General features: G+C 41.6%; 5 protein-coding genes and 2 non-coding genes across 16 annotated transcripts; 3 read left to right on the forward strand and 4 right to left on the reverse strand.

The window, feature by feature from the left end:
• Positions 1-21,770: 21,770 nt before the first annotated feature.
• On the reverse strand, positions 21,771-113,706 carry DCAF6 (DDB1 and CUL4 associated factor 6). Of its 6 annotated transcripts, XM_049824326.1 has the most exons (21): positions 113,473-113,706; positions 96,570-96,631; positions 89,987-90,079; positions 84,600-84,785; positions 79,834-79,947; positions 78,676-78,811; positions 76,557-76,771; positions 73,961-74,054; positions 70,687-70,806; positions 70,211-70,456; positions 64,710-64,877; positions 57,518-57,577; positions 50,272-50,377; positions 46,421-46,536; positions 45,572-45,655; positions 45,076-45,397; positions 33,266-33,404; positions 27,194-27,350; positions 25,585-25,673; positions 23,014-23,119; positions 21,771-22,213 (listed from the first exon to the last, which is right to left on the reverse strand). In XM_049824326.1, exons 1-21 carry the CDS (start codon positions 113,564-113,566, stop codon positions 22,149-22,151), a joined length of 2,772 nt encoding a protein of 923 aa, XP_049680283.1. In that variant the 5' UTR covers positions 113,567-113,706; the 3' UTR covers positions 21,771-22,148. The 6 variants fall into 6 exon arrangements, with proteins under 6 accessions (XP_049680283.1, XP_049680287.1, XP_049680281.1 ...); XM_049824330.1 differs by lacking the exon at positions 64,710-64,877; XM_049824324.1 differs by lacking the exon at positions 21,771-22,213 and having other exon boundaries at positions 22,222-23,119.
• Positions 113,707-114,402: 696 nt separating this feature from the next.
• On the forward strand, positions 114,403-122,781 carry MPC2 (mitochondrial pyruvate carrier 2). The gene is made up of 5 exons (XM_049824361.1): positions 114,403-114,566; positions 118,714-118,754; positions 120,634-120,718; positions 121,764-121,875; positions 122,535-122,781. Exons 1-5 carry the CDS (start codon positions 114,461-114,463, stop codon positions 122,590-122,592), a joined length of 402 nt encoding a protein of 133 aa, XP_049680318.1. The 5' UTR covers positions 114,403-114,460; the 3' UTR covers positions 122,593-122,781.
• Positions 122,782-125,331: 2,550 nt separating this feature from the next.
• MPZL1 (myelin protein zero like 1) lies at positions 125,332-165,516 on the reverse strand. Of its 3 annotated transcripts, none has more exons than XM_049824353.1 (6): positions 165,383-165,516; positions 148,592-148,752; positions 145,077-145,290; positions 140,275-140,407; positions 136,864-136,969; positions 125,332-130,813 (listed from the first exon to the last, which is right to left on the reverse strand). In XM_049824353.1, exons 1-6 carry the CDS (start codon positions 165,510-165,512, stop codon positions 130,712-130,714), a joined length of 846 nt encoding a protein of 281 aa, XP_049680310.1. In that variant the 5' UTR covers positions 165,513-165,516; the 3' UTR covers positions 125,332-130,711. The 3 variants fall into 3 exon arrangements, with proteins under 3 accessions (XP_049680310.1, XP_049680312.1, XP_049680311.1); XM_049824354.1 differs by lacking the exon at positions 125,332-130,813 and adding an exon at positions 130,820-131,828; XM_049824355.1 differs by lacking the exon at positions 136,864-136,969 and having other exon boundaries at positions 130,679-130,813.
• Positions 165,517-170,528: 5,012 nt separating this feature from the next.
• Positions 170,529-170,600, forward strand: TRNAP-AGG (transfer RNA proline (anticodon AGG)). Its single transcript has one exon. It is a non-coding gene; the product is annotated as a tRNA-Pro (tRNA).
• A 554-nt stretch (positions 170,601-171,154) lies between these two features.
• On the reverse strand, positions 171,155-171,226 carry TRNAP-CGG (transfer RNA proline (anticodon CGG)). The gene has a single exon. It is a non-coding gene; the product is annotated as a tRNA-Pro (tRNA).
• Positions 171,227-173,534: 2,308 nt separating this feature from the next.
• On the reverse strand, positions 173,535-208,733 carry RCSD1 (RCSD domain containing 1). Of its 2 annotated transcripts, XM_049824347.1 has the most exons (7): positions 208,565-208,733; positions 183,537-183,644; positions 180,919-181,008; positions 179,508-179,579; positions 177,974-178,177; positions 176,454-177,108; positions 173,535-175,585 (listed from the first exon to the last, which is right to left on the reverse strand). In XM_049824347.1, exons 1-6 carry the CDS (start codon positions 208,568-208,570, stop codon positions 176,467-176,469), a joined length of 1,122 nt encoding a protein of 373 aa, XP_049680304.1. In that variant the 5' UTR covers positions 208,571-208,733; the 3' UTR covers positions 173,535-175,585; positions 176,454-176,466. The 2 variants fall into 2 exon arrangements, with proteins under 2 accessions (XP_049680304.1, XP_049680305.1); XM_049824348.1 differs by lacking the exons at positions 180,919-181,008; positions 183,537-183,644; positions 208,565-208,733 and having other exon boundaries at positions 177,974-178,619.
• Positions 208,734-217,500: 8,767 nt separating this feature from the next.
• Positions 217,501-225,402, forward strand: CREG1 (cellular repressor of E1A stimulated genes 1). 2 transcript variants are annotated; one of them, XM_049824357.1, is made up of 4 exons: positions 217,504-217,812; positions 221,573-221,692; positions 222,983-223,167; positions 223,750-225,402. In XM_049824357.1, coding segments are annotated over exons 1-4 (588 nt in total). In that variant the 5' UTR covers positions 217,504-217,530; the 3' UTR covers positions 223,751-225,402. The 2 variants fall into 2 exon arrangements, with proteins under 2 accessions (XP_049680313.1, XP_049680314.1); XM_049824356.1 differs by lacking the exon at positions 223,750-225,402 and having other exon boundaries at positions 217,501-217,812; positions 222,983-223,168.
• The last annotated feature ends 9,358 nt before the right edge of the window (positions 225,403-234,760 follow it).

Below are 234,760 nucleotides of genomic sequence, written 5' to 3' on the forward strand. Positions count from 1 at the left end.
AAGGAACAAGACCCGCAGGCCAAGCAGATGTGGGCTCTGGAGCAGCACCCTCAAATTGCCAAGGGAAATGCTCTGGAAATAAAGTGACCCCTCAGTAGTTACAGAAGTGCCCGTCACTCTAGAGAGGAAGGTGTTCCTTTCTGGGAAGGAAAAGCTAGTGAGGAAAAGGAGAATGGTGAAACTGAAAGTCTGGCATCTCTGCTACTGCCCCTCTCTGTTGGACTATCAAAGGATTTTTAAAACTATGCAATTAAGACCTTGTATCCTTGTAGTACCATTATCCTTAGCCACAGTGAGGCAAATGAAGCTTAAAGGTAATGCTGCGGTTTTCTCTGTGTCTTTCGTTATTTAAAGAGTAAAGGCCCTATATACTTTTAATGTCCATGTTACTTGCTGGCAAGTGTGGATACCCACAAGACCTTAAAACCAAAGAAATCCTGTGCCAAAAGCAGCAGAAGAAAAGAAGCACTCCTCAGAGAGAAGCTGTTGAAAGGGTCAGCTGTAACAAAGATTTGGAGGATATCACAGAACGAGATGTTCGCTTTGGGTTGTATCCTTGGTACAAGCTCTGATGGTGATAGTGGTTCTTTCTTAAGGCATGCTTAACTTCTGAAACTAATCTTGGTAGCTCTTAATTAATCAGAGACTGGTCCTACCCACCAGCATCACTCTGAAAAGGAGGCAGAGAACATTTGCTTTTCAGTATAGAATTTCTACTCCTGCCAAGGAAAACCACAGGTTTTTGCTTTTCTTTATTGTGAAGAGCAGATGGAGTCTCCAGTATCTTAAGTGAGTTGGGGGTTGGTAGGAAGTGGAATAGATCCCTCTGACGGTCTGGCCATTCCGGTGTCCATACGTTAGAGTATTGCTAGTTATTCTTGAAACCCAGTAAAGCAGTTCTTTTCTAGCAATTTGTGATTTGCTAGGTGTTATTCCCAGCTTTCAGGAGATTCAATTTTTTACAAAGATGTCAGTTGTGCTAAGAGCTTTGTCTCTGCAACACCTCAGGGGAAGGTAATCCATTTTGCACTCTTCTTAAACTGTGCCTTCATTTCCTTTGCTTTTCATGTACTAGCATTCTCTCCATTATTTCTAACTGCTTTATCTTCTTTGGCTACAAGTGCTGTACTTCTCTAATCTTGGAAAAATTGCTCTTCCTCCCACTCTACCTGTCTGACTTTCAGTGAATTAGGTGGTGCCTCCATGACAACAAAATTGATCGTATCTCCTCAAGCTGTCTCCATAGGTCTCAGGCAAGCTGTCTGTTCATGGGACCTTGTCTTCTCTGACAACTCGCTTCCTGGTTTTCCTCCAGTACACTTCAACAGCGACTGCTAAGTTAAAGGAGACATTTTTGGGGCTGTTTCACCTGATTGTTCTGCCACTTCCATGAACATTTCCTTCCCTGGCTGTCAATGATTGCTCTTTTTATCCTGTCTGCTTCACAGACTGCTCCAACTTGACGGATCTCAAGTTTTGCAACTCGCTGTTTGTTTTCCAGCCAGCATCAGTGTTTCCCCTATCTTTTACTTGTTACATTTTCTCACTGGAGCCCTCTCACTCTCTAACTTCACCCAGCAGCTCTGTGCTGCTAACTGCCAAATTCATCTCTCTTTAGCCCGTCTCCACAGCCCTGGATAGCTTTGTACCTCCAGCCATTTGCTTCGCATCTTCTCATCTGTTTCTCCCACAAAACTGGATTAAAATATCCTGACTTTTTACATCCAAGTTGATAACTAAAATGCAAGTGGTAGTTCAGCTATTACACTCCTTCTCCTCAGTTTAAGCAGCTCAACCGAGTTGGGCAACAGATTTCACAACCAAATGTTAGAGACTTATTGCTTATTTTTCTAATTAGGCGTTGAGAAAGATTGCTTCTCATATTTTCCAACATCATTTAAAGCCATTAACTGTTCCACAAAGGAGGTGGGTGTCTGGCTGCAAACCTGCAGTAAGGGTAGAAGAGCGGCCATTCCTAACATTCAGCTCTTGAGCCAAACCAGCACTTTGAGAAGGCTTTAAAATTATTGTTAGTAGTAGTATCATCATCTGGATACTCTTACCTAGTAGGATGTGGAAAAAATGAAGGTGAGCAGACTACCAAAATACCAGCTAATTAGCCTTAGCTTCCTCCAGTATCAACCTGTAGTCTGAAATAATTTGGCTTGGGAGGCCTGTAAAACATCATTAACTGTTTTGTTAACTGCCTTGTCCTAGCAGAGCACTTTTTTGAACCATAGGGAAATGTTTGTCCTTTCAGAAAGAGCTGGTCTGTCGCTGTCTTTCTGCAGACAGCAGGAATCCAGTACTAACGTCAAGTCAGTAGCTCAGGCTAAAATGAGGGACACTTGGGTGGAGTACAAGGAGGACAAAGTCCGCACTGTCCAAATGTAGACTAGAGATCGGTCAGATTTTCTCAGCCCAGAGAAAGTAGGCTCATCTCCTGCAAATTAAGGTTGAAAAAGTCTTTTGATTTAGAGTTAGAAAAGAAGCCAGGGCCAACAAAGTTCTGTCTCCCCACCCCCAATGGAGCAATACATCCTCTAATCCCACAGAAGTTAAAAAAAACCCACAAAACCAATACCAAAAGCAACCAAAACACACCAAAAAAACCCCAAACACTTTACTAGTGATTTTTATAGGTAGCGGGCTGGACTTTTATCTTTGCTTGGGGAACTCTGTGGTTCACGACAGCTGCATTAGGACTATACAGCTGTCAAGCCCCTTTCCAGAGAGCGAGCTGTAACCTCATTTATTCTCAACTTCTGGAGAGCATATTTCTGTTCTAAACATCTTTTGATAACACTGAGAAGCACCTGTTGAATAAGAGGAAAAAAACCCGTGCAGAAAGGCTAGCACAAGGAAACCAGAGACACCCTCGCCAAGAGGAGAGGCAACCACTAGCAGGTCCATGCTGGCATCCTAGCCTGGTTGAGTACTTCTCGCCTCAGGCACCAGCGACTCCTTTCTTCTGAGCGGATTGCAACTCGCTCTAGAATTTCTGTTCGTAATCAGTTTAGCAATATTCTGCCTACTCCATGCACAAGGTAATTTTCATCCATAGCCACACTGCAAATTCCTTGCCATTAGCTGTGCAGCTATCAGCTTCTTAGTGCTCTAAATAGCTCCCGTGCGTCACATTTGAGCAGCTCCCCTGCTCCCAGCTGACATTCCCAGCCCACAGAAATCTGAATATTCCTGCATAGCTCCTCAGTTCAGGAAATCTAGAAATAACATGCTGGTTTAGTCTTCATTTCTCCACAAGTTTTGACTTGTAGATCTTCTGGAGATAGTACAAACAGGAGAAAACCCCTGCGTGTACAACACTCAAATTCAACAATACATGACTGTGCTTTTTAACTGGTTCACAGGCACATTTGTCACCATGAGGCTAAGTCCCCAGGATAGTTGTTGCCTTGCATAAGAGGAGCCTAGCTAATTTGGCCGTAGACTTAGAAAGGTGTCTCTAATTTCGACTAAAAATACATTTGCATTCCTTCTGCCTTATTCTTAACCACACAGCTTCCCTCTCACAGAGGCACAACCCTTGTAAGCTCCTTTCCCCCTTGTCCAGACTTTCTTTACTCACTACTTCTCCTAAACAGCACACAACCCTGTGTGCCTCTTTCCCAGCTCCCACTTTCAAGTCCCATCTTTCTCCCAGGTGAAAGTGATACAGATTTAACCCCTCCCACCCCCCAAACTCTCCAAAACTTACTTGTTTTCTCCTTGTTTAGGCAAAGACAGGAAACATTGCTGAACTTGAAGGTTGTATTATATAAAGTGCATCAGTAGGTAAGATGTTACATTGAAATAAGGTCACAGAAAGACAGTTTTATTCCATTTGCACTAAACTTGACAATTGTTTTGCAATTCTTGTCTAAGACAAGCTCCAGATTCTTTCTCAACAATATTTAATTACATTATTGAATTACGTTAAATACAATGAAGCAAATCTTGTTTATTCCCAAGTTAATCACAAAGTGTTACTTTCACCCAAATTTAATCTGGGCAGAATGTTTTCAGTTTCACCGTCTTAAAAGCTCAGTATTACACAGCATTTGCTATCTGCTTGACAGACGTTATAGTTTAAGGCTGGATTTTTCTCTAGTCATCACACTTTCTCTAGAATTTATTGAGGCTCAAGATTGCAGCAGTCCGTACAATACCAGAGAGTACTTTGGTAAGGTACGGCCCTGCTAGGCAGGAGAGAAGGGGCTGAAGTAGCTGGGTAGGTTTGGCGACTCTGGGTTGCTTTGGAAAAACCCACCACACATTCGCTTCCAGCAGCCCTCGCATTGCATCGTACAGACAACCTCAACTCTTCCCTGCGTGCTGCGCCCAGCAGTCCCCTACAGAAGCGCCCAGTTTTCATCAAATCACATGTAACAAGGGTTCTTCTGTCCATACTGCTCCTCAGACATAAGCACAACATAAATAATTTCTTCTACAAAAATACTCCACAGTCAGCAAACGCCACCATGAAAACACCTTATGCGGGCGCATCCACTTGCCTACAACAAAAGACCTATCCCTGCCACAGCCATAACACTCCAATGGTTGGTGTGAAGTTAAAAATCAAATGTGCAGTGCAATTCTGTTGATGTGTGTTAAAACAGAACTGGGTTCGAAAGCTCCTAACATTTTATTGAGTAATCACCCTTCTCACAGGGGGAAGATTAGGTGCTGATGCTGAGGGTACTCAGCAGTACTGGTGCTGCTGGTTTCACTTGCCTCCTTACCTATTTGAATGCTGAAAGAGACACAGATTTAGGACTGGGTTTGCCATTCTGAAAGCCTGCAGACAATCTGGAAGCGTAGTTCAGATGTATGCCGACCTCTCCCCCATATGGATATGCCACCCTCCTAAGGCTGTGCAGCAACAGAACTGCACAGTAAGTGCTTTGTAGGGGAAATTGAGAAGTGTTGTCTCCTCCGATTACAGTGCACCACAAATGGGAATGTAAACAGGTTATCTGGCAATTAACAGCAGAGTGAAAGTTAACATCAGTCCATTTTTTTCCATCCTAACATAATCTTGCATCTTTTTCAATCCGTGTCCCAGAAACCATCAAAGTGATAGTTCTGTGATGTGTCATTGCTGTTAAACAAAAAAAGTGAATAGAAGGCAAGATGGTCATGACCTTCTTGAAATTTCTTCATGTTTCACATCTCCTAGGCAGAGACCCTGGGGACCAAGTCTTTCCTTTAAATTAAAAAACCCAAAGAAACAAAACAATCACCTCACTTTTCCCAGTGTTTGGTTTTGAAGAACTAACATAATTTGGAAAAGCTGGCTTAATGTATTTGTTAAGAAAAAAAAGAAGTTTTCTTACAGTGCTTTTGTCCTCTCAGTAATTAATAGATCCAAGTAATTTTAACTGGATATGGTTTTTTTTTGTCTTGAGTTTATTTTCTTCTATTGCACAGCCAACTCATATTTGGCTGTTGATTCGTTCAAAGCCCTTCAGTATCTTTGCAAGCTTATAATAAGAAAATGCGTTTTCTCCACTAATAACTCTTGAAGAAGGTAATTTGGATTATTAAATGTTCTCCAAGCCCACTTTCTTATGGTTTATGAGCTCTTCTGGCTTCAGTCATCTGAAGAAAAATGACTGAGGCACCTAAGACTCCAGTAAACAGTACTTATTAGTAGCTACAACAAGCCACACAAGTGATATCATTAAGAGTTCAGTATTTTGAGACCAGCAAATATAAAAATTTTATGCTAAACTGTTTCTGTAAATTATAAACAAAGTCCATTGGGATTTTTTAAGAATGAGAATGTTTTTCCTGGAGAAAACATTAGCGGCACTGAAAGAGCTGTGTGTTGACTCTGGGGACCCATTTTGCTGAAAGCAAAGATGGAGAGGTGACCAGCTGGCTCAGAGATGTTGAAAAGGCTTAGAAAATCCTATTCTTATGTTGCTGATTTTGGCCTTAACTTGCTGGCTTGAAAAGTCATGGCGTGATCTGGAACCTTTTCTCACTGGCCAGCTGTGGCTGCAGATGGTTTCCATTTTGCAACTTCTTGGTAGCATTTGTAAAACTATTTACGTCTGAGAGTACAATTGCTGATACCTTGAGTCTAGTGCTGCAGACACTGAAGAGTCTCTTGAGATCATCATGTATAATATGCAAAGGCATTATGTATACATTTCTATAAACCCAATGTGTATACTTCATCCTGTTTTCCTTCTGCTGTAAAGTTGGTGTTCATCTGTATCATTCAATACATAATAATTATTTTTAACATGTGCATTTCTTTAGCTATCATTGTGTACCAGCTTTTTGCTCACACATTACATTTCATATTAGTTTTCCTCTGTGTTTCATACATCATTGTAGGAATAAAATTATTTTCTGCTGGCATCTCCACCACTTTGATTCATATAATGAAATTTAGCCTTAAAACCATTACAACAGGAGATAATTTATGAAACACTAAACAAGAAGCCCTCCCTCCCCCCAAGAATTGACTAAGACAAGAACAAAAGGAGTAATTATGGGTGATAATTGCATTGCCTCATTCCATTTTCTTCTGAAATCTTATTACAGCTGTCCCAAGAAAACATGTATTATACAATCCAAGTAATGAAAGAGTAATTCTAAAAGCTAATTATCTATAGCAATCTAGAGTTGATCCTTTATTCCTTGGAAATAGGGAGGTAATTGCATTGGTGTGCCAATTTATGGAGATCATCCCTGGGATGTTATATCCAGGCTCAGGGTACCAACTTCTCTATCTCATAAGGTGTTGGAAGAATAAAAACACCTTAAAATATTGCAGCAAGAGTATTCCAAAACAGAGATGACTTCTCATTCTTTATGGGTCTATATCTGAGAGAAAAATGCATGCAAGATCCAATGGCTAAAAACTGATGAAAAATTTCATGGTCTGGGGCAGGAGGATCAGACATGCTGATCATCCTGGTAACCTTCAAGCCTTAAGATCTATTAAACTGATACACCACTTAGGAAAACAATAAGATATCTTCAAGAATTCCTTCCAAGACAGAGGAAACTGGAATGAGAAAAGGAAATGTATCACGAGTGGTTACGTACAAGTAATTTTTTTGTTGCTCCATTGATCATCTTCCATGCCACAGTAGTTACCTCAAGTTGCAGCAGCAGGTTATTCCAGAGGGTCTGATCAAAGACCAGACCTGGAAATAGGCTGTTTGCCAGCAAGCCTTGTCTTCCAGCTACTGCAAAGACAGCAAAATAAAGTGAGAAGAAACATTGCTGTTCACCAAGGGAAATGAGGATACCAAAGATATGGCCTGAAATGCTTTCTGAATGTAATTTAACCCTGTAAAAGAAAAAGCATCAAGTCTGCTTGGGAGTGGCTGAAGAAAGTGTTAAAGAAGGAACATGAAACAATATCTGAAATTATCCATCTTTTTATGCAGGAGGAAATCATTAGGAGACTAAATTTGGACTCCAGCCTGTCACTTATCACTGCCTCTGCTACCCTCCTGGCCCCAAGTTGATGGTACGACAGAAAAGAGCCTGACAGCCGAAATGCGTTGGGAATTCAGCTGACTTCAATGTACCTCTGCTGAGAGGTATCACATGAATGTCTTGATGCAGATCAGCAGTACAGACATTTAACAGTGACATTTCTATGTAGGCAATGTTTAACAGACCAGAAGAAAATACACAGACATGAAGGTACCATACACATGCATTTTACAGCAGCAAGAACCAACCATGCTCATCTCATGAAAAAGAGAAAAACAACCCTGAACTCAGTTATTATATACATCCTAGTAGACAAGTGTCATAATTAGTCATCTTTACAAATAAAACTATGGACTGATAAGTATAATCCCTTTAGACTAAAATTCAACTCTGCTTGGTGCAAAGGTAAAAGAAGAGGTTCCATAAACATAGAAGTACGTGAGAAAACGGTATCTAGAAATTTATCTTATTTGAAGATAGATCACTATGTATAAGCAAATAATTGTATATAAAATAGAAGTTACAAATTATTGGTTTTTTTTCCAAGGGAAAAAAATTTTAAAAACAGATGCATTAATAAATTTCTCAGTGATTTAGTGAAATGCTACTGCCCAGGTCGTATCACACAACCATAATGCTCTCTCAAGTGCAGTCATGGTGTGAACAGTACAGAAGTTAGAGAGAGAACTGGAGATAACTGAAGGGTTGTTGAACTGATAAAGTGTTATGTATGGTTTAAAAAAACCCAACCAACCAACCCACGCCTGATTTTCTTTTACTTTCACTGGAATACCCTGAGGATAAGGACAAGTGATCTTTTGTATGCAAGAGAATAGCATGTCTCCTAGTAGCCTGAATAGTTGAACAACGGTCTTACGAAAATGACAAAAAAAGGGGATCCCAGGTTTGATCCAATTTTGTTTTGAGTAGGCGTAGGATTTAAATTCTGTGCCTTTAAAAAACTAGCAGTTTAGCAAAATTGTCAAGTTGCATAATTTCCCACTGGCTAGAAAAATACTGCTGATGATCTCTCAAGTGAAACTGAGCAAAAATCCTTATGTCATGCAAACAGTAAGTTTTGTTGGTTTTTTTTCCTCCGTGTTATATAATAAGTCAGGTGCGTTCTTCACCTTTCATTGTACGCCAAATTGCAATACGACACTGGGAAATACTGATTCCTTATTTCAACTGCTGATTTTTAAGAGCTCCTCCCCAATATATATCTTGGTTATAGGATTGAACATTAATCTATAAAAAAGGCCTAGAATTCAATTACTACCCACTCAATACAGATTAATTAATCTGCAGATTCAGCTACACAAAATCCCTGAACTCATCCCTCAAGCAAGGCTGTTGATAAATGAATAAAACTGGCATGTTCATCCTGGACTTTTCAGGTTGTACCACACAAACAGATGAAATGGAGCCCAGAATGAACGGATATGTCCTACAACCACTGTCCCTTACAGCTCAAAGCCACGGTCTTTAAAAGCAGTGCATCCATCAGTTGGCAACTGCATCAAACAAGAAGCAGAAAGGGACGTGTGTCAGATTTGAACAGTACAGAGTTTCGAATTCAAGGTGTTTATAGTGGGGCAGAAAGCCCAAGTGGAGTCTTTAGAGAGTATTTACAACAGTCACCTTTTTGTGGCACCCCTCTCCTGCACCCTCAAGACTAAAAATTAAGGAAATAGGAAGCCATACTCAGCCTTGCATGGTTTACGGCATGGACTTCTGAAGTGATTCTGCAGTGAGACCTTCAAGCAAAATAATACTGAAATTGTAAATGGATTATATTGAGCATAGAGGCAGCGGAAGTAAATGGGTGGTCAAAAATAGCTCAAAATAGATCTCATCAAAGACCATGGACTTGATCTCCATAAGCACACTCCAACCTTCTGGCAGCTGGCACCCACACCAAGCACCATCTAGCTGCCTAAATCACAGCCTTCCCAGCAGCCGCCCATGCCCTCCAGCCCCACTCCCTGCTAGCACAGGCAAAGCTTCAGGCAGGGGCAGTGAGGGAGCTGGGGCGAGGGTCTCTCCCAGGTAGCTAGGACTCCGTTTACACAGTATTTGAGGGTTGAAGCTCCACAACGCATCGTGAGAGCTGAGATGTCAGAGCTGAAGTCTTTCCTCTCATTAGAAACTAGGTAAGAAAGACAACACTCCTCTTTCCCAATACCTCCACTATCCCCTAAAAAAAAAAAATAATTAAAATTCCACAATTTTATTGCCATGACAAGACCATGTGTTGTTCGCAATGACAGACCACAAAGTCATGCACACTGAATGATGCAGAGAATGGAGGAAGACTCTCTATGCTATTACAGGGTCATTTTTATTCACTTACTTGGAAGAAGGGCTGGTTTTAACTCTTCCCTTTCCTGCTCTCTCCAGTGTTGTTTCTCCTTTGTCCATTAGGGACCTTGCTGGTTCTGCCATTTTAGGGCTGGCTTTCTTAAAAACCCAATTCACAGATGAGAAATTTCTGGCACAACTTGGCAAATCCAGAGGATGCTGGTGGAAGCTGCTGCTACGACTCAAATGTTCATTCATTTACTGCATATGGAATGTAACGAAGAGGAGTCAACTGAAAGGTGGTTTCTAAAGAACATACTGAAAATCACATCCCATCCTTGTTTCCAGTTGGGGAGTTAGGGTTTGCTTTTTCCACCTGAAAAACTCAACTAGATCCTGCAGTTGATGTTTAATGATGACAACAACTCTGCAGCATCCACCACAATTTTAACAACCAATGTATCACTTTTGTATGGCATATCTAATGATACCAATTTTGATTAATTATCCTGATGTTTTGTAGTCCTAGTGATATCTTGGTCTAGTTTGTTGAGCTACACTTATATTTCCCAGATCCAGGAGATCTAGCTCACCTGAAATCAGGAAGGGAAAAACCAACAAAGATTTTATTGGTACAGTCTGTCTCTGGGAAACCATTAAAATGATTAGACAAGAAATGCATTTTCAATCGCCTCAGAACTCGTGTTGGACCCCAGAGCCTAGGATGACTCTTACAATTAGGACTAAAAGTCAAGAAACACAGTAGATACAAGTGAATTCAACCAAAAGGATGAAATGTGTGCAGGGTTCAGGTGGGTTCACAAAAAAGATAGGGCTTCTTTCCTGAAGAGCCAATTCACTTCTTCCTAGTCTGCATTTTTCAGCAAGTGAAGCTGATTTTTTTAAAAAAAATGTTCTTGTAAAGCCAGACAAGTGCATTAGAAATTGCTAACATTTATCATGTTCCTTGGCAGGATAGTTAGATACTTTGGTTAAAAAAAAAAAAAATACACACTGATGGTCTCTCGTAAATAAATACTTTTAAATAAATATCAGGGCCTGTTGAACAAATGAAAAAATGAAAACAGAACAAAAGATAAAACAAATATTATTAGTTCTGCAAGAAAAATGGTGTCCAAATTTAGCCCATGCAATTTCTGTTGAAAGAGAAAGGCTAAAATTATCTCCAGCTAAACCAAGGCTCCCATATACTTGTAATTTAGGAAGTCTTTCAGTGATACACAGGCAAATACTACAATTGACAATTATTTGCAACAGAAAAGAAGAACAACAAAACGGAAGTTATAGGAAGAGTTATTTTTCGTGCTCATCTGACAGCCCAAATGCAATGAGATTAGGCAGAAGTGCCTGGGTACTACTTACAGGAAGAATCATCTCTTGATATAGACTTTCCTTTCCCTTTGCTCTGTCATAATTAGGAATGTCAAATTTCTTAAAAAAACCCAAAGGCATGGAAGAAGAGGGGGTGTCACTCCCTCTTCTTCCTCAGAAAATGAAAATATGAGTAAGAACTGAAATACCTGTCTGCAATAAGTATTTGCATGCTCAAGCTACAATTTATTTACATTTTTGAAAGTGTGGAATAAATTGTTCATAATCTAGTTAGTTTATAGGAAGTATATCTGTGTCTGTTAAATAAATATGAAGTCTTTACCTTTGAATGATGATAAATCTGTTATCAGAAGTAGCACTCTGATGCACACCAAAGAACCTAAACTGAGATACCAGTAAAATAGGAAAAATTTAAGAAATGCTGCAAATAGAAAGCAGCAGTCTAGCTGAGCAGCACAGGGAAAATGCAGCACACAGAAATTGTCTGTAGATTGTGGATACTAAGGCATATCTTCTTTCTGAAAACAATCTTGGCAAATTAATGTAATATAACAACACATTCATTATAACGGACTTAACGCTGCACACAATATAAAGGAACGACAATCAATGTGGTTTGCAAAAAAAAACCCCAAAGCAGTGATTGCCTAAAACTAAGTTGACTTTTTATACACCTATGGTGCTAGTTATTTTGGGGGGTTGGGTTTTTTTCCCCTGATTTCTGCCCTTAGTTATGTGAGCTTCCTATGTGCTCGGGTTTTGCATACTCCATACAGCTGGCTGACAAAGCATGCGCTCTCCCTTGTGAGAAATGTTCTTGTTAAAACATGGTCTTGGGCCATGTTGGAACAAGATGTTTCTTCTTTCCTTTTTTTTTCATTTCAAATTGTTTTGCGAACAGAAAATTCTAAGGACATTTCGTTTTGGAAACGTTTCTGTAACAAAATATGTTGCCTGTGTTCTGAGAGGGGTTCGGTGACTCTGACAACATTGATTCCAGCTTGCAGCTGCCTGGGATCCCAAGTCCTTGGCTCCGGGTGTATTTAAGGCTGCCAAAGAGCTTAACTTCCCAGCGAAATGGGAAGCTCTCCCCGTCTCAGCTGGCTGCTGCTGAGAAAGGGCTGCGGGAGCACCGAGTCCCGGGCTCGGGGCAATCCACAAGGCTTCCAGGCAGGCTTGGATTACATGGGAATTCATTGAACCCTGCGTGTTTCATGGCTCAGTGAGCAAATTAATGTTTAAAATCAAATTTTGCTTCCGACTGGATCTCCTCCCTGCTTCCCTGTCGCAGAACCTCCCACATGCCAACTTGGCCACCCGGGGAGATTTCTGAATCTGCGTGTCTGGCTGCAGGCACCAGCCCCTGCAGCAGCTGAATCTCATCCATCTGCCGCCCTCCAGCCCAGAATTTAGCCCAGAAGTTGTGTTTTTCTTAAGCACACCCCATCCTAGGCAGTTACCATGGCAACCCAGGGACAGACTGTCAGATGCCGATCCTGCTACAGCTCCACTTCTGCCAGGATACAGCTAAATTACTAATGGACTAATTAGCGTAAGTGAAAAATACATTTTATGGTCTTTATGGTAAGATCTAAGGGGACTAAAGAGCTCAAGTCATACCTGCACAAACCAACCACATCGAGACCTGTTATTCTCATATCCGTCATGAGTAATTACATTTTTGTACAGGCCTTTTTACATTTACCGTGTTGAGATAGAGCCCTAGGAGCACTCAGTTTTGTCACCACACAGCTCACCAAGCAGCGCACCTGTGCAGCAGCAATGCCACTAACGGTTTACCAAGAAATTCAGTTGCCTCAAGAGAGAATTCAAAGTTGCCAGGGTGGAGGAGTGTCATTAAAGACTTCTGAGTTGCCTCATATTTTTAAAAGGCATAATCTGGGCTGGTGGAAGGGCACTCACCTCAAAAGTCTTAAATGATCTGAATTCTGGTTTTATTACTAGGCTCTTAAGGGTTGATAAGCAATTTGTTTCCTCCTTCATGCTCAATTTCTCCATCTGTTGAAGGGGAATTCTGACAAGGGGAATTATGACATAGTCTCTCTTTGTAGACTGGATCTAAAGGAAAGATATATAAAAGCTAAATATTAACGTCACCACCGCTTATATCATCACTTCAGGTGAACCTGGAGCACTGTCAGAAGAAGATGGCAACGTTCAACTCTGAGCGCCACGTCTTGCCTGAGCATCCTCTGTTCGCTCTCGGCTTGCCAGCAAACTTAGTGATACGCTTCAAAGCCCTGGTGGGCACAAATCCAGGACTCCAGTGCTAGACAGAAGAGATTCCCAGCCTCACTCTCCCGTCTGCTCTTGCTTCAGTAATATATCCTAGTGGATGTCCCAGGTTTTTCAACCTGCACTTTCACTGAGATGCCAGTTACCTTCTCATGGAAAGGAGAAAAGCCTTTTTCTCTTCTAGATATGTAGCGCGGTACAGTTTATTTTGCATAGCTCTGCAACTCAGAAGTGCTTTCTTACAGCAGTGTCATATGGCCATTACACAGCAACGCGGGAAGCCGTATGAATCTGACAATCAGCTTTTAATGCGGGATATCCCCTGCCATACTGCGGGCAGGTGGTATTGGAGTGTTTTCCTGCAGCTCAGCTACGCTCAACAGTCTTTTCCATAGCATCCCTCTGTTTTTAGACTATCTTCCAGTGAACCAAAAGTGACTGCTGCACTGAACATGTTCTCCTTCCTTGGGTCTAATTCAGCTTTTCATTCGTCCTTACCTTGCGCTCTTCCAGCTGCTCTCGGTCTGCTTTCTAGGGAATGAACTGTGTGTGGGGAAAGTAGAGACCTTTCTTCTCCTGCACCTTATGCCTGCTCTCTGCCCGGCCATGGGCAGTCCAAAGGGCAAGGGGTCCAGCTACCCCTTGCACCTTGGGCTCACTGTCTTACATCTTCTTAGTCCCTACACCAAACTGCTTGATAGACAGCCAGCGACCAAGGCAAAAGAGATCATGAGAAGAGGGACAAGAAAAATAATTTCTCAAATTAAATGATGAAGCTCGTTCAGTTTCTCATTTCTGTATCTTTTGCCCAGCTGTCCTCCACAAGCGGATGTAAGAGACCAAATTTAGAGCCTCCAGATTGCCATCAAATCTATTCAGCGCAGTGATGTGAAAATGAAGCTGAATTTCTGAGCAATCACATGGATTTTCAGCCTAGGGGGGGAGGTGGGCAACCGCCCCCATCAGTGACACCCACATGCCCAGCCAGCTGCCAGAAGGGGCACACACAGCCTGGCTGTGAAGGGGCGAGGGGCTGGCAGTTGCTCCTGCCACAGTGAGGGGGTGTTGATGGAGGCAACGACTGTAGCTCTGGATGTGTTTGAGCGTCGCCCTGCGCTGGGACTCAGCCGTAGGCCCTGCTACAGGGAGGGCAGCACTCTTCAACGAAGTTGTTGCATGACCCTTACGTGCAATGATAGCAGATGCACGCTATAATTAATTTTTTAAAGAAAAAACTCACTTGAGAAAAGTTGGAGAGAATTTTGATGTGAGTCTTGTATTTTATATCCTTGAGCCTGTAAAGCTTCTGTAGTGCAACCACCATCCAAGCCAAATGGTTTTGTCACAGTGCCTAACTTTAAAAGCCATATTCACTTAAAGATTTACAGAATCCTTCCTTGCTCTTTATAATCCTGGGTAAAATAAGCATGAATTATTTTACAACACAGTATATTCTCTTTGAAATGCTCATGAAATGAGACAGATAGCAGTCCCAGACACCTTTTTTCCATGGACAAAAGTGCTGGATCAACATCCCAGGCTCTCAGGGCCAGCTACTGACAACCATGACAACATTAAGTAAGCAAGAACTGAAGTGAGAGCCCCAACTCATCTTGCACCTACTACTGACTGGTCATCGCACTTTGCTGAATAGAAATCCAGTCTAGCAACGTGGAAGGTGAGATGTTCAACTCACCATGAAAAGTACGTCGTATTACCTGTTACTCCTTTAGATGATTTAACAATTACAGGTTCTTTCTTAACGTACGTTGTTTTTAATCAAATTTCTTTAGATATGCATGGGGATCCAATACAAAAATGAAGCATAGCTATGCAAGAAATGTTATGTATAAGATAGATAAGGAGCATCAGAGTCTCAATACTGGTGAATCAGTATGTATCTATCCCTGGAAACAAACGAGAACTGGAGAACAAAAAGGCCAATTAACAATTAGTATACTAATTATAGAAAATGAAGCAGCTATATTCAGTTAGAAACAAATAGCCAAGTAATTACTAGAACACTTGGATCTACGATAGCTCGTTTCAAAGGTGCAGAGTGGGGCCAGAACTCTTCATCACAGGGCAGTGGCATCACCACAGCTGCACCAGATCAGTAGAGTGAGATGGTCAGTACACACCGACATAAAGGTGCGTTTATGCTAGACTCAGAGGGGACATCAGGGTATCACATGAGAGAGGAAAATGACAGCACATGGAGATGAGCGCACCTGAAGTGTACACATTAATTTCCCCACCAATTACAGAATTGGAGGTTCACTTCTGGTTTTCGTCAGAGCAGCAGGGTCCTGGGAAGGGCTGGGGCGCAGCACTGTCCACTACTGTTAAAAATTCACAATGGCAACTCTTAATTTTTCTTGGCACAAGCTTCACCACCCACGACCGAGAAGTTGCTGAGCTATGGATAGAGTCCTTGGGTTCGCTAGGAGACAGGAATTAGGGAGCTGAGGTGAGGGCTCTGAGGCTACTGGGAATAAAGGGGCTAGAAGGATTTTGGGGACTTGCCTTTGGCTTGCCTCAGTGGCTGGGCAAAGGCAGTGCCCAGCTAATGAGAAGAGCCTTGCTCCTGATCCCCGCAACCCTGTCTTCCTCCCTTCTGGCTATCCTTCTGTCACTACTCACCAGGACTAAAAATAGAAGCTATGGGTGGCCAGATTGCATGGGGCTAAGGGCAGGTCAGGAAGGAGAAAATATTGGAAGCAGGGTCTGAGCACCGAGTCATCCAAGAGGGGAAGGAGAAGATCTGCAGTGATGTTTGAGAACAGTTGCAGATCCCCTGGGATTTACTTTCCGGTTAGTAACTGTATTGGGTCTGGCTGAGATGGAGTTAATTCTCCCCATAGCAGCCCTCATAGCACTGTGCTCTGCACCGGTAGCTAGAAAGGTGTTGATAACACACCAGTGTTTCGGCTACTGCTGAGCAGCGCTCGCCCAGCATCAAGGCTGGCTCTCCAACATTCCCCCCCATCGCTAGTAGGCTGGGGGTGGGCAAGATCTTGGGAGGCAACATAGCCAGGACAGCTGTCCCAAGCTGACCAAAGGGATATTCCATACCATGATGTCCGCTCAGCAATAAAAGCTAAGAGGAAGGGTGGGTGGGGGGCACTTGTTATTTACGATGTTTATCTTCCAGAGCAACTGCTAGGTGTACTGAAGCCCTACTTCCTAGGAAATGGACGGATATCACCTGCTGATGGAAAGTAGAGAATAAATCTGTTTTCCTTTGCTTCCACGTGCAACTTCTGCTTTCTTAAACTGCCTTTATCTTGACCCACAAGATCTTTTTTCCACCTTATTTTCTCTTCCCCCATCCTGCTGAGGAGGGAAGTAATGGAGCAGCTTGGTGGGTACCTAGCATCCAGCCAAGGTCAAACTATCAAACCACCACAGTAACAAAGCCCATTAACAAACTCTATTTAGAGGGTTTTTCACTTAAGTGAGACTTTCCTAAATTAGTAGCCATCAGTTCTGACTTAGGATAGTTAATCTGTCAAATTCCATGAATTATACCAGCATAAAGCCCTCCTCCTGCAAAAAAAGGAAGCGTGGTAATATGGTGAGTCACAATCAGAAAAAAAGGAGCTTGCTTTAAGAATAGCATATCGTCATGGTTTAACCCCAGCCAGCAACTAAGCACCACGCAGCCGCTCATTCACTTCCCCCCCACCCAGTGGGATGGGGGAGAGAATCAGGAAAAGAAGTAAAACTCATGGATTGAGGTAAAAGACAGTTTAATAGGACAAAAAAGAAGAAAATAATAATGACAATAATAACAATAATAAAATGACAATAAAAGAATTGGAACATACAAAACAAGTGATGCACAATGTAATTGCTAACCACTCACTGACTGATGCCCAGTTAGTTCCCAAGCAGTGATCCACACCCTGCCCTGCCAACTACCCCCCTGTTTCTATACTAGACATGACATCACATGGTATGGAATACCCTTTTGGCCAGTTTGGGTCAGCTGCCCTGGCTGTGTCCCCTCCCAACTTCTTGTGCCCCTCCAGCTTTCTCGCTGGCTGGGCTTGAGAAGCTGAAAAATCCTTGACTTTAGACTAAACATTACTTAGCAACAACTGAAAACACCAGTGTGTTATCAACATTCTTCTCATACCTAACTCAAAACATAGCACTATACCAGCTACTAGGAAGACAACTCTATCGCAGCCGAAACCAGGACACATATGCCTATTTTCTCCAATCAAAGCACCTTGTTGTATATTTCAGTATTTTTAGTAGTAGTAGTTGTTTTTTGGACTTCAGTTTGCTCTATCAGCAAAAGGAAATTAATCTAGAAGGGAGCATTGTTAAAAAGCTTGTAAAAGGCGCTGAGAAGGTAGGTGGTACCTTTTTATTAAAAGAACAAAGCAATTGCAAATAGTAAAAGGAACATTTAAAACGAAGGAAAATAAATCTCTATTACCCTAAAAAATAACTCAGGCTGAACAGTAGAGAGCGTCACTAAGAAGATGAACTGGAAGCTTACACAAAGACATTTGGGCATGTTATAATTCATGAAAAAAGCTTAAAATTGATTTGACCCCACGTTTCAAAGACTAAATCAGTCTCTATTTAGGCAGGGCAGATGACCTCACACATGCCTTCTGTGTCATTTCCTGTACTTCAGCAGAGACTTTTAGAGTTGGCTTCTTGTAAGGGCATGACTGTGGACCAGGAGGAACATGGGCTGTGACCTAACTGGTGCTAATTGGCACCTCATTTTTCAATAGCGCTGACCCATTAAACAGTGCAGTATGGAGGATTCCCAAGAATTGTTAATGGCCTTTGCAATAGGCCTCAGCCTCAGAGACTGAACCTGGCTCAGTGATGTCTTTCCATTAAAAAAACATGACTTTGTAGACATGACCACTCACCTTTCCAAGGCATCTCTGAGCATATTCTCCCATCCCTTGAACACAAGCACACACACTTCAGTGATAGCTATTTTGCTTGTGCAAGGACAGAGAAACCTGTATTAAACATTTAATTCTGCAATTTCTTCCTCAGAAACATCCTCTGGGGTCTTCTGAAAGAGCTTGGGACATACACAATAGTCTACCATAATATTTTATTCAAGCTACATTTATCTACTAGGTAAGAAAATTTCACAGTAAAGGTGATGCAGGATGTCATTACTGAACCTTGTGCTACCTCCGTCAGGGGAAGGCATGAAGAACTAGAACTCAGGCAGGTAGCAGTTTGAACACGCTCAGCATCTTTGACATTTAAACAAGAGATTGCTTCCTACAGTGACTATCTGGCCAAACTTTGAGACACCAAATTATTTACCAGGAATTGTATCAACACATCAAAGAAGCTGCTTTTGATCTTTGCAATGGTCTTAAGAAATATCCTTCATAGAAGTGAGTTCAATGATATCTGAACCCTTGCTGTAGATAAGTGCTCTTCCTAGGACGTAAACATTGACAGCAAGCTGTTGTGGGACAGAAGGACCAGCTCAAGCACGTGTATAATCTTCAGTCCACAAAGCAGGGAAATAAGGTCCTCCCCATATTCTCACTCACTGTCGTATCCATCAAATTTGGGCTCTTACTATTGTAATTAGAAACTGAAGGGTTTGGATATGTCTTTTAGTGGCCAGCTAAATCAACCAGTCACTTGATGCTTATCAGGAGAATTATGGTCTGTTGCTTATTGGTCTTTTCCTTTCATTGGCTTACTTGAAAGGAAGAGTGGTGGTCTCAGGTATTGCATCACTATTAGCATGAAGTACACATCCCTAGTTTTTTGTTTCTGCACACAGGACACATCCTTCTACAAATGCAGCATGAATGGTGGTACTAGAGGGAGCTTCTAAAACTGTGACGTTTTGGATTGTGGCTTGTTGTATTATTTATTAACTTGTATGCATATTTGAATAACATTTTCAAATTTTATTTTGCTACTACAAACTCTAGAATTATCAACATCCCTCTCCTGCCAACAGGTCCTATTATTGCATGGTTCTAGGAATTGAGACTTAGCCCATTACCTAAACGTTTATGAAAAGAGCCAATGCAAATGCTATGGCTATCTTAGTTTTAGAAAAACTGCTTGAAAAGCTTCATTGAAGTTTGAAAAAAATGTTCCAAACTTTTGCTTTTATCGAGATTCAACCCTCTTTTTAATCAATAAACCCACAGCTAAGCATCTGGAATTAAAGTTAGTATTTAGCTTTTGAATAAATAAGAAAACTTTTGGGAATAATGTGCTTATCAGGGAACTCTGAAAAACAAACATTTACAAGATTGTTGCTCTTGGTTTATATTGTATGGTCTTTGCTAGCAATTGCTACTACTAAAGCAAAAGTGGCAGAAACAGCTTTTTTATTTTTAGAAAGACAGACATCCACAGTGGTGATTTAAAAATCTCTCCAGTGAAGACAAAGGGTATCCTCTCCACATACTTACTTGAGCAATAATTTGTCTTCAAAAGGCAAAAGTCAATAACTTCCAAATAAAAAGAGTTAGGCTTCTGTAGAAACACCATAGTAATTCTTTTTGGAAGCAAATACATCTCAATTATCACCTATAGAGGACCTAACAACTGCATCAAACATTGTGTTATTCTATTTTGTTCGCAGAACTGCTCCTAGCTGTGGAAGAGGTCCACCATTGCAACAGATGCCACACAGAGCAGAAACACAGCTTTATTCCTCTTACTGCTAACAGCTGAAGTAGAGCAGACAACCCTACTTATATATACACTAAGTACACTATATATATCTACTGTATAGCTCTTTAAAATCTAATGAGTACTGTTCTTTTACAGAAATAAGGTTAATTTATATGTGACAGTAAAAATATTGCTCAGTGCAGTGCTATGAGCAGCAAGGTTTGAATAGTTCTAGACCACTGTGTTCCCCCCTTCCCAAACAGGTGTACCACAAAATCATAAAATATTCCTTTGTTTCTTGCTGGACTAAAAACGCTTGCCCAAAATGGTATGTCATGAGGAAAACCTAATGTTTTCCTCCTTCTCCAACAAGAAGGCCACTTAGTCCTTCTTGTGTCACCAGAAGAGACAAATATCTGTATCAGCCATTACTTTCACTCCATACCTTAAAAAAACCAAACAACTTACCTCGACTTCTTTTACTCTCCCTTGCTCACAGTGAACACGTTCAGAAATGGTTACCAGATTTCCATCCTCTGTTGCCCCAACCTCCTCTGGGTGTGAAGTCTCCCATTTTCCACAATGCTCCAGTGTTCCGAGACCTCTATTCTTCTCAGCACCCTCTGCTTCCAAAACCTTTTCTCCCCCACAGTTATTTTTTCCTTTCCTAAATTCACTTCACTGGATCACTTTCAAAGCTTCTATACTTTGCTCTTCCTTAGAAATTTGCTAGCTTCTTTTTTTTTAAAAAAACAAACAAACTACCAACCAAAAAACAACCACCCTGTCCATCTCCTCACACTTTTCCTCTCCCCTCATGTTATTCTCCCCTTGCCCAAGTGTATTCATTGTTGCCGCTAGCTGAGTTCTATATAATTCCCATTTCTCCTCCCTCACAAGTCTCTCTTCGTCTCCTCAGTATTAGTTTTCCCATCTCCCTCTATTTCTGTGGTTTGTATACCTTGCCCAAGTCCTTTCAGCCTGCCTGCATTGTGAATCAGGGTATCAGAATGTTGTGATAATGTTATTTAGACTTTGGTGTGCAGAATGCTTTTTGTTGATGTAAGCAAAGTTTGTGAAGATTGTGTGATGAATGTGTATTTTAATGATAACAGGGTAATGAAGCCTCCGGTAGCCTCATCCATCTGATTTAGAATTCTTCCCAGCATTCTGTAACTCCTGATGGAGCCTCTCAGCATCTGCCATCCTTGGCAAGAACAGCCATTGAGCAAAGCTGCTCTTTTCCCTGCCCCGTTTTCCTTTCTTCACTTGCTCTTCCCCATTGCCATCCAAAAATGTATGGAGGAAGGGTAGAGGCTGTTATACAGACTGAACTGCCCTCCTTCCCAAATAATTACTCCTAGGAAGTAATGCACAGGAATTTTCAAATTCATGTTCCTTTGCGCTACACTTTCTCTATTCTAAATCCAATGGAAATTAAGATATATCTGCTGTTGTTGCGAATAACGCATACTCATGGATCTATTAGTGAAACAACTATTTCACCAGCACTACAGATTCAAGCATGGAGAATGTGAAGTGGCTCTATAGTATAGTACGGCACTGATGGAGAGGCAATTTTGCATATGTATGTGTGGGTCTCAGTCACAGAGAATCCCAGTGCTCACTGTAAGAAATAACTGTAGTTGTCACTTCGCAAACATTATAAGAAAGAATGCAAATGAAGGCAGTAATGGGGTTATAGTTACAAGGTGAAAAATCAATGGTTGTGCAAAGGAAAAACACAAAACTACTTAAAACAACCAAATCTTTTAATTAGAAAGCAACAAACATGCAAACAGCAGGTATAGAAATTTATTTGAACCAACGTTTTTACTATAATGAAAGTTACTTTAAAACATTGATCCAAGCTCCCACATTTGCAGGTTAAGGAAAATATTGCACTTTGCGTCTTCTAGCACCCCTCATACATGGCAAAACATTTTAAAAACATTTTTGCTTATTTTACTTGCACACTCTCCCAAAGTCATGCACACAGTCATTCAAAAACAAAAGGTTAGGTTATCCAAAAAGCAATACCTTAGAATTGCACTAAAGCTCTGTAAGGAAAAATATAATTAATGTCTTTTACAAATTCCATTAACATCTAGGTGCTTGCACACAACTGCCAGTTACTCTTCATCTTCATTTTCATTTTCCTGACCAGATCCTTCTGATCTGTCACCTTCCAACCGGTCTGTAAGACACAGAGATTTAGTAAAGAGAAATTCTAAAGTTTTCAGGTTTTGGCAAATATTTATAGCGTACTATCTCCCTGGGCTACAACACACAGTGACTGTGGATTATGCAGTAAAAGGAAATCCATATGGACTGACAGCAGAGATTGGGTAGAAATGTTACCACAAGAAAGGAGAACAGGATAAAAGCCCTAAATGATTTCCGGGCATAAAAGTGAAATTTGTGTACAAAAAGGAGAAACCTTGTAGCTGCTGACTGGCTGTCAGCACAGGAAAGATGAATGCAAGCATAATATAAAAAAAGAGATGGTGAGTACAAGGGATTGAAACACTGTTCTGGGGAGCTAAAACTAGAATAGCTGCAGTTAGAAATCTGTATACTCCAGAAAACAGGAATCACTATCTGTCACTGTATATACAGAAAAAGTACCTTTTGATGTAAATGTTTAGAGATAGGCAAATACAGAAATGTGGGAGGGAATGTGAATGACTCCAGATCTATCACTCAATCAATGTGCACTGTCAGGTTAAGAAATACTCCACCCAGCCACAACACATATTTCTGCTGAAACTGTTGTAAAACAAGTGTTGGGCAGTTCTTCGAGTATTTACTCCAAAGAAATCATAACAAATGAAATAAAAACCAAACTAATATATTCAGTTAAGCAGTGGCAAGCCATACCACTGGGCTGGACACAGTGGCATCTCCTCCTGGCTCTCTAATTGTCATAGATCAGCGAGAGGTGAAGGAGGAGCAGCAGTTGCTGCCAGGCAGACAAGCTCTTCAGAAGTCTCTCACCTGCTCTTATATGATTCAATGAAGCCAACATTCGTAACATAAACGAAGCTGGAACAGTAATAGTGTTTCTGGTCTCTTCCAGCATTAATTCATTACGTGTTATAACCTGGAGGCAGGGAAGGGGAAAAAACAGTTATCAAAAATAAACAGAAAGTTGTACTGCATTGATATGGGTTTGTAGATAAAAAGATCCTACACAAAAGGCATTACACAGTCCAAAATTACAATAAGGGAGCAATATTTTAATAATCACTATCAAATACAGTTATACCAATTATATATGGTATAAGAAAAGTCAGACAGTGGATCCTGCCTACAGATATCTAATTGCCTATCTAAAGAATATTCTAGTAAGATCATCAGTCCACTGTCCACATGCATAGCAGATATTTAGATGAGCAACTGAGAAAAACTTTTGGAAAGTGCTGTTACAGATGGCAACAAAGTTCTAGCACCAGCACTGGCTAAGAATAAGGGAAGGAAAAGAGATGAGGTTACCCTAAATTCCTACCTTCATGCTGCTTGAAACTTTTGGAGAAAATCCAAGGAACACAAGCAATTACTCTATCCCAGTTCAGGAACATTCTTCAGGCCCATAATTCTTTCTAAACAGATCTACAACTTGCCTCTAAATTACTTGAAAGAGCCAGCTCTTACTGTCTTAGTTTCAAGGAACAAAAATTCACTAACAAATACTTTTAGCTTTTTTGCCTCCTTCCCCCCTCATGGTACTTCCTTGCCATCCTTCTTGCTTTGCTGTTAAGTTCTAATCCCACACCTTAGCTTGTCTCTCGGCTTTTAGGCCATGTTCTTTCATTATCACTAAGCATAAAAATTTCTTGAGATGGAGACAAGTTCTGACCAAGTTCTGTCCCTCCTCTCAGATCAGCTGCTTTAAGGCAGGAAAACAATGCATTTCTTTTCTCCCTGACCCTCCTTCTCAAGCCTATTCCTCTTATGAGGAACATGTTCTTGCAAATGTCTGCACTGACCTTCCTCTAGCCAAATCAAAACGCCTCTTTTCTGTCATTCTCATTTATTTACCAGGCACTTTGCACAGCTGATCACTCCCTAAAAGCAAATTGAGAAGACAGCAGGCTGCCATTTTTTCCTCTTTCACCTCCTATTTCTCTAGTGCATCATCAGTAAGACCCTTTTGACAGCCTGCTTCTGATGCTTTTTCTCTGTTCAGAGATTTGTTCCCATCCCCACTGTCTTTTCCTATTCACTAAGGTCATGGCCTGTCTTAATTTTAAATACAGTTCTATATCTATACTGAACTTTCCCCAAACACAATGCTTTTTCCCTAGACCTTCCTTTCTATTGAAAATTCAGTTTAGATAGGTTGGACACTTGCTCTAGCCAAACTTAACATGGTGAAAACTATTTTATTTCTATGAACCTCTCCTGTCCTCTACATAGGTATTTCAATACAGGGATTAAATTAAAAAAAAAACAAGAAACATGTACAATTACAAACCACACTGTGATCAAATTTCCTGAAAGTTCTACATTTTTTATTAAAGAAAAAATAATTAGATCTCTAAATAATTTATTATTAAGTGACAAAAGTATCAGTACAATAATTACTTTTAGCACATGTTTACTTTTAGCAATATTTCTAACCCCCAAAGGCTCCAAAACACATCATAGGGTAAAACTATCATACAATATAAAAAGAAGCATCACTTCACAAATGTTACTACTGCTAAAATAATGGGAAAGGTTCAAAACTCACAAGTGGATGGTTTGGTTTTTTTTCAGGGGGAACAGGGGGTGATGGGTAAGGGTTGTGGGTTTCTGGGTTTTTTAAATATATATAGTACTAACACAGAGAAATAATAATTTTTTTAAAAGTCTACTATATCCCTGCTGTCCAAGAGATTGCACAAAAAAACCCTCAAACCACCTCACAACCAAATTTGTTCTAATATATTAGAAGAAAAACATATAACATTTTAATAAATTATGTAAATCACTAAAATATGATTATTCAGCAGTCAGCTATATGATCATCATAGGCCAGTTGCTATGTACATTGTTATTGCTTTGAGGGTATGAAAACAATGTGTTACATAAACTTACATACAGACTTTTATAACTGATTGGGCTTGCAATGTTTGCTTTATTCCATGAAGTTCCCAATTTGCAATCTTAACCTTAACTCCCTTTTATGCCACAGAGTATTTAATAGGATTGATTTTTGCACTCTCTATTCTTCTGTATATCATTGTATTTCCTTCAGTTAATTTATTTGTTTAAAGAGGGATACTACCTTCATTTATTTAGTCCTGTCAGTTTTCCTTCTATATCCGTTCGCACTTTTTCCAACTTTTCATGTACATGATACCTGATCATATCTTATAATTTCTAGGAGAGTTTATGAATAAAAAGTGCCTCTGTGTGCTGCCAATGATATGGAAGTTAGCTATTATAAAGTGCAGGTTTTTATTTGTAGTTCAGTTATTGAACATTAAATAACTGTTAATTCAGTATCAGTAATTTGCACTAAAGGCTTTTATAGAATTGGAAGCTGCAACATTACTGTGAAAATGGAAGAAAGGCTCTTACCTCATCTGCAAGTTTTCTGTTAAAAATCTTGGATTCTTCCAATGGCGACCAAATTTTTATATCATAATCAATACCCGAAGAGGCCAGAACTAGAAGTAAGTAATAGTAATTTTAAATTAAATGTGTTACGTCTTTACCAGTATTTTCTCCACTTAACTGGAGTTGAAGAAAAATGCTTCCCTTGAAGCATTTACTTGTAAATGTCAGTTCTCATGCTGGACATACAGCTATATAATTACTGTCTCCATATGAGATCTGAGCTAATATATATATATGAAGAAAATACATGCAAACATCAAGACCCTCCTTTTTTAAATAAAAAAAGGCACCAGAATATACATAAGATAGGAGCAGAAAGTAAGAACCAACCCAGACACTACTAATATATTTCTGCTGATAGTCTGGTAAGTATGCGCATTAATAACAAAGCCTTAGGATTTGTAGACCCAGATACAAAGCAGAAGCAAGATAATTTCAAAGGTATTTTTACATTCGATAATTTCAGTGTATTTCATGTAAATTTATTTGTTATTTAAATATAAAGCAGCAACACTTGTTAAAATATGGAAAACAAGAAGTTGCAGAACATCCTCTAGATCATCGCATAAAACATGTATGGGAATAAAAATTGCATAGAAAGATCTCAGTAGCTAGAAAACGGTACAAGATTAACTATCCTATGAGGAGGGTGACCTCTTCATTTCATTTTCAGCATGTGACAGGGAGGCAGTCGCACTCCATCAAGAAATCAGTAAAGGTACAGAGCGTTTTGAAAGGTGCTTCCAAAAGAAGTGTCCAACCTAGCCACACACTCCAACATTTACAGGAACACAGTTTCAATTAAGCATTTAAAAGTTGAAGGCTTATCCAGTGTGGGGCAGTATTCCATGTTTCCACAAACTGTCTGAAAACCCCCCAGCCTCTTCTGGTATTATTATAACAACTTTATTTGCTTATTTATTTACAGCAGACTGTTACTCTACAGCCATGTAAGCTATGAAAAAAGAAATAACACAAATACTTTCTTTGACTATGTCAGAAGCTGTGGAATGGTTCAGATTTTCCATCTACACGTCAGACGACATACGATTCCTTCTACTACTTTGGTCCATCTTTTCTATAAGTATTTTCCCCTAAATACAAATTAATAGAATTTCTATGAATTTTATTCATCTAATCTCACAAAGACAGTGAGACTGAGACACCCACTTCACTCAATTTTTTTAACAGAGCCAAGTAGAGAGCAGATTCCAATATCAACTCCCAAAGCGTTGCTGGCATTTCAGTGACCCCATATTTCCCTCATTAGTGTCACGGAAAACATTTAATGTATTGAGGGGAGCAAGAGATGGAGATTCTTCTTACTATATCTTAACTTCCTATAAATACTACGTCAGTAATGTTTTCATTCCAAGATCTTATTGACTAAGGAGGGTCATTAGTAAAAGACAAAATTAAATGCAGTATTATCTAATTTACAGGGGAAAAAGTGAACAATAGTTCATTAATCATTACAATGCTCTATTGAGCAAAGAATTTAAGATTGAGCTTTAAAATGCTTTACTACAGATAACCTGAACATGCAGACTGTGAAAAATTATCATCTTACTTGGGTCAAATGGATGAGGCTGAAGACAGTTCACCACATGATTATCAGCTTCCAGAAGCATGAGATGTTCAGCAGTATGTCGGTCCCATATAAAAATATGGCCACAGTCTGAACCACTCATGACAAAGTTAGATCCCCAAAAATTGGCTTCCTTTATCTGCAGTAGAAACAAAAATAACACTTACTTTATAAGACTAGCTTGGAAAGCAATCAAAGAGTATACTCCTGTTTCTGCAGTAACACTGCCTCTGAAGTAAGAGCTCTGCAAATGCAGAAACAATATTTAAGAAAATTTAAAGAAAACATGTAAAGAAAAACGATCAAAAAAAAGAAAATTAAGGAGGTTAAAGATCTCCAGAGCAAAGTGGCTGCTAATAGAAAAAAAGGAGAGGCATTGGGGCAGACTGAGCAGTCTGGAAATAAATGACAGGAGATTTGTCACTTTCCAAAGTGATGAGAATGATACTGGAGACAGGGGTATGTGAAACAGTTTTTGGGAAGAGTCTGGAAAATTAAAGTGAGTGACAGGCTAATCCCTGGTGGGGATTTTCCATTTACACAGGAAGGGGAGATGAGACAGAGGCTTATGAAAACTGGGAGGTGGGAATTAACTGGGTCTGACAGATAAGAAAAGAGTCATGAAATCAAACTTTGGAATTTTTTCTCCTCCTCTATAATCAATCAGATAAGAACTAAGACTTCTCAGTCCAAGGCCAAAATTAAAGTTATAAGCCACTGAACAAGGAAGGCATCCAGGCAGAAGTGACCCTTCAGCTTCAGCTATTACAGTAATAGTAGATAAAAGTAGAAGCATCTCTCCCTGCAACTGGAACCAATATCATCACAGTTTTCTTGACACAGCAATGATGCATTCTATTCTATTTGGTTGTTCCTATCAGTACTTTGTTGAGGTATCCAAGCACCTGGGCAAAATGTTTGAAGTGATATGGCTAACATTTGTCACGTATGGGTAGCGTGCCCATGCTATCAGCAAAGAGTATGTGTAATGCATGGACTATTGATTATTTTTTTAAATTTTTTTTAAACACACACGTTGCTGCGTATAAGTTTAGAGAGCAAGGTAAAACCTATCTTGCAAAGGCAGCGAGTTGTTTGAGGGCCTACTGTTCACACTGAAGGTCATTCTAGCATCTTGGGCCAGTTTATGGCATTTTACTTTGCACTGACTAGACTAGCATCACACAAATTATATTAATTTTTAAATCACTTATCAGAAGTTATAATTGGATGATATTCGGTTTTGGCCAACAGCTAACTCCCTTGTAACATTATCAATAACACAGCAGTTTGACCCTGGATTATAATTAAAACATTCAAGGAAGACTTCTCCGATTTGAGAACTGTACACTTGAAGGAGGAAATTCTATACTCTGAGAATAACACGGTAATAATTTTTACTTGAAAGGTGCACAAATTACTGAAGGATTTTTCATAAACCATAAAAGATGGGAGGAAATTCACAAACATAACAATGTGAGTTAAAGTGTGCACATCTGTTTGTGAGTGAACACAACTGGGCTGGACATGCCATTGACTGAAGGGTACTGCAGAAAGATCCAAGGTCCTTGAGAAGGCTTCCAGAAAACCAGCCACTTCTCACTGCAACTGTATGTTTTGTTGCAGTGCCTCACAGTCAGTGAAGTGACGCAGACAGCGTGCACTTGGGCTTTCCCCTTCTGGCAGCTTCTCCAGGAAGCTCCGACAGCACTGCGGGAGGCTGACAGAAGGCTTCCTTTGGAGCAGGGAGACCATCTCAGTGGAGATGGCCAAGGCCTCCTGTCGCATTCTGCCTTTCGTCCCCTGCCATCAGCGCACAGCCTTCGCTCCATCTGATGAAGAGAGGAACATCATCGTCCTCGGGGTAAAAGGAAAAGGGGGGTTTTAGGGAACAGTATGTTGATGCTCTAGGCCAGTATACTATATAATGGTTGATTATGTCACCTATTTCCCTTTCCTGCTGTGAAGAGCTATAATTCACCAGGTATTTAAACCTACCGTCTTAAGCTCCGTAAATAATCGTGATCTCAACAGCACTGTCGTTCTGGATACGTGTTTGCTAACAATGCTAACAATGCTGTGAACACTTTTTTTAATGAAGTGGCCATCTCTGCCCTCAAAACGGCTAGACTGTCTTGTCCCTGATTCTGAGAATTAAAGAAAATAGCAGATATAGTCAACGACAAGATAGCTAACTTGACACGTACTTGACTTGGAAAAGTCTTTGGAAGACAAATGAGCCGATAAATTTGAACTTTTTTCTCCTCTTCATTCCCATCCTTCTCCCCAACACATGATATTGTCATAGCATTATAAGAGTATTGTATTATCTGATAATCATTTATACATATTAGTTATATTTTTTATGGATTAATATATTTATTATTTATACTAGACTATACTGGTTTTATTTCTTAAATGTTATTTATAAATAATTACTTGTGTAGTAAATGCTGGATTATTTATTAACTGTGTATTTACAAATTCAGTGGGAAAACCCAGACTCCCTGAGTGTTTCATAGATCTGCAACCTCATGAGTTTTGGAACTGAAGGCAGCTGAAGCGGTCTGTCCTATGAAACAGAGTACCATTACAATGTAAATGATCATGTAAATGACAGAGAAGTTGCAGGCCAGGAAAAAAGTGGCAATAGTATCAGATATCCATTTCCTTGAAATATAATGTTGATATTATTCTACACCTGTTACATTCAAGATACTCTTATGATTACAGCCTGAAAGAATGTGGCTTATTCAATTTCCGAGCCAAAAAAAGCCACCCTAGAATATTTTTTTTCAAGAAGCAACTATTAGGTTTGTTAAATGTAGAATAATAGTTCCATGCCAAGGCTTCTCCTGCCCTCCGTTCCTGAAAAGATATAACCCAAACGAAGCCAAGCAATTAGTCTGAGCAAACAAGAATGGGTCACTTCCTTCACAAATGATTAGAACCTTCTTCAGAAGTCACTTTTGATTTTAGAGTAGGACATCAAAATAACCATTGTTAAACTACTGAAAATAGGAACAGGCTAGGCAGCAGTATCTTTCTCCATTATTGTCCTACGTCATCTACAGGGTGAGAGGCTAGGTGGGTTGGCAGAGGGAGGAGGGACGTTCCTTTGAGAACAGTCCAAACCCAATCACAAGATGTGAACTGAAAGCTCCACAATAGTCTGATGTTTGTTCTAGAGAAAAAAAGTCTGAAAGTTAAAAATGAAATCCTACACGCAAGATTATACTGTGAACAGTTACCAGTACCTCTTATGAATTCTTTAAATTGACATACACTGGGCAAAAGAGATACCTATGTACACAGAAGTTTCCTGTGCAGCAGCTGTCAGAGTTCACACAGATGGTGTCCAATGTTTGGTGTTTAGCATAAAATATTTTCCTAATTTTTGGCATTTGAGAATATCTCCAGCATAAAGGACAGAATTTCCAAGTTTGAGGCCATTTACACAGAATCCTATTACAGAATTATTTTCCAAGTAACACATCGTACTAAAGCGCTAAAGAGGACAGTGCCTGCATCCTTATCTTTCTTTTTGCATAGTTTTCTCAGAAAATGCACTGGTGAAAAGGACAGAGACATTGTCTTGCTCTGTGCTTTGTCCCAGCTACCTTGATTTAAAAATCACCATGATAAAGAATGTAAGCCAAACCCTTACTGCTGTTAGGAATATGTACTTTATTTCCAGCATGAGTATGTCCAGTTTTAAATTTCAGGCTTGCTAGTTCTTTGCCTATAGAATATATACCAATGATTGCAGTCAGTGCAATGAAGTCATCCTGATGTCTAAAAATAAGCCAGAGAAACTGCATTCCTGGATTCTGTACTGAAAGACGTGTTTCCAAAATATTCACCATTCGGCAGCTTTTGTCTTGTAGCTCCTCTTAATACATATTTTTCATTATCTTGTTAGAAGTACATCTAAATTACCTCCAATAATAAATAACTTTATATTTAATTCTCAATTATGACTTCTTCCTGCTTCCTTTGTATTCTCTTAACTGCTGATTTTACATTTCTAATATTCATAAAACCTAATTTTAGCACCACATAAATTAATAGCATTGAAATTCCTATTTAAAAATTTTGTTTTCAAACTCATATACACAGTTGCTTCTACTGTACCCATACACAACTTATCCCATTTACTAGTCACACACAGGTGTTCTACTGAAGAAAAGGGGGACTCGTGATTAAGGGCGAATGGAATAGAGGAAGAACAGCATACCTAAGAAAAGAAGTAAGACTAGGACTGGATGGACAAATAGTGAGGAAGAGACAGTAGAGACAAAGAACTGAAGGCACATGGCAAAAGACAAATTTTGAAGAAAAAGAAAGGGAGTTTGGGCTCACAGGAGCATTTTTTTCCTCCAAGACCTAAAGAGAAACAGGAAATCCCAGCCCCCACCATTCCACTACCATCACACCCCTTGCTGCCATACTTTCAGGTCTGTTTCACGAAAAACCAGTAATACCTAGGACTCTAATGACATCATTCGAGTGCTTACATGGCAGGGATCTATGTGATGAACATAAAAACATTCCAACCCTGCCAATGGTGCAACCAAACATCAATATAATGCTACTTATCTTTTGCTTTCTAACAATATAAGAATTACATTTAAAATATGCTTATTAAAAAAATTGTACGATTGCCAAATTAAGATGTCAAAAGTAAGGAAGTACCAGAATTATTCAAGTTGCCTGCATAACCTTAATTCATTCTCCTTTTTGATATATATGTGTGTATTAAAATAGTTCATGTTCGTGTAATTGACAAGACAACTTTATCCCTGGGCTGCTCAGGTGTGTAGGAAACAAGAACTCTAAGCTGTCTCCTTCACAAACTTAAAAGAGAAATACCATCAGCCCTTGCCTTGCGGGAAAGAGGGTATCGATCAAAAAAATTAATTAAAACAAAGTTTGCTACCATAGAAACCAACAGGGAAAATTATATTGTCTTTCATTGTGTGCATTACTTGTCATAGGTGCTCATATGAAACAAAAGCAAAAACACAAACATATATCCCAAAGAAACCAAACACAAAATTCATGAAATAATCTGTATAACAACACACATGCAAATGGAGACTGAATTAAGACCACTCAGGCAAGCTTAATTTTAACGTCTCTTAACTACAAAGTGCTTGATGCTATGACTTTTAAACTAATGGGGTTTTGAGCAATTAAAATTAATTTCCGAAATACAGTGCAAAACTCCTTGTCATTAATCAAAGCTTATTCTAAACCTTGTTGCTCATGTAGACTGAAATACGCATTTACTGAAGCATTTTCCCCTGTGTAATCAAAGCCCTTCACACAAACTCTAGAAAATTGCTTTTGGAGGTAGAGGGACTATTTCTCCGCAAAATAACACCCGAGCTACTTCTACAAAATACCACCTAATACTCAGAACTTCACATCTTCAAAATAACATAAAAAGTGAAAAAAGAAATAGGAAGGAAACCAGCATTTGTTTCTCATGCACCACTGCTTTACAAACACAGTAACTGCATTTTTCTTAAAATACAGTATTCTGTATGAAAGAGTATCTAGTAGATAGATTACGATTTAATAACTATTAAGCATTATTTCCTCTTTTTTAATTCAGTGATGTCAAGGCTCTTAAAAATTATGATTTAATCCGCACTTTCCCTTCCAAGCTGTTCAAAATTATTATTTAATCTTTAAAGAGCTTGGAAGGGAAAGTGAGTATTAAATCATAATTTTGAAGGTAGGCACATTTTATACTAAAGCTGACAGACAAAATGAAAAAGAAGTTAAGAAAAATACCCAAGATTTCAAAGGAAGTTAAGGGAAGAGAGAGTCTTAAACTCAAGAAAACTTAAATGCCTAGCATGGTGACACAAGAGTCACACTAATTTTAATTTTCATTTAGAGCAAATTACATGGCTTCCAACCAAATATACAAGAAAAAGTGCTTACAATACATTACAATATCCATTTTGGCAAGCATATCAATGTGGCAGCTACACTGACTCAGTCCATAAAATCTCTACCGTTCCCAAAACAAAGAGTTTGTACCATTGTTCGGGAGTTCCGATGACCTTTATAAACCATCTTTATTAAAGGACGTCTAATATTCAGCGTTTCCAGTTCTTCCATTTCTTTTCTTTCTTTCCTCCTTCTGAAGAGCTCCTGAATGCGGGCAACAGCAGATCGTCTATAAATTGCAGACAAAGAGAACACTACTGAGAGTCCATCTCTAAACACTGAAATGGGCTATCAAAAAAGGACTATAAAATAATAATTAGGCACTCAAACACACTCTCCATAAGTTGAGAACAGACATCAACATTATCCCAAATGTAAAGTTCCAGACTTTAATTTTTCCAACCTGGCTTAGAACAAGAATAGCATGCAAGACAGTGGAATGTCAAGTGATGCAACATCTTATTCCTCTCTGAAGAGTAAGCTTCAGCTGTTGGCAAAATTCACATGCTATTTCATTCTTCGGTGCTAGAGATATCCTCCACCCATAATGAGGTAGCAAAATTCTGAAGTAAAAAAATCTATGCCAAACCAGAAGTTTTTTAAAATTTAAGAAATTAAGGATCTATTGCACTTCCAGTGTGATTTGGTTTCCCCCCAGAATTCCATTAAATGTATTGTTCTTCACTATTTCTGTATGACAAGACTCAAGATTTAGACAGCTTTAAAAAAATCCCTACTAAGGCAAGAGATGATTTAAGATCAATTATTGTAGCAACTATCCCATATATTAGCAGTGAGGGATACAGCAGAAGATTTCCTAGAATAACAGAAAAATTAACTAAATTATGTATTTTGTTTTATAAATGTTTAATTCCATGAATCTACTTTTGATTAATCTGTGTAAAGACCCTGGTGCCAAATTCTTCCTGTTTAGTTCTAGGCTTAGGCTTGCAGATCTCTGTAATTCCAAACTGTCACATCGCAGCACCTGCACCTAACTCTTTTTCTTCTTTTATTCCATGATATTAGCTTTGAGGTCCTGAACACAGTCCGAGGAGAATGTCACTCTCAAGAAGGAGTAGGTACAGATTTTAGCAGAATGCAAGCAGTCAAATTATTACAGGAATTTATGTGATCCTGAAAAGTAAAGTAAACTGAGCCAGAACTGAATATATTTGCAACCTCTGTACACTGCTACCAGAAAGCTAGTAACCTGAATTTTTCCACAAGTAATGTGGTATGGTGTTTTAGTCACTGATCCTGGAGACTCCTGTGACAAGTCCTCTTTTCCAGAAAAAAACCCACCAGGTCTCATAACTAATTGTCTCGGCCAGTGGTCTGCTTAGATTTTTGTTTCGTATTTGTCATAGGAGAAAGTTGGACCAAAAAAATTAAGGTAAAATGTTATCCTACAGCTAGGCAAAAAAGGAAAATGAATGCAAGTAATGTAATTAATACAGATTTAAAACAAAACAAAACCCAAACCAAAACAAACCACAAACTCATAGTAAGACAGATGATCTAATACAGCTAAGCTTTTAAAAGGTATTTTTAAAAAATATTTTAATACTTATTTTTTTATAGAAACTAGAAGAGATTTGTAAGCACTAGCCAATAGATTCACTTAACAGTGGACTATTACAATACATTTCTTAAAAGTTTGTCTAGAAAACAACCCCAGAGAAAATAGACTACTACTACTACTTCCTTTGTGAGAGTTTTCTATCCCCCCAAAATCTTGTATCTAGGCAATTTTCTAGGTCATCATTCTTATACTACACTAAATAAATATACTGTATTTTTAGTTAGTCCTTATAATACACTGGAGTCTCAACTTTAATCTTCAACAGATTTAAGAAGAGGGTTCTTCACAAAGTCTTCTGTCCTGGTTTCAGCTGGGATAGAATTAACTGTCTTCCTAGTAGCTGGTACAGTGCTGTGTTTTGGGTTCAGTATGAGAAGAATGTTGATAACACACTGGTGTTTTCAGTTGTTGCTCAGTAGTGTTTAGTCTCAAGTCAAGGATTCTTCAGCTTCTCAAGCCCAGCCAGGGCACAAGAAGTTGGCACAGGACACAACCAGGGCACCTGACCCAAACTGGCCAACGGGGTATTCCATGCCATGGGACGTCACACCTAGTATAGGAACTGGGAGGTGGGGGCAGGGAATCGCCGCTTGGCGACTAACTGGGTGTCGATCAGCAGGTGGTGAGCTATTGCCCTGCGCATCTTTTGTACATTCCAATCCTTTTATTACTACTGTTGTCATTTTATTAGTGTTATCGTTATTAGTTTCTTCTTTTCTGTTCTATTAAACCGTTCTTATCTCAACCCAGGAGTTTTACTTCTTTTTTCCCCCCGATTTTCTCCCCCATCCCACTGGATGGGGGGGAGCGAGTGAGCGGCTGCGTGGTGCTTAGTTGCTGGCTGGGGTTAAACCACAACATCTTCATACAACGCAGGAAAAAAAAAGAAGCCTATGTTCTTTATCTACTGTGCTTTAAAGATCTCAGAATTAATTCTTCTCACCAGTTTACTTCTATATGAAGGAAAAAGAAGGGTGGCATGTATATGATAGGCTACATAAAACACTTCCAGAAACTTTAAACAATTATTTGTACATATTTGGTTTTGTCCTCGGTTTTTTAAAAGGTGGGTTTTTGTGCGAGAAGGTAAAAGCAAGAATCATGTAATAACAACTACTCTGCTACCAACCCTACCAGTGATCACACAGCTTTGGAAACAGCACACACAACTCATCAGCACAGGAAGACCCTTTTGGTTTCAGAAGCATGCCTGCTAGCCTCACAGCTATCACTTACTATGATTGCTATTTGTATTTGTCATGTATTTATCCACATTAATTAATAAAAGAAGTGCAGTGAAAAAGCTGAGACGTTAAACATCATTAGGATTGACAAAGTAGTAGACTTGTCTAGCTCGTTCAGAAAGGTTACTTGCTAGATAGCATTAACAAGTCTTGGGATTAGAAGATGATATTAAAGTAACTAACTGGTAACCCAAAGTAGTTTCTTGCATAATTTTTCATCCTAGCATCTCTAGAAAAAATTTATCTCCTCCTCTAAATTGCCCTAGGCTTGAATTCAGGCATTACAAAAAAACCTCAAGACTATGCACCAGTCAGAAACATGCATTTTTAAACGAAAGCAGAAGCATGGAAGCAGCTTTTCATGGAAACACTGTCTTTCAACTAAATTAATTTCTTAGTTTAAAATCTGGTTTGGGGTCTTATTTTAAAAGGCATGAATGGATTGATATTTAGTTGTCTTGTAAAGTCGATGATTACCTTCAACAGGGAGAATTCAGCCAAGCACGTAACTGATACTATTATCAGGCACTCTAGTAACATACTGCTAAAAGCAGGAATCTGGCAGAGGCAAGTCTTCTCCAGAAAAGATAAATATGAGTCCAATCTAATGATATTTCAGAACAAAGAACATTTACAGGGAAAAAGATTCTCTCAGAAGTACTACTTTTCCATAACTACAGATTTTCAATATATTTTTAAAGTCACACAAAGAAAAAAGTAGCCTAATCACTTGGAGCATCATCAGATACAGAAGCCCACTGTGCAGTTTGTACTGTTCTGGAGTTCAGCCTAAGCGAAGCCTGACTGTGAGCCGCTGCTTCCCTTCCAAACTGTGCACTCTTCCAAGCACGTCAGATAATGAAATTCATACACATTGTGTTGGCACTCCTCAAGCAACTCCATCAATTGATACAGTTGTATTATGTATTCACATTTAGGCATCAAATAATGAAGATATCTCTAAAATGTTGGATATAGATTAATGTTATTAATTTTATGGTAGAGAAAATGTTAGGTCTTCTAAAGCCAATGAAACTGTTTTAGTTATGCCCTTATACTGTAGGTTGTGCTCTGACCTCAGAATAACTCAGTACTACTGTCTGGTCTTCAGGTATAATGCCTTCTTAAGTGTGTTTTGCCAAATTTTGTGGTACCTTAGTGCAATATTTTACAAAAAAGTTGGTGTGTGTAGTCTTAGTAAGATTGAGCACAAGATGATGTATGGTACTTTCACTACTTCAGTGAAGTGTGCCTTGTGGAAAGATAGTTTTTAAATATTACTTCCAAAAGTAAGAATATAGACATGAACCAGTGCACAACTTTTCCCCTTATGATCAGCCAGGTTTGAAGTCTTCAGAATCAATTGTTGTAAACATCAATTATCAAAAGCCCACTTAAATTAAGCCCTAGATGAGTGGAATAGGGATTCAGAAGTGAAGCCATTATATTCTTTCAATTAAACATAGGTTTAAAAGGAAAAAACCCCAAACCACGAAAACCCTGTGATGCAGACTGATCCACAGCTATGTATTATATGTAGAGAGAAATAGAAAAGATGTAAACATGTAAAATAAGCCTTAAAAAAAGACACATAGGGCATTTTCTGTACTTTTAAAAATTTTGAAGTGTAATAATGAATTTTTTTTTAAGCTGAATGTATGCAAGTTGCACAATTAAGTAACTAGTTTGTTTCTTAAAGCACAATATGTCACACATTGCTATTTAAAACAAAGTTTTTTCAGAGCTGCAGACCTCAGTTCCCAATCTATGTTACCCAACAATTTCTGGCTAACCAGCCCTGCATGTTTTAAAACAGCTATGGTCATATACTAGAGTTAGAAGAGAGAAAGTCAAAATTAATTATATGCTTTTCAAAAGAGGGAAAACAGAACAATTATCCATCAACTGAATCTGTAAACAATCTACAGGAATTCTGCTACAAACTTTGTTCCACTAGAGGTCCAGATGTAGTAGCTGCCATAAAATTAATCTGGTATCCTAGATAACCCTGCTTCTTTCAAACACCATTACTGCAGACCGATCGTGTCCTGAACTAGGCTGCAGCAGCTGGCTCACATGTATATGCTTCCTTTTTTCCATCCCTCTTGTCTCAGCTCTGTATTGAGTATTGAGCTCAGTACTGACTCCTCCAGTATTAAGTATTTTTGTCACTTCCGTAAGTTTCCAAATTTACTTACACGCAGAAAAACATTGCCTCTTTTGCCAAGTACCAGAAACCCTGGTTCTTTCTCTTCTGTTCTTTCAAGTTAAGATATTATTTTTCTTCCCTCTTGTTGCCATCTCTTATCTGAGCTATTTTCCCTACCCAAAACAACTGCAGGGAACCTAAAGCTTATAACCATTTAGAACCTCTTTCTCTGATGCCTTATGGTCATTTCTTCGTTAACCATGTAGAGGAATCCACCTGCCAGCTACCATGCTCCTGCCCAAGAATTCCAACTGCGTGTCTTAACAAGCTGGCTATCACCACCAAAGTCAAATCCAGCTCAGGGAGGTGTCTAATTAGTAAGCCATTGTACTGGTCTTTACCTCAAGCCACAAGTTCTCTCGCTATTTTACCCTTCTGATCTTCTCCCCCATCCCCCTTGGGGAGAGTGAGTGAGCAGCTCTGTGGAGCTGAGATGCCTGCCAGAGTTAACCCACCACCACCATATTAAAATAGATGCTTTTTCTAAATATCAAGATTTGATTATATTTCTGATTTTAATTACCAAATAACCATATTCCCTTAGAAGCCTCTGAACCTATGGAAGATATTTACTACTGCTGTCAAACTTCAGGCATTAAGATAGTTCAAAACCAAGGGCAAAAGCATCATGTTAACAGCACGCTGACTCTACCCTCAGGCCCAAGTTATTTCACTGCTGATCATATAAAAAGAAATGTTTACTGTAACATACTCCTAAGTCATTTCCTGGCCTTCCAACACAGTCCGTGTTTCAACTATTCTCAGCTACAAAAGATTTTAAATTTTCACCTGATATGCTGCAGAATGACAATGAAAATCAGCAAAATATACTGATAAAAAAATTCTATGCTGAATGCATCATTCATTTTTATATTAAATTTATAGCAATAGCAAACAATATTCCCATGGGCTGTGCTGAAGAGCTAAAGAACTCCATGGTAAGCACGTTTAATATAGAAAGAATGCCTACTGTGAAATTTAAAGTACAAAAAGTACACAGATTCCTGAACATTCAAGAAGTTGCTGAGTTAAATCCATGTATTCCAACTTCAGCTAAGATTGGAATACATGACACAGAAATACATGTCTGTGCTATTCTCCTGTAGGCACTTAAAATATAGGACTCAGGCTAAGTCCAGAGTTTTATGAAACCACATCCTGAGTCTTTTCCAGCCACACAAAGCCAAGATGTTTATTTTCATCATTAGAATTATTTTGCGCCATTTCCCCTACATATAGCCTTTGGCATTAAATCACAGTAGATAGTTTCTCCCTCTTATTGCATGCGGCCAAACACAATTGCCCAAATTGCCTTATATGTTCTTACAATTAATTCGCTCGAGTATTTCAATGAGGAATATGAGATCAAGTGACTTTTTAATTTAACTTCATTAAAAGAAATATTGTATAAAATTTAGTACATATCTTGCTATTATCAAATATAGCTTTAATAATTATGCTCAGGTCCATAACTTTGTTCAGGCAAAAAATGTAAATGGTCTTTGATACATGTATTCTTAAATTTTCGTCCAGAACTGGGTGATCTCTACTACAGACAAAGCAAGTCAGCAGTGGCACATGCAAATGTAACACGTTCCTTAGCAGCTGAATAAAAAGAGGTATTTGCTTTTCACAAACTACACACTTGTAAATTCCATTAATTTCTATGGCACACAATAAAAAGGTTAATAGGTTGTTAAATATATACACTGCCATTTCTCTTCAATTTCCATGCAATACATGCAGCTAAATATAACTCAAGCAATATGCTCTTAAAATGCCAGTTAGATATGAAAAACAAGAACCTGATAAATCCATTAAATGGCAATAAAAAGGAGGAGGGGAGGAAGAAAATAATTAATTACCTCATTATTCTATCACCTATCGCTGTTCCTCTGATATTATATCTAGTAAAGGGAACAACAACTGAAGTCATTAAAAAATGCTGGGTATCATGTTTTTAAAAGGTTAGCATCTATTACAAAATGTGCTCTACATATTTCAACTGAGAAGACACCTTCTCCTCAATGTGTTAGTATATGAGACTACTTTGATTTCAACAAAAATAGTATTCAGATTACATAACAGTACACAAAGTTGATCTTATAAAATGCAGTAGTTCTTCATAGATTACAGCAGAAGTAGAAGCAGCTGCATAATAATTTCCATTTTACATTCATATTTGTTTGACATTTTAACCTACTACTTTAACATTTTCCAGGCTTAGCCTCTGCTCATAGATCAGCTTCTGTCAAAGTCCAAACAAAATTAATTCAGTCATTTAAGTAGGAAAGCAGCCCTCAGAGAGCTGTTTTGACTAATTTGTGAAAATTAAGACCAATCCATTAAAAACTGCACTCTCTGTGCATGAAGAACATACATTTTGCATAATTTTTTTCCCCGCCACAGATTACAAAATATGGTGCTAAGGCAAGCCATATTATCTATTTCTGTTCCAACTAAATTTGCTGGACTTGTTAAGTTTTAAAGAAGATATGCTATGTGCATACTTCGAGACTTAAAAACCTGCATATCTCCTCATATTTGTAAGAGAAGGGATCTTTTCTTGTGGATTCCCTAAAATGCCTAGAAGGTTATTTTCTCTGTTGAGTATCTAGCTAAACTGCTCTGCTGTACAAAACAGGTTTTTTTGGTTTTTTTGTTTTTTTTTTTTTTAATTTAGAAATATTCTGTGTGGTTTCTTATACATTTTGTTAAAAAGAGCATGTATTGACTTGCCCAATGACAATAAAAAAATTAAATAACTATATAGCTTCTTTTAGTCACTGATCTTCACCATTCCTATAGTCATGCTGAGTGGCTACAGAAATGCCGCAGAAAAAAGTCAGATGTCACATTCTTAATTATTTCTTTCAAAGAAATGTCATTCTGTGTCAAAACTATTCCTAGGTGGTTTCTAGTCAACATTCAGCTGACAGCCAATTTATCAGCCAAAGGCTGTGTATTTCTACACATTTTGCTGCTACTATTCCAAGTCCTTTTCAAAATATTAAAGCAGGTACAACCTTTGTATTTCCATATCTGTTGCATAGTCCTTCCTGACAGTTTAATTTCAGGTTAATTGTTGAGAAACTATCTATCCTCATTGTGCTTTGAGATTCATAAGCATCCATAAAGAGATCATGTCCCTTGTACCTATTCTTAGATTATGTAAGAGAGAGAAAAAGACCCAATCCTCAGTTTGAAAACATTAAAAGTTGGATATGTACCCAAACAAAATTCAAACAATGGAAGCTCTGTAAACATTAGATTTGCAAAATGGACAACATTCTGTTCATAAATCCGAAATCTACATCCATCTTACTAAAAGAGTTGATGCAGCAGGAAGGTCTCCATTTATTTAACTAGAGGTACTGTCAACAGAGCTATCAAAAGGGTATTTCTGCCACTTCTTTTCCTTAAGAGGAAGTTTAAGATCATGATTTCAGAGTACGGAATCAGAAGTCTACCCTTTCTTCCTCGGTGGAGAAAGTTGTACTTTACAGTGGGAAAATGACTCTGAGACAGTTTATCTTCATTTCCCCAACTATGGAGTTTCTCCTCAATATAAACAATAGCTACTTATTAAGGTATACAAAAAACACAATCTAAAGAAACCTAAAATTGGTTGTGGATCAAACTAGTAATGCTATATACTGGAAAAGGCTTATTATTCAAACAGCTTTTAGCATTCTGTTTCAGAAGGCTACAGCCTCCTTTTTATTTTTTGTCCTAGAGAAAACTTAGAATTAAACATTTTTTTTGCCTCTGCGTAACATAGGTTCACAAAAGGTAGATTATTGCAGGCTAGCCATATAACCTTCTCCAGAAAGAAAAAAAAAAACAAAAAACAACCCAAAACCACACAACCAAAAACCCAAAAACATAAAAGCCCCAAAGCAAGTCCCCCCTAGATATTCTAGAGAGAGAAAAATCTACTTTATTATTTCTATATTAATGCTATTGATTATAAGATGACACACTGGATACTAAATTATTAGATAAACTTGAGAAAATGAGATTTAGTACAGGAATTGTTGGGTAACACAATTTACTAAGTGAAAAAAGAGAAAATGTAAGCCTATAGGAAGCATACTGGTGGAGGTAAGCACCAGTCTTGCAGGCAATTGTATTTAATATATTGCTAATAGTCTTTCAACAAAATGTAGGAATGTATTCATGCAGTGCATTGAGGACATGAGGGTGGGTAACTTTATGAATATAGAGGGGACTGTAGGACCTTGAGAAAAAAAGGTGGGTAGAAATTCAGTAGTATAAAATTGACAGTCATACACTTCTGAGCTTCCTTCTGGTGAAAGATAAGAACACATTAATTAGAAATAACAAAGTAGGAAAGACTTCAGTATACTAACTGATCTTGTGTCTGACCACAAACCACCACTAGGAGACAGCCACAAGCAAGAGAGGAAAAGGATAAAACTACAGCCCATTTGTGTCTCAGAGAATCTTCTCTAGACCAAGAATAATATTCATACCATTAAGTCCTAGCAAAATCCAAACAGTGCAGTGTGCGTAATTCTGGTCTACCACATTCAAGAAATAAGTGGAATATAGAGGAGCACAGACAGGAGCCAGCATGATGGCAGGAAAACCACAAGTTTTTATTGCTAAGAGTGAGGAAAAACTTGGCACTCAGTCTAGCGAGACAAAAGTTGACAATGGACAGGAAGAACATCATTCAAATGATAAGCACTGGACATGAAAAAAATATTTAAATCAAAACAGTATGTTAGCACAAAACAAAATGACTAATTTTAGTCAATTTATACCCATTATAGGAGCAATGTTTTGAGGAAGCTTCCCACTAGTTAAGGGGCAAGGAGCATTTTATATGAATTTAATCTGTTTATGAGAGGGATTATACGCTATAACAACTGTCTTAGTAGTAGTAGCAGCAAGGACTTCCAGTTCCTTTCACTCTATTTCATATGAGAGATAAATACTAAGAAAGCTTATAGCTAGCCTTTAAGACCACCAGTGCCTGCTTTCTTACTGGAAATCCAAATTCCTTTGAGCATGCATAGGATGTCTTATTTTTCTTCAGTACCTCAGAGGGCATTTAGAAACTCCTGAAACCAGAAGAATAGGAGGGAACGTAATGTAAACATACATCTGATTGTTCAGAAGTTAAACTAGAAAACTTCACTGCTTGTGCACGCACAAAAGCAGAACAAAATGAATTGGTCAGGCATTAAACCCGAGTAATGAAAGCCTGGAGGCAATCCTAAACCAGTACTGACTACACAGCAACTTTTGTCAGATTTTATTTGGGGGAAGAATAAGGGAGCAGGGGACTGCATAAAGAATTTTAATTATTTCATTAATTTAGTTGAATGATCTTTCCTATATGATAAATTTAGCTGCTACAGGAAGAAATCTTGCTGCACACAAAGGAGGGAAAAAAAGCATGCCAGATGAAGTGTAACTTCATTTAAGATGTCCCCACTAGTGGGAAATTGTAACAGCTATACGATTCCTGGAAGTATCATTCTTATTATATTACTACAAGAACTACTACATTGTAGAGACAACATAAGGTGCATGAAGAGAAGCTAAGAATCCTGCTTGAAAACAGAACTGGGGTTAAAATTGCAGGGCTTTTCACAGCTTGCTCTTCAATCACTAGATAGTAATGAACATTGGCTGTGCAGTGGAAATTATGCCATTAGATATTTATCTACAGTTACTTAGTATTGCATGGAGAGTTAATGGATTAAGACAGAATCTGTATATATTGTTTTTTTCATAAAAAAAATGTCATTTAGTGAGCAGAATTACTCATGCTATGCAATAAGTAACCACTGTTATTTTTATCACTACTGACAATGTGGTGGCATGACTTTTTAACTGCAAATTATTCAAAACCTTTTCTATACACAACTATTAAATTCTTTCTGATTTCCAAATGAATACATATTGTAATGCTTCCTGTAAAGAATTTGCATTGCTAGCATAAGAAATTAATAGCAAGATAATGTTGCCCTTGAACAGGATAGGAGTAAACCTAAGGCACCCAACACTAGGTCACATAATAGCTAAAACAAATTAAAAAAGCTATTTTCTTATGTCTAACAATAGAAATGCTGCTTAAATAATTATTGCAGCTTTTAAAAAGTCCAAGAATTGAAATTAGTGAGCAAAGGTATTAAACCAGCAATACGAAAGTGGGGGCTAAGTTTACTGAATGATCAAACAACTATGTACAGCTGCTTATATTTTACAAGAAAAAAAAATACACAAAGCTTACTAAACATGTCTTTCATTAATGACGACAACTAGTAATCTTTTTTTTTTTACTGCTATACATACTGATATTCAATAATCAACAAAGAGAAAGGATTAGAGTTTCTCCTTCAGAGAAAAAGAAGAATGAAAAATTGAACACATCTGTCTTAATGTATATACTACAGACAAACACAGCATTGCTGAGCAACAGTTAAAAGCTCTTGCTTTGCCAAAGTAAGAACACCTAAAGTACAGTTGAAAGAAAATGTAGGTCCCTGTACACAAATTTATGAACTTTCTATACTTATGACTACAGGTAGAATAATAAAAAATGAACTGCAAATATTTAGCACTGGGGTATTCAACAGGCAAGAAATAAGTACAAGCAGGTATTAGATTTGTAGGAGCTTGCCTGGCTAGGAGGGAAAATATAGCTATACTAATCTTACACATAGGCAAATTAGACTCAACTATCAAGCTCTTGGCTAGTTGTCAGAGAACTATTTATTTTAATTAAGGATATGAGGCATGGGTTTCTAGATCTTCCATTAAAAAAAAAAAAAAAAAAAAAAAAGGAATTTTGCAAAGCAATAGCAGAGATAAGTATTCCCCTAACCTGTGTCCTGGTCCTCCTCGATACCTTGCCCCTGGGATCAGAACAGGATCATCATCACTATCATCAGTTTCTTGGAGAGCTGAGGTCCTGGTAGAGGACTCATCTGGAGTTGCAAAACCTGAGGATTCTGGGTGTGGCTGAGGTTCATTGTTTGCAGCAAGAGAACTGGCAGTGAATTCAGCACTTTGACTTGAAATTTCTTGATTAGCACTTTTTTCACAGGAGGCTTCTTCCTCTACATTTCCAGACACAGCATCAACATTGTGACCATTTTCTTCTGGTTGGCTTCCAGAATGATCAGGACTGGGTTTATCTGATACAGCTAACAGAAAACATTGGGGAAAATAAGTCACAGCATTAATGATTATAGCCTATTTTAGAAAGCATTCTAAATGGTCACAGAAGTTAAATTATGCAAGTGAGTTTATATTGGAAGTTTAGTTTTTCATTCTCTACTTCTTCATATAACTATATTTGAAAGAGTACAGATACATACTTGCTTCTGTCGTCTCTACTGTTTCATCTGTAGTTTTCAGTTCTTCAGCACTTGCATCTTCCTTGAGAGATTCATCAGGAACTCCTAAATTAAACAATTTAATATTAAATCACATGATTTCATTTAGATGCACATCTATAATGTAAGCAAATCTAAATGATACTAGCACTCCTAGATGAAACCAAAGCAATTCCCACCAAAGTCCACAGATACTTAATCACATTAAAGTCAGTATACATAAACCTCTCTAGTTGCCCAGGTCAATACACTAACAAGGAAAAAAGTATTTCTTTCTTGTTCCTTAATATACTTAATATCCTATGCTATGAGAACTTCAGCTGCAAAAGTAGCAGTAGTACTCTTGAAACAGATGATCACTTACTGAAAGTTATTATTTTTGAAGGGAGAAATAATTTTATAATTTTTTAATAAAGGATTTAAAAAAAACCCCATTGCTCTGGAATCAGTCATTTGACTTGACTGCCCTTTTGGCAACGAATTGAGCAACCAACCACATGCAACAAAATACAGTGAAAGCTTGAAAGAAATATAACAAAATACCTAGCGCTCATTTATGACTGCAAAGCACAGTTGTTCTATTTTTTGATACAAATTGGGGCAGAACATGTCCTTAAGAAAAATGAATAAGGATAAGTTAAATTTGTTTATATTTATTTGCAGCTATCTCAGGTTGGTTATCTTTTTCTTTCCTAAAAAAATCATGTTCTATTATGGCTGTATTCTGCCTTCATATGCGTGTGTATGAGACTCCCATTGTTTTCAATGGCAGTCATGAACATGTAAGAGCAGAAATTTTACCTTAACATTACAGAAATAACACTATCTTACTTGTTTCTTCACCTTCAGGCCCTGACTCTTCTGAGGCTTTTGTTTTTACAGAGTCTTCTTGGCCTTCAGTTTTGCAATGACTTCCACTCCCTCTAGAGCTTGAAGTTGTGCTGCTCCTGGCAACATAACATGTAAAAAAAAATAATTTAGAAATAATGTAAATAGATCATTGCAATAGCACAGCCTGACCATCATCATCTTTCTCACTGCAGTCTCACAATTCAATAGCTCCTGGCAGCAGCTACAACTAACAACCTTCACAGCAATTTCAAAATTCTGTTTTATTATGTCAATCGCCACTCATCCCACACTATTCCCCTGCATCACAGAACCCTGTTGTCTCCTTCCTATCTTTTTTTTTTTTTAACCTTTAAAGGATTTCTTCATTGCTTTTCAAAATACTGTGAGAACTCAAAGGGATTTGCTCTCTTTCACTATTTATACTTTTTTTTTTACATGTATAAATAATCAGAAATCTTAAAGGTATTACAAGCTGTCAGCTGAACACTAATACATAATCTTATCCCATCCAATTATAAAAGTGATTCAGATAAAATTCTCCAGGTTCTTCACCATTAACTATCATTCCTGTATCACTTGAGGCATGGACTTCTGATGTTGGCTTTCAGTCCTCAAAGTTTTGTTATTTCTCAAGAGTCACTATAAGCTGGTACTTGAGATTTACTCCCCATTCATGTTTACATAATTATTGTGGAACACCAATTTCTGTTTACAATAAGGAAAATTATTCCTCAGGAAATATGTAATACTGCTGTTCTGAATATCATCAAAACTAAAGTTTTTAGACTCTCTAGAAAAGACCTTATTTTGGGAAATGCAAAGCCTTGTGCCTGAGCTCTCCCATTCTCTCCTGTCCCACATCTGTGTTGAGGCCTGAAACTTAGGCAAATCACTGGACGAAAGTGGAAACAAAAGATAAGTTATGGGAATTATAAGCATGATTCTCAAGAATTTAGACTGTATTGTTACAAGTATCTTCTTACCTGTGTATGTTACTACTAAACTATTTTATATGCTACATCGCTAGAAGCAGCACAAATCATGCTTAGTCTAGATTCTTGAGAATCTAGTCTAGACTTCAGTACTTTTTTACATTAAATATGAGAGCTTTCACTCATCTTGATGAGCAATACTCTGTCTCATTGCTGTACTGGATTTGGAGTATGTAGAAAATTTTTGTTAGCCCTTACAGTATTTCTTCTAAATCAAGAATTTTCAGCATTGTTTCTGAATGGACAGGCAAGAAGAGTACTGCTAGACACCAAGTCAAGGGGTTTTGCTATTTCATGCCTCGTATGATATTATCACTTTTATGAACTTAATCACAGTCTAAGCAGTAAGATATTTTTTTTGACCCTTACGAATCTACTTTCTAGCTTAACGCTCAATGCTAATTTACATCCATGTATTACTCTGCTTTAACTTTTACTTCGTTATTTTTCACACCAGCAGTTACATGAAGACGAAGTTTTTCAGAGAGCAAAATAACACCTTGTGCTTTTGTTACATTAAGCCCTGCTGTCTGCTTCCATAGCAGGTTTTCTGTTTCCCCAGTTCTCCACATAACCCTTCTTTAAACCTCTGGCAATTTGAATCATTTTTCCTGAAAGCATGATGAAGATTGCACCCAGCATTCTAAGTCACAAAGCAAAACAGAGTTGAGCAGCAGCACCAGTAATTCTCATCCCTGGCTGAAGTCTCCCAGCTGGTGAAATCTAGGCTCATACTTGCCTTTCTAGTAGCTGCATTACACATCTTCATCCATTTCATTTTCAAAACACTCCCAACTTTCAGATTAGGTTTTTGTTATTTGTCCTCAAGTGCATCATTTTGCTAGAGGGAATTGCATTTTACTTCTCTTATTCCATTCTTCGGCACAATGTTTTTAGTTAGCCTCTGAACTGACAATGCCTTGCAAATTTGTCCTGCTAGGAAATGCTTCTTCCTCTCACTACCACACTACACTACCCACTACAAAAGCTCTGTTAAGTTAGCTTACCACTACATTCAGTTTCTTTATTGATCTATCTGTCCCACCTTGAACAGAAGTTCAACATGCAGCAAAGTATCAAATACTTTCTGGAAATCCAAACAGTTTCTTTCTATTATGCCATGTATGTTTCTAGAACCCATTATTCTGTCAAATAAAAGGTATTGAATCATGCACATTCTAGTGCCCATAATTTTGGCTTATTTCCCATGTACTGCTTTTTTTAATATGCCTTTCTATCAGAACTGTCCTAAAGCCTTGAATATTGCTACCATTAGTCTTAAAAGATCATGATGTTTAGTCCTTCATTCTCCTTTGGTATTATATTTGACGTTTGTCATTCACATGGTATTTTGTCATTCACATGGTGCTAACCCTTAGCCCAAGATATTTGTTAAAATACTTGCTATTAGGCACAATATATACATGAAGTTAAGTTTTAGTAGTTTTCACTTAGTCTTTACTTCCCCAATTACACATTTTTGTAACAAGTCATTTTCCTGCCCTCATCACCATTCCCTGTACACTACTTTTTCTTACATATTGTTTTTGAGGTAGTTGTTTATTCAAATTTTCGATCTTTAGAATCAATTATGTAATTAACTGTTTGAAGTGCAAAATGCATTCTTTTTTCAAATTTTGTTTTAAAATAAACACAGAAACAAAGTGTTAATGTTGTTTAATAAAATTCAGTTTCTGTGATACAGTGGTAGTATTATTTTATTATTACACTAAAAAACCCCACTAGAATAAATGGAACAGAGCATTAACAAATGTTTTGCCCTCTTGTGAAATTTGCCCTTCCTAAAACATTAAACAAAGGTGACTACAAAACTAAATGCAGAATTAGTTAAAAAGCATTACAGCAAAACTAATTCTTTCAAAGCTTGCTGGATTTGGACTCTAAACAGAAATAGTCTGATAGATGGGTTGAACATAACTGTCACAGTATTTCAGATTCACATGGGCGAAAATCTTCATTCTTGTGAAAACACACAGATCAGTGCTTAAAGTTTTCAAACTGCTATGGACAAGCTGTATGTTTTAGGTCTAAAGCCACAGCACTTCAGAATAGCTAAATGTGGTCTTTGGTTGTTTTTTTTTTCCCCCTAGTAACAAATGCCATCAAGCATTTCTACTTCCTGTCTTCTACAGTAATTTTGAAAACGTAAGCAAAGGAATAGAAGTAAGAGGTGATAAAACAAGGGTTGTGGTTGTTTTGGGAGATCCCGAGGTGCTCTAGTGATAGGCTTGGATACAAAAACAAGTAAGGCAGGCCAGTTAAACAGTATGCGTTTATTATCTGAAAAGGATGCCATCACTGTAATACCTAAGCAGTCCACAAAGTTGGTATCTTAATCATATGCATTCATCAACACCTCTCAGACACAGAAATACTGTTATACAACTTGGAAACTGTGCCACAGAAAGACTAATTTGCAGAATACCATATGAGAAGTCTGGCACAGCAGAGAATTAAAACTGAAGCACCAGCCCCCAGACCACCTTTCCATCACTGTACTACCTTGCTTTAGTAAGATAGTGAACACTAATATTATGCTAGGGTTTGATGAAGATGGCATGTTTCAAATTATGTTAGCATTGAAAAGATTCACAGTAAATATCACAAAAAAGATCTTTTGCATAAGTGTCATGCTAAAGTATGAACTGTCTTTTATGTTCTGAATGCATTAAGGACTACAGACCTTTCAAATTGTCTATATACTCCTAAAAATATACATATACCATACGGAAAAATAATTTATCTGTATCTATGCTAGATGAGTGTTAGTGATGTGCGCTGATCAATAACCAATCAAAACCAAAATTAACTTCTTACCACTCATCAGTGAAGTCCAGTTTTATCGTGCTTGTAGTCGTTCCTTCTGTACTGTAGTGCAAACTTAAAACTGGTTCACCTGTTCCTGTTCGTGGCTTATCACTCTCTGTAAATATGGGGTTGATAAAGTTTGGATGGGCATCAGTAAAATACAAAAAGCTGTTATAATTCTGAAGATTCATTTAATTATCCTAACAAAGGCCAAATGTGGTAGTAACATGTACAATGTCTATTTAAGATCTCTTACAACACAAGCAAAAAGTTAAAAAGTTTCAGAGTAAACACACCAAATTTTCAATGCTTTAAAAATGGCCTAAATGCTTTTAAAAATGAGCAAACAAAGAAGATGCTGTCCTTCAACATGCAGGTAAATAAAATTGCAGATAGGTATGTGTACACACAGTATTATCCTTTATAAGCAGCTCCCTTTTCTATCAAGTATATTAATAATTAGAATATAAAATGTTTTTGGAAGTGGTGATCACTTTTTTTGCCTCAGTAAATACACATGAAAAAAGATGGTGAGATCTAGACACAATCAGTGGTCTAGAAAAATCACCATCCCCTTTACTTTTTTTCTACTTAGAACCCAGTCAACTACCAATATCCTTAGACTAGCTGTAAATTGTCAGCTAGTTGTCATAAAAAGACTGTAAATTAATGTTCTGAGAGCTTTGGGTTTAAAAAAAGCCTTTCATATTATAATAACTGCAAGCAGAAGGAGAGTACTTGCAAAATGAACTATTCACAATGTCCAAAAGCAACAGAAGTGAATCAAATTGAAAACCACGGTAAGTCTGCCAAATATCTGCTGCATATATAATTTTAAGGATGTTCAGTGGGCTCCTTCAAAACAGAACTGCTCAATGACATCCACTTACCCACCCCCCTTGAGTAAAATTAAGGCAAAGTTGCCATTAATACCAAGGGCATTAATACCAAGTGTTGGTCTTGGGCAACACTAAAAAGTTAATGGAAAGTACCATCAGATTAAGCCTCACTAAAGGTGCCATTCTCTCAGAACTCAGATGGAAGAGTTTACTTAGTATTAGGCACCACTCAAATGACCACTAAGTAGCCTACATACTATTGCTTTTCATGAATACTGAGCTTTTTAACTCAGGACTGTTTGGACAAAACCATGCCATATTTTCTTTGGTTTATAGACTACAGCAATTTGACTATAAGTATACTTGCATTATTGGCAGCAGACTGACATTTATAATAAAGTAAAATCTTCAGAACATTTTTGTGTAAACATCAATTAAAATCTAACATTTGATTCAAGCACAAACCTACAAATTCCCCCACTATAAAGGCTATTATTAAAAGAGTAATGGCTACAATACTGCCACAGGATATTTATTTAAAAAAATACAATTAAGTTATAGGAACTATGAAATAGCACATCAGAATTTAACCTAAGGATCAGTGCTCATATTTTTAAGCTGCTGACAGACAGAAGCCTACTCACAGGATCAGGGCAGTGATCAGCTGCTCCAAAGAACTATAAATATGTGTATCTACATATTCTGAGGAGAAATTAAAACAAACAAACAAAACCCCCCCAACAAACCAAAACACAAAAACCCTGTAAGAAAAGTTAACATATGTTTATGTGAAAGAGAATTAACCAATTACAACTATGATCCTAATTATACATAAGGCATAGGCTTCATACTATGCAAAGAAAAGCTCATAGCCTCTCTAAAATAAAGGTTCCAGTTACAATTTTATTAGAGTTGAGCAAGGATAAAAGTGATCAAAAGCAAGGTTTCCAGTTTCTGAAATAAACTAAGGAAAGAAACAAATGTAAGAAAATGTTTTATAGTGGCATATATAGATATTTTGAACAAAAATGACATGTTCTTTTAGTTAAACAGGTGCTTTCTCTATTTTTTGGCAACCTATGAGCAAGCATCTCTTAGTATAAAGGTATGTTCAAACTTTGAGCATCCCTTCCTAAGCAAGTATAAATACTGATCATTCCAAAATACTGCACAAGTCATCAGGAGCTGGACACTGAAAGAATAAAAAAAATGACATAGTTGCAGAATTTTTTACCTCCCTTGTAATAGGTACAGACAAGACATTATCTTTGAATCGGGAACCCAGATAGGTAAAGAAAGACAACTTACTGCCTTGAATATTCCAAGACAGCCACAAAACAATGACTATACTCTAACTTGATACTGCTATGCAACATTTGCTTCAGCACAAAACTAATTAACATTACTGACCAAAGTAAACAAACATTACTATCCTATAACAAACCTAATTTAATATTAGGCTTGTGTTATAAAGCTCTGATCATATTATCATAACAGTGCTTTCCTGTCTTAAAATCTCAACATCAAAAAAATTAACCAAGATGCATAAAGACTGTCCTCTGACTACACTTACTGTGGAAGCAATGCTTATATTTATTCACACTCAAAAAGTTGAAAGAATTGCTATAAACGTATCTAAAGAGGGCACCGACTAAGACATTATTTTTACAGATTTCTGGAGACAGATAGCTGTTAATCAATATTGTGCAATAGCTTTTCCTTAAATCTACAATAACATGAGATACAATTTGGATTCAGTCAGTTTCTTCTTTAAACTAGCTCTAGGGCATGAAATCAACACTAGTAAGAACAAGAAACTTTTTAGAAGACAGATGACACAAGACTGATAATAAACTGCACAGAATTAGTTGTGTAGTTCACTATTTTATATTAAACTTACACTACTAATGAAAGCTGAATGGGAGCCTCTGAAGAAAACTAATAAGCTTTGCCTAGTACAAAATTGAACATTCTTTTAGAGAATCCACATAAAATCCAGAAGTCATGAACTCTTTGTTTTCAAGAACAATGTGATTGCCAAAGACTGACTAGATCAGAATGAAGCACTGTTCTCTTTCACTACTAGGTTCATCCTATCAGGCCAGATCTACTTCACATTGATAAAAAAATGAAAGGAAGAGGAAAAGTCATACAGCTTCTGTGATGTAGGAGAGCACTACTGCCAAAACTATTAATCTGATTGCAAGCTCTAGCAGGGTAGTAATTTCTCCAAGAGGAAGTTGTAGCTTGTCAACGCCTTACTAAACTCTATTCCAAATTCTTCATAAATACCTTGAAACTTTACTTAGATTTTACAGCCAAACACATTATACTTTAAAGATACTACTGACAACTTAGAATCATAAGCAACCCTGCCCTAGAAAAGACATTCCCATGAAATGGTCCATTCTCCAGGTGCCTAAAGGAGGAAGGTACTTTGAAACTACCACCATTAAAACTGAAGACAAAATTCATAACCTTTTTTTTAAAAAAACCAAAACCCACAACTGAAAGCAATACCCCTCATACACACTTTTTCCATTAGAAAATGAAACTATGCAAGTGTAACATCACAAAGATTGGGTCTCAACTATGAAGTGGTCAGTGCATAAAGACAGGTTTACAGATTGCATTACCTAGTTAAACTAACATTGTAAGGAACTTACAATGTTAAAACAAGCTAGTTTCCCACATCTCAAATTCTGCCCTATTCACTAGTCTATTGGCAACCCCACAAGAAGAGGATAGGTCACTTTTCATTAAAACTTCCAAAATAATTCCTATCCAGCACTAATCAAGATCTCCTCATGAGAAAATCAGCTTTGTACATTCTGAAGATAGGGTTATATTCTGGGTGAAAACCAAAGACAGTTACTTCTGAAGGGAGAAAAATTGATCCAAAGAGGAGAAAATAAGTGGTGTATTTCAGAAAATAGGAATTCCATGGGAAGGCTTAACGCATGAAAATGTATCAGAAGCAGCTGAACTCAGGGGGAAGGGTGAAGATTCCTTTATCTAGTGAGGAATACCAACTGAACAATGTTACACTGATACCAGTCAGTATAAGACACAATAACATCTAAGGGAAGACCGAAAATCAAACAATTCTTTGGACCAGCCTAATCTATAGCCCAAGGCATACAATTCCTTTGCCTAGATGATTCCTATATTAAATGGATGTAGTACTGCACTTCACCGAAGGAGGCAGTACAGACAGCACTTTGCCTTACAACGAGGAAGCACAGGTCTGAAACTCTGGAGCTTGGACCTGGAGAGCTCACTATAGTCTGGAAAGCTCTGTGTGCATACCAACACTCAACCAGTTCATCTGACTGGGAGGCAGAGCTAATAGTTGGGACACAACACATGCCAGTACAGTTTCAAGGACTTACAGTACTGTTTATGAGCAAGTAACTGCCATAGCTGCCATACCAGCTTGTTTTGAGCCAGTTTGTCCTGATTTCAGCTGGGATAGAGTTGATTTTCTTTCTAGTATCTGGTATAGTGCTACGTCTTGGGTTCAGTGAGAAGAATGTTGATAACACACTGATGTTTTCAGTTGTTGCTAAGTAGTGTTCATACTAAGTCAAGGATTTTTCAGCTTCTCATGCCCAGCCAGCGAGAAGGCTGGAGGGGCACAAGAAGTTGGGAGGGGACACAACCAGGGCAGCTGACCCAAACTGGCCAAAGGGGTATTCCATACCGTGTGATGTCATGCCCAGTATATGAACTGGAGGGAGTTGGCCTGGGCTGCCAGATCGCTGCTCAGGAACTGACTGGGCATAGGTCAGCGAGTGGTGATCAACTGCATTGTCCGTCACTAGTTTTGCATATTCCAATTCTTTTATTAGTATTGTCATTTTATTATTGTTATTATTATCATTATTAGTTTCTTCCTTTCTGTTCTATTAAACTGTTCTTATCTCAACCCACAAGTTTTACCGTTTTCCTTCCGATTCTCTCCCCCATCCCACTGGGTGGGGGGAGCCAGTGAGAGGCTGCGTTGTGCTTAGTTGCTGGCTGGGGTTAAACCACGGCACATCTCAAGTATCTATAATGTGGCACTGAACAATCTGGACATCACCATAAGGGATTACTAAACCCTTGCACTAACTTGCAAATATCTATCAGTAATCAGTATGGCTTCTGTGTATGTAGGAAGCAGCATTAAGACGGTATGGGATGCATACACACATTTACACTTCAAAAAGTTACTGAGCTAGTCCTCTGGCTTCAGGTTCCCTGTTTAATCATACCAATTCAGGCAGTACCTTGCAGTCATAACATTGCCTTTACACTGCCTTTAACTCTAACAGCCACGCTCCATTATTAATATCACAGTAAAAAAAAAAATCCTGCGTAGACCACTGTAATCCATTTGAAACCATTTTGTACAGACAGGAATGACTTACAGCTTCTTCTGGACTGTAAGAATTATGGTATTATAAATTTATATGTTTGTAATACATATCAAAGGATCTTTAAACCCAGAAATTGTCTTAAAACATAAATGCCAACAAAAAAGACTAGTCCAACAAAAGACAGCTGATTCAGTAACAAGATAAGATAGGAATAAGAAAGAAAAAGCATTTCTATATTAAAAAAATATTACTCATTAGCTACTTATACTTTTTTGAGATTTCTGTTCAAATATGCAGTGAAACTAATGCAGTTTAACTTCAAAAATCCAACTGGATCTCATCAAATTATTCTTTCTGGTTATCATTTGGACAACAGATTTCCTAATAAATTACCTCCTTTTCCAAATCCCTAGTTTTTCAAACCAGAAGTAACATTCTGTGTCTCTTCAGGTGATCCTCACCATCACAACAGAAAAACATTGCATTAAAACAATCAGAGAACTGGTCTACCAATAAAGTCTAGGTAAACAAATGTACTTTGGGTGGGGTTTTTTTGCATATTAAAAAGCCTGAAGTGCTTTTATGAGAGGAAACCTCTTCACATTACTTCAAGTAATTTCTTAATGCAGGAAAAAAATATTAGAAAAAACTCTGAAGAGCCTACTACAACTATGCAATTAACAACAGTAACACAGAAACAAGTTTTTAAGGCAACTGATCCAGCTTGAAGAAGAATCTGATGCAGATTTGGGAACCGAATTCTGGGATGAAAACTTCTGGGTTTATCTTTGTTATCAGATGGCCTTAATTCACAACCTCACAGAACAATTTATCAGTTCTTCAAAATTTTTGCAGTAAACATACAGACTCTCTATGTTAATTCTAGTTTATTCTACTCTCATCAAATAATGCTTTACTCTGAGTTTGTAACAGAAAGCATAACCTGGCCACTAATTAAAAGCTAGTTTTCCAGCTAAACCTGACTATTGGAGTGATGTAGACTACTGCACCATGAATAATTAGCAAATTCACACATTAAGGTTTAAAGGCTATTTCAGCACAAAAGGTAATTCCACAAAATGAATTTATTTTGTCAAAATAAAACAGCTTGATTCTTCCCCTCCCCCCCCAGTGTTCTGGCATCCTAAAATAAACCATAGTTTCAACAGTTGCCAAACAGACCATTTTTCAAAAATGGGATTTCAGAATGGCATTCTAGTTTAGAATGTGAAACAAGATGAAACAGCCAGCTCTTTCGTGGTATTTGAGCTATTGAATCTCTACAGAGGCTTTGATATGGAAGTAAGCATAATGCAGAGTGTATGGAAATCTATTTTTAAATTACCATCTATCACTCATTAATTATTCAGGCATAAATATTCACTACAGATGACATTGGTTCAGCTGGAATAGGTCACAAATGGCCCACTTCACTGCTCACAATTTGAAGACTGATGAATAATGGGCATAGAGAAAGCTCACAAGCGTTCTTTCTACCACCAGCTCATCAGGCATCTACAGAGAAACACTAGTACTTGTTTAGCAGAAGGGGTGTAGGACAAGGGGTTACAGAGGTAGATGCACCTAAGTGCAATAGGTGCTCTTGAGTTACTCAAACTGTGCAAGTATAACAAAGCTGCACATCTCTCTTGCGTGAGAAAAATTAATTTGGCATTATATGATTAAAAGTTACTTCAGTCTTGGTATTTGCACTTTGATCCAAGAACCACCATTCAGAAAAAGACTGCTTAAACAATTAATTTTACTTTGCATTTAAAAAATATTCTAAATGTCTATAGAGTACATAAGACATTTATTGCACCTACATTGAACGTATTAAGAATTAAGCATACGATGGCTTTTCAAAACAATTAACGTCTGTTACTCATATTGAGAATTAAATAATTAATGAGTTTCCAGCAGATCTGCTTACAGAATTCTACTTTATATAGATGAACAGCATTTTTAGACTGTTTATCATCATGAAAGGCAATTTTAAAAGGAAGCATTGCAATCAACTATGGCTGGGTATAGCGCATTTCCTGTCACACGCACCCTGTTGCTCATCAAGTGACATGGATCCAAGCTGTTTGTTAACCACAGAAGAAGGAGAATCTGAAACAAAAATGAGATTTCAACTTAAAACATAAGCAGCAGAGAACTGCACAGCAATGTCACGATCATATGTTAGTTTAAAATAAAAAATAAAAAGCAGCAACATAAGGAAGCTTTGGGTTTGTTTTATGAGCAGCCAGCCATATTGCATTTTCTAGGCATGACAGAAGCAAAGCCACTTGTTTCAAATCATTAAGTATTTCTTTAGGTAGTCATTGAACAGCCTGAAGCTTGCTGACATCTTGATATTAAAAACTCCTGTCCATTACTTAAGATTTTAATACGTTCTTCAAATTTCTAACACGTCACAAAAACACTGAAAAGTCATGACTCCTAAACCTAAAGCCTTTGCTCCAACTACCAAACAACACTAATATTTCAAACCATGTGCTAAACGGAAATTTCAGAATATTTATACTTCAACATAAAATACTCAACGGCATACCAGTATCTTCAACATTTATACCTATGAGCATAAAATGTAAAAGATGAGACCATTTACAGATATAACAGCATATAGACTATTTTTAAAACATTAAAGCACCACCAAAATACATTCCACTCATATGACAGTTCAATAGTTCTTCATTCCTAGATGCCATGCCTCTGTGGCATCTGATGACTGAGAACATGTCTTCATGAGTTTATCACAGTACCACACTAGTAAGTCTTATAAAAATCCTCATCTAATCACAGAAAAAAACCCAACCAACCAACCAAAAAACCCCAAACAAGAACGCCCACCAGTTAAGTGCTTTTTTTTTTTTTCCTCTGGACACTACCAGTTAATAACTATCACCAGCGCTGCACTCATTGTGCAGACAGATGACATGCAACATTCAGTATCTTCTGTGAGTCTGCTTTCCTTGTCACCTTTGAAGACCAGATCTTACTTCTGTATTATCTTAAGATGAGCTGATGTATATAAATTAGTGCAGCATTTCAAAGATACTGGGTAGGCTACCATATCTTGGTTCTATTTATTAATCTTCTGCTATAAACAAATTCATGCTAAGCTACAAGGATTTAATACCCTGTATTATAAACAGTCATAGTCTGCCAACATCACAGCATGCTTAAGGAATTTTAACATAAATTTAAATCGTACACGAGGAAAGCAATGAAATAATATGCTCTCTCCTACAGGAAGTTCACTTCCAGGTTTGGGCCAGAATCACCAGCATACCCTATTTTGTAGTATAGCCATAAAACCTGCTAAATTGACAAAGCTGATTTAAATATATATCCTCAAATAATACTTCATTCCCAGTCCTTGGTGCAAGAATCACAGTCTGTTCCTCCGTTACACTGATACATAAGGTAGAGGAGGGGAGAAGGAGTCAAGAACAAAGCCCAGGAGAGTCTGAGGCAAGCTCAGTGTTTTGGAGGCTGCCTTGTTTTGGTAACTGGGCATATGTATTTTATTTCCATAACTGGGGAACATAAAATTGGTCCTGTTTATCTTCACCTTTGTTCAGCCATGCCCATGCCTTGCACCAAACACACCTAAGCCAGATCACCAAATTTGTCATCTAGATTTAGATGAGAAGTAGCTCTTAAGTATGAGACTTGTAACACTAATATATTTCACTTTCCAAAACTAAAGTGTACTTGACATACAATTTCTAATTTAGAAGAGAAGTATTTACAGCAGAGTTTTTTCAATGGTGGAGTAATCCACTTCTTAGAATGTAAATCAGAGCAAAAAGCTGGTGTAAAGATGCACCATGTCATAAGATGATCGACTTGCATTGCAGTTGACTCAGCACAGGAATTGGTATGCCTCTCACAAGGGCAGGCTGGTTTTGATCACTGACTCACAGTTATGAAGCCTGTGATTAGGATTAACTTGTATCAAAAGTGCTAAAGAGAGGGGAAGTCTTGGACAGCACGCTGAGAAGTCTAAGGACAGAAGACAGTGATTCTCAGTCACGCTCTCTTCTTGCACTCCAATTCTTTCTATAAGCTTATATGCCCTTCTTTAAAAGGCATATCATGCTGCCAAACATTTTACTTGGCTGGAAAAGCTAATCTCATCAGCTCTTTAATTCAGACCAAGATAAACAGGAGAAATATGACTGAACTAACATTTTTTAAACAAGAAATTACATTTACCACCCTTATCAGCACTTCTGAATTTTATTAAGACCTCAGGTTATACAACAGTAAGTAAAAAGTAGGTATGTTTTACAATGTCCATCATTCAATTACAGTAAGCAAAAATGAAAAGTTTCCTAGGTAGTAGTTCATGTCAGTGTAGGCTTAAATCTCCCACATTTCATTATTATTTTCATGTCTTCTTACAACTTTGTGAATGCATTTCACTTGTAACATGAGAATTTTTAAACAACACAAAGGAAGCAGCCTAAATATTCCAATTAATATGGTTAACAAAAGAGTTCAGTTTGTACCAGTTTCAAACTCACTCCTCCCCCCCCCCCCCCTTTTTCAAGTCCCCTGAAGCCACAGATCACCAGCACCCCTTGAAGTGGCACTGCAGTCTGGAACCCCACACCTCAGGCAGGGAAATAAACATGACCATGAAACCAGCCTAGAGAAGTTCAGGTAAATGCCTCTTTTTTTAATATATGGCTTTGTTTTGTAAAAATTCTGAAAAAGTACTTTCATCATTTCTGATAAAGCTTTTGAAAAAGTATTACCAAAACTGTGCCATATAGTTAAAAAAACAAACAAAAATCCAAACTCTTACCTGAGCCTTCACAGGCTGAGTCTACATCCCAATGCAGTTCACCACTGGTTGTAATGTCACCAGTACATTCTAAACTGGAACACCACTTAAAGAGGGAACTGGAGATTCATAAATTTGGGGAACCTCAAACAGAAAATAGAAGATAATTTTAAAGTCAGTTATATGCTGAAGGATCTTCCTATAGTTTGGGCAATCAGCACCTGACTTCATCAAAATATTAGCATGCTGCCTCTACTGTCTTGGTTAAAAAAATTTCCTCCTTATATCACTATAACACCAGCTCCAGTGTGAGAGTCAGGCCTGAAGCAGTGAGACCTGTTTTTAAAGTCCTAAACATGGTACATATAGTGGACCTCAATTTAAGAAACTAAATACTTGTTTTAATAACTAGGAATAATTGCTTTGCACAGTGAGTAAGCTCTCAGTGACATATTTCAGACTTCAGATAGACACATTTCTACATTGGGGTGTTTACAAAGAAACTAGTAATAAAAAAACTGCAGTCAGCCCCTTGTTCTTCGCAGGAAGCTTTAACACAGAAATGAAGGTCTGTTTTAAAGACACTGACCATATAGACTTTTGAAACAACCAAAGTTTTAAAAAAAAAGGAATCGAGTCACTGCGCATCACAGGTTCTGCAATACATCAGCATGCACATGTATATATCTTTATTCCACAATAAATACAGTCTAAATCAAATTAATTTTTCCTCAGAAAAGAAAGGTTCACATACTTCATATTTTTGTGGGTAAGATCATGCACACTGAGACCGCTACAGGAACCCCTGATGCACACTGATCTGTAGTACTCATTTATTTTTTCTTTTTCACTTCAAGATCAGCTGGTTCACGTTTCTGTAACTTCTCAAATTGCATTCGATTAATTTAAAGTTCTCAAAAAGAGGGGTAATGTAGGTAATGGCAATGCATACAGCATATCAGCACTGGGCAGAGCAGCAATAACAATAGGTTAAAAAGTTTACTTTCTTTGTAGTTTGCATATAGCACATATATGCTGTTGTTTAAATACTGCACAGGATCTGAATGTTATGAAATGCCACAAAAATGTAAGTCAAAACTAGGCTTTGTTGCAGAAAGTATGTAATAAAAACACACCAACTTACCATAGTTCCCTAATTAAAGTTAAAAAAACCTGAATCTGTTTAATACCTAAGCAAAGGCTTGAAGACAAAATAGACCTGATACACACAGCGTACACTGCTTCTAAAACTCTAAATTTACACAATACTTATGAGAGGTATCCACCGAAACAAAGTCTCTTTGCCACCTGAGGATGAAGTATCTTTTTCCTTAATGTCACATCTGCCCAGTGTAAATCACTACTCAGTTAACTCACTTTTGCATTCAACAAAAAACTTTTGACCATATTTTTGTAAATAGTGAAGGTTAACTATTAGAGATACAGCTTACAAATCCTCATGTAACTATTACAAGTCCTTAGACTAGGAGACAGAATAACTACCATACAGTCTAATTTTCTATTAAACCTGTAAAAGCTTTCAGCTCATGACATTTCCTACTGGTAATTTCTTACATGGCTGGAGTATTTTTCTCCAGCCTGTGTCTACAAATATAATTGAGCTGTGATTGCAAAGATAATGATTAAGAATGAAATCCCGGTCAGAAGAAATGGCCTTAGTCTCACCCTGAATTCCCCCCCAAAATTGCAGGTGTAAATTATACAAGTTTTGCCAGAGTAGGGATTGAGAACTTGCAGCCCTGGGCCAGAGGCTATGATGCCACTTCACATCGTGGCAGACACATTTTGGGGTGTAATTTTTTGTTTGAAAATTTACAACTAGTATGTGCCTGAAAACTAAACATCTGCCTCAAGACAGAGCATCAAAGACAATCCTGCAGGAAAAAAAGAGAGATTGTCTCTGTATGGGAATTTGTTATTAAAGAAACCCAAAACAAACCTAAGAACTTCTTTTTCTCCTGCCACATTTCTGAAGTATCAGTTTACCACAGGGTTGGAAAACAACTGTCTCTATGGAGAAGCAAGAGACCAAAAATCTGCACCTCTGGTTTTCCTAAGGAATAGATTGCAGATACACATCTTACAAAACTAAGTCTTGGGAGGTCAGAAAAAGAGAATAAAAGAAAGTAACTTGCAGAAAAAGAAATTAAAAAAATACAGAGAATATTTCCATGTCCAGAGTGCAGAAATCTTAAAAAGTAAATAGACAATACAAGGGTGATCTGGATTCCACAATAAAAAAAGAGTTTCATTTGTTTCCTCCCAATGTAACAGAAGGAGGAATACAATGAAAGAAGCTGATGAAGCACAGCAGGAATTGCTTGTATTTACACATACAAGTAGAAAGGAAAAGGTAATGTAATCTTTTATCAAATTTCTTGAGGAATAATTGACCAAACACTAAATATTTAAATTTGAATTCATCATTTTAAATCTTCTACTGTCTATAATGGTGAAGGTAACAAATTCCACCAATCAGACCAAACAGCAAAAAGATATACATCCTAAAGAGTTGGAGGTTAGTTAGCAAAACTGTTACCCCTGCTGCTCCCCAGAAATAACATAGTGCTAAATGAATCTATCTTTCAAAGCAGTTACTTAAGTAAAATGGTTAAATTTGCAAATTCACTGTCATCACATGAAGAATGAGGTAAATATTTGAATACTAGTTTCCTCCAAGGCTATGTATGTGTTCTGTGGTTCCCTAGTGATCTCAAACAAAACTATCTGATCTTCCCATTAGTTCCACTAAAATTCAAAGCATGTGGGAAGTCAAAACTCCAAGAGGCAATGATGGGGGATCCAAACTAACTACATCTCTGACTCCCAGTCAAAGCAATTACTCAGCTTAAAGCTACAAATTTGTGTCACTATGGACCCTACAGTGTGTTGACCACAAACAACTGGGAGTGAAGAGTTACACTGCATCCTTAAAGGAGCACTAAGAAAGAGATGGGTGAGACAGTGTCAAGCAAAACCCCAACCAACATATGCTTCAGAGGTAGTAAAATATCCACAGATATACCTCAAGGCGAAAATTCTACAGATATGGTTGTAATGAAACTTTTTTCAACTTCAATTCAAAGGGAAACAATTTAATTAAAAAAATTATTTTTAAGTCATTCCAAAAAGAAAATGGAAGATCAAGATCTATAGACTGTGTTAGCTATGGTTTTGCCTCTATCAATACATATCTTTGAGTTAATAAATTCTGATGTTCAGTTTGCAGAAAAAAATTGGTAGCTTTTTGGTAGGTTTTTTTTTTTTTTTTTTTTTCCCCTGGCAGGAAACTGCAGCCACCTACAAGAACACTGCTACCATTGTTTTTCTTGTTCTCCTCCTACAGGTAACAGGCACCTATGGCCACCATCCCTAGGATAAGCACACAGCCCTCCAGGATTTACTAGTTTCCAAACATTCTCAAAACTCACTGTAGAATTTTCTAGTGTAGGAAGTTACTCAAAATTTAGTAACTACATATTGTAACTAGATCACTAGCCGCTGTTGTATCAAATTGTTCTGCAAGGCTCCAGAGAAACAGACTGAACTGTAGCAAGTCAAGCTGTCCATTTATGACACAATCCTTCTAAGTAATTTAGCCACACCTCAACTGTCACAAAATTTATCTATAGAAGAAACATTGCTAGACATTACTGCTCAACACAAAACATGCTGATTTTTCACACAGCATGCAGCTCACTCATTTTTACATGGTGCCATGAAAAAGTTTGCTCCAAGTTTGTGCTTTAGGGTTTACCTCTTTATTCATATGCAGGCTTCTACCCTAACTTTCTCAAGTATGACTCTTTTCATTACAAACATTTCCAAGAATTTCTTGTCATAGTTTTTAATCTCAATAAGACAAGAGGAAGAGGATGGCGAAATAAAAAGTCACTCTATTCAAAAAAAGGAGAGCATATCTGGGGACTTAGGCTTGTTACAAGTATTTTCACTATACTTACTGTAAAACAATAGCATTTAAGAGTGCCAAAATCCTGGTTTACTGAAATGTTACCCTGAATTAGAACATATGCTAAACCAAAGCCAAGTCTTAAATGTTACTCTTGGATACAATTAACACCAAAATGTAATTTCAAGTGTGTAAGTGCCTCACTCTACTCAGGACACAGCAATTTCTTGCTCAACGGCTCTAACAAACATTGCACATACCTGATACCATGCACCTAGGAAACTTTCTCCATATAGTATCATTTAGCTATATAATCCAAACATGTTAGATAAATGAAAACTGTCAGTATGACTCTTTCCCTAACCATGTGATGATAAACACCACCACATGCAAGGTAAGACAAGCAGCAAATGCATTAACTGTCTTGTTCTGGAAGAGAAGCATCTCAGCAAACAACAGCAGCACAAACTATAACTACGTTAGCTGCTTAAGAAACCTTGACAAATGACAACCTGATGTCTGAGGGTCCTGTGAGGAGCCCTTAGAGGAGGACTGATCAGAGGAGGACGACTGTGGCGCTGAACCCTCAGCTAGCTCTCGCTGTCTCTGTTGTTCTGCCTTCTTAAGCCTCAGTCGCTGTAGACCCCTACGGATTATAGCTAACTCAGGTCCCATTAACTCTGACAAACAGGGAGAGGGGAAAAAAGAAAAAAAAAGTATGTAAAAGAAAGAAGAAGCATTGAACATACAATATACAGAACAGGGAGGAGGGGTGGGGGGACTGACCAAAGAGAGAAGCAACAGATACTAAGTGTAATTATAGTGAAAAAAAATTATGTAAGTCATTTACTAACATCCAGAAATTATAGAATAAAATATTGAAATTGTTTTTTCTCTTCCTAAATGCATGGATTACAGGACTTAAAAGTTCAGGATTCACATCATACAATCCACCCCCCCACCCCATCTCCAACACTTAAATCATTTAGCAAAGAATTATTTAACAAAAATAGATCAATCCTGACTGATTCAAAACAAAGCAAACAGAAGTATTCATTTTCATGTTCCTAACACACATAACAAATGAGAATATTCATGGTGTAAAATTGTGCAACTGTGGTCTGCAGGTAAATTTTCAAAATGAATGTGATAGCTTCCTGATGGGTGGAATTCAGTACAATTCTGATCAAAATAAACCTGTGAAAAAAGTAAACTGGAACTATGAAAATAGGTGGCAGAACAGCATCTAACCAAAAAATACACTTCACCATGAACTCATTTTTTCTCTCAGACATTCCCAGTGGGTGAGGATTCAAAGTCTGAAAACACTGTTAAGTGGTCCTACAGAGAAAGTAATTTATTGGACCATAAACAATTCCTAGTATAATTCTCTTAACAGGCTATTCTTTCAGTTCTGTCTTTAGAGAACTGAAGAGAACTTTGTTTTCATCACTCTGTCTTTATTCATTTGTCAGTTATACTGTTTTGGCACATACCAGTCCACTGTCTGATTAACATATTTTTTTGCAAACTGCTATAAAACTAGGCATCCAAGTAATTTTTTATTCTTTCCATGCTCTTTGTAGATTTCCTCCACTTACACAAGTGCTGTATAGCAAGTGCTTCTCCTCATACAACACAGACTGTGTCTTTATTAGCAACAGCTGAAGCACAACATTGACCTGAACCACTGTTGAACTACTCTCATCTATAAAATAGTAGGGTAGAGAAGCCAATTCAGACTCAAATATTCACATCAAATGCTCTAGCTAGTTCTGCTGTAAACTGCTAGCCTAGACCTATCCTGAAAGTATTTATATCAAGGGCACTCTGTAGTATTTTGTAGATGTAAGGAAATCTGCAAAGAAAAAAAATAATCAGTACTATGAAATGTTAAAATACTAGAGACCATTACATTGGCATATAACCTTTCATGCAAGCAAAAGCTTTACAAATATTCTGTAACTCTTATTCACTCAGTGAAGCAAGCAAATCTTAAATTTTCTTTCATAAAAAGAAAAACCCAAAGACATAATCCAATCATTCAAAAATTTGTGGCAGGCACCAGTTAATATCAAATAGTCATGAGCTCTAATGTCCTCAGTCTAACACCACTTCTGGGAAATACATCCTGCCAGTTTATGGTTGATGAGGTATAAGGAAAAAGATACACGTCCTAAAAGGAATATAGCATCAAAGAGATCTGCTACAAATGGTTTTCATGTGCCATGAACATTTATGGAAAAACAGTCTAGAAAATGCTTTTAAGGAAATTTCAATGATGTCTAAAATGGCAGTTTTCAGTACTTGCTGCTGATTCAGTTCTACTCAGTCCAGAGATAGTTACAATTTAAGATGTAACAAGAACTACAATTCAAAATGTAGAGGCAACTACTATCCTGAATACGTTTAATGACAACACCTTTTAACATATTTCAAAAATCTCTAAGCAAATGTTTATTTTGCCAGCAAATGGAGTGAGAAAAAAGAAATGGAAAGAAAAAACAGCTATTGCCACTTTCCCATTCAAAATTTAAAAGCAAAGTTACCTTATATCAGAACACACATTAAGATTAAGCTTTGTCCTAATTACTCAATTACCCCCTACCCCCCGCACCAAAGTGTATCTGGAATATTATTTATGGGGAAAAAAGCATTATTATATATCACAGTTTGTTGTATTTTATGTTCATTTGTGGCTTAAAACTACAGCATCTTAAAACTCATGTAAAAAATGAATGAATGCTTTCCACTGAATGGGCCAAGTAGGGCAAGAAAATAATTTATTTTTTTTCTCTCAGTGACAAGCATGAAAATCCCCAGCAATTGTTCTGTCTCATAAAAAAATTATTCAAACATACTGACAAGAACAGGCTACTGAGATTTTGTGCTGATCATCTTGATTATTTGCAACCTACTCAAACATTCCAAATGTATTCTTCCAGAAAATACATTACGATAGAGAGACTTATCCCAATAAGCTCCAGCACTGAACCATTTTTGTACTGACTCTATTTTGAACATGTACTTTTTTAAAACATTAAGCAATGAAGTCAGTCACATGTAGAAGCTCAAATGCTTACCACGTGACATATTTTCTGGAACACCATACCAACAATGTATTTGAATCATAATACATATGCAAAGGTATTGCTATTTCAAAGACAGGATTACCACTGGCACCTGTGTTGAATACAGAAATCTGTAGAAATGATTTATGGAAAGCTGTTTATAAGCCTGTTCCAGTCTGTAGTGTGAATTCATGCTCCAATTCTAAACAAGTAATTACCCAAAACCATATTTTTCATTTGCTAACTCTTTGCTACAATATTCAAACTTGTATCTGCCACCACTTTAAGCAAAATGATGGCTGAAAGCCTCTCACTTCCCTTCTTCCATTTTCCAAAATGGTTCCCCGGTTATCCATCTTTTACAACACACCTCTATCTGGTCTTCCTACTCAACCCCACTGTATTTAAGCTATTTCTATTATGACTTTCCCTATCCTGTCACCCCAAGAAGCAGCAGGTTTTATTCACATCTAAACACAGCTCAAACAAACTCAGGGAATCCTGTTCTTAATGCAGAGTGCAGTCTTTTCACATTTATGTGAAATGTGACTAGAGACTGAGAGTAAATAAAATCTCATAGCTGAGCACCCTTATGGGTTCTGCAAGTATACAAACATTGCAAAATAGAAATTCACATTCAAGCCTACCCATTCATAAACGCACTGCTACCGCTCTGCCATGACCTGCTCCTTCTGCCCAGGGGCTTCCCCTTTCCCTGAACTTGCCCATGTTACCCAAAGACTTGTTTTACAGTAACTTAACTGTTTTAAAAGCAGTGCAAACCAGACAAGACGCTTACTAGGTATGCAAACATGTAGTACTATTGAGTTTACTCCTGCAGGTGTTCTGTAGACAATTTAAAGATGGCAGCTGTCCTACAATTAAAATCTGCATACAGCAATAAAGAATACCAGATAAAGTTTTGCTTGTTTGTTTCTGTGGATTCAGAATATGGGCGGTGGGGGGACAGTGATTTTTTTTTTTTTTTTTAAAGAATCAGCAACCAATCTGACACCCTGTTTAGATGTAGTCAAAGAAGTTATCAAACATTATACAGTAAATCAGAAAGTATCTACTGTCTGTCAACCAAACAACCACCACTACCCCTTTCAAAACTGAATATACGGAGTCTTAAGTCCGAAGTAACACTGGGAAAGAGGAAATGCTCCTAGAGAAGAGCTGGATAAAGAAATAACAACTTCAGCTTCATGCTAGCAGAATAAACTTTTACTTAGAAATTCAAAAAGATTCAGAGAAAAAGAAGAAAACGCTTTCTCTAGTCAGCATACATTCTTTAAAATGAAGGACAGAAAATGCATAATAATTCCAGAAATGTTCTCTAGCACATTATCATTATGCAGCCTACAAGGTTTCAATGATGTAGCTTGAAGCATTTATTTTTAATATCTGACATACTCTCCTGGCCACTGTAAGCTCCAGAATATACCATATACTTTGAAAAATAAATAGATCAAAATGAATCCTTAGTAATGGTATGTGTGTTCTTTGGCGGCTATCCCTCTGTACCAAAGATAGTAGCAGTTAAATTGGGTTGCACTGAATTAGAGTAAACCCCTTAATTTGTTGTGTGTGTATTGAGAAAAACTTGAGATTGCAGCAAGCTGACACCAATACTAAAAAAAAAAAAAAAAAAAAAAAGAGAGAGCGAGCGAAAAGGTGACTAAAGCCTCTGCTACTAAATAGATTTTCTAGCTTATTCTAGAAATAGTATCTGGACTGTGTGTATTGTCATGTTTCTGCTCACTGTTTATTTCCTCTAAATAAGTACCAGACTAGTTGCAAGGCTTGAAAGGATGAGAATGATACATTTAATGAATTTCAAAATAATTTCTCACCTGTCCCAAAGATTTTGTCTGCAGCAGCCACAGTACACTGAATGGCACACTTTTCCCTGGAAAATCCCTATCTCTTCTTTATACCAAATCCCCATCTCTCCAGAACATCCAATTTAGGGCCTGAAGATGCTATCAGTCATCTTTTCCAATGACAGAGACCTTGATTTTTTACAACAGAATTAGTACAAGACAGAAGTTGTATTTATACAAAACCCACGGGATTTTAAAATAATCAAGTCTGAACCTGTAGGTGTTTCAGATCACATCAGCCTTTCCACCACAACTATGATGCCTAGAAACTCACTTTAAAAAAGTAAAAGTAAACTCTTGTGCAAATACTTAACAGTAAAGGCTGTGGTATCTTTTCCTGCACAGAGATGGAAAAATGCAAGTCAACGCATAAGGTGCTCTTTTACTAACCAATAAGTTTTTGACATTGACAGTGGAATATACTTTCTTCTTTTTCCCCACAATAAGAATGTAAGTGTATATTAAATACAGATGAGTTTTTTTTAAGTTTATATATCTTGAAGATCAGTATGTAGTATAATTTATTAACCAATAATGAAGTATCACATGAGGTAAGCCCTGTCTATGTGGATAGTTTTGAGAAGCAAAAAACCATAACATTGCTGACTCTGAAAATGTTGAGGATGTAGATTCCTACTGAAGGAGACATTTTCTACTTCCTCTGATTATATATAACAGGAATAGGTTCTGCTATTCATTGCACTGATGCTGCTACAGCCAAATCACAGCTGAAGAAGGCATGGTGTTATTTATACTCCATGAAGAGAATAATAAGTTTAGAAGAAACAAGCAATAATTTTTTTACTTCTACTTCAAAAGACAATACTGGTTATTCCCTTTGAGATTCCTTCTTCAGACAGACTTAGACAGTTGATGGTTTTACTCTTTGTTTAAACCACAGCTGCAGTCAGTTGATAACTATAAAATACCTAGCCTCATTAAGGATGTGCAAGAAGGAAAACAGATTGAGATCAATTACTCAAAATATCCTAAAATAAAATTGTTTCTCAATGAAAGCGTTTTTCATAAACAATGACAAGATGGATTTCTTCTCACCAGACTGATGGAGTACAGGTTGAGCAGAGGCCCCTAAAGAAGGCCTTTGTTCATTATCAGGAGAGGACAATAACGAAGTTGAAGGGGGACTTTCTGTTGAAGATGATGTTGAAGGAGCTTGGGCTGACATTGTAGAAGATGATGATGATGGAAGTTGTTCAGAACCATCTACTTCCATTGCAGTTTCTGATTCTGTACTAGGTGGCACGTTACTAGTAGCAGGAGCATCTGTCCGATTAGTCCCACCTTTGATTAAATAAAAAAAGCAAGAAAAACAAAAGCCCAAAGGTAAGCTTAGTCTGTCTCTAAAGATCCCTTTGCATTACCATTCATATGGCAAACAAATGTGCTCAGTTCTTCAGAGTGTACTAAAAATTTTTTAGTTTATACCCCAAAAATGCTGATATTCAAGGCCTGTACACCCAGTATAAACATATTTCTGTTGTAATTATTATTCTTGAAAAGAAGGAAATCACCTCTGGACCGTGATCTTCCTCGTCCTCGATTGCTTTGTGCAACTTCACTAGCTTCTTCAAACCATCTTGACAGCATGTCTGACATCCTTTGCATTAGAGAGACATTAGGACTTTGCTCCCCTGTAAAACAAGTAAAGCTGAAAGTTTTATCTACAAGTTTACAAAAGCATTCATTTTTCCCCCCATTTTTTCTTTCAATACCACCGCCCCCCACCCCGCACTGTAAGGTATATAACTAGCAATCCCCTGAACTATCTCCTTTTTTCAGCACTACAGTCTAGCAAGAATTGCCAGCTGAACATGGCACCACATAAAAACCAACAGTCCTTCCTCCTTCTCTGTTTTACAATTATGCAGAGCTTTTGTACATATGACATTGTGAAATTTATGTCATTGTTTTAAATGCCAGTTAAATAAGTTAAGAAAGCCTAGATTCTTATGTTTTTCCAGCCAATTATAAAATAACCAATTTTATCATTAAACAATTAAAGAGCAAAAAGACTAGCACAAAATTAGCACATAATGTTTTTTAAGATTTCCAAAAGGCTTCTGCATGACTTACAGCAAAATCTTCAACATACTTTCTTTCAACATAACTCAAAACATTTTCTTCTCATTTTAATTCTGGTTTTATTACATATGAAACAAAATTTGTTTCAAAAAAAGACGACAGAAAAATTCAATTTGTAAATGGCTGAAATAGAATATCTGAATCTTTAACTGTTTTTTGTATTCTGTGAAATGTTTGGGGTTTTTTTTTTGGTTTTGAGGGTTTTGCTTGTTTGGGGGCAGGTTAAGTGGTTGGGGGTTTTTGGGGGGAGTTTGGTTGTTGGTTGGTTGGGGGTTTGGGGGGGGGTCATTTTTTGGGGGTTGGTTTTGGGTTTGTTTGTTGGGTTTTGGTTTTGGGGTGGGGGGGTGGGGGGTGGTTTGGGGTTTTTTGTTTGTTTGTTTTTACACATTGGCATCTTCCAATAGAAGACATTCCACTGGACTGGGCCATTCCACTCATACTGAAGTAAGAGCTTATGCTGGCCCCTTAGGAAGTATGCTGTGTTTAAGCAACTTTTGGAAAAGTTTTGTACTTGAAGAGCTTAAGAAATAGAATCCTTGTGAAGTACAATTACTTATCAAAATACATATGTGAAAAACATTTTACTACCTTGCATACAAAAGCTAACACTAAAAGATTCTGGAGTGTACTTGGGAAGAACATGCAGTGATAATATGCCTCTCAAACATCAGTGCTGCTACCTGCACAGATGTTATAAAAGCCAAAAGACTAATCAAATGACTGGAGCAACTGATTATCTTTCAGGACTGCATATAGTCTTCACTGCTAGGATATAGCTTGAATATATCATCACTAGACCTTGCTTTTACATTATTTGCTTGAGTTTAGAAGACATTGTTGGGAATGGATAAGGGACACACCGACCCACCACTCCCCCAAAACAATGCCCCAGAGTCTGACCCAAATGCCCTTGTCTATCCTCATTTCCACACTGCAGGTCTTTGACCCTCCCCTGGGATCCCTCATTCCCCTCCTGTACCCCAGGCAGAGGAGCTCTGGCCTCAGAAGCTTAGAACACAAAAAGTAGAATACAACAGCTGAAGAAAACAGACAATAGGTGGTTAATGATGGGAAGACAGAATAAAGAACAGTTAAGAGAAAAATAAGTCACAGGTCACCACATGCCTAACTAATGCAACACAGCTATTCTCTCTCAGTCACTATACAATTGTATCAAATAATGCACAGTACAGATCCTGAAGCTTTGTTTTGAGAAAATAAAAATCTAGCCAGTGTTTATACTGGAGGAGTCCTTTTCTCAGGCTTTATTCTTCTCCCCAGCAGATTTAATTGGTAGGGAAATGACAGCTAGAAGGACATTGTTTTTCAGCTAAGTATCTTCAATGTAAATAAAAAGTAACTTTGTGCAAAGGCAAAGCTGCCACTAACTTTAATTGGGAAGACCTGCAACAAAGATGATAGCAAAAGTGTCCCTAATATGAGGAGGTATACAAATGTGGTCTGTGGAATGAAAGCACCAAATAAGCAGAATGTAAAACTGTTAATAATCAAATCTTGTGGTATTAGAATAAGGCGGCACATGATGAAACTAAGGGAGCAATTTAAAAGAAAGGAAAGAAAGTCTTCCTTTACACAGTGGGCACTGAACTTCTGGAATTTTTTTGCCATAGGAGATATTACCATCAGGTTCAAAAAAGGATTACAGAAACTCATAGGCAATAGAACTATATGCAGATTCTAAAAGAACAGATGGGAACATACCCTCTAAAGTTTCTAATATGGTAATTCTGAACACTGGGGGAGCAACAAAGGCAACAGACTAAGGTAAGAGGACAGGCTCATGTTCTCTCCCTAAAGAGCATCTCCTATTGCCTGTGTCGGATACAGAATCCTACTCTACATGGACCATTAGTCTGATACAGCTAGACACTTCTATTGTAGTTTGTGGAGTCAGGAAGATGAGAAAACCAACACAGAAAGTCTGGAAAGGGAAATGGTAGGCAAAAAAGGGAGACAGATTTAAGGGAAGTAGAACAAATACTTGTACCCCCACAACCTGTCAGATAGAAACAGAAACACATCATTAGATGAAGAGTAAGATGAGTAACAAACCATCCTCTGCCCTGCTTTCACATCTCATTTTCTGACACTAAAGCATAGCTTTGGAAATGCTCTACCTACTGAAACCTCAAGTAATTGAGTAATATATTAGAAACATGAAAATTTAAGTATAAAAATTTAGTTACTACATGTTTTATAAAAAAAGTGAAAGATACAATAGTAGAATCCTACTGCTTTGAATTCCAGTCCCCTCATGTAACCATTACAGAGCATTTCATTTGTAGCTTTGACTGCATATGAGGCTTGACTACAAAAAGGGAAATACGTATTTATGTTACTACATGACCAATGACAATGAAGTAAGCTCTCCTTGATTTACATCAGCCTAACTGAAGAAACATAATTCTTCTGGTAAGAATATTTTCAGTTTAGACATTTTTAAAAATCACTGTAGAACAGCAGTTCTGTCTTAAATTCTAAGAAAACCATCTTAAGACTTGGCCGAGTCTTAAAACATGGACAGTTTAATCTGAAGCATTTGGGTATTTCAGGAATACTTAAGAAAAATAGGAAAATAAAACCCAAACCAAAATGAAACAAAAAAAACCCAACTAAAACCTAGCCAAAACAAAACACACAAGCAAAGACAACCACCACCACCCCCAGCTGCAAACACTTTACCATCTCTTTCTCGTTCACTCTCAGGCCTTGCTCTTGGTCCAGTATCTGACCAGTCTCCTCTTAGCCGCAAACGTTTAACAGGAGGTTGCCGTAACTAGAAATAAAAAAAACCCAACCAAACCACAAAACACCCCCACGTTACAAAACTATTTATGTTGGACAGTACAGCATTCTAAGTCTAAATATAAACACAAATTTATGTAACTTAATAAAATGGAAATATTGCATCTGTCACAAAAAAATTGAATGTCAGCCATATGTTCAGATCAACTATGAATAAGTACAACACTATCAATAGAATACAAGAGTTTTAGCTATGCAGAAGTTCAACAGTCTAAATCAATGACTTTCAGAACTAATGCAGCTTTTATTTTATGCAATACTAACTTTGTGTTGAGGCTTTCCATACTGAACAATAATAATTCAAGTTTTCCAGAATTCAGCCTGAATTCTGCAAAAATATTCACCTCTTCATGTTAAAAACTACACACAGCAGCTTCAGTTTAATGAAATGTGGATTTACAATTAAGCAAAATGAAAAAACAATCAGACATTAACAAAACAAAGAAATTTTATGAAAATAAACTTTAGTTTATTTTTTAAGCTGTGGGGTTTTAAAATTTTTATAACACAAGGTTTTTTGCAGCAGGAAGTATAAAACAAGTACTATATAGGTAGTGTTACTTTCAGCAACTTGAAAAGAAACAGCTAGTGCTTTTAACATGCAGAAAGACAGTTCAGAGCTTGAAATTAAGTCTATTGGCTAGATATTTCTGGCTTAAAAAGTAAATAGTTGTGCTGACAATTTTAAATTAAATGCAAAACCCCTGCGGTGAAAGCATAAAGTGTTAACTTTCAGGAGCCAGCAGATTCAGGAAGAAAGCTTTACATTCCTTCTACTCCATACAATTTATAGCCAGGATGAAATAAAAATAGCATTTAAGTAAAATCATCCAGCAAGAAAAGATTATAGGACATATTCTATGCCTACAAAAGAAAAGGATGCATAGGATCTGTTATTAACAGGTGGTCAAAATCTTCTCTCTATATAGTAACTGGACAGTCAACTCTGCACCAAATTACTTCACATCAGATTAACATTAGACAGAAGAAAGGGAGAAGTGCAGAACCATTTGTTCATCACAGTTTTTCTGGGTGCCTCTTTCTCCTGCCTTAGTGAGGTAACAGTGTAACTCAGCTGGACATTGTTCTTCAGTCCTATGAATTCCTACAAATCTACACCCTCTTCTGATCAATAATGTTTGTACTAGTAATAGCAGCCTGTGGCCCAGTAAATACAGCATGATCATTGCTAGTAAGAGGCCACAGGCTTAATATGAAGCTAACACAAGCCTCACACTTGTCAGGCTTTGTCTGGACTTGGAGCTTGGAGTTGCTTGGAGCTTTTTTAGCTCATCACTTAATTTGCTTTAGTTTTGCTTAGATTTGCATAGATGCGTGGTGTACAACCTCTTGTTAACAGTTTTGATACATGCAGGAATGCCAACCAGTTAAGCTGTGCACGAAAGAACTACTTATGACCATAGGATACTGTTGCAGCATGAAGTGGTACTGGTATGGGCTCACAGCATGTGTGGACACAGGAGGATACCAGAGACACCTTCTCACTCACCGTTGGCTGTTAACTGTACTACAAAGGTTGGACCCAAGCAATGCTCTTTTAGGGGTAATAACAAGGACAAAGAACAACCACGCTATATTGGCAAACTAATAAAGAAAACACATCATGTACATGTTTCAAAACATATAGCCTTCAAACGGACTCTTAAGAAAAAGAGGGAAGAAAACATCAACATCATGTTTCTGCCAGCACAGAGGAGGAAGAAATCTCCATTGTTATCATCACACCCATCCTTCCAGTGAAGACAGCAGTATGCTAACAACTCATGGTAAAGTCCCTTGAGGCTGCTGTCTCAGACTAAAGGTAATGACCTCGGGATACAGAGGAACTTGTGAAATGGTGAGCATGCCAGGAAAAGAAGGAACAGATGGTTGAGGGAGTGAGACATAACTTCACTGTAGTTAGAGATTTGTTTTATATTGATCAGAAAATTTAGATTGGAATGGTCAATGTCATTGTAGCTGAGCTGATAATAAACAACTGCTTGTGTTTTGGTTACACTGCTGAAACTTTTAATACTGCTCAGTAGTAGCTGCTCACCTCCTCAATCTAAACATGTTGTACCCCCTCATCTCTGTCATTAAATGATAACTTTTAACAAAGAGTATTTATACTTGATTTCAAGGAATAATGCTTCCTTTCGGTGGCATGGAAAATAACACAGAACACACTTCAATTACAAGAATGACCTGCCACCCTTGCTGGTCTTATCACCCAAAGGTTCATGCTTTCTCATCTTTAGGAGAGGGAAACCAGAGTGACAAAATACTGTAAATATATAAATAAATATATTGTAAATATGCAAATTTTGTAACACAATCTACTTGTCAACATCTCAATCTATGAACAGCAACATTAATTTAAATTAAACAGAAATACAACTGATATAAGTGTGCCATAAGAAAAAAAAACCACAACAAAACAACACAAAAACAGGTCATCTTAATCACTTGCCTCTTCCCGTCTCTCTTCAGCAGAAGGAACTTTAAGTTCTCGTGCTGTGTCATCCTTGGGATCAAACAAATATATGTAATCTGAAGAGTAGCTAACAAGGATCTCTTGACCATCTTCACTATAACACAGAGACGTTACTCTGCAGGATTTGTTATTGAGATGAGGAGGAACAAACCGTGCCACCATTCCAACAGTGCCTCTACCAGCATAATTCCCTATGGGGGCGGGAAGAAAGAAATCACACATTTACTATTGCAAATATTCAAAAGCTTCAATATACTCCTTATTTAACATCTATCAAAAGATGATCAGAGAACAGCTAAGTATCCTGTAGCTTCTGCATTAAATTGGATCTAAATAGTGACATATCAGATCTTACTAGTATTTTATATTTCTTTACAAAGGCTATGTACATTTTTTTTAAAAAAAGATGAAAACACACATATATATTCATATATCACATACCCATCACACGAAGGTGTGTGGATACTATCTGTAAAATGTAGTACAAATGCAAATTTTGAAACCTAAGAACACTTACACAATAATAATGCAACTCTGTATCTACACACAAATTAGAAAGGAATTCATTACATGAAACTTTGAAATTTAGGACATACATCTCCTGTTTTCTACACAAAATGTTTTTAAAAAAATACTAGTTTTTCTTCTTGGAGACATAATAGTACTGTCACTTTGAAACTGCAGAACTATACAACACATTGCACTTATGCTTCCCTGACAACTCCCACTCCACACGCTAAAAGAATCTTAAATTCTAGAATTACAAATTTGTGATAAGATAAAAGTTACTTATAAGAAAATATAACACTGAGAAAAACAGACTGTTCCAAAACCTCATAGTTTGCCATGTAAGTGTTTCCCGCGTGGCATATCTGTTGTGGCTTAATATGTGCAACAGTCTGTCCTTGAACACAGACAAGTTCAGAGTTTATTATCTCACATTACACAAGGACTGAAACAGAAAGTTTTAAATGAAAATCAATACTTTGCTCTCTAGTTATAGAATACCTCACGCCTTAAAAAAACCCACAAAACCCCAAAACCACCCCCTACCCCCTCCCAAATAAACAACAGAACACTATACCAATATATCCAGAAAAACTACAGTCTTCAAGATTTTGTCTTTTCTCTCCTTTACTTTATAGGCCTGCATACCTGAATTTATCTTATTCCTATATTGTTACAAGACAAGTGCAGGTACATAGTACCTTTTAATCAACCCCCCCATAATCTGTTCCTCTGGCAGTTCTCACAGAATTTTGCTGGCCACTATGATGAAAGGGAGAGATCTTATAAGAAAATTAGCATGATGAGTGGGGTATTTTTATGTCTGAGCGATCTCTACTGTTTCCTTTCTCCTCCATCACAATCACCAACAGGAAAATGCTGCAAGAAATGACAGATTCTGTGGCACTGATTACTTGCGTGAATGTGTATGCACAGCTGTATATTAATTTGTATGTGTCTAAACACACGCTGGTCATACATTATAAGAAAGAGATACATTACAACTATGTAACACTTTTGGTTGTCACCAGAGATTTTTTTTAATAAAGTTCTTAAGTAAGCATCTGAAGCATGCCAGCTTTCACCTGAAGGATCTGTAGCTTTTCAGTGAAATTATGTTAGATATTGCAACAGCTACTGCAAAGGTAGGCCTATCACATGACATTCTAGAGTTCGTAAGATCCCTTCCCATAAAAAGCAACACATTCCAGCATGGCAGAGTACAAGAAGATAAGAACTTAATTAAAATTCAGGTAGACCACTGCAGGCTGCAATCGCTAGCTTTTTGGATCTTGGAGTCACATGTTTCAAGACAAAAGAAGAGACATTACAAAATGTCTTTTTCTGCATTCAGTATACAACATATTCTAAGATGAATGAAGAGATTAAGTTTACTTACTTGAAGATTTCTGTATTAGCAAATATTAGAGTGAAATGACTTTATTATTACAAAGCATAGTTCTCAGAGAAGAAAGCTACACTTCATTCAGTATTACACTTCAGTCATTCGTCATCTATTTTGAAAAAAATAACTTGAAATTAGAACTGCAAATGGTTAGAAGAGTTTACTGTAAGGTATGGTTCCTACCTGTTGCTCTTGTACCAAGCATTCGCCGATCATATATTCTTACTGAGCTATCAGAACAACCGACAGCCAGATAGTATGGGATTGGTGGACAGATAGCAACAGAAGTGGCAGCACGACGACAGTTTATTAAAATATCCTGGAACAAACAAAAATACAGCATTCAAATAATAGCTCTGAACATTTGAAGTATAATTCTATTTTTTACTTCAGGACACAGGTCCATTAGTCAAGGAGGTTTTAAGAAAACTAGGTCTGGCCCTGTGAAGATAGATTGTAAATACGTCAAACAGAAAAGCCACTGCAGAGAAGGAAAACTATCAGAGAAAGAAATACAGCACAAGATCAACTAGAAAAGAAAACAAACAAACCAAAACAAACCACAGGAACAAACATTTAAGAACAGGTAAGCATAACAAATACAGATTTATAAACTAGCTTGCACCTTGGATTTTGCTATGCAAACATAGACACTGTTGAGTCAGAAGAGCACCAAATACACAGAAACAGTCTAAATTAATTTAAAGGAATAGATTACATCTACGGGCAGATAAGTGGATAGAGAAAAAGAAAGAAAGAAACCCCTAGAACTAGTAAATATGCACAAAGTGGAATAAAATGAATCAAGAGCAGTGATACATACTTTGGTGTCAGTTTTTTGCCAATTCAATATTAAGACTGTTTCTGAAATGCAAACACACTGGACACCACCAATACCTTACCTTCTAGGGAATACTACCAGTAACTAATTTGATCTAGTATAATTCATTACCAAATCTTTTCTTATGGAGGAACAAAGGATGCTCAAGAACACAGGGCTGCAGATTATTTTCCAGACTAATTTTTTGCCTCCAACTCTGCACTCTATAGTAACTAATGTAAACATAGAATCTTTTCTACCAAATCTGAAGCCTCACACCAAAGTTCATAAACTAGAAGGTGCCAAAGGAGTTATTAAAATGAAATAAATTTAAAAAAAAAAGAAAAGAAAAGAAAAAAGACTCCCCAAACTTTTTTTGTTTCTTGGGAAACATGTTGTCATCTCCACCAACGACCCTGAAATCCATTATTTCTAAAAGCCTTACCAGAATTCATATCCTATGTTTGTATGATGTACAGCTCTACATTTAGGTCATCTTTATTAAAAGATTTCACTCTTACATCTTTACAATCTTCCTTTGTGCAACTTGTTTTGATTCGAGTATCAAACCATCTTACAGTGCCATCTTCACCACAAGAGAGGAAAGTATAGGGATCATTTGGTACTGTCATAATCTGCTCAAAAAAAACACCACAAACAAACAAACAGAAAAACAACAGTATTAATACTTCCAGAAATACCATTACTTTGAAAATGAAAGCATCAACATTTGAGCAGCAGTAAAGACTGAATTAATTACTACTCAAGTCAAGCTTTCTATTGAAATAGAGGAAAACTGAAAAACTATTGATGTTTCTTCCTTTTCAAGAAAAGGCTCAAATTACTGAAGTTAAAATAAACTGTGGAATGTCACATAAGATTAAATATTTATAGGTCAAAGCTTACAGTTATTTTTATTACCTTTTAATAAGCAACATACATTTACTGCAATCAGTTTGCAGATAAGTAATCAATTTGCTGCAATAATTCAACAGTAGCTCAGGTTTTTTTCTATCAAGTAATAGAAGACAATAACAAACAAAACCCTCAGAAGTCTGAGTGACATGAAAATGCTAGATGGCTTTTATTCCCCTTGGGCCATTCCATTACAATAAAAATAGTCCCCTGAAGCAACTATGCATTAAAGGCTGTTACTAACCTACCCCCTCACAGAATTTTTTTTTTTTTTTTTTTGAGAGCACTGTATTGCACCATTTTTCTGACCTCGGCCCTACTCACACTAAGGAAGACTCAGATGGAGTCTCACATATATAGCTTCACTCAAGAAGGCCTCCTTAAGACAAAATAAAAAGGCAAGCAACCATAATGTTAAAGTTGAATTCCACAGGTTAATGAACGCACATGAAACATCATGTTTCTACACACTATCCCTTAAATGCAAAACAGAGAATGTTGTAAAACAAGCAGTATATTTCTTTTCCTACACTACTGCTACTATCAGTAACTTCATAAAAATTTATAAAGCTACAAAAATCAATAAGATGATAATACACTAATTCAACACAGAGCAAATGAGTGATTCTTTAACACTTATATGTGACAATTTATTCTCCACCCCGCCCAACTCTTAGTAAAAGTAACCTATGGATTACAGATAGTGACCTATCTGTAAATCTCTCTACCTAAACAGGGATTGCAAATGTAATCTCTGCAGAATTCAGCATTTCTTCTTGTAATGCTCAGTATGTTAACTGAGACAATGCACGCTGTGCCAAATCTTACTGCTGACAAACAAGAAGTTTAACAGACAGAACAAAGCCAAGGTTTTAATAACAATGGAACAATAAACTTCTGAGCTATGACCACTATTCTTCAAAATGACAGCGTAATATATTGAAAAGAGTGTTTTTCACTACACATTCTAATTAATGTTATTAGTGTGGTTATGAAAGCCAGCAATTGTTCTTCAATACACTAAATCCTTCCAGCATTTTTGCTGTACTTTGATGCAGAGCTTGCATTGAAAACATTTACTTTGTTCCAAGAATGTTGCTGAACATGGTATAACACAGCAAGCTCTTATTTCTAGTAGCTGTATTTTGGTTTTGTTCACACTGTTACTATTTCACAACATACATGTAATAGTGCAATACATACCTCCACTTGCATATGCCAATTTTTATGCTTGGTGTTTAAAAACATACTAAGTAACTTTATAAGCACTAAAACAGAGAAATTGAGAAGTACAGGCTCCAGTAATTAAGAGGCATTGTTACTATATTTAAGTTCAACAAGTACACATTTTATATATATAAAATCCTTTTTTATTAATTAAAAAAATCCTTTTCTATTTAACTTTAAAAATATATAGCTATATGCTCACTTTAGTGTATTGAAAACATGAAGGTAAGAGTTGTCCATAAAAGTACATTATCTTTCTGAAATGCAAATAACATGAATGGCAATAGAGAAAAGCATTTGGCTGAGTAAAAATAAACTTGTAATGGCCTTATATAAACAAGTTCTCCAGAAACTTGTTTCAAGAACTTCTCTCTCCCTCTCTACTTATTCTATTCACCCCCAGAATTAAAAACAATTGTTCAATAATCTCACAGTTTGTAACAACCTACACAAATTTCCACATTCCTCTGTTTCAATGGATGTTTCTGTAACGTCTTGAACTGTCACAAACTCCAAGTTTAAAGCGCAGTATAAATTCAATCCACATTCAAATTTAGAATTAGTACCTCAGGGGCAGATGATGTTAGCTTTTGTTATTCAGAGAATCCAATGAGTCAAAGTTCTATATTTAATACGATGATGTGGTTACATACAGCTGGGCAGTAACGTCATGATATTTTGAAATCATTTTCCCACTCCAGAAACCTCTCAGTGACAGAAGTTGCGTTATTTCAGAAGCTGAAGCTGTATCTCAGCCATTTGCTTAAAAACCCCTGTTATTTACTCTATTATACGTTCATATGCCAAGGCTTAAAAAGAGGTCTATGCCACATAACAATACTACTACATGCATTTATTGTTCAAATATCAGGTTTAAGACACAGTAACAGAATTTAGTCTTTATAAAAAATACCTCCCTTGTTAACATTATTTGCTGAATAAAAATCATCTGCAATAACACTATTTTGACTGTGCAACACAACAGTCGAATGTCCATACTCTCTTCAACTAATGATTTTGAAGCAATCTACTATGTTCTGTACAACCAGTTACTGTTCAGTTATAGTCATTCTATATGGACAACAATAAAACTTGCATCTTGATTTGCTAGACTGTTGGGCCCTCTTTATTGTCTGTTTTGACAAGCTTAATTTGTTGTACCTATCAAATTTATATTTCTCATCTGGTTTAGTAACTTGCAATGTGCACACCATCATTACTGATGGCAAACAACAACTTGCAAAGAGACAACTGGCATCTCATATTACAGGTTAGATGTGTTATGTTCTAGCCTCTGTTACTACTCCTGACCCACAAGCACAACTGGTAACTGCTTTCATTGAATTTTCCCAGTTTGATCATTGTTTTGCAGCACCACCTGCTGTCAGTCACGTCGTGTAATCAACCACACTGTTTGTAAACCCAAGCTCAGGCAGATCAAAGCTTAAGACTGCCACAGTGATTTCTCATTATAACTTTTATGCTGCCACCAACTCTTTTATTTGCAGTACTCTGAGCAGCGTAGTCCATGGCCCCAAACTTTACGCACCCAAACCCACTGCTCTAATGATATTTCTACCACTACCTTTGCGTCTCCTCAACACAGTATCTATCCATAACCATTCTCCTATTCTCAAGCTCAGAAATGTTTTATAATACTCACAGCTAGCTACCCATCTCAGTCTCCAAATGTTCTTATAAAAAGGCAGGTTTCACTTGAGATACAGAGAACATCCAATCAATTTGCAGAATCCACAGACTAGCATACTATATATAGTAAACTTCAGTGAGAACTGAGGCAGTTCAAGCTTCTGACTGGGGCCATAAGGACTGATGCTATTCAAAGGAACCAGTAGTTGCTCAATCAAAACAAATCTCAAAAATGAAAGCAGACAATGCAAGCCTGGGATCTAGAATCACCTTGTGCAAAACTGAAAATACAGTCTTGTGTTAAACCCAGGCAAAACCAAACCAAACCAAAACCACAAATCCCAGAAAGAGCGAATACCATGAGGTTCACTCGACTGACCTACAAAGTTACCCTGCAGACAGGAAGTGTTTTCAAAAAAACCTTTAATGGAACGTGTAATTATAACCATAAGGATACTTCTACTACATGATAAAAAATTAATTTTGGCAGTACTTCAGCCATTTCCTTTTTTCACACTCCCCATTTTTTTAACAGAGATTTTAAAATATTTTGTTCACTTAACCTACAAAGAGATTTAAAAGCTTGCTATGAAACCTGAGCTAAATAGTTACAAAGCAATGGATTTGGGATTTTTTTTCCCTTGTGTGCGTACTGTGGTACTGTTAAAAAAACAATCAAGCAAAAAAATAATCAAAAGACCTGGAACACTTGTTCCCAAGAAGGAACCTAAGAAGGAAATAGAAAAAATACTGCTAATTTAAGCACAGTAAGTTTTACAAGCATCAGATTTTGTTGCCATTAAAATAAATAGATAGATCAATAAATCTGATTATCTTCCTAAGTAACACTTTGCTTCTTCACTTGCCTATTTATATGAACAAAACTTCCAAGGAAGGATTGCAAACATTGGCTCTAAATTTATACATAGAGTTAACTAGAATACAAAATAGAGAAATTACCTAAAACTGTAAATAGATTTTCCAGATTCAGTTATTCACACACGCTGAAATAAGCATTTCTCAGAAGGATTTAAATTGTGTAAAAGGCATTAAACTGCTGAAAGGTTGGGGGGGGGGGGGGGGGGGGGGGCGGGGAGGGGCGGCAGAGTGGAAGGGGGGAGGTAAAAATAAAAATGCAAAACATACCCCCTGCCCCCAACCTACTTCAGAAAGAAATTCACGGCACAATTTAAATCAGTTTTGCTCTGCAGAGGATTCCCTCAGTGAAGGTGTATTCAGCTATTATGCTTGCAAAGAAAGTGGTCTAATAACACTACCTTTTGGAAAGTCCTCCATTTAATTGAGACAACATATTTCTCCTTTAAAGCCTACTCTAAGAAAAAAAACAAACACCAAACTCAAGAAAGCTAGAAAGAAGGTTCTTTAATTCTCACTGAAATAAAGCTTTTAGCAGCCTGGTTAAAAACTTGGGGAACAATACAAGAAAATATGTATTACACCTATCTTAAAATTATCATATACTTTTGTGAGGTACCTCATAGGTAGTTCCATAGTGGCATGTATACTGGCATTGTCTGTTGGTCTCCGCATCTTGTTCAACATTAGTGTAAAAAATGACTCCATCTCCGGAACAAGATACAATCTGTTTGTCATTGGTGCATGGTAAGAATTTTGCACTAAAAATATTGGCCCTGTGTCCTGAGCGAATGGTTGTTAAAACCTAAGGAAGAAAGAAGGAAGGCTGTATCAGGTTAATAAAGAATAGGAAAATAACACACACCCTGGTACTATAAAACATCAGTTATGTACAGCCTGCTAGTAACCTACAGTTTAATACAACAGAACAAGTAAGTTGTCTTTAAATCAAATTTCTTCTAAGACCAAAGTAGGTCCACAAGAGACATTCACTTATGCACTTACACTAAGTATTCTGCAAAATGAAGAGACTGGAATGCAACTGCCACCTTTTGTTTTTAAAATGCTAGTTATACATCACATCAAGTTTATCAAAGTAAAACATTAGTCAAGGGTGATAGCGCAGCCAGCCAGCATGTCAGAGAGGAGATTTAGAAGATCTGGAATATCATGGGTCAAGAAGAACAAGGCACTGTAATCCAAGCCAACTTTATAGACTTTAAAAATTGATGCTATTCTTAAAATAAATGCACTTTAGAAAAGAGAATTGAAGTTTATAAGAAAGGATGCTTTAAAACCAGTCAAAAATAAACAAACATTTAAGAACATGATTACAGGGCAATAAGCTAAGACTTGACTTAGTCTCAATGAATGGCATTCATCTACAATACAACAGAGAAGCACATAATTTACTTCACCATCACAGTTGGTTTTAAACACTTTGTGATGACTCTTCATATTTCCTAACATACTTCTTATTAGTCTATCAAAACTGAAAAAACCTTCTGTATGTTTTCCTGCACACTAGTGAACAATTCTATTCTTACCTTTTCTCCCATGCATTTAAACCAAACTGCATTTTCACCAGTACTGATAGGAAAAAGAAACTTACTAAGTTGTTTACAGTATGAAAATTACTTCCAAATTTCCAACTTAATCAAAGAAAACATCATGCAAATGAAGTTGCTGTCAGTGATAGCTCATGTCTAATATTTCACAAGTGCTATTTCACACCTTTTAAACAATTCACACAGAAAAAGTTTAACAGTGTATCTGCATATTATGAAAGATACACAAGGCTTAGTATTTTAAAAAAAAAATTATCAAAATCAGGAGATATAATCCATACATTTAATTTCAATAAATCTGCCTCTTCATTTAGATTTGTTCAAATCTCTGCATTTTACTGAAAACATTCAAATCCCAGACATCCAAAAGAACTTAGGGATTTGGCATCAAAGGAGCAACTCAGAACAAGAACTCCATACGGTACCCTAGTTCAGATGACAGTTAAAGATGTCATCTGTCAATCCCACCTCTGATTTTACATTATTGCTACCATGAAAGAAGTATTTTTGTCCTGACAAGAAATCCTTTTTGATCTCCATAATAAAAAAATAAAATAAATTAAAAAAAAAAATCTAAGCAGCTAGGGTCTTCTCTACCATCTTGCCAGTTCTCCACCACTTCCTCCTTCTTGCTGAATATAAGCAGGCAGACTTTCTTCTCTTTGCTCTACTGCACAGGGTCCTTCTCTCACCAAAATACATGTGCTTCTTACTTTTCCCCCTTTTTCTCACAAGTCCCATCCTAATGTGCTTGCTTTTCATGCAGTCAATAGCTAACTTATTCTAATTTTCTGCTTCAGTTTTCCCCATCTGCAGATCTCAATTTAGACGTGGAGATCTACATTTAATGAATGCTCTTGAACTTAGAAAAACTGAGATTTTTCTTTCCCTCCTTTCTTCTCTCCTCCACTGTAAACTGAAACAGCATTCAGAAATATATACAGCTGCACAGTCAGTAAAGGAAAGAGCTTTCTCACAGGCAGAGCTAATCTCGTCTTGCCGGCCCCTCAATTTCCTGACTATGTTGCACAGTTTTGCCATAAAAAGTATTAAAGTATTACAGCATTTATTATATGCAGAAGATTTTCCATGCCCTTCTTGGCTTGCACTGTACATGCTTTTCTACTCTGGTTATCATACTGCCTTAGAGAGGGGAGAAAGAGGCATAAAAAGTTGTTGGTGCCTAGACAGCAAAAAAGATGAGAAAACAACTTACACAACCAAGCCCCAAAGGCTTATCGTTAGCTACACAGAGTAAAAAAAATACCACCACCTTACTCCATTGGAGCATTTTACTACCAACATGTAACAGGCTACAAATACTTACTGACCAAGGAAAAGGGGGAGAGGGGGAACAAAGAATTTCAGATGCTCTTCAAAGTACTTGACTAGCTGTAGTAATTCAGACATCCTCATAACTTTTGCAACTGCTTAAGTAATACGTTACACAGAAAATCAATTGAAGAGGCAACAAATTAAAGAATTCAAATTGCACCTCTTAAAAGCACAGATTAAATCTTTGGGATGGGATTACTAATTCATGTAGCAATCCCAGAAGATTGCATACAAGCTCCATCCCTAACAATAAGTACTTTCCTCCAAGAAAGTAGAATTTCTGGCAGCTACTCTGTTGCCTTCTTTAAAACTGAAATCTTTAAGTTCCATATCCAAATGGAAACTCTTTACAATAAAAAGTCACCATAATGAACAAACCAGCATTTTTAAAGTTACATTAAAAACTAAAACCAGTTAAAAAAAGTGGGTTTATTTCAACTCTGACTTACTTTTTGAAAAGAAGCCTGTTGAAACAAATGCAAGTCAAATTTTATCAGTGGGTTACTAAACTTTTCACGATGTAGTTAATTTAGGGTTCCCATTCAAGATAGAATAATTTACAATCCAGCCTTTACAAAGTACTTCCTCTGAAGAGGTCAAACCCCCTTTAGAAGTAAAGGAAAGCAAACCTAACCAAACCCCATGCTAAAGTGAAAAGTAGCAATCCTGATTCTGGAAAAGCTGTAAACCTTCAGCCACACTAGGCACCCTCCAAAGCCTCCCCAGCACTTTCATGTGAGCTGAACCCTTCCTCTCCCAGAAGGCAAACTGGGCTAATGATTCAAAAATCCTGTGTGTAACTACTCATAAGAATCCTGTCTTTACACTGGTATTAGCTGAGAGACGTCTCAGGATCCATTTAAAGGCTTTGAAAACTGTATGCTCAATCTGATGTAAATACATGAATTCCCATCTTTTTGTACCATACTTGTAGTGGGTAGAGCTTTGACTCCAGCCAAACTCTCCCCAATCCCAGCAATGGGATGCTTAAACCAAATAAAAATTGAAGAAAATATCCACAAGAAGAATTCTTCTCAGCCATCCCAAAGTATAATAAAGTGCTCATCCTTTTGATTTAGACTTGCAATTACTATTAGAAATCACAGTAACACCTTTCTCCTCAGATGCATAAACACTATAAACATATAACCTATTCAAAGTGGAGAAGCATATTTAGAAAAATTTCTCCTGAGACATATTACGTAGTAACAATTAACATTTGCATCTGGCCATACATAAACTGGAGTGACTTACATAAGACTCACGTAAATAAGAGTTAAACAAGATTAAATGCTTCCTTATTAAATTAGATCTGTTACTAACACAGAAGACTATATTGATGGCTGAAGTCTACTTTTGCTATTCTAGCTAGCTCATAACAAAAAAATATGGTGATAAGGGTATCTGCCAAGATGACAGAATTACAGTAGAGTTCTGGTATCAATACCAATTTGCTCCCTTTCCCTGTATTGATTCTGTTACTCCAGCCGGAGAAAATAAGCTAACACAATTGTAACAGTCATTAAAAATCACGTCTCTAGTATATTTCAGGAACAACACTGATTATTAAGTCTTCTTGCTAGTACCTGCTGTTTTATAATTGCATTTGTGTATATTGGGGAAAATAATAATAATAATAAAAAAAGCTATCTGCTCTGCTGTTATATATATAAAAAAATAACTCAGCTGACTTAAAAATAAGAAAACAAAACATCTCCTGTATTTCTGATTTGGCTTAAGTGTGACAGTAGTATACAACAGGGAAAAAACCAAAATCATCCCATGAAAGCATAAAAAGTTAAAATTGCTGCATCTATAAAAATGTTAAAATGTTTAAATATAATAATTATATAATAAGGTAACGATATAGCAACTATCCAAAAGTGATATATTAAAATAAACTCTGCACAATAAGTAATATTGAACACCCGTTACTTGCATGAAACATTTTTATTTTGCAAGTCTCTCCGACAACACTCACTTTGGAATATATCCTTCATCTACTTCATAGCTGTCTTAGATACCTCTTCTCCTTCACCTGAACTCCCAGTCCAAGAGAAACCCAAGTCTAATGACACTGATCTGAACTTTGACAGACTGACACCAATAGTTGAGAGGAAAAGATGAAGTTTGGTAGCTATGGCTTATTTGGAGAAGTGAGGAAAAGGGCCTTACCTGTAGGCACAGGCAACACTCCAGATCACTATTATTTTCCCACCACAACTCTTCAGGAAGACAAAACATTACTGCCTCCATAACCTTCTATTCAAACTTTCTTCCACCATACCAACTACACATTTTGTTTTCCCCACCACATTAATTTTTCAGCACCTCTTCAGGGTTTAGTTCTCAACCTGAGAAAGCGTGGGAGAGAGGACTTCACTTGAACATTGCTGCATGGGATGCCCAGCACTGAAGGACACAGTTCAGAGCATCTGTTCTATAAAACTATCATCAGCTCCTTAAAGAGGGAAGTGTGGAACACTGCTACTACATGATGGATGCTAGCTGACATTACTGGAAGCCACTTGACTGCACTGTAACCCCTGTGAGTGCAGAAGTAGAAAAGCAGAGACCTTTACAGCACTTTCCCCTTCACAAACCTGCTTCCCCTATTTCAGTACAAATTCTTCTCCATCCACATACATGCACACAGAAGGCAATGTAATTTCAAATAGTAATGAAGTATTATAATCAAGATTGACACTTCAACAACATTACACAGAAAGATAACTCAGTATATTACAAACAGTAAAAGCTAATACAATATTTTAAAACTAAAACGAAACAGAAAACAATTTATCTGACTATAAGATTTCAAAAGAATTACTGAATCCTATTGCTAATTCTGACACTAATCTGTTGTGAGACCATGTTCCTTTTGTGCCAGACCACCTACCGTAAAATGGGATAATACCTATGTCACAAGGGATTAGAATACCAAGGTTTTAAAACACTGTGAAGTATTTCCATTTATAAGGACTATAAAGTACCTGGTATTATCTTTGCAGATAATAATTAATCTGAAAAATATCTTAGTATCTTGAAAAATAACAACTTAAATCTTATTTGAAAATTACCAAGTATTCAGAAACAGACCTACCTTTCTGCTGTAGGGATTACTAATTACCAGATTGGTATCATCTGAACCAGATAAAATATATTCTCCTGTATCATTCCAGCAAATTGTATTCACCTGCATGAATTAACAAAACGTAGTTTAGACTTATATTAATTCAATTTTCAGAATATTAAAACATCAATACTCATCCAACACTACAGAAATAGAAGTTAACAAATTCAATTGAAATTACATAATTTCTAAGCAGCTAGCACAAAAAAAAAAGTGTTTTAATACAAATTGATAAGGGAATCACCTGCTTCACCTATGGCATCTCAATTACTCCCTCTGCTCCTGAAGAGTCCATCAGGTAAATTAAGCCTTCCCACAAAGGCCTCAATAGCCACAATTTTACACATTCAGGTGCTTTAATGTACCGAATCTACTCCACAGAGTTCTCCAAATTTGAACTGGAGGGCATCACAATGCTCTCGTTATTGTATCTTCACCATATCCAAATTCTGACCATCCATTGCTTTGTATACTTTTCAGTGACCACACCTTCTCAGGGATCATGTGAAAAGCACCGCAGAATCCATCCCAGATCCCTTTTGAGAAGTGTGAGTATGCTGGGAAAGAAGAATCCTACAGTGAGGTACAGAATCATATCGGGAGAACTTTACAATATATTTCCTTATCAATTCTCCTTTTCACAAGCCTGTGTGTCAATGAAATAAAGCTGTAAAAGCACTCAAAATCCAGGAAGCTCAGAAAGCATCCTTAGAGTAACCTATCTTCAAGCAGCAGCTCATGCACAAGCACCAAAGACTGCATGCATGACCATTACTATTTCAAGTAGCCTCTAAAATAGCTTTAAGTGTCAAACTGCAGCCATCAACATCTTCTGTTGGCAGAATAACTGCCTTAGTGTGATGTATCAGAGTGGACTATATAGTTAGCAAAACCCCACTTTGTTCTAAATCCTTTTCTTATGTGTTTTTTTTTTTATCCAAATGTCTCATTCTCAGCCCAAAAGACAAAAACCTTTTTGTTTAAAATATACCCATTTTACTTACTATTTTAATCACAAGCTTAGTTTGGGTCCTTAATTAGGCAAAGTTGCAAAATCAGAATTAGCTGTTTCAGATGGATTGTATGGGCAACAACTTGACATATTCATTAAGGAGCTTTAAATGAACTTATGCCACTCAAAAAAAAAAAAAAGGGGGGGGGGGGAGGGAAGAGATCTTCATGTTACAACAGACATGCCTATGGCAGAGTTAGCTCAGCAGCAGTCACATGACGTTAGGAATCATTAGAAAATGCACAGGAAAGCAAATGTCATTCTGTCAATGTATACATCCATGCATGGTAAATCTGCGTCTTCCACACTATGCAGTTTTGGTTCATATCCCACTCCTGCATTCTCCATTTCTATTACTTCCCATTTGAAAAGAGAAATTATGAAAAAGAATGACTAGGGTGATTGTAGGTACCTAACACTTTTTATCGCAAGAAGCAATTCACTTGTACTACTCTGGGGAGGGGATACGACAGAAGCTTATGAAATCATGAATGACATGGAAAAAGAAAGAAATAATTTTTCTGTGGATCTTTACAGTACAGGAAATAGGTGGCCTTCAATGAAACCATCACATGACACACATGGCATTTTATTAAAACTGTAATTCATTGTCATGGAATGTCCTAAACACCAGAAGTAGAAGAATACACATATTCAAAGAAAAATGAAAAACAATGAGAAACAAAGATACAACTTTCACCTCCATCTGTCCATTAAAGTGTGATGTGTTCCCACGGATACCCTTCAAGCACTGCCTGCTTGCCCTGTCTCAACTTTCCTCAAAAATCACTACTGTCCACTCTGAAGGCCAAGTTATCAGGCTCGACTGAGCATTGGTATGACCTTGCATGGCTACTCATGATTTTATAACCCTGGCTGTCAATCACCAAGAAGCATGCATTCAGCTAGCCCCCAGATCCATCTATCATTGAAGTAACCTGTCCTGACAACAACTATACTTTAAAAATATTGTCAAACATAGCACAGTACTACAGCTAGGGCAAACGCAAAACCCAAGAACGTTCATTTTCATCTACATTTCCTTTCAGGTAGAAAAATACTATCATTGCCCTAAATAAGACAAAATGCTACCACAAGAATACAAGAATAGAAACAAGAACAAAACACTGAAAAAAACCAAGGAAGCTGCCAAAAAAAACCCCAAAAACATGATGTGAGAAAGAAGAGCTAGCACAAAAATTAAACAAATTGGGGGGTGGGGGGGTGGGGGTGGTGGTGGTGACTGTGTCCAAAACCAGAATCCAAAGGACAGGAAAGCAGAGAAAGCATTGAAGATGCAAAGGAAAGACATGATTATCTAAACTTCAGCGTCACAAGCCTACACAAGACATCAATCTTTCTCCTTTTAAATTCTGATTTCATTGCACTGAACCTCAGGGTTCAGCAATTTCAATACAGCCTACCCAGGCCAAAGTTGGTTCAGAAAAAATCCTGAAGTGAGATGACATAACCAAATGTGTGCTAGAGGTCTATAACTAAACAGGCTTTTTATTCTGTACCAGATCACCTTCTCAATGTTACTGTCAAAAAATGTCAAAAAATAACAAAGTCTTTCAGTGGAATAAGCTCGATTTCTTTTTTTCCAGAGAACACTGACTTCCTAGTAAGTGATCAGTCAATACACTACATTTCTTAGTGTTCAGTACAACCTATTGACCAACAGTGAATAACCCCAATAAATATGCATATGGATCACTAAAAACAGATGCTCAATAAGAGCAGATGAAAAAGAGTTCTCATGTCCCATTCCATGGCAGCAAACCCACTATTAAAATACTGTAAAATGAGAACTAGCTAGAAGATTCATTTGTATTTCAAAACTGTGTAGAAAAGCTAGGTATCTACTACCTTCACAGCCACTCAACACCCAACTAAAAGCATAATATAACAGTTACTACCCTAAGGGTTTGAAATTCCTGGAAAAAGGTGTTAGAGCCAAAATAAAGGATATATCAAACACAAACGACAGGCAATTACTAACAAGATAAGAAAAGTCAAAGGGTGTGTAATTAGCTTTTTTCTATTAAGTATTCCACATTACCAACTGTATCTAATTTTATTTACCACTCAGCTAGCCTTGGAAAGAAGCAGCAGGCACTTTTGATGCATTAGTCAAATAGTCAAAAATAAGTTTACTATCTCTGTGTTTTTCCTCAAAGACAATGGAGGAGGCAGTACAGCCAATCCTTAAAAAACTGAAAAAAAGCAAACTCCTCACTTCTATGCAATATAACAGTAGAATGAACTCTTTTGTGAACAGGATAGATTAACAGAATACAAGAAATGGAAGAAAGGAAATAAAAATGACTGTAGGTATCCAAAATATCAGAAAGATCTCCCAAGCAAGGAAGGGGGTGAAGAAGGCACTACTACTCACCTATGGAGGAAAAGGTAAAAACTGCACCTTCTAACAATATGCAGACAAACTTCCTGTACTAATTTAATCATAGCTTAGAGGACTACATCTGAAAATGACTTGCTCACAGGTGCGATCCTGAAGGAGATGTATGCCACACAGGATGCTTGCTTGTTACTGAACTGAATGTCTATACACAGAAATGAGAAATCATTCCTCCACGTAATCCTCTTTTATTTTAAAATGTAGTATTTGCTCATGTCAAAGGCTCCATCAACCTATGCATTCTGCAGTTCTACCTTCCTCAGCTTTCACAGTACCAGAACTGGAAGAAAATAAGCGATATTTTTACTCCCATTCCATATGGTTTAGAGTTGCTTTCTCCTCTACTTTCCTCACACTTCATCACTGCTGGTCCAAATTGATTCTCTTTCAACATTTCTCCTTTGGATTTAGCCACTTCATACAGGAAGCATCTCACCTAACTCTATACATTTCCTCTTCATCTTAAGCTCCCTTTGGAGTTAACACGGAAAATGGCAGCTTCTGGCATACATATGACCTCACCGAATTGGACAACGTGAATCTTGCTGGAAGAGGCAAATCATGCCCTGGAAGTATGATAAGGTTACAAGCAGACATCAATGATTTGGTAGACTAATTCAATTACTTCACATACTACTGGTACAAACTTTGTCTTCAAATGAACTGGAAAACTACACTATTTCAAAGAAAATGGTACCTAAACTCTGAGATGAAAATACTCACATCTCTAACAAAAAGGTTCTATGGTAATATTACTGCTACAAGAGCATGGATGGATACTTGAAGTAACTCATAGAATTCCCTATTCTATTCCCTTCTTCAAAGGTATTGCACCCAAGTCTGATTATACATACAGATGTATTTCCCACAGGTTCTCTCTTTTGTGTAGCATAGATCAAATAGTAGATAGGAAGTTGGACTTTACTTTTATCCTCAGTTCAAAAAAAAATAATTCTTGCCTTGAGTTGTCCACCGTGTCCAATTACACAGCATGCTTTATACAGAAAAATACAAGTTACAGCTTATTCCACAGAAGAATGCAAGTGTTCTTAACAACAGCAAAAAAACCCACCAAAAAAACCCACCAAAAAACCAAAACCAACCCCCCAACCCTCCAAAAAAACCCCAATGACCTCCAAAAAAACAATTCCAGAAACACCCGTAATAAGACAACTATGGCATCTGTTCCTCATATTTGAAATGCATGCTGATTCAGCAATTGGGGGGGGGGAGGGGGTGTGTGTGTGAAGACAGACTAGTATCATTTACCATTGATGGTATAAGCATTTTGATCAGTATGGGCATTGTAATTTCATTTACTTTTATTTCACAGGTGTGGGTTTTTTAAAAGTAATAAGAAATTATACTGAATGGTTGTTGGCCATAAATGATCATTCCCTGCAAAAAAACCCCCACACAGTAAATGAGGTAAGAACTCCTAATACCCTATTCTTTAAAGGTGGATAGTTCTGACAAATTTAATTTCTAAAGAAATTTTTCAAATTGTAGCAGTATTTTAAACACCTGCATATAATGCTGTAAGTTCAGAATTAAAACATTTCCCACCCACTAAAACAGTTAAGTTGGGCCACATGTTAAAGCATACTTTGAAAGTTAACACAATTCAAGATTAATTTTCAAATTCCAGGTAGATCCAAGCAACATCAAACAGCCAATACCAAATTTACAATTTGTTACATGACACAGAGATAGTTAAAAATAGACTCCATTTTTAACAAGTAGCCAAGAAATACTATTTTCCTGTCCTGTTTTACAGGCAAAAATGACTATTTTTACAAGAAAACAAAGATAAAAATAATTTTTAAACCCCAATCAACTTCACAAAAAGAAACTTGGAAAATTTCATCTTAAGTATATTTGAGGAGATTAAAAACTACTAGAAAAGAAATCCTAAAGTAAAAATCACTGTTACAATCTTGAATACAAAACCTGATAAATAACTTTCTACACATAGAATCACAGAATGATTTGGGTTGGGAAAGACCTTACATTGTCATTCTTAAAATGCTTCTTAAAAAACCTGGGAAGTTAATACATTTGCTTTTTTTAAGTCAACACCATCTGTACTAGAACATTAAACTTACAATGGTAGTCAGTACAGCACAAGTAGCTGACTTTTTATATACAGCAATTCTAACCCTTGCCTTTCCCAGACTTTCTAACCTCTCAAAAGTATACACAAGCCAAAATCATACTTCTGATCTCAAGCCAAAAGGCTAAATTTTATTAAAACTTTTCTCTTAAAATTACCACTATGTTAGTTAACAATTATAACACTCCTTAATTTAAAGCTACAAGTGTAAGAAACTCAAGATAAAAAAAAAAATCTTTATATTTGAACAGCTTTTGAAATAAACATGTTAAAGTATAAAATTTACACTTGCATTTTCACTTTTTATAGCACATCTAGTATCCTTTCACTTTTCAGATATCTTGTACAACAAAGACAATGCTTCAACAATCATGCATTTCTGCTCTATTCATCACAAGTAATATGGCAGTCTCTTTGCCCTGTACCTAGTATAAGTAAAATATTTTCTTTAAAAGAATATGACTTACAATATTTAGACCACTTGCAAAAACTAAGTATTTAAATAAGCAATATTTCAAATTATGTTATTACCTTTCAGGGGAGGCTTATTTTTGTTTTATTGTCTCTTTACATAAGCATGTAACGCTTGATCATTTGCTTTTTAGACTTGGAGAATAAATCACTCAAAACACTAATACAGCTTTAAGTCAACAAAATATATCAACATAGCACAAAACTACTAAAGATTCCGTTTAAAGCTTTAAAATGAGTTCTAACTCAAAAGATAAGCATGTGTCTTCCTGGCATAGGAAATTAATTCATTCAGCAGTGGGACACAGTATTAAGGTATAGAAATGGGATTTTGTTCTGCTCCAAAAGGTAAAGTGTCAGATATTTAAGAAGAAACAAATACATAGAGAATTCAGATGTAGGTCTCAACAAGTAGAGTTTTCGAGCTCAGCTTTAATACATAGTGTTTGCATTTTTAAGTTAAGGAACTATTACCGGGGCAACAAAACCACAATTTAACATCTTTTAACAAACAAAAAAGCAACAAGTGACTTACACATCCATCATGCACATTCAAGGTTGCTTCAAGTTTTAATCTTTGGATAAATTCTCTTCTCCCTGTGAAGAAAGATACTAATTACATACCCTTTTAAAACAGTAAACAGTACTGAAGAAGTGTAGATGCTGCTAATGGGCACTCACAGGTAAAAACCTAATCAACAAAGAACCAGAATATAAATGTAAGTCTTGAAACAATTCATACGGTTCTCATTTTACAAATGCTAAGACAAGCATCAAATTTCTAGCTCTTCCACCACCTTTAGTAAGAGTGCAGAAACGGCAAAATGAACATTTCACAGGTTCACAGGCTGATGCTTCCTAAAAGTAATAGCTATAAAGCAGAAAATAACCCTGTGGTTATTTGATTAACTTAGCTGAAAGACAGCAAGTATAACATAGTTCAAGTAGTACAACCTTCTGTATAGGAATGTAAAGAAGAATGTGTTTAGGTCTCAAGTAGACAGTAAAACAGTTTTATAATTTCAGCAAAGAACTGGAAGTTGATTTTCCAAGCATTATCTACAGCTCTACATCTCCTCTTAAACTAGAGAAAACCCAACTTCAATTTTGTTATTAATGCTGCATTTTGAAAAGTAACATTGAAGTCCAGTACCATTCTACTTGATACATACTTAAGGAATAAAACACAAAGGAAACTTCTGCAAAGGTGACATGAAAGGAAGAGATGAAGGAGAAAGACTAAATCTACAAATGCATATTGAGTAAGGCAAGGGTCCAGGAACTTTATGTCCTCATTCCCTATATACAAGCTGCCTTATCACTGCACTTAAAAACAATACTGTACTATACACATGAAGAGGGAAAAATAAAGTATATTGAAAACAATGTTGTCTCTTCCTGAACTAGACGTTTAAACAAATAGCTCCAACTGTCATTTAGAGTGCACCCATTTTATAAAAACAGGTTATAATGAACCTATTAATTCCAGAAAGCACTGTCAGAAAAGACAAATACTAATAAACCTAATCTTACTACTTAAATCCTAAAAGCAGTTAACTCAAGGACCATTATCTTTTTTGTCCTGTGTTCGTACAACTCTCAGAACAAAATTCCACCTAAGAGCATTAGACTGTAGGCCTATGTTAGGCTGCACTGCTTTCAAATATGTAACCTATCAAATTCACTCAAAATTAACCTTCCTGTCTTCCTTCGAGGAAACTACAGAGTCAGGGAAAGAACTGCAACAGAACCCTTTCCACATTTCTGAAAATCCTACATTTCTGAACTTTTTTTTGTTCAGCTCAAGGCAGAACCGTCTCAGAGCCCAGCATTGCCTCTGGCACTGTAGCACAAATTTGGAAAAGTAATTTCTTCTTCATTCACTTGTTTCTTCTTAATGCCTTTTATTTGTCCCATATACTGTCCAGCACTGAAAGAGAACACCTGATATCCATCCCTGGTCCCTCACAATCACAGCCTGCCAAAGCACAACCACCTGACTGAGAAGCAGGCACTGAACATCCCTGCCACACTCCCTCAAACACCAGGAAACCCTTCAAGATGTATCAACTCCCACAGGTACACCTGCGCCTCATTCAATGTTCATACAGCTTTCACTCCATGAAAAGATATGTTTTGGTACCTAGTTTTTGCTGGAACTAGAAGTCACCTCCAAAATTCAAAATTGCTCATTACACAGCTCAAGTACCACATTAGATGAAGATCATGCTTTGGCAAAATATTTTTTTCTTTTTTAAGAGAAGGTACTGGTTGGGTGAAATGGTTATAAAGTGCTTGCTTTTACAGCACACCTAAGCTAGTTTTAAATAGATAAAAACCATACTCTCTTATGCCCCATTTTACAGACACTGAAATTGTGTCACCTCAGAAGTGCTACAAGTTCTATTAACTGGGAATAGCCATCATTAGAGAGAGATTAAAATAACAATCTTATACACTATGCACTACTAGCAAAAATGTATGTACTCTTGAATGGGGAATACATCTACCTAGTTCACTATTCTTTCTTTACCACTGTTCCTTATCCTTTTTCCCCCCCGCCCCAGAGGAACAGACTTTGGACTTAGGTCCTTAATGGTTGGTTTATTGTACTTTTCAGTTAAATCCTAGTATTTTTTCAAATCCCTGAACAATACGTGTATTTTTCAATGAAGATTCCTATTTTCAGGTTAATTTGATTTCTACAACACTTACTTGTAAGTAAATGTGAAAACTGAGGTGGGAAATATCACCTGCTCTATGTTTATATATCACTTTGCATAATAGAAACCTACCATTTTTTTTCTAGGGTGCTATTGTAATGCAAAATACAGCACAATAATACTTGACCCCCAATAGGATAACTTCACTAAGAAAGGTATACTCCACAGGCCAACACAAAAATCTAGTGTTTGCCAGTCCCATCACGTTTTCTCTTGCAGAACAGAAAAGTTTGATAGCCCTGGATGATTCCTGGGCATTGCACTATATGCATATAACACATCTGGAAGTGAGGTGATGTCTGCAGACCAACACACTTGGTCTGAGAATCTTCTGTATGGAAACACTGAAGGAGATTAACTCATTTTTAAAAACAAGCAGAGCAACAGATTTTCCTCCTTCCCGCATGGTCTGGTTTTAATCCAAATCACTTAAATCAGCAAGCAAGAAACAGTAAATATGTTCTAATCACATCTTCGGTTGCAATTTTTATTTCCTTAAAGCAGTCTGTTGACAAAATTAGATATGAAGTGACTTCTTGTTAGATTACGATTTTTTGGTCTTAAGAATGCAGTAGCTATACAAGTTTCAGTAAATGTTTAACTTGAGATACAGACATATGGTGTCTCATATACTTACACTCCCCCATTTAAAATATTAAAAAAATTGTTAGGATTGCACATGCTAGCATCTGTGATTTGTTACATATGTGACTAGCTATTTATCATGTGATCACTCTTTATCTAAATATTGATTTGAAGGAGTAATTAAATACAAGCAAAATTATAACACTTAAAAAGTTTCCTTACTCCATAAAGTAAAAAGGAGGCAAAGGAGAAAACAGTTAAAATGTTTTACCTCCAAAAACCTTCCTATTTGATAAAGTACTGAACACAATAGACAGTCAAATGGATTGTTTCTAGTTTATCCTATCATTTAAAACTAGAACGACCAGATCCTGGTTTTTTTTTTTTTTTTTTTTTTTTTTTTTTTTTCTAAAAAACAGAACTACTCAAGCTGATCTGAAGGACATACTGTCTCTGCATTTGCTGCTGTTAAAAGCTGAGCAGTCAGTGCATCTGTGTTCCTTCCACTTCAGCAATGACTTCCACAAGTTCATTGGTTTGATAAAAAAAGCTCAGCAGTACTAGAGCTTTCTGATATTTAAGTCACTTGAATATTTTTGTCACTTTTCTATTTTTATCACATTAAAAAATTAAAAACACAATACTGTTTATCTGGTTTATTAGTAGGCTACTTTTTTTTTTTTTTACTCTTCAAGTGCATCACAACTCTTATTACTAGACTTTCTAACAGTCAAATTCTCCACATCAATGACTCTGCACTGCCAGGTGATAAGAATCTGCACAATCCTTAGTTCCCATTCATCTAATCCAATGTTCCTCCTGTTTCCTCCACCCTCCAAGAAAGGCTGCCCCCCTGGCTCCCCCTTCAGCTAAGATGGTAGAGGAGACTCAGGCTTTTGACAAAAAATCCCAGAGTACTTTTTTCTTATAAATCCAGCATCAAGACCTCTGTCAAGTTTTGGTGTCCCCCACCTAATACTGTGTACATGCTCTGTGAGAGCCAGAAACTGTTTCTTTTTCCCCTTAACTCTGTGCCACCAGAAACGGAATAATTTAATTCTGTGAGTATGCTTCAATATACCATTTCTTATATCCTTATAAGGCTTGTTTAAGACAGGGATCAAGTGATCTAGCTGTCATCACCAAGATTATCTCACTGGACAGCAGAACTTACATGAGGCTTGCTTTGAAACCACAAAGGGGAAACTATCAGCAAGAATAAAACAAAACAAAAAAGCACTGTTAAATTTCAAATGGCAATGATGACCTTCCTGTGAAGTGTTTATATAGCTGAAATTTAGAAAACTATCAAACTAGCACTCCACCCACCCATTTTCACTAGACATTATACACTAACTGAAGCCTCAAGGTACAGTGCCACTCTCAGTACAATGATCAATAAGATTCTCAGTTTTTATCCACCCACCCATTTTCACCAAATGTTATGCCCTACGGAAGCCTAAAGGTACAGTGCCACCCTCAATACACTGATCAATAATATTTTTTTAGTTTATATTAAGCTAGAGACTAGAGGACCATTTCCAAGGCCACATTTTACATATGGAAGAAGTGCCACCTTGAGTCATTCATAATATGAATTTAAACATGGAAAAGCAGACAAAAGAGAAACTGCAGCCACTTCCTTGTAACTTATTTCTTCAAAATGTTCCACTGCACATGACATCAAACCAAACAATACCTTGCCACTCCTCGTTGGAGAATTACCTAAATTTGATGTTTGGGCACATATACACAGCTCTAATCTCACTTCAGAGAGGTATACCAAAATACACAGTGTCCCTTGCATTCCCCAATCACAGCAGTTATAACACCATTTAGGTCACAATCCTCAGTTTAGAAATTGCTGGTCAGGTGCTTTCTACATTGCTATTTTGGCAGAGGTACACATACCTTTCTTTTGTAAGTGACTTAGTCAATGCTACTTCAGAACTGATGACAGCAGTGAAGTTTAATGCTTCAAGCATGTAAAACCTTCATATATTTAAAACAATACTCAAGAATTTCCCACTGAAAAAGTACAGATCATTTCAAGATGAAGATCTAGCTTTAAAGTACATTTGCGCTCTACAGAAATATAACTAAAGTTTGATCCAAAGCAGCACCACCAAAGTCTGAGACATTAAAAGACAGCCCTTATTCAGAAAACCTGTAATAGATCCTGTTTGTCAAAGGAACACTCATTTATGTCAAGCTGGCTCTTTGCAAGGCCAAGTCCCTCAGCGCTAGCTTGCTGTGACATTTGGAATGCCCTAGTTTAAAACTGAAACAGAGCCAGCATCTGTTCCCAATGCAGAGCACATGTTATCTTGCACTCTAGGTACATTTAAAAACTACTCTTGATTTTCCAGGGTAGAGTTTACATATTTCTGAAGCCACTCCATGAAAAGATGGCAAGTCTACTTCATTCATAAATAAGTTATTTTGCTGAACTGACTACATCAAACTCTGTATAGTGATCCAGTATAACTGTCAATCCACATCTCAACACACTGTTTTTCCAGCAACCAGAATTCTCCATATACCATACAGTAAACAGGACTATACACAATACGCACTGAATTAACTTTCATCAAGGTATGTTAAAATTCTTGAAGATTAATTAAAATCTTGAAAAACATTTGTTAACTACATAGACTGACAGTGGCCCCATTCTATAGACACTGAAACTGTGACACAGGAAACTGAAGCAATTTATCAAAGGAGAGAGTGAATCAGCAGTACTGCCAGAAGCCAAATCCATTGGTGTGACCTCCAGTCCTTTGATCGAGGTCCTGCATTATATTTCCTTATTAGTTTGTACTACTGTATAAATGCCAAAAAGTGGTAACCCTTGGTTCTGTCAGTGTTTAAAAGATTACCTTTCAAGTTACTAGGAACACCTACTTCATTACAGTTTAAGTCCGAAACAGGTAATCTAAATTATTCGCTGCTCTTAATGACATATCAGCAACCTTGAAGGTCTGAACACTATACAGAAAACACAAAATATTTTAAATTCTATGAAGAAACTTAATTACCATTTTAATACACAAGAGCTTTGCTACTAAACACTCAGCATCCAACAACTTAGTGTTAATCAAGCTTGCACTCAAATCCTAAAATACACTTCAGAATAAGCTTCATGTATTAAGAAACACAAAACTTTCACATAGTAACACTAAGACAGAAACTACAGAAGATCGGACACTATGCACTGAACTACAATCCAGCAAGCTTTTAATATCTCCTGGTGAGTATATGGATACAAAATTTGATCTCAAAAGAAACACAAGAAGAGACCTGCTGAAGTTAAAATTAAAAAAAAAAAAGTCAGCTATGTTATAACTTTTAATTAATAAGGATTTTGGAAAAGACTTCTGTTTAGGCATGCTTCTACCAAATGTGCAAGAGTAAGTTACTCTAGGTAACAGCACAGGTAAGATTTGTTTGCATTAGTAGCAATATCTGTAATTACCTTTCAAATAGATACTAAAAGTATCCACTCCGGAACATAAGCTTCCATTAGGCTCCATCACTGGCAAGGCTAAGAGCATTTGAGCTTTAAACCAATGTGTTTAATTTCTGTTTGATATTTACCATATTTTATGTGAAAGATACTTAATACATAAAATTCAATTGTATTAACACAGATTTTGTAGGTGTTCTCAGTGACAAAAATGTGGCATAAAGTACAACTGATTTAAAATACACAGATAAAATACCTTCCCTAAGTACTAGCTTTTGAGTTAGCGTGCTATACTAAGTGAATTTCATTCACGAGTACACCATATTCTGACAGCTACCCTTTCTCAACTTATGCTGCCCATAGTAAAGTCTTCTGTATTGTTCTTGCCACAGATTGCAGCTGAGCAGAAGATAAAATGAGCGTGTGTTTGCAACAGGAGAAAAAAATGCCATTTTCAGCAATTTTTATATTCATTCAATCCTTTAAAGTAGTCCAGTGATCCTGTACAAACTACTCTGAGATTAAAGGCACTTAAAATTTCTATATTATGTCACAAATATTTCTAATTTCTACAGAGCAGAGGACAAAAATTCATGTGATAAAACAAAGAGAAGCTGTGTCTATATAAAAGACAACCAAAGGCAAAAAGGTAATACGTACCATCCTACTCTTCTCAACACAAAACTATCTGAAACAGCTTAAGTGTAATTAACAGGATATATGATTAACCAAATGCAAAAGCATTTTGTTTTCTCCACGAGCACTAAAACATGCCTCCCAAGCAAACAACCTGAAACTCTAAAACAGATACCAACACAAAACTGCATAGTCATCAGACCAAGAAAAATACACTTGAATCCTGTTTCCTTCTCAAAGGAGGCTTCCCTTAACTGAAGGCAAAAAGAAATATTACGCAGAATGTTGCAAGTTGGAGTGAACAGTGTTATTGTAGGTTGTAACATGTCTTTGGAAATGTATGTCTCTGACTTTGAAAAGTCTTCATCTGAAGTAGTATGTGGAACAGTAACGTATGTTGAATATTTTCTTGTAAAAATGGTATTAACGTAGTAACCCAGACAATTCTTTTGACACTTTGGGAAATACACATCACATCAGGTACTCTATTTTCTCAAGCACTACTTATCTGTGTAACACCCAAGGGCAATTAGGAGCTCTAATTTTCAGCAAGAACACACAACATCCAAGAAGCTGAAACAGGGGTATGGCTCTACCCTGGTGCAAAACTTAAGACCGCTAGCAGCAGAGCCATGATCTATCAGCTCCAAGCACTCAGACAAAATGAATACTGGAGCATGGAAAAATCAGTAGCAGAAGGAAAGAAAAAGTTACTGGAATCTGCTCTTAAGAGAAGCACATTCCTAGCAGGCACATCCTCTTACGGCTGAGGACGCGTGTGCCCAGTACTGCTGCCAGTCCTTTCATTACCTTTAAGTGTCTGTCAGAGGCTATTGCTTCTTCAAATCAGCCAGCAGGACTAATCACGTGAATATCCCCTAGCCCATTTGGGGCAAAGGTTCTGGAGTAAATAAAAGCCTACTAAAGTTGTTTAAGCTAACTCAATACACATTTTAAAATAGATTAAGAAGTGATTACATAGAAGCTTACCAGCATATCTAAAGAGACATGTCTTCTAGCAAAAAAGCAGACCCCGCCTTTCCCACAAGGATGTCTCAGTGAAACTGAGAATTTGGACAGAGTGGAACTGAATTAAAGCATTTACTATTCTGCACACCTACCTAATTAAACATACCATTTAATCCAGGGTACAGGAATTATACACTGCTGGGTTTGGGGGAAGATGTGAAACAGATCGAGATATACACACCATAACAGATATAGGTACATAACCCCACAATATTACAAGCGTAAACACTTGGAAATTGCCCAGGATTAGAGTTTAAAGATAGATTATGTCAAAAGTTGAGCTAGAGTAGAAATCTGAGTCTTGGTAGTAGGTAAGTATTAAGTAACACTGTAACAAAAGTTGAATTATCATTGGGTATGTAAAAACAAATGAAAAAACCTTACTTTTAAAAGTTGCGTTGCTTGTTGCATTAAACTATGTATTCATCCTAGATGACCAAAAAACCCTGTTTAACTCAAGAGGCTTCTTTTTCACTAAAGAGAGTTTTCAGGACATAACAGTGTTTCTAGAATAAAAACAAATTAAAAAAGGAATCACACTTTTCCTCATTTCCTAGGAAAAGTAAATAATGGGAACACACTACAATAATAACAACAAAGCCACGTAACCTAAATAAAGACGTAGTTTTGGTTTTGTATACTAGTTTTCTATATTGGTGAAGTTTCAGTAGTTCGATGAAGGTTAACAAACATCACTAATGGTTCAGAATGCATCCAGTTCACAAGGAAGGGAAGGATCTTCCTCACAATATCTGCTAAGTAAAGAGCAGCAGCATTAATGATGCTTTCAATTTTCCTGAGGAAAGCCTGCAAATCCTTGAAGAACAAAATAAGGAAAATAAGGGGATATTAAAATTCATTGATGTGACTCAGATTCTATCTCACGATATTCATGTTCCATATTTAATGATTCAACACATACTAAAGCATTTGGGACATATCTGAATCAGCAACTCACTAAGCCCCAAAGACATGAAAATGCTGAGACTTGCACTTAATCAGTGAAAAATCCAGCTTTGTTTGAAGGCTGGCATACTTTATTTCTGAACCTATCTTTTTCCTTACTGCTGAGACAGGACTAGTCTCAAATGTCAACAAGTGCTTGATACATGATCAGTTATATCCCCCTAGACTATTTTGGGGACATTCAAGGGTAGAAGATCAGGAATCACAAGCAAAGTCACAAGAACTCATAGCATTGCAGTGCAACAACTTAAAAGTGACTGAACACAGATATGCTTAATGGCCTACCCTAATGCAGTTAATGGAAGCAATCCAACTGGAAGAAGGCTACAGGAAAAAAAAAAAAGAAAAATAAATATAATAAATAGAGCTAAAGTGATCTCCCACATCACTGCCTCATCTTGAAATACAAATCCAGTACATCCACTACACGACTTGTTTTTTGCAGCAAGAGACAGCTTTCATGTAACCAAAGCTCATTATTACAAGATCAAGGTGCAACTTAACTATGAAGCTGTCTGAAACACTCAGTATCAAGACACAGACAGTTATTTACAAAGCAAATACGTTCTTTGTACAAAGATTGTCTTTAAAAGCATACAATGTAAGTTAGATGAAATATTGCAATAAAAAATGAAAAAATATTTAAAGTGCACACAAATCTTTAGAGTCTCCAGCTGTTTGCATGAGAAGACCAGGACTCCAAAGGATAGGATGCAAATGTGTTTGCATCCTAAGACTGAGCATAATTCAAATGATATAATTATATATGCAAAGCCTTGGGACTACAACACACTTACATACACTCATACTTCTTGGCAACCATTAACACATGATTAGTGTTCAGTGCACAATCAGACATTACACATAAGGTTAATCCCTTGAAAACAAGAAGTACAAGTATATCTGCATAATTCAGCCCACGTCAAGCAAAACTGACAAAACTGCGGACAACTTAAAAGGCCTCTTGAATTTCTGAAGGACAGAAAAATCAAACTGAAAGCGTTGTACCAATTTTTGATCATTCCCTTCTAGCTCCACTTACGCTGGATGTATTTGTATGCAACTCCAGAAATTCCCCTTCCATTAGTATTTTAATGCTGTATGTCAAGATACAACAGCAGCAAAGAAGTTGGTGATTTAGAAAATTAAAACATCAAAACTCAGTAAGTAGGTTCATTGATAACAACATCTGATCTAGACAGTACTATAAAAAAAAAAAGCAAAAACAAACCCCAGAAAACTAAGTTTCAGCAGAGTAGTCCCACTAAAGAACATAATAATGTGATCTGCAAGGGTCTACAGTTTTTTACAAGTTGATGTTATTACATAAAAAACATAAGTTGTACTCTTATCAGTCCCCAACATCCTAAAAACTAACATTGGAAATTATTCTCTTATTTCAGGACAGAGTGATAGAAGGCACCGAGTGGTACGCATACCATATTTTTTTAAAAAAGAAAATATACTAAAATGATTGTCAACACTTTATCACCGAGTAGGAGCAAGGTGGGACAACACTGAAGAGACAGAAGCAGTAACACAAACCATAACAATTAAACCACAAAACACACAAGAAACTGAGAAAAGGTTAATGATATTGTTAACAACAAGCAAAGATTCCTGAGATAGTAGCAAAACAAGCTATTGAATTTACATAGTGTAGTGCTACATGGCTATACCACTTGCAGGTCCAACTGGCTCCTGCACCTCCACTTCCATAGCTCAGTTAGTCTACAAGTGAAATAATCCCAAGAATAACAGAAGGTTAATTAGACTGAAATTAAAACTAAGTATTCAGCACCCAGACACCAGAAATATTCATTCAACCTTAATCCCAGCTCACATCTCTTTCTGGTTTTCTGGTATGTACCTAATTATATCCAGCCAGGTTTTCATTGCTTTGTCCAGATGATTCTGCTATACTATGTTTTTACTTTCCTTTACCAATAGTGTGCTACTTTCTACAAATTATTCTATTAAAACATTGGAACTAGCAAAAAAAAAAAAAGCCACCAACATTAATCTTTATGTGCTAGGATCACCCCTAACATTTTTTCAAAAAGCTGTTTTATAAATACACATTGTGCCTTTCTATTCCTTGGTACCAATTTAAATAAGATGCTATCAGGGAATTCATTTTAGTCTCTTCATTAAACTGGTCCAAATTCAATTTGTTATCAACAGGTCACAGTGATACATTGCTCTTTCAATTGGCCATCTGTAATTTTTTTAAGGACTATAGTTGCTAACTCTTGCTTTTACGAACAGGGAAAAAAAACCAAAACACATCCAGTTTAAGGCAATACCCGATTACTGTACTCTCTTGTGTTTTTTACAATTAAAAAGTAATATTCTTTTTCTACAATGCTCCTACACATCTTAAGCTTTTCTATACAACCACTGATAATCAAATGACTACACCATATTTCCTGCCTCACATATGTTGGGTTGATATTAAAGATGTTTGGTTTTGTTTCAAAGATGTACTTTCCTCTAATTCATTCATTACACTGTGAACTTCAATTCTGACTCTGCCTATTTCTATTATTCGGAAAACATCACTGATGAAAAAAATTTGGGGAGTTCAACTGTATCTTTCTAAAATCTTCAGCTAGCCTAGTTTCACACAGTATTTGGTGTGTGCCAGAATATATCACTACAGAACTGGTTTTCTGGGCACACACCAAAGTGCAGTGGAAGATGCCGCACATCAGGAAGCTACACTGTTTACGTTAAAACAGCAGCCAATCATTTGTGTCTTTGTAATCAGACAACCAGGTAAATTTATAATGGTCCTTTTTCAAGCAGCAGTTAATTTGCTAGACTTGTAGAAGGAAAAACAACATAAAACACCTCTACAAATTTGGGGGTTTAGCTGTGACAGACGAGTGTTTTTAATTCATGATGAAAAAGGAAATTAACACCAGAGATTTAGGACATGAAATGTAACAGGGCACCTGCAAATAACTAAACATCAAAAGTATTATGCAAAGCATTAAAGAAGAAAGGCTGATTAAATACTGTGACTATCTCCAAGTCTGCAAGAGTACCAACTACAAAGCTGATCATTTTAAAGCTGTCTGACCCTTCTTACTCTGCAATATTTTCAAAGATTAAGACACCAAGTGTTGAAATATAGCTGGAGCAAAAATTGGGGAAGTAACACATCTCTTTCTAGTTGTTCTCACTAACATTCAAGTTTCCATCTCTGCTGTTTTTTGTTTGTCCAAGGAAAAGCAACAGAGAGAATGAAAGTTTTTCAGTATCTTACGGAATTAATTTCACCCTTGCACCCTGGGCAACGTATTTTAGGAAGAATTAAATGTTCAACAGCAACACCCAACTCTACCTACATTCAATGAGCCACTACTAGTTTTTAAACTAATAAGGTAATGAACGTAACATAGTCAATATCAAAACTAATCAGTTGTTGCATCTATTCTTGCCTATCCTGTTTTTCAACCCTACCTACGAGCAGGGCAATTAACTTGCTTCAAAACTGTAATTAGTTTTGGTTTTACTATGGTGCATCTCAGTAAAGAGGGGGAGCTACTGACAACCGATTAGTTTAGCAAGTTCTCCCTACCTACATAATAATATATTCGCAGCTCTCTTTTTAGCAACAGATGTTGAAACTTTACAAAATTTGACCACAATGAACCTAACTACTGATTTCCTTGCGGTTAACATATGGATTTCAAACCTTTCCCAAATCTTAAAAAACAGGATGAGAAAAAGTTAGTAAGATATGAAACAGTCTTTAAAGAGGGAGGAGCGGAAGCTCAGGAGACAGCATCACAACACTATCTCTAAGAAATGTGGTAAGCTTAAAAATTTCGTATCACAAGGAAAGAAGTTGTTAGAAAACAGCATGTGAACAAGGATATCAGAGATTAGGGAGAATGGACTTATTCTGATACTTCCTATCAAGCACCACAACTTCCAAAAATCACCCTGAGCTAAAAAACAGAATCAGTTCCCTCTGCAAACTATTTTAGACTAACAGATTTTCTCCAGATAACCTGCTATGTCAGTTAACAACAAAAAAAAAAAGCCAGCGCACCCCCCCAAACCAACCAATCAAAAAAAAAAACCACACAAAAAAAACCCCAAACCACCCCCCCAAAAAAACCAAAACCAAAACAAAAACACGAAACAACCAAACACCACCAAAAAAACCCAAAAACTCTTCAGTCTTCCTCCTGGCTGAACAGAGCTATCCTCAGCAGCATGACCCCTCACAGATAAGCAAATAAATCCGTCACATTAAAAACTTCAGAGGAATTAGAGACTCACTTCCTTCTTGCAAGACACACATGCTGCTATTTCTTTAGTCAAATTATTATATGCTATACTTCACCCACATAGAGGCCTTTATTGTGATGGCACCGAACACTTTACATGCTAGCAGAACTTGTGTGTTCATTAGTCACTGAAATATTGCCACAATGATACAAAATGGCAACCAAGACTTGGGGATTCTTGGGAAAGTATCATGACTGAATAATTACACTTGCCGGTTTCAAAGAAGAATTTAACTTGGATACTAGTTTACTACCAATGTTTTCGGTGTAAAAGCACTGCAATGTTTTTAACAACTGAAAGTAGTCTGAAACTGAGTTTCCATCCATGATCCAGCAGCAGGACTCCTCCTGCTAGCATTAGGCTAAGACGATGCCCAAACTGAACCAAAGAAAAGAGCGTTACTGACAGCCTCCCCAAGGCCTGGCTTTCTCCCGAGACTTCAGATACAAGCACGGTCTGAAACTGAGCCTAATTAGCCTAAAAATGCTGAAGAAATGTAGCTAAAATACATTGATAAGACCCACATTTTCCCTCTATCATCACAGCAAGAATTCTTACCAAATGATAACATCTGAAGGACATGTCCCAGGTGCATATACATTGCCCCATCTCCACAAGACTTTCCTCTAGAACTCTGTCCAGAACTGACTAGGTTTCAGAGCAATTATTTAGAGATCTTGCAAAATCAGAGGTTTTTTGCAAGGACATAAATTCCAGGAGTGAACTATCTGCATGGAAAGGTACAGTATGATGCACAGATCCTTCCTGGAGCAGCTGTTTTCGAAAGCTGAAAGCGGCTATAAATAGAGTGCCACTTGGTTGCCAGTTCACATGAAACTGAAACAGAGTAAATAGGAAACAGCACTTAATTCTCAGATGTCTTCCTTCAATACGTAGTCCCTTTCAATATTCCCCATATTCTACATTGTAGCATAACAACACCCTCCAAATGAATGGTTCACTATGCAAGTATCATTCATATATACACGTATTCCTTCCAACACATGGTGAACTGCATTGTTAGTTACAGACTTGCTATGAAGGTTCTCCTGGTTGAATCTCCTTTGATTTCCTGGTTGAAAAAGAGCAGCAGACAATGAAGAGACATATAACCTACTTTATTTTGTACTGGTATCCATAATTGTTTTGGCAAATTTACCAAAAAAACCTACCCAAACAAAAACCCCAAACAAACAAGCAAAAAATGCACATGGACAATGCCTTAAGTCTCCCAATACTATTACAAAGTCAAAATTAAATGCTTGACTTCCATTTGTTCTATCAGACTGTTGAAACAGTATAAAACCAGTATAAATAGGAAGAAACCTTACTTCCCATTCAGACTAGATCAGCAATGATCAACAATCAATGTTACCTATCTGACCACTGTGGACTTAATCTGTGTCCAAACAACAAAGCTCCTACACAGAACTGCTGAAGCCTGAAAGGGGGAAGACCCATACATCCACTAAACTGCACACAAAAAGGCACAGCAACAGGCCTGTCATCTGGTAAATCTCCACACAAGCAGTCGCACCTGACCAGCAGCAAAATTAGTGGGTCTATTAAGGCCATGAACGCCATTTTCAACACAAGCCCTTTTCGTTAAAAGCAGAAGTCAGCAAGGACTCTTAACCACCACCAATGCAGATCTTGACATCAATTCAGCAGGAAGCCTCTCTCAGGTCCTATTTTCTCAAGGCTATAAAGCTACTGAATGTGTTTAGGTTAAATGAAAAACAGTAAATATGAGACCTTAATCTCGTCACTAGAGGGATTTTGTTTTTAACTGAAGTTATGCACGTTTTATTGGAGTAGTGTCCAGGAAAGAGATCTTAATAAATCTGGGAGGAGGATTTCTACTGATCAAAAAAAGTCTTACGGTGCTTCTTCAAAATCTACACACTACAGTTCTAATTTTAACATTAATCTTTTCTGCTCCTACTGGAGCAGGAAAAATAAAATAAAATAAAAATTCCTTAAGCATCCAGCCGGAAGGATACCCATGTTTGACAACCAAAAATTAGGACAATCCTCAGCTAAGACTTGGCCAAGCACAGCTGTCAAGGCATAACAAAAGTCAAAAGCAGTTAGACTATTACTTTTCAACCTTTTCCAATTTTAGGACCTCAAAAATTCTTTCCAAAGGACTTAAGTGCACATAGGTGCTCTACACACATACACCCTCTCTATAATAGATGAAAACCTACCAGCAATGGCCTTGCTTTTCCCAGTTACCTTTTGTGGATTACTGAGTGCTCAGGGGCGACAGACAGAAAACTACTGAGTTAGACTTGGTAACGTGATACGCCACCTTAAATTCCACCAGGAAACCAAATGAAAACCAATACCAACCACAGTCAGAAATGCCTGGGAGGTACAAAGACAGACTTTTTACAATGCTGTAAATAAGTTCCATCTCAAGTGCTCAACGTTTCGACTCAAAAGCAGGAATTATTTTGGCACACAAGCACAAAAGAGTGTGTTTGCGACCAATAAGCCATCTTCCCTGGAGAGCCACCACCCCACCCCCCCGCCCCCGTCCCCAGATCCGAGTGTCATCATGATATATGCGATAGACCGCCACACCTCCAAAAAACACGTGAATAAATATTTTTTAGAAAAATATTTTTGGGCACGGGGAGATGCGGAATGCATGCAACCTGCGCCATTACAAAGAATATCAATAGTTCTTTTACACGAAAGAAATCGCCCTGAAGCCTCGTAAACTGAAACTAACGCTGGTTTTTCACGTCCGGCGCTTGGAAAGTGAAAATAACGAGCTGAGCGTTTGAAAGAGCGAGCAGCAAGAAGCAGGGGCGTATTTGGAGACACCCACACCCCCACCCCGGCCGCCGCAGAGCAGTTGTGAACACAAAGACGCGCTAAATAAGCCGGCACCGAACACGTTCAAGCGGCTCTGCCCAGCATTCAGCTTTCAAAACCCAGGAAACGCCGAAAAGCCCGGAGAACAATCACGCTATTATCCCGGCATTTACGTGTTTTGTTAGCAATCTTTAGAGGCTCAGGGCTGGTAAATCCGGAGCCCGCTCAGCCCCGGGCATAAGCCACGGCTCCCGGTCTATTTTGAGCCGCCGCGATCCGCCGCCGCCCAACTTCCCCGCTGGATCTCCCTCACGCAACAGTTCCTTCAGGGAGAGAGGGGGGCGGGCGAGGGCCGCCGGGCAGCGCAGGCAGCCGGCGGAGGGAGCCGAGGGCCCTGCCCGGGACCCCTCCAGGACGCGGAGGGATGGCGGGGAGGTGGGCACACGCACACGACACACACACACACACACACACACACGACGACGACGGGGGGGCCGCCCCACGCGGGGCACAGGAAACTTCGGAGCCGGCAGCCGCCGCGGGACAGCCCGGCCGAGAGGGGAAGCGACACCAGCCGGCAGCGCCGCGGCGGGGGGGGGGGGGGGGGACGGGGGACACCCGGGCTCAGACCGGGGGCCGGCCGGCAGCACCCCCTGCCACGCCACGCGCGGACCCTCTTCCCGCCGCGCCCCGCCTCCCGCGCGCGAGCGCCTCGCGGGGGGTGGGGGGTGGGGAGAGAGAATCTGCTGTCACCTACCCCCGCCCCGCGCCTGGGGAGAGGGGGGGCGGTCGGAAGGGGCGCGCGGCCCCCTCCTCACCCCGGGCGTGGGGAGCCAAGAACGGCTCAACGGCGCCCGCCCCGCCTCGCCTCGCCTCTCCCGCGCCACGGCCCCCGCCCTTACCCAGGTAGTGCCTCCGCAGCAGGCCGGGCTCCTCCAGCCCCAGGCTCCGCTTCCGCACGTCCCACAGCAGGTGGGGGCAGTGCCCGCGGGACATGGCCCCCCGCCGACGGGGCGCGGCGGGAGGGAGGGGTGTCGGGCGCTCCGCTGGTACCGGCCGCCCCGCGCGATCACCATGGAAACCGACCGACCGGCCGGCCCGCCCGCGCGCGCGCGCGGCGCTCGCCTGTCCGTCCGTCCGCCCGCCTCGCGCCGAGGCACCGACGCGGAGGGAGCGGCGGCGGGACCGGCGGCGGCTCCGCGCCCCGCCCCCATGCATGGCGCCCCGCCCCCGCGGCGCCCCGCCCCCGCCGCCGAGGGGGCGGGGAAGGGGGGGGGGCGCAGCGCTCCGAGACTCCGGGCGTCTCGCGCGAGCTGGGAAGGTCGCGCCGAGGGGGCCCGCCCCGCCCCGAAAGGGGAGGGCGCGTCGTGGAAACGGCGGGTGTCGTCAACGCGCTCGTCTTCGCCGGCCGAACCGGCTCTCGAGCCAAGCGATGAAGCCACGAGGCGGCCATCTTGGGTTTGGGCGTGCGGTCACGGCTCGGGGGTTTCCCGCGCCGGCCATCTCGGATGGGAGAGTGAAGCGGCGCCGGCGGCCATCTCTGAACCGGGCGCTCGCGCCCTTCCCCAAGACGGCCGCGACACCGCCTCCGAGCGTCTGGCGCCAGCTCCCCTCGCGAGGCGGGGGCGGGCCACCCTTAGCCAATAGCGCTGCGCGAACCCCTCCGCCCCTCCCCGCCTCTTGCGGAGGCCGCCAATCAGCGCGCAGGAAGCGGCGCTCCTCCCCCCCGGCACGGGGGTGACAGGTAGGCGGGGCTCGCTGGGGGCGGTGGAAGGACGGAGGGTCGCGGAGGGAAGGAGCTGCCGGCACCCGCTCGCCCCCCCCCCCCCCCCACCCCTCGCCACCGCCACCGCCACCGCCCGGCCCCCGCGCCCCCATCGCCGTCCCGACATGGCGGCCGCCGTCGCGGGGCTCCGCGCCTCCTACCACCGACTGCTCGACCGCATCGAGCTCAAGCTGCCGCCGCGGTTCCGGCCCTTTTACAACCACCCGGCAGGTAACGGGGCGTCCTCCGCCGGCGGCCGGGCGGCTCCGCGCGGGGAGGGCCGAGGGGGTCACCTTGGCCGCCGGTCGGGTCCGCGGAGGAGGCGGGGAGCGGGGGGTCCCGCCGGGGGCTGCCGCGGCTGCCAGAGCGCTGGGCAGCGGGGAGGTCCGGCGGGGGGGGGGGGAGGCGGGGTCGGGGCGGCAGAGCCGTGGCTGCGGCGCGGGGAAGGCTGCCGAAGAGCGGGCTCCTGCTCGTCAAAGGAAGACCTCTCTTCTTTGGGAGGACGGAGGGCGACAGGCGCGACGCGAGCTGCTGTTGCCGCCGTCTGCCGGGGTGCACGAGCGGAGCGGAGCGCCGCCGCTGCCCCACGGCTCCGCCGCTTGAACGCGGGGGGCGGCTGGGCTGCCTGCCCCCTCCTCCGGGGGCCGTGATGACTTCCAGAGGGGCCCGAAGGCTTCAGCTGCCACTTCTTTCACGGGGACGTGCTGGAAAAATGGGGGGGAGCGCGGCAAGGGTTCCTGAAGGGTACTCTGGTTTAAGTCAAGGGGCTCTTTGCTTCATTTGCTTTCTGGTGAATCCGGCCCTGGTACCGAGGGCGGCTCGTGCCCTTGAGGAATCCGCTGCCGTAGCCGAAGGGCTCCTGTGGGGTAGGAAGGGCTCAAGATTCCCTGAAATGGGCTACCATCACCTGACCTAAAGCTCACCTTTGCTTGAGCAAACATGGGGGTTTGGGTTATTAGGGAGAGCCCTCTTGTAAAATGATCTGCTTCAGTGCCGTTGAGGTGATGTTTGTCATGTAAACAAATTGCACTGGATAGTTAAAAAAGAGTGCTCGATAAAATCCCAGAATCCCATAGGCTGCTGTCCCCACTGTTTTGTTTCAGTGTGATATGCAACCTTGACTCTTCGCCTACCTGGAATACGCACTGTAGAAGGGGACTTTAGTTTTTGGTCAGTTGCTCCGTCCTCCTATAATGGACCTTTCTTGAAGTGAAAATTGTTGCTTTCTAGAAATCACAGTTAAAGAGTGAAAACTGCAGTTTATCAAAATGTCTGATTCGTACTGAATTCACGAGACCTATATACATATTTAATATTAATGTAATTTTTGTATGTAAAAAGTCAGTATGTCCGGCGCTTCCATTGTAAAGGTGCCAAAAGCCTCTGAGTGCCACGTTCGTTCTGTGTGAAATGTGGCAGCTTCCAATTGCTTGTATTGAATACAAGGCATGGCGAGCACTGGGAACCTCTATGTTCATTCTTCATCAGAACCGTAGTACTAATTGAAAAAGGCTTTGGAGGTTCTCTTGCAGTACTTTTCACTTCAGGAAACTGCCTGTGGGCCACTTTTGTTCACCACCATCACATTGAAATTAATCTTAAAAAATCCGTTTTTTAGGGACTCTGTGTGGGTCTGTATGTATATATACATATATATCTGCCATAATCCGTACTGATGGCGTAAGTGAGAAAAGCCACAGAGCAAGCAGGTGTCAAATCTGAACCTCTGCCACTTCTGTTTCAGCCTTGAATGTCTGGAAGGTGGGTCTGTGAGAAAGTTATGCAATAGATGTCACTCTTGACTGCAAAACAAGTAGGTTAAAAATGAAAGGCTCACATTTTATCTCCGGTGATATCTAAGTTTCTAGTCTAATTTAGGAGTATAAGTGTCATTATAATGAAATTATAAATCACTTGTGAGAAATGAAGAACAATGCCGACTTGTTTTCTGGCACAGAGAAAGCTTCCAGTGAAGTAATTGAAGCCTGGTCTGAAAAGCGGTTTCTTGGCTGGTGTGGCACAGAGCGAGGCCACTGGAGGACAGCGAAGGGCCTGGGGTACAGCACACCAACTCCCCAGGCTGCTGCAGAGCGGGGAACATTGCTCTTGGCAGCCACGGGGAAGCGTGGGCTGTGCTTCTACTCCCTCTCCTTTGGCCTCTTTGGTTCACTTTGCCTGATTAAACTAAACTCTCCAGGACAAAGAGTTCTTACATTTAATAGAAGTTGTAAATTCTATAAGCTGGTCACACACACAGTGTCCAACCTAGCCTGTGGTATGCCCCTGCTCTGATGTGCTGCTGTCAAATTCACCCTTGAAAAATTCCAGGTGTCAGGATCTGGGAAGAGCTCGCCCCAGCTGGGTGCTTATTGGAGTGCGTCCAGAAGAGGTGTTCTGCTTAAGGCGTTTGACAGTCTTCCCTTATAACAAGCTTGGCTTGGTACCTTACTTGTCTTCAATTCTTTCTTACTTTTGTAGTCAGCAGTTTTAAATTACCAAGTTATCTCTTATTAATAAAAATTAATGTCAGTCTTCTTGAAAAGTTTGCTAGCTGTTTAGGGAATGTCGATTTAATAATTTATACTGACCCCACATTCTCTAGTACTCCAAATCTGAATTTGTGTTTTAGAAGAAAATAGATGATAGTAATTAAAGCTACTTTCGTGGGACCTCTGTAAGACTGATTTATAAAGAGCTGTATTTGCAGCCTGATACTGACATACTAAGTAGCTGCCTAAGAGAACAGCAACTGAAGTTTCTGTCTTTGAAAGATGAATATTGAGCTGTATTTGTTCAACATTAGGCAGTTTTAGTGGCTGCACCACCCCAGGCATCCTAAAAAAAAAAATTAAATCCCATGTAGTTATCCAAGACAAAAGTAATGTGCTGGTAGTTATTAACTGCAGTTTGAAACTTGATCGCTATCACAAGCAGTGTGGGTCTAAGAGGGCTTTACGCAAAGCCGCCAAGCCAGTTTTTGTTGCCTTCCGTGCTGCGGTTGCCCTGCCCTTTTATAGGGCTTAGTTGGCTTTAAGGTGAGCAACTGGTATTTGTAAGAATTAGTCTTATCCCCCAAATTACGAGTTGCTTCACAGGTGCTTGCTGTAGAAACCTGACAGTTAATTTTTCCCAAGTCACAGTTTTAAACTTGAAGGCACTTAAAACAGGGAGTACAAATAGTTACTGCAAGGCCTTTTTAAGGCTGAATTGTTAGTGAAAAATTAGCTCACATAAAAAGCAAGCAACCAAAGTCATAGTGTTTAACACATTTAAAAACTTTACTCATAATATGTAACATATTATGGTGAAAACTTGGCTTCATCTTGCATGTTATCAGAATACTGAGCAGTGGCCTAGCAAGACCTAAAACTTCATGTGTTTTGATGAAATCGGAACCAGTGTCCTGACTGTCTCCCAGTGCGGTGGGTTGGTACTTTGGATCGTGGTCTCTCTTTTAAGACTTTGAGCGGTAGTTCTAGATTAATGATTTCTGGCGTGGTTGGCAACCTGCACATTGTAGGTGTGGCATTACAGTACTTTGTTTTAACCAACCAGTTGCTATTTTAGCACTGCTGTAAGACGTATGTATTTGTAAGAGAGATGTTTTCCCCCAGATCCCATTCCATTGACTTTTCTCCCTTCCTTCTGTAGATCTTGTCCTCTTCCCCCATTATCCTCCTTGGCGTATTGGTAGATTATTGGGGTGTAGGGTTGATTCGGTGGGAAGCATTGTTTCTGGTAGAAAGACATGGTTATTCAGGGATGCAGATTAGGGTGAATGAGGACACTCTCCTTGCAACATTTACTACTACTTATGTTTGCAATTTGTACTCTCACTTTAACCATCTAATGCTGCTGCGCAGCATGTCTTCGGTAGCATGAAGAGGTAGGCTGTGATTTGGGAAGGGAAGGAGGAAGTGACTTGTTACAGTACCAGTAATAAAATATTTGGGGGTTTTAGTTTACAAGATTCAGTTCACAAAGATTTCAAATACTATTTCTGTTAGTCCAGCTGTAGAGTAGCTTTTAATCACTGTATAGAAACTGTCTTCACTGTTCCTAGGCCTTATCCTAACTCTTTTCACTATAAGTGCATTTGGCCTGCTCTAGTGTCGTTTGCTTAAAAATGGAAATACAAAATCCTACTCATCTGTTGCAGAAATGGGTGGACTGATTACACAACTGAAGGTTGATGCACTGAGCTGATGAACTATAAGTATTAGATGATAGAGCTCATACAGTGATAGAAACTGCACTAATATACACAATTCATTATTTAAAAAAATGAAAGAACTCCAAAACTTACTGTGGGTATTAAAACAGCTACATCTCACTGAATAATTTAACTTCTTTTCTTTTTCTCCCCCTCCTCTCTCAGGTCCCAAAACAGTGTTTTTCTGGGCACCTATTATGAAATGGGTAAGTATAAGATGCCAGCTGGTGTCTGGATCGCAATCGGAGGGCAATCTACAGCAACCCATTGAGCAAGCAATGGTTTCCCTGCAGATATCTGAGCCTACAGAAAGATTTAACACCAAGGCTCTAATTTGTAATATACGGGGAGGAACAAAATTAGCCTTAATAATGTATAGCACAACGTGCAGGGGATACCGTGGGAGAAAAATGCTTTGTGGAAAAAATTGTACTCTTTGCTGAAAGTTTCACAAAAGCTTTCTTTTGTGAAACACTGACTTGCTCAAGGTAGGCATGAGCTGGCATAATTCAAAATGCTTAAAGCATGTATTTCTTCTGAGATTGAGGAATTTGAATAGTATCTTAAGCAAGCCAATTCCTAAGCCTCACAGTTTGAAGGCAGGTTAAAGTGTGTCAGAGTGCAAGGTAATCTTGAGAAAACAAAATTAAAACGGCACTGCCATTTTGGCTATCAGTAGCTCTCCGCTTCCTATGCAGTTCTGCTTTCCACTTGGTTACATCCCTTGGCTGTGTTTGTGTGCAGGGTGAAGTATATGCCTCCTCCTAATTCACTGTACTCGTAGTTGTTGTATTGGTACAGATGAAATAAGTGACCTCTAAAATCATGAAGCTGTTTGATCTCCTTGTTTGATAACAACCAAGGATATAACCTGCTCTTACTATTGCCAGCTGGTTTGTAAGTTTGCCATTGTTAACCCCAAATTTTTATAGGCCACAGGCAACGCGTTATGCTCTAAGCTGTAGCTTGGTTTCTTTGACAATCTAAACTGGAGCTGCAGTAACCATGGCTAACTTTCCCCTTTCTGAGAGACTCCCCCAGGCAACATGCTCTTGAGCCTGAGCATATAGGCAAGTCTTCTGAGCAGGCTGGTGTCGACTGCTGCTGTATCAAAAGAGCTTATACACAGATGGTTTTTCTTTTGTGAACATTCAGGAAGACTTCTCTAAGCTCACAGTGAAGTTCTTCAGTGAGAAGTTAAAATTACTTTCCCCCTACATGGCAAAGGTGCATTTACTGCAGTTACCCAAGTGTGCTCAAAGTCTGTACCTCCATGGCACCCCTGCAGCAGTATCAATCCCATAAGTGAGGCAGCACACAGAAGTATCTACCCTTGAAAACTGGTTTCTTGATTGGAGCCAAAGGAGTCCTTAGTGGCAGTCGGTGAATTAAAAGTGTTAGGACTCTCTTATTTGTGGGATTTAGGTTTTTTGGCTTTGGGGTTGGGTTTTTTTGGTGAATGCCTGTAACGTGAACATGAAATTGTATTTCCAGTAGAGGGCAGTAACACAACAAACCAAATCAAGCAGCGCGTTTGATAGTAATGCTGTCAAGTAGGTCAGCCAAGCTATTCCTCACCTCACCTGACGTTTTCTACTTTTACTGAAATTGTATTAAAAAAGAAGCACTTTCACCTCCTCAGATGAAGCTGAGTGAAGACTATATGGTGTCACACCTACATCTTTACCAGCAATATCTCACCCTGAGGTTTAGGAAGAAAGGCCTTATTTAGATAAGCTTCTACTTGTTGCATGAAAACCATTTTTTTCCCCCCAGCTGCTTTCCTAAGCTTAAAAGCTTAAATTAACCTCGTTCTTAAATTAATACAAAATTGCCGCTGCCTGGGATTTTATTGCAAGCCAGTTGCACCCCCCCATAACTGTGTTCTTATTCCTACCACAAGGGACTAGAAGTGAATGGGGTCTCCAAGAGTCTAATTACTCTGCTCATATAATGCATCCCATTTCCTGCATAATGCATATAGAATAAGCACCGAGCTATGAAGCAACTTCCCCTTGTAAAGTGTTTGATCTGTTGCAGGAGGTCCTGGTACTTGACTGGTGCTCACTGAATTTCTCTTTACAGGGTTTGGTATGTGCTGGAATGGCTGATATGACCAGACCAGCAGAAAAACTCAGCACAGCACAGTCTGCAGTACTAATGGCCACAGGTAAAGCCAAAGTTACTCCATGCTTTTACACAGCACCCTCTCTAAAACTGTATACGCTTCTTTCTGAATCCTCCATCAGTACTAATCCACTTCTTTAGAAAAGGGTTAACTATAATATGCTAGCTGTCACTATTGCTGTCAGATGATAATTCTAGGACAGACCTATACTTGTTATTAAATCTGTAAGAGTTCTGTGATTATATAACAGTTTTCTACACGTGTCTTAATTTGGAATTGTCCAGAGCAAGTTGTTACGAGTTAGGATACGAGTTTCATCTCTTAAGTTACGATACCACTCATTCCACTAAGTGACCTCTTTTGCTTCAGGTCAAGTAATTTTGAAATCAGTCCAGGGTATAGTGACTTTTTTAGAGCAGACTTTAAGAGATTAAACAATGGTAGGGTAATTACACTAACATAACTGGAAAGAATTTCCATGTGTTAAAAGAATTTGGAAGCAGTGGGTACACACGCTGCTGCACTGCTGTGTGCTGTGAATTTTCACGCTGACAGAAACAATATTCTGTATTCAAGGTGTTCTACCAGTTCTTGTCAGGGGCGGGACTTGTGGCAGCTAAATCTGAAAATCAACATTATAGCTGCCACCTTCTTTCTTCTCTAGACTTTATTTTTATATCCAACACAGTGCTGTGCAGTCTGCATGATAGGTAAGGCTTTCTTGACTGGTAAATTCTGTAATCTCTAAGCTGGTGCAGCAAGCTGGATATACTACAGCAAAATGCCGCTACCCTGCAACTGTGCTGGAGAATTAAGGTCTAGACTGCAATAGAGTACAGAGGATCTTTGTTTGATATTAAGGCTATGACTGACTTTATTGTCTAGTTATTTTGAAAAATGCAATACCTGTCCCACTGGCACTTGATGTGCTTTTAACCAAGAAATGGCTAGTTACTAGAAAAGCAGTTGTCTAACATGAAGTTGTAAAACTTGTTTACTTAAACTGGCCCATGATTCTGTCTCCAAACTTAGGGGAATGTCTGAATTTCACTTTAAAGACTTAAGATCTTTCCCCTTCATTCAACAGGCCTTATTTGGTCAAGGTACTCTCTAGTTATTATTCCTAAAAACTGGAGTCTGTTTGCTGTGAACTTCTTTGTTGGCTGTGCTGGTGGCTCTCAACTCTTCCGAATATGGAGGTATGTATTAAGAAGGGCTGCTCTACATACTATAACTAAGCATTCACACCACCTCATCTTAACCAGGAATTTATAAATTCCACCAGCCTCAATGTCAGTGCAACAGGCAAGAAGAACTGAACAATTAATTAAACATTGCAGAACTTCTTTGCTACATTGTTAGTTTTCCAGTTAAGTGGGAGCAAAGCTTTAAATATTTTCAGTATAGCTAGCGCACATTTTAAGGAATGTGCTATGCAAGCTGTAGTTTCTGGGTCTAAGGCATTCTTTAAAAGCTGTAGGTCTGACTGACAAACAGCCTAGACTTTCTCCTCCTCAGAAGTTTTGCACTTTTGTCAGCTTTCAGTGTTGAATCGTGTCAGTTCCAGCTGGATTGAAGGGCTCTTAAGCAGAGCAGTGGTTGGGGTTTTTTTTTAGTTATTTCTTGAGGGAAAATTTGGAGTTCTCGGGCTTCAGTACTGGCCAGGAATGAGGCAAACTTAACAACAAATTTGGAACTTCTTACATGAACTGAACTATCCTATCCTGAGTATCCACCCTCAAGTCCGTTGTAATTTTAAACCTCCTCTGCTGAACAGATTGTTAGGAAGACACTGTTATTATAACTGGTGTTCTATTCTTAGTCTCCACTCTTTTTTAAATTTTTTTTTTCCCTATAGGTATAATCAGGAGCTAAAAGCAAAACAACAAGAGCACCTGCAGCAAAGAGATGCTTAACCCAACAGGTCAAATCCAACAACGCACAAACCCTTCCCCATGGGACCTAGCTTCACTAATTTTAATGTTTTTTCCTCTGAGAAAATGAAAGAGGAATTCTAAATGTCTAGACAGCAAGTGTTTTCTAAGTGCAAATAACAATATCTCCATACATTTAAATAAAGTGCAACCTTTTGAATTCAAGTAAAATTGTGTCTTATATTGCCTCTTTAAAAGAAACTGATTGTTGATTGTGCCTAGAATGAGTTGCTGGGCCCCACCTTATCTGACTCTAGTGAACAGTGCCAGGAGTGACATGGTACTGGTGACAGTCAGCCAGAGCCTCAGACTGAAGTAATCAGTCTGGGTGGGGTTTTATCATGCTTTCAGTAACCAACAACAGTAGCATTTGCATTTCATTCCCTGATGCTGTTCCCTGGTAGCGTTAGGATATTCTTTTCAGCTACGTATATCTTCCTTTGTTTTCCAGCCAACGCCGTCTTTAACAAGAGGAGGGCAAACTAGTATATGCCACTGGTGTTTTAGATTCTGTCATCCTTTACAACTAGAGGCAGAAGATAGGCACATTTAAGCACCTGGTTCTTGGGAGTGTGAAAAATAAACAGCCAAAACTTCTATTACTCACTTTCCACCTCCTCCTTAAGTGCCTTCAGATTTCCTGCAAAGGTGTGCACTTGGGAAACATGTGCATGTCAGTTCTCCAAAGCTTTGGAGGCAGTGGTATATTCCCATCTGTGGCATGTGTGTGAATAAATACTGAAGCCTTTCCTTAAAGTCAACATCTCTCCCTACTTATTCTCCCGTAAAGAGGAAAAGCGTGCCACTGTGAAATAGCTTCCAAGCAAAGGCTTTGCATTACACGGCTGGAGCTCATCTTTTGCTGAGAAGTACGAGGTAATTGTGTTCAGAGCACGGTATCAATGAGCTTCCCTGGCAGGTTCTCTGAGACTTCTTCCACCAAAGCTAGGAGTCAGTACCAGTGCTCAGGAATTTATATCCAGGAGAAAAAGATAACTGTGAGACAGAGTAGCTTCTTCAGGATTCAGCTTTCAGGAAAATGAAGGCCTTGAAATACTGGAGTTTTGGAAACTCCTGTTATTAAGCCTCTCTCCACCCCTACTTCCCCCCACGTACACCCCATTTGAGTTATCGCTCCAGCATGGCAAGGGTGGAGAGTAAACCATTCTATAGTCGAATGAGCTGCAGCACCTTGCTGTGGCACCGATGTCCCCTCCTTTCTCACTCTATGTATAATGTTATATTATCCTGTGCAAAGCATTTGTGCTGGATACTTTAAGGAAAGCATTTTCCATTCTTACAAGACATGCACCTGATAAGTCTGTCAGCTTCCCTTTTGCAGGGGCTGTCCTGCCATGAAGCTATTTCTCTCCTATGTGTATTCTGCTACAGTTTCACATGCATTTCTTAGTTCTCCTAGCTGAAGTGGTAATACAGGGTATTGTATTGGTTTTGTGTGGCAAGGTTTTGGTAGCAGGGGGGGTTATAGGGGTGGCTTCTATAAGAAGCTGCTGGAAGCTTCCCCTGTGTTTGAGAGAGCCCACACCAGCCGGCTCTAAGACGGACCCGCCGCCAGCCAAGGCCGAGCCCATCAGTTATAGTGGTAACGCCTCTGTGATAACATTTTTAAGAAGGAAAAAAGTTGGGACAGACGGAAAACAGCAGCCAGAGAGAGGAGTGAGAACATGTAAGAGAAACAACCCTGCAGACCCCCAGGTCAGTGCAGAAGGAGGGGGAGGAGATGTTCCAGGCGCCGGAGCGGAGATTCCCCTGCAGCCTGTGGGGAAGACCCTGGTGAGGCAGGCTGTGTCCCTGCAGCCCATGGAGGTCCACAGTGGAGCAGATATCCACCCGCAGCCCGGGGAGAGAGGACCCCACGCCGGAGCAGGTGGGTTCCCGAAGGAGGCTGTGACCCCGTGGGAACCCTGCGCTGGAGCAGGCTCCTGGCAGGACCTGCGGATCTGTGGAGAGAGAAGCCCACGTTGGAGCAGGTTTTCTGGCAGGACTTGTGACCCCGTGGGGGACCCACGCTGGAGCAGTGTGCTCCTGAAGGACTGCACGCCGTGGAAAGGACCCATGCTGGAGCAGTTCGTGAAGAACTGCAGCCCGTGGGAAGGACCCACACTGGAGAATTTCGTGGAGGACTGTATCCCGTGGGAGGGACCCCACGCTGGAGCAGGGGAAGAGTGTGATGAGCCCTCCCCCTGAGGAGGATGAAGCGGCAGAAAATAACGTGTGATGACCGTAAACCCCATCCCCGTCCCCCTGTGCCGCTGGGGGGGGTTGGTAGAGAAATCCGGGAGTGAAGTTGTGCCTGGGAAGAAGGGAGGGGTGGTGGGAAGGTGTTCTGAGATTTGGTTTTATTCCTCATTACCTTACTCTGGTTGATTTGTAATTTTCCCCAAACTGAGTCTGTTTTGCCGGTGACGGTAATTAGTGAATGATCTCTCCTGTCCTTATCTCGACCCGCAAGCTCTTTGTTATATTTTTCTCTCTCCTGGCCAGCTGAGGAGGGGGAGTGATAGAACAGCTTTGGTGGGCACCTGGTGTCCAGCCAGGGTCAACCCATCACAATTCAAATGGTGAACTCTCCAGCTGTGTTGTTCACTGAGCAGATAGAGACTGAAGTGACTGAAGAATGTTGCCAGAACGAGAGGTGGTGTATTTCAGTCCCACTCCCTTCCCAGTCCCTAACCAGGTAAGACTCATCCAGCAAACCAGTAATGGGGAAAAAAAAGTGTATTAAAATATTCACAAGATTACAACAGAAAACATGAAAGTCCATTCAAGAAAAAATATCCAAGATAACTGTTTCCAGATGAGTCGTAAAAGCAAAAGCACTAACAGTTGGTACACTGGCTCTTCATGTAATCAGGCCATGCAGTGCATACCTAGCTCCCTCACTCAGATTATACACCTGTCTTACAGGTGTTTTTTCTCTTACATACCTCCGAGACAGAGGTTTACAAAAGAAAAGTATCCAGACTATGTTTCCAATTACATTTACCACATAAAAACAGCTGGCACTGCAGGGAGACAGAAAAGATTGCACAGCACACTGATCTCCAAAGGCATTGAACTTACGTTTTAAAGTACAAAAATACCTTTAAATGAAAGGGCTTATTAGCTTTAGGGCAGCGAAGAGAAGGGAAAGAGAAGCCTCAAGAAGAGTATAATTGCTGAGCATAGTTAATATGATCTTGTAGTCTCCCATATAAAAATGTTACCTAAATACTAGCACCGCAGGTGTGTGGCCACAGCCCAGAAGTCTTACCCACCTTCTCAGCTTTGATGGTTCTAAAGAGAAAATATTTCCATCACCTATTATACAATAAGAACATTTTGTACTTGAGGTGCTAGGTAGATACATTAATAAGGTAAAATTCCAGGACAAGATTTCAATACAGAGTTAAGGTGTTTTGGTTATAAATCAAATAGCCCACACTTGACCTCAATGAATCCACTCCAAGGCAATGCAGCTTCTAAGTTGCATATACACATTTACTGCAGTTACAAGACAGATGGTTACGTAACTAAACAGTTCTCACAGGTTTAAAAACCTAATTCCAGCTCTTCTAGTCACAAATTGAAGTTATCACTAAAGCTTTGAGAGAAAACAAAACCCTAGGGGTCTCCAGTTACAAATGACACATCATTCAATTAGTTACAGGGACATATTTGCCACCCACCACCCTGTAATGGCTCTTAATGCCATTTCATGAACATGCCAACCATGTTCCTCACAGAAAAACTGCTCAAGTCAAAAGAGGCAATGGAGATTTGATGTACTGAGTACAGCTACCAATTTACTTAGATTGATACTTCATAATTATTTGTAATCTGCTTCTCAAAATTCATTTCTGGTAATCAAAAGTAAGGAAGAACATATTCACTGTTAGTAAAAAGCCAAAAGTTTTCTGCTTTGTAGTTCCATTAAAAACAGGGAACATGAATGATGCGATTCATACCCCTGGCTCTAGGGGGTGCCAGCTGGCTTAACTGCCAGAGCCCAGGCTGGCCATCCAAAACTGCACCCCTACAATGGACAGAAGGTCACTTCTACCCATAAAAGACCCTTTCCCCCCCCCCCCCCCCAGCTGAGAAATGGATTTCAGATTGATCCCAGTTTTGTTTGCATGAGGAATAAAAGAGAATTCATTGCAAGTCTTTTACATCACACAGACGTTCCCCAGCTCCACCATACAGGGGCGATGACCCACGTAACAGTTCCAGACATTTGCTACTGCCTCAAGAGAGGCTGCGTAACCCTCAGCTGTGCTGCAGAGAGCCTGCCAGGCAGCACTTCGTTTTAAAATAGATGGTCCTAAAAAGAGCTAGCAGCAGTACTACAGCAGGACAAGGACAACACGCTCAGCGTTCCTCAAAGTCCAAGCTGTTCCTTTCCACCTGCAAAGAACAGCATCAGAGAATTAAGAGAACAGCAGTAAAGCAAACAGAGTTAAACTTCTGGGCACCATAACATCAGGATATGATGACCTCGTCTAACGTTAATCTCTGCTTGCTACCCATCAAGGAAGTATAAGTCCTCTGTCTCCTGAGAGTAAGCCAACTTAGCATCAGTCCCTTTCATCAGCACAGGTTATCGTATGATTAAACAAGCTAAGATAAACTGAGGGACAGAAAGTTCACAAGTCTCACATTGCCTCAAGTTCTTTTGACTTCAGCCTGAGTAAGTTATATAATAGCTACATTATTCATGTTCCCGTGACCAATTAATAATAATAATAAAAAAAAAAGATAATTCAACAGCCTTTCCACTGGAAAGGTATTCAGACTGATGTCTCCTATTCCTGGGGGAAAGGACTTCTGTTTCTTTTTAGAAAGATGTTCAGCATTTTTAAAAAATACTTCCGAGTTCATTCTGCCTTCACAAAGAGGATCCAAGCAGCCCTGCAATGAGCCTCCTCAGTATAGGCAATATGAACATACCTGTAGCTAAACAAAAGCAATGGAAGATGTTTCCTACGTTAGTTAGCACCAACCAGATCAGCATGTTTCCTAACATTAGCATCAGCCAGATCAGCGTGTTTCTTAAAGTTAGCACCAACCAGATCAATGGGTTTCTTAAAGTCAGCACCAAACAGATCAGTGTGTTTCTTAAAGTCAGCACCAGATCAGCATTGTGCTCGTATTCTCCAGTATATTCCAGCAGGAAAAGAAACAAACATTAGTAGCAGATTTCAGAGCCAAGGACAGCCCTGTCTTCTCAATAGCAGCAAGTTTTTGATCACTACATTCATCACATTTCTCCTTTTTACCCTAAAATGTCTGGGGAGAAAGATGGTGATGCACAGGGATGAACACAGACAGATCAAAATCAAGTTTCTCCAGCAACCATGTCAAAAGCGGTCCTTTCTTACTAGGTGTAAAAGAAATGCTGGGAAGTTAACAGCCCAGTAGATAAGGAAAGCAGCAGCAGCAGGATTCATCCTTATCTTAATGAGGCTTCTAACAAAGGCAGATGTTGTCAGGAAACCAGTGAAGTCTGATCCTGATGAAAGAATATAGTGTTGGCATACCCAACTTTGTTGGGTTGCTGTGTATTAAAGTTGCTTTGTCATAATTAAAGGATTATCTAATGTGGTTCTGAAAGGGTCTGCCACAGGCCTAAAACTCTTTTTCATTTACTTGATGTTACAATGGAATGTAGGCTTAAGTTTGCAAATAACAAGTTAAGAGTGTTGCAAGCTCACTGGAGGACAGGATGAGAATTCAAACCAAGTTTCCAACTGACAAATTGAAGATGAAGTCTGAAAAAGCCATAACATAATCTCAGTAGAGCCAAATTTGCAGACAATACAAAACTAGGAGGAGTTGCTGGCACACCAGATGGTTGTGCTGCCCTTCAGAGGGACCTGGACAGGCTGGAGAATTGGGCTAAGAGGAATTTCATGAAGTTCAAGAAGGGCAAAGTCCTGCACCTGGGGAGCAACAACCCCATGCACCAGTACAGGCTGGGGGCCACCTGGCTGGAAAGCAGCTTTGCAGAAAAGACCCTGTGGGGGTCGTGGTGGACACCAGGTTGAACATGAGCCGACAATGTGCCCTTTCTGCAAAGAAAGCAAATGGTGTCCTGGGCTGCATTAGGCAAAGTATTGCCAGCACATCAAGGGAGATGATCCTTCCCCATTATTCAGCACTGGTGAGGCCACACCTGGAGTACTGTGTCCAGTTCTGGGCTCTCCAGTACAAGACAGATATGGACTTGCTGGCACAAGTCCAGTGCAGGGCCACAAAGATGATAAAGGAACTGGGGCATCTTTCATATGAGGAAAGGCTGAGAGAGCTGGGACTGTTCAGCCTGAAGAAGAGAAGGCTTGGGGGGATCTTATCAACAGCTATAAATACTCAATGGGAGGGAATGAAGAGCACTACTCTTCTCAGTAGTAGCTCACTGGCAGGACAAGAGGCAATGGACAGAAATTTAAAAAAAGGAAATTCCACCTGAACCCAAGGAAGCAGGTTTTTTACTGTTTTATCACTCTAAGTGATCAAACAGTGGAACAGGTTGCCCAGAGATTTTGTAGAGTTTCCATCTGTGGAGATACTCAAAACCCAACTGGGCACAGTGCTGGGCAACCTGCTCTAGCTGGCCCTACTTGAGAAGGTAGGGGTTTGGACTAGATCATCTCCAGAGGTCCCTTCCAACCTCAACCATTCTGTGAAATAGACTGAACTAGGAAATGGTTAAGAATCAGAGAGAAGGGGTTATGGTAGACCAAACTGAAAATTATTTGCTGCTATAAAAAAGCCAACACCACATTAGGATGCACAAAACAGAAATCCTTCTACTATGCGCTACTCTGAGAAGACCTCAGCTGGAATGCCACTTCTAGTTTTTAGCACCAGATTTCAGGATACAAACGGGTCAGCTAAAGAAAGATCCTCTTCAGCAGAACGACCAGAGATCTTTAACAATCTATGAGGAGTTTAATCTAGAAACAAGAAGCTGGGAAATTGTATTCAAGTAGTAGACTTTGCAGAGAGGAAGGAAATAAACTGCCCTCCACATCCTCTGTGCAAATATAGGTTACACAAAAAAACACACATCAAAAAAAACCAAAGAGTGAAGCCCTAGATTTCCTCCAGAGGTCATTCAGCCTCCACTACAGGCTTTTAGGAACAGATAAAGCATCTCTAAGGAAGTGACAGTGGTATAATGGAGACATGGGAGAGAGGTGAGGGAGTACTACAGCTTCCAGATCCCTTGGAGCCCTTTTTCATGCTTATATGAAACGACAGAGCTTCGAGGAAGAAACATTTCATTGAAAGGTTCAACAGGGTCTGAGGCAACCACCTACAGCTATAGTTTCCTATCCCTTTAACTCACTAGCTCTTCTGTTTTCACAGGTAAACTACCATTTCACAAAATTCATTAGATCAACACTACCCCTGTACCTTAAAGGACTAAGCTTGAATAGATGGGCTCAATATAGAAGTAAACAGTTCTGTGACCTGTGTTATACAGGTCAGGTAGGCCTAAACATTTCCTTCACTTACACTGCTAAGACATACATTACATTTCTGATAGCTAGGAGTCACAGTTTGGCTTACAAGACCAAGTGAAAGTGTCTAGTTTATATGAGAAGGCAGCTTGTATTGAGAATCTGACCAAGGAAAGATGAATACCCTGTACACATAAAGAACTCTATGAATATAAAGATTTCTTTATATTCGCTTCCACAAAAGAAATTAGGCCCTATAAGCAAAAAAAGGATCTCCAGGTCAATCTAGAATCTTCAGGCATCTTCCAGTTTCTCCATTAATAATCAAGATAAAAATATTTTAAAGTTGTGATGCGAGTTTTCACTTTCTCTCTCGTCACACAAGATACAAAAAAGAATATTGGCAATTTATAAGCAAAATTCTTAACCGCATTTCAACATGCAACATTGGTCTCACTTCTGTACGATTAAATAGACTATTTACACACAATACATATATATCTTTCCCTCTGTATGCACATGCATTGGTCCTAGCCTAGGCATCAAAGGCCACATGTGAGTTCTCTGGGTCAAATCTCGTTCAAGCAATTCCAGTCTGAATGTGTGTTTTCCTTTGGATAGCTTAGGATCTCATCTCAGTTCTTCCGAATATCAGCATAGACCACAGACTCTGACTTGTTAATCTTGTCGCTGTGCTGTCCTCCGGAGTGATCTAACTGCGCGTAAATGACTGGGCCCTGGGAACAGAATAAAAAAGCACAATCAGTTTTTTTTCAGAATAGGCCACATTGCCCCTCACTTCCGCAGGGGCTGCAGCAAGACCAAAGCTATAGCAAGACCACAGAGCTTTTATGACTGCTAATGGCACTTTGAAGCAGGTGGAATGAACCCTCACCTACGAATGAGCTCTAGTCTGCCACCTTTCTCCTATCAGGAGCATGCCAAACAGCACCATTTCCTCCCTTTAATACTGTTACAGCTGCTCGCTTCTCATCAAAAGCAAAATCTAGAATCTTTCCTTCTGAAAAGCAGCAATTCTTACATGCTACAGAGCAAAGATACATGGTTTAGTCAGATGCATGCTGGACTTAATATTTTTCAAGAGGAACTGAACTGCAGATTTACCAGTAGATAGCAGAGGATACTTCCCATACTGTCACTCAAGTCCCGTATGTCCCAGCACAGCTGTACCACTTGGATAATGAGGGAGAGAACAAACCTGCAGCCACCTTATGACACCAGTCACTGCCCAAGCAAGTGACGGGATCAAGACTTAACACAGCAGTGAGCCAGAAAATACTGAAATGGTGCAGTAATGCAGAATTCTTACCTGACTTCCGAGCCAACCCAGGTAGTGAGCACCTCCACAGACACCCTGGGCAAGCACGGCCACACATCTTGGTTATATTTGCTGGGGTGCAGTGGAGGACATTACAGCACCATCTTTCAGCAGCGCATGCAAACATGCCAGCGCCTTCCTAAAACACCCTGTCCTCCAAAACACAGCCCACAGGAAAGCGAACTGCAGCTATTCAAGATGGGCTGAGGACAGGACTGCAGCCTACAATGAGCAGGTACCCAACAAGACAGGCGGGACCTTTATGGAAAGGTCTGCCCTGCAGCTCCCATTCTGCATGCCCCAATTGACACGAGCACAGAGCAGAAGGCTGTGACCACCTACCAGGTGACCTCAGCAGAGAGACCACACACCCCCACACACACCCTGTGCAGGAGGAAAAGGGACCGTCCTATCTGGGGGGAAATTACAAGGAGAGATCTTTTAGTTTGGTTGCAGCTTTTTCAGCAGTTTTTGCTTCAAAACCATTTCATCCATTTACCTCTGTTTCTGTTTCCCTTATGTCCCAGAAAGAAGTAGCCTTCACAGGCATTTCTCCTACCCCCTTCTCCCCAGTACTTTTGGTATCCTGCCAAGTTAGAAAACAACTCTACGGAACTGACCCAGAAATCCTTCCACCTAATTTCCGAAGCTATTAAGGGCCAGAAATGAAAAGAGACCTGCTGTACAGAAAATTCAGTCCTTGAAGGTATACTTCTGCACAGCTGTTTCCCCCCCCCCCAACACAATGGCAAAGCACACACCTGATAAATACCTTGTTCTCTTTCAGAAGTACTTTAAATCCAAATGTTCTTCCTTCCGGGTAAAGTATTTCCCAAGAGATAAAGAGTAGAGGAAGGAGATGGACAGAAGGATGAAAACTTGCAAGCAGATATAAAATTCTGAATATAAATAACAGACTGAGAAAATGCTCAAAAACCCCAGACACTGATGTCTTAGAAAATTCTGGATTTCAAGTCTCATTAAAGCCATCTTTTGTTTTCTTTTTTTTCCCCCTTTTTATGCTACTGGCTCTCATGTTGTTCTGGTCTCCAACATTTTATCAGGATTACATTACTAATTCCAATTAGAGTGCAGACTTCAAGGCAAAGTGACCCTAAGGTTTATTTGTAAGCAATTTTGGAAGTCTCATCTGCCTGAAGCCATAGATCAGGGGTATGATAAATTCAGCTCGAAAGTACTTCCTATCAGTTAAAAAAACAAACAAACAAACAAAAATCTACAACTGTATGAAGGACTCACAATGACATTTCAAATTTTGTTGAAGTAATTCTGATGGGTCAATTTTCTACCACAGGAGTTCACTCAGAATCAGTTATCTTATCACTATTCTAATTTTATGCCAGGTTAAATACAGTTATTCTGCTGCAGCCAGCATGGTAGGCGGTGGTGGAGAGACTGACTGGTGTGATCACCTGATCCAAACCAAGCTGTCATTGTCTTGATGTGCTCACCATCACCTAAATAAGTGGTGCATTAGCTAACACAGAGAAAAGGAAGACCAAGGATTTATTACAATGCTCCTCCATCTATTTGATTTGCTAACTGATTTTCTAGCTGATTATAATCAGCACCAGGGCCATTTTTTTTTTCCTGCATTTGATACCTCCAATGATCTGAATCTTTGTAAAGACTCTTCTTCCACAAGTAAAAGCTTCAAAAAAATCTAAACAATTCAGAACTTTCACCTAATCCCAAATAAGCTTATCCTGACTCTTCAGAACCAGAAGAGGGACCAGCACTGCCACATAAAACCCGGCAATTCCCTAAGCCTTGCAATTTTTCCATTCAGAACTGAAGGGAAAAGAGTAGCAGGTGTACCGATACTTTGCTAAGGGTTTGTCAGCAGAGTCATGAATTGCAAGTTACAGCAAAGAAAAGGGAATTACAAAATTAGACCATCGTGGTCTAACAGTGCTCTACAGTATTTTCAATTTTTTTTAGATTCTGAAAGATGTTGCAACTATCACAGATTCCAGCTCCAGGAAAGTTATCTGAAATTTAAATCAAGATTCCTGGCGGCATGAACTGCTCCTTCCCAGGGTCCCAGGGTCCAGTTCAAAGCCTGGAACAGAGCTCGAACATAGCCTGTTCTGGTATGTCTTAAACCAGAAAGAACAAAGCCAGAGGTCTGCACTTAAGTTAATGTAGCTTTAGTGCTTCCTGCTTCTACGCTGACAGATCTACCTGCTTAGGACCTCTATACCATACGGCTGTACATCAGATATGCAATTCTACAGAAGTTACACTTTGAGATCAGTGGTCCTTCAGCCTGCCCAGAAATGAATACTCAGCTACTTGCAAAGCACAAAGACAAATGAGAGCCACCTTGGAGTTAGCCTATCTTGGGACAACACACATGGGCCCTCCAGTTTGCTTGCTGCAACCCAGATTACTAGCTAAACAAGGACATCCATCTGGGAAACACATATAGTTCTTGCCTTCACTGGAAATGCTTTTCTCGCTCATCCAAATAATAGTCATGGTAGAATACAAGTCACTAAAGAATGATGGCATGGAGAAGAAACACCACATGCAAATTTGACAGGACAGAACATACCTGCTGAGAAGGAAAACACAGTGAAAACAAGTGGAGTTGATTCAACCAGGTGAACATTCACAGAACCAGATGTGCATGCTTTCAGCACTCTGAGGCACTACAGAAAGCAAGGGCTGCACTTGATAAACTTGCGCCCAAAACACCAAGGAAGTGCAGGCTCAAGTGCACTTTCAGCTGAGAAGTGATGTGGACAAATACTTTGTCACTGATTCTTAACTGATACATAAAGAACAAAATGAATAAACTTCATTTAATTAATTTAAATGCCACTCTCTGAAAGTGAACACCTCTATTACTGTTTTTAACTTGCAGAGGCAGGGGTTGTGTGTTTGTATTCACAGTTCTTCTCCACCAGTGAAGCATGAAGCATTCAGTCACTTCCTACACATCCTACCAAGGAAAAGGCTACAAGGAAGTCCACGGGCCTTTACTGTTTGACCGCAGCACTGACTGTGTGAACCACTGGTCTAAAACTGCCAGGCAATCCAAGACACAAAAGTGTGCCTGAATCAGCAAGCAGCCTGCAACAGCTTCTGGGAACTGCTAGGAATCTGAATATCAGCATTTCACCTACACAACAGCTTAAAAGGTTGAATACTACAACCAATTTCTTGATTACCAAGAAATATCAGGGTTTACTTATATGTGATACTAGATGTCAAATACGTTAATTTGCATGTTGATATCACCCTTTTAAAAAAAAAACAAACAACAAACAATGGGTAGAAGTTAAAAATATAAGCGTAATCAATTGAAATTTAGTTTCCTCGCCGATTTAAACAATCTGTTCAAAATCTGATCTACCCTGATTTTACTGGATCTTTTTAAAGAAAAGTATGTTTACTTGCTGTTCTGTAAAGATGGGGCAAATGCTTAACAGAAGGTAGAGGAACCACTTGCTGCTACAAACGTTTGCCAAGAAAGGAAAATCCAGACAAAGCTCTCTGCCTGACAAAAGAGATTAAAAAACTAAAAAACTAAACTAGAACTAAACAAAACTAAAACCATTTGCCATATTTTTCCTTTGAGGTCAGGACTGTTCTCACTTCAGGTTTTCCTTTTGGAACTTACCTGTGAGAAAACCCTGGGGGACCCTGTCAAGGAATAAGCAGACCGAAGTGACTACAGAAGGGCAAAAGCACACTGATTCTGAGTTATCTTTACAAAGTTTAGATTTACTCTGACATGTTCCTTCCAGTACACTGAGACCCAGAACAGTGGGGACATGGAAGGGTGAGGACACAGCAAGTTTTCACACCGAAACATTACAGAGAAGATAAAAGTATTTTTGCTTTCAAAATGTAAGTGCAGAACATCAAAACTCTTCCTCCACGTAGCTCTCAGGGCACTTGCACATACTGCTTCGTACCATGACAGTAATTAGATAGAACATCTTGGTCTTTTGACCTAAGGAAGTTGACTCCAACAGCTACTGCAACATATATCCCACACAAAAGCTTTTTTTCTTCTTTTTTTTTTTTTTTTGGGTGGGGATGGGTGGCAGTCACCCATTCTAGAAGCCCCTCCCATGAACTAGAAAAGATGAGCTTTATCTAGGCCTTATAGGCAGCCTGTTGCTACTAGACCCACTCCAGTCAAAATCTGAAGTATTTTAAAATCTTATAACTTGAGTATATTGCCTTTGTGTTCAGAGAATAACTGTTCTCTGAAGTCAGTAGGCAGCTTTGTGGGCCTATGTGCTAAAACGCTGGAAATACTGCACCTGCCAAGAACAAGATGCATTTCAAAACCAGACTGGAAGCCCAACAGAGTAGGGACTTTGACTTTATCCAGCTCACTGTTAGCACTGTATTTTTTTCCTGTAGTGTCGATACATTAACACACATCTCCATTATTTTGTCAGGAGAAATTAAGAAAACAGGTATTAACTCTGATTTAGAAACCCGTCAGTTCACACACGACTCTACAGCCACTTGCTAAAAGGTGGTTAATGAAGAAAAAAGTCCATTTCGGACATAAACTCACTGAGGATTCACACCTCTGCAGGAAAATTGCTGGGAATATGCAAATCAAGAGGTAAGAAACAGCTTACAAATAAGGAAATCCTGTACACTGTTAACAGGTAATCATATATTGCGTAGAAACCCTGTCTGACTCGTGCTCTCTCCCCTCTGACTAATTTCCCATGGGATGTTAAGTCTGGATAAGAGCCACCTTTTTCCTTCAAAGTCAGCAGAACTTTGCGAACAGCAGCAAGCACAAGACAAAGCGTGGCAATTTCAAGCCCACAAAAGTTGGGTGGCTCAGCAGAGGAGAGCTCTCAGCAGCAAGAGTCATCTTCAAACTGATCATCACTGGTCCGTGTTTGCACTGCTCTGGCTCATTTCCTTGTGGAGGAAGTACAATGCCACAGAGCATGCATCTTCACAGTGATGGGAGAGTAAGTAAAATTCCTCCCCGTTACAATCCTAGAACAGATCAGGCAGCTTTATGGGGTGATTACACATCTAGCAGCTAATGTTGTCTCTACATTAAACAGCTACCCACTTCTCACTCCTTATCCTTGCCAGGCTCTCATCCTTGCACTTCAACTACCACTTGTATATGTTAACACAGAAGATCAGAACCATCCTTTTTTATACATTAGTACAAAATGGGCATAAAACTCCATCTCAACTAATGTCAAGATGCTATTCTTTCAATTGCACTAAGCCTTTTACAGAAGGGTTCACCAGTCCCAGCTTACTGCCCATGCCTTGTTCGGAGCAGACGCTTTTACCCCCCAGGTCGTCATCACCTTAACAGAGAGCACCTAATTCATGTGTCCCACCCTGCCTTTATCTTTTCCATACCAACTCCCCCACACTCTGGGAGGATCCTGCTTCGGGAAGCAGCAGGAAGCAGTTTACCTGGTGTGATCTGGCGGGCATGCTGTTTACCAGACCCTCTGTGTCGGAGGGCGACTTCTGCGGAGCCTGCTTAACTGGTGACATCAAGCTCTCAGATGTACTGCAGCTGACGAGGTGGCAGAGCAGAGTTTGCACGACAATGTTCAAGAGGCACAAAAAAAAAAAAAAAAAAAAAAAAAGAACAGAAACAAAAAACAAGTGATGGCAAGATGAATGTGGCAGATTATGCCAAAGTAAAAATGAACATAATGGATTCTGAAATAAACACATATAATTCTCCATGTCTCCCCAGACAGTTCTCTATCCTTCCTCCCAGAGTCTCACTGGTAAGCAGCATGAAGGAACAACTATTAACATAGGACAGCAGCTCCTCCAAACCCCCTGTTCCCTAGATATTCCCATTCAACCCAACCTGTCTAAACCCATGTTTTCTTCACTGAAGCTTCAGACTCAGTTAACAGTGGTAAACAGCAATTATCTTCTAACTATAAGCTAAATAGTCCCAGTCACTGAGGCAAGTGTTATACCAGCGCTACAGTTAGACTGGACACTTGCAAGGTAATTCCTACCAAACTTGGCATTAGTTCCCTTGCTTTTGGTTAGGCTATGATCCCAAAATAATTCTGCCCACTCACAACAAACACTAGTCTCTGGAGCAATTGCTTTAAGAGTCACATACAACATGTAAGCTATGTGCCCTATTAGCTACTTGAATATCTAATCAGGCAAATGTTGTTTTTCAAACAAGAAAACTGTCTTGTGGTGAGAACCAACACCCCCAAAAGAAGGTTGCCAGCTTTCACTCCCTATTTGCTTCTTTTCCATCTGCTTAAAGCAGGACTGAATAGAAAACAAGCCTGTGACAGACAGAAAAATGAATACCACAGAGCTAAGTATATGAGCAAATGCCCTTAAACTTAACCTTAGTAGCGTCTGGGCAATGCAGTAATTGGTCTTTAAACGCTAGGTCTACCTCCTCATACCCAAGCACCCAGGAAAGAAAACGAGCTACCTCCTTGACAGCGGACACAGGAGTTCCCTTTGCTACCATAACCCTCTGACCACTGGTCATCCTTTTCCCCCAGTCTTTGTAGACAGACAGTGTACAAAGCAAGTACAGAAACAAACAAATGAGGACAGTGACATTAAGCAGACCACCTCCTCACAGGGAAATCGTTTTTTATCCTTTGGTAAGTCTAACCAGAGAAGACTTAGCTCCTCATACATGGAGCAGTAAGGAAAAAAAAAATACTACCCCCACTCATCACAGCAAGGGGCTTCTACTGTCTCAGAGACAAAGCAGCCCTTCTGTTACCAAAATGATGTAATCATCAATTGTTTGCCTTTATTCACAAAAGTCCTCAGATCTACACTATCTAAAAGTCATAATTCAGGTTTAAGCAACTAATGCACTTAGATCACTGCAAGTTTTCAAACATCCGAGCTGTCTGAGCCAGAGGAACACTTATAGGGAATTTACTTTTATTTTGACACAGAAAAGGGTCTTGATTTCCTGTGCTTTAGTCAATGCACTGGCAAGTTCACTGTTGGAAGAAATGGAGGGACACCATCAGAGATAAGCAGCAATCCCACCCCAGTTAGACATGAGACAATGAAACCCAAGCACCCAGTGAAATGCATCATCCCTTTGCCAACAGATTCCAGCACAAATTACAGTGAAGTTATGTTAGTAGAGAGCTAGCTGGTTAGTCAGCAAAGGAAGAGGAAATGTGTACACATACACACAGGTATTAACAGCAACCACCAACTTGATTAGTTACCATGGTGTCTAGTGGGACTGGAAGAGAAGACCCAGCCCTGCTACATTCCCAATCTGGCGTCTATATCAGGATCTCTGTAAGGAGAGGAAGGTAAGCAGGATCCGATCCCAGCACACCAAGGCAGAAAGAAAAAAAAATAAAAAAACACCAAAGTCAGAGCATGAACGGAGACTGTGGCCATGCAGGGGTTCCAGATGTCGCGCGGTGCCCCAGCCCACCTCAGTTCAAGGCAGAATGGTTATCTAAGAGTAAGTGCATCTCACCACCACCACCACACACTGGGTTAGCATCATGTAGAAGACAGTCTGTAAGTTTGGAGGGGGTCACAGCACACTTGGTTTCTCTTTACACATCATGCAGAGCTGGCATAGTCAGTGAAAGCAGTAATTAAACTCCAGAGATTACTTTCCCAAGAGAGTAGTTCAATCTACTACAAGAAATTACAGTGCATAAACTACTGCTCCAGGCTCAGCACCAGCATGTGTCCTTCAGCAGGAAGACACTGGAGAGCAGGTCACTGGGAAGCAAGGCAAGCGTACCACCTCACGCACACTGCTGGTGCATGACACTGCAGGCTTCTTTTCAGTTCTTTGGGGAAGGACACATGCAGAAAGGGAAAACCAGGCTTTCCACACATACACAGCCGCCTTTGCTATATTTAACCTTACCATTGGGCAATAGACAACTCAGTTTCTTTAAGCTCTCCAACTGGGAAAAGGACAGGGCAAAGTTTAATTTAGAAATCCCCACAAGTTTACTTTTGGAGTAACTTTCTTTTATCCCACAGGCAACCCAAAGAACCTGCAGGAAGCAGGAATATTTGTTGGGGAAAGAACAGAAGAAAGTTATAAGTTTGGGGTTTGTTTCTAAGACTACATACATAATTTTCATTCTTTCTTATAGAAGTAAATTACCAGCTAATTAGAGAGGAGAAAAAAGGAAGCACCTCCCCCACCAGCACCAAGCTCCATCACCACAGGACTCAAGTCTGCCTTTCTTAGTTCTTGTTGCTTTTTCATATACCCACTCAAGGATCTGTGCTTCACTTTGGAGTTATACTCCTAACACTAAAAACCTTGCGGGGATGGTAACAGTTAACAAAAAAACAGACAGTGAATGAGAATGGATGCAGAGTAGCTACTCCTTCCTCACTCTGAAGTGTGGTGATAAATGGGATTTTGGCAAGTATACCCCAGGCTCAGGAGCCAGACACCGGTAACTGAAAAATCCAGTCTTAATCTCGACACAGAGCATTCCTTAGAAGTGCGTGTGTGGCACTTCTCCTTTGGGGGCTGGGGGTGGTAGGGGGAAGCAGGGCTGGAGGGAAGGGCAGCAGACCAGAGCTAGGGGATCTTGGATTAAATGTTCTTAGGGCATATATGCTCGTGGCTGGGGATCAACTCCAACATGTAGTGATTTTCAGGTGCAACTCACGGTCAGTAGGGCTTTTCAAGCACAGTACAAAAACAATAATTATAGGCAGATGACCAGTGTTCCACGTGGGCATACCTTATCTCTAGCCATGGTTGCCAAGGCGTGGCTGAAACAACTCCTACCCCCCTCTAAGCCCTCCCTCTGATCCTGCTGCTGTTCCTCACATCATCCACAGGTGAGGACAGAGATCTCTTACCCAGAGTATCGTTTTTTAGAGTTGTTCTTTCTGATGACAAGACACACGACAATAGAGATGAGCGGTGAGAGACCTGTAACCGTACCGATGACTATCCCTGCCACCATGGCAATGGGGAACGCAGGCAGGCTGTCTGGGGAGAGAAGGGAGAAAACATTCAACTCTTCTGCATTCCCTGATTAACAGAAGTGCAAACCACAAACGCTCTTGACCTTGGATTCGTTTAGAGCAGATGGCACTAATGTAATATCCAGGAATTATAACATACAGCCTAAGTGGTAGTGATACCATGCAGTCAGCAGAATAACGTATGAACAGAGTGCAGAGTGTTCTTAATGTCACCACCCTTCCGAGGAGAGTTTATATTGAACCAAGAATTTTTACATGCCAGGGAACACAAGCAACAATGAGGACGACCCTGTCTCACTTTGTATCTGAAGGGGAAAAAAAAGTTACATTCATCTGGCAGTTTCCAGCAAGGTCCACAGGAAAAGGCAGGCACACTTGAAAGCAGATTTGAATGTAGCGCATTGCTAACCGAGTGCTAAAGGCTGGGTGTTCTCTGGGTAGCATGCAGCAGACAGCCTAGTTACTACCCATGGTCACTCTTAAGAGTCTTTATACATCATTCTCTTCTCTCAAAATACATGTCTATACATTCTTATAGAGTCATTCTTTCCCTTCTTAAGTCAGAATCACTGTATGACACTAGAAATACACTTACAAGAACACAGTATTGCTTTACTCGTTTTCCCCAATATAATTCTGGGGGAGGGTAGGCCAAGAAAGAGCAGCCAGAAATAAAAGCCAATCAGAGAGCGAGTACAAAAGACTTACGACATAAAGAATATACAGCAAGAAACGAAGTCACTCCCCTCCCCCTGCATCATGTTTAATGCAAGGAACATCTTCGACCAGAGGATTTCTTACCAGAGCCCATGCTACACTAGCTACTTGCACCAAATACACATGAATCAGCTCAAGATCCAACAGGTAAAACACCTTATATAGAAAAATCTTTCTCAGATACCTGCATCTGACCATCGCAGAATCATTGAGGTTGGAAGGGACGTCTTGAGATGGACTAGTCCAACCTCCCTGTTCAAGCAGGGTCAGTTAGCACAGTTTGCTCAATATGCTGTCCATTTTGGTTTTGACTGTCTCCAAGGATGGGAGGAGACTCCACAAGCTCTTTGGGCAACCTATTCCAGTATTCAACCACAGTAAAAATGTGTTTCTTATGTTCTGACAGAATTTGCTGTGTTTCAACTTATGTCCCTTGTCTCTTGTCCCATCACTAAGCACCACTGAAGGGCCTGGCTCAGACTTCTTTAGATCCTATCAATGTACATAAACACCTGGTAAGACGATCCCCCTGAGCCTTTCTTCTCTTTTCCAGGCTACACAACCCCAGTTCACTCGGCTTCTCCTCATATGAAAGGCAGTCCAGTCCCTTAATCATCTTAGTCACCCTTTTGCTGGACTCGTTCCAGCAAGGACCACAGACCAAGCTTATACAAAGCATTCCCAGCAAGCCTGCAGTCTGTAGACCAAGCCCATTTTGACATATTTATCTAGAAGGTAGCAGCACAACACAGCACCCTGAAGCACGGGCATCATACTAAGAAACAGGGCTTACATATAGTACTGTTCATTTTGAGTTTAGTGACTTTCAGGACAAGGGCTACCTGATCTCTAGCCATTTCACTGATCATACCACCATTTGGCCGAACATCACATCAGCAGCTTTCCTAGCTCTCCAGTGTTAGGTGCCAATTCATAACAATATGGTAAATCAGAGTCTCAGTAAGAAATTAAAGATGAAGACATGAGTGCCACAATTTAGAGGAAGACATCCCTTCTTTCCAGAAGCTTTAGGCAGCCCAGAGATCCATCTGCTATTAAAGAAGAGAATTCTACAAATGGTAATACTTTTCAGGTATGTAAGACTGAGCTTGAGTTTGAGCCCCATGCAAAGATAAACAAATTTATTGAGGCATATAAGAAGTAAGAGTTCCCTAGTTTCTGTGCTTTTTCACCTTTCCAAGTGCAGAAGTAACTGTCTGCAAAAGCATCAAACCAGACGTGCATTTCTGTTAGCAGACCAGCTGTTGCCCTGTACACAAGAAAAAAACCACACACACTTTTTCAGGGCAAGAAAGTAAGCAGCAATTCAAAACTATAGGGCAGAGTGTCTGCTGAAATAGTGATATTAAAAAAATGATAGTTTTGTCATTTCTTTGACTCAGGTGGGGTTTTTTACTTGGTTGAATTTGAGTAAAGGACAGCAGTTATGTTCTGTTGACAGAGATTTTTAAGACCGAATAAAAAAATGCAACTGTTGGCACGTGAAACTAGAGTCTGGCTTTATTGCCTCTCAGAACATGGTCCAACAGCCTATAGAAAAGCTCACACAATTTTACAACCACATAGTTCAGCTGAAGAATGTCTCCCCCCCACGTTTTTCTTACACTTTTTAGCATTCCACAGTTACATGAATTCCTCATAAGTACTTGCAGAGCAGCCAATGACTTCACTGTAACAGACAGTCCCAGCTACTCAACCAAACACCAGCTCTGAAAGTATATGTTTAAGTTAATAGCTTAACACAAGCCAAAAATCCAGCCTTTCAAAGAACCCTTTTCACTAAATATCACCATAATTCAAAGCAACTTCCGTTTTCGCTGAAAGTGTGTTAGTATCAGTTTTATGAAATAGGCAGGAAACCGAAGTTTTCCATTGCTGCTAAGTATAAAGATTTTCATTCGACAATTCCAGTTTTTTCTCCCATGAGAGTTCAGATCAAATATGGACTACCTCCAGATAACACAAGCTGTCTTCAACACAGTGTTAAGTACCTTCCTATTACAAGTCGCAGCAGCCTAATGTAAGGACTTGGAATTCCCTACAAATTTCTGTCATTTAGGCTTTGAAAGTACTGCTTTCCAGATTCAGATGCACTAGTGAAAGAACAGTCTTGCTTCTCATCCCTGCCAGTAGGATTCTTCCAATGTAGTTGATGGAGCTGTTTGTGCAAACACTATGTAGATACTGCAGTGAAAATCAGCTGAGTTAGCTTGGCTTGGCAATTTTACACAGTTAAGCCAACCCGGAACTTATTAAATGTTTATTCCAAAATCTAAGGCTAACCAAGCATCCATGAGATCATTTAAATGTTTAAAGTATGTATGTGGCTTTGAACAGTTTACAACACCAGACATATGATTCAGAGCAATTAAATATATACATAGTAAAAAAAAAAAATACGCACAAGAGTAAACATGTACTTATTTCAATTGAAAAAAATTTCTCCAGCTCAGTTCAGGATGAGTTACAACCTATTACAAGAGCAGTCCTTTCAGGTAAAGTCAGAATGCAAGACAGCATTACAGCTATAGCTTGAAAACCTGTTTTCAAGGTCTTCCTAAGAATTTGAAGACAATCGTTGCAGCATTTTTCTGATGACGAGAAGTATATTGCCAAATACAGGGTTCCCTTCAGAAACAGTGAGATTCTCTTGTCCAGATGCTCCACCTATGGGGAAGCCGGCATGCAAGTCTGTTGAAAAATATCAGCTGAATTAGTGTACTGAAGTCAGTCTTCATTTGCTTAACCTGGGTTAAAATCTGAAGAGGCTTTGCCAAGACAGCCTGACTTTGCCAAACCAGCAGTTGCTTTACTGCTTCTTCATAGAGATTATCAATAAATGTTAAGAAAATAAACTGACCCTATTTTATATAGACTTCAAACTTCTAAGAAACAGAAAGTTCTAAGTGATGGTGGGACCTCCAGAGGTCCCATCCAACCCAAACTGCTCTGTGAAGAGAAGAGTTAGATACAGACCTTACCTACGTAAGTACATGGGAGGACATCACAAGCAGGGGTACACACCTGTTACAGCAGCAGTATCACTCTAATTAAAGCATACACATAGATATCTTCCCTAACATATTAAAATCTAATGGAATAGATGTATCAGCACTGCCATTTATGAATTCAACATTTATTCTTGTCCTTATTAAATATAAATTTGGGAATCTGATCACTGTAAGAACCATTTCATTGTAGGAACAGTCACACTTTGGCTGACCTCCAGCTCAGCCAGAACAATCAAATGTTTTGGATGGCCAAGGGAAATAAAGAGCCAAATTGACATACAGAATATAAGTGCTCTTGAACTGTGATCATTGTTACCAAATGCGAACCAGAAGCCTTAAGTAACTGCAAGTAGCCAGCTCTTGCAGATTATAAGGGTCACCATGGATACTGTAAGAACATCTGAATAAAAGAGACTGAATGCATGTCCAACACAAACACCTTCGCATGGAAGACAGTAGCATTTCACTGTCAGTATGTGCTTGGGCCAGCTTATTAGTCTTGTCTTCCAGTACATATACTTGATGGGTTCCAAAAAGAAGGGTCTGCCACTTTTTCTCCTTGCTTCCCGGATTTCAAAAGTCAACCTAACCCTTGATACAGTGTAATACAGGAATAAAATTCATAGGACTTTGAAATGAGAAGATGGGTTTTCATTAAGGCTTCCATCAGCTTTTTCTAATACTTGTTAAAAAGCACAGGAATTAGTGGGTATAGAGGAAAAGGGTATGACATTCAGTTTCTTAAACAGCTGACAGAATATCGGTTCGATTAGTAGGACCTGGAAGAAAACAATCAAAAAGATAGTTGTTCCCTCCAGGCTACTCACCCACCCCCCCAAGAAGAGTGATAGAGAGACAGAAGGGAGAAAGAAGGAGAAAAAAAAAAAAAAAAAGGAAAGAAAAAAAATCATATAGGGTGAATACCTTTCTCCACAACTCTAACTCGGATTTCTCCTGGTTTGACAACAATGTCAGGTGGGTTCTTGACATCGCAAATGTAAGTGCCGTTGTCCCGGAACTGCATGTTTGATATACTGATAGAAGCATCTTTCTTGTTAAGATCTCCAGCCCAAGTGATCCTGTCTTTAAACGGTATGTCCTTTCCAGGGTATGGCTTTCCATTAAAGTAATAGAAAAACTGTAGTCAAGGAAAAGAGGATACAAGAACAATGCAATTAGAGATTACAGAGCTACCATGCTTCTCTCGCTATTACAGCATTCTCCCAGAATCCACTTTCTTATACACAGCTAGTATTTGAGATTTTTCTTCCTCCTGCCTCACCACTTTAGTCTGACTTGTTGCATCTTGATCACATAACCATGCTATGTGGTTATATATACATATATATATATCAATCATACTACCACAACAGACTGCAAGTTTCCGTTTTCTGTTGGTTTTGTTTTGTTTTGTGGTTGGATTGTTTGGGGTTTTTCTTCCTGTTTTTCGAGACACAGGGTTTTGCAGACAAGGAGGTGCGGGAAAGAGAAAAAAGCTGGGAATTATTAAAGGACAGAACAGTTCTGGATCACAGCCAGCTGCCTTTCAGGCACAGGAAGCCTTCTGCCTCCTAGTAGGAAAAGGATATCAAGTTTCCTACCTTGTGTTTTGCTGTGTGTTACCTGCAACTACAGCACAGCTAAATTAACTTCTAATACCCTCCTTCCCTGCACCCCCCCAAAAATCCCATAAGCAATTCAGAGTGTACCTAGCTGTTCTCCAGAAAATATAACTGTTTCCCAGTTTTTAGGTGACTAAGTTGCACATTGGCCCTGGACTCCCTAGACATGACCAAAAATCCTTGAGGAATGAACCTGTTTAGTACAGTATAAGGAGAAACTGTGTATTTCCTCACTGTACCTGATGGAAATTGGAATTTACAGCAGTAGAAGTGCATAGACTTCTATGGGACAACTCTGCTTTCAAACCTATGGGACATTTGAACACTGGCCATAACCCTAAGAGAGGGATCAAGGCTGTATTGCAGGAGCATATTCATTCTTAATTTCATATTCTGAAAGAGAGCGAGACAAACTTAACTCAATCAAGAATCGACACACACTCTCTTCAGTTCAGTCTCCACAGCATGGTTCAAGAAATTTAAGACAATATTCCTGCTTCCTCTTTCTACAGCCTTCTTTACAAAGCAGTCTCTCTCCTGCAGAACAGACTGTCTACAAGCCAGTTGTCTTTCCATTCAAGTCATCTCCAATCTCTTTTCCTGTTCCTACCCTTGATTGGAGCCTGCCATTCCAACATCCTCTCTATCAGACCCACTCTCCGAATATCAGGCCTGATCATTTGGCAGCACAAATCTTGTCCAGATCAGGTATGTGCACATGACCATCTGTTGTGCTGCAGTCAATCTGACACTTATTTGTTGCCTACAGGCTAGCAAAAATCCAATGAACTATCTCATCTGGTAGGAAGTCTGCTAGCACACAGTCCTCTGTCAACCATTCTGAGGACATCTGCATCAGTCTGCAGCATTTCCAGTTGGATTATAACTTTTAGCACAGAGGCACTGCATTATCACACCCCTGTGCATGGGGGGAGTCATCCAACTGGAAGTCTAGAAGGCAAGAGGCAGATTCCTCAGCTCTAGGAGTCCTTACCTGGGGGAAGAGAAACCACAAAGTAAAATATGTCCTGAAACACAAGCGAAGTGACTCAAGCCACTCCACGCCTATGATTAAGTGATCTAACATGAGACTTCTTTTGAAACCTAAAGCTGATGGGTTTAGACTGGTTTAAGCCGATTGTGAAACTCTGCTGTAATCAGATGTTTCATTCACGCAGAGATGTCTCTATAGCGGGCATGTAGAGGGGGTAGGGGACAAGCAGGGGAAGCTTTCAGTCAAGTCAGCCTCACCACATGGCCCCAGGATTGCCAGTGCTAATTCTAAAGAGGCACAGGACCATCCTTCTCAGGAGAAGCAAGGAGTCAGCTCAGACATAAGCTGATCATGTGATTAGTCTTTCAAATTAACGCCCACCAAGTCATGCAATTGACATGACTTGGGTTCATAAAAAAATCTTCCCTCTATACCTCCCCCACCCCCTCAAAAAAACCAGGGAATTATCATCAGGTCATGCTGGGTCACTTCTGCTCAAAGATAATTTGCTTTTCTCTCAGTTGTGCTGATAATTACATCAAGGCAGAATGTCTAAATTGACTTCACTTCCGAAAAATGTTATGTCCTGAAGTTGTATTTCTACAATAAAGGGTTTGGACAGTGATGCAGAAAGGGAAGGGCAAAACAGGATATATGATGGATATTTCTACAAGGAGCGGAAAACATACAAACAGATGGCTTCTTTTCATGCATCCTGTTCAACCCTGGCAGGAAATATGCCCTGCTTCCTTAAGGTTTTGCCCAGCTACTGCTTTGGCTTCCCAAAGCAAAGAACTCCCTTTTCAAGACTAAACATTTATTCACCAAGAGTTCAGAAGCTGATTCTTCAGAGCTCCATATATTGAGCAAGATGCTCATACACTGTTTTGGATCATCTCTGGTCTGAGCATTGAAGGGCTCCTGGAGTTTAAATGATCTCATCTGCAGCAGAGGGAAAGAGGCAAACACTAACAGGCTGAGCAACGTGCTGTCCCCACATCTTTCCTGCTGCCCCAGAGTCTCTTGTTCTGCTTCCTCTGAATTCTCACTCAGGGCAAGGAATAAGAGGGAAGAAGTCTCAGAGAGCTCAGAGTCAGATGTGTACAGCTTACACAACAGAGGAAGACGACAGCTAACAGCCTACCTAAGCCACTTCTTTGAAGGTTCACACCCAAAGTATCTGAGCACACTTGGGCTCAACATACAGGAAATGAGTGATGGCAATTATTATTAGCCTAAGTTGCTTGGTAGTCTGATTTTTTACTTGTCAGATAACTAAAATATAAGGATGTAACTGCTTACTGATTTGAGCAATTCAATTCTCTTCTGAAACTAGGGAGACTGGTCTTATTTTAAACACTTTCAAATAGAGGCTATACACTACACAAACAGGAAACAAGCAACACACACAACATACAATGTAACACTGTAATAGCGGTAATTCAAATTCTGTGACTGCTACCATTCAGTGCACAGCTCCACAGCTCATTTCAAGTGCAAGAGGATACAAAACTTAGAAGATTCCTAGACGCTCATCTACTTCATACATACTGCTACCACACCAACACCCCTCTCCTCTGACTAACAAAGTACTAGTATATTTTACAGCCACTGCACACTCCAGTCTTTGCAGAGATCTAGCATACAGCAATACTTTTAAACAACTCTAAAAAAGCCCCCTTGAAATCACAGTGATGGAGACAAGAGACATGGAAGGAGGCTCCAATCCATATTTGCTTGCTCCTCAGAACCAACTAGAAGACCTCTGTACACTTAATCACAGCCTCCCGTCCCAGGTTTGTTCACCTACAGCCATTCCTTACTGAGATACGAGTTGCGGCTCCCTCTGGTTGAAAACTCCAAGAAACAGATGCTGCGCTGCTGATCACTTCCACAGATGTAAATGTGCATGGAAGCTTTGCATCTGTCCCATTCTCCACAAATATCTCCTCCGGTGTGTTGACCTCTACTGCTGATACTTTTACTGTATGGGAAAGGTAAAGAGAAGAAAGAAGGAGAACAGGTGGCATCAGTGCTGTTTCAAGAATCAGGAAATTGAAGTGGTAAATGTTCATTCATATCACATTGCCTGTAAGGGGAAAACAGAAGAGACATCAACAACTCCTACAAGTGTGTGCACAGACATTGCATTATACCTGCAATACAAACAAGTATAGAGCAGGCCAGTTCACTTCTCTTTCCTAGTATTATCTGTTACAGGACGTTTTCCATCTGCAGATGTTTCCTGTACAACAGCTTGTGGAAGTTGATTCTATGGTGAAAAGGATGAGTTTAAAACTCTTTCCTACTAGCTGCCAGCAGACACTGTAATAAATAAGCCCCATTGGAGGAACTAACATCTTGGACCCAACTATTACTCAGTTTCCTCTCTGGCTCACATCTTGTTTCCCATCTCCAGTTAGATGTTCCAGGTAGAACAAAAGCTCACCTCCAGAAAGCTGAGGAGTAAACCTCTCTGGCTCCCAGCTACACTATCTGCTTCTGCTCTCTGGCATGCTTCAAGGTCTTCATGTGCAAGACCTCATAAATAATCACTCAGCTATAGTTCAGAAGCATGAGAGTAGTTTCATTTTTTTTTCTACCATGAGGCTTATGCACAGCCAAAAGAGCAAGTAGACCACAACCATCCCCCAGATTTAAAGTAATCAAGGTTAATATTGTGCTTGTACTGGTAGTTTTCCTACAGAAAGTGAAATTCGGTGCGAATCGGAAAACCTGTTGAACATACTCTTTACCTGGCACCTTTAAAACTGCAAAGACACTATCCCTATCCAGATTTAAGCAAAGAATGAACGTACATTCATTCAAGTTTATGTTACGACACAAAGCGTGATCTTGTGACATCACAAAAGAATGTCTGTCAGCATTTGTGTCACATCCATGTGAAAGCAAAAATCTTGTAAAATCACTGTGCGTGGGTGTGCATGTGACATATGCCGCTGGTAACTCAAATGTAAGTTTTGATTTTTATTAAACCACGGTTTTCAGCATAGAGATGGTACTAGTAATCTGCTTCTGATCACATGATTCTATGTTTCTGGGCTACAACATCTTAAATTCAGGGCTTTTCCTCCCTTATTAGAAGAGGAAAGCAAGCCTTCCTGCTTCTTCAGTATCTTAGCTGCTTTATTTCTCAACTTTGAATAAACTAGCTCTTGAAGTAGGCAAGCTGAAGAGAAAGATTCCAGTCGAAGACAGTTTAAAAAAAAAAACCAACAAAACAAAACAAATAAGAGAAACTCACCTACATTAGGCCTTAAATCATGGGGTTTATGCTTTTAGTCAGCAAGAGCTACCAGGCCAGCAGCCTTCAAAAGTTAGACAGCAAGCTTCTTTCAAGTGATATGACCATCCTAAGGTGTAGATTTGCCATAAACCAGGTTATTTTATCAAATCTTAAAATCAAGCAAAGCCTATGCTCCATAGAGAATTTTAGAAACCATCTTTGACATACGCAACTTTAAGCCTCGTTTCCCAAGAACACAAAGCTCACGTGAGCTGTGCCACTTCCCGTCTTCCTCTCTCACCCCAAGACTACTGGGTCTATTGGGCAACTCCAGCTGACCAGCTGTGGCACAGGACCACAAACACTGCAGACAGCAGCAGCTGGTGCTGCAATACAGACCGCCTGCAAGTTCTGGAATCTGTACTTCAGTCAATTAGATGGCCAAACAATGAAAGAGATGAAAACACCCTGGCCATCTGGGTACACCCAACAATCACTATGTGCATAGCTTTGTAGGAACCGCTGCCTCTCACTCAACCAGCATGGCAAGCCAGGGGAAGGCAGAGCACATGCCCAAGGGACACAGAATGAGTATGCAAGCACTGCAGGGGTGGGAGAATTAAGCATATCAGTTTAATTATAATAACCAAAACCAACAGAAACCACCACTCATTCACTTTATCATTCAGAGTCCACACTGTTCACTTCTTAAACTCACTAACTCCTCAGTCCCGTCAGGTTATCCCTGATCCCTCAGATTCCCCTGTCATCATTGCTCTCATTTCAAATGAGTGAAAGAGAAACAGCACCCTAAGGGAGGGGGATTTTCATCAAGAGGTTGTATCAGAGCTTCCTTTCTCTTGTACGTACTCTTGACTATGGGCCAAAAAATATTCTTTTGTAAATCAATTACCAAATATTTATTTGGAACATACAAAGGCTTCTAGCAATTCAATGAAATGAACTCAGAACTGCTGTGCTTTATGTATTTTTTTCCAGCTAATGGAGTAGAAAGAAAAAAAAAAATAAAATCCATTGTTTTGAGTCCAAGCCACAGAACAAGCCACCCTTTCAGGCATAAAACAAGCAAGATGCCCTCAGCATTTGTGTAGGAGGAAAAGAGTCTGCACAGACATTGTCTGCTTGTACATGGTACGGAGAACTCCTTGCCACACACAGGCAGTGGGTAGCACAGATCTGCTTAATCTAAAGAAGTCACTGTTCTAACTCACCAGCAACCCATGAGAGAACTGTAGCAAAGCCAGAGAAAAAAAAAAAAAAAATCCAACTTCTCCCTACAGTCTGGGAAGACAGGAACTGTGCAATCTTGTACAGATATTTCCAGCAAGTCCTATTGTTCTCTCAACTTCATGTTTTTCTTTTCTCATTCTCTCCCCCCAGCCTAAAAAAAGTCCCTCACTTTATTTGTTCTTTCAGTGTGCACGGCTTCAAAAACATTTCTCCTGCCTCTGTTGTCTTACAGCATGAGACATAAGCTTCTCAAACCTTAATGTGATTGTTTGGAAGTGGTAAAGAGGCCATAATATTTTACATTTATTCACCCTTAGCCCTCTATTCTCATACTCTCACTGATATGGTGGCAGTTCCCACTACCTTGAACTCTGTGGCCTCCTCTGCCATGATAAAATCCACATGAACCATCTCCAGCTCTAGCTCTTTTTCTTCTCTTTCCACATCTGCCAGGATTATATCCTTCTTCCAGCTCCTCCATCTATTTAAATACTTTAGTTGGAGAAAGTTGAATTTTGAGTCATATTCCAGTCACACACACACACTGCTCCATTCCCCAAGCTTACTCAGCCTTAGTTCCTCTCAAGAGGAAAAAATTCATCACAGGAGACAGAGAGAAGAGAGCTTTAGAAAGGGAAGGTCTGCATGGTACATAGGGCAAAGGTAAACATTTGCTCTTCTCCCATAGATCCTCCTTGATCCCATCACCCTGTCCAACTGCCCGTAGCCCCAATATTTCCCTCTGAATATCTCTTCTAGCCTTCAATTGCTTTAATTCTTTTCAGCAGAAAGACGTTTATTTTCTCACCTACCATCAAAATCATTGGAAAAAACCCACCTGTGCCTCTTCGGCCATTTCTTTTTCATCTCTAGTGTTATTGGAGCAATTTTACTCCAATTACATCAACTCTCACCAGCTAAATTTTCAGCCCCCGCTCTTCAATGAAAAGACTGCATTCCTCATCTTCCTTCTCAGACAATCCTCCTATTCTTGAAATAGGACATGACACTCATACTTTTATTAACTTACTAATCTTACTACTCTTACTTACTAATCTTTTCTTATTGTTCCCATCATGGGTCTTCTTTCTTCATCAATGCCCTCTCTGTTCTCATGTCTCTCTTTCCTCAGTATCTTGTCTCAGGTATCTCACCTGCAAAACAAGTTCAGCTCCCATCACTGCACTGACTACTCAGATCTGTGTCTCTGCTCAGGATCTGTCTCCTTACGTTCAAAGAACAGTCTCAGTCTGACATCTTTGTCAATGCTAAGTTGTCAGCTCACGATAAATGAGACTAAAACAGAGCTCATTTCTTCCCCCAGAGCCCTCCACAAATGCATTTATCACCATGGACCTGCCACATGTCTCTCCAAGTCATAACCTGTACAGCATCTTTGACTTTGAACTCTTCAGAGTTTCTAGCCACCCGATTAGCTGACACTGGTCTAAAAACTCCACTTTGTATCTTGCCCTTCATTACTGAGATATCCTTTTTGCTTTGGACAGATGGTCAGTAACAGACCAGTAAGTATCGCAGTTACTGGTAACCAAACTGCTCCAAGGGTGACATCAAGAAGAGGAAGACATCACATATGCAAGATCACTGCTCTCTTCCATGAATTGACTATAGAAGATGTAGTACTCAACATATGCATGCCCAGAGCAAGCATTATTAATTATACAGCATTGCTACCTAATCAACTTTGTTGACTTAATACTGTTTTAACTTACCTGCTGCGAATGAACAAGACCTTCCTAACTCTGAAGGCATAGCTCTCCAGTAGCTTAAGCAGATCTGAACATGCAGAGCTTCTTGATTTCTTCGTGATAACACTAGCATGCCTTCCAGGTTACACAAAATGAGTGAAAAAGCTGCATGTTTTCAGACAGTTCAGCCCTGGCCCAGCTCACAACCCCCAGGCACTGTGCCCTCACTGATACTTTTCAGACTGGCAACAATATACTGCTGTGAAATCACCCCTGTGGAAGAGCCCTTTACAGTTTCCAAGCAGGAAAGTATAGGAACATAAGGTTGTTCAGAATTGATAGCAGACAAGCATTCATAACCACAAGAGTTTGCATCTAATTAGTTAACCAAATTGTGGTTAACTATTTAGCTTTCAGTCAGATTAAGAGCAGTCAAGCTTACAGTTTTCACCAGAGTAACTTGAAAGACTGCAGCATGGCACTGGTAAGTGAATTTAACTGGTTATCTTTGAAATGGGGTACACCTTGATCAAAAAACTCTTAAAGAAGATGGTCAGTCACTGTCTACAGCACACTGATGGGAGTCCTCCTCACAGGTGTCCTCTTCAGGCCACCTTTGGCCAGGTCAGCTGAGACTCACCAAGTCACACGTGCTGGCAAATTAATCTGCACAGGAGACACAGCCTATACGACTGGCTGTCTTACAGGTCAAAGTCTGGATACTTCCCCTTGTCCGCTACCACTAACTGCTTTTACATTCAGTGCTATAACCTCGATTAAACACAATAATATAAAAATTATGGTCCACTCCCCACAAACACGTTACAAGGTCATGAGCTGACACGACAAGGTTACATGGGGTTATAGAGATTCACCTATGCATGCCACAGTCATTTAAATGACACCAAGCATCCAAGCACTCATCCATGTTTGCCCCCAACCATGTTATAGCATTGATCTCATCAGACTTTTCAAATCCACATTGTAGTACCTTCTCCTAAACACTGTCTCTCACACTTGGGAGGATCTGCTTAAAAACTGCAAACTTATTTCACTTCCTTCAAGCCTTCTTAAGTGCCTCCAAAACATTCGGTAACAGCATCTGTATAAATCCAACAGTGCCTAAGCTGCCAGTGCTTGGATATTAACTCCTACCAAAGGTGAAGTGGGGTTTTTCCTACTTTTATTTGTATCCCCTGGTTGCTTATGCTTGTTTCAGAATGGTTAAAAAAAAAAAAAAAAAAAAAGAAAAAAGAAAAAAATCTTTTGGGCAAGAATAGTTTTTATTCTACATTTTTGTATACAGAAATATGGCCCCCACTCTACTAGGCAAAGGTTGAAAATTTGGTTTGGTAGCACATCACAAGGAAATCCTTCCCTGCACTGAAGGTTTACACTAATTAACACACAGCTAATTAAAATTTCTTTGTAGACCATAGTCTCCACTGAGATCTTGGATCCAATGGAAAAGTTCTGCTAATTAAGGATATGAACACACCAAAATAAACTCGATTCCCCTGGATCCAACTCAGCTTGATGACTAGGAGTCCTAACAAACCAAGAATGCAAGCAGCTAACACTGTAATCACAGACATCTTATTTCCACAAGCGCAAACACAGCCTAAGTGGAAACTTTTATCAGATCACTAAATACTGGATGCTTACAGCTGCTACAGTTCCCATCCTACACTAGGAAAAGTGTTACACTCCCTTCCCCTTGAAATGGCTAGTCATCAGGTTATTAATTAAGACAAGCAACTTGCTTCATTTATCTTAAAGACACCTGGGAATACAGATGTTTATACAATTTATAAATAAAGTCTCTTATGGATGAAAGATCAGGAAATAATCAAAAAGTCTGATGAAAGAAAGATGAAAAGATTCAGACAGGCTGTTACAGGTAACAGGTTGATGACAGAGTCGCAGATCAGGAAAATGGAAAGAAATGCATTAATACAACAGAGTCTGAGCAGTTCACATTTAAAGGTGTCAATAAAACGACAGAAAAAGTCAGTGTATCGGTATGTTCAATATGGTTTCCCCAGCAGGTTGGACATTTCATCAGAAAGGAGGACGAGGGATTTTCTAATGACTAGGGGTCATAAGTCACAAAAACCCCACACTCTTGTGAAACAATGCTTTCATTAAAAAATACTCTTTGCTTTCACTAAGAAATACTCTTACTTAATGTCAAGTGTGTTGTGAAACATCAAAGTCTACTGTTAACATCACTCTCAACTACAGTTGCATGACATTTAGTTCTTTCTCCCACAAAACACAGTCTCCCTGTACAATCAGCGTGAAACTACAGCAGCAAGACCCCTACAAAACATTTCAGAAAACGAGCACAAAGTCATAGTCCCCTACTGCAATTATAGGCACTTATGTCCTCATAGGCCACCATTTCTTCACTGTAGATAAAACACCTGGTAGAGGAATCCTAGCTTTCATGTCTTAATAGACAGGAGTAGACATGCCCAAACCTTTCCTCTGAAACTCCACAAGATCGGTTAAAGGATCCAGACGCTGGATCGAATTTCCACACAAAGAATTAATTGACATCATTCAGCCTTAACGTGGAAGTGAAATCCATGCCAGCCATTCCACTCACAGGAGCAAACCATGCTGTATTTTGTAAGGACAACACACAAGCATTAAGGAGCCACATATGTCAGCGTAACAAAAAACAGACTGTCTGACCATCTCCACACCAGAAATCCATCATGGTGTTATCTGGTCTGAAGTCTCATTAGGTATATAGATATAAAAATGCATACATATTTCTACATACATGTTCTTGCATGTCATTGTAGTGGGTTGACCTTGGCTAGGCGCCAGATGCTCACCCAGCTGCTCTCTCACTGTCCCTTCCCAAACAGGACAGGGGGAGAAAATAAGATAAAAAGGCTCATGGGTAGAGATAAGGACAGGGAGATGACTTACCAGTTATCATCTCAGGCAAAATGGACTTGACTTGGGGAAAATTAATTTACTTTATAGCCAATTAAAATAGAGTTGGACGGTGCGAAACAAAGACAAAAACTAAAATACCTTTCCCTCACCTCTTTTTCCCCGCCAGCTCAACGTCACTCCTTCATTCCCAACTCCTCTACCTCCCCCTCACTCCCAGGCAGCCAGGGGGAGATGCAGGGCTGTGGTGAGTCCGTAACAGCTCCTCACTCCTCACACTTTTCCCTGCTCCAGCATGAGTTTTTCCCATGAGCTTGCAGTCCTCCAGGAGAATGACTCCAGCCTGGGGTCATCCATGGGCCGCAGTGTGAGTATCTGCTCCAGTGTGCTCTCTCCCAAAATTTCCAGGGGCTGCAGGGGAATCTTTGCCCCAGCGCCTGAAGCACCTTCTCCCCTCCTCCTTCTCTCACTTTGGGGTTTGCAGTGTTGTTCCTCACACTTTTTTCTCCCCTCACTCCTCACTGCCTGTGTGGTGCTTTGCGGTGCTTTGTCCTTTCTTAAACATTATTGCAGAGGTGCCACCAACTCGGCTGAGGGGCTCAGCTGTGCCCTGCATTGGGTTCAGTGGAGCTCGCTGGAACTTGCTGTGTCAGGCATGAGGCAGGCCCAGCCTCTCCTCACGGAGACTGTCCCTGCAGCCCCCCCCAAAAAAAAACCTTGATGTCTACACCCCATACATTCATATATGACACAAAGCAATATCAGCTACAGAAATGATGACCAGACAAAGTCACACCAACCTATCTTGACATCTAAGATTCAAAGCAACTAAAACTAAATTCCGCTGCCTCAAAGGAGGACAGAAGAGTTCAGTTTCACTCTCAAATGCCAATCACCAAACCAGCTTTTTGCTGCTGCTGCTGCAACAGCTCCCCAGGTTGCCAATCTCATCAAGTAAGTCAGGCTGCTGAAGGAAAGACAGCTTCCTGCCTCCAGTAACACAGCCAGTCCTGCAGCACCCTACCAGCTCTGAGAAACAGCAAAAAAAAAAGCTGCTGACACCTAGCCCATGAACACCTACCACCTCCTGTCGCCTGGCTGCTGGGAACATTCATCCCCCAAGCAGAGACAAGCTCAGAAGAGCATCTGCTAACTCAACATTCACTTTCTCTTGGCCTCTTTGCATATTCAGCTAAGCTCTGCCTGACTCAACGATGAGGGGAAAAAATAGCTGCTTGTCACCCCAAGTGAAAGGAAAACAGTTTCATTGAGAAGCCTTAAGCAGGCTGTGACAAAGCTGTCAAAGCAGTCAATAACAACCATGTATCTTAGCCCTGCATACCTCTGTGCACCTACTTTGACAGAACTTAAAGACAAGTCTTCAGAGTCACTAAGCTTTGGCAGCACCTTCTGCTCCCACACTGGAGTCAGTTTTTCAAGTGGTCTCCTCCACATGACGCAGAGCTGCTCATTGTTCTACCAAGGGGCAGCAGAAGAACCTATGCTGAGATTTACTTCCAAAGCCCATGCTTTTAACTAGAAATGAGGAACAAGCATGAGAAACAGCAAAGAACGTCTAAGCTTCCTTGCCAGCCAGGCCACAGATATCTTGTTCAATCCCGAGAAAATAATTTCACTGGTGTATCACTCTCTCAACCTGGAAAGTATAAAATTGAGATGCTTGTAAAGGTGCCGAGATCCATGAACAAGTAAGCATTATAGTTGCTCTGCTTCATGCCCCAATTACAGAGTCAGTCATATGTCAAGTTTGGGCAGATGCTTATTTAGTCTCAAGGCCAGTAACATCTAGCCCTGTTCTAGTAACTTTTCCTTGGGGATCACAAAGCAATACTTCCCTGCCTATGCTGGAGACTGGGACACCAGTCAGCAGCTCATGTACTTTCCAAACCAGACATCATATTTTTCCATTCAACAGCCCTTAAGTGGTTTTCCTTCCATGACCAAGTTAAGTTTACAAGTGTTCAAATTCAAGTAAACAGTTCTTGTTGACAAAGTCAAACAAAAACAGTGAAAAACCCAAAGGGGCAAGTTAAGTAAACCCATTCAAAGTGCAAAGGGTAACTGGAACAGCTGATGGCAGCTGTCCTACCACTAATCTTGCAATACTAACACAGTCACCAACAAACACAGCAGATTACTCCTTGGGCACAGGGAAAGACTGCAGAAAATGGGAATTAAGATTAAAGAAGGGAACAAGAAGATAAAGAGTACATCTTAGAAGAGTCTCCTTGAAAGACACCAAGTTTCTCCCACAAAAAAGAATATCATCAAGCTTGCTTAACTAAAGAACTGAGAGAAGGTGGGTACACATGTTCAACATGGGGCAGAGAGAGTGAAGAAAGCATCCCACCATCACAAACATTTCCTAGAATTACTATTGCAATCCACTAAAACTGTCACAATGTCTACTAAAGAAATGACAAAAAACAAACAAACAAACAAAACAAAACAAACAAACAAAAAAAACCCCAAAGTGTGGACAGTGGAGATGGACATGTCACTGGCTGGAACAAAAGCTTCTAGTTATTAGTACTATTTCAAGTGAAACTGTGTTAAAAATACCAGTCATGTTGCCAACTGCTGATGGCGTGCAGCACCTGACAAAATCTAGCATTAGCAGCATGGAACTACCAATTTCCAAAACAAACTAGGCAGTACAATTTAGGATGTGGACAGGCAAATTTCATGAGGAAATACAGTGCAAAAAGTTGCATATCAAAACCACATAAGAATCTGCCCTTTTTTCCCCCTTTTACAATAATCAATCCACAGTTGCAACCAGCTCAGTGACAACAAATCTATATGCACCAAGAAAAATTTGCAGAAGACGCACTTTGAACCATCCAAGGTATTAGTAGCATTTCAGTTCCAGTCACTCCCACCAGTCATCATTCCTGACTCAGCATCATGTCCACCTCTTGCCAAATATTGGTATTTCCACCAGCCTCAAAGGTGAGCACAGGGATTTTTTCTGCGTAAGGAAGGACCTGATTAAAACCTGTTAAATAAAATCCTATCACTTAACAGAGCAAGGAGATAGAGACAGCTGAAATTAAGTCATCCATGTGATAACCCTCCTCAGCTAACAGGGTATTCAGTCACACAGCCAATCTGCTCTGGTATGACTAGGGACTTTCAGCAGTTCAAGCAAATCTGAAGCACTCTGAGAACCAGATCCCTTACTGTTCCACTGACTGCTGAATGCCTGCTGCCAGCTCTGGCACCTCACTCACAGCAATCCTACACTTACTTGCTAACCAAACTTGCTAACTTACTTGCTGAGCAAACTCATAACTAGCTATAACTTGCAGTAGCACAACCACAAAACCAAAAGAAAAAGCCCATGCTATGTATTTCAAAGCATTGTTTCACAAGAATTTGTCAGTGGTGGTGCCAATTTAAATAGCTCCCATGCACGCTTATAACGTGATGAATCTGACCAGGAACTAATCCACGTTCAGAACAGCCCTTTTCCCATTGTTTTCTTTTAAAACCAGACCAACACCCTAACTCAGTCCACTGTACACTGTATTTGTACAACTGAGCATGGTTAGGAGGCACTGAGTAAGAGCTGCTTCAGCTGGTTCTTCCTAGGAATGCTTCTCTTTTGTGAAGTGTTTATGGTCTCCCTTGTAGCATACTCTACATCACTTCCCCAGTTTACACATATGAGGTCATTTCTACAGCTATCCCTTTGACTAGAGCAGCACCTTCATCCATGCCTATGCTGACTTTGTCAAGCAGCAGGGTATGCAGCATCTGCACACAGCCATCATCTCAACACCTTCCACACTGAAAGAGTCAAGCAATCCTGCCAGACCTCTATCAGAAAACTTCAAGGCATAGTAACCAGTCAAGATTTTAAAAATCCTGCTGCACATATGGCTTTATAGAATTTATTACCAAGAGGGAACCTTGTTCACCATCTTTCACTTGCACACATTACAAAAACAAGTTACTGAAAAGCATAACAGATGGCTAGCAGCCAACTGAAGATAAACACCTCTGGCGCTGGCCATTTTGCCTACCTGGAGTTCACCTGCCCTGATTTACCTCCACCTGGTGAAGTGAAAGTACTTAGGAAAGTGCCATCAGCCACCACACACACAATTGCTGCACTGCCCAGTTTAACCCCTCCTTAAGGACCAGAACTTCAATGTGATTTTAAACACTGAAGGCAGGATGCAACCAATGTTTTAGGGCAAGCTCCCTTAATGCCCCTTAACATATGTGTAAAGCACCAGCAAATGTACCACAAAGCATCTTTTTCTGCAGGGTTGGAGGTAAGAGAGTTCATGAGAACAACTAGCCTTCCTGTTTTCTTTATGCACTTTAAGCCAAAACGTATCAGCAGCACCCACTGGAAAGTGCCAACTCAACAACTAAATAAAAATGCAGGAGCTGAAAGGCACAGTAGCAAAAGGAAACAATATACAAGGGCTGTGGACTAACCCCAGCAGGCAGCTCAGCTGCAACCCAGCCACTCACTCACTCCTCCCAGCGGGGTGGAGGAGAGAATTGGAAGTGTAAAAGTGAGAAAACTCATGGGTTTGATAAAGACAGCTTAATAGGTAAAGCAAAAGTTTACATTCACTGCTTCCCATCAGCAGGCAAGGGTTCAGCCATCCCCAGGAAAGCAGGGCTCCATCAGGTGTAACAGTGCCTTGGGAAGACAAAACACCATCAGTCCAAATGCCCCCCACTTCCTACTTCTTCCTCCCCAGCTTTTATTGCTGAGCATGACATCCTGTGGTCTGGGATATCCCTTTGGTTGTCTGGGGTCAGCTGTCCCAGCTGTGTCCCCTCCCAACTCCTTGTGCCCCCGCAGTCTACTCACTGGTGGGGCAAGGTGAGAAGCAGAAAAAGCCTTGGCTCTGTGTAAGCCAATATAAAACAAGTAACCAATGTAAAACATTGGTGTGTTATCAAGGCTGTTTTCATCACAAATCCGGAACATAGCACCGTACAACCTACTGTGAAGAAAATTAACTCTATCCCAGCTAAAAAGAGTACCAATACAGTTACTTGATATAAACACCTTCAATTAAAAAAAAAAAAAAAGGCTTATTCAGGACACAAAACAGAATGATCCTGCTACTTTAAAGTTAAAAGAGATGGGGGGGGGAGTAAAAATCAGTGGAACTAGGGGAAATCACCTGGCCCAAGGGTCATTTTTCAACCAGCTCAGAGGGCAAACAACACTGATGTTGCCCCTGCCTCAAGATGCATACCAATAGCATTTGTGCTATGGGTACAGCTTACTGCTAAACCCTAGCCTGAGTAAACACGTGCTCTTCTAAGTAACTGCTGTTTTGAGATAAGAGCAAATCACTGAAGTTAAGAGTTCCCCAAGCCTCTTCACCAGCAGCAAAGCCAGTTCAGAACTTGTCCTCTCCCACCACAGCTTCCTCGTACATGAGACGTTAGCATCCTCTCCACTGTGCTAATCACTACATGCAGGGTCACACTAACCCAGATCAGCAAAGTAATGAAGATAAATAAACCACACACACAAAAAAAAAAAAAAAAAAAAAAAAAAAAAAAAGACACAAACCATAAGGATGTAATTGTTTTCATACCCAGGCCTTCCAGCCTTCTGATGTATTCCTAGGATGTCCTGAGTTAGCATGCAACAGCTTAATTTTTTATTTTTTTTTTGCATAAAAGACTCTGTTAATGTATCAGTTAATTACATGTAGATGGTAGAAAGAGCCATGTATGCCATACATAATCAAACCACATCACACATCACACTCAAAGAACTCCCACTATGGGTGCTAATAATAAGCTTTAGACAGATGACTTCATAATGACCTATATAGCACCTCTCTAGCAAAATAATAATTCTTTAGAAACTATTCAGATTAAAACCTTTCAAGTCAAACAGTTCAAGACATCTGCCTTGTAAAACTAGGCTTCATTTCTTTGGTCTTCCATCTAGACTGAAGGTGCCCTGTATGGTACACAGGACATTCACCATCTGCTGTTATCAGTCAGGATAAGCTAAATCCACAGACTGACAGTGGAATCGCTGCTTAACGCAATCAACCACAATTCAGATAACAAGCAGAAGAGCCATGCTCATCGTTATTTACATAGAGGTAGAGGTCTGTTGGGTGGCGGGGGTCATGAAGAACCTAGCCATTTTACAAGGTGGCACTAAACCTCATTTTATCACCAAAATATTAAGCCACAGTCTTTTCAACATATTCAAGAACTTCTTGCTGCTGCAAGCGAGGTGACCTGCACAGCAGTCCCACCATCAATCCAATCAGCAGAGAGAAGAGTTTATCCACCTTATCACCTTTTCCCTTTGCAGAACCCGCTTAGCACTGCAGGCAAGGAAGTCTTCCTACCTGCAGCATCAGTGGGCTCAGCTTAAAAGAACTAACAGCTTCTGACGGGGTGAATACAGCAACTCTGACTAAACCTGGCACAAACATGAAATGAGCATTGTAACCCTGACTTACACTGTTATTTTCATGAAACATTTCAAGCAGCAACTGAAATGTACAGGTGAGCTCAAAGCAGAAATAGGCACTTGAGCTATTTAACATCTCAATACTCCTCTGCTTGTTACTGACCTGTGTGTATGTGCATTTGTGCACATGTATGCAAGTGTGTATAAAAGGGGTAGTGGGAGAAAGAAAAAAAAAAATATCAGGCTTTGTTGACATCAAAAAGAATAGTAGAAATATCAGTAACATTCCTTCCAGTAATGTCTAGACATTCTTTGAGACTTTCAGAAGCAATCAGGCACCACCCTCACGTTAAACACTGACACGATATCACTTTAAGTGATATTTACATGGTTTACAAATTCAGGATTGCAAAATAATCCATTTTCTTGATACTCTTGACTAGTTGCTCAAGGCTCACCCACCCATACAAGAGATTATACCTAGATTAACTACTTATGCCACAAATGTACTGTTTGTGATCCTGTGGACATTTGACAATGATCCTTCATTCTTACAAATAAATGAAGCAACCGGGTTTTCAGGTGACTGAGCGTAAACAAGCAAGATGAACTTCTAATGCATGCATGCAGGTGCACACAAGAAAATAAGCTTAAGCCCCCTTATCTGTACTGAGCTGTGAAGCAACAGTGACCTGCTTGGCTTGGCAAAGCAGACTGTGATGTTAAACCAGGCCTGTACAACACGGTCCCCTAAGTAATACTGCAGGTTATTGGCCACAGGAAACAGGTCTGCCATCGAGCATACGAAGAGGCAGAAGAGGAGCCACAAGCCACAGCAGCTAAGCCAGGCAGCACGTTACCCAGCCACACATCACATCCGAGGAACTGAGCGGCAACAGCCCTCTGAAAATGCCACTTCTGCCCTTGCCCTTTTGCTTGGCAGTTTTTTTATTTCTGAACCTCTCACTAGATGAAAATCCAGCATGAGGAAAGGGAATGGAAAGAGGGTCCTTGAAAAACAGCAGGAACTGGAACAACACATGCAAGCCAAAAAGCAGAGTATTTATTACACTGGACTCCTTACAGCCCCAAACTCTAGAGAAGGTCATCTTTTCCCTACCAATCACCAAGCTACTTTGCATATGCAAAAAAGGTGAAGAGCCTGCACTCTGGTCGCTTATTCCCACGCAGAGATGTAAACCTTGTGCCAACTCCACACATGGACGAAAAAATAAAAGTGCCTTTTCAAAGCAGACAGGAGGCTTAAGGATGTGCAGTATAAGTACAGAGAGAAGAAGCCAACATGGGAATAACTTATGGAGTTAGAAAAAAAATCAAAGAGTTGTAGGGATGGGAACAGAAACACAGTTCAACACAGATAAGATTGTGATTTTAACACCCATTTATTCCTTTCAATTGCAATCTCACTTTTTAGATAGTTTCTACCCTAGGGAGGGGTCTCTTCCAAAAGAGTATCTTGTAGCTTTGCTTGGTTTCAAGATATTATATTTGGTTACGTACCTCAGACTTTGTAGAATGATCTACTACTGCCAGCTACCCATAGCATTACTGTAGCGGTACCTTTTGTTGTGGTCAGGGAAAATATGCTTCCTTCTTCTCTTGTCTCCATATTTATTTTCAGAGAACTTAGTTTTACTGTAAGCTATGTATATATCATATCTACCTACTTAATTCTAAATATTAAGGTGTCTCTGAAGATACACAGCAAGCTTAGCAATCTCTACTTGCGTCTATTGCAAAGTGCAGTAATCTTAAACCAATCCAAACAATGCTATTTGGAAATAAGAAGTTTTAAGTTTCGTACCACTCGGCACAGTTCCTTATTAAGCCTCCTTCCAGATGGCCTTAGTGTTACACAGTTTTCCAGACAAATGAACCGAGAAGGCATCAGGCTTCTTTAATGATTCCTGCTGAAATACTTTGCAAAGTTTTACCCACTAAGCAAGTATTGCCAACCAAATATATCTTCAGGTGCCATACCATCACCGTTCACGCCTAGGATCTACACACACTGAGCTACCTTGGGAAACGCGTACGCTCTTTTCATTTCAGAAGGCTATGTGAAACGTAGAACTCTTTGCCCTGTAAGAATATAAGCCACAGCAAAGTTAAGCATCACCCTGCTACTCTCCTACCTACACGAGTCATAGGCACTTCATTCTGGCTGATGTAATTACTCCTCCACCCAAATACTTCACCACTGACCAAATCAAAGGTGTTTTCCAAGTCATCCACCCCAACTCCAGCATCCCCATGTGCCGGTCGCCTCCACGCCGCGCCGTGCCTGTCCTCAACAAAGGCGAGCCGCGTCCTGACTGAACAACCAGCCGAGAAAGAACCGGCAGGTGCTGCCGCGGGGCCGCCACGCATCACGCATCACGCCCCTGCCCCCCCCCCCCCGCGGCACCGCCGGGCCCTGGCCACGCCGGCGCCCCGGGACGCGCGGGGTGGGTGGGCGGCGGGGCTCAGCCGCAGGCAGGCCGCCCGCTCGGCCCGCGGCAAACGCAGCCGCGACGCCGGTCCGAGCCCCGCCAGCCGAGGCGGAGGGGGCCGATTCTGAAGCGGGTGGACAGGGAACGGCAACGCCGGAACCCGCCCGCCACATCGCCCTCCGTCCCGGTAACCCGGCGACGACGACCGGGAGCGGCACTTAACGGGACGAACCGGCTGGACGCGGGTCGCCGCCCCGGCAGCCCTCACCCGCCCCGGGCGGGCACCCTCCGCCAGGGGCGCGGTACGGGCCGGGGAAGGGCCGCCCCGCCTGCGCCCGCCTCCCCCCCGAGGGCCCGGCCCCTCTCTCCCCAGCCCCGATCGGCGCCGGCGGCCCCCGCCGGGCCCGACCCAGGCCGACGAGCCCAGCCCAGCCCGCCGCCGCCGCCGCCGCCTGCCGCGCCGCGGGTCGGCTCGGCTCGGGCAGCTCCCCCCGCCGCATCGAGATCCGCCCCGGCTACGAGCGCAGCCCCGCGGGGGCAAGCGGCGGCGGCCGGCCGGCCCGCCCGCCCGCCCGCCCGCGCTCGCTCGTTCGCTCGCTCACCGGCGATCAGGGCGGCGGCGGCCAGCAGCCACGCCGAACAGGGGAGCCGCGCGGGAGCGGCGGCCGCCGGGCGCCCCGCGGTGCCTCCGGCCGCTGCCATCTTCCTACCGCCGCCACCCCGCGCCCCCATTGTCCGCCCCCGGCCGCGGGCCCGCCCCCCTGCTTTCCGCAGCCCCCTTCCCTCGTCGGGATAGGGCCCCGCCGCTGTCACTCGCGCACACCTCCTGCGTCCCGCTCGCCCACGCCCCGGCCCTGCCCCGCTCCTCCCCGAGGATTGGCTAGGGGAGCCACCCGTCAAGTCCAGGGGTCCTATCCGGGCAGGGAACGCACTGACCCGCCCCCCGAGCTGAGCACATTACTAGGTCGTCGTCCCCCCCCCCGCGCCCCTCCCGGCGGCCGCTGTTGTGGGCGTGTCGCCGCGGGGCGGCCGGAGCTGCCCCCGGCTCAGTGAAGTCCGGGGCACTCGGGGACAGGAGCGCGGCGGTGGCGGCGGTATCCCCGTCCCCATCCCCATCCCCGTCCCCATCCCCGTCCGTGCTGGCAGAGGGGAGGCCTGGGAACACCGGGTCTCGCCGCTGACAGATGCTTCGGCCTCTGCTGGCAGCAGGACCGGCCGGTGCTGCCGCCCGCCTGCCTTCACCTCTCCGGTACCGGGCCATTGCTGCCCTGCGCCCCCGCTGCCCTGCCTCCGTACGGGCACAGCGAGGGAGCCCAAGGCAGCCCAGCGTCAAATGCCCTTGCCTCGGGTTCTGGTGCTGCCCGAGAGCTAACCGTCTGTGCGGAAAGCTTACCTGAGCACCTCCGGAGGGAGGCCAGCGATCTTCCTACCTGATGTCAGAACACCCTGGAAATAACTGACAGCCACGCAAAGGGAGTTATGCGTTTGTTAGTCAAGATCTACGCGAGAGCAGTGGGTCTGTTGCTGTTGCAGCCTGCGAGGACCACAGCAGAATTCAGTCTGATCACAGCACAGCGCTGTGTCTCAAGACACTCTCAACGATGCGATTCTCTTGCTGTGCACTACTAGGCCTAGTTTTCCAAAGAGAAACAACAGCAGGAGCAGACCGCAATACTCATTTAGTGTTCCAGCCTCTGCGCAGGCATTGGGAAGCAAGTTACTCTGGGTGCATATCACAATGCGCATCCCAAACGCTTGTCCTGAGCCGCCAGGGATGCGGGAGTGCTGCTGCAGGCTGCAAGCATGGCCAAGGGTGGGTTCCCCCTGCGTTCACCAAGATCCTTCTTGTTCTTCCCTGTGAACTCGGAAAGCCTGTTCTGGCATGTGTTGCTTCTAAGTACAGGCTCCTTCAGAAGCTCTCCCGCTATGCTGAGCACATAACCACCTTTGCCTTTCACCTGAAAATACCTGCTTGGAATTTCCCCCAGCTTACTGACTGGGCTCCCTGCTGTTATGGACTGCCTGAGACCAGGCTTGCACCATCCCTTCTTTATGTCCTTGTTTCACTTCCTCTCTTTTGGGATAATCTTTGTATGAGTGTCTTCTTTTGCTAAGCTATGTATTTTAAAGAAGTTGCACAAGCTTAGTCATATCGTAAGGTTATTGCTCACTGCATCCATACTTCAGAGGCCTGCAGTGTACTCGGTTCACTCCTGCCTGGTGCTCCATGAATGCTGGTCCTCTCCCAGAAGCATGTGCCACCAGTTTCTCTGTCACTCTCTGGCCACCTAATCACATCTGCAGATGAAAGAGGCCACAGGAAAGCCCTGCTACTGTGTGCCATGTTGAGGAGGGCCATGACGAAGCAAGCCCCTGCAAAAACACAGGCAGGGTTGGGGTTTTTTTCCAGCTATGATGCAAGACACCAGGTTACGGTTCTCATGGCATTTAAAATGTAATGGCATATGCGTTCATTATTTATGTCCTAGGGGGAAGCTCTGGAGCATATTCCTCAGCTAACTGTTGTACGCATTTCCTAGAAACCCAGGCTACCAGAAATTCAGGGCAGCAATTGGGAACAAAAATCAACACAGGCAACTCTTTGTATCACAGGGAATTATCACCTTGTTCGGTTGCCACGTCATTTAGTCTCTCTGACTTCCCTTGTGAGTCTTCAGCCAACTGATCAATATCGCCACCTTCCAAATGGAGCAGAAACTGATACGCAGTGATAAGCCTTTCATCCCAAGCCCTTTTGCCTCAATACTCCCTCAGAGCTCTTCCTTTCCCTGGAAACTCCACTCACCGCTTATAGCTCTCCTCAGTGACTGGAAGTGCTCTACCAACATGGAAGCACCTCAATACCCAGAGTTCACTGTTTACCTTCAAGTTCTTTAGTACCACACAGTTTAAAAATGTTCAATCCCCTCAACAGGCCAAGCTTCATCTTTCTAGGCTTTTTTTCAAGACAGCCAACCTGAAGTTTAAAAAAAAAAAATCCTTCTTATTCTCAAATTTACTGTCCTTCACAGAGCTCACACATTCTCTTTTTATGTACTAATAAGCCTGATTCAGCCATGCGTGCCCCTTGCCAGAGGATTCCTACAACCTCTCCTTTCCCTGACAGAGCTGAGGTAACGTTGTCACAGGTACAGCCCTATGATTGCCCCATTTGCTGTGTAGTAGTACTGCTGTTCAATACAGAGAACATTTGGGAGAGTATCTGGTCTGCTTACTGTAGACCATTTTTTATCCAGAGAGTAATGATCAAATTATTGTCTTGTGCTATTTCCAGAGAGGAAGCAGGGTGCTTGAACAACTTAATTTGTCCTGGGGAACATATATTGCATTTGTATGCTATGACATGTTACTATTAAGGTTACGACAAAAAGAACTGGGAACACTTCTCCGAGTGAGCTGTTAAATGCAGAGCTTATAAGCGGTGCTACACAATTCCTTAACTCATCTCAGCACACAACTCCCTGATAAGCTAACCCAAATAAAGGCGTTGCTGCTGCCGTCCTTCTTCCCTCTAGCTATGCAATTCTACAGTCTTTATAGTGATAATACTGGTACTAATCAAACTTATTGTAATTCAGCTCACTTAGCTGGCAACATACTCATTTTTTCTCTCTGCAAATGGAGAGGTGGGGAGTTACTTTTCTTCACACTGCACCCATTCCCCATAAGGTCAGACAAACTGCAGCGGCAGAGCAGGACTGCTCAGACAGTGGGGCAAGAGAGACCACAGCAGCCTCCCAGCAGGCTGCTGTCAAGTTGCCTAACTGGTTTCTAACACATGCAGTAAAATCAGTATCCAGTCCCACAAGAGAAAGAAAAATGCTTGTGTGTCTTTTTTGCTTCCGCTTATCACAAAAGGAAGACCTAAAAGAGTGTGTGTCACTGGGGAGGAGGTTAAATAAATTTTTTCATGGTTGCTGTTTATGTTAGACATTCAGACCTCTCTTATCCTACTGTTTTGGAGAGCTCTCTAGTAGCTTGCCAGAGAGAGCAAGCAGGATTATGATGTCAAACAAAATAAGGGTAACATCTTCTAGGAGGAAAAGCAAATATATTCCAACTTATTTTACATTTTTAATGGTTTTGATTTGTTTTCTGTTTAGCCTGCACCTCCATACCTCCCAGAGGAACTGTACAGTAGACACTGTTTCGTGTGCAGAGATATGCATTCCTGAAAAAAATACCCCACCCAGCACACTCATTTTGAATCAGTAAGAGAAGAACATGAGAGAGAAAGAAAAAACAAGCTCTATTTGTAAAAGAAAGCATTGGGTGTCTATTACATTACTTTTTCCTGCAAGTTGGGAGAAATTGTGACTGGCAGATAGCGCTACATTTATGTTTACTCTGGTTAAATAGAAACGCAGTGGTGCTTTCAAAACTCAGAGCTGGTAGCAGCACAGTAATTGCATACAGTACTTGGAAGAGTTTGATAATTATTTTTCTATAATTCAATTAAGAAGAATGTCTTGAATCACCCACTACACAAGGAGAAGTGTTCTGAGGAAAACTTACAATGGAAAAGGATGCTAATGATGAGCTATTCCGGTGCCGAACTGATGCCATGGAACAATTCGAGCCACAAGTATTCTTGATAACCTTCATATATAAAAAAGCCCATAAAATGAAAGCAATTATTTTTCCTGTCTCTCCCTCCCACATTCCCCCTGGTTTCTTGGAATATAGGCAAATTTAGTTTAGCAACTATTACTGTATGGAAACAAGAACCAGGGTAGCACTGGTCTGACCAGCATCAGTGTAGCCTGACCAGCATCGGTGTTTCGTGTAAGAAGACTCTTTTAAACAGGTCTGCATAAAATCATCACCTGTAAAGTAGGAAAGTAATGTCACCACTGCTTGGCTGTAGTAGCGTTTTAAATTCTGGAAATGAACCGTGAGCCTTTCTTTTGGTTGGGGTTTGTGGTTTGACTGCTGCGGTTAATGGCTAGACCGATATTAAGCACATTTTGCACACAAGGGTAGATAAGGTTGCCACAGCCCTCGGAAGAAACCCGGAGAACAGCTAACGGCGCGTGCGTGCCTCATCAGTAACAGGGAGCACCGCAAAAAAGCGGGACAGGCTGCGCACCCGAGATTTGTTTGAGCTGTCCCAACAAGGCCGCTGCAGAAGCACAGTCCCCGCAAGGCCTGACCGCTCCTCGGTGGGCTGCGGCACCGGCGGGGCAGGCGTTCGGGCGGCCGTGAGGGGTAGGTGCCCAGCGGGCACAGCCACCCCTCGGGGCAGCCTGTTACGGATGCAATGTACCGCCACACAGCCGCTGCCCGGGCAGACGCGGGCTGAGGCGAGTGAGCCGCAGGGCTCCCGGCCACCCCAGGCTGAGTGCGGCAGGGGGGGAACCTCGGCCTCCACGGCCGCCGGGCTGCTGCGACGAGTCAGGTCCCAGGCCGGCACCCGCCTGCAAACGCTCGGCTGTCACACGGAGCCCGTTTGCCACCTCAGGTTTTTATGTAACGCTGTCTTCGCGGGGCTTCGCATTTCGGCTCCTCTTACGAGCTCGTGTGGCACGGCTACCGTAGAAGAGAGCGTTCGGGGCCCGGCAAACGACCTGCAGCCCGTGTCCGCTCCAGCCGACGGCGCAGCCCGAGGCCTGCACCGCCCCCGGCTGCGGGCGGGCGCCGGAGGGGCCGGAGCCGGGTCGGCGGGGCCGGGCCGGGCGGCAGCGCTCGAGCGTTCCTCTGGAAGGGAGAGAAAGTGTTCTTCACGGCGGCTCGTTGGTCTAGGGGTATGATTCTCGCTTAGGGTGCGAGAGGTCCCGGGTTCAAATCCCGGACGAGCCCACCTTTTGTCTTTTTTTTTTTTTTTTCCCCCCCCCCCTCTCTCACGCCCCGCTCGTTACCCAGCACCGGCGATGCGACTCGGTGTCCTCCGCTGCGCTCCTCCGGCAGACACCGGCGGCTCCCACACACTGCGAAGGGGCACGGAGAGGCCTTCCGATGAGACCCGTTCCTTTCCAGCGCCACGAATAAGCGGCAGTAACTCACGAGGAAGGGGTCACCCCTCCCGTCTTGCGCCCCCTCTCCGCCTCGCACTGGGCGCCGCTACTCCTCGGTAGCCTCCGGCCTTCCCCCTCACCTCTCCGCGAGAGGGGGCTTCGGCGCGGCTCCTCCCCCTCCCCGGGGGCCCCACCTGTGTCCCCCACGGCTGCTCTGCCTCCGCAAACCACGGCCGTGCCGCCGGGCCACCGCGGAGCCTGCCGCTCCCCCGGCACCGGCTCCTTTCACCCGAGCCCACCCTCCCGCCGCGGGCGGGCCCGAGGCGCCGAAGCGCAAAAACGCGGCGGGGGGCACCGCGCCCGCAAAACGGGAGCTGCCGCCGCGCCCCCTTTCCCAGCGGGCTCGTCCGGGATTTGAACCCGGGACCTCTCGCACCCGAAGCGAGAATCATACCCCTAGACCAACGAGCCGCTCTCTCTTGCCTCCTCCCCAGCTCAGCACTTCACTTACTTCCCGCCTCCTCCCGCCCAGCGCCTCGAGCGCCTTCGTGGGTCTGCCTCCCTCCCTCCCCAGATTCCCAATGGTTCTGCCCACCGCTTCGGAAGACACCACTCCTCTCTCCTCTCCCTAACTGCGGAGGCTGCTGAGATTTCCCGCTGCCCCCCCCCCCCCCCGACCCCCGCCAGGGTAACCCGTGGCATCGCCCTTCCCCCGACCCTACGGCTCCGCTTGGTAGAGACGATTCCGAGTCCCCCGGGTGGGGGGCAGCGGCCCCCGCGGCGCTCCCCTGCGCAGATACCGCTCCTGCGCTCTTCCGAGGGGCGGAGGAACGACACCCCCCTCCACGCCTCGCGCTCGCACCAGACGCGCGTGGCGGGCAGGCACGGCCAGCGGTGCCCGAAACCGGGCGAGCTCATTCACAGCGGATGGGAAGGGGCGAATGGGCCTCCCCCCATCCCCGAACCGCTTTGGTTTATCCCGGCCCGCTCAGTGCAAAGCCGCTAGGCGCTGCGCCCCCTCGAGGTGTGAGGGCGGGCGGCGGCGCGTGCCGCTCCCCTCAGTGGGGTGGGCGGGGCGGTAGGCAGGCAGACGGGCAGGGGCTTGCAGCCCCCTGCGCCGTCCTGCCCTGTGGGGTCGGGTAGGGGGGATGCGCACGTAACCGCGTGCGCAAATGCGTGCGAATCCTCTCATGGCAGCCCCCCAGGCGGGTGAGGTGAGGGCCTGTGGGGGGCAGCTGGTGGTTCCCTTCCAGCAAGTGGCCACAGGAGTGGCCGTTGGGGCCCGACAGAGGCTGCGAGGGAAATGGCTTAGTAAAGGGCCTGGCGCTTCTGGGAGAAGTGCCTCAGCGTTGGGAGTGTATTTCTCATGTGTTGCTGCCCAGAGGAGCCGGCGGCGTTCCCTTTGTTTTCTGTACTCACTCCCCACTGCTTCTTTGGCTCCCACTTTGTCCCTGATGTGCTATACCTTGCCAACGCTTCCTGCCACCCTCAAGCTCCCCCCTCATGTTTCCACACTTCTGTACCAGCCTCCCTTGCATCCCAGACCTTTCAAAAAACCCTATTCCTCCCATCACTAATTGCCTTCAGTCCTCACCCATCCAACACTTCTCTTGTGGCTCACGATACAGTTTAAACACAGACCAATCAAAAAATAACCATAAACTCAACAAGATCCCAGCCAAACAGAACTGCAACAGTTGCCTTGCTCTTGTGCTGCATTCCTTTCTCCACTATATCTTTACTCTTGCTGTTTTCCATCCTTCCCTTCCCCCTCCCCCAATTTAAAGGTCTTCTGGCCTGTAATGCTTGTGCTTTTACTTTTTTTTAATCTTTCAGGCACCATCCACAGGAGGAATTACATAAATTATATCAGATTTTTCTTGCTGAGGGCATTTTTCTGTTTGACCATCAGTGTTCTTAAACCTGACATTATACACTCCAGCCTCAGCGATCTGACAGATGCATATGGATCTGAATAGGTGCCCCCACCCTGTATGCCAAGCCAAGCTGTGGTCTGCATTTCAGTCAGAACTTTTTGACTCTCTACACCTTGTGGATACAAGACCATGCTGCCCAAGCCAACATTTCCCAACAGTATGGATGGGGCAGGGACACATGCCCACATGCATCCTCTGCTTTTGCAGTGTCACACTGCTAATGCTGGCCAAAGAATCTTTTACAAAATTGCTCTCACTTGGCCTGCAGACAGGGCAAGGTTTGTGCACCGCCCGAGTGAGCATTGCCCCGAGAAGGATGTGTGGATGCCTTCAGCTGAGAAACAGGCATCTTTTTCCCCGCAACTTGTAAAGTTGTCAAGGACAAAGATGGTGATGCAACATCTGGCACAGAAAGTCTCTAGACAGTTGATTTCCAGAAACTGGGAAATCTCACAGGAAGGATCACTGTGTGTTGCTTTGGTTTTTTTATGCTTCCCCTGAACAAGGATGCTGTTGGAGAAATGGCAGTAGGCTAGATGGCTTTGCTTTCTTCTGTTCCTAGATGCCTGATACCTGCAGGGCTGGGGCAGGGCACGTGGCAGTCTCCGGTGTCAACGCTTGCCCCAAAGAACACCTTCCTTTGTGGATTAAGCACATTGGTTATTGCTGTTCCGCCAAAGTAAAAAATACCACAAATTAAATTAAAATTGAATGTTAAACTGTTCCAATGGCAGTGGAAATCCCTCCTCTATTTTGCCTGCTGCTACAAGCGCTCTCCATCCTTCCTCAGGCTCCTTCATCTCCCCAGGAAGAAACACAAGGATTTAGTTTTGGTTGGGTTTTATTCCATCATTTATTTCTTCTGTTTCTCCCTCGGATTTCCATTCCCTTGCTCGGGACACACATACTCATTCTCTAAACAGGCACACATATATCTATATATACAGTAAGGGACAATCACTCACATCCAGATGGGACACTCTGCTGAGAGAAGAAACAGGGTACAGCGAATGATTGCAGCCTGCCCTGGAATACAAGCTCTAACAAACAGATTAAAATGGATTCAAAGGCAACAATGCTCCACAACATGGCTCAAAAGGGTGTGGGGTTCATGTTCATCAACAAGCCCATGCTACACAGCAGGGTCAACACCGCTGGCTCTCAGCAAATGACACCTCAGTGCTCTCACCTGGGAAAAAGAAAGGCAGGGCTCAGAGCCACTTCCTTCCTCATGAATTTAGAGCTGGTGAACGGAAAGGGGATATCCTTCAAAACCATCGGGTTTGTAACACTGCTGTGTTGCAGAGCCTACTCAAGGACAGATGTGGGCTGTGTTGTGTAAAATCCTTGTGCTTGTCCAGAGAGACAGGGACAACCCAAGCCTCCGATTCTGCTCAGCTTAATGTTTACTAGGAGGAATTTTGTGATGGATGAAGAGGAGCTGGCTGTTTCTGCCTTTGGTCTTGGTAGCTGCGTCTGTGTTGCTGGGTACTAGGTGGCTGGTGGCAGGTTCAAACACTGGCTCCTGACCATTCACACTGCCTAACAGCTAGTCAACAACTTGGCTCAGATTTTGACAAGTCTGGCTTGCTGTCTCCAGTGAGCCCAGACTTGTCCACAGCTCCATGTCACGCTGTAGACATGAGCCCTATGACCTTGCGCCAGAGCAGCTTTTTATTCAGTATTGCAGATACAGCTTCAAGCACTACTGTCAGGAAACTGGTCAGGTGAGGGTCTGTTATCTATCTTTCCCCAAATAACTTATTTCTTATGGGTAACAAATACTCTCCAGATGTAAAAGCTTTTTTGGCTTAGCAACTGCTAGACCCATGACTTAACTAGTAACCCAAGAGTGAATGCAAATCTAGTACAATGCCTAAGTACTTAGGAGAGACTGGCTATCTGACTTTCACCAACTCGTATTCAGCCAGGCCATATGACTGGAAACTCAGCCATCTAAGACCTCTTCTTTGACCTACATAAAATTAATCAGCTGTTTCCAGTAAGCCAGAGTGCTTTCTATCATGAGTGGCACTTGGTGGCCACGCACTGAAAGTTTCAAAAGAGAATCAAGAGATTGGATAGGGTCTGGAAGTGAGAAAGACTGACAGACAGGCGGTCTTTCTAAATCTGGACTGGAGCCCAGAGACGGATAAGAAAACTTGCTCTGTTGACTGACATAGCACATCTTTTCTGTGCATCTTTTCTGTTGTTACTTTCCACCAGCACTAAATACACCCCAAAGTTGAAGCACGCAGAAAAATTGCCTGCCATGGCTGGCTGTTTCACAGATCAGCTAGCCTGACCCCCACATCAAAGGTATTTTATGCTTTATGAACAATGTCCTAAGTTTTCCCCATGCTCAGGGTTCACATTGTCTGCCATACAGCACATATGGAGAAAACATACTTTTTCCTACTCTTAAAACATTATTTACTGAAATTTGAAAACCCAGAATATTTCAAAAGAAGCTACCAAAAGGCACCATAGATGTATCTGATGAACTTCATCTAAGACCAATGCAGGGGAGAAGAAAAAGACATTCTGGAGCAGGATGAAGGAGCAGGGGGACCAGGAGTGGTGGTGGCTCTAGGACAGCAAGTATCAGGTCCCTCAGTCCCCAAATATCACCAAGTAACGTCAGCCAACACCTCAGTTTTGAACTCAGAAGTGGCTGCAAGCCAGTCTCTTGTTCCGACTGTCCCAAAAGATGATGGTGAAAAGCGGAGAGCCAGTGAGGAGCCACTCAGTTCCGGGATGAGTCTGGGCCTCAGGGTATATCTGTATGCTGCTCCTCTCCTGCCACTGAAGGTTTTCTAGTAGCTTCCACCTTGATTGGGTTGGATGCCTCTTATTCACATGTTAAGTCTCCTGTGCCCTGATTGGGTGTGTCCTTTTGAGAGGGGAAAAGAAAGGAAGTTATGAAAAATAATCATGGGTCTAAGTAAATACAGTGCTGGGGGTCTGTGACCTGAGGGTACTTTGGTAGTTTCCATGCTAGGAGGCAAAGGCAAGCTGCAGCCTGAGCACCAGCCTGCTTCCTTCGGTTGCTCCTTGTCAAACCAAGGAGGCATTTGAAGAGGGGACAGGTGGTTGAGGTGGAATGAGATGTTTCCTTAGGCATCTGTGTCTACATTATCAGTGGTTAGAGAATATGTAAGAAGCTACATGGAACAAGCCCCGCTTTAGCCAGTGGAAATCCTCTTTTATTTCAAGTGGCAGAAGCCCACGTTTGTGTGCTTGCAGGGCTGATCATGAAACCAGTATGTGTGCAAATGCTATTTTTGCTGGCAAAGCTAACAAGCTAATCATGGAGAGAGAGAGAGAGAGAATATATATGTATGCATGTGTATATACAATGTGTGCGCACACATATATATACACAAATATGTATATGTAAGGAGGCATATTGAGATAGTATATACATGGTTACTGCTGTGGAAAAGTGCTTTTTACTGTAAGTACTTTCAAATTGCTTTCAAAAGAGCAATTGAGCAGGCTGCCTGGTGAGCAGAGCCTTCCCATTTTACTGAATCCAGAATCAGCTTTGCTTCTTCTCCATCCTCTCTCTCTATAACACCACCCAGCAGGGCTGGTTATTTTGAATAACCTGTCTTGCAGCCTCTGCAGGCCTGAGATTCCATACTTTTGAGGTGTCAGAGCAGCAAAAATGTTGGTGTGTTCTGTCACAGTTGCCATTTTCATTAAAAAGCAAAACCCTCTGGTGTTTTAGGAGCCATCATCATGCTGACCCATCTTACCAGTGTGTCGTGGTTACGCTGTGCCCTGGTCCTGTGTGGCTGACGTTGAAGGCTCACTGGCAGTCTCTAAGCCTACTGCGTCCTGCAGCGGTTCAGGTGCCAGCGATGCTTCTTTAGTGTCTGACGTTCTGCATGTGTCTGTGCTCTCACTGCTCTCCTTTGCTTCAGCTTCAGCTTCAGCTTCAGCTTCTTCCTTCTCCTTGTCCCCCTTTTCCTGTTCACAGGCACTGCCTTGCTGCTCTTCTCCCTGGAGACCCTCACACACCTTCTCCTTGTTTCCAGAGGGAGGCTGGGGAGAGTTCTCCTCCCCTGGGGCACTACAACATACTTCCTCCTCCTTCGTATCCCCTGCATTACTCTTGCAAGGAGTCATTTCCTCTGCCTGTTTTTCCCCTTTTTCTTCATCTGATCTGCTGGATCCTCTCCTTGATGGGGGCTTCTCATCAGACCCTGTCTGTTTCTTTTGCTCTTTGCTTCCTGTTTCTGCCTCCTCTGTCTTGGCCTTGGGCCCAAATACCTCATCCCCATCTTCCTTGGCACCATTTTCTGGAGAGGAGATGTTGACCCCTAAATCTTCCCCATCTCCGTACTCGGACAGAGATCTTCGGAACCTCCTGGAGGGAGGCCTGCGCTTTATCGATCCCCGCGTCCGCACCTTGGAGGCAGGAAAAGCAGACATTGAAGCAGACAAAGAGAGTGGTACTGCAAAGCAGGAAAGCACAACAGAGGAAAATACCATGGAAAACTCGATTGCTATGCTGGTGGCCTCACTTTTCCTGCTCTGCTACTGAGAGGTAGGGAGACGAGGGCTCCTATCCCTGAGAGACTACTTTACAGGACAAGCAGCTCCCTAATATATGCCTCCTTTCCTTCTGTACAGCTGGTGCTAGAGATCGCTGCCCCGATATAAACTCTTGTCCAAGTTAGACCCTAAACCCAAGGACGCTGCATTTATTATGCAGATGCTGCTGACTTTTTGGATGTCTCAGTCTTTTCTATTCTTGGCAGTTTGGTGGTTGAGGAAGGAGTTTGCACTCCAGCTGATGATGGTGAATGCAGGTTACAGCTCCCCATTTAAGTGCTGTGTACTCTGTGGGACGCCTGGCAAACCGTCGTGCTCCACGTGGCTCCCTAAACTGCACCTCAGCCACCTTTGACATTTGCTGGCATGTGGCACCACCTCCTCAGAGTGCTCCCTGCCCAGGAACCAGCCACTCTGTTCCTGCTGAGCTGAAACGACTGGGTCCTGCCACTTCACCCCTTCCCTTTACCCATTTAGTCAGGAAGGCTGCTGGAGCTACGGGACCATGAAGGCCCATGTGCAGGCAGGCAGAGAGGAAACTCTACAGAGCTACGCTGAAAGGCAGTTTTGAACCCGGCGGCATATAGATCTCCTCCCTTGCCTACAAATGCACGCTGTTATGGCAGGACTGAGGGCTACGGCCTCCTCTTCCTCTTCATCCCCAAGCCATAAGCAAGCCTTATCCTGCTGTGATGGAGAATCCTAGCACATACCCTACCTTGTTATAGAATTGCAGCTGAGTGCCTTCCGGGGGTTGATCAAAGCTGACCGGCGTCTCGTTCCCTTCACTGGGCTGGGACTGAATCCCTGGGCTGCTGGGCGTTGAGGGAGGGGTGCCGAACGGAGAAACCAGGGCTTTCAGACCAGGGCTTTTGGGAGACGCTCCCGGCAGCAGAGCAGCTGGAGCAAAAGCTAGATTGGCCTGCAAAGAAAAATCCCCGTCACGGGCGTGCATGACGCTGTCATGTACTACGTGCGGTAACCACACGGAGGAACCCTTGCTCTTGCCACGGGAGCTGCCCCATCTCTCAGCTGTCACAACCCACATGCCTTCTGGTTATGGGTCTCTCCTGGTGACACTGTCAACAAACAAGTCCGGGCAGAGAAGTTATGACTGGACATTTGCCCTTCCCCAGCAGCTGGATCTCAGGATGCGTCCGTTTGTCATCCTGAGGCCTTTGGGGATTTTCCAGTGACCCTGCCAAGCCAGCACCGTCTACAGTGGCTGAGCCGGGAGAAAGTCTGAGCAAGCAGCCAGCAATCACCTCAAGATTTAAACCAACCCTGCGTGTGCCCAAGCAGACCTCGCATTTTCAAGCTGCAGGTCTTCTGAATGATCTGCGCAGTCATGAGGAGCGAGAAGACTATGGAAAGAAGCAATTCGTGATTAACCGTGGCAAAATGCTTCCTGCTGGCCTGTCACTAAGAAGCTCTCCTAGGCAAACGTCCTTGGGTGCATTAAGAGGGACAGTGCTATGAATAGGCTGACGTTGTGTCAGGGTGGCCAGGAGGCACGGTGCTCTGGAGCTGCACGTGCTGCCCGGAGAGGCAGCTGGCAGCGGCAGGGCACTACGTCCACGGGCTTTCGAGTGCTGAGCTGCCCTCGGCGGCATGAATCAGGCACGGCGGGGAGATACAAAAAGGGCAAGAAGCACTGGGTGTGTTTGTGCGTAACTGGGGGAATCGAGGCGAGGGAAGCACAGAGCTTCTAGGCACGCGCGGGGGAGAGCCAGAGCCCGGAGTGCACTTCCCACTGCCAGGATTTTAGCTGCCTGCACTCAAGGCCTGCTCCCCAATAGGGTGCGGGTGGCTCAGTTTGATTTAGACTGCTGCGAAGAAAGAGCTGAAAGAAGCCTCAGCTTTCCCTCACTTTCTCTCACGAGCTGTATTTAAATTGAGGGTCTAGCCCTTGGTCCTTACCTGAGCTGTGCTGCTGCCATGCCTGTGCCCAGGCGCGTACCCCGCAGATCCCAGTGATGCTGGCCCATGCACTGACCTGCCTATGGAGGTGACTGAGAATCACTGGACTGTTTCTGACACTGGTTAGCATTGCCAGACCTGCTCTGCCTTCCTTGTTTGTGTATTGTGGCACTGGGCCCTCGTCAGTGAGGCCACTGCCCTGCTTACCTATCCGTCACCCTTGGCTCCTGGATCCCCTTCCCCTGTGGCTGTTCCATAAGGGAAGTAGCTATGACAAATGTCAATCAGTTTTAATTTGCTGAGGGAGCCATGTGGGCTCTTCCAAGACCTACCTGCAGCTTTTCAATCATGGGGGAGCTTTTCACTTTGACCTTAGGAATGGGGCAAGCATTTGGAGACCGCTTCTGCAAAACAAAATGAAACATGAAAAAGTCACAGTAAAGTAGGTGAAAAAGAGGAAATACAATGAAGGGAGAAAACCTGGATGAGATAAGCAGAAAGTGCTAGTAGGGGAGCAAATGAAGCCTCATATAGCACCTTCACACAAAAGCTTGCTTGCTTCTTTCCTGACCCTGCTCCCCTTTTGTTAGCTAGCCATCCCAGGGCTCTACATATATGTATCCTTCCTCTGGGAGAAAAGGTGATTGTTTGCTTTCTGGCTGAAGTATGTGAGTTAGGTGATGTGTGATGGCTCTCCTGCTACATGGCCTTCACTAAGGTATCTAACCTATGACAGTTTCCCCTAGTATTATTTCAGGACAAGACAGATTAGAATTCTACCTCTTAAAAGGTACAAGCCTTAATGTTGGTAAACGTTGTGAACTTTTTCTGACAGGAAAGACTTTCTGCCACCACTTGACTAACAGAGTTAAAGGGTATCCAATTAGTATGCACAGGAAAGGCCTAAGTGGCTAGAAAGGTAGAGCTATGAAAGCCTGAAAACAGTTTGAGAAAGGGAGAGCATTGCTTTGAGAAGGGGCATATTGCTTTTTTTCAGGTCCAAAGGAAAAGGAAGGAATCTAAGATTTTAAAGCTTGTGCTGCTTTGGCATGGAGGCAACAAGAGCTTGTAGCTGTCAGAAAAGAAGGACGAAGAACCACCCCCTTGTTAAGGGCAGGTGACAATGTGAAATTTGGTGGGTAGACCTCATACCCTGAAATACAGGACACAAGTGACTGGAAAGTGCCTGAGCACTTTAGTGACTAGCAGCCAGCTTACTGGGACCTGCTCATTCAAGGGTGTATGGAGAACACCTCAAGACAATATTCTGCAGGCATTGCTGACAAAACCCCTATTGACTCTGGATTAATTATTCCCTTTTTGTGAAGACGGAAAATCTCAAGAGCAGAACTATTTGCCATTATACTCAAACCTCTAGAGTTCATCTGAAGGCAACAAACAGCATGGATGCTCCCTGTGCTAAGCGCTGTTCAAATCTGATAAATGCCAACAGTTCCTGCTTTAAAATGCTTGAAAGGTGGTAACTGGGTGGATCTGTCAGTGCTCTAAGGGTAAAAACAAAAGCGGTAGAAATGGGATGTGTATCCATGCTACAGGAGTGGGAAACAGCGTGGAGCTGACTCTGAGTCAGTACATGTGTGTGAGCAGGGGAAGGTTTGATGCTGCATGATTGATGTCTTTTGCTGCACAGTCTGACCTCTCTGCTACCTCCAGGCTTGTGTCTCAGGAGAGAAAAGGTTGCAGAGAGGAGAGACCTTGCCCCCCTATTAAATTGATACTCACTTGCTCATCATTGTCACTTGTCTCAGTTTTGTGGGAATACAATGGAAGAGAGCATGGTGGTTTCCTCCGAGCTGGCTTATGTGGTGGTACCTAAGAGAAGAAAACAACCAACTCAGCAGCAGGGAAATGAGGGGTTTTATAAAAGGAAGTGAAATTCAAGCACCAAAGGGCATGCTCTGTAAGTGACCTGCTTGGATGGCAGGGCTCAGCTTGCCTAAAGGAGTCATCCAAAGGTAGCACAAGATATTAGCATATGGCATGTGGCAGCATGCTCAGTGTGCTTGTAGCATCTCGAGCCCAATCTTAGTGTTGGAAAAGTAGTCTATATCTCTTTCCACAGCATGAACCATGACACTTCAGGCTTTGTGCAAAGGACACTGTTCTATGCTGTGGAGGGTAGAGAAGCCTTTCCAGAAGTTTCATCTTCAAAGCATCCTGCTGGAAACCCCCTCACACTGAGATAGCTTGTTATTGTTCTCTGTCCTGTCTTACTACCAGGATTTCCTTTTAATAAGTCTCAGCTGCCTATCTGGTTCACAATTTTCCTATTTTGCATCTGATAGATTTTAGGGGCAAAAAGGGGAATTCTGGCTTTTTCAACAAGCTGTACAACCCCATTCGTTTCTCTCTAGTGAAGAAGAGCAGCTCGCAGAGACAAGTCCTCAGCTGTAACCTTTAATTTGACTAAAAAACAGATTCTCCAAGGGAGAAGGAACAAGGCAACTTAACAGCAGGGACACCAGTTCCTTTTGAATGTCCTTAGGCTCTCAGAGGTACAAGAGTGCTCACTAGGAAAGAAGAGATGCATAGCACAGCACCTATGGAGTTGCTCCTTCATAACTATTGCTCTGGTCTTGAAGCCAAGCTGCCTTTATTTTCATGCCAGGTTTGTAGTCTCCTGCCAAGCTGTTAACACACTTTTTATAGGTTAACAGACAAAACAGATAATACTGTGGATCTTGGATAATATCCACAATGTAATATTTGAATAATTTGGTTACCTTCTAAATGGCAGGCATGTGAAAAGTTGGATTATGGCATCTTTGCCCTCTGTAGAATTGACTGTCTTGGAGGACCTGTAGACTTGATGACACTTAACTTCTGGAGGTGCTGTACCCAGCAATGGCAATGCTGCATCTCTAAGCAGCCAAGGGCAGCCTTGCCCTTATCCTTATGTGATGCTAGGAAGCAATAATACCATGTCTTACTGAAACCCCACCATTTTGCAACCATGAAATGCAGCACTGTGCCACAGTGAATGTATCAGAGGTTCCCTGGTTGATAGGTTCCCCTTTGCTGGTATGGGTCAAGCAAGGGTTAAAGACTATCCACTCAGCCATTAATCTGAAGCCAGCTTGAGAAAGCTGGTGGGGAAGTGACAGATGGCTTGGAGAGAAAAGACAGGAAACTTTGTCCTCCTCTGTCTCTGGAGAAAATGAGTTTCCCCCCACTGTGAGGCCCCTCCACACCGCCTTGGCTTGGGAGCAGCAGAGGTCTGCAGATAACACAAGAGAGGTCTGGGAACTTGCTGCCTTCTGAAGGGTGAGGGACTTAGTGCAATTAAATCCCATACCTTAAAAAGAGGAAATGACTGTAATGGAACGGATGGAGTGGTGCGCTGGTGACTAGAGGGAAAAAAAAGAGTGCTTGGGAAGAGATTGGCTATTCCCATCCTGGGGGCTGGCTATGGGAGTGCTAACCTCTGGTAGACAGTGGCATGCCAGCACTGCAGGACAGAGGTCACCATTGCATCCAGCCAAAGACCGGAGGGTTGACAGGGAGAATCCCCTTAGGTCCAGCCTGGGACATGCTGAAAGCAACTGAGCAGCAGAAGGAAGCAGTTCAGTTTTAAAGGGGCACCTACTGACTGAAGTAAATGGTAAACATTTATACTTCTAAAAAAGTCCATAATGATACAGGGGGCTCTCCTAAAATGTCAGCCTCCGTCCATAAACACTCTAACTTTCCTTTCTTTCTAAGAGAGGTATGCTAGTGTTCTGCTTATCTGGTGAAAGACAGCTTGTGAGGTAGTGCTTGGCATAGTGGGCTTTCAATAAAATAAATTTCAGCATGACAGAGGTAGGCACGGAGTCTGAAAAGTCATTGGGAAGAGGTAACGAGGGCAAGTAAAGAGGCAGCTTTGTCTCTCAGACTCATACAGAAGGGATTACCTGGAGGAAACCTTCTCCTTCTGTGAACAAGGTGGTGGTGACCTGCCACTGGCTTCTACACTGCGTAATCTGTTGTTTGATTTCTTTTTCCATGTTAGCTATTTCATTATTCATTGTTGCCCTCTGCCCACAAAAGCCAGCCCAGAGAGCACATGCATTGCTGTCTGCTGCTGTTAGTATGTGTATGTACCCTACCAAGCTTTCCAGTGTCTCAGTTACAGTGTCTAGTTGTCCTGAGGTATGGCTCTACCAAAATACTTGTCCACACGTTAGCAATGCATGGAAGATACTGTCTTAGCTTGCATTGCACTAGGAGACCAATCCTTTGTGAAGATTCAAAATCAAGGCAGATTCACGCTCAAATCGCTGATGCTCCAACTCCTACAGGCAGAGGTGAATGCCTCAATTCCCAGTCTATTACCTGCTGGTGGCTGCAGTGCTCCTTACCTCTTTTCCAGTGATATTGGCTGCTTGCTCTTTGAATTTCCCTGCTAGCTGAGCCACTGAGGGTGATGCCGACTTGTCCACCTCTGAGTTGGTCTCTGCTGGCCTGTTCTGACAAATTGGGAACAACAAGTTATGAGCAAAAGCTGGGAAAAGCAAGCAGGCTAGAGAGAAGCCTGCGTATGTGTTATAAAGTTCAAGAGTAAGCAGGGACTTAAAGCAGAGTTTCTCACATCTGGCATCAATCATCCAGTCTGAGAGCAAGAGGTTTGGGAAGACAGGACCTAGCAGCATTTTCAAATATCCCAGAAAAACAGTAATTCATGCAGAGCCTTTCAGCTCTAGTTGAAGAGCATACACTTAGTATTTTTCACTGGAAGCAAACTAAGTATTTCAAGCCAAGTGTCTGTTCCCCATCTCTTCCTTGCAGTGAGCAGATGGAGTGGGGCAGTAAAGGATGTTCCCATCCACCTTCTCAGCCCTCCCATCCCTTTTTTACTGCCCTGGTCAATGGTGCCCTTCCTTTTCCAGTGGTTCTGCTGTGAGAAGCCATTCCCTGTCCTCGAAGCAAGCCAGTATCTGCTTGGGGATGTCCCTGTGCTGTTCTACTTTTTTGGCAGTGAAATACTCAAGGTGGGTGGCGGGGAGGGAAGGAAATACCAGGGCTGAGAGCAACTTCCCCTCCCCTGGGTCAACAACAGGCTGAGAAGTGGGAGGCTTGTTGGAGACTGGATGGTGCAGCTCTTCCCACAGCACACAGCTCTGGTGTCATCCCACATTTACCTTGTTTTCTTTGCTATGTGTGTATCAAGCAATATGAGTAGAAAGCCTTGAAATCAAAGTTGATGAAATGAAACCTTGTTCTTCATCTCTAGTATCTGATGCCAGGGAAAACCGAACCAGGGGAACTGAGAACAACTAGCCAACGATCCTTGTTGTGTTAGAGGCGGAGACCTCAAAACAACAAACCAGGCTACAAACCATCAGCAAGGAACCTCGTACCTCCGCTCCCTGTACCACCACCGTGAACACATGACCTGCACCACACTTCTCTCAGGGGTCTCTGCCTCAATACCCTTCTGCTTCTCAGTCAGAAAATTTCCCCAAAAGCTGTTACTAGAGGATTACATTTCTGTTTCTTCAGAGGCTCCAGCAGAGCTCTTTCCCTTTACACCCCTCTGCCTGGGAAGGACCTGCTGCCTCATTAAGACGGAACCACTCTTTCAGCATCACTGGAGGTGAAAGGCCCTCAAAACACCCATCTGGCTCACACGTGGACCATTTCCTTTGGGTGACCACACTACAGGGGCTGGAGAAATAGCTGTGGAAACTTGAAATCATATTAAAGAAGGAATTTCTTTAGATTCCTAGTTTCTAGATTAAAAGCAAATTCAGGAGGTTACATTAAGAATCATCTCATGATCCACAGCTTGGAGCACTCTCTAGTCTGAAACACCTGGTAGAGAGCAGCATGGCTAAGGCCTGTTTGCATTGTGGAAAAGGGCCTTTCCTTTTCTCAGAGACCTGTAAATAAATGCTCCCAATAAATGCTATCTTCTTTCTCCCAGGCCCACAAGCCCCAGTAGATGTCTGTCATTTCTTGTTTCCAGGATCCTAACTGCAACTCCCCTGTTTTAAACTTCCCATACACTTTGGACCAGCTTTCCTGCATCCAGCCACAAAAGCTGTATCAAGCTGTCTCCTCTCAGTGAACTTCTAGCACCTTCTCCCCACCTTTTCAGGCTTCATTAGAGTAATTACAGGCAGGAGAAGTGGCAGATAAGGGGAACGGAAGAAACAGTGAGTTAAGCAGACTTCAGGGCAACCTGCTGCACACAAAAAATAATGGCTGGGCTAAGTGGGGAGGGAGAGTTGTTCCCAGATGCAGGCTGGTTCCCTGCCATGAAGGGAAGGCAGGCTGGAAAGAGGAGGGAGCAGAGAATAAACCTGGGGAAGGCAGGATGGATCGGAAGGTTTGGCTCAGCATACCAGCTCCCAGGATACCTGGGCATGGCAGAACAGACACCTGAACTGAGGACTCAGTTGAGGCTAAGGAGCTGCAGCTGCTCAGTGTCTGTGGTGGAAGGGATGCCTCCCTCATAGTCCCTTTTTCTCCAAGAGCTTCTTTCACAGCCTTTCTCCTTTACCCAGAAAAGACACTGCACTTCCTCTTGGCCTCTTTGACCTCTTGTTTTGGGGTGGTTGTGTTTTTTTTCTTTCCTTCTTCTTTTTTTTTTTAATTTTTTTTTTTTTTTAGTTACAACCTGAAAACACAGCTCCCTTTCTTTGGATTTGATCAAAGCTGTGAGGCTGGAGTGATTCCATGCGTTTCTTGTTTTGCTGGTAGAAGGCATTGATTGCAACACGGCTCTCGCCAGCGTGAAGCTCGCTGGCCATGGTGCAGGAAGCACTGAACATGCCATTCTAAGATTAGCACAAGTAGCCCACGGGCTGTGTCCTCCCAAAACTGCCAGCTGCAGACTCTCCGATTACGCTACGCGTTTTGCAACAGGAAAAGTCCTTTCTCAGACCCTTTCTGGCAATTACACTGCCGTCCTGTATCCAGCTTTTTCTACAGCTTCTTTTTTTCTTTTTCCCCAGCTGGTGTGCCAGGCTCTATGTCTTCTAGTCAAGGAAAAGCACTGTACCAGGGCACTTGGATGTAAAAAGTTCCCTTCCTTGCACTGCCAGGAGAACACCATCCCCCTGACTTCCAGGGTCTGGACTGGCAGTCTCCCTCCCACTGGGAGGAAGGTGGGGAGCCTCACTTTCTCACTCTCACCCCAGAGCATGTACCAGCCCTCAGACTCTTCCATGACTAAGATACATGTCTGCTCCTCTCACCCGAGAGCTCAGTGCTGGCTGTCTCCTGCCCCGCGATATTCATGGAACCTTTCCCATTCCTGGTCATTTTTCCTGTCTCATGACATAAACCACCACTTTTATGAATGATGAAGAGGAGCAGCTCTGCTCTTTTTTGGCAAAAAATGTGAAATTACTCAGATGTTAATTTTGTGCTCTTTGCAGCCAGCTGCTGATTCTTTTCCTTTTCAGAAGTGAAGCATTGTCGGACTGCATGGACTAAAACTAGCAAGTTAAGGTAAAAGACTTACTCCATCAGTAATTTGGTGACTGCTACTCTAAGGTCTTTTACTGTTCCCTAAAAATAAGTGACTAAGCATTAGAAAAATCTCAGACAGAGCAGCAAAACAGGAATTGAATTATACCATCAATGTAAGCATGGCACTGTCTGCCAGAGAGGAAGTGCAACTAGCAAGTTCTCTGTAAGGGGTTTCACTTTCCTCTTTCAAATAACTTCATAAAATTGAGTAAATTTGAAAATAATTTTCAACCCCATCTTTCTTCATCTGCTTTTAAAACTGAACCTGGTCCCTTTGGTAGCACTGGAGAAGAACAATCCCAACTTCACTGGCAATTTAATGTACCAGAAAATGCGAGGGGTAGTAAGGCTGCCTGATGTGGGAGTAATAACATCTTACAGAGGGAGCCTCTCAGGACAGCAGTGTCCTGACCTGGCTCAGTGACATTTGCCAATTCTCCTGCTAGAGCCCATGGACCCACCATGGGCACCAGGTGAGACAAGGTGCATATTAAAGGCCCACAGAAAAGAAGTAAAGAGATTGAAGAGTTTCTCTGTGCATCCCATTTGGGTACTCACAAACTTTTGTTAAAGATTATGTATTTAAGCTACAGGTGGAGAGTGTCACTGCAGACAAGTTTCTTATGAAATCAAAATTGCAAAGACTCCTGGGGAAAGCTGGAAAGCCAGAGGTAGCTTTGGGGGTGAATTTTAATGTCATGCTGGGACTGGTGCAAAACTGGCTACAACAGCTCTCAGCTAGCAGTTTTGGTCATGACCCACCCCCTTGCAATTGAAAGCTATCATGACTCCATCTCACAGGACTGGTATCCCATGAGTTTTGTCACTGCCCATAATATGGTACTGGAAATGCTAGTGTGAAAGGGTGCCAGTGGGAGTCAGAAGCAGATACTGAAGGAGAAGTTCAGGCTTGGATTTGTGCAGCTGGTTTGGCTCATGAAAAGAGCAAAGGTCTATTAGCTGCCATACAGTGGAGTGTTTTGGCTTAAGCAGCACTTAAATACCAGCTGAATAACAGCAGAGATCTGTACTGCTCTAGTCTCCTTCTCTCCACTATGAAACCTCTGACTTGTCTGCTTTTGCAGGTAGGGTATTTTGGGCAGATGAAGCACCTTTTATCTAAGATGCAAGCCCTCCACAGCACCTTGCAAGGCTGGAGTATTCAGCGGCCCTGAAATCAGTGACGGTTACACCATCTTTGGTACTGGTCCTCTGCACTTTCCACCCCCATTCTCATGCTGGTGGTTTTGAGGCGAGTCCCTGACTTCCACATCCCTCCCTTGCTTCTAAAGAGCTTTGCAGGAACAATTCCCTGCAGCCCCTTCTCATACCAGTGCATCATGCCAGCTGCCTTCCCATACCCTGCACTCACACAAGCTCTGCAAAGCTCCCCCATGACCCTCACGGGGTTTTTTGTTGCTGCACATACAATCTACCTCAGCAAAAGGAAATGTGGCAAAATAATGACAAATATAGTGTGTCAGAGGCAGACACAATAAGGCATCTGAGCCTCAAGGCTAGTGTCTTGATTATGCAAACAGGGTCCAGAAATAGTGATCCTCACCACCCAGCTCTGAACACTGTGCCACGAGAAGGCAGCTGTCAGTAAGCTATATGAAAACAAGAGAGGGTCACTGCTTTTGGGGTGCAGTTTCATAAGGTCTTGGTTTTGGCAGAAAGACAGCTTATGTTTCCAACTGCTCATTCTCCCTTGACCTTTCCTTTCCCCCTTCCCCCCTCCCTCACACCAGTGTGAGTTTGTGGGGCTGGGCTGTAAACTAGATCACTGAAATGATCTGGGCTAAAAATATGTCCCTTAACTCTTTACAAGGTTATTTTTAACCCAGATCATTTCAGCAACCAAGTTCACAGCACAGCCGGACAAGCGCTTGCACTGCCGTAGCAGGAGGGGATGGAGGGGTGGCAGGAGCAGACTGCAGCACAGGGGTGAGGACTTCCCTTTAACTGCTCCGGCCAGAGGCTGAGGAAATTGCATGCTTATGTGTCCTCCCATTCAGAGGGCTGATATGACGGAAAAATCATATTTTTGCATGCCTGCTGGTAAAGGCTCTTCTGGTCTGTGGCACTGGTATTTCACCTTACAATCTGTTGCCTCCCACCTGAGACACAGCTGAGTGCAGGCTGTGAACCCCGGGAGTGCCTGCAAGCTATCGCAGGGAGCACCTTACTGGCAGCCGAGTGATTCGGAAGAAGTTTCCCTTAAGCATCCACCAAAGCCCCACAAATACCATGTCAGAGATCTCCAGAAGCCCCACTTCAAATAGCAGCAGCTACATGGGTGGCTGGGGAGCGGGTTTTCCTTGCTGCACAGCAGAGCCAAAGCTCTACATCTGTAGGACCTGCTCAGCTAAGGAAGGAATGGGAGACACATCTGTGGGGAGGAAACTACTTAAGTCTAAATAAACCATCATCTCACTCTGCCTGGAGGCCAGCAAGAAATTCTGGGAAACAGTGCTGTGATTTCCTTTGAAATTAAAGCATCAACCCTCATCAAGGCACTGGATTTCAGGAGGGAACGGAGCCTCTTGCAGACCCCCTCTTCCCTGCCTGGCTCAGTCCTCTGAAGGCAAATGACATGGTCTCTGCGCAAAGCCTTCCCAGATGTGACACCTACCCTTCTTGTTTTTCAGTAAGGTAGCTGCAGGATTTGAGGAGCCAGATGATCACAGGCCTTGTCGCATGGGAAAGCTTATACCACATACACTGGGGTAACTCTCTCACCTTGTGCAGGGAGCAGTACAGCCTTAATCTGATAGAGGTGCCTGTTTTTTCAGCATAACTGAACTAATTCACAATCAGCTTAGCTGAAAAGAGCCGTTCTCAAACTTCTCAAGTACCTGTTTCTGACACAGAAAGCAGCATTTTGGGAATGAGACATTAAACTGTAGCAGGGAACGTACCCTCTTTGCAGGGTTCCCTGGGGGCTGGAGTGGGGTGAGTATCTCCTACCCTTGTGCTAAGGTTGTGTAGCCTTTCTCTTGAAAAGACTCGCCTGCAGAGACAGGGTTTGATGAACTGGAGATGTCCTACTCGCTTGCAGTTCAAGGAAGCGAGAAGTGATGACAGTACTAGCTCCTCCCATACTGCCCCACTGATTTGGGGTGACCATTTCCATAGGCAAGAGCTAATCCCTTCTCCTTGGCTCATCTTCTATTGGACCGCTGAGGCCAGCTGGAGGCAAAAGGCCGCTGAATATTCACATGGTACATCATCTAAGGTACAGTTCTGGAGACAACATGAATTTACGCTCTGAAGAATGCATCATGAATGCATCTCATTACTAGCCAAACACGCTTGCGTGTCAGACCAGTCCTACCTTTTTAAAGGCCACAGTAATATTCAGTAACAATGGAAAACATAATAGTAATGTGTCTGTATGAATTGAAGTAATAAATCTTTCCTTCAGTTAGGAGTAGCTTTAGTACCTGTTCTAAAGGCAAGTGTCCAAAGAGGCCAATCCACCAAACTATCTTCTACACCTAGGGTCATTTATTGTTCAAGCAAAATAATCTAAAGAAACCTGGAATGGGTCCCTGGGTATGGTCTTAGCCTTAAAGCAGAGAATAGCACAGAACAGACAAGTTTAGTTTCACCTGGGCGAATCTGCCACTCTTTTTGTCTTGTTCAATGGCAGGGAATAGGTAACTGGATTTTCGTTTTCAACCTCTTCAGGCACCAGTTATTTTGACTCTCGCATTTTTTGAGTGCAGATAGGATTAGATGGGCAGCTCATAAGGAACTCCTCTTAAAATGAACTAAAAAAAGCTCAAGAATAGTTTTTAATTAGGATTGGACCCAAGTTATCGATGGAAAAATCTCTCTAATATGTAGTTTGTAGTTTCATTCAAAGCCATCTCTCTGCATCTGCCACTTAGATGAATGCCGGTTTGCACCCTCCTGCCAACATAACCTGAACTGATTCGTTCATCTGTGTCCATCTGAGTACGTCAGTGGCATCAGGATCATATTGAAAGGGGAACATTGTTTGGACTGCAAAGGGAGAAGTAAGTTAGCAGGGTAGGTTTAAAACAGAAACTCTCCCAAAGGAGCAAACTGAAAGGCAAGAGGGTGGGAAAATACCTGAATCACAGCGTGAGGAACTGGGCAGCAAAAATCAGGAGAGGCTGCTACCCACAGTCTGAGCCTGCTCATTTTCCTCGTGATCCAGAAAGCATCAACACAGGCTGAGCACAGATTGCCCAGGAAGTGGGTGGGCTCACACTCGCCTTGGACCATCTTTTACATCCCTAGAAGGAAATCTCACGATGCTTGTTCCGACTGGAGCTCAGCAGCGTGCTGGGCCCCTGGCTCAAGAAGCAACACATCCCAAGATGTAAGCCCTGAATAAACAAACCTCTTCTTGCTACACTGACCCCTCTCTGTCCCAGCGAAGCATCCTTCTTCCCATCTCTCTCTTTACCCTTCACAAATCATTCTCACTGGAGACCTTCCAGCTCTCTGTTTCAGGAGGGATTTATGTGGTTTATTTATGCACTTGGCGTCTTATCTGGCAATGAAGCTGCTCCTCGTCTGGTTGTGGTAAATTTTAATTATTGGCAGAAGCCCCAGCTAGAAGTGGCTGCAGCTGGGGCTCTGTGATACGTTATAGCCAGTCCTGTCCATCATTGTGTCAGCGTAGCCCGTAACACCCTGGGATGCAAGGCCAAGGCTCCTACCTATATTTCCTACCATTCACAATAGAACAGGAGTGATAATTACTGTGCTCCACCTGAGCAAAAGCTATCATGTAAGCCACTTCTGTACCTTCTTCTGGTGGGGCTAGGCTAGGCTAGCTCTGCAAACTTTGTGCATCAGAGCTTTATCACAGTTACTGTCCAGGACAGGACAAGAACAGAATGCCTTGCACATCTTTCAGGTATATCCTAAATGCTAGAAAAGAAAGAATATTTTTCTACTTCTCTCTTTCTGTTGTGTTTTCTTTGGTCAATCTTTACCAGAATCTAAACACCTCCATTTCATATCCCAGATGAGAATTCTGTGAGCTTTAAAGAATGGCAGCATACACAGAGTCCTCATCCTTTTCCTACAAGCTGCCGTCAGATGACTGGGCAAAGAGGAATAAGCAGCCTCAAATTGCCATGGGTATCCCATTGCCAGGATGCAGGAGTGAAACACAACAGAAAGCCGATCAAATAAAGTAAGATTTCCATTTGAAAGAATCAAAGAGAATTCTGGGGCTAATATCAGGACATGCAATCCAGCTGTGAAAGAGTATAAGGGTATGTTGAGGTGTATAATGATGATCCCAGCATGTTCTGCAAAATCCTTGGCTGTTGTTTGCCAGGACTGGCATTTTAAAGGTCGTGCAAACAGGTTTCTAGTTTGACTTGCAGCAAAGGGAATTAGTGCTAAGCCTCTGTCTGTCTCACACGAGGGTGTGCACAACTGTGCAGAACCATTGCACTTCCAAGACAGAGCTTTTTCAATGTTAAGGTCAAGCCTCAGCCAGTGCAGAGTGGCCTCCAGGTCTGGTTGATGTCACATGCAACAGAGTCAATCTTCAATCTTGTAGTTCCAGGGAAAGCAATCTGCAGCCTGTGGGAATATATTGTGAATGATGGAGTTTGGGCTCCAGATTTCTGATCGCTCTGTGAAAACAACAGGACCTCAGATTAGGTTTGGGACCAGTCTGAGCTCCTGGGCCCTGAAGACGTGCTTAAGACTCCTCTGACTCAGGCACACGTCTCTTCTGTGCCTATTGCTATGTAGCTGTAGATTTTGGTCTCCTTCGGACAAGGGAGTGCTTGCTAATTGAGAAATGTCCAAAAAAAGTTGAAAAATACTAGACATTGAAGTTTTGGAGACAGGCAGAGAGGAGGTAAGGACTCCTGATTACACACGCTACCGATCTCTAGCAGGTCTCTTCAGTTCCAGTCTTAACGAAAACAGGAGCTCTCACAGCAGCGCTAAAAAAGATTTCACTAGACGACTGAAATGCATGTTGCAGGAACACAGATGTGAGGTCTTCTCTTAAACTCTTCCTTTTTGTAATGTTTTCAGTGGAGAGCAAGTTTCTTGCGTGAGTGTAAGAAGCCTGTCTCTTTAAGTCTGTGAATAAGTTAGCCACAAGAACAGCTCTGAGAAGTACAACATCCCTCCTCAGAGTGGTACCCAGGTCAACACTTATTCCACAACAGATGAATGAACATAGGATGAGTGTGTCTGAACTCAACTGCAAGGCTATTGCATAGCTACAATGAGAGTGATAAAGAGGAAAGAGTTCTGACTATAACACAGGGCAGAATAGTATGAGGAATGCAGACTTCAAAGGAGGGTTGCATATTTGTTTTTAGGAGAAAGGGCAGGAAAATCCTACTTTACATAAAATATGTAAAAATACGTAATATTTCCCTGTGTTTGGGAAGAGTTTGCTTTAGGGCAACATTTTTCTCAAGACTTGCAGTGGTCTGGTCTTGATTTTCTCCTTCTCAGAGTTCCCTCATGGACTGCTACCATCTTGGCACTCAGGGTCAAGCAGTGCCCAAAGGGTAATGTGAGGATATTCCAGCTCAGCAACGATAAGCAGTTTTCATCCCGAAGACAGCAAGCAGCTCCCAAATACAGTGCAGTAATTTCAAAACTACAGAGACTCAGACCTGCCAAATTTAAAGGCTCACAAAAGCAAGATTCGGGAATTGGGTGCAGGCGGGAGGTATCATGTAGCCAGAAACTAGTAAAGGGAACTTTCAAAGGAAGGGGCACTGTGTTGAACATGTCCACTATACTGTAAATAAATGGTTCACACACTCCCCTCCTTGCCTGCTAAAAGTAGAGGGGAAACTCCTGCTGGTTCTCCTTCTTTCACTGGTTCAAGCTACCCATGCCTACGTGTAAAAGGGACTGGATAGTTAGACTGGACAGTGGTTGGAGTGAGGCTTTTCTCAAGAAAGCATTGCTGCCTGTTTGGATCAGAAGCTTGCTCAGGGTCCTCCTCTGGTACTTTCCTCCAAGTAACCTCGGGACTGCCTAGAGGTCCTGAACATCAAGACAAATGGTTATCTCGAACAAAAACCCACCCTAATCGTACGGGGCAACGGGGACCACTGGGTGGTGGCTGGAGTTAGGTGGTGTGGTTCAAAAGCATTGCAAGTACAGGTATGTCTCCATCACCCCCAGCGATGCCATGGCTGCCTCTGTCAGTAGAGCCGGCTGGTGCCGGGAGGGAGGATGCGAGCAGCAGAGATCTGCCAGTGCCAGAGAAGCAAGCGAGGAGTTATGCCCTTCACAACAGAATTATAGGAAACATCTGTAGACATCAGGAAATTAGAAGGGAATACACTATCTGCTTTTGTTTCAGAGAGTGACTACAATGAAAATAAGATGAGATAATTGTTCTTTTAACCTCCCCTCTGAGAAGTCCCTCCCTTTGCTGTTGACATATTTCTGCTAGCAAAGCGGGTGCGACGCAAGTGTTGTGTAGCATTGTTTTTCATGATGGATGGTCAGTACCAATGCCAGCTTTCTCCACATCTTCCAAAAGGCATCTCTTCTCAGCAGAGTAACTGCATGAGGTCTCGGTTTAACTTGATGAGATGGGACTGCTGCTGCTGTCCTCACAGCCTCCTGGGTGCAAAGTGGAGACGGCAGCCTCCTGTTTGCCTCTGTAGAGTTCATTAATAACATGTCCTAACATCAACAGTCCAGACTGTAAAGGCCCTTATATAGGAAGGGTATGCCAGACACCTCACACTGGTCTTTGGCTGGTGTTGAAAATTTTTGTGGCTGGATTTGTGGCAAGTTGTTCTTTTCTTCATGCCATGGCATATAGCTCTCAGGAGTGCCTGGCCTGTGCTTGCTAAGCACAGCCTGGTGAGATTAGCAAAACCAGCAAGTATCGCCGTGAAAGCTACAAGTGAGATCTTGAGTCTCCCTTTTAGTAATGACAATACTTGGCAATTGCCTAGCGCCTCATGTTCCCAACACTGCACAGGCCGATTCATTACAGCAGCAGTACCTCAAACCTTCACGGTTGGGAGTCTCTGATGATAGGGCAATGTATGGGCTTGTGCATTTTTATGCATATCTAGCCACTGCTGCATACCCCACAGAAAGGGTCCTGAGGGAAGTCAGGGTTTTACCTGTCAGGAGAGCACTCAGGCCACCAGGCAGGTGCGTATGCTCCCCTCTCCCTGGGGAACCTTGAAGTCTTTGCTGCCCGTTGGCATGGCTTTAACGGGCAGGCTGGCAAGTGCTCGTGTTAGCCTTGCCCTAAGCACTGGATTAAAAATCATCTCTTGCTAGACAGACCAAAGGGTTTGGAGCCCACAGCCCCTGAGAGCAGAATGGAGTCCAGGCCGTCCACTGCCTGAGCAAGTGTCTTATCACGTCTGTCGAAGGCTGCCAGGAATGGTTTGATCAAGCGCCGTCGTTTCCAAAAGAGGCAGCGAACTGCAGCACCTGGTCTCTGCTGGGCAGCGTGCCTGTGCAGGGACAGCACGTATGCAACCTCAGCCCGTCCCCTACGGACGCGAGCAGCTCTTGGCTCTGCTGTGCCCTGTGCAGAATAAGGCATCGGGCTGTTCAGCCACAACTTGCAGCCCAGGGAAGGAGGTGGCAGACCATTTAAAAAGTAAATCAATTATTTTGTGTGTACGTGTAGTGTTTTGGGACTCCTTGGCTGAGGTGATTGCAGAAACCTCCAGCAACACATGGGTGTCACCATTTCCTTTTCTGAGAAGTGTTTTTTGTGAGGTGCCTGCTCCTGTTTTCTTGTGTTCACCGTGCTCAGAGGAAAAGGAGTGGAGAGGAGAAATAGATGTGGGGCGGGGGAAGTGTAACAGGGAAATGCCTGATTTCTAATGCCAGTTTAGTCTGGGCAGCCGACCACCTATGAACAGGTCAGGCAGGGCGATCCCAGGCTTGTACACAAGCAGCAGCCCAGGCAGTGGTTGAATTCTAATGCCAAGCAGGCAGATGCCTAGTGAAGTGAAGGAACCAGCAGAGTCAGGCAATGGTTGCAACGTTTTTTTCCAGGCTGAAGGTGTGGATTAGACTGTTTCAGTTCTGCACTAGTCCTGTAGTTGATCTAGGACACAATAACTTGCCCTCAGCTACTCAAAATCCAGGACGGAATTTTAGTCTGGGACTTCACGAGTTCCACATTGACCTTTGGTCCTCTGTGGCACACTGGTTCTACACAACGCATGTGTCTGAGGATGACTACACTGCAGTCCAAGGAAACCTGTATTAACGGATCTGAGCTCCACAGTCATAGTGTTGTATGACTTCTCATGATGGCATCAAAATGGATGCATTTGCTTGGTACTGTGCTCACACCAATGGAATCATTAACCCAGTCACAGTTCTGCATGAACGTGTACGCAGACCAGGTATATGCATTTCACCTCTGTATCCATGAGGAGTCACCATTTGGATTTTGTGTCGTACATGGTACTTTAGGCACATATTAACTGACATGACCAGTTGCCACAAAACTCTTCCTAAGCAAGTCCTAACAAAGTCCAACAGCCCTGAAGGACTCATTCCCTCCCAGTGAATTATCTTTTTAATGGGATTTCAGTCTGGTTTCCAAAGATTTTTAAAAATTTTATATTATCCAGCATGATTATAAGGGTGTATTAAAGATGCTTTGCTAGTGAGACAACAGATTTCACATCTCGGTCACATGCATACCCTGTTTGTTCAGTTTACCCTTCCTGCCTGCAGCTGCAGGGCTGTACCCTAACAAAGGTCTATGCACAGTAACCTGTGTAGGCTCAGCAAGCAGAGTCAGACGATGGTTTCCCTAGACCACTAAGTCAACGATGTAAGAGGAAGGAGAAGCTTAAAGAAGTTGAAAGTAGCAACAGTAGAACAACTGAAATGAGACTGAGTGCCAGAAGACAGAATATTCAAGAAGAAAGGCCCAAAAGGTTCTCGAAAGGCAAGGCAACTCCTATTGCTACAGGGGGGAGAAGCCATGCCACGTACAGAAAGAAGAGATTGTGATCATCAAGATCACGGAGGTTTTTAAGATCCATGACAACGGACAGGGTACTTCAGGACCTGGTTTAGTGGGCATGGTTAATGGTTGGACTCGATGATCTTGAAGGTCTTTTCCAACCTCAATGATTCTATGATTCTATGATTTGCTTGCAGACAGTGAAGAGGAAAGGGTAGGGGGGCTAGGCAGCGAGGTAAAAATCAATGTTGCCAGCCAGGCCAGTTGCCTACGGACGAGGCGACTGGCTTGACTGAGAGAGCAGAGAAAACAGATAAGCCTCCAATCAATTCAAGGTGAAACAGCCTTGGCCTTTCCTGTAAAAGGGCCATGCGTATGTAATTGCCTCATTACAAGCCTGACACAGCTGCTTACAGACAGGCTCAGCAGCCAACATGGAAATAATTTCAGGCAGCAGGAAAAGGCTTGTGGATAAAGTTGATATCTGGCTCAATAAGGTCATACACAGCCACACAAGCAGAGAAACAATGAAAGGCACAGAGGCTATGCCCACCCAAGCAGTACAGCAAACTTTCTCCGGAGAAGCTCTTTGCAAGAGGGGTTTTCCTGTCACCTGAAACAATGCAACTTCAAAAAGTCATCCATGCTGGGTTTTAAGCCCAGACAAACCACACGGGGTTCTCCTTTCTGAGTCTTTGGGGTGCACTAGTGTCTCCATTCAAGACTTACTCTGCCACGATGAGGACAAGACATGCCTTTTTAGAGGAGGCTGAGATATTTCAGATTCTACAGCTTCAAGAAAAAAAAGTACAGCAAGGTTCAGAAGTTGATGGCGTACTATCTGGCTACTGTAGGTGGTAATGTATTTCAAACCATCTAGCTACTACCTGGTGGTACCCTGTACACTGCAAACTGGAGCTGAGCCATTAGTAACCTTAAGCACCGGGATAAAAAGACACAACTAGTTTAACAAAGATCTCTTCAATTACTAAGTTTGACTACACTAGAAGACTAAATTAATGTGTCTCCTCCCTTTATGAAGTCCTGGGAACTCAGTGTCCTGCTATTTCCTTCGAGTAAATATGTCTGTTTTAAAAATACTTCACTTTTTTGCTCATTGTAATGAGCATTTGGTCTTAAAAGAACAATGTTGATGTTGCAGAGCTCTTCCCTTGCTCCAAGTCAACACCAGTGACACATCTGCAGTCTTTTTCCATCAAGTTTAGAATAACTCTAAGTGGTTTTGGGGAAATACTTTGTGCCTCTAAAACATCAGTGCAGCCAGTGAGCCAGAATCCTGCAGCAGATACACTGAACATTCCTGTTACTCAAGATTATGAAAATTTGGTTTGGGATGCTAAAAGCAAGGTCCCTTACTCTGAAATGCCCTGTCAAATACAGCCCTTAGCTCCTCTCTCAGAGAAGGTCACAATGAAGGAGGCTAGTGGGCAGCAGGATTTCAGTATCATCTGAGAGCCAATGCACCACTTTCCTAAATAATTGAAGATCCCCACTCTCTTTCAAGCAGCACCATTTTTCATTTCTCCAAACTTAATCTTCATTAGATGAACACCTACAAAGCTTTCAGCTTAGTTCAGGAAGAACTCTGGCTTTTCTGATGTGTCAGGCAGGGTGTATAGTCCCATCATTAACTCTTGTCTCCATCTGATGGGAGCCCTCTAGCAACAAATGCTGCCTGAAAACTTGGTTGATACAACCAGACATGAGCTACTGCAGATACCTAAAATACAGATATTTATGTTAAAGGCATGTGGGGGAAAGAAAGAGGTTACTTCTCAGAAATTATCCTTTGAATAGGTAAGTCGCTGGGGTTGTGTTGTTTTAGGAAAGCATAGACACTCCGCATACGGAATAGCTCCTTTGGAGCCAAGGACTGATCTCTACCCCTGGTAGAGTGATGCTGATGTCTTAATCTACAGCTGACAACAGCTGTTACCAAGGCAGCGGTCTGGCTGGACTGGAGGGTATTGCTTCCCATGTGTCCTTACCAGCTTGTACAACAACCAGTATCTGGGATTTGTCCTTGAGATACTCACGCTACTAGCAAATCCCTCCATGGGTGGAAGGGTGAGATGGTATTTCTGAAGAAGAGCAGTGATGGCCACCATAAGACATAGCTGCTTTCCTAGTGTGCTGTTTGGACCAGCTGCTTGTACAGAGCTCCATTCCTGGCTGGGGTTTTCCCCAGGATCCTTCTCGGCTTCCCAATGTTTCCCTCTCAGACATCTGTTTTTCTTAATGGTCTGGGAACTGTACACATCCTGTCAAGTTTCCCCAAATTAATTGGTGCCTCTGTGTGTGTACTTCCAGGCCTTGTTCTGGGGAGCTCTTGCTGCTCTAGAAGGAAGAGAGGTGAGCTAATGGAGGAACAACCAGCAAAACCTCCCAGGCTGCCCACAGGGAGAAGGAAAATAGTGCGGTCTGTGGGGCAAGTGCATCCGAGCATCTCATAAGAGCACAGTCTCCTCGACAAAGGCACAGGGGAGAGAGATGGCCAGGAAGGCTGCGCAAGCATGCATACTACTTCGGTGGGGGATAAACTGCACAAACCATGGTTGTCATCTGATACAGACCTCTGAGATGAGCACCTTTCTGTTGGTTAAAATGTACCTTGCAGAAAACTATTATTTTAAACCATCCAAATCACAGTGTTGCTTGAACTGACTTGCATAGCCCTGTAGCTGTGGACACAGTGGGAGGCTGCACCCTGCTCCCACCTACAGACACGGAGATGCTTGGGCAACTGCGCTGAAGGAAATGGGCTGAGGGAATGGAACAGCCCCTGTAGGAGGAAAGGCCTCGGTCCAGTGAATCACCTTTCAACTGCTATTCAGTTTAGCTTCTCCCTTGCTTGCCTCACATGGGGTGAGGAAGAAAGCCCCGCTTTTAGCAGATGTCTGAAATAAGATGAACTTCAACAAGAGGGGGCTCGGACGCAAGGTGCTTCAGGTGGGATAAGGAAGGGACTGCTCTTGGACTGCTGGAATGGTTAAAGAGGATGAACTTTAAGCAGGTGCCTATATAGTATGTGTTAATTATCTAATCTGAAGCTATTCAGAAGATCAAATTAGAAACTGAAGTCACTGAACTGTCAAAAAAGGGACACAGAAAATATGAGGAGCAGGAACAATTCAAAAAGTGCTGTAAGTAGACTGTGATACCTCCCCATTTAACCTGAACACTAGAGGCAGCCTAGTTGTAGCAGCACAGGGATTCAACTCCTCTTAATTCATAACGCTGGGAACACAAAATCAGAAGGGTAAATGAGCCTACACAGAACTCCCAACTAGTGCAGCTTCCAGGACTCATCAGTTAGGACTGTGCTATCTTTGTAACACATTGCTATTAAATTAGGTCTACACTGGATACAGGCAGGTCAGAGGAGGAGGTTCATATTTATCTGAGCCAGGAATTTAGTCTAAAAAGATATGCAGATATGGAGCGGAGGAAAGTGATAGTAAGCACTCAGCTAGCAGCCAGCTTGAGGTGTGAATGCTAATCTATATCCCCAGAGATGTCTTTTCAGCTGGACCCTGGAGGGCTCAGTGGCCCCAAGCGGCACTGAGGATCTGGGTCAGCGAAGCTGCTTTCTCAGCAGCTGCCCTCCCTTCAGCTCCATCTGGAATCTCCAGTTTGCGAGACCCCTGAAAACCAGGCCCTACACTGGGCAAATGGATCCAGGCAGCTGTAATTTGCTGTTATGTTTGAAAATGCCTATTTCAATTTTCAGCCCAGTCTGGATCAGCTATAATGATCCATTAGAAATTTAGTGATTTCCATAGGCAAATTACTCTACTATATAGCCTAAGGAAAATGCACAAGCAATTCCTGAGCTGTAGCTTGGCCTTTGACATGGATTTTTTCTGTGATCTGAGAAAGATAATTATCTCTGTTGAGTTAATCTGCTTATAAAATTCTCCCAACAACCCTGTAAAGGAGAAACCTGATGTTTACAAGACCTTTGAAACACCCTCCTCACTTCAGTGCTCTATTTCTTTTTCCTGATGGCTGACTGAACCTTGTTTATATGTTCTTTCTGTGACAAGAAGGGGGACTAAGTTCCTTCAACTTCACACACAGTTTCTCCAGGTTAAAGCTGGGCCGCCGGAACCAGGTCTTCATGAAGCGTGGGCTCAGTGCTGGCACGCCACTTGCTCAGTGAGTAAATTGGCACTAGGAAGCTCTGGCCGGCATGTCACTGAATCCATAGATCTTAAAATAAAAGGTGTTGAGAAGAAAAATTACATTCAACTTACAAGAGAATGATCCAGCAATTTTTGAGCTGTAGATCAGAGGCAGAAGAAATAAAGTATGACAGTTTCATTACTTGATAGCTTTTCTTTCCCAGGGGCTACAAAAAGAAAAGGCTTCCAGCTTTCGCCTTTGAGAATATACAGGCTAAACTGCTGCCTGCTACAAAGGCTCGAAGAGCTGCTGTAGATGATGCAGGCTTCAGTTTGCTGGATCAGAGCATGGAGCTGCTGTGGAGGATGGACCCTGTGAGACTGGACCTTGAGCATCACACTCCTGAAGAAAGTCCTGCAGGGCCTGGCACAGAGAGTGTCGCTGGTGGGTCACCCACCTCAGGTGTCTGAGGTCAGAACTGGAGTAGTGTGAGATGCCAGTGCCAAGGGCAGGGGACTGGGGTGGGAGGGCAGAGCCAAGGAAGGCGACTCCCATGCTCAGTGCATACAAAGGAGCAGGAACAGAGGGGCTGAGAAGGAATCCCTGGGTGGCTGTGGGCAAAGGCTTCTTGAGCTGTACAGAGCAGGACTTGGTAGTACGTGAGATTAGAAGTTCTGATATGAGTGGAAAAGACAACTTTGCAGTGAGCTAGGAGACGACAAAGAAGGGGCTAAGACTCTTTCCTTTCTGTGTGGGTGACCTGTCTGACTTGTTACCTTTATGTCTCCTGTCACCTCATGCTCCAGTGCATTCAGCAATCCATTGCTTTTCTTCCACTTCGTCCTCTTTACAGACACCTGTGGTCTAGAGGACCAGTGTGTATGTCTGTATTTGTTTGCATGGACAGCCCCTCTGCCTCTAACTGGGAATGAATACCTTGAAACTGGGAATGAAAACTCTGGGTTTTCATGAGGGGACAGTGTTGACGACTCTGCACACTGCGTAAAGACTAAGTGGGAAACCAAATTGTACCGTGCACATTTTACAAGTTAAACACATGCTTGGTGCAGGGCCCAAGGGGTGAAATTCCTAGGAAACCTGGCGCATAGGCTCAAGTGTGTGTATATGAAACCAGGACCTGTTTCGTCTGAACTTAAATCAGGGGACCATGACACTCAGCAGAAAGGTATTTCAAGATGATTGGCTTGAATAACCCATGATTGCTGTTGCAGTACACAGTTTTAAAGGATAAAGAAACCCATTCGTAAAACAGGAAGGAAGAATACAAAGAAAAATTGGTTTTGTTTTACACAGGCAATAAAAGAACAGTTCCCAGACTCTTGCAGATGTGATGCCAATTTATTTTGACCTAAGTTTCCCATAGGCAGAAGTTTGCAGGGCTTGAACAATATGGTATAGCAGGAAGGAATCATAAACGCTTTTGGTGCCTGATGCTGAATAGCCACTAGCTTCTGCTAGCAGCCCCACATGTGGAAGAACTGCAGAAACAATATGGTCCTGCCCCTCTGGTAACCCTATCAATACTATTGCTTGAATGCAATAGAAGATCGCTCCTGCCATTATCTTTCTAACGCTCTGTCCAGTCTATTTTTTAATCTGTCATGGGTTTCCACTGCATTTGGTTGCCACTATACTATTCCAAATCCTGCTAGACCTCACTGCTAGAAGTCTTTCCTGTTGTTTGGTGAGATATACATCTTCCCTTTAATTGGATCCCATTATTCCTAGGTGTACTGCTTTTCTGATGCACTAACTAATTCTGTTTCCTCTGTGTTAAAAGTTTTAGATTACTGTCCTCTGTCTCACTGCAAAGCCACACTGACTTGTTTAACTCCATTCTTCTGAGTCAGCTTTCCCTCTCCTTTGCATTTTTGTGTCTTTCTCTGAACAAGTCATTGGTCTACATCATTTAGATACTGAGGCTTTCCAAACTGCATGTGTTAATTCTCTGTGCTTGAAAAGCTGTGACCTATGTGAGCAATAAATTTCTTGCCTTAAGAAGCAGCATGTGGCTTGGTTCAGTGGTAGAGCATGAGGGAAAGGTTTCATATTTTGTGAAGTACTTCAAGATGCTCGGAAAAGCACCACTGCATGCCATAGCTACCAACTTGCACAAAAGCACAATCTGAGCTGTGGTCCAATCATGCTGAGAGCACGGATTTGAGAAGCCTGAGATGAACAGTGGCTTTGTTGAAGCTGGCAGTGGTAAATCAATATCCTTTGCAGATTAGCCACTAGTCATCCACACTGACCAAAACACTGTGTGCATCTCAGTACAAAGGGTAAACAAGTTTATATGTGTAAGGACTCTTGTATGCAAAAACCAGCTTACCACCTTGCTGCCTGTTGTGTGTGTTTTGAGCTCTTTCAAAATTTGATGCTGAAGAACAAAAGAAAAAGCGCATGCATCTATACCAGCTGCCGATCTGGCAAGCGGTGTCTGGGTCTTTGCTTTTAGCAAGTGATGTGCTCATATCTGACAAGAATTTGGTCTAATGTCTTTTTTTCTTTCTAACAGGTGAAAACATCATTTGGCACTAATGGGGCAGATAAACCTCATCCTTGTCACTACATTACCAGGACCCATATAGTGATGATAAGATATCATAAAGATATGCCTCAGACTTGATGTTAATGTAAAAGCGTTTCTGGCAAAAGACTTACAGCTAGATAAATTGTGGCTTGGATGAAGTGAGACTTAAATACCTGCCTATGCAAGACTCCGTAAGAATAAAGTGCCCTGTGCCTCTGACAATAACTAGGTGTGAAGGAACTGTGCAGTGAATGTGTAACAATAACTTCTCCTTACACAACAGATCTCCCGTCTCTAGACCAAGTTCATTCTTACGCATGCCGTGTTGCAAACTGCGAAAGCCATGTAATTGTCTGTAAGTCACCAAGACAGCTGAGTCTCTGTGGTATTATACCACCTACAGGTAGCAGGCTTCACCAGTAAAATAGACAGGTCCTCCAAACAGGTACTCTTGCTGCTGGGTACAGCTGCCATCTCAGATCCCAAATTCAGGCTGTAGAGTTGGTGTTTTAGAAAAAGGAGCATCTGCCTCTCTACAACTGTTAACCAACCACGTGGAAACAGACAGGAAAACCACCCCTAGTTTTTATGGGCTTGGTCATTTCCATGACGAAAATCAGCAGTTCCCTAGCAGCACCAATCGATAAAGCAATGCTGATGATTTCCCCTGTTCTTCAGATAAGCAGATCCTGGGAATGTATGAGAAGGTATGCATAATATGTTGCTCAACAGTAGTGTGTCCTGCCAGTTGGACTACAGGATTACAGGAAAGAAGGCTTTTCCAAAATGCTATCACCATGATCTGGGATACTCAGACAACCATAGTTTAAAATGGGGAGTGAGGGAGAAGAGGGGCTCAGAAGAATCATCCCTCTCCACTGACACAGGAAAAGCTTTAATTCTGCAAACCATTTACTCTGGGGTCTCCACTAGGTACAAGAAAGGGTCACAGCACAGCCCATGGGGTTTGGTTTTGTTCCTTTCTGTCTTTCAAGTGGGAGGCCTCATCCAGTCACTGGGATGTGGAAGTCTGGCAAACCAGGATCCTCTTTCCAGGATTCTCTGCTACAGACATGCTATTTACTGTCAGGCAGATCCTAAATCTGCCCAGACCCAAGGAGTAAAATAGGGTCATATGGTACCTCTCCTAGTCTATTTAAATACTCTTCCCTTTATCTACACAGACACTCTGCATGAATGTGTCATTTTGATGACTTTGGGAGGAAACACTGAAAACAAGTGTATCTGAGGTTAAAAAGTTCTGTTAAGCAAAAAGAAAAAAGAAGTGTGGAAAAGGAATGTTTTAACTTTTGGAACAAAAGCCAAGCAGCAGAGCTTCCTGAGAAAGGGAAATTGTTTCCTGGCAGAGCTAACCATGGCGTAAAGCCTGTACCTAATCTTGGCTCCACAGCTGCAAGGGTGGCCAGAGACCTCACTCTGCCCAGCTCACCTCTGTGTGGCTTACTGTCCTGCTGCTCTGAGGACCATAATGGTTACAGATTTCAGCCCCCCCTTGTCTTTACAGTACCAAGTACCCTTTCCTCCATCCCCTCCACTTCAGTCCTCTTGGGTGACAGTTCACATATCCTCACTGCAGTTTTCCTAGGGACAGGGTAAGTGCCTATGCTAAAAGAAAGCTGCCCTGTAGTTTGGGTGAGCGCGTCATTCCCCGTGGCTCCTGGAAGGATGCAGCAATTGGGATACTGGACCCAGAAATGTGCTCAGTTGTGATGTCTGGCTGACCACAGCACAAAGGAAGAAATGGCTTCTGACCCCGCCTGTTGAAGGAGGGGATGTGTTTGAACCCCAGGAGGTTTCTGCAGCCTCCTGCTGAGATGGGGAACAGAGGACTTGGAGGAATTTTTTCCACGCTGCTCTGCTGATCGCTAGAGGAGTGGGGCAGGACCCAGGGCCTCTTGGTAGTATCCTCACCTGACAGAGCAGGGAGCTTTACTGAAAAGAGCAAGAGTGGTCCCATCCCTCCCCAGATGTCCCAGATGAGGACATTGGGATGTAGGGATAGCACAGGGCCTGGGGCTGGAGCTGTGTCCAGTAGGTTGCCCAGAAGGGAAGTGGTGAAGTGAGCAGAGAACTACTCTTAGCCCTGGAAAAGCTTTCTCTCTCCTGAGCTGGTGTAGTGACAGGAAAAATGAAGATCTAGCAGGAGCTAGTTGCAGAAAAGAGACATGGGAATGGAGATGTCACAGAAAGAAATGAAATCTGTTGGTAGGCACAAAGGAGAGGGGAGCCTTCCCAAAACATTCCTGGTTACTGCACCTTTGCTGCTTAGGGAATCCATCGCACCATAGGGAGCCACCAAAGTGAAACTCAGTCTTGGATTTCTTCCCTTTGCTATGTGAGTAAAGTTCAAATGTCTCCATGCTCCCAAGCTCCTACAGAGAGGCTGGAAAGAGGAATGCCATGACTGCTGTTGAATATGGGCTACAGAAAGCCACAAGCACTTTCAGTGGATGCCTTAACTCACAACATCTGCAGCAAGGTATGGTCCAGCTATGGGAATTAGACAGCTTGGACCAAATCTGAAGATGTAAACTCACAAACCAACACAATAATTTCCGATCCTTTTTGTACCATGAGTGCGAAGAATGTTTAGTGGCTGCTTTTTTACAAGTGGCTCAGCTTTCATCAGTGCCAGCTTTACCCATATTTTATATGAACTCCTCACGTAACAGTCTGTGATATAGCTTCATGATTTCAAGTTCCTTTCATCAGTCATAACACTGGAAAGAAAACTGATTCTGAAAGCTGGGTCTTCACAAAAAAAACCCTGAAGATCAGCAGACTCACAAAATTACAGGAACTGCAAGAACAGGGTTTTGCTGCCTTTTTCTCCCTCTTTGGGATCTTAAATGGTTACAGTTACTGCTTTCAATGTGGCATGTTCCTGATGACAGAATGGCTAAGACTGTAGGTACTAGCCCCTAAGGAGCAGCAAAACCACATAATCACTCTAAGAAAGTGATCTCAACTATCTTGCTTCTGTGGGTTTTTCAAAAATAGGGTCTTCCTGCCAGAGATGTGATGGAAATCAGCTGGCTAGGTCAGCCCTCTGCCCTTTTTTCCCTAATGCTGGTAATCCTCATGTGTGCCACTAGAGCAAAGAGCTTGCCAGTTATGCCAGCAGGAAAGCACAGAGCAGCTCTGCCCGCCACTGATGAAGCAAATGGGGAAATGACAGAACTTCTCGTTCCTGTTGCACAGGACCATTAAATCTGTTTTTAAAGCAAAAGCTGTAGCGAGTCTCTGGGTCCTGCTCATGCTGCCTGTGAAAAGCTCTCAGGAAGAAACAGAGCGGAGAATTGGCAGGTGGGAACTCAAGTTCGTGCTCTTGGCTCTATTTTGGTCTAATATCTTCTTACCTTTGGGACATTAACCACCTTGTTGGAGGACTGGGGCAGGAAGGGAAGACCAAGTGTGCTACTTAAAATATGTCTTGGGAGTTGAGGTGTTTTAAAAATAGGAATGGATGCAGCAATCTACAGATTATCAGAAAACAAGGTAACATGGGGAAAGAGTGGGAAGCGGAGGTAAATGGACAGAATCAAGAGCAGGAAACTTTTAGCTTCCTGGCCGTCAGACCTGCCGTATGTGTAACACGTGTCTCCCAAAAAGGAAATGGCAGGTTTGTCTCTTTCTACTCTGAAACACTGCTGCAGCAGACAACAGAAAATACTTGAGGGGTGCAGTCCTCTGTGTGTGGAGAGGAGAGGGCAGAGAGTCTTCCGCATGACAAAATACCTGCTTCAGCCCTAAGTTAGTCTTTGCTCCATACGTAGCTTACTGTGCACAGCAGTTATAACAAATTAAGAGCTCAACTCCCCTTTCCCTCTGAGACATCACAGGATACTATATAGCAAAAAAGAATAAAAGAAGTGTTAACAGTTACTGATCCAGGCTCTGTCAAACCGAAAACTCCTTACAAAGCTATATGTTTGTCATGCCACATGTAGTCTGTGCTGAGTTGGTTTGATGACTGCTTGGTCCTTCTCCACACCAAAATCTGTTTAGATAGTTTGTTGAAGACGTTTCTTGTAATGAACATGCCTGATCTTTAACCCTTGCCTGGGGGGCAGCCCAGCACAGGTAACAAGGACTGCAATGTTAGCACCTGGGCGTTATCAGAACTGCCCAGCTGAGCTAGGCACTGGAAATCTTCAAAGAAAAATTGTAGTGGTGCCTCAAGCACACTGTTCCCTGCCTCTGTCGCATGTCCCCCGCTGCTGGGGCTGCACAGATGCAGAAAAAGGCTTCTCTGCGAAGATAATATAAAGTGTTTAGTAAGATCTGTTTTTAGCTGAGAGAAATAACAAAAGTCCTCTTTCGTAATTTGAGGCTTTGCCAATGTTGTAACCGCCTCTCTTATCTCCCGTGGCCCTCCTAAAAATACTTTTTTTCCTTTGCCACTTAAAAAATTGTTTGAAAAGCTAGTGAATCCAGCCTGACACGAGTGAAGCAAGCACCGTCCCTCTCGTTTCTTATGAATGGGAAAAGAGGCAAGGGGAGGTGAACTGAACTGCCTTGCCCAAGAGGCTGCTACGCAGGCGAAGGCTTGGACTTAAACACCAGGGTAGCTTGACTCCTGTCCACTAGCCCTGTGACCACCCAGAGACAAGAGCTCTGGCTCTCCTGAAGCATGGGACAAGCAGAATGGAGAAAAAGGCACAGGAAACCCTCCGGTGGTATGCTACTCATTTACCTCGCTGAAGCAACGGTTCTTGGGTCGTCTTTCCTGAACCAAAATGCTCTACTGATAATGAAAGTGAGATCGCCCAATCCACGTGGAACAGGGGGAACACACTGCTTAGGGTCCAAATCACAGCTGCTGCTGCATGGGTTGGGTAGGAATCAACCCCAAGGAGCCCGCTAATCCTGTATGGTTTGTTCATTTCTCCTTATGTCCCCATTTTTACTGAATTTTTTAAATCGCCTTTCAAAATGATACCTTTTAAAATGTAACTCTCTCTCCCACCCCCGAGACTAAAAAATAAATGGCAGTCTTTCCTCGTTCCCCTTTTACAGATGTAATTTCTCCCCATACCATCCCCTTACTTTCCAAATCTGGACTAAAATCCACAAAATATCCTGAGGTGCATGGCAGGGGCAGGGGCGGGGGGAAAACGACATTTATCTGAACCTCAGCGAAGAGATATTTTGAGCTGCCTTTAGTGAGAAATTGCTTTGCAAGGTGGAGCTAATGCAGATCGAAGAGCCAGTCACAAGCTAGTGGAAATAAAAGTTTTCTTTACCTCCATGTCCTGCAAGAGAGAGGTGTCCTCGGGGCAATCTTTCTTCCCCACCCCTTTCCCTCTTATCTGTGGGAAAACTTCAGCCGAGCTAGAGCAAAATCGCGCTGCTGTGGAGGGTATGTAATATCCAAGCTGCTGCTCAGCTTGAAAACTGACAGAGCCCAGCGAGTGGCCCTGCACTACGAACAAGGAAGAAGGGCGGGTGGGTGAGAGGAAGGGAGGGAGGGGAGAGGAGGGGGAGGCAAGGCAATCAGGGTTTAAATTTAGACGCAAATCTAAACAGATACTGTCCTTCCCAGAGTGCTGGGCTCAGGAGACAACAAGCAGCAAACTCTGCTGCTGCGCCCAAACTTGGGGACACCACATGTGCATTTTCTCCCTTCCTTTCCTTCTCCCCTTCCTATTTTCTGTCACCTTATCTTTATTTCCACCACATACGCCTGCCCCGTTTGGCCTCTATTTCTCTCCCTTGCTTGCAGTTGCTCCCCCAGTGTCTCTGCCTGGATCTCTCCACTGTCCACGCTTCCCTCTCCAACTCCGCAGGGTCTCTTTCTTGTTGTTTATTTGTGAGGAGGATCTTTTTTCCTCTAACTGCAACTTCCCTTCTCTCTTCCTTCGCAATTCTAGGTAATTTCAATCAGCAGTGGACTGTCTTTAGAGGGGTTAGAGAGGCAGAAGAGGAGCAGAGCGAGGGTGATTATTGCGTTTGAACAGAATTTAAGGCTTTGGTGTCCTGGTGCATGGGTGGGACTCCCAGGGGTGACGATAATACTCGCAGCACTACTGTGCTGCTGTGTGATTCCCCAACGAGAGATCAGGGCTCCACTCTGAAGGGTGCTGTACAAATGTGGGCATAAGCAGAGGGTCCCCATGCAAGGTGTCACTAGCTGGCTGTAAAGCAGGACTAGCTCCTTCCACCCTGAATTCCTGCCTCACATCACCAGGTCAGAAGGTGTAGGATGTTCTTCTCTCCTTTCACAGGGAAGGGCAGAATTGTGCACTGGAAGTGAGAAGCTTCCGTGGTGGTAGAAAAACTCAGATGGGAAAAAATAAGCCTCAGGAATGTTTTGCTATGTTTTCCCTTTCCCTTTCCTTTTAGATTGCAGTGTTGTAAACTAGTCATCTCTTTTAGCAACTGTTTGCATATGGTCCTTCTCAAGAATTTCAGTCCCCACCTCTTGAGAGCAGGGTGGTGCAGAGGAATTTGCTGGCTTCCTTGCCTTGCATGCAGCTGCAAAGTGACACAATGACATGTCGTCATTTTGGGGTGATACCTCGGGGGCAGAAGAGGGCTAAAGCATCTTTTCTGAAAGGGATGCATACTTTTCCTTTGCAGTGTTTCACAAGTCCCTGCTGGCTATGGCAGAAAACACTCCAGAATGGATTTAAATGTGACCATCAGGATATCCCAGATTATTGTCACTGATAAATCATCTCAACATAGTTGTTCTTACAGTATAGTTAACTGCATGCTGTAGGACTCCTGTGGAATTAGCAGATTTAAATCATGATCTCATGATCTCCCAAATTCAATATACAATGGTTACTCGGTCCTTAGCCAAAATAATGATAGACTGAGTTGCTGCAATCTGGAGATTGGGCAAGAGGACTAATGAATCTTCTGTTGCTGAAACACTGGATTAATTGAAACCCCTCTGCCGTAAGCAACCAGAAGATGCTGCAACTATAGACACAAGCAAATAGATTAAAAATTGAAAAGAAATAAAAAAATGAAATTCCTTCTTGATTTGGAAATCCTATTGATTTCTTAAAATCCTGACAATGGTACCCTAGCAGAGGGGACAGGAACTGAACTGAGAAGCAGGGTGAGGCGGGGAGGACAGGATGCTTCAGCTGCCCATGCTTTGCCTGCTGTTGGGACAGGAGGATTTCATGCTCAGGGAATTCACTGTGGGCATTGGTCACAAGTGTCATTTTCAAGATGTCTGCCACATAACAGACCGTCAAAATCACATACCTCCAGTGGTTGCTTCGTGCCGCTCAGGGTCTATTTCAGTATTTTCTTTCTGCTTGCAGGGGTTGTACACTGTGGAGGAAACTGTTTGCTTAGGCCTACAGAAAAGGAAACTGCTAGGCAGAGGCAGTATCGCTTTACCCGTACTAATAAAGCAAAGGTAGTTGCAGCTGCCCCACCACAATTCTTCACTCTATTTATTTCTGCTCCCAAGTATCTTGCCACAAGGCAAATCTTTTCTGCCAGCAGGATTCCCAAATGCCATTGCTCTGAGCATGGTACACAGTACTCAGTTTATTAATGCTAAATCTTTCTTCCTGAAGGAGCAAGGAGACAACACACGGAGAAATACGGTGTATATTTTTCTCCAGGCAGGGTGACATGAGGTGTGGATTTGCTCTAGACTTTCTTGTTTCTGGACTGAAAAACACTAGAAAATCTGAAACAAACAACCCACATGCTTTAACTGCAAGAACCTTGTAACAAATGTTATTAAGGGAGGTTATATTGAGGAACTGGGTGTTTTACATGATGTCTATGTGCAAGTATGAACGTGAGATATTTTAGAGTATGACTCTCTGCATCTCTGTGTCTATCTCTGTTTACAGACCTTCTGGGATATAGCGGTGTCTATGAGACTAACTTGTTCGTGTATACAAAAAAAAGTTTCTACATCTGTTCTGCTCAGGAAATAAAAATGCAGTCATCACAAGTGCCATTAAAACAGACTCCAGGGGGAAATTTCATTTGAATGAGAAAATGCTGCAGTTGTGGACCCCTGGATTTCGCAGCTTCCCAACTGATTCTTTTCAAGATATGTGAGGCCAAAACAGCAAGTTTGCTTCAGGTCAAATGACTGGTACTCCTGCTACAAGGCAGCACATGGGGGAAAGGTGCAAGGAAATCCTTCATCCTGGCATGCCTGCAAAAGAGGTAGCATAACTAGTTCTGCCCTGCTCAGAAACACCATGTGTCATATTTGCTGGCCTCTTGCATTTTGGCTTGAAGTATGGACAATGAGGCCTCCACAGGGTGCTAGATCCAAGAAAGGAGATGCAGGGACATCGCAATTTTTTGTTCAGAGACCTCTCAGGAAAGAAAGCTTTTGAGGTCTTCTGAAACTTTCACTCTGATATTTGTGTCCACACAGCCATCTCATTCAGGTGTCTGTGTAGCTGCTGAAATTGGGAAGGTATGTTTGTCAGGGTGGTGGATGAGCAAAAGCTGGAGGGAGCTGTGGGTCCCCGCAAGACAGATTGAATCTCTGTACTTTGTTAAGACATTTGTTGAGGGTTTAGTAGAGCTTACCTGTCAGTGCCAGTATCTGAGATTGTTCTGTCTGCCTCTCTGGCTGGCTTTGGCTGCTGCTATCCACATAATTTTCCAGAATTCATACTATGAACCAGCAGCTGTTACCATGCTGGGCTTTTGAACCCCTGAAAATGGGGTCTCAACCCTTCCTGTTCCCACTCAAGCAACTCAATTCTCAACTGAAATAAATGGGGATAAGGTGACCACAGAAAAAAGCATTTGCATTTCAAAGATCAATCAACTCTAAAAGCCAACATCCTGTTTTGGTCTGGTTTGCACACCAGCTTCTCTGACAACAGCAAGCTGACAGGAAGCAAACGTGAACAGCATTTTCTATGGGAAACTTGCTTTTTGAACACACCATTCTGCTGTGTTCTGAAGTATCTGCTCCCACCAACCCTGCCCTTGCCCCTCAGCATTAAACTAATGCTGTGGATGCTAAGCCTCACCCTCCTCTTCAGGGAGTTATCAGCAGGAAATGAAGTCAGCTGGAACGCTTTGTACCATCAACATTTTTTGCTCTAATTCTGCAGCTGCAGTGAAGCAAGTCTGAGAGCACACACGCACACACATGCTCACATGCCAGCATCCACGCGTACACATGCACCGGTGTGCCAGACACTGTGCACCCCTGAGAACTGATGTGAATGGGAAAGCCGCATTACCAAAGATGCTTGAATTAAATAAAAGGACACAGTTATAAGTGATTCTCACTAAGCTGTATTGGACAGGGAGTGCAAGACTCTGTGTGTTGTGCTGTGGGCACATAAAAAAGCAGGTGATAGAGACTAACTCGGGATTGAATTATTTCACATGTTCGTCACTGTCAGCCTGCGCCTGAGTGCTAACATCACAGTTCAGGTTAACCAGGCCTCTTAACTCCCAGGCTCTGAGCAAAACCATGTCCCTAAGCAGAGTAAAGTTAGGAAAATGCTGTGCTGTACTGAGCAGGCAGCATTTCACCGGCGATGCTTTGCCTGAGTGGCTCTGCTCATAGTAACAAGATCACACTGAGGTAGACCACCCTCATTCATACCAGGTCACCTGGGGCTGGTGGGTGGTGTACAGGTAGCTAGTGTCATCTCTTCCAGCACCTTAATTTCTTTGGAGAGCAATTCTTTCACTGCTGATCCACCTGACTTCAGAGAACAAACTGGTGTATTAAGAGGCATGGCTGCATCCCATTATACTAATACAGTGAACGGACAAATATTATCAGCGTCAGCCATTGACAGTTTGCTTCTAGACTGAACAATTCCTCTACCAGTTGCTAGTTTTAATATACAATATTAATATATACAATAAGGCTTAATATAAACAAACAAAAAGTTACAGACAGAACATGGGTGCTGACATGATTCCAGGTATCTGTGCTGGACACAACCATGTCTTTGATTACGTTGTCCTCAGGCCAGCCCTACTGCCCATCTCTCAACGTCCTAGAAAGTGGTGTCACAGCTGGCCCTCGCAACAGCTTCCTCAGTATGCAGCCCAAGCTCCAACTGAACAGCAAGATTTTCTGACTGAAAATGGGACAACATTTCTGGTCCCTAGCAGGTTATGCACAGAGAAAGCTTGCCTTGTCACTGCCTGTGTGGTGGGTGTTAGAAGGGTAAAGGGACTTCTACCTGAATACCAGGCCAACGCCGTATTCATTTTACCTATCTTTTAAAAAATACACCGATGAAAGGGTCAGAAGCTAAATTCCCAACCAAGTTAATTTGGGAATTTTGAGGATGAGAACAAATAAAGGCATTACGCACAAGCACGCAACTCCTTTTTGTGTTCAGCAAAGGTCTGTGTTCTGTGCCATTTCCTAATAGCAGTAGCACTGCATTGTTCGTCAGGCCTGATATCTCCTCAGGCAGATCTCTAACCAACATTTTTAGAAACAATTTGCATGGTGGGTCTCATGCGGCACCGAGTTTGGCACTTCAAAGCACTGAGTACTTCAGGTTTTGCCGGAGCTGACTCACAGGTCAGTCACTTCTGCCAAATGCAGCGGCAAGTGACTTTAATCACTCTGGCTGCCATCTGGATGTGGAGAGTTGGCCTGGCTCAGAAATCAAGCGCTACACACAGTGAGACTGCACAGCCCTCAAGCGTTATCTGGACAAAGAAAGGTTTCTGTTCACAGACGACTGCATGATCTAGACAGGAAGCCTGGCCCAGCGCGTAGCTAGACTGTGCGTCTGAAGAGAGAGCTTGCCCAGCCCATCCAACAACCATGCTATCTAGAGAGCTGGCTCAGGGCAAAACCAGCTATGAAGAGGGCAGACAGAGCATGATGATACGCTAGCCAGGATGGAGACCTTGCCCACTTTCTGGCTAAAATACACCTTCTCCAGAGACACAGCCCCCAGATTCAGCCTAAAACCCAGCACATGTAAACCACACTGAAATTAAGATTGTTGCATGAACTGGCCAACTACCGGAGGGAGTAAACTGGCTCAATCTGTGGTGAGAGATTACTGTCTATTCACCCTTTTTTAAATGTAAACAAGCACATGAGTTGAAAAGCAGAACTAGTGGCTAGCAATACTTTCCTGACCTTGTTATGCAAGGATGCTGGGAGCCCCTAGACATATTGCACCACAACAGAGAGAATCCTTCTCCTTTTCTCTGAGACCTAGCTGAGGAAGTGAGAGAGCCTGGAGCTTTACTTCAGATAACACATCCTTTCAGAGCAAGCTGAAAGAGTTAAAGACCTTATCCCTCACCCTACAGGTTCAGTCCACGCTACCCATCCAAGAAAGAGGGGACCAAAACAAGCCTCCTTCGTTCAGTGCAATGTGCAAGACAGCCTATACGCCAGTGTGCAATGCCGACTGCAGAGACTACTCAGGCCAATAAATCCTGTTCTCTGTAGCGGACAGCCAATGCTATTTGCTTCCATAAATCCTGTTGAGCTCTCAATTCCCACCAGACTCATCAGCCCAAATCCTGCCGGCCGCTGGGGTTGGGCAGCAGCACCCCTTGGCGGCTGCGGACCGGGATGGCTGCGGACACGCCGCAAGGCCGGAGCGGAGGGTCGGGGGAGATGAGGAAAACTTGGCAGACTTTCTTTGGACGGGTCATTTTCTCTTGGACCCTGAGATCCCGCTCTGTGGTCCCAGGGCTGGCAGGGGGAGTGCGGGATGATCTTCCACGCTCTCTGCGAGGTTTGCTTTGACTCTCCTGCGGCAGGGGCTGTGCGGCTCCAGTGACAAAGGAGGGACAGCCACGTTCAGCAAATACACACATCTGAACTCCAGAACATTAAAAGCTTTCCCCCTTTCTGCATTTTCTCTTTCTGAAACAAAATAAAAGAAAAAAAGAATTGCTAGCTCTGCTTCCCTCATCCCCTTTATCTTCTTTCCTTTCTATCTTTTTATTTTGCCCTGTGACACGTGTTGTTGCTTCCACATACTCTCCATGGCATCCCTTCTTTCTTGTGCTGAACCCACCAACCACCTCCTGTCTGCTCCCTGTCACGCTCTCCTGCTCCCCAGTAAAATAATTCGCACAGTCATCTCCCCCCATCCCACCCCTTTGACTGCAGCAAGTAAATACTGACACCCTCCCAGGCTCTCAGAGGACAGGACTGCTTAAAAACGGCGAGAAACAAGCAGTTTCTGTGTATGCACACACATGTTGGTGGGGAGAGAAAAGAGGAAGCTATAATGTGTCTGTTTTAGCTAGAAAAATCTCTGATGAAAAGAGTTTGTTGCATTTTGTCTTCCTCATGCCCTTCTCTTTCCTAAGCCGTTTCCTCTAGACCGTTTTCATCCTTTTCTTCCATAACTCTTTTCACTCCTGCAGAAGGGCTTCTTTTTCTCTTCAACACGCTGCTCCTCATCCAAATATGTTGTATAATCCTACATACATAAAGACAACCTTTCATGCAATCTTTTCTCTCACACATAACTCCTTTTCTTGCTCTGCTTTTCTCCTTAGCACTCTGCCCTGAAATATCACTTGTCCTCTATCACAAACAAGGCTGCTTGTATGTTTTGTTGCTGGAGCCGTTGATCCTCACAAGCTCAGCAACCTACCTGAGCTGAGTGGCTGTGCATCAGGGGTTCAGAGAAGCTTTTTTTTTTTTTTTTTTTTTGCTTTTTAGTTATAAAAACCCCCAAGTTTCTCCTGAGCATTGCCAGGAGAACAGGAGAAGGCAGCAGCGGAAGGCTCCGTGTGTCAGTGCCCTGGAAGGAAAGCCAGGCTCTCCACCTACACTTTGTGGGCATAGGGGAATATCGGAGGAAAAATTATTTTGTTCTGCCTGTACACAACAGGACAGTATATAAATGGTAGGGAATGGATATGTGGTGTGTTTTCCTTCCTGAATTCAGCCCAACAAAATGATTCATCTGGCCTGCTATACACTGAGTGAAAGTTAATTTGGGTTTCTCTGTGCTACATTGCTATATATGTAGTGTGGACACACTTGGTAAAATTGAAGTATAAAAAATGGAAATCCACCATCCTTTAGGAAAAGTCGAATCAAGACTCAGTATTACTCCAGTTAAAAACATTTCTTTATACACATCTTTATAAGGTGACTGAGCACAAGGCAATGGGTAAAATAAGGTGTCCCTCGGTATTCATTTCTGTAAGTGATGCACTCACTGCAGGCCAGGAGGTTGCTCCAACTAGCAAAACCAAGTCTTGCAGAAGAGATGGATTTGACGTACATCCTGCGGTTTGCAAGTGCCAAGACCTGAGCTATGCCTACTGGCAAATGATGAGCTTTACAGTCCAAACCAGTTTCAGACGGACCCTGCTTGCTGTAATGAAACAAGGTCTTCTTCGGGGGAGGTTGGGCCACGAACACTTGTGGTGACAAAGAACCAGCCTTTGAGATGGATTTAGCAGTAGCCTGGGATAGTGGGGCCGATGGTGCCACAACCACCCTTTGGATCTGAGGGACTTCCCTGGCCAGACAAACCAGGGGCAACGCCAGGGGACAGCTGCTGCTGCTGCTGGGCTCCCTGCTGACGCCATGACCAATGCTGGCTCATTCGGATCTTGCAGAACACCTCGGCGCCGTGCCAGCGGGTGCCAGCAGGTGGGCAGAGCCCGTCTGCGGGGCTGGTTCTGCTTCACCTGCCCGCGGGCCGCCTCGGACCCGCAAGAGCGGGAGCGGGAGCAGCCGCCGCCGCCATGTCCGATCGCGTCCCCTCAGCGCCCCCCGCCGGGCCCCGCTCAGGCCGCGAGCGCGGGAGCTGCCCGGCTGCTCCTACGCCTGCGCACGCCTCTACCCGCCCTCGGACACGTCCCAGGCTGGGGCGAGCCGCTCCTGCCGGCCGGCCGCGAAACATGATTGGCAGAGAGTTCTGAAGAGGCCTTTCATTGGCTGCTGCGTTATCAGTGTCACCGCCCCTTTCCCTCCCCTCCCGACGGCGGGGCAGCGTCGTCAGAGGTGTTTACAACAGACGAACGCGGTGGGGATTGTCCCCGCCTCCCGGCAGCCCTCATTGGCTGAAGGGAGCGGGCGTCGCGAGCCCATCGGCCGACAGCGGACAGGCTCGTTTTCCGACTCCGCAAGGTTGTCGCCGGCGTGCCCTCATTGGTGAAGGAGGGCGGGCAGGGTTGTTCCGATTGGCGGGGAGCAGAGGGGCCCGCCCTCCCCATCGCGCGGGACAGGGGGCGTGGGGGCCGGGGCCGCCCGGCAGTCGGTGGCGGCCGGCGGCGGTGCGGGATGGCCGGGTTGCTGCCCTTGTGCGCGGCGGCGCTGCTGCTGCTGCTGCTGGCGGCCGGCGGGGCCATCCCGCCGCCGGAGGAGGCGGCGCGCATGGCCCGCTTCGTGCTGCACCACTGCGACTGGGGCGCGCTGGCCACACTCTCCGCGCAGGAAGGGCTGCGCGGCCGCCCGTTCGCCAACATCTTCTCCCTCAGCGACGGGCCCCCCGGGCCGTTCAGCGGCAGCGGCGTCCCTTACCTCTACCTGACAGACATGGAGATCTCCGTGCAGGACCTGGAGGTGAGCGGGGGGGGGGGGGGGGGGGGGGGTGTCCCTGCAAGATCCGCGCTGGCACCGGGGTGTGCGAGCCGCAGGCACAAATAGTGGCCGCCGTAAAGGAGGCTCGAAACGTAAAAGCGTGAGGGTTGCCAATGCGGCGTGGCGTTTTTCTGGGTTGCCCGCGCTTTTTCATCTCGGTGGCAGGTGGTGGTTGGAATTTTAAATTGTAGGAGTCAGGATTCACGCCAGCGTTTTGTGAAGGCAATGTAGTGGCCCTAACTGCCTGTTGCGTGGCTGCCACCTCGTTTGTGAACCCTGGGGACAATTATTAGCCCTTGGACTTCTAAACATAAGCAGCGGTGCCTGTGCTGGCACTCAGGAGTCCTCCTCAGAAGTTCCTGCTGGTCGCGGTCTGAAAAACTGCTGAGCCGCACTCTGGTAGAGGAGGTGGCTGAAGCTTCCAGAAGCGCTGACCAGAGAAATGAGGGGCCACAGAATATTTAAACAGGGAGAACGTCGCAAAAAAAATACCGAAAGGACTGGAAATTGGCAGTGTGGGACTTGAGCAATGAGGGCTCCTACACAGGCTACTGAAGGAATAGTAATTAAATCTCTGGAGCTTACCGTAAAGGTGCAACGAAAGGCAGCAGACTGGCGTGCTGAGGCTCTGAGCGTGCCTAACTGGCCTTGTCTCAGATCTTTTGCTTGGCTGCAGTCAAGAGAGAGTTGCCTAAAAAGTTAGGGAAGTAGCGATCATATGCCTCCTTTATTAGAACACTTTTTCGTCGTAGTAACTGTTACAGTATGTGATGGGTTGACCCTGGCTGAACACCAGGTGCCCACCAAAGCCATTCTATCACTCCCCCATCCTCAGCTGGACAGGGGAGAGAAAATATAACAAAAGGCTCGCGGGTCGAGATAAGGACAGGAGAGATCATTCACTATTACCGTCACGGGCAAAACAGACTCAATTTGCAAAACATACTCAATTTATTACAAATCAACCAGAGCAAGGTAATGAGAAGTAAAACGAAATCTCAGAACACCTTCCCACCACCCCTCCGTTCTTCCCGGGCACAACTACCCTCCCGGATTTCACCACCAAGCCCCCCCAGCGGCACAGGGGGACAGGGATGGGGTTTATGGTCATCACACGTTATTTTCTGCCGCTTCACCTCCTCAGGACGAGGGCTGATCACACTCTTCCCCTGCTCCAGCGTGGGGTCCCACCCACGGGAGACAGTCCTCCACGAACTCCTCCAACGTGGGCCATTCCCACGGGCTGCAGTTCTTCACGAACTGCTCCAGCATGGGTCCATTCCACGGTGTGCAGTCCTTCAGGAGCACACTGCTCCAGCGCGGGTCCCCCACGGGGTCACAAGTCCTGCCAGAAAGCCTGCTCCGTGGGCTCCTCTCTCCACAGATCCGCAGGTCCTGCCAGGAACCTGCTCCAGCGCGGGGTTCCCACGGGGTCACAGCCTCCTTCGGGAACCCACCTGCTCCGGCGTGGGGTCCTCCACGGGCTACAGGTGGAGATCTGCTCCACCGTGGACCTCCCTGGACTGCAGGGGGACAGCCTGCCTCACCAGGGTCTTCACCACGGGCTGCAGGGGAATCTTCGCTCCGGCGCCTGGAGCATCTCCTCCCCCTCCTTCTTCACTGACCTTGGTGTCCGCAGGCTTGTTTCTCTTACATGTTCTCACTCCTCACTCCGGCGGCAGTTTCTCTCCGTCCCAACTTTTTCCTTCTTAAAAATGTTATCACAGAGGCGTTACCACTATCACTGATTGGCTCGGCCTTGGCCGGCGGCGGGTCCGTCTCAGAGCCGGCTAATATGGGCTCGCTCTCTCTTGAACACAGGGGAAGCTTCCAGCAGTTTCTTACAGAAGCCACCCCTGTAACCCCCCCCCGCTACCAAAACCTTGCCAAACAAAACCAATACACAGTATGAGTAAAACAAATAAATGCAAAACTTAGATAATGGAAATTTTTCAGAATTTTTTTTACTTTAAACCTTTTTTGTTTGTTCCCTGTCAGGTTTTGGTTTGTTACATTAGAATGGTTTAATTATGTATCTAAGTGCTGTAGGAAGCCTGATTTATCTTCTACAGTATCTCTTTCTCCACCCCAGCTACAGCCTTTTGTTTTCAGAATAATGTAAAAATCATGGTATAAACTGCTAATGAACATTTTCCTTCAGAAGGCTTCTCCTCAACAGATCCTTATTCTGCTGTTACAGGGCAGAAACATTTGACTGTGATAGTCACGTGTAAGGGAGACGGCTGACAGGAGATAGTGCTGAGTAATCATGAGTCAGCTTTTTTGTAGTTAAGCAACTTCCTATCTGTCAGGTGGTTGTTCCTGTTTCATCAATTCAGTGGTGCTCTGCGTAGTGTTTAAGTGACTTTTGAGGGTTTCTTTTTGAGATCAGCTCTCTTAATGAAATTTCTCAAAGCACACAAACTTTCTTTGCTGGGAGATAATGAACTTTAGTATGTGACGTTCTGCAGTAGGCAATCCTGGTTTGCACCAATAATTGTCAAGTTGCATTCACCAAATTAGTTTTAGAAAAACAGTTGGATACAGATTCTTTGATTTTTCAAGTTAGGTGTCTCACTTAAATACTCAGGATTTTTTAAACCTAACTTGTAAAATCTACTTTAAACTTCAAAACAGCTGACCAGTTTGGGGGCAGCCAGAAGGCTTGTTTTGATGGGGGGGGTGGGGGGGGGGGTGGCATTGTTTGGTTTTGTTTTAACTAGTTTTATCAACAGTTGTGAAACTCCCTTGGTTACCTTTTCAGTAACCCTTTGTCCTTCCACCAGAAATAACTTCATTAAGTTCACTGTATGTCCTTGTCTTCTGTACTGTCCTGTATGTATGTAAATTGGAATATATCATCATTTGAATGTGCAATAGCTAGACTGTTGTCATGATTTAACCCCAGCTGGCAACTAAGCACCACACAGCTGCTCGCTCAGTTCCCCCCACCCAGGGGGATGGGGGAGAGAATTGGGGGAAAAAAAAGTTGGTGGTTTGAGGTAAGAACAGTTTAATAGGACAGGAAGAAAGAAAATAATAACAACAATAATACAATAATAATAATTAAAGAATTGGAATATACAAAACACGTGATGCACAGTGTAATTGCTCACCAGTCACTGACTGATGCCCAGTTAGTTCCTGAGCAGCGATCCGCCGCCCCTGCCCCGCCAACTCCCCCCAGCTTATATACTGGGCATGACGTCCCATGGTATGGAATACCCCTTTGGCCAGTTTGGGTCAGCTGCCCTGGCCGTGTCCCCTCCCAACTGCTTGTGCCCCTCCAGCCCTCTTGCTGGCTGGGCATGAGAAGCTGAACAACCCTTGACTTAGTCTAAACAGTACTTAGCAACAACTGAAAACATCAGCATGTGATAAACATTCTTCTCATCCTAAATCCAGAACTTAACACTATACCAGCTACTAGAAAGAAAATTAACTCTATTCCAGCCAAAACTGGGAGAACTGTATATTGAATTCAGAGTTTTAAAGAGTGCTGTTTTGTGAGGTTTCCATTTTATGCTAAGAAAATTCAGCACACTTCTAAACTGGGCTTTCTTTCAGAATCAGAGCTTGTCTAAGTAGGCCTTCAAATATAGTTAGGAGAAGATGATGACAGCTTTGTTCTTTTTACCAGTAATACTTAGCTGAATAAAGTACCAAGAGCTGAAAATATGGTGGGTATGACATTTTTCTCGCAAAAGTATGTAAACCTCTTATCTTACTACTTGCATTTCAGATCAATTCAAATGCATCCTTAACTGTGTCTTTGGCACAGACTCCTTACTGCAAGAAGCACAGATATGATCCCCAGAATCCCCTCTGTGCCCACATAATCTTCTGTGGGAGTATTGTAAAGGTAAGCAGCTGAAGCTTGACACTGGACAAGATTGTGTGCATCAAATAGTATTGTTTAGTGGATGGAGAAGACAAAGGTTAGAATTCCTGTGCAAAAGTATACGAAGAGATGTTATGTGCCATGATACCAGAAGGCTAGCTCATAGTTTGTGTGAGGAAAATGAAGATACCACTTCATATTTGCATGTCTTTAGCAAGGAACTTGGGAGGGCAATATTATAATGAAGGAAGTCTCCCCTCCTTCCTCTAGACCTGTTTTGAAACTATGAAGTCTAAGACAATTCTCTTGTGAATGAAGCATGAAGGTTTTTCCATCTCTTTTGCTTAGTTAAATTCTTTGGTCCGTGCGGTGTGACATATGCACTTCCAGAACTTTATTGAAGTAAATATTAACCTGAGCTATAAAGGTATTAGAGACAGAAAAAGTGCGCTGTATTATCTGGTGGTGTTGCTGCCATGGCAGTATTCTTTTGTGCACCAGTACTTTGGTGTCCCATAGAAGGAATTTAGAACTGCATGTGTTATTCATTGAAGATCTTAATCCCATTATTGAGGATAATGATTGAGGGTGAGGACTAATCATCATTACTCTCTCTTATATGATAGCCTGAATTCTTATTTGGTGTTTCACACCTCAGATATTTGTACATTACACACCAGCAATCCTTTAATTGCTTTCATGAGTTTCTCATAAATAATGGAATTGTTTATTTTAATTAGTTCCTCTTGTACCATACCCAGAGCTCTAACTTGTTGATTTAACCCTTTAAAATTGTATATTAAGTGCTGTCACACATTTCAGTTTCCCTTCTCTGTAGATTCTGTTATATCATCCTATTTGTGTGTGGGTATGAGTGTGTGTATGCATGCGTTTGCACACGCCTGAACAGGGTTGGATCTGTTTGTGTCTGTTTGAGTGAGCAGGTGCAGAGAAGGTAAAATTACACCTAAAACATTGCACTGTAATACTTCAGCCAGAATCCATACTTACCTGTGTTGTGATTTGTTGAAAGATTTATTCTATGTTGGTGAAGTACTTGCTTGCTCATGCTTATTTTAAAAGCACCCTTTTGATTTAATACTAAAATCAACTGCCTTGGAGTTTTTTGTCTCTCATGTACAGTTGTATACCACACTGAAGATGAGTGGACTCTGCCACAGTAATGAGTCCTTTGGGACAAGACGTGGCTAAGCTGAAAAAAGCACAGTGCAGACAGTAGTGGGATTTTTAGCTAAAATTTTTCATCGCATGACTGTATCTTACTGTAACGTTTTGCTGGTTATTGTTTAGGTGAATGATTCGGAAGCAGGCTTAGCAAAAAAAGCTTTATTCAGTCGCCACCCTGAAATGGAAAGTTGGCCTAAGGATCATAACTGGTTCTTTGCCAAATTCAACATTACCAATATTTGGGTCCTGGACTACTTTGGTGGATTGAAGATTGTGACCCCAGAAGAATATTACAGCGTCAAGCCTTAGTAAGTGCTTAAGTTTTGCATGCTTAACTCTCATTATATTTGGAACCTGTAAAACTTCACCTTACTGTTAACAGTATATATTACTCGTCTCTTGTTTTTTTTTAATATGCAGTTATGTCTTTTCCCTAAGTAGTCTACTGGATGCAGTGTCTGAAATCATAAGATATGTTTTCTTAAGGGATCCCTCTATTTAACACTATGAAGTATAGTATCTATAGAACTATCTATGGTTTACTGCACTTGTACCTCAGCTTAAATACAGTTTCTTGGGAGGAAAGACTTCTATAGAGTAGGCACAGTCACTGTCCTCTGTTTGAATTAATTGCAAGACAGATGATGTTTTGGTCTAATAGTTAAATGTAGTGAGACTATTCAGCATTTGTGAAGCTGTATTAATGAGATTGCAGCAACATTGCTCAATATTTTCAAAACAAAGTTGCTTTTGAATCTTACCATTATGATATTGAAGTTTAGAGAAATTGTGTTCTATCATCTACATAAAACTAAGTCTTCAAAACTTTCAAATATGTTTTAGCACAGTCAACACACATTCAATTTCACTCTTATTCTTACTCCTTGTAGGTGGAAGAAGATCCTTGGTGATGCTGATACACAAATGAATTACTTTGGCTGTTTAATGAAAGATTTATTTTTTTCTATGTATTGTAGAGCTGAATTAATAATGCAAAAAGTCAAACACCTTGCATTGTTAATAAGCTTGTATAATCCTTCTGAAGCAAATGTAAATTCTCACTAACTAGCACAGCTTGAATCATGTCATACTCAAAAACCTTTGTGCATAAGCCATAACTAAATTTTATTCATCGGACGTGATTCTGGAAAGATGTCTGTCTGTTGACACTCTGTATTCAGAAACGCTGTGTTTACTGGAAACTAAAGGATTAGTCCATTTCTAAACCTTTCAATGCCTTTGTTAAGTAATATCTGTTTGTGACCACTCTCCAATTTAATTTTATTTTTAATACCAGTTTAGTTTAGATCTTTATGGCAAAGTACTACAGGGTGGCTCAGCTGACTATAGAATGGAAAGCATTGCTTGTATTATCATGGCAAATGATATGCTGAGTTCCCAAATTCTGTTAAGAATTTTCTTTGCACACTAATACACTTACTTATTTGAGCCGTTTTTCTATTTTGCTACCTATATTGAATGTGCTATAGAATACAACTGTGTTTATGCAAACTGTACGCATACCTCATGGTAAGTTCTTCATAACTCTTCAGCTGGCAGTGGTTATATGCCCTGACTCTTTAACAGAAGGAGGGTGGTAATACCTGAAGTATCTGGCTTTAGTATAAGAAGAGTAGTGGCTTGTAAATTCAATGAGAATGTTGTAAAGGGTAAATGTTTTCTGATTAGGATCTTGAAATCTTCAGCTTTTTTAGTCTGATCAAATGGCAATGTATCAGCTTTTATTACTCTCAACAGTAGAACTGAGCAGATTTTTGGTTTTGGAAGCCTTACACAGCAATTTTGGGTTAGTTATCCAGAAGTGAGAAAGAAGCAATACAGTATGACACAGGTGATTCATGGCTTGTAGAAAATGAAAATTAATGAAAGGTGTGCATAATTAATTCTCTGTTAAAATAAGCCACACACAAAAGCAAGAAATAAATGCCTTTTTATATCCTCTCATCTCCCATGTGCTGAGTTCACAAATATCCAAAAGTTATATTATGAGCAGTTAAGTTGATTTTTACAGTGAGCAAATATTACTTCATTGACAGAGTAAAGAATGTGAGAATTTAGACTCCTTAGAGGCAGATCCGTATATAGAACAGTGAAATTCATCATATCAAATCTTCTCTACATCTTAATGTCATTACTATATCACTACTTTTCTCAAATACTGGAATGATTTGTAAAAGTATTTTTGACATAACTTAATAAGTTTTCCTTCTCTGCAAGGGGCAAAAAGGTGCTTGTTACTGTAGCAAACCCATTCTGCTCTAGTATTTGAAAATTAATTTAAGATTAAAAAAACTTACAATATGGAAGCAATTTATGTTGAACAGATAACACTGACATTAAATATGAAATTGGAAAATATTTTTATATAAGGCATAACAATTGTGGAAACTCAAATGATCCTCTGGTATGGACTTGATTCTTACCATAGGGGCACCTGAATGCATTACATGTCACTCCATAACTACTTATGTGTGAGACTGATGATGCTGGGCTTTTGTTAAAATTAAAATACTTTTTGACTAGTGGTGTCAAGTCTTTTTTATTGCACCTTCAAGAATAGTCCTCTCCCTCGTGCTGTCTTTCACACGAGCACCTCTCTTTGGAGTTCTTGATTTATTGTCACTCTGGAGTCTTTCATGCTTGCTAGAGTAAAAGGTGAAATACCCTTTTACACCTGGCTTTCCCTCCTTGGATGAAATAAGCATCTTCGTGTTTCACTTTCTTTTCTGCATCTAGTAGTGTGAAATGGAACATAAAGTAATAACAGTGGAGTTTGTGAAAATTGATACAAGGAAGCCTTATTTGATTACTTATTCTGGCTAGAGCTTCTGCATTTCTAAATGACTATATCATCGGCAGGCAGGTGTTCGGCCATCTCCAGGAAAGCAGGACTCCATCACACCTAACGGTGACTTTGGAAGACAAACGCAATAACTCTGACCCCCTCCCCGCTTTCCTTCTTCTTCCCCCAGTTTTATATGCTGAGTATATGTGGTCATATGTCATATGGTCTGGAATATCCCTTTGGTCAGTTGGGGTCAGCTGTCCCGGCTGTGTTCCCTCCCAACTTCTTGTGCCCCCCAGACTACTTGCTGGTGGGGTGGGGTGAGAGGCAGAAAAAACTTTGGCTCTGTGTAAGCAAGGCTCAGCAGGAATGAAAACATCCCTGAATTACCAACACTGTTTGCAGCACAAATTCAAAACATAGCCCCAAACAAACTACTATGAAAAAAGTTAACTCTATCCTAGCCAAAACCAGTACAAGACCTTTAAAAGAATCAGTTTCATTTGAGAGTTTGGTACAGAAAAAAGCCTGTTTTGTTTTGTTTCTGGTTGTCTTGTTGGATTTGATGTTCCCATTAGTACTGATTCCCAAGTCTTTTCTGATGCTGAGTGGAAGGGCTTTTGGTAAGAATTAATCTTAAACAGTTTTGTAATACTACTGCATTTTATTGGAACAATCTTAGATCATCCAAATCTCTTTACATTTAAAGTTTGAGAGAACCCCAGCCAGATAGTTCTTTTGCAAAGTGGTGAAAAACAGAATGGTTAAGCTACATGTACAGAGCTGGATTTGAAGGTTAATCAGAGAACTATCTGGAGGAGTTGTATCTATGCATCTCATTGAACACATGAATAAAGAGATTTTTTTATGTAGAAATGGAATGTAAAGCAGAGTGGGGTGTCAATCATACTAAATATCTCTCTTTTTCTCCCTTAGTAATAGGTATGTAAATGTTAATATCACTAACTCAAGAAAGTCATCAGCTTTTGTCCCATTTTTCTTTGCCACCTTTTCTTCTCCCTGTGCTCACCTTTGTTGTATTAGGCTCATTCAGGAATTCGCTTGTGAGCATGTTTCCTTTTTTCCTAATATCCAGAAGTAATATTGTGGCTTCGAATAGAAGAGGCCAAGTATAAGAAATTAACACAGCTGTAAACAATGAATCAGCATTTTGACTTCTGTGTATCCTCTACCATGGCATGCTTGATGTATCTGAGCATATTCTAAATAGTAATGAAGTCACTCTCCGTACCCAGGAAGTTAAGTATCTCCAGTCATAGGTAAGAATCTGAGACACAGGATAACCTTAGGCACCTCACTAAGTCACAGGATGTTTGTTAGCTGGGAATCTTAATTATGATAATGTCAGCCTGTCTCTCTTAACCATATCGTCGTGCCTACTTTGTCTACTAACCTTGCTTGTTGAGAGATTTTTGTTTCTACTTCTTGATTTTCAATTTCTTTCTTGTGTTCTAATGTAAAACTTGTGCCAGGTAGATTCTTGTGACATGCTACATCATTACAGATTAGAGCTTATGTATATCAGGTATTTGTTTAATTTTTCATTCAGTTCTGTCTAGAATTAATTTCTCACCTATTTAATGTGGTAGCTGTGATCTTCACAATAAAATAGAGGTAGATCAATCAGAGTATTAGATTAATGCAAAAAAGTATTAATCATAACTTAATGGATGAATTTGTTTTCAACAGGTTTTTCCTGAATAATAGCCCACTGAATCTAGAGTCAAAATCAAATAAACTGTTTTATTATTGTTGAACACAAGAGGGTGCCATAGACTTACATTCGTGGTGATTGTTACCTGCTTAATACTTAAAATTGGTTATTGAATTCATCATAACTCAAAGATGCTGGAAAAGCATGCGACAGGGGGGCATGATAAGAACAAATTCTTTTTCTACAGTGCTTTACATTATGAATGCTTTCCTTCATAAACACAGCAGCGTGCTAGCTGCTAAAAGAGACGCATTCATCATCTTTTTGTGTTTTGTAATCATTTTGTGCTATAGAGTGCTCAGAAGTAATATCCATGAAAATGATTTAAAGGTTTTTAAATTAAGAAACTCTACTAAAGGAAATGGAGGCAGGTATAGAACGCCTCAGAACATCGACTGGGAGCAGACACCTCCGGACTCGATAGTGTTTATTTCTCTCAGAACTGACAAACTATAAGAACCCAAAGTGCGGACGCTTTGGCGTAGACTTCTTGTTAGCTCAACGAAACCACCTGATTCTGATTTGTAATTTCCAACAGCTAATTAATCTTGTTGAACTTGGATTGTTTGAGTGCCCCCAAGCCCCTCTCCGGCGGTTTGGGCTGCCCGTGCTGGAGGCCAGCCCTGACTGTGTGCAGGTGTTTGGGTGGTGAAGCACAGCTGGGAGAAGCCTGCCTTCGAAGCTTCTCCTGTTTGCCTGGGGGCTGCGCTCGAGCTCAGGCTCTTGCTGCTTGCCTGGTCCCACTGACGTGACCTCAGTCCTGCCTCGGCTGTGGTTGACCCTGGTTGCTGTCTCCCAGTCTGCTCCTCCTGTGGGACCGTGTATCTTGGTGGTGAGGCCGCTGCCCTGCCGACCCTGCCAGCTCCCCTGCTCTGGTGGAGCAGCTGGCCCTTGGTGCTCCCCAACAATTGTATTTTCCTTGCTGGGAAGCTCAGTCCATGAGGTGCTCCCAGGGCTTTTTGACTTAAGAACTTTTAGTGTCTAGAGGCTTCCTCAGAGTTTCTATGTTGATTATTATAGTGTAATAAGATTAGAGTGTTAAGACTCATTTGTTCTGGCTGTAGTGGTTAATGTTCTTCATAGCCTGGTTTTCTATGGAAACAAGGCTTAGGTAACGTTGTATGGACACTTGCTTTTGTCAGATTTTTTTTTTTTTTCTCTGTTGGATTTAGATTTGAAACAGGTAGTCTGACCTTGAAGCCACAAAGGTCCTATATATGTCATGACAATTAGGAGCTTAAGAGAGCCGACAAAACCCTGTTCATGTATATTAAAGGTGCAAAAGGTGTGCTTTTTAAAAATTTGAGCGTCCTTAATTGTGCTGGTTGCAGAGCTGCCTGGAGTCTTCTGGCTGACTGACGCCAGGTACGCAGTTAGTATCTGAAGTGATGAAATTTTGTATTATTTAGGGGATGCTTTCTTAATCAAAGAACCTAATAGCTATGGTGATTTTTCTGAGTTATTTTTTCTCTAGCTCTTCATAACCTAGACAGAAAAGCCTTCTCCATTGCCATTTGCTTCTGATTCCTGCAGCTGTTAGGCTTACTTTTGCATACAATTTCTCCAGTTTAAACAAAAGAGATGGTACACTTATAGTGGTAGATCCAACAACTGTTGCAGGTCTTGTTGAGAAAGGGGAGTCTCTCCCTCAACCTCAATAATTTTGTCAGTGTACCCATACAAGTCTAGAACTACTTCACGTTATTTTTGCTACTGTCACTGACTCGGGTTACAACCTTACTTGTTTTGCACCCTTACTTCGCCCCGCCCCTTATCTAGAAAAATGTAGATACCAGTTTGCAGGATTCATGTAAAATACTGGTGAAACATCTCAGTACCTTTAGATCAGAGGAATGCTTTTTTTTTAAAAAAACAAGATGACTTCTGGTTGCTACAAATGTAGAGTAAGTTGACAAAGCCATGCAGAGGGTGTGTGTATGTGTGTGCAAACATGGAAAAAAACAAGACTTTCAAGAAATACTTAGTATGTATGTAACTGCATATGTAAGCATACGTATTTATGTGAAAACAGTGAAGACAATTTGTGTTTCTATAATTTTTTATGTCAATGGAACCTATTAATCATCACCCATTATTAAAAAGTAACTGTTTCTAGATTGAAGTGAAGCAATTGTTTAAAGATAAGAGATAGAGAAATAATTGCACAAAACCTGCAGTATATGATTGTAAGAACCTCGTGTAGTTCTTTCCTGTTGTCATTTAACAAAAAATGTGTGCCTAATCAAGCATGAATTGGATTTTTGATTTAAATGCTTATATGAATTTCAGTTCATTTAATTAAGTTTTCCCCCAGATGAGAATTTGAAAAATGCAGAAGAGGTATGTGTTAGGGGTGAAGAGAGGAAGAAAGTAAAGGTAATAGAGGTACTTGACACAGGTCTTAAAATCTGGCTTCACAATACTGTTATATTCATGAAGGGCATAACCTTACTGATCAATTATAGTCTGTACACCAAGCAAGAAAATACCGAAGGTGCTGTGTAATTAAAAATAGCATTTCCAGAAGGTGTGTTTAGTGGTAAAGTCCCAGAATTTTTCTATGTATGCTGTAATGTAATCAGGGAAATTCACCTCCAATTAACAGGTGAAAATGTTAATGCTGTGAGAAGAGTAGCTTGACTTGCTTAAAGGAAAAGAAGCATTGTGCTTCCTTCTTAAGATATGACATCAGCAGTGGTCTCTCCAGTGAATTAAAAAAAAATAATTCAGAGATCATAAAGGCTTCACTGGGGAGGAAAAAATTGGACATTACAGATTCAGTAGTCTCAAATCTGAGCATTCAGAGAAGATGCATTTTAACTTTCTACTAACATCATCTTTATAGCTTTCCAAAACCCATGTTGCACTGAAATTGTTAAGACCATAGCGGGAACAGGGAACTGCTAGTCAAAAAAACCCCAAAATAATGAATAGGAATTCGTTCTTACACTGCATCAGGGCCTGTTTATCATCTCCCATAGGAAACATATGTTTATGGCCGTGTTTGTCTTTATGGTGCTGTGCAGGTGTCTTGGTTTTGGGTTGTTGGGGGGTTTTTTTCTTGTTGGATGTGGCAGGGTTTCTATTTGCACAATGCAGCTGCAAGAAGTGTCAGTCAAGCGGTTTTTCCTTGGAAAAGTGGTATTTTCATGCACAGAGGGGAGCAGTTGTAGCAAGACCAACTTCTCTTGTCTCCCTGTTGGGAGCTGCAAAGCAAGACTTGTAGTTAGACCCTGTCTTCTTTCCAGCTCTCCATTTGCAATGCTGGCAAAAGTGCAGGGCAGGGACTAATCCTCTTGGAATGCAGCAATTATCACTAAATAAGTATTAATTGCTGCATTCCAAGGGGATTAGCACAGTTGAACCCAATTATAGCAAAGTGAAGCTTCACTGTAAGGCACTACAGTGCATTGAAATGCAGTGAAGCAATGTAGGACTGTCAGTTTGCAACACTTTGTCAGTAAAAATTGTGGGCTTACACCCTGTAAACAGCAGACTTTTTATTTTCAGTGTGTTAGTCTACTGCATGAATGGCATGCCTTGCTGGGGGCTACAGCTTGCTCACCAGAGAAATTTGTTGCATATTTAACACCCTTTATCTTTGTGTGAACATCTTCAAAAATGATTTTAATACTTGTTGAGTTAGTTGTGGCACTACTGCTGTTACTCCCTGATGGATTGGGGCAAGACTGCAGTCTGTCTGGATTCTTCCATCTCTAAAGTTGGCCAGCTCCTCCATCAGGTGATGTAGGAATTAATTTTGCCTGCAAGTACTAACTGTATCAAAGGAGGACTTCTGATAACTGACCTCTTCTCAGTCCCAGCACTCTGCAGTGATGATTACAAGCAAGCTCTCTGTGGTAGCAATGCATGAGCCAGAGGGCAGTGTGTAGTTACTTTTTAATCCTCAGCTTGACTGTGTGGTGATTTGTTTTTTAGTTTTCATTTATTTCCTGTTAAAACTGCAAACCCTGCTGCTTTTTTTATGGTACAGTCAAAGCATAACCAGTGAGCATGAAACGGGGATGCTTCTGGGGATGAATCAGCCCCTTGCATTAGTGCTGTTCCAGGATTTCTTGTGTCCAGAGAAAGAATGGTATATTGATGCACAGAACCAATTGAATGCATACCTTGTCTATTTTATGGAAGATGTTATCCTTATGGATAATGAGCTGCACCTTAACCAGCGTTAAACAGAACTGAGTTGTACTTGGGGACCATTTCAATTCCCTGACCCATTCTGTTTCAGGAACCATAGATCAAATCTTGCAGTCTTCCCAGTCCAGGTAATTCTTGAAATGCACTTTCTTCCACCCGTATGTTTAGATAAAGAGTCAAGTTTAGCTGAGAGCTTTTCTTAACCCAGCAGGGAGGGTTTTATGTCTCTGCTGTGGCCTTGTCCGTATTGAAAAAAATAGCTGCTGGTTCAGCTGAACTAGTGTTGGCATTCTAGTCCAGTGTTAACAAAGTTCTTATGATCTGACTGAAGTGAGTAAACTGAAACATCAGTGTGGTTTAAACTGTTGGTAAAAATGCACGCATGAGATTGCCTAATGCAGGACGTGGGCAGGAAGTGCCTAAGTTTTTACTCTGCTATGTAGTTCCTAGAGATGCAAAGACTGAATAGGATGAAAAGAAGGTGACACTCTAAGCAAATCATTCCTCATTGTGTAATTGCAAGTTGTATGAACACAGAAAAGCATTTTCCTAGAGAAGAGGCCACTTCCCCTTTATCTTTTTCTGTATTCCTCGACTGCACGTGATTTGTATCTCCCATGCCGTGCTTGTTGTGAGAATAACTCGTAATACAAGCGTGATTGCTGTTTTGTATACTCTCATTGTACTTAGATTATAATTATAAGCTTCCCTTATTTCAAAAGCTGAGGGATGGGGAGGAGAGAATTTCTAGGGGCACTGTCATGCAAAGCCTTTTTCTGACTCGACCCACAGTTCTAAATGAAGTCCGTATACTCTGTTTCTCTGACCTTTCCCTATCTGGACATCAAAACACACTGGCCCAACTGCTGTTCTCCCAGTGTGCCTACTGTTGCCATTAATCTCCCTTTCTTACACAGCTCTTCATTCCTTTTCCTTACCTTTGGCCCCAACTCTTTATTCAAAGTGATAATTTGCTGGCTTGCTGCCGGAGGGAGAAGCTATGATCAATAACAGGAGACAGGGGTCAGCAGAATAGTGATGAGCAGTGCCATTTGCTCCTCTGAAAATACTGTTACCCAAAAATATCAATAACTAGTATGATATTATTTTAGCTTTTGGAGAAGGCATCAGTGAGATTTAGGCAGCCTGCAGTGGGAGCAGGGGTCTTTTTCCTTTCACTAATTCCTTATTTCAGCCAATCTTCTGCTACGTGGGGAAGTGGACAGAAAGGGCTTTATCTGGCTCACGTTGGAATATAGACCATGTACCTGAGCACAGCCATTTCTGGGACTAATGACACGTCTTTCAGGTTCAATGCATGGTGGCTCTCGTGGGCTGTGCTTTACCTTTTGCCTGGTGGTGAGTCAGAGCCCATCTCCAGCCTTCACTTGCGGCTTTTGGGGTAGAAGAGCCACAAAGGAAACCCTCCCCAAGGGTGGGGGAGAGCAGAGGCTTAGCAGTACTGTCTAGGTATTGCAGAATGGCGTGCAGGACTAAGTTTTGGGTGCTGGAGTAATGCTAGTGTCTAGTAATTTTGGTATTTACTGGAACAATATGTAATAATTGTTAAATGAAAAGATAATACTGTTTTATCAGCTTATTAGCCTTCATTATTCCAGACAGCGAGGTGACAAATTTCTTGGTCTCCTTCTTCCAAGAACTTCAATATACTTTGCTATCAAAAGACTATACATCCTTCTTATATGCACAATAACTCTCATCCTGCCAGTTGTCTTCATGCTGTTGGAAAATAGTTATGACCAATCCTGTTCCTGTACCTGCTGGGGATGCACATTCTTCTTTTTCTTTTCTAAGAATTAGAAATGGGAAAAAAACCCCACCCACATTATTCATTGAGATACTTGTGCTTCCTCCCAGCGTAAGCTCTGATCCTGAAGTATATTAATAGGGTTACTAGTGTAAACACTCAGCAATCTTCTGTTGAGACAGTTGTATTTTTATGGGGGGGGCTGAGTTTCAGGCTTTAAGGTGCATCCAAGCCATGTTTTCAAGCTTTTCTAATTCACAGTTGTCTAAAATGTGCTTTTTATTTCTGTTAATAAAAGTGAAAATTTTTATTTGTTCACGCTTGAAAAGAGCAGAATAATGTGAGATTTCTTACAAAATGACAGTTGGCATCACTGTGTCAAGTGGTATGATTTTCATATAAATGCCCTAACACTTTGCTGGAGAAATTACTTCTGTCTAATATCTCCTTCTCAGGAAGATTTTTCTAAAACGCCAGATTTCACCTTTCTTAATTTCATTTCATTATTCTGGGTTTCTTCTCCCCTCTAGTGCCCTAAATGAATCCTTTCATTAGTTGCTGCTGCTTAATAATAATTAAAAAAAAAAATGCAGTGAGAAATGTTGAGGAGGAAGTCCCCCTAAACACACTTTGGTCTCCCATCCACGTGTAAGTTCTGTGGTGGTGGGTTCAGTTTCTGTTTGTTTGTTTTTAATAAAGAAAACCAATGCACCAAAAAACCCCAACCCTAAAACCAAACAACTCCGAGGTATCCCTGATTCCTGGTTCTCTTTGAGTTCTAGTTCCTTGTTTTCTGTGTTTCCCTTAAAGAAATAAGTCTTATCTGTAAAAGCTTAACTGCCCCAGCTTTAGTAAGGCTAATTTGAAAAGCAGGTTGAGGTCCTTAGGTAAAAGCATAATGAAATGATTTAATACGATTAACACACATCAGTTTCTTGTGTTTTTTTGGCTCTTAAGTGTGAAGCATTCTCCTGAGTGACGTTTGCTGGGTTACTGCTACAGTGTGCTTATTCTGTTGCCTGTGTGGTTATCCACCACTGCCTACGGAGTGCTGCTTTAATACGGCCTGATTTGATCACTAGCTTGACTTTGTAAGGAAACAAGTGTTGTGATTCTCCTGTCTCAGCCTGCTGCTCACCACCACCCCAACCACTTTTGACCTGGGGGGTCAACATCAATTCAGCTAAACGAAGGCGGCTCAAACATAACCTGCTCCTACTCGTGGTTTTGTGTAGCTAGCTGCAGCAATTTTATTAGTCCCCTCAGAACAGCAGAAAAACCAGGGCATTTTCACTTTCACGCTGGGCTGCTGGGTTAGTCAGTCAGCATGTACGTGTGCTACTCGGGGTTGTGTGCCCAGCCACCTGGGCCCACAGAGGCAGGCAGGGACTTCGGGCAATGTGGGGGGCACTGCAGTCATTGTGCTGGATGGAG

This window comes from Accipiter gentilis, chromosome 21, assembly GCF_929443795.1.
Source record: "Accipiter gentilis chromosome 21, bAccGen1.1, whole genome shotgun sequence".
NCBI classification, from domain to species: Eukaryota; Metazoa; Chordata; class Aves; order Accipitriformes; family Accipitridae; genus Astur; species Astur gentilis.

Excerpts from the sequence above, each read along its gene's own strand:
- RCSD1 (XM_049824347.1), bottom strand. Across the intron at positions 179,580-180,918 it reads CAAGTGACAATGATGAGCAA|AAGCGGTCTCCAAATGCTTG; the intron begins GTGAGTATCAAT and ends TTTGTTTTGCAG. Across the intron at positions 178,178-179,507 it reads CCATGATTGAAAAGCTGCAG|GCCAATCTAGCTTTTGCTCC; the intron begins GTAGGTCTTGGA and ends TTTTCTTTGCAG.
- CREG1 (XM_049824356.1), top strand. The coding sequence starts at position 217,531 with ATGGCCGGGTTGCTGCCCTTGTGCGCGGCGGCGCTGCTGCTGCTGCTG. Across the intron at positions 217,813-221,572 it reads TCTCCGTGCAGGACCTGGAG|ATCAATTCAAATGCATCCTT; the intron begins GTGAGCGGGGGG and ends CTTGCATTTCAG. Across the intron at positions 221,693-222,982 it reads TCTGTGGGAGTATTGTAAAG|GTGAATGATTCGGAAGCAGG; the intron begins GTAAGCAGCTGA and ends GTTATTGTTTAG.
- MPZL1 (XM_049824353.1), bottom strand. The coding sequence starts at position 165,512 with ATGGGGGCGCGGGGTGGCGGCGGTAGGAAGATGGCAGCGGCCGGAGGC. Across the intron at positions 148,753-165,382 it reads CGCCGCCGCCCTGATCGCCG|TAAAAGTATCAGCAGTAGAG; the intron begins GTGAGCGAGCGA and ends TTTCCCATACAG. Across the intron at positions 140,408-145,076 it reads AGTTAGAGTTGTGGAGAAAG|ACAGCCTGCCTGCGTTCCCC; the intron begins GTATTCACCCTA and ends TTCTCTCCCCAG.
- DCAF6 (XM_049824324.1), bottom strand. The coding sequence starts at position 113,566 with ATGTCCCGCGGGCACTGCCCCCACCTGCTGTGGGACGTGCGGAAGCGG. Across the intron at positions 70,807-73,960 it reads GAGTGAACGAGAAAGAGATG|GGGAGCAAAGTCCTAATGTC; the intron begins GTAAAGTGTTTG and ends CTTGTTTTACAG. Across the intron at positions 23,120-25,584 it reads ACAGAAAACTTGCAGATGAG|GTTATAACACGTAATGAATT; the intron begins GTAAGAGCCTTT and ends CCCTGCCTCCAG.
- MPC2 (XM_049824361.1), top strand. The coding sequence starts at position 114,461 with ATGGCGGCCGCCGTCGCGGGGCTCCGCGCCTCCTACCACCGACTGCTC. Across the intron at positions 114,567-118,713 it reads CTTTTACAACCACCCGGCAG|GTCCCAAAACAGTGTTTTTC; the intron begins GTAACGGGGCGT and ends CTCCTCTCTCAG. Across the intron at positions 120,719-121,763 it reads TGCAGTACTAATGGCCACAG|GCCTTATTTGGTCAAGGTAC; the intron begins GTAAAGCCAAAG and ends TTCATTCAACAG.